Here is a 288,358-nt window from a genome sequence, read left to right as displayed (position 1 = left end):
GAATGATTTGCACTTTATACTGAAATAATATTCCTTTATATTGCAGTGCCTTGTAATGCAATCGAACAGCATTGAATTCCACTTTTATTTTAAATTAGGTCATGCATGCTCTTTCAAGCTTGGAAATTGCTTTTAGGTTTCAGCTGCAAAGACATTTTACATTTATTGACTTGGGTTAATGTTAATTAGATGAGTCATATTCCCTAAAGATTCTCTCCCTACTGGGTCTCAGATGGAGTTAGAGGTTAAGATCAACTCAAGAAACTTTAATTGGTTTCTTTCACTGAGGATAACAGGTGAGGGAGGGCTGGCGATCGCAGCTGGGGCTTCCCTGGTGCAGCTTAATGGAATGACTCAGAGGAAAATGGATTAGCAAAAAATTGGAGTGTGAGGGGTGTAAGGAAGGGGGTAAATGAAACTCCGTGATATGTGTCAGAAATACACTTAATTAATTTCAGGTTTCCAAATATAGCATTTGCTGATCTTCAAACACCTTAGCGTCAATAGAAAATGCACACAGATATATTGTTTATGCTGGTGCTTTTTACTCAAAAGCACCACAGTCAGCTCCACATAGACTCAAAGCTCATCATTTTATAGGATAAGTTTTACGATATAACATTAGAATTGCACCAAACCCCATCACCTTCCATCACCCTCCCCCAGTCCCATGCCCTCAAAGCATCACCTTTTCCCCTGACAATAATGACTCATGTGTGGTTCTACTGGGACTAACAGCCCTCGGGGATGTGATCTATACTAATCTGAGGCTGCAGCGTGAACTGCAGTGTGAGAGCTGCCATATTTCAGATGCATCTAGGAACCACATCACCAGAGCTATGTGGTCAGGTGGTAAAAGGTCCTATAAGTCTAGTCAAAGAACAGCAGTGAGTACTCCTGACAGCCTAATCAACATTCTCTCAAACCATGAAAAATGGATTAATTGATCACTGCTATTTCTGGGATCTTTCTATGTGCAGAAATAATTGTCAGATTAAAACAGTGGCTTCGTCTTAAGATAATTCATCGGGGGTGACATACTTTGGGAGTTTATGAGATTCAAAAGGCATTGTATAAATCAAAGGGGACACAAGAGACTGTGGTATTGGTATTGGTATTGGTTTATTAATGTCACTTGTACCAAGGTACAGTGAAAAGCTTGTCTTACAAACCGATCGTACAGGTCAATTCATTACACAGTGCAGTTCCATTGAGTCAGCACAGAGTACAGGTAAAAACAATAACAGTACAGAGTAAAGTGTCACAGCTACAGAGAAAGTGCAGTGCAATAAGGTGCGAGGTCACAACAAGGTAGATCGTGAGGTCATAGTCCATCTCATTGTATAAGGGAACTGTTCAATAGTCTTATCACAGTGGGGTAGAAGCTGTCCTTAAGTCTGGTGGTACATGCCTTCAGGCTCCTGTATCTTCTATTCAATGGAAGAGGAGAGAAGAGAGAATGTCACAGGTGGGTGTGGTCTTTGATTATGCTGGCTGCTTCACCAAGACAGCAAGAGGTAAAGACAGAGTCCAAGGAGGGGAGGCTGGTGTCTGTAATGCGCTGGGCTGTGTCCACAACTCTCTGCAGCTTCTTGCGGTCCTGGGCGGAGCAATCTGGAGCGGGTCAGGCAGCATCTGTCAGGGGGGAAGGAACTGTCGACATTTCAGGTCAAAACCCTTCATCAGTAGCAAAATGTCGACAACTCCTTTTCCCCCACAGATGCTGCTCGACCTGCTGAGTTCCTCCAGCAGATTGTTTGTTGTATAAATCAAAGTTATTTTCTTTTTTCTCCAAATAACCATCCTTTATGGATGAAGCTAATTGTTATTTGCAATTACAGTGTCGATTATACTGCAAAACATCCCAGGGTGCTGCACAGGAGCATGATTACACAACAGCTGTCACAGAAAAAGGCATCAGGACAGTGCTTTTGAGCACAGGATGAATCAAGTTGGATTTCCCCATGTTTTATGGGGGGGATTTTGCCATGATTGCCTTCAACAGCAGTAGATGCCCCAGTATACTTATCCACAATGATATCAATTAAATCTTGACTCACACCAAGGTGCTGTAAAGCCTTGCCCATTACTCTATGTCCTACAGAATCAGAGGCCTTCACCAAACCAATAAAAACAATAGTCTTTGAAATTCCTCTTTGCCCCCTTTAAATAAATGATTGAAAATGACAATATTTTGATTGCAACCTGGGGTCTTAATGATAAAACCCTTCTGCTTATCACAAATAAAAATCACCTCAATTAAACGTTTAACTAAAATATTAGCACATGCTCCTAAAACAATTGACCTAATTGTGATTGGTCATCAGTTGTCAATATTCTTCAGTAAAATCATGTTATCTGATTTGGGAATTAAAACTGTACTGCTGTTTTTAAGATTTGATGAAATTCTCCAACACTTTAATTATGTTTCTCCAACACTTTAATCATGAGTTTCACCTTGCAGAGTCGGGAGTTGGAGCCAGATTTGGAGTGGGATCTTTGAAAAGAGGTGAGTCTCTGTGCCTGTGCTTGTGAGTTTCACCTTGCAAGTCTGAATGAAGCACATTTGCAAATCATTTCCAGTTTATTGGCTTATTAACAGCGGCAAATAAAGGGAAGGCAGATATAAGCAGAGTGGCCAATTTGGGAGTGGCCAGTGTTAGAGTGGGGGAGCTGAGGCTTTGGCTCAAGAGGCTTCAGTGAGAAGAGGCAAAGGTCTTTGGTAAATTCCTTTCTTTCTTTCTTTGCTTTGGTGTTCCCTTTGGTGTCAGGACAGAGTAGTGAGAATGGCTCCAGGGTCAGTGGTGTGTTCAGCTTGTGAGATGTGGGAGTTCTGGGAGACATCCAGTCTCCCTGATAACTACATCTGCACGAGGTGCATCCAGCTGCAGCTCCTTACAGTGTGTTAGGAAACTGGAGCTGCAGCTGGATGACCTTTGGCTCCTACGGGAGAACGAGGAGTTCATAGATAAGAGCTACAGGGAGGCAGTCACTCCTAAGCTGCAGGAGGCAGGTAGCTGGGTGACTGTCAGGAAAAGGACGGAGAATAGGCAGGTAGTGCAGAGTACCCCTGTGGCCATTCCCCTCAACAGGTATACCGCTTTGGATACTGTTGGAGGGGATTACCTACCGGGGGAAAGCTGCAGTGACCAGGTGTCTGGCACTGAGCCACATCATGGGGTGCAGAAGGGAAGAGGGGAGAAGAGAAGGGAAGGGGGGAGAAGAGGAGAGTGGTAGTGATAGGGGATTCCATAGTAAGGGGGCAGACAGGAGATTCTGTGGATGTGAAAGAGACTCCCAGGTGGTATGTTGCCTCCTGGGTGCCAGGGTCAGGGACGTCTCGGATCAGGCCCACAGCATTCTGAAGGGGGAGGATGAACAGCCAGAGGTCGTGGTACATATTGGTACCAATGACATAGGTAGGAAAGGAGATGAGGTCCCGAAGAGGGAATATAGGGAGTTAGGTAGGAAGCTGAAAAGCAGAACCTCAAGGGTAGTAACCTCTGGATTGCTGCCTGTGCCAGGTGCCAGTGAGGGTAAGAAAAGGATGATTTTGTAGATGAATGCATGGCTGAGGAGTTGGTGCAGGGGACAGGGTTTCAGATTTGTTGATCTTTGGGATCTCTTCTGGAGAAAGTATGACCTGTACAAAAGGGACGGGTTACACCTGAACTGGAGGGGGACCAATATTCTTGCAGGCAGGTTTGCTAGAGCTGTTGGGGAGGGTTTAAATTAATTTGGCAGGGGGATGGGAACCAGAGTGATGTCAGCTATTTAGCGTAAATGTAGATGCAGAGTGTAGAAAGACTGTGAGAAAGGACAGGCAGTTGAAAGGGCAAAATTGCAGTCAGTTGGATGGGCTGAAGTGTATCTACTGCAAGAAGTATCAGGAACAAGGGTGATGAACTTGGAGCATAGGTAAGTACCTGGAACTAAGACGTGGTGACCATTACACAGACTCTCCTGTCGCAAGGGCAGGAATGGCTGCTGGATATTCTGGGGTTTAGATGTTTCAAAAGGGACAGGGACGGAGGTAAAAGAGGTGGGGGAGTGGCTTTGCTGATCGGGGACAGTGTCACAGCTGTAGAAAGGGTGTATGTCCTGGAGGGATCATCCACTGAGTCAGTGTGGGTGGAAGTCAGAAACAGGAAGGGAGTAATCACTCTTTTGGGAGTATTCTACAGACCCCCCAATAGCAGCTGAGGAGCATTTCGGGAGGCAGATTTTGGAGAGGTGCAAAAATAACAGGTTGTTGTCATAGGTGATTTCAACTTCCCTAATATTGATTGGCACCTCCTTCGTGTAAAGGGGATAGATGTGGTAGAGTTTGTTAGGTGTGTCCAGGAAGGATTCCTGACACAGTATGTGAACAGGCCGACTAGAGGAGAGGCCATACTGGACCTGGTACTAGGCAATGAGCCTGATCAGGTTTCAGATCTCTCAGTGGGAGAGCATTTTGGAGATAGTGACCATAACTCCTTGACCTTTACCATAGCCTTAGAGAGGGATAGGAGCAGACGATATGGGACAGTATTTAACTGGGGGAGGGGGAATTATGATGCTATTAGGCAGGATCTTGGGAGCGTAAACTGGGAACAGATGTTCTTGGAAGTGCACAATGGAAATGTGGAGGTCGTTTAGGGAGTACTTGCATGAGGTTTTGGATAGGTTTGTCCTATTGAGACAGGGTAAGGATGGTACAGTGAAGGAACCATGGTTGACAAGAGATGTAGAATATCTTGTTAAGAGGAAGAAAGAAGCTTACCTGAGGGTCAGAAAGCATGGATCAGACAGGGCTCTGGGGAGTTGCAAGGTAGCCAGGAGGGAGCTTAAGAACTGACTTAGGAGAGCTAGAAGGGGCATGAGAAGTTCTTAGCGAGTAGGATCAAGGAAACCCCAAGGCATTCTACACGTATGTGAAGAATAGGAGGATGACTAGAGTGAGGTTAGGACCGATTAGAGATAAAAGGAAACATGTGCCTGGAGTTGGAAGAGGTAGGGGAGGTCCTTAATGAATACTTTTCTTCAGTATTCACCAGAGAAGGAGACCTTGACATTTGTGAGGATGGCGAACAACAGGCTGATACGCTAGGGCATGTCGACATGAGGAAAGAGGATGTGCTGGAACTTTTGAAAAATATTAAGATAGGGAAGTCACCGGGGCCAGACGGGACATATCCAAGGTGGTTATGGGAAGTGAGGGAAGAGATTGCTGCACCTTTGGCGATGATCTTTGTGTCCTCACTGGCCACAGGAGTAGTGCCAGATGATTGGAGGGTGGCAAATGTTCCTTTAAGAGAAGGAGTAGGGATAACCCTGGGAATTACAGACCAGTGAGTCTTACTTCAGTGGTGGGCAAATTACTGGAGAAGATTCTTAGAGACAGGATTTATGGGCATTTGGAGAAGCATAGGCTGATTAGGGACAGTCAGAATCGCTTTGTGAGGGGTAGGTCATGCCTTATGAGCCTGATTTAATGGGCTCACCCAAGAAGACAGAAGGTGGTGGTTGATGGAGCGTATTCTGCCTGGAGGTCGGTGACCAGTGGTGTTCTGCAGGGATCTGTTCTGGGACCCCTGCTCTTTGTGATTTCTATAAATTACTTGGATGAGGATATGAAAGGGTGGGTTAGTGAGTTTGCTGATGATACAAAAGTTGGTGGTGTTGTGGATAGTGTAGAAGATTGCTGTAGATTACAACAGGATATTGATAGAATGCAGAGCTGGGCTGAGAAGTGGCAGATGGAGTTCAACCCAGAAAAGTATGAAGTGATACACTTCAGGAGATCGAATTTGAAGGCAGAATACAAGGTTAATGGCAGGACTCTTAGCAGTGTGGAGGAACAGAGGGATCTTTGGGTCCACGTCCATAAGATCCCTCAAGGTTGCCGTGCAGGTTGATAGGGTTGTTAAGAAGGTGTATGGTGTATTGGCCTTCATTAGTCAGGGTATTGAGTTCAAGAGCTGTGAGGTAATGTTGTAGCTCTATAGAACTCTGGTTAGACCACACTTGGAGTATTGTGTTCAGTTCTGGTTGCCTCATTATAGGAAGGATGTGGAAGCTTTAGAGAGCGTGCAGAGGAAATTTAACAGGATGCTGCCAGGATTGGAGAGCAGGACTTGAGGATAGGTTGAGCAAGCTAGGGCTTTTCTCTTTGGAGAGAAGGAGGATGAGAGGTGACTTGATAGAGGTGTACAAGATGATAAGAGGCATAGACTGGGTGGACAGTCAGAGACTTTTTCCTAGGGCGACAATGGCTAACACGAGGGGACATAATGTTAAAGTGATTGGAGGACGGTATAAGGGGGATGTCAGGGGTAAGTTTTATACACAGAGTGGTGGGTGCGTGGAATGCATTGCTGGCAGAGGTTTAGGGGGGCAGATACATTAGAGACATTTAAGAGACTCTTAGACACATGAATGATAGAGGAATGGGGAACTATGTGGGAGAACAGGGTTAGATAGATCTTAGAGTGGGATAAAATGTCGGCACAACATTGTGGGCTGAAGGGCCTGAACTGTGCTGTTATGTTCTATGTCCAATAATATAAACTATTATTCTCATAAAATTTTGCATAAAAGGCACTGTAATCTGAAAAATATTATAGATTTCTGACCACATGATGTTAGCATTGACATTGCCAGTTTTGTGCTATGCTTGTAAATAATGAATGAACAAACTTTACTGATGCTCCACTGTTTATAATTTTCAAAGATTCTCTTAATCTGAACCCAGGCCACTTTTATGTGGTCTTCAAAAGGACGTATTCATTGGGACAGTTCATTTGCATTGAAAAAATAAATTCCTTTCCACTAAACCCAAAATATCCATCTGATGTAAAGTCAATAAGCTGGAACATTAACACTGTTTCTCTCTCCATAGAAGTTGTCTGCCCTGCTGAGTATTTCCAGTATTTCCTGTTTTTATTCCATAACCTTCAACATTCTTCATTGAGAATTATTCCACCGGAATCATCTGAGCTAAGTTGTTTCTAAAACTTAATACACACAAGGGCAGAGTTACTGCTTTGTTTCTTTGCTCATAATCACCATTCTGGGCTTATCTGAATTGATTTTCTGGGCTCAGTTACTGCTCAACATCCTTTGTCCATCATCTGTGAACCAATATCATTAGGCAGCATTTTAGAAAATGCAATGATCTTTCAAATTTGCTTTTAAAAAGTGTTCCTTAAAAATAGTAAGCAGTGCAGGCTGATTACTACAAATGAATATGGGTTTATCACATAAAATAGCCAACTTTACTCGTGTCCGCCATCAGCCGGTGATTTTAAACAATCGGAATAACCTTGGAAAGCTAAAGAACCAGTTTCTAGTTATTGTTGTGCAGTTGTCACTAAATGTGTTCATTTTGGACCATTCAGAATGCGCCCATTATTGACCTAACTCCTGTAAATAACACTTTAGTTCTTCTCAAGGGTGCACAAATGGGCACAATTAGTGGTAACCTGACACAGTGATTGCTTTGAATTGGGGACTTGACCAGTTTTGTGGAAGGGACCCTATTCCAAGGCGGTGTCTTTGGAATCAGAAGAGGATGTGGTCTAGATTGAAATTCCAGGATCTTTTGCAAATTTTGAACAAATTGTGGTTAAACCAGCTTCACAAGCTCTGATGCACAGACTGCTTCTCTCAGATTCCATACAGGCTCAGTTTCAAAAACATTTCCTGGCTGTCTTAATTATTGTTGTAAATTGTTGCAACATTGAGAATTTACATGGAAGATTATTAATGTCTATCTAACCCAAGCGGGCAGGAACTAACAGTACATGTTTTGCACTATTGTTATATTTCAACTTGGATTTTCAAGTCACGGGCATCTTTCTTAAGGGTTGGAAGTGATTCTTAAACATTTGAAACCTCTTGTATACAAAAGGGTTGACAAGTATGGAAGAACGCATCACAGATGCAGGTGAATGCAAAGCAGGAAGCTTCCACTAAATGGCTTTAGTAACAATTGGGTGAATATATTGATGTACAGCAGACTCACTGACCCTAACATGAATCATTAGGAAGGCTAAATGTCTTTTCACTGCATCTGATGAAACTAAGTATCCAACTGGCAGCAATTTCATATCCCTTTGGAACTTCTGGGCAGTTTGTTGTGACCCTGGTTCTGCTTCATGTTTGGTCTACCACTAACTGTGGAATCCCTCTGTACCAGCATCAGAAGGTGCTTTCTGAGCATGTTTGGCAACAAGGATATTTAGTTCCTCTTGATAACTTTCTCCCACAGCTGTTGATCTGCACAGGCTGGGTATAGCAAAAGCTGACTTGTGCAGGCAAGATTCAACGCAGGTGACAGCTGGAATGTGGCATGGTTTACATTTTCCGCTGGTGACTGTTCGCTCTGGGCTGTGTCTCCACTCCCCATCGAACAGTTGCCAATGCTAGTTGAATGTAGCCCTGGAAGTTTCTTCACGCAACCTCTTACATTCTACTGCCCTGCCCAGTATAACAGCTTTCTTTCCCAACTTCATCTAATTACTAAAGTGTTCAATGAAAATTAAAAAAAAACACAGCATTCCTTTAAGGTCAAAGTGATTCTCACCTGGTATGCATGCAGCAGAACCCAGGAGATTAATTCAGTAGGAAACTGCTTGGGGATAGTGGAAGTGCCAGTACAATGGGAATGCCATCTCAAACAAAACTGGAATCAACCTTGATCGGTGGGAACATTTTTGCCTCTGAGTCCAACGTGAGGCCCAGTCCCAAGCCATTAGTCTAAAATCTAGACTGCTGTTTCCTGTCCTAGAGTGAGAGAAGGTTGTACTGTAGATAGAACTGTGACAAAAACATCATTTCAAACAGCAAGACAAGTGTCTGCAAGGCACAGAGCTTCTTTTGTCATATTCCCTTACCATATGCCATTCGGCCCATTGAGTTCATGCGAGTCCTCAGAGCAACATCCATCCCATTCCCCTGTGACCTCCTCTCCCTCACATGCCTATCAACCCTCCCCGATTCTCCTCCCACCCACTCACACCGGGAGTACTTTACAGCAGTCAATTAACCCACTGATCAGTGTGTCTTTGGGATGTGGGGCAGAACTGGGAGTACCCGGGGATGATACCCATGCGGTTATAGGGAGCATGTGCAAACTCTACATAGACAGCAACCAAGGTCAGGGTTGGACCTGGGTCACCAAAGCTGTGAGGCAGTGGCTTGTACCATTGTGCCACCCTGAACAATCAATGATAATATACACAGAAAGGATGAAAGAGGGTAACATCTTTGAAAAAGCTTGATGACTTATATTTGACCGTGCTTGTGAGAACATTAATGTTTGTGGGGCGTTGTGCTGCAGAATATAATGTGAAACTATTTGCCATTTCTGCTTCAGTTCTGCTGCATTCCTTCAACTGACATGTCAAATACCAGAGGACATAGCTTTAAGGTTAAAGGAGGAGACTTGAAAGGAAATGTGTGGGTTATGTTTCTTTTACACAGAGTGGTAGGTGCCTGGAGTGCTCTACCAGGGGTGGTGGTGGAAGTAGACACGATCCTGGCATTTAATAGGCTTTTAGACAGGCACATGAATGTGCAGGAAACAGGGATATGTACCAAGTGCAGGCAGATAGGTTTAGCTTAATTTGGCATCATGGTCGGCACAGACAACATGGGCCGAATGGCCTGTTCCTGTGCTATACTGTTCTATGTTCTATGACACTTCTGAGTTAGCCTTACACTACTAGTAGGACAACCCACAAATCCATTATTGTAGAGATAGTCAGAGGCCACCTACTAAAGCAGAGCACAATTAACAGAGGCAACATGGAATTATGAAAATCTAATCCTTGTTTGACAAGACTGTACAGAGCTTTTTGAGGTTAAAAGTAGGTTAGATAATGAGAAATCAGCATAATTTGGAGTTTCAAAGATGGTTCAATATGAAGCAGGGCAAGAGGAACACAAGAATCGGGCTCAACGGACAAAAGGGATTGGTGTCAATAGAAATGACTTCCAGAAGTGGAGCAGAATGCACAAGGACAACTGCATTGTCCATGATGGAGTTCGGATTCCCACCCCTGTTGGTCTTCCTACCAAAGAAAAGCTATGGTCTCAAATGTGGAAAGAGTGTGACAAAAATTTTGGTTGCTGGGAATAGGATTGTCTTAAAGGAGAAGTTGGACTTTATTCCTTTGGGTTTAGAAAACTCCACTGTGACCTTATTGGAAATATGACATACTTAAAGTGTTTGACTGGGCGAATATTGGGAGGATGTTTCCCCTTGCTCTGGATTTGAGCAATGGGTTACAAGCTCAATAAACGAGCTGAAAACTGAGATGAGGAGACATTTCCAAAGCTCTGTGATTTTTTTTTTCTTGGAGATCTTCATGGTTGTCGAGCAGATTTAAGAGGGAGGTCCATAGGAAAATCAAGGGATATGGTAATAGTGCAAAATATTGTTAAATGTCAGGGCAGGTGAAAAGGTCCAGTGGTCCATCCTATTATATTCTTACCCAAATGGAGAAACCAAACTCAATAGTCACTCTCATACAGTAATACTAGATATATACTTGATTAAAAAAAGAGAAATTTGCAGATCCAGAAGGAAAGATTAAGAGAGCAGACTAATAGGACAGCTCTTTCCAAGAGCTGGTGCAGGCATAATGGGCCAGTCTCCTTCAATGGTGTGGGATTCCATTCTATAACATTTCACCCCTCATTGGCTTTCACAGAGAAGCTTGTATACTGACTCCTTGCAGCTGGAGAACAGTCCAACTCCTGCGGCAGTTGCTGAGGTAAGTCGATGGGAGCAGTGATACTGAGGCAACTTTTAATGGCTTTGTTATTTCAGGCCTTTAAATAATATCACAATTAATTCTACTCTACCCCCTAAAAATAGCCACCACCAAGCTTGCTTGTGATATTAAAATTATTCTCACCACAGAGATAATGCAGGCTCAATCTATTTCTTGGCTGATGATAGGAATTCTATTTTACCATTATATCACTTAAATTTTCAAACTGCAAGCCTCTTAATCCTTGGGTTATTTTCTGAATTATATCTCCCTCTCCTGGTGCTTTACAGAATTGCAGATCTGCTGTGCACTTCTGTTATACTGTTAATAGATTCATTAGTAATCTGCATAAAATAATTTCTATGTACAAGAAAATAAATAGAGGCAAAATTAGATCATATGGCCCCTCAAACCTCGCCGGTCAATAAGATCATGCCGCAAATCCACTTTGTCTCCCGATCCCAATATCCTCTGATTTCAATACCAATACCAACTTCTGCTGTTGTCCGAGGACCTACCAATCTCATCCTTGAATGCATTCAATGACCGAGTATCCACAGTCCTTTGAAGAAGAGAATTCCAAATATTCACAATCCTTCGCTTAAAGTAAAATTCTCCTCATCTCATTGCAAAATGACAGACCCCTTATTTTGAGATAATGCCCCCTAATTCTAGACTTTCCAGTCTCTTAGTCCTGTCTTATATTATCTCAATGGGATCATCTCTTAGTATTCAACATATTCCATATCAATTGACATTCTTACTCAGCCAATTCTATGACTGTCTATAACTCAAGCCATTTTTCTTGCCTTATTATTGCATGAGGTATGGAGTATAAATGTAGAGAAGTTTGATGCAACTTTACAGAACACTGGCGAGACTACGCCTGGAGTATTACCCTACATATTTAAGAAGACAGTGCAGAGGAAGTTCATTAGGGTAACTCCACTAGGGTTACTCCATATAAGGAAAGGTTAAACATGTTGGAATATAGAAGAGTGAAAGATGTTCTCATTGAAACGTAAGGTTTTGAGAGGGATTGACAAGAGGATGCTGAGGCGATGTTTCCCCCTAATAGGAGCCCAGATAAGATTTCTTTATTAGTCACATGTACACCGAAACACACAGGGAAATGCATCTTTTGCGTAGAGTGTTCTGGGGGGCAGCCCGCAAGTGTCGCCACACTTCCGGCGCCAACATAGTGTGCCCACAGCTTCTAACCTGTATGTCTTTGGAATGTGGGAGGAAGCCTGGGGAGAACATACAAACTCCTTACAGTCAGTGGCTGGGATTGAACCCGGGTCGCTGGCACTGTAATAGCGTTACACTAACTGCTACACTACCGTGCCTGCATAGTTTAAGTAAAAGGGGTTGCTCATTTCAGGTGGAGATGAGGATGAATTTCTTCTCTCAGAGCCGTGAACCTTCGGAATTGAGCTGTGGAGGAGATTCATTTAATATATTTAAGGCTATAATTCTACAAGAGGGTGAAAGGGGAGGAGGAGACACTAGATAGGATGAGCCATGATTTTATTGAATGGTGGAGCAGATTCAAGAGGCTGACTGGCTTATGTCTGTCCCTGTTTCTTGTATTTTGTTCCTATTATTCCACAAAACATTTTTCTGAAATGGTGATTATTGGTTTAGTGTTGTCTTTTTATTCCTTTTGTCCTTTAAGCTCACTGTCCCGCTGTGCCATCTCATGCCAGTGACCTTCTCACAGCCTTACCTGAATGAGTAATTATATATGCAGTAGAGAACTTAAAAGACAAGAGACAAAATAAACCTAACTCACTAATTTCCTTTCCATGAGAACTATTTTAAAGAATAATAATAATCAATACAATTGATTGTGCATCAAGGGTGAATCTTTATTTATTCATGGGATGGTGGGTGTATTCTGGAAAGGTCAGTATTTAATGATAATCCCTCATTGCTTTTCAAAAGGCAGTAGTGAATCAGTTTCTTTGAACCTTTGCAGTTCACCTGATGAAAATGATTCTAGCAGAGCCATGAGGGAGTGAATTCCAGATTTGAGACCCAGGAATGTGTGGTGTGTAACTTGGAGAGGACGTGGAATCGGTGACAGTCCCATTCGTTGTCCTTGTCCTTGTTCCAAGTGTTAAAGGTCAGTGGTTCAGGAGGTGCTGCAGTAAACCTTATTGCTGGGACAAACTAAAAGAACAGTGCTGCAATGACTGAGGAAGTAAATGCATTAGGGGTGCCATTCAAGTAGACTGCTGTTCCTTGGATAGTGTTCCAATTCTTAAGTGTTGTTTGATGTGCACTAGTACAGGAGAGGCTATTCCATCAAATTCCTCACATGTGCCTTGAGTGGTGAAAAAGTTTTGGGAAGTCATGAAGTGTGTCACTTGGCACAGTAACTTGTTCGTGTTGCCATATTATTAACATGGTCCAGTTTCTAGTCAATGGTAACCCACAGGATGTCGTTGATAGAAGATCAACAAATTCAAGTTGAAGGGGAGACACAAGAGACTGCAGATGCTGGAACCTGGAACATCAAACAATCTGATGGAAGAACTCAGCGGGTCAAGCAGCAGATGTGGGCAGAAAGGAATTGTCGACATTTTGGGTTGAAACCCTGCATCAGGAAATGTTGACAATTCCTTTCCTCCCACAGATGCTGCTTGACCCGCTGAGTTCTTCTAGCTGATTGTCTGTTGCTCAAGACGAATGGGAAATGGTTAGGCACTCTCTTGCGGCAATGGTGATTGTGGTATATCTTTGAGCATAGACACGTTGTTCTCTCTGTATCCATGTATGTGTTCCTATTGTGATCAGGATTTGACAAACTTTGTGGTGTGTTTGCTTTGTAACAATGCAAATTTGTCACAGTCACAATGGAAAATTCTGTCTGTACCAACAGCTTAAAGATTTAACATGCAAATAGTTTAATTGTGCTGCTTTAGAAATAAGCCATTACCTATTAATATTTACTCTGTGCTTTGCTGCTTTCGTGAAGATATTATTGTCATTGCCAGACATTAGTGTGCATGAACATTTATCAGTCCAGGCCTTGATGTTCAAGTCTTGCTGCATGCTGTAAAGAATTGCTTCACTATCTGATCAACTGTGAACCTTGTGCATTCATCAGCAAACATCACTGACCTTCTTCCTCCTTCTTCAACTTCTGACCTTACAATATGGATAGATTATTGACGAAACAGCAAGAGGTGTCCAGCTCTAGGGCACTGCCCTGAGGAATCCCTGAAAATGCTGCAAACACTCAGCAAGTCAGGCAGCATCTGTGGAAAGAGAAACAGAGTTAACATTTCATCGGAACTAAACTCTAAACCTCCTATGTCTTACCTTAAAATTATTCCCTTTGGTTTTGGACTCCTCTCATAATTTTCTATACTTCAAGCAGATACCCCCAAGCTTTCTCTGCTCCAAGGTAAACAAACCCAGCCTATCCATTGTCGCATTCTAACTGAAGTGTTCCATCCCTGGAAACACTCTGGTGAACCTTCTCTGCATTTTTCCTATAGTGTGGCAAACAGAACTGCACACAATATTCCAGCAGTGGCCTAACCAATCTTTTATCACCTTGTACCATGACTTCCCTGCTCTTATTTTCTGTGCCCTGGTTAATGAAGATAAATATTCCCTATGCCGCCTTAGTCGTTTTATTTACCTGTGCTGCCACCTTCAGGGATCTTTGGACAAGTAAACCGATGTCTCTGTTTCTTAATAGTCACCAGGGCCTTACCATTATTTTGTATGCCCTAGCTTCATTAGCCTTCTCATAATACACCAATCTACAAAGTTTTGAGTCACTCAGAATTTACATGGTAGCGTAGCGGTTAGCGGAACGCTATTACAGCGCCAGCGACCCAGGTTCAATTCTGGCCGCTGTCTGTAAGGAGTTTGTACGTTCTCCCCTTGTGTCTGCATGGGTTTCCCTCAGGTGCTCCGGTTTCCTCCCACATTCCAAAGACGTACGGGTTAGAAAGTTGTGGGCATGCTATGTTGGCACTGGAAGCGTGGTGACACTTGCGGGCTGCCCCCAGAACACTTTACGCAAAAAAGATGCACTTCACTGTGTGTTTCGATGTACATGTACATCTTAAAATCCAAATTGTTAATGCATATAACAAACAGTAGAGATCCTAGCACCAATCCCTGCAGTATATCACTAGTCACAGGCTACCAGTCTCAAACAGCCCTCCACCATCACCTCTTCCTCCTATTACCAAGCCACTTTGGGATCCATTATTCAGAAGTCTGCAGTTTTAAGGGTTGAGTCTCTCTTCAGTGCTAATAAGCCTGCATGTGTCAACATGTTGCACATAAAAGACTCATCATATTGGGAAACAAGGAAAGAGAGCACAATTACACTTCTGCATATCATTCTAACTTGAGTTATTGTTCTTCAAACATTTCATGTCTGGTTACCGCAGAGGAAGTGAAAATGTAAAAACCACAATAATTTGCTTTGGTGCACATCAACAAGCAGTGTTCTGAAATCATAATCTTCTTTACACAGAAGCAAGGATATGGGAAAGGAACAGATAAGTAGAGGCAGTAATCTCACTAGGTGGATTGTGAAAATTACACCAGTCTATTCTAAATAAAACGTCTCTTTTTAAGAGATTCTTCAAAACTACTCCACCTTTAAAGAAAACCACAACCACATTTAGTAGTGGAAATTTGTCACTGTGACAGATCTTTGATACTTATTTTGTTAGTAATTCTTAAAATTATTACCTTTCTTTGAAGAACTGCTATGTAAAATGCAAACACATTTCTTACCACCTCTCCCCTTCCTGAACGAATGGCGCAATTGGGTGGTGAAGTTCAATGCTCAGAGTGCTAGAGACACATTTCTGGGATAGGACTCTTAATTCCACTGGCATTGGTTGAGCACACTCCAATATGACATTTTGAACAGAAATATTGGTGCAAGTGAACGTGTTCAGGAGGGTGGGTTTGGAGATGTATGGTACAGTCGTTAACAAGCAGGCATGACGGGAACGTTTCAGCAGCAATAACGGATTGGGTGCAGTTCTGGTCACCTAACTATAGAAAGGATATCAGTAAGAGTGAGAGAGTGCAGAGAAGATTTACTAGAATGTTGTCGGGTCTTCAGGAGTTGAGTTACAGGGAAAGGTTGAACAGGTTAGGACTTCATTATTTGGAGCATAGAAGAATGAGGGGAGATTTGATAGATGTTTACAAAAGTATGAGGGGTATAGACAGAGTTAATGTGAGTAGGCTCTTTCCACCTAGATTAGGAGAGATAAGTACAAGAGACATGGCTTTAGGGTGAAAGGGGAAAGGTTTAGGGGGAACATTAGGGGGAACTTCTTCACTCAGAGTGGTGGGAGTGTGGAACAAGCTGCCATCTGACATGGTAAATACAGGCTCACTCTTAAGTTTTAAGAATAAATTGGACAGATACATGGATGGAAGAGGTCTGGAGGGTTATGGACTGGGTGCAGGTCAATGGCACTAGCGGAATAAAATTTCGGCACAGACTAGAAGGGCCGAATGGCCTGTTTTCTGTGCTGTAGTGTTCTATGGTTCTATGGGTGCAATGTTACTTAAGGGAGTAAATGGCTCATCTCCAGATCTATAGCACTTAAGTAATATCTATAATTGCAGGGGTAGCGATAATGCCCAAAGAAATGAACAGGAAACTTGAAGGCAGGAAAGGTCAGCACACGAACTGAGCTTCAGGTGTATTGAATGGAATGAGCAAAGAAGAGACAGAAATCTCAGAAGTGCAGGTTAATACTGTAGAAAGTTCAATGAACCTGTTGTTGAGGAAAAGCAACAGACCAATTTTCTTTGTACTTCAGGCTCATGTGGAGTGCAGGACAGTGTGATAGGAGCAACACAAGACATCTCTACGACTGAGACCACAGCCTAGATGACATGCTCACTAAATAGCATACAGTAGACACAACAAAGTGATCCCACAGCCAGCAGATCAGGTCAAAGTTCTGTTGTTGTGAATGATGATGGGCAATTAAACAGCTAACAGGAAAGGAAAAGAATGCAAGAACATCCCTATCCTAAGTGATGGCAAGGCCCTGCACATGAATTCCAAAGGCAAAGATGAAGTATTTGCACTAACTGTTTTTAAATAAGGTCAAATGCCTATTCAAGGGCTCCAACAATGGAATCGAGCAGCATAAGGTCCACATTTGCCATGGCAAGATGCAAGACCAGTATAGTTATGATCTCAACCGATGCCCTGTGCTCTGAAGATCCAAACAGAAGAAGAACTAAGGAAGCTGGGGCATGATGGAGTGGGGTGACTGGGTGACACCAATAGTCATGGTTCGTATGTTCAACGAGATAGTCCAAATCTATGGTCAGTCTAAACAGAGGAGTGGAGGACAAACAATATCTCCAACCTATGTTCCCCGATTTGTTTACTGAAACAGATCCAGTGCTGGCAAGGACAAAGTCTTCTAGTAGTTTTGATTCATCCCATGTGTATACCCTGCTCAATGTGGACCAAATGAGGCAAAGCTAAATGACAATAAATACTCATTAAAGCTTGAGGGCATACAGAAAATTACCAAACCAGGGAAAATCAGCTCCTAATATCTCATTTGGTCCACATTGAGCAGGGCATATACATGGGATGAATCAAAACTACTAAAAGAGCTGATACTACAAGACACACCTCTTTGTTTCTGTAACAAGTCAATACTTTGCCACAGCAAATGAGGCAGATATTCCATAGGCACAATGTCAAATTGAAACTGAAAAAGTGTTTTCCTGCAAACAGAGGTCATGAATTTAGGTCTAAAGTTGGATGAGAATGGATTGCAGCCTGTCAGAAAGAAGGCAGCGGTAAGTACTAAATCCCACAGACTTAAAGATATCTTAGAACCTAGGTCCTTCCTTGGAATACAACAACATAATGCCAGGTCCCTGCCACACATCAGTACCTCTCCATTCATTACTGAGAATAGATGAACCCTAATGTTGTAAAGAAGATCAATGGAAGGCATGTTATAGGTGTAAGGTGAGACTTGGTGGCAAGTCATTCTTGGTACACTATGACGCAGGAAGGTCACTTAGAATTTCCTGCAATGCATCCAGTTATGATGTTGTAACTGTCACCATTCAGGCATTGAGTAACCTATGTCATTTCCTCATACGTTGACGAAAATGTGAAGAATTAAGATTGAAAAGGAGAGATCAGCTGTCATTTTCAGCATTACTCATTTTTGAAATTTCCTATTAGGCCAGCCTTTCACACTTGTAACAGATCATAAGCACTTGCTGGGCAATTTTTGGTCAAGGTGAGCCTTGGCAGCATTGCGACTGCAAAGGTGGACTCTGTTACTCCGTCCATATGGTTATAATATTGAGCACCACAACTCAAAGTAGATTGCCGTTGCAGATGGCCTTTCAAGGCACCCAAACCAGGAGGCCACGAGGAATTTTGAAAGAAGCAGTCTTCATGCTATAAACTGATATTGTTCATTTCCCAATCATACCTGAAGAAATTTTTCCTAGGGAAAAGGGAACCAAGAACTAGAAGGCATAGTTTTCAGATGAGAGGGGAAGGATTCAAAAGGGACCCGACGGGCAACTTCTTCACACAGAGGGTGGTGCGTATGTGGAATGAGCTGCCAGAGAAAGTAGTTGAGGCACTATCATGGAGACATAAGAGAATGCAGATGCTGGAATCTGGAGCAACACACAGAGCGATGGAGGAACTCAGTGGGTCAGGCAGCATCTATAGTTCGGATGTTTTGATATTAACATCACTGCCCCGAGCAAGATATGATGGGCAGGACGTGGTCAACTCAAAGAACAAGGTGGTGGGTACACCTTCTGGAAGGGCAAATCAGAAGACAAACTGTCTTCATGAAGTGAACTTTGTCATTAAGAGTTAGCTAGTCTGGCACCTGGTGACTCCCCATGAAATAAGTGAACGTCTCTTGCTCCTCTGGCTCACTCTAATGCACAATTCACATGTTATGGTCATCAGTGCATGCACTCCAATCCTGTAAGTGACCAAGGAGGCCTTTTACTCAGACCTTGCAAAACCCTGCCCACATTCAAAGAATCACGAAGAAGGCACGCCAGCGGCTCTACTTCGTTAGGAGTTTGAGGAGATTTGGTATGTCACCAAAGATTATTGCAAATTTCTACAGATGTACAGTGGAGAGCATTCTGACTGGTTGCATCACCGCCTGGTATGAAGGCTCCAATGTGCAGGATCGCAAGAGGCTGCAGAGGTTTGTAGACTCAGCCAGCTCCATCACGGGCACAACCCTCCCCACCATCGGGGATATCTTCAAGAGGCGGTGCTTCAAGAAGGTGGCATCCATCATTAAGGACCCTCACCATCTGGGACATGCCCCCTTCTCATTACTACCATCGAGGAGGTACAGGAGCCTGAAGACCCACACTCAAAGATTCAGGAGCAGCTACTTCCTCTCTGTCATCAGATTTCTGAACCATCAATGAATCCATGAATATTACCTCATTGCACTATTTATGTTGTAATTTATAGTTTTTTATGCCTTTGCACTGTACTGCTGCCACAAAACAACGAATTTCATGTCATATAAGACAGTGGTAATAAACCTGATTCTGATTCTGATCCCAGAGGGAGACAAACCGATCCACCTGGGAGACTTCAATGCTAGAGTCAGAAAAGTTGCAACCCTCTGGCAAGGCATGATTGGCAGGAGGGAGTAGGGAAGGGTTTACCCCACTAGAGTCGTCCTCCTGACAAAATACTTGGAGCACAGTCTTATCATAACCAATAACCAGTTTTGCCAGAGAGAAAAGCAGAAGATCAAAACTTGGAGCTTGTCCTCCAAATATGCACAAATACAAGTGTTGTTTGGATACTACAGCTTGACTACTGACGTTGGGGCGACCTTGGTTCTGCAGAAGAGGCAAAGTAGATTGAATAGTTTCTCATTCATCTGGTGGACTTTCACTCCAGCAGGAAGCGAGATGGAGGTGAGGTTCAACATCGGCATGAGAAGGAATGAGAAAAGAGTTGCGTAATGACAGACCATTTTTTTAGCACGTCTGCAACCCCCTTGATCCTGACACCTGTTAGATTATGTCATTGTCTGAATGAAAAACTGCAAGAATGTCAACACCTCTTGCACCATGACCAGAACCAATGACTGTTGAACTTACTCTCTGTTATCTTCATTGGTCTGGTGCAGAGGACTTTCAGTAACCGATTCTCAACCCCATCTCCCACTTCAGGGGAGAGGAGGACACCATGAGAATCTGAAAGACAGCGTTATCCTGACCATCTTCATGAAAGAGGACAACCTGATTGCGGTACCCGCAGAGGGGTCTCCCTGCTGTTTGTCATAGGGAAAGGCATCGCCAGGGTCCTCCTTAACTACCTCCTCACAGTGGCTGAAGTGCTAATCCCAAATCACCCTACCCTTCACCTCTTTATACTGACTAGCTCCCCTCTATCTATCTCAGTCCAGATGAAGGGCCTTGACCCAAAATTTCCCTCCCTAGGTACTGCCTGACCCGCTGAGTTCCTCCAGCATCTTTTGTTACAGTATGGATCCTAGCCACCTAAAGGCACCATGGGCATGATAATCACAGCATGTCAACTCCAAGTCCAATGCAGGAAGTAGCATCAACCACTACACATGGTCTTTCTGAACCTTACATAAGCCTTTTATGATATCATTCCAGAGGAACTGTGGGACATCCTTGTCAAATTTGGCTCCCCACAGAAGTTCGTTTTCACCTATGCTTGCCACATTACGACATGCAAGCCTTCAAGCTCAAGTTAAGATTTCTTTATTAGTCGCATATACATCGAAACACACAGTGAAATGCATCTTTTGCGTAGTGTTCTGGGGGCAGCCCGCAAGGGTCACCACGCTTCCGGTGCCAACATAGCATGCCCACAACTTCCTAACCCATACGTCTTTTGGAATGTGGGAGGAAACCGGAGCACCCGGAGGAAACCCACGCAGACACAAGGAGAACGTGCAAACTCCTTACAGACAACGGTCGGAATTGAACCCGGGTCACTGGCGCTGTAAAGCGTTACCCTAACTGCTACGCTACTGTGTTTTCATAGGCAGACACAGGGTATAGATCCCATGAAAATTAGCATTTTGCAGCAGCAGCACAGTACATTACAAACGTGACAAACATAAGTTAACATAAACTTAAGTTAACATAACAAAATTTATCATTGAACAAAGGCTTTATCTTAACCAACCGGTCCTCAACAGGCCCAATCTCAGTACAGATTATTATTGTTTAAGCACTTTAAACCTAGCACCAGGGTCAACTGCCCATCAGATGCAACTACAACTGGAAGGAGTGCTGTCATTCAAGGTGATTGACAGCCACTGACCGCGCCCTCGCCAGCGTTGCCTGACGTCATTGAACTCTCGCGGGAGGTCGGTGTCCGAGACTTGGCGAGGCGGTGCGCGGTGCTGCGGTGAAGGCGACACCGGGGAGCCAGGAGTCAGGAGGCAGGAGCCGGGGGAAGGGGGGAAGAGTCCGTCGGGGGTCGCCGTCAGTCATAACCCCTCGTAAGCGGAGCCCGGGCGTTGGAAATGTGAGTGGGAGTGAAGCCGGGGGGAGGGTTGGCGGGCGAGGACCGCCGCCGTCCGCCATCTCGGGCTGTCGGTGTGGTTGCGCAACTAGGCCCGAGGCTGGCGCCTGGAGTTGGAGCCCGCCCGCTCGGCCGGGTCTGCAACCCGGCGGGAGATCAGTCTCTCCCCCCACCCACCCCCGGGCGGTCTGCACGGGGTGACGCGCAGTGTTGCGATGAGAGCAAAGATAAATCACACGGGTATAAGGGGAGCCGGCGGGCCGGGCAGCTGCAGCGGCCTGTGCTGGGGCTCTGGAGCCGGGCTGCTTGTGGACGCCTGACTCTGTGGCTTTCTCTCCAGCCGCTGAGGAATGAAATGCATCATTAAACATCGATTAATTGTGTAATAAGTGTAACTTGTACTGAAGGCTGGTGTGCTTTTGAATCCTTACAGCATTCCTCTGATGTTTCCAAGAGGAATAAATGCTTTTAAGAAGGTAAAAATGTGGTTACACTGCGCTATTGTCTGCACTGAAAGTATTTTTTATTAATCTCCGTAAGTAGAATGTTTTGAGATTTTCAGGTATTTTGAAATGCATGGGTGCAGAAAGAATTAGTGATTTCATTTGGTTCTGGAAAAGCTTAATAAATACAATCTGTCGTGTAAAATATCCAGAAAGTGCATGTATATATTGTCCCTGTAACTGTCTTGTGTTTTGAAAAAAACTCTTGTATTTCATTTTTGATCTTTTGAAATTGATTCAGAGGATGCTGGTGAGTGTTTGGAACATTCTAATAAATGGAATGATGCAAGCAGGTTGCATTGATTTTTTTATAATAAATGCAAGAACAAAGAGCAGAATGACTTGTTAAGGTGGGAAAGATTTGAGTGGTGCACAAATAATGCCCAAATACCTGTTGGGTCAAATGGATGCCCTTTGTGCTGTATGCTTTTCTACGATTTATTAGTATTGAATTTCCCATGAATATTATCAGTACTATTTATTATTGGATCTCAGTTAATCTTCAGAAATGTTTAAATTTATATATCAAGCAATAGTGATTCTTAATTTGAGACCTGGCAGGTTGATATTTCTTTAACTAAATTGTGTTTTCTAGATGTCAGATGAGCTGGCAAAGCAACTGGCCAGTTACAAGGCACAACTTCAACAAGTAGAAGCTGCTTTATCTACTGATGCAGACAATGAAGACCTCCTTAAATTACAAAAGGATCTGCAGGTTGGTGTTCTATTTTATTTTAATATTTAAAGATAACATTTCCCCACTCACATCAATTTATTAGAGAACGTTTTATTTTTAGAGAAGAAATGTAAAGGGGTTATAATAAAGTGGTTAAAGCTTGATCATAATTAATGAAAACAGGCTGCTATATCAAATCTATTGGGTTTGGTTGCTTTTGTGGAACCAGGATCAAATTGTTTCCGACATATCACTGGAAATCAAGAGCAACAAATAAAAAATAAATCAGATTACCTAATGCAGGACCAATGCTGACACTGCAGGAACTTCATGCCACAAGCAATGGGTGTTTTTGCTTGAAGTTTGGTTTTATTGATCTTCCAGTGTTAGATATAATAGGGAAAGTATGTAGCAGTTGCTAACATTGATTTCAATCATCATTCTATCTGTTTTGACTAAAATATGAACAACTTTTGTCAGCTCAATATTTTTCTGATATACAATTAAAGAAAACCACCTGAAATTAGGAGCATTTCAGTAGTGGAGACAGATGGAACATAAAGTAAAATTCATAAGACCATTTCACTAAAGCCATTCACGTTTATTGCTTTCAGCAGAAAATTTGTTTTCCAACAGGAAAGAAAATTGAACAAAACAAAATCACTGTGTCTGACATAATGTGATAGCTCTTTGGGTCAAAAGCATTAGGTTCTAGTATTTACAATTCATGGTTTGACTACTGTTAGTTAAAGATTAATATATAAAAGTAAATAGGCTTGTGTAATTTGTGTGTGTATTTTGCTGCAAATTTTTTTTACTGCTAATCAGATTTTCAGGCAATTTGAAACTTTTTATGCAGATTCTTTTGATGGTTTGAATTCTAGGACACAGGTACAACACTTACATTGATCATCAGAATGACAGATTCAGTGAGGTTTCAATTGACATTTCAATGAGGTTTGCTTTTAGCATAAGGGGATACCTTTGGTGTAAGCGCTGGGAGTGCGTTGTACATGCAAGGACCTGACAATTTGAACATGCATTTGAGCCTCAATTCCAGAATAGTTCTTCACTTAGCTTGAGGTACAAGCAGTACTGCATATTGTTGTGCAGGTACATGGTGACAATTTAGCTGAAATGATCTGTTAGAATTTGACGGGAGTTTTGAAACCTGAGGCACCTGAAAAATGTTTGGTCTCTCTGCTTTGATGCTGTCACCTAATGCCCTTTTTGGATGAAATCTACTGAAGTTTTTAAGGACCATCATATCAAGCTTAAATCTGGGTCTGAAATTTGTTCCCTTCTGCAGTGTTTCTTAATTGACAGACACTATGTATTGTAATTGCTGTTTTATTTAGAAAGAGATTCTTTCTTGTTCACTAGTAAGAAGTGGAGCTCAGAACTTGATAAAATTGGACAATTTTAAAGTTCTTTTTATATTTCAATATGCGAAGTGGTAATTTCATTCATAGTCATACAGCAAGGAAATGGGCCTTTGGCCCAACTAGTCCATGCCAACCAAAATTCCCTTCTAAGCTAGTCCCATATGTCCATGTTTGGCCCTTATCCCTCTAAACCTTTCCTAACCACATACCTGTCCAAGTTTCTTTTAAATGTTGATAATGTACCTGCCTCAACCACTTCCTCAGGCAGCTCATTATATATACTGACCACCCTCTGGGTGAAAAAGTTGCCTCTCAGGTTCCTATTAAATCTTTCCCCTCTCAGCTTAAACCTATGCCCTCTAGTTCTTGATTCCCAACCCTGGGAAAAAGACTGTGCACATTGACCCTATGTATGCCCCTCATGATTTTATACGCCTCTGTAAGATCATCCCTCATTCTCCTACGCTCCAATGAAAAAAGTACCAACTTGTTCAACCACTTTCCGTAACTCAGTCCCTCAATTCCTTCACATCGTAAAAACAACTTGAAAGCGCCTGTACCAATTTCTTCCATTTTTCACTTAATTATTATCCGAACTTTGACAACATATTGCCTTATTTGCTTTGAGAGGGTGGTAAACTGCCTTTTTAAAGTATGATTTTTAAGTGTCTTGATTGACTACGTGGTACAAACAAAAATCCAGCAACTTCATTTTTATTTATGAATTAAAAAATATCAATTATTCTCAAGCAGCCTTGGTAGGGTTGGAACTTATATTTTTGCAATCTAGTCCAAGTTGCAGGATTACTAAGCCAATAATGTAACTACTGCACAAGAATATCCTGTATTGCAGGAAGTAGATGATACTTGTAAGTTCAGCAGAGATTGAATGATGAGAGGGGAACAGATGGCACATAAAATTGTAAGACACTAATTTACAGTTGGTTCAGGGAATGATTCAACTTGTGTGGAGCCACTCCACTTTTGACTATAAGGAGCAAGTGGATGCAAGATTCCACAAAGTAACACTATCGGAGAAATGTTTTTTTTAAAAAAAGGCTTGTTTTAAGAGGAATAATTCAAGCTGCATTTCTCTGCATTTTATGTGGCTTGTGCAACTGTTTTTGTGCAGAATGTCTACAGAAGCAGTATAGGGATTTCTGTAATAGTTGCCCTGTGCAACAGTTCAGAATTTTTCATACTGTGCAGGAATAAAAACTTCCTTCCCAGTATACTCAACTGCAAATGTACATAGTACAACTCTAAGAATTGTTAAATTAGATCATCAATATGCCAGACCCATTAGCTGGATAAGAACTGAAGTTTTTAAACTTTATTTATTGTTGAGCTTGATATCTAGTATTGCTGTAAGGATTTACTAGTTTCTTTCCTGCTTATCATGCACACCCCATTTCCCTGCGCACCCCCACCCCCAACTGCACACTTTGTTTAAAGTATTTTACAGGAGATATTAATCTATAAGCAAAAGAACAGGCCTATTGCGCTTCGTCAATCCAAGCTACCATGATGTCACGTGCAGGGGAAATCAGACTGTAGTACTTCTATATTTTACATCTTTTTTTCACAGTTGGTACACGCCATGTTTGATTTCAGGTGGAAATGGACTCTTCATCTTGTTCTGAGTAAGTATTAATCCTTGTCAACAGTTGCACATGGATTTAAATAGATGTAATTGTTTAAAATAGTTGAAGGGATTTTATTTCCCACTAAAAAAAATAGGTGTATTCCTGATTTCTAGTCTGCTCCCAAATTCTAAATGAATTGTTCATTTCTTGGGCATACCACAATATACTTGAGTCTGCATGCAATTGGATATATTAATTACCAAACGTACTCTGAGCATCAGTTAGATATTTTGTTTCTGAGATACGTGAGCAGATGGCTGGAACATACAAAGTCCGTGTGACAGTGTTTTGAAAATATATTTACATAGTGATACTTTGGGTAAGGGCCAGCAAAGGTTGATTTACTTAGCTCGGTAAGAAATCTTTGCTATTGTACAAGTGAACAGATTTTGAGCACCACGTAGTTAAGCAAGACACTTAACAAATTCTAGTAGCTGAAGTTAGTTTTATTAGAAAGTGTTGCTTTAAATTTATTGCAGTTTTTAGCACCAGAAGACTTGATACAATGAACAAAGGCATTGTTCTCGTTTGTCATGCATAGCAAGTATCTGATGTGGGAAAGGAGTGGTCACATTAGGGTAAGGAACAAGTTGGTATCTAAACCAAAATCCAACGTTAGAAAGATCTGTGGAGAGAACAGATGTATTTAGTGTGAATATACACAGTTTTGGTTTGTTCTCCGCACAGACGTTATCTGACCTATTAATTGTCTAGCTTTTTCTTAATGTCTGCAGATTTTTCTCTTTTTTTGTACAGCTTCAGAAGCCTAAAGTTCATGTTGTACCTCAATATAGTCTTTTCCCTGCCACAGGGTGGTGCTCTGGAAAAAGTTGAGATACAACATGCAGCCCCTTCTCAAGCTGGGATTGGCCACTGGAAATCCAGAGTGCTAAGGGCATTGACAGGAGTTTGGAGCTGACTAAAGAATAGCAAAGCAGGCTTGAGAGTTTTTGTGGCCTACTTGTCTTTTTTTTAATGAATTTGTGTTCTAAATCATTAATCTCCTGGGTGCATGGGTTAGAAATGGCTTCCAGTTTTGCTAAACTGAGTCCAGCATTTTGCAGAAGCTTTGAAGGGAAGTACATTCCTGTGAATTTGTTTTTGTTTTGATAGAAAATCCTGCCCTTCCATTTCATTGATCTTAGCACTGCTCTATAAGGTATATCATATCATATCATAAGGACCCATATTTTATCCTTGGATTTTGATCTTCCTGCATACCTTCTGCCTTTGAGTTCTTATCCCCAACCTCTGGTTTTCCAAAAGAGATGGAAGGTTAGAATAGCCCTGTCTGGTAATAGAAAACATACCTTGCTTCTGATCTGTTCATTAGATGATAGTATATCTGATAGGGAAATTTTTCTGTCATTTAGGGAAGGGGGAAGTGATGAGTTAACTATCATAGCATTCCCTTTGTTAATTTATTCATGTTTGGATCCTGTAAAACTTTGCTTCCTGCCCTGTTAGTGCCCTGGTCTTAAGGTGGCTTTAAAAACAAATATTACTGCACTTTCCCACCTTAAAGAGATTTTCTTTAAGTGTCCTGTATCCTCCACGAACTCCACCTCCATTTCGCTTTGGAAACTTGCTATTCCAGGTCTCCAACTCACCGGGGAGCTAATACCAGCCATGAGAATAGCCAGCAAGTGGCTCCAGCAGTGATTGGAATACAGGACTGAAGAGATTGGCAATTGGATATCAGCAGTATTCATGCTCAGTACCACCTGGTTCCCTGGTAAGCTTGAACCCAGAAATGGCTGGCTGCTAGGAGCTTGTGGAAGAGGAGCAAGATTTTTTTTGATTCTTTTATCTTTTTGTTTTAAGTGTGTTTCAGATGTGACTTCATTTTGTCCTCTTTGAGGTGACACTTTCAATTGTTTTCTTCCTTTAACTAACTTGGGGCACATGCAGTCTTTAATGGTCATTTTGGAAATTGCCATGAGTTGGGAATCAAAATGCAACAAATTTTTTTTCCTGTAAAGGCCAGTCCAACAAAGTAGGACCAGGAACTTCCCTGTCATCTTTAAGTATAATCAACCTTTTAGTCTTTAAGGTTACAAAAAATGAAGTTGTTTCTCATTACTTGAAATATAGAATCATGGAAGTATACGTCTCAAAAGAAGGCTTTCTGCCCCATCAAATCCATGCTCACCATAAAAAAACAAATAGTCTTATCCTTCTGGCTGTTCGTATCCTTGAAGGTTATGGCATATCAAATTGTCATGGCACATTTAAAATGTGATGAATGTGTTCTGCCCCTGTCAACTTTTGGGTGGAGGAAAGCCTTGGTTTTCTGCCATTCTTTCTGCTGCTTGCCTTAAATCTGTTCTTGTGGTAATCTCTCAGCCAAAGGAAAGGGATTGCCCTATCCTGTAGGTCCCTCATTATTTGATACACCTGAATTAAATTTTCCCATGACCTACTATACTTGAACAAAAGTCTGTATTCGAACAGAAGTCACTCCAACCTATGCAGCTTTCTCGTTCCCTTGCAAAATCTTTCTGAACCCTCTTGAATGCTGTCATTTTCCATAATTACAATTTAATATTTGTTAATATTTAACCTTAGATTTGCAAAACGAAATAAACCAAAGTACAGCTGGTAGTATTGAGCTCAGAGCAAGTGGGTAAATCGGGCAAATATTGGTAATAGGGATCATGATACACTGAAAGACTATTTTGTGATGAGAAATTTTGAAATTAAAGTGAGAACCATAAAGTGGCTTAAAGACTTAAGGTATGCTTGCTCCAATGGCAGCTGGTTTAAAGCTGTGTACTGGTTTTTAGGATGTATGATTATAGGTGGTAAAAGGAGCAACAGATTTTTGACAGCAACAAAAGCATGAGATTGAACAGTCAGCATATGTGGTTTAAGGGTGTGCTAGCTGTAACAGGATAGATGAGGGTATAACTTAGGACTTGTCATTACTCCCTCTTTTCATGTAAACTTCCTAATGCTGCTTCCCATACCATACCCATTGTGTATTATTAACCATCAATCTCATAGCTCCTTTTGTTGCTTTGAATGCCCTGCTGCTGTATGATGCAGGCATCCAGTATTTCTATCCTGGCCTTGCATGCATTTGGCATTCCTCTTCTACATATGATCACCCTCACAAAAGTTTGTTCACCTCTTGGCTCTTTCAAAGGCCTCTTAAGGCTTGCCTTTTGATTTAGTTCAGTGATTATTAACCATAACCATCCTCCCATCACTCATCTGGTATCTGACATTTTAAGACTTGTATGATTTGTGGGAATTTATTACACAGGTGCAAATTATTGGTTGAGAAGTTTATCACCCAGATCTGTGTCTTGGCTCTTTTGTGTGCTATTAATGTGACTAGAGATTGTAATCTTAATGGCATGCTCATTATTTAGATTACTTTCAGATTTCTCATTCTCCAAGCACTGTCTTTAGGTTGATTTTTTTTATCTCTGGTGCAAGTTAGAGACTTGGTATATCTCTTATGGAAATATAGCTCTGTGTGGCAGTCTTCCTGTAAAGGGCTTTGAAACTATAGTGAATTGTCAGATATTCTTTGCATTGAAGAAGCAACAGTCAGATATTGCTACCATTTATGAATGATCTAAATCTTATTAATACTCAATTTTCAAAATGGCTGGTCCTCTGAGTAAAGATAACTATCATCTGGTGTTGCATTGTGAGGAATGTTGTAATTTAAAGTTGCAGGTTGCTCCATATTGCTAGTCGGTTATGCTGGAAATCCAGAGTCGGGAGTTTATTTGGCTTTCATCCAATGGCAATTGATCTGACTTTGGGGTCACACTTTTGCTTTGGTGCTTATGCAAATTGCATCAGAGCTGTGGTATAAATACAGCTTAGGGGAACACCAAAAACATTTGTTGCATTCTTTGGCTGTGAAAGGCTTTATCTTCTGTGAACTTGGAGTCTTTACCCACAAATACAAATAGTAATAATTTTTAATTTTGGTTCAAACAACCCAAGGCACTTTATCAGATGTAATTTGACTCTGAGTCATATGAGAAAGTTTAGGATGGGTGACCAAAAGCTTCACCAAATATTCTGAGCCAAAGTTAGTGAGGGAGTAGGAAAGCAAAGGGCCAACAGCAGTTGAAAGCTGATAATTTGGAATGAGCAAGAGATCAGAATTGGTGGAGTGCAGGGATCAAAGGAGATTACAAGGACAAAGGATGTCATGGGGGTGGGGTGGGGAAGTAGGGGTTAAACTGGAGGAGTTTGGACCCCAGGCTGTGAACTTTAATGGTGTTACTGGAGGTCAGTGATGAAAGTGGTAATGAGTGAGCATGTAGATTAGTACATTAGAAGCATTTTAGGAAGAGCTCATTGGTGGAAACTTTGTACACCAAGAAGGGATTGTAATAGTTGAATCTGATGTTAAAGGTATATCTGATGTTAAGGACTTAATAAAATCAAGAATTAGCAGTAATAATTTAAGGGTGAGAAATGTGCAGTTTTGTAATCACTTTGCATGGGTTCATCTGGCCATTGCTTTAAGAGTATGCTGGTTTCCATCTGGGATAGCTTTCCATCCAGTTCTACAACCATATTAAGGGAGCAGAAAAGAATTTCAGATTGAATTGGGGCTGCCCATTTAGATGATGTGACTGAAAATCAAAAGTAAAAACAGCAGATGCTGGAAATCTGGAATAAAAACAATACTAAAAACAATTCAAAGGTCAGGTAGTATTTGTGGAAAGAGAAATAGTTAATGTTTCAGGTCTGAGACAGGTCATTAGAACTGAGAAAGAGGGAAAACAAGTTAGTTTTCAGTAGCAGTGAAGGTGTGGGAGGGATGAGATCAAGGCAAATATTAGAGATTGTGAATCCTAATATTTGAGACAGGCACAGCGACTTGGATGTAACAAATTTTGAGTTTGGGGGAAAACTGCAGCCAAAGCAGTTTGAAGTTGAATAAGGAGAGCAATTTTGAGACTCAAGTTTAAAGAAAACAGCTAACACATACCATGTGTTGATTTAGAAACTAACTTTTATGCTCAAACGTTGCTTTCCTTTAACCCTCTAATTCCAGTGAGTGGTCATAAAAAGGCATAGGTCAGCATTACTGGCATATAAGTCAAAATTCTTGGTTTTAATCTTAGTATCAAGTGAACAAGGCAGAGTGAACGTAGAACAGAGTTTAAATTATTTGGAGGCAGTAAAATTGGTTTGACCATTTAACCATTTCTTTACTTTTCCTAATTTTAATGAAGCATTGACTAAACTAGCTTGGTGTTGAAATTGTACCAAGCACAAGATGGTTTTCTATTGTACCAAAGGGCAGCACTAAGTCCTATATTTGCTTAAATGTCTTACAGGAAGTTATAGAACTTACCAAGGACTTGCTATCAAATCAGCCTTCTGTTGCCACAGCCAATGCAGACAGCTCAGCAAATTCTGTGTCCAGTCATAAATGGAAGACTGGTGACAAGTGTATGGCCATTTGGAATGAAGATGGACAGTAAGTGTAAAACTCTCTAACAGTACATCAGTAGAACATTAAAAACATGGTAAGAGATTCTTTGAGATTTATTCTGGAATTTGCCACTTAGGTCAATAATATTTTAACATACTAATTGCATTATTTCTGCTTGTACAAGCTTGTCACAAGTATTTATCAGACAAACCTATAGTTTATGCATTATGCCATTACTGATTTTTGTTTTGGGATGCGAGAACCCAAGACTAATACATTTACCAGCAATTAGTGAAATCAGGAAGGTGGTAGTCACTGCTACAAATGTAATTTCTGGCAGCCATGTAAAACTGAACTACACTGTCTCATCCATGGTGTTTAAGTTTAGCACTGAGGTGAGCTTCAGACCATGTATAATCATTAAGATGGCCTATTTCAACCTCCCTGTAGCACCACCTCGTTCTGTAGCTACTTCAGCTCCAATCTTGCTGGAAGCCCCCAAATATCTCTATCCCTTTAAGGAATTTCTGATCAAACTTTTGATCATTTGCTCTAGTGTCTCCTTTTGTGACTTGAAGTCAAATTTTGTTGGTGTTTCTTTAAAGTGTCTTTGGCCATTTTGCCTTTCGAGGTGATGTATAAATAAAACTTTCCTTGTTACGTCTGATGATGATGTGTTGGGTGGGTGTCTCCATTACATTACAGCTGACATTTGCTGATTGTTTCAGATTGATCTCGATGCATTGATCACTTAAAGGCCACTGTAAGATCAGCAGGTCCTCTCAGATTTCTATGTCAATAGCAGCCACCAGTTAGAACGTAGAATAATTGCTTGCTCCTGATTTTTATAATTCGTGAAAAATTGTTGCCTTTAGAGTTACTTGATGACTTTTATAAACATGAAAAGTTTAGTAGACTTTTCAAATTCCCTCTGGAAACTTATAGTTTCATTTATGAACCATTGACCATCCATGTATCCTTATTTGACCTGTTCTGTCAGGCATTTCATTTGCACTACACATTCCATACCCTATATTCTGTTTTTCTCCCAATGAACCTTGAAACATAATTATATTACTAAAGCCACTTGATGTTTAATTATTGAAACCATACCTATAAGAAATAGATTTAGTTTATTGATAGCAAATTGAAAATGTGCACCTCTTGGTTTTTAATAAGTTGTATTTGACTTGTAAAACACAATTGATTAACATCAGTTAATGTTATAGAAATTGATTAAAGCCTTGTAGGGTCTGATTATCAAACCTCTACTCACATGCTTACAGCCCTAACTTCCTTGCAGATTATATGAAGCGGAAATTGAAGAGATTGACCAGGAGAATGGTACGGCTGCCATCACCTTTACTGGATACGGTAATGCCGATGTGCTTCCCTTGGCCAACCTGAAACCTGTTGAAGAAGGAAATGATAGTGAGGAGCTGGGTGGCGACAAACCCAAATCCAAGTGAGTCCTGGCAGTCGGATAAATGTATATGTATTATTTTTAATTGAAGTCTGAAACTTGAGTCTTGTTTTAAGTGCATGGGAAATTCAATACCGAGTTAAACCATTTATTTAGTGGTTTTTGATTTGGACTGTTTACAGGAAAGAAATGGTTGCCCAACAGAGGGAGTACAAGAAGAAGAAAGCTTTGAAAAAGGCCCAGAGAATGAAGGAGCTCGAACAGGAGCGAGAGGAACAAAAAGTAAAATGGCAACAGTTTAACAACAGAGCCTACTCCAAGAACAAAAAGGGACAGGTATGTATGAAGTATTGCTATGCATACTTTTGAATGTCCTGTCCTTTTATGTCAACTTTCCCTTCTCTTTACCCTGGTGAGTTTAAAGGGAGCACAGGAAATAGAGCCAGGCAGCAAACCAGCAGGATTTCCCAACAGGAGAATAATGGATTACAGGAGCTTTGCTGCATGTTGGCTGCCAGTTTAGATTGGGGGTAAATATTTTTATTGGATGTGTGGTGATGGATGAAATAACCCTGAAGAGCTTTTCAAATTTTATTTATTTAGCTACCTTACAAGCTTCTCTGAAACTTGTTACTTTGGGTTGCCGACTTCCTAAGGAGTTTGTCACTTTTTAAACAAAAATACAGAAGATGCTGGAAACACTCAGTAGGTAGGTCAGAGAGTAAATGTGGAAACAGATAAATGTTTCAGGTAGCAGTCCCTTTCTCACAACTGGGAAAGGATGCTCCTTTTTAACTCTGACATTTGATCTTTTTGTTCCAGCAACAAATCAGGTTTCAGATGGCCAAAACTCATAACATTTGCAGTTAACCTCAGCACTCGACGTTATCCTTTAGAGTGCTAGAAGAGAATTTGCTTCCAAATTCACTGAATAGTGTGTTTTTGATAGTAAAGATGTTGCTTAAATGTCAGTAGTAAACTATTGTATTAGTTTCCCCTGTACTCTGGAAATGCAGGTTGGATAAACGTTTTCTCATTCCTTGTGAAACAATTTGCCACTAAATGGTGAATCTACTTGGTATTTACCATATGCCAAATTGTGCACTGGGTTTCTTCCAGTAGTTTGTGACGCATTAATTTGCTGCTCAGTAGTGATGTATTACCACGACAGTACTACAATTTTGGAATATTTGACATCTTTTTTGGTTATAATTTCAGATACTACTTTCAACTGAGTTACATGTTAAATGTTTGCCTTGTTCACTTCCATAACTGTATAGGAAGTAGTGGTTTGTTGCCTTTGAATACTTCTCCCAGGCTTCCAAGATAAATCTAAATGAAATGCTTAATGTTTAGTTTTGATTCATGTATTGGGATGAGAATATAATTGTATGTGTGCATGTATGTTTTTACGTTTGTGTGCCATTTTAGCCTGATATTTACATTTTACTAGACCATAGATAAATATGAAATGGTCAAAATTTAATTATTAGCATTCTAATGGCCAATATGTTTTTAAACCATTTGTAAGCAATGTGTATTAATTTGCTCTTTATAATAAAGGTAAAGAAAAGCATTTTTGCTTCACCGGAAAGCGTGACTGGAAAAGTTGGAGTTGGCACATGTGGCATAGCAGACAGACCAATGACTCAGTACCAAGACACATCCAAGTATAATGTGCGGCATCTTATGCCACAGTAACTAGAACCTGTGTAAAATATTTGCAAGATAACATTTGTTTTTTTTTGTCAATGTTGTATTACATTAGTGCACTTTTAATAGTTTTTGGCAACTTCATTTGGTGTATTGGCATAAAGTTACAGCTGTGTGATGCCAGGTCTATATGAGAAAGTTAATTAATGTGTATAGTTACCATCTATTATTGAGGCAGGTGGAGGATTTGATAACTCAATCTTCCTATTTGAGGAAGAATAATTTTTACAATTTAGCTTTTTTTTGTAAGTATAATTGGGCAATTTTAACAAATAAAAAAAATAATCTAAAATCTGTGTGGTGTTTTCTAATTACTATCATATTGCAGCATCCTATGCTGGTTTTTCACTGTAACCTGAACAGTGTCTTCGTTAAAGGAACAAATAGAGGAAGGTTCATTGGCTCTTTGTACTCCCAAGGGGATACTATCAAAGCAGCAGATGCATGAACAAAATGCCTGAAGACCCCTGAAAACAGGAGCTGCCTTTCTTCAGAAGTATGATTTAATATTGTACATTTTTGACATTTTAAAAAAAAATTGAAGGACCAAAGCCTATTATTGATTAAGTAGTTTGATGTCAATTTTGGCATTTAGAAGGCTGAGGGAGGTGGGATTCTAGTTCCAGGTTTAACTGGCAACTGAATGTAACCTCTTGTTACTCCTGAGGTTTGAGTTGCTCAGTTGCTGATTTTAATGCCCAGAAAATAATTTTGTCTTCAGTCTTTATCTGCATTTGATAATTGAGGGGGGTGCAAAAGAGAGGGTTGATACCTACTTAATTTATCTTTTTGTTGGCACATGTAATTGTTACCCAAAATTGTTACTGAAAAAAAATCTAATAATCAGAGGGGGTTACTTTATCACTGCCAAAAATTAAAATGCCCTTCAAATCACTTGAGTTTGCCATGATACAGAACAAACTTGCTGGAAGATGCTGTTGACCTTGTTGATTTGTTTAGCAAATTTAAATCATGATGCCATTTATAAGTAATGCAAATTTGTTAAGTGAAAGCACCCAAGTAATTAGTAAATTTGTAGTGCATTTAAACACATCTGTTTAGCAAAACATTTCCCATTGATTCTGAAATTCAGTTGCTATAGACACAGTTGTAAATGTTCCATTTTTACAATTGCAATTTTTACTGCTGGTACAATGTCTGATCTGCTGTCATGATACCAGAGAGAAGTTTGTGTCAGACATTCAAATCTATACAAAACTTGGCTGCGAGTCAGTAAATTTCCATATTCCTTGTTTCTGATGACACAAGAAGGAATTTGGCCATTTGAGTCTATCAGATCATAGCAATCCCATTTCCCCCATTAATTTTCCCTACACTCCCCCCCCCCCCCCCCCCCCCCCCATTACCATTTGCCTAGATTAGGAAATTGGGAGTAACAATTAACTAATTCCACATTGAGAAAATTTGCAGAGGTGCTGGAAAATGTGCCATCAGTTATTCACTGAGAACAACTCATAACAATATTCAGTATTTCACAAAATGAAGTTTTATTTTATGCTTTATACAAGAGGTACATAAGAGGTTTCTCTACAAACAAAAATAAGTAACTTTTAAAACTGGAGTAAGCTTAGGGAACAAGTGTGCTATTTGTTTCAACCAGCAGGAACTTTTTTTTTACAAGTTATGTATTCAGACTGTAAATGGACAGCCTGCCTTAAAACAATATCCTATTTTCCCTTGCACAGCTTTCTACTTGAGACTTGCTTCAAGCCTTGTTTTTGTACACTTTGCAGCATGTGATTTAGGCTATAAATGAATGCCAATAATTAACTGTTAAACCAATATACATTGATTATAAATAGCACCTACACTATAACAACAGTGCTATTTTGGTTTCTATCACAATGAATATTGCAGTTTTTTAATACTGCTCATTTCAAGTGATTTGAAAACAAATCCTGTTACTGTCCATGAACATAGCTGCTGACATGCTGAAATCTAAATTTGAGCACCCCTTCCTCCATTTACCAACAGATGTGGGAGGGTGTTGAGTGAGTTTTTGATTTATATGTCATGATGCTGGGTTTTGGAATCAACCATGGCCAGTTGCTAATGCAGGGGAAAATAAAGCAGTGAAGGCATATCTAGATAATTTAAATGCAGAAGAGAATGGGGTGCAGGTGCTGCTGATTTTGGGTATATTCTATGAAAACAGCAATTCCCTCCTGAGATAAAAGCCAAAGCATTCATCTAATTTGAAGAAAAAGGTGAGATTTAATGTAAAATATTAATATAAGTGGGGTTAAAGACCAATGACCTGAGGTATATTTGATTATTTAATACTTTTTTCATCTTTCTGAAATAAAAGCCAAATTATACAAGTTCACAAATTAATCTCTATGAAATAGATGAATGTTACAACCACTTTAAGATGAAAAATCCTGCATTCTAGATTGTGGAAACCATAAAGCTTAAGAGTTAGATCAATGACAAATGCATGCTCCAAGATGCTTCCTAATTACAAATATTTAACAAAACTGAGGCAAATTCTGAAGACGAGTCTAAAGGTGTGGGGAAAGGACGTTTCTGAAAATCAGTTTACAGTTAACTGAACCTGCTGTAATGTTACCCTCATTACAGTATTAGTTAAGGTCACAAATACAGGTTTTGTGCTAACAGGAATATGTCACTTAATTAATGAGTAGGAAAGTGGGAGATATCACCAAGAGCTGTATACTGTATCAAAATATAAAGTGTCAGATTGTTCTTTATTTGATTGAGCCAGTTTGAATACTTATGAAGGAGCTACAATTGTTGAAACAGGTGCAGAAATGGTATCACGTGTCCAATGATTTTTATAGGGAAACTAAAGAAAGAACTAATGGATTTTTGCTCAGTTGAGTAACAGTGACCACAGTAAGTATATTTTGATCATTGTAGTTATTCAAAGAGGAGACAGAAATATCGGTTAACATAAAAATTCTGCAGTGACTTTAAATGTATGGGTATTTTAAAAATAATTTGTTGTACTTGGTATTTAAATCTCCATAGCTTCCACATATCTTGTTGTCCTATTTGACTTCACCTACCTACTTATAAATAACCAATGAAAATTGAGTTGTTAAAATTGATTCAATTTTACCAAGCCTGTCCTAAGGAGCTGAGATTGGTTTGGCTGAGTAACTTGCATTTCATGTCTTGCCCAATTTCATTTGTAAGTGGCCTATGTGAAAATTCAAGATTTAAATTGCTTGGTCAGGTTAGATTCATGACAGACTGATCAATTTGAGGATCAGAACTGTTTAACTTTAAGAATTCTCATGTTTTTAATCATATGTACCATTTTGCCTTTTTTATCAATTATAAAATGGCCCTACCAATGTTATTTTAGATATTTTCTACTGATTTTATCCCCTCAGAATTGAGAATGCAAAATTGTTTATACTGACTGAACAAGGGAGTTGAATCCTGCACCTATATTCTCTTGCAACCTCTGGACATTCCAAATGCATTTCTTCTAGTGAATGTGTTAGAAACACCAGTAAGTTGGTGATCATATGCTACCAGTTACTTATCATTATAATCAACTAGATTTTTACATGGAAAGGACAGTTAATAAAGAGCACTGAGGTACTCTGTATAACATCATTAGATAATTAAAGAGAGCCACATACCTCACTAATGTGGACTGAATGAGAGATTGAGTTCCTTCAGGAAGATGCAGCATAGGTGTCAGCCATTGGGACAATGCATCTAATCTTGCCCCTAATACTGAATAAGACTACTATGGATCTGTGTTTTTGCCAGTTTAACTTACTTCCCCTGCCCCCACAAGTTAAATTTGAGACCATTTCTCAATGTAGGGCTTTCTGACTTTAAAGAACAAGAAAAGGGTGAATCTTTATTAAAACTTTAAGCTTTTTGTTTCAATCTCTGAAAAAAATAGTCCTTTTCTACAGTAAAAATTGGAAGGTATTTTGTAGGAGAGAAAAAATTGTGTTAAGGAAAATGACACTAAAGCATCTTCTGTGAATACCACTGTGTAAAGATATCTCCAGTTGTGTAATTTGACAGCTGGCAGAAATTGATAAAAGTTTACAAGTGCAGTGTTGTCCTGAAAGGAAGGAGAGAAATGTCAACTCTGAGGTACTTTTTAATGACATAGGAATGGGAAGGTCATGCACATCTGCCCTGAAAATACACCATTTGTGTAATATTAATTAGCAGTACAACCAACATACCTGTGACAAGAGTATAATAAATGTACTCATACTTGGCAAGGACTGACCTATTTTCAGTGAGTAGAAATGGTTTTATTTTTTTTTAATTTAACCAGGCACAGTAATCAGTTTGATAATTGCATGGGTCTACATAGGCCAACAATTGAAAGCCTGCTGTCAAACTAGCAATACTATTTTAATATACAATTCTGTGACTGATGTGACAGAAAGGTCATTCCAAAATAACCAAAGTAAAATTCATTATAAAGTATTCAGTAATAAGTATGAAGATCATGTTATCAATTGTGAATACTGAACTCCAGTTGTAACTATTAACCAACTAGCAGTTTCCTTTCCAGTTTAGTTCTTTTAAATCAATCAATCTAATCCATTGTAGAAGTTAAAAACCACACACAAAGATCACTGATTGTTGCCACCTAATTATTTCTGGCTTTACTGCTTTAAGGAAGGGGAAAGGCATCATACTTCTTTACACTTTGTAATCAAACTTCAACAGTGTCAATGCTAAATACTATCCAGATTATGCTTGTTGAAATACAAGGCTTTTTTAGTATTATTGTGCCTTCCATTAAGATTTTGTGTTCTCTATATGAGTGTTTATCTTTTTTTGAACAACTCTAATTTCTGAGAGAATCCCATATTGCCTGTATTCCTGTCAATCTTGTGTCTACTTACATAAAATACCTGTTAACCCATGACTTCATTGCAACAGTTGTTTGAGTGTGTGCAGTAACTCAACCTGGTTAGGTGGTCTACTGAGAGACTGGAATATACATATTATTAGAATGTAACTTGTTGTATTGAAAGTGGTTCTTGACAAAACTCAGAGCTACTGCAGTATTACTGATTGTATTACTAGAGTTCTGGCTTTGAATGTTGAGCAAAGTGAATCTTCCAGTCCTGGCTAGATTACCTTCTAATAAGACCATGGTACTGCACAACTTGGGTGATCAGCAGGTATTTCTAGATTTACTTTAAGATGACCATGATATTTTAAAGAAGCATACAATTTTAAAAGACTTGGTCATAAATGTCATCAGAATCAGGCATTTGTCATGGTGTAAACGTGTGGAAGTTGCTGGTGAATATTAAGTGTTACTCTAGAATTGGTCATTCAGCACATTCAATTAGTCACAGGATTTTGTAGCTGAGTGTCTTGGAAAAAGCTGCCTCTTGTTTTACATTCATGTTCTGCTCACTTCTCAGAAAAGAGGCAAAGCAGAAATAAAAAGTGAACAAGCTATGAAATATATTGCAGAGCTGCCAAATTTGTGCATTGTCCATATGAGCTTGGTAACTAAACCAAACAAGGCTGGTAAATATAGTAAGTATACATTGCCAAATAGCAATTTCAAATGATGCAATTATTGTGCCCCAAATAGCTATCACTGAATAGCACCAGAATTAAATTCTTCCTGTTTTAAATGTTTTTAAGTTACATGAAAACAGCAAATTTTCATTTTCCTCAAATAAGAAAATTCTTGGCTTGTCATGGCTTTAGTTTAGAACTCAATGGAAACCACATACAATAAATACATGCCTTTAGTATTAATTGATGCATTTCGCCTTTGTTTTGTAAATATTCTTACAAGCCCAGTCAAAATTGGACCTATAAAAAAGGCAAACAAATATAATGTGACCAGAATTACTTAAGGTACTAATTTTAAGATTCTAAAGTTTATGTTAAATAGGCAAATGAGGAAAAATATAATTGGTTTGTTACATAAATTTGGAATTGGGAATCATGTTGAAGCTCACAACAGACAAATGTTCATATTAGCTCTTCCAATTATCTTAGCTACACTCATTGCAATGACCTACATATGGTCCTTGACTGAAAAATTGAATAATTGCAGTGTAAAATTGATTATATGGAAGTGCTTTTTTGATCAACTGAAACACAAAAGTCTACTTTTGAGAAGTTAAAATTTCCCAAAACGTTTACTGGTTGATTTTAGAAATGTATGTTTCAAGATCTGAACCTTCACTCATCAACAGCACATATTTGGCAAATCACAGGTGAACTCCCCATGACATTTTGTCAAATTTTAATGGTTAAAACATTGTGCAATTTAACTGCAATTTCCTGATATGCACTTTATCCAGCAGGCTATAGAGCAGTGATGGACTTTCAGGAGAAGGACATCTCAAAGAGATAAAATCAACACTTGTACAAAATAAAACAGCTAGGATGCTTCAAATGAAAATGAATTATTTTGAAAACTAAAGTTGAAATATTTCTGAATAAAAATACTAAAGCTCAGCTACAGGCAAAAGTTCAATTCAAATACAGACAAGCCTTCCGCCTAATAGTCCCTAGTGGTTTTTAAATTTTAGTTTAACACACATCTCTATATATGCATGCCGTAGTCCTGAATCTACTGCTAATGCTTCTGTAGTTAACACCAACACTGGATTTGACCATAGCAACAATAAAAATCTTTCTCTTCTCTCTATAAAAATACCATTAACTGTACTGCAGTGTGCACATATACCAAAAGCTAAAACAGATACTAAAGCTTATAGGTTTCTATTCTTGCAAAGCTAATTTATTAACTTTATTGGTATGGGGGATTCAAAATTGCTGCTTCTGAAGGGGCTGGGGAGGTCAGGTTATCTTTACAGTAATCAGGCCATTCTAATATGGAACGAAGGCTGAAGGGAAGCAGAGGAAATAAGATTAAGATTGAACTATTTTTAAGCCGCTCTGAATACATGCAGGGACAAATAGATAACAGAGACACTAACTTCATGACAACACAATGCACACTTAGAAGGCACAACATCAGCACAAAAAAAAATAAAAAAGGAGAAAGAAGTCCCTAAGATTTAATTTCATAAAACTTGGAGAATCAAAGGGAGCAAGATACACTTAATTTTTTTTTCACACCAAATAAAATCAGCCATAAATTACCAATTTGGTAAAGTGTTCTTCAATCTCTATTTGGGGTAGTTAAATTTTTTTCTTACAGTAAACTGACTTTTAAACAATCTGAATGCCGAGGTCTCCACAGAGGTAAAATCTGTGGTTTTTGTAAAGGAAATGAAGACCTCCAAGTGCAGGTCAAAAACAATCCATCAGAAAGCCACAAGCTTTCTGACATTGTTCAAATTATATTGGAACTCTGGGCTACACATCAAGATGCCCTTCACCTTAAAAGTGCATTTTTTTTTTAAAAAAAGGCTTGTATTTTCCAACTGAATTGACACTAATGGATTATCTGCGAATACACAAAGAAACCATCTGAATAGTGGTCACGCTTTGTACCCACAATCCTATGCACTATGTGCTATTTCTTTCTTCAAAACAATGTAATTTATCTCAGTACTAGGTGAGTGCCTCGTGCATGAGTATTGTAGTACAAGCACATGTCCTTAACCTATTTTATTTCCTCACAAAAGTCCAAAGCTGAAGTAGCTTGTCATATTGTGATCCCTCAGGCGTATTTGCAGGTAGCTTCAGGGTCTTTCTTCTAAATGGACGAGGACAGCTTTATACTGCAGCTAGAGTAACCTTCATCACTACCAACACTTTGGAGGCTGCTGTGGTCATCAAGGTCGCTGATGCTGGAAGTGCTAATATTGTCCACATCTCCATGGGAGAATTCTGTGCTCTCAACATCCACTTCAATCTCTTCTGGAAATAAAAGTAAGATCATTAGAAATATGTCAGTTAATTGTGCCAGATGGAAAAATGATGAGTTTTATAATACTTAAGTTACTAAAGAACTAATTTTATAGTTTTATTGTTTATTTGTCTAAACCTTTGCCAGTCAGAGTAACCTAAAATGCTCTGCTTGTGGTGAGAAGTTTGGTTAAATAAAACACATCAAAATTAGTGGTTCACTTTACAAAATTAGCTTTTGTAAGTCTGTCCTGATTCAACCACTGCCTTCTATACATAAACTAGAGTTTCTTGAAAGCAGCATACTTGTACTTTATATTGCAGGTGATGTTACTAAATTATATTCCCAAACCTACAAATGTTCTTGAAGTTAGTGGCTTGGACCACAATTGGTGGCAAAGAAACCATGGAGAAAGATGCTCACAAGGATCTAAAAGTCTTTGTGCTTGTTTCCTTTTCCAACACGTGAGGCTGTCAGGATTTAGTTCTAGGATGTCCTTGCCGTCAGCAACAATGATGGCACTAAGCTGGTTGAACACCAATCACATTGACAAGTTCTCAGGTAAGAAACCAAGATGTAACAAGCAACTTTTAACTGACATTTTAAACATTTTGCGAAACACAGAATAAAGACCAGAACACAGCACGTGATATTACTATATGTTGATATACCAAAAACATTTTTTAAAAGATAAAAATTAATCTGTTATATATTGAAATACCTATCTTACGAAATTACAAACCACATATATAGCTTTACTCTGATCATTAACTAATAGCAAGTGCTGTGGGCCACAGAATTTGTTTATGGAACTCTACCTCGTTCTGAATCTGAACGATCAGAGAAGACATTGGATCCTACACTATCCATTCGTATTCGTTCATTCTCTGGCAGACCCTGTAGCTGTTCCAGTCTCCTCTTTAAAAAGCGATGCTCTCTTTCCAGGTGCTCAATCTGGTACATTGATTTTCTATCCAGCTCTTCAAGTTTCTGCCAATGAGTAATACAAAAAATGAATAACAAGCTTCTACAGACCAAGCCAATCAAAGGAGTTAATTACCAAGCTAAACAACACCTACTACATTCACTGAGATGACTTTAGGCTGGTCATAAACTTAGCACCTATCTGTACAAAATTCATGTACAATCAACCACAATGGAATTCCATTACTGAGATTAGGAGAGTACTTCTCCCATCAAAAGTGTTAGAAACGAATATGCAAATCATTAATTCTTTACTCATAAACTTGTTTAAAGATCTATCAAAATAACATTTCAGAATAATTTAATCAAGTAGTACTATAATTTAAATTACTAGTGTTGTTATATATTAAAAAGCTTTCAAGTTAAAATTGTGATTACAAAGGCAAAGTTTAAGGAGCTAACAAAAAGGTTAAACAAAATGGACCTCAAAGCTAGTAATCTCCAGATTACTACCAGTGCCACCTGATAGTTAATACTGAAATAGGATGATACAGCAGATGAATGTGTAGCTGGAAAGGTGGTGTCAGTGAGAGGGCTTTAGATTACTGAGGAACTGGGATCATGTTGGGGGACGTGTTACCTCTACAAGCCAGATGGGTTGCACTTCAACAGGAATAAAATAAATATCAATGGGGATGTGGGAGAAATTGTTGGAGTGGGGTTGCGTGTGCTGTTGGGTGTCAGAGAGAACTTAAACTAATTTGGTGGGGGATATAAACCTAAGGATAGAATTAGAAGGGAGAAAAGCTAAGCTGGAGATAGAAGATAGGGGTTCAGGTGAGGGGGTATTTTGGAATGCAAAGGAAAAGAAAAAAGGGCAGAGGTAAAATAACCTTACAGTATCAGGAAGGGAGAGAAAATACAAGCATAACAGTACATTGGTAAACAGAATCAGAGTAAGGAAATACATTGTAAGATAAAATTAAAGGTGCTTCATTTGAATGCACACAGAATTCATAACAAAATAAACAAATTGATGGCACAAATGAAAATAAGTGGGTATGACCTGATAGCCATTACAGAGGCATAGTTGCAAGGTGAACAAGTCCAGGAACTGAATGTTCAAGGGTATTTGACATTTCCGATGACAAAAATGAGGTGAGATAGCTCTGTTAATAAAAGATGAGATCAATGTAGTGGTGAGGAATGCTACTGGCTCAAAAGCTTAAGATGAACAATCAGCTTGGGTGCCAATAAGAAATAGTAAGGGTAAGAAGTCACTGGTGGGAGTAGCATAAAGACCCCTAATAGCAGCTGCACTATAGGGCAGAGCATAAATCAAACAGCAGAGGCTTGTAAAAAAAAAAGGTACTATGATAACTATTGGGAATTATAATTAACATATAGATTGGACATATTAAAATGGCGAGGGTAGCCTTGAGGATGAGATGATATGAGGACTGAGTTCGTTATAGAGGACTGGGAAAATAGATTCAAGAGTAAGAAGATAGATCAGTGTAGCAGACATTTAAGGAGATATTTCACAAATCTCAGCAATGTTGAAGAAAGGCTCCATGAGGATAATGCACCATCTGTGGCTAACTAAAGTTAGAATAGTATCAAATTGAAAGCAAAGGCACACAACTTGTGAAAAATATGGTAGGCTGAAAGACTGGGGAAGTTTTTAGAAACTAGCAGAGGTTGGCTAAAAAAATTACGAAGCAGGAGAAGACAGAGTACGAGAGTAAACAAGCAAGTAATATAGAAACAGTAAAAGTTTCTACAGGTATATAAGAAAGAGAATAGCAAGTTAATATTGATCCCTTAGAGAATGAGACTGGGGAGTTAATAAATGGAAATGAAGAAATAGCAGTGATTCTAAATATTTTGGAACTGTCTTCATAGCTGAGGTGCTAAAACATCCCAATAATAATATAGTCAAGGGGCTATAGGGAGATGGAAACTTAAAACAATCTCTATCACTAGGCAAACAATTAGGGCTAAAGGTTGACAAGTCCCTTGGACATGATTGCCTGCAGATAGTGAATATTCTTGTGATAATGTGCCAAAATTCTCTGGATTCTGGAGAGGTCCTAGGGGATTGGAAAATCACAAATGTAATGACACTATTCAAGAAAGGAGGGAAACAGAGAGCAGGAAACTATAGGCTAGTAAGCCTAACATCTCTTACTGGAAAAACAAGGGAACTATTACCAAGAAGATAATAACAAGACATTTAGAAAATTATAAGACAATAAAGCAGAATTGACATGGTTTTATGAAAGAGAAATTATTTGACAAATTTGCTGAAGTTCTTTGAGAATGTAACAAATAAGTTGGATAAAGGGAAACCAGGAGGTGCAGTGATTTGGATGTCTAGAAGGCATTCAGTAAGATGGCACATTAAAAGTTACCACACGAGAGGACATGGGGTTGGAATAACAGATTGGCGTGGATATGGGAGCGGCTAACTAACAGAAACCAGAGTTGGGATAAATGGGTCATTTTCAGATTAGCAACCAGTAAGTAGTAGAGTGCCACTGGATCAGTGCCGGGGTCTCAACTATTTATAACCTATACTGGTGACTTGACTGATGGAACTAAGTGTATTGTAGCCAAATTTGCAGATAATACAAAAATAAATAGGTGAGCAAGCTGTGAGGAGGGCACAAAGAATGTGCAAAGTAATATAGGTAGGTTATGTGAGTAGGCAAAAAGTTGGCAGATGGATTATAATGTGGGTAAATGTAAGGTTACCCACTTTGGCAGAAGGTGACTAAAAAATTTTATGAAAAGGCAAAATTATTATTTAAATGGTGTGAGTACAGAATGATGCAGTACAAAAGAATCTGGGGGGTCCAGAAATACAAAAGTTAACATGCAGTCAATTAGGATAGCTAATGTACTGTTCATCTTTAGTAGGGGAAATTTTGATGCACCTTTGCAGGCTGCAAGTGAGACTGCACCTGGAGTGCAGCATGCAATTTTTATCTCTGAATTTAAGGAAGAATGTGCTTATTATCAGAGGCCGTGCAAAGAAGACTCACTAGGTCTATTCCTGGGATGAAGGGGTTGATGTATGATGAAAGGTTGAGTAGGCTGGGTCTTTACTCATTGAATTATAGAAGAATGAGATATGATCTTATCGAAACATAAAAGATTCTGAAGAGAACTGTAAGTGCAGATACTGAAGGATGTTTTCCCTATGTGGGATATCTAGAAGGGGTATAGTTTCAGAATAAGGGATTACCTATTTCGGATGGCGATGAGGAATTTCTTTCCTCAGGAAATTGTGAACATTTGGAATTCTCTATCCCAGACAGCCTTGAAGGCAGAGTCACTGAATACATTCATGGTAGAGACTGACAAGACATTCAAACTGCAAGGGGATTAAGGGGTACAGGAAAAGACAGGAAAAATGGTACTGAGGCCAAGATTGGAACAACCATGATCTTACTGATTTTTGTAACATTGCTAATGAAACTGAAAGCTATATTTTATTAACATATACCAAGAGGAATGTAGCTGTATTATTTTGTATTACCTTAATATGTGCTTTGGCTTTATTGAGTAAACCAAGAGTAGTGTGCCTGGTACACTCTGATCCCAGTGGTATAAGTTCCTTCAATCTTTCCAAGCAGAGACGAAGGTGTGCTCGACTGTAATGAAAAATATGTGTCTTGCTTCAATACTCAATCCAACAGTAATCCAATAAAAATATATGTCGACTAACTAGTGAAAATTTTTAACAATTAAATATTCAGTCAATTTTTTAAACAATTGATGGAATACTCATTGGCATTAAGTGGTTAGCAAACTAGCCAAACTGATGATATTTCTATATGTTAAATGTCCACCTAATGATGATCAAAGCAAAACAAACTGATATTGGGTTTGGCTTTATTGTTGTACTATTTTACCTTGATTTTCTATAGAATGGATAATACTATCCATTATTCTGTAGGTTTCGAATTACCAGATAGTCTGATACTGAAATATGGGCAAAATAATTCTTTGGTACAACATTGAAAACAAAGTATTGCAGTTAAACAATATTGCCTGGAATAGAGTAATATTGTGCCCAATTCTGGTACTGTTAGCACTCAGTCTGTTGCAACATAAAACTTCCCTAAATGACATTAATAGTTGTCTAATACCCAATATTCTCTCCAACCTTATTTCTTCTCAGTGGGACTTAAAAATGACATTCTTGTTTACTCAAAACAAACCAGCTTTTACTAATCCACTTTCCCCTGAAACCATGTTATTTTAAAGGACCAATACTCAAACTGCATTCTTTGCCAGGATGCCCCACAGCACTCTGCAATGTCAGTTTACTCCATACACTATTTATATTTAAGTGAGCCTTCTTTCCCTTTTCTAATACTTTTTTGTACTTTTGACTTCCAATGGTAATCTGTGTATACCCAACACTTCTTGTGGATGGCATAGCAATGGATCATAAGCATCAGAGATCACAGGAAGTCATAGAGACCATGTGGACAGCGGCATAAAAGTCATCATCATCCAACACTTTATCCACCTTGAGGTTACAAAAAGAAAGTTTTTAGCTGAACTGCTTTAAGGGGCTACAACTTTGCAAGCTAAACTTCACCAAACCAATCTTCTCAGATGTGAAAATAACAAACTCCAGATGCTGGCTATCTGAAATAAAAACAGAAAGTACCAAAAGCACTCAATGATCAGGCAGTTTTCTGTTTTTATTTCAGGTTGAAACATTTAATTCTGTTTCTCCTTCCACAGATGCTGCCTGACCTTACTGAAATGTGACTCCATATGTCCTCAAATAAAGCTCAGTGGCCTAAACTGCTTTGTATGTGGGGATCAATATTTACTTGCTTATCGTTTTTTTAAAATATTCTATCTTTGTATTCTTCTTAAAGTGAAGAACCTCTCATTGTTCCTTCTGTGACCAGGTAACCCACTAATTTAATCTACATTCCTACTCAGGTCTATTGTATCTTCCTTAAAGCTAACAAAGCCCATCTAGTTTTGTAGCTTGAATATATTATACTTTGTCCTTTCTTCTAAGTGAGGGCCTTGTATTGATCCCTGTGGTTATCCATGAACATCAATCTGCTGTTCTAAAATTATCTGTTTATTCCTGCTTTGTTTGCTGTCCTTTAACCAATCCCCTATTCATAACCTTGTATTTTTCTCAATTCTGTTAGACCCCTCGTATCTTTTGTGTGGTGCCTTAGCAAATGCATTTTGAAAATCAAAATATATTACATTCACTTAACTACACATTACATATTGAGGATGTTACCTCAGTAGGGTAATCAGTGGATGTGATACATCTGAACTTTCAAAAGGCAATGCTTGCCAACAACCTATAAAAGTGTTCCTATATGGACATCAAGCAAGTGCAAGACCACCTTTGAACATAACCAGAATTTTTTTTAGTTTTGTCCAAAAGAATGTGATGTTTTTCTTGCTTGATACAAGAAAATAGAGACCTCAGTTAGGAGCACTTGTAGAAGGTGTTGAATAACAAACCCTGCTAATTCTTGCTTGTCCTCCCCTAGCCTTCTGCCACTACCTATTCCCTCCCCCAACCACCTCATTTCATGATTTAAATCAGATAATTCAGTATAGAGAGCTTGATCTTCTTATTCCGTATATCTCAGCTAGTTACTGGATAAACTCTGAGCTATCAGAAAAGGTTCCCTATTAAAGAGTTGCTGCAGGTATAAAAAGTAAAAGTTTTTTTGAAATTTGCCATGAATGTATTTTTCCACTATGATTCAAAAGTTTTCAGGTCAACGTATCAACTGAAAGGGAAAAGAGAACAAAATACAAACTTGATCTCTTTGTTTCCTTTATCCGCACATAGTTTTTCAATGAATTGTAATGACTGTTCAGAATGCTTTCTTCCCTTTTGACAGAATACATTGCCATACTTTGTCCATATGTTTAAAACTACACAGAGGATAAGGCAGAATGTGTGGTAAATGCATCATTTCTATGTCCTTGATCAGAAGACGCTCTGAGTAGTTCAGAAGTCGTCCATATTTAGTAAGACATCATAATATAAAACTGTTGTAGAAATTAATTCAGTTAAATACAATGCCATTTTATGCTTAGATCAAATCAGTTACCATTCTGCTAAAGCATTCTTTGAAGCTTGCCACCATTTTTACTTGAGATGACTTTCAGGAAGTATAGAATTAAATTCATTGTATCATTCTCATATTTTACATCGCCTGTTAATGCTTCTTGGCAAGACAATCGTTAAATTACATTAAGCCCCATACAAGATACAATATATTTAACAGTTTAAAATTTTGATTAAAATAAAGTACCATTAAGCAATAATACATAATTATTCAAAAGTAATTTCTGGCTTTGGGCACACATTACATTAATCAATCATAATAAACAGCAAAAAAAATCAGTGCTTTATTATTTTAACTACCATTCAACATGCCTTTTGTGTTTTTTTCTTAAACTGTACTTTTGAAGTAACAAAATGACTTTGGATATAGTGTACTACAGCACTGAAACAGGCCCTTCAGCCCATCTAGTCCATGCCGACCTGATCTTCTGCCTAGTCCCATCCACCTGCACCCAGACCATATCCCTCCAAACCCCTCCCATCCATTTACCTATCCAAACCCCTCTTAAATGTTACAATTGAACCCACATCTACCACTTCCACTGGCAGCTCGTTCCACACTAGCACCACCCTCTGGGTGAAGAAGATCCCCCCTCTGATTCCCCTTATATATTTCACCTTTCACCCTAAACCTATGTCTTCTAGTTCTCATCTCACCCAACCTTAGGAGAAAAAGCCTGCATGCATTCACCCTATCTATACCCTGCATAATTTTGTATTCCTCTGTAAGATCTCCTCTCATTCTCCTGTGCTCCAGGGAATAAAGTCCTAACCTATTCAACCTTTCCCTGGAATTCAGGTCCTCAAGTCCTGGCAACATCCTTGTAAATTTTCTCAGCACGCTTATTCTTCAAGCTTATTGATATCTTTCCTGTAAGTAGGTGACCAGAACTGCACACAATACTATAAATTCGGCCTCTCCAACATCTTGTACAACTTCAACATATGTATGAACAGTATATAGAATGATTCTGGAATAAGATACGTTAAGGAAGATTTTTAATCTAGGGTTATCTACTTGCTCCTCATCCCCAGCAGGACCAGACTACTGCCTGCAGTAGAAACACATCCTTGGCCCCAGCTAATATTCCAATCTGTGGATTACTTACGAACTGAGTATGGTCTCCCTTCTCCTGAAAGCCTTGTTAAATGAAGCAGAAGACCTTAAAGGTCTATAACAACATGGAGGTGTCAACAAACTTTAAACTGATGGTAAATTATAAAACCTGGTATCTTTCACAAGTTATAGCTCTTAAGCAGTTCCCAGGTCTTAACTGCCACATTCTTTTTATACCTGCTATGCTGACTGCTAAATAATGAACACCTAAGCCTAATAGGTTTTAATGACACCAGTGCCAAGCATCAATGGAAGGACACATTATGCTGATTTACATGTTATTTATATACACCTACCCACATGTAGACAGACTCTGAGGACCTGGAACACCAAAGTGGGGGCATAGTGACACATGTCTCTGGTCATTTCTCAAACCCACTTTCCCGGATCCATCAATAAGAAGTGCCAGAAAATCTAGTTCAGGATATATGTATTTGGAAGATAAGATGATAAGGATGAACATAAACTGCATTTAGTCTTTATTCATATACTTTACACAGAACATACAACAAATATACATTAGTCAATTAGCTAAAAAAAAATCAGTGTTCTTGGTTAGTAGTCTGAAAAGCAACTATTCTCACACAAAGGACAATACCTACCGAAAACATAATCACCTCTGAACTGAACCAAAAATAAAAACTGAAGAATTCAAGTCCAACAAATAATATCTCCCCATTTTAATTGTTTGAATTGAATGAATTAACTTGTTAGCCCCAGTCTGCTGTTCAAGCATGTGAACTTCACGTTCTGTTGAACAACCATACATCACTGAGGTAGGGGGAACAAAGGAATTAAAATTAATACAATTTTGCAGCCTGTTAGGGCGTCTCAGAAACACTGCAGGCAGCACAGCAATCTCACAGCTCCAGCAACCCAGGTTCGATCCTGACCTCCTGTGTTGATTCTGTATGCTCTCCCTGTGACCATGTGGGTTTCCCCCAGGTTCTTCAGTTTCCTCCCACATCCCAAAGGTGTGCTGGTTGTTAGGCTAATTATCCCTAGTATAGCGGGTAGTGGGAGATTCAGGGAGGTGTTAATGGGTAAATGTGAGAAAGCAGATTATAGGGAATTAGACAGGGGAATGGGATTGCTCAAAGAGCTGGCATTGACTTGGTAGGCTGAATGGCCTTCTAAGATTATGTAGGGAATATGATATATAAATATTTCATTGTGGAGTCACAGTTGGTGGACAGTGGAACTAAAATCAATACAATTTTGCAGCCTATTATAGTCGAAGTAGGACAGACATTGTACAACAGAAATGTAAATTTTTTTTTACAGCACCTGAGATAGTGAATTTCACCACAAATAAAATATCCCTTTCAACAAGAATTTGCAACATTCCAGTAAATCATTAAAGTTTGCATGAGAAAGATAATTAAGTACAAAACAAGAAAAACTAAGCACAACCATATTTAACAAACTTTAATTTTAAACATAGCATAAAGTAACTTGTGCTATGGAGCGCTGAGGCTTCCAATGAAGTGCTAGTTAATTCCCCACGTTAGGCAGAGAAAACCGAAGGGAGTCACAGCAGTTAACTTTAAAACATCATGTGCTGAGACCAGGAAGCAGATCACTTCCGTGTCTTGGGATGATTCTCTGCACAAGGAGAGGGTACAGAAGAGTGAAGCAAACATAAAATACAGTGAAAATACCACTAAATAATCTCCACTGATGCAGCACACAGGGATGAAATGTAGAACAGAACAGGTTAGATGCAAGAAAAGAGAAATACATTTGGCTCAATGTAGTCACTTCGACATTAACAAATGAGCAATTTGTCTTTTTCTAGGGGCCTTAAATGTAGAAAAATGTCCCAAAATGCCAAAGGGAAGATATTAGGGGTGATAATCAAAAAGCTTAGACATGGAAGGTTTTAAGAATCTTGTTAAAGAAAGATGTGCACACAGAGGAGCTTAGAAAAAGAACTCCAAGCATGGGCTGCAGCAGCTGAAGGCACAGCAGATAGTGATGGGAAACCACATGGGAGGAAGTTACTGAGACAGGACCAAAGAGGACATGAAACACTTCTTTAAATACTAAAGTACAAAAGTTAAATAAATCATGCCACCATACAAGAAGGTAGTCTGTACCACAAGGTATTTTTATGGAACTTGAATTGCTAAGAGCAAAGTTCCATACAGTAACTATATTGCATGAAAGGAATGGTAGTGTGATTATGCTACTGAATTAGTAATCCAGTGAATCAGAATCAGGTTTATTATCCCTGACATATGACGCGAAATTTGTTGTTTTGCAGCAGCAGTACAGTGCACCAGAGCCCTGAATTCATAGTTCTGAAACATGAGTTTTAATACCACAAACACAATTACAATTTTTTAATTTAATGTAAAAATCTGGTACCACTAAAGGTATTCGTGGAGCGGATGGATTTATCTCTTTGCCACTAATTGTTTGCATCTTCCCTGTCACAGTAATTAAACAACCCTTATTAAATTCACAATGACTTATCTGTAGTCTTTAGAGTTGACCACTATGTCCTTCTCCAAACTGTCCAGCTGGAAGTACTCCTCTTGTTTGGTTCCATTTCTATTTATTGATTTGTTTCCAGGATCACCCACAACGTTTTCATTTCCCATTCCCACACCTTTACTTTGTTCCCCAAAGATCTCTTCGTGGCCCTCTTGGGAAAGGCTGAGGACAATGGTTTTGGTTTCTGCCACAAACTCAATTCCCTGGTTACCGTCTCCATCCAAGGAAACTTTCTGATGCTGAGCCAGAATATTTACAAACTCGATGCTGTGTCTGACGCAGAGCTAAGTTTTTATTCATTAATTTCTTTCACGACTGAAACTGTCCATTTCCACCTTTGTAACAAATCACCCAGTTCTATCTCCGCTTCAGCTTACCCGCTGCTGACACTCCCATTTATGAATCATTTGTCTCTCGATTTAGCTAATTTAAAGATTAATCTCCTACCTTCTGCCTTACAAAAATGTTCTCGTTCAAAATGTTGCGACCCATATCTTAATTCACTCTAAGTCTTTTTCACATATCATACTAATGGATGCTGAGTCACACTGCAACAATGCCTTAACTTTAAAATCCATTTCCTTGTTTTCAAGTCTCTGCATCTCTGCAACTTCTTCCAAGCCTTCTAGATCTTTCTGCTGCTCTTTCGTTCCAGTGTTTCATAATCTGATTTTAATTCCTCAGCCATTGGTAACTATCCTTTCAAGCTCTAGAATGTTCTCCCTAAAACTCTGTATTTTTTCCTTAAGTTTCTCTTTGACTGAGCTTTTGGTCACCTGGGTCTATTCTGTGGCTCAGTGTCGAACCTAGTCAGTACTGTTTTTGAGTCTTGGAATATTGCATTATAGTAAAGGTGCTCCATAAACACAATCTATCAACAGTTAGTAAATCTGACCTTTTAACAACAATTTAAAATATTGCTCTCTTATAGAAAAATATTCGACAAATAATGATTGCACTTTGTTAGCTATATAACATAAGTGTACTGACTATAACTAAAATCAAGGACCAAATTATTTTCTTTAAAGAATCGTTATATTTTGTCATCTCCATTTCATAGAGTCATACAGCATGGAAACAGGCCCTTCAGCCCAACTCGTCCATGCCGAATGTGTTGCCCAGTGAGCTAGTCCTATCTGCCTGTGTTTGCACACGATTCTCTTATGTAGGACCTTATCAAAACCTTCAGACACTCCAAATACACGTCTGCAGGTTCTTAGAATAAGAAGATATCTTTATCAGTCACATGTACATCAAAACCCACTGCCTTTCAATTTCTTATGGACAAGGTAATTATGTCCTTAAACTTCGAGGCCCCATTTGTTCTACTGTTTTAAATAAAATAGTGACCACAGACACCTCTTCCACCACATATCCAGTTCCACTCCAGGTACTTCTGCTTAGTTGTTTCGAGCAAGTGAAAATATTCTAGTTCAGTTCTATCATAGAATTATGCAATGGTTTCACAATTACAGTCTTTTGTAACATCACATATAGAAATTATAAGCCTCAAACTTGACCAGCTAGACTCAAAAAGGTGAACTCAAATATGCTTCAGCTGGCAAAGATCAAACTTTGCTTTTAAAGCAAAGCCCACAGCAACGTGCACACACTGCACAAACTACTGCTTTGCTAAACCTTCCATTATAGTCGCTTTAGAAATAGACTTGTGGCTTTTAATGCAAAATGGAATATTGCTAGAGAAACAAAGGACTGCAGATGCTGGAATCCAGAAGAAAAATGCTATGATGCTGGAGGAACTCAGCAGGCCAGGCAGCATCCGTGGAGAAAAGCAGGCAGCTAACATTTTGGGTCAGGACCCTTCTTCAGGACTATTGTTAAATTGACTTCACAGAAGCAGGAAAAAATAAAAACTTTCTATTGAATTTTCTAAATAAAAAGTTTGTATTTCTCATACCAAATTTATTGCCATGGATCTTGAATATTAATACTGCACAAAAATAAATAACTTTCCATCTTAAACTCAGCAATCCCATAGCAAGACTGCTAAATTTTATTTTGGTTCAATGGAGGTTGTAATCATTTCAACTACGAAGTGGTTAGCAGCATTGGAGCTACTAAAGAGCATTAGGATAGACAAGTACCTGGGGTCAGATAGGATATACCCAAGGTTACTATGAGAAGCGAGGGAAGAGATTGCTGGAGCGTTAACAATGATCTTTGCGTCCTCCCTGGATGCAGGAATGGTACCAGAGGATTGGAGGATGGCGAATGTTGTTCCATTGTTCAAGAAAGGTAAAAGGGATAATCCTGGGAATTATAGACCAGTGAGTGGTGGGCAAACTATTGAAGAGGATTCTTAGGGACGGGATTGATGAGCATTTGGAGAAGCATAGTCTTATTAGGGACAGTCAACATGGCTTTGTGAAGGGCAGGTCGTGCCTCACGAGCCTGATAGAGTTTTTCGAGAAAGTGACAAGACAAAGTGATGAAGGTAGTGCAGTGGATGTGGTATATATGGATTTTAGCAAGGCGTTTGACAAGGTTCCCCATGGTAGGCTCATCCAGAAAGTCATGAGGTATGGGATCCATGGAAAATTGGCTGTGTGGATTCGGAATTGGCTTACCCACAGAAGGCAGAGGGTGGTTGTAGAAAATGAGTATTTGACCTGGAGATCGGTAACTAGTGGTGTTCCACAGAGATCTGTTCTGGGACCCCTGTTCTTTATGATTTTTATAAATGACTTGGATGAAGAGGTGGAAGGGTGGGTTGGTAAGTTTGCAGATGGCACGAAAGTTGGTGACGTAGTAGATAGTGCAGGTTGTTGTAGGTTGCAAATGGATATAGACAGGATGTAGAGCTGGGCGGAGAAGTGGCAGATGGAGTTCAATCCAGAGAAGTATGAAGTGATACACTTTGGAAGATCGAACTTGAAGGCAGAGTACATGGTTAATGGTGTGGAGGCACAGAGAGATCTTGGAGTCCAAGTACATAAGATCCCTCAAAGTTGCCACGCAAGTTGATAGGGTGTTTAAGAAGGCATGTGGTGTGTTGGCCTTCATTAACCGGGGGATTGAGTTCAAGAGCAGTGAAGTAATATTGTAGCTCTATAAGACTCTGGTTTGACCACACTTAGAGGGTTGTGTTCAGTTCTGGTCACCTCATCATAGAAAGGATGTGGAAGCTTTGGAGAGGGTGCAGAGGAGATTTATAAGGATGCTGCCTGGATTGGAGAACATGTCTTATGAGGAGTTGAATGAGTTAGGGTTTTTCTCTTTGGAGTGACGGAGGATGACAGGGGACTTGATAGAGGTATATAAGATTATGAGAGGCATAGACAAAGTGGACAGCCAGCACCTTTTCCACAGGATGGTAATGGCCAATACTAGAGGTAACCTGTTTAAGCTGCGTGGAGGAAAGTTCAGGGGAGATGTCAGAGGTAAGTTTTTTTTAAAACACAGAGTGGTAGGTCCCTGGAACGCACTGCCAGGGGTGGTGGTAGGAGCCGATACAATAGGGTCATTTAAGAGATTCTTAAATAGGCACATGGATGAAAGAAAAATAGAGGGTTATGGGAGGTGAAGTAGGGGGATAGATCAAATGTGGATAAGGTTTATATAGGTCTGCACAACATTGTGGGCCGAAGAGCCTGTACTGCGCTGTAATTTATGTTCTATGTTCTACGATCAGAAACTTGGTTCATTATTTCCCCGAAGTGTAGTAATCACTGCCTACTTGCATTGTGGGGATGAACAGCAACAATGAACTATGCATGCAAGCAAAGTATTTATTTTTGTGATTTTATCATTCTAGAAATGAGTCTTCTGGTACATAGTACCCTCAAGAAGGTAGTACAGCAGCAGTAAGAGTCATATTGCTGTCCTCTGCAAGGGAAGTGACAGTTCTGTCCAGAGATAGACAGACAGGAAATAAATGACATCTCAATCAACAAGTACTAGGTGTACCAGTCATTTATATTCACTGCCAACAATTACTCCCCTACATATCCAGCCTCAATAGACTGACCTCTCATGGTTCCACTCATACTTTTTGCATCAAGGAAACTACAGTGTAAACAAGGAAACAGAAAATACTGAAGGCAATCAGCTCTGCTGAATCCTCTTTAAGCACGGGATCAGCTTTCATATATACACCAATGGTACCTGCAGCTCATCAAACAAATGAAGAGGTGTGTTTGTTCACTCTTTCCAGCAATCACCTAACAAGATAAGGCAAAACCTACTCCACCTGAGTGCCTTCTTCTTGGCTTCCCCAGATTCACACCAACTGATAACCAAAATGGTGAGTATGATCCGTAGATTCTCCCAATGATGGCTGTGATTGTACAGTACACGATACTGTTCTTCTATGAAACTTGCTCCATCAGAAAAAATATTCAAACAAAAGAGAACAAATATTCAAACAGTAGCAGCAGTAGGCCATCTGACCCTTCTAGCCTACTCTGCCAAAGGTCAAGGTCATGGCAGATCTTCTACCTTCAGGCCATTTTCCAGCAGCATTGCTGGATCTTTTGATTTCTATAATGCCCAGAAATCTATCAATTTTTGTTTTGAATGGCCACAATGATTGAGCTACAACAGCCATTTGAGGTAGAGAATTCTAAAGGTTCACCACCCACCCTTTGCAACTGAATCCTTGACTTCCTGACCAACAGACCACAATCAGTAAGGATAAGCAGCAACATCTCCACCATGATCTTTCTCAACACTGGTGCCTCCCAAGGCTGCGTCTTCAGCCCCCTACCTACTCCCTATACACTCGTAACTGTGTGGCCAAATTCTGCTCTAACTTCATCTACAAGTTTGCAGGTGATATCACCATAGTGGACCATATCTCAAATAATGAGGAGTTGGAGTACGGAAGGAGATAGAGAGCTTAGTAACATGGTGTCATGACAACAACCTTTCCCTCAATGTCAGCAAAACAGAAGAGCTGGTCACTGACTTCAGGAAGGGGAGTGGTGCACATGCTCCTGTCTATATCAATGGCGCTGAGGTCGAGAGAGATGACAGCTTCAAGTTCCTAGGAACGAACATCACCAACAGCCTGTCCTGGTCCAACCACTTAGACGCCATGGCCAAGAAAGCTCACCAGCACCTCTACTTTCTCAGGAGGCTAAAGAAATTTGGCACGTCCCTGTTGACCGTCACCAATTTTTATTAAGACACCATAGAAAGCATCCTATCTGGATGCATCACATCATGGCTTGGTATGACAACTGCTCTGCCTACAACTGCAAGAAACTACAGAAAGTTCTGGACGTAGCTCAGCGCATCAAAGAAACCAGCCTCCCCTCCATGGACTCTGTCTATACTTCTCGCTGCCTCTGTAAAGCAACCAGCATAATCAAAGATCCCACCTTCTCCTGTCAGCCAGAAAATACAAAAGCCTGAAAGAACATACCAGCAGGCTCAAGGACAGCTTCTATCTGCTGTTATAAGATTATTGAACGGTTCCCTAGTTTGATTAGATGGACTCTTGACCTCACAATCTACCCTGTTATGACCTTGCACCTTATTGTCTACCTGCACTGCACTTCCTCTGTAGCTGTTACACTTTATTCTGTATTGTTATTTTACCTTGTACTACCTCAATGTACTGTGTAATGAATTGTTCTGTATGCAAGACAAGTTTCTCACTGTACTTGATACATGTGACTATTATAAATCAATTACAATTCCTCTGAGTGAAGAAATTTGTCCTCATTGCCACCCTGGATTCCTTAGTCAGAGGAAAAACCTCCCTGCCTCTAGCCCATTAAACCCTGTAAGAATTCTGTAAGTTTCAATGAGGTCTCCCCTCATTCTTCCAAATTCTGAAGACTACAGTTCCAGTATAGTCAATCTCTCCTCGTATGTTGAGCCTATCATGCCTGAAACCAGTCAAGTGAATCTTTGCTGCATCCCCGCCACAGCAAGTATATCCTTTCTCAGGTCAGGAGAACGAAGCAGTACACAATACATCACCAAGGCTCTATATAATTTCATAACATTTTCATAATCCTGTATTCAAACCATCTTTGAAGAACTGCTGACATACCAATTTGCCCTCCTAATGGCTTGTTGGCCTTCACTGACTTGTGTAAAAACACACCTAAAGTCCCTTTGAACATCAACACTACCCAGTCTCTCATCTTTTAATAAATACTCCATTTTTTCTGTTATGTGCACATTAAAGTGAATGCCCCACATTTTCCATGTTATATTCCATTATGTTCTCATCTACTCAGTCAGCTTGTCCATATCCTCTTGAAGCCTCTTTACATCCTCCTCTGTACTCACAATCCCACCTTGTTTAATATCAGCAGCAAACTTGGAAATATGACATTTCATCCTCTCAAAATAGATTATGAAGAGAGGAGGCTCAAGCACCGACCTTTGCAGTAGCCCACTGGTCACAGCCTGCCAACTTGAGAAGGGTCATTCAATTCCATTCTTATTAACAAATTCAAGAAATGGAACTGCAACATGTCTTCTTTCTTTTTTCTAACAGCACAACCTGTATCTGCAATTCATTAATTAAAACTGGAATATATAATTATATAACATAATAATACAGCTCCAAACATAACTTTTGGTGGAAAATGTACTGGTAAACTAAACAAGTATGGTACATCATGTTTAATGCTAAACTAGAATATAAATTGTATATAATCGCACTTGCTTGACAACTAAGATACAGCATTGCAAAATGCTTAATATGGTGATTTTATGGCCTCCAGAGAAATGTAATCCATTCAGCCAATTATGCATGAAGTTGACAGTATGTATTTCAAACTGTTGTTCTGACCTACCGAACTACCCACTTTAAGATTTAGGAAAGGAAGTGATATGGGCTATGTAGATTGTTGTTTACACCACAGAGGCCACATCCCAGAAACAACTGTACATACAGAGAGCTGTTCAGTCATTCCTCCTTCCATGCCTCATCTAGAATGAAGACTCTACAACAGCTTTGACGAACAACTATAAACCTTTAAAATGCTTTCACAAGTACATTTAAAGTCGAATACCATTACATTTTTCTCCTTTTTTTAAATTCCTAAATTGTTATCCTGAATGTAGTGACTCATTCCAAGGTACAGAAACCAATAACATTCAAGTACCTCGTCTATCTGGTCATATTCCATGAATATGATTGATCTTTGTGTGTTGATTTTACATTACACAATTATGGGAACATTACTGCTTGCTTGCCAAAAATGATCTCTTCTGGGAGCCGAGGGGGTAGCAATCAGGAGCAGACCCTAACAAACTTCAACAATTTTCAGTATTTGTCTATGATGCTCATGATGGAAATTTTTGCATTCTCATTCTATGTCCCTTGGAATAATTCTGCATGTTATAATTCCATTCTGTTGCAAGTTCATATAACTAAAAGGTATCCCAACAATCTTGGCCACCCCCAACAAGTCAAGTCTCTATTATAACTGAACATGGCAGTATTAAATAAGCATCCTCAAAAGCTAACAGGCACCTACTTTGTTACAGATCGCAGTATCATTTCAAAAATGGCACCTTTTTACTTTAATTAACATAACATTAGTCAAGGTCAGTGTCAGTGGGTCGAAATACTGTAAATGCTTTACCAATAGCACTGTGCCTTCACTAGAAGCACAGCAGTGATTCACAATGGGTCATGACCACCTTCTCAAGGGTAATTAGGAACGGACAATAAATGTCGGACTTGCCAGTGATGTCCAGATCCCAAAAATTAGAAAAGAAAAAGCAAATTTTCAACAATGCCAGCAATCCAAGAGAAGAAGCTATTATGCATTTAATTCCCACCCAAACAGTACAATTAAGTGTCTACCCTACTGCAATGCCATGTTATCCATCAAATTCTTTAACAAGGTGTCCTGTGGCAGCCAGTGTTTGAAAATAGGTATTGTTGCTGTCATCTGCTCATCACAATGTTTACTGAAGTAGTCACAAGGCAGCATCAATAGGAGTTAGAGGAAATCAAATATCAAGGTGCTCTAGATAATTGTTGAAACGTGTTGTGGGAAAAGGTTACTTCCTAAATAACTCAGTAAATCCTGATCTTAACTCTCAGGGTGCGCTTCTACTTTCTGTCATATTCATTTTTTTAAATTTAGAAACCAAGGTGGAGGACCAAAGCTTATAGATGAACAAGGTTATGGTAAATCAGGAAATAATGATTATGTGATGCCAAGATTGAATTTTAAAAGCACAAAGACTATGAAAGGAAGCCTGAGGGGCTTAAGGACTTCATATGCTTTGAGCCCCTTATCGAAACATTAGCATTACTATATGTTCAAACAATGCAAGTTCTTTTCACATCCCGGAATAATCTGCCTTCCTAACCCAAGAAAGATAACTATTGAATGAAAAAAAATATTTTATCTATTTGAATACAATCCTAACTAAAACCTGTAGTTTTGAATTAGTAGCCAAGTCTAAGGAAATGTTTCTCAGAGATGGATGAGGTACATGTACTGCTCCCATTCAGGGACAGAAGCACTAGGGTTTCCTGCCCTGAACTATTAACTATTAGTTTGGTCTGGGAGCACTCCTGATAATCAGTCACCATCCTAGCAGGGTCTAAGGTTATCAGATGGGCTAGAAAATAAAATCATTGCTGCGGGCCCCTCAAAAGTACTTTAGATAGATTCAAATGGATTTTTCACGATCAGCATGTAACCATGCAGCTTTGGGTGGGATGAGTCATCTTGTTAAACTACCTCTCAGGATTAAAGATGACTAGCTTCCACTCCAGTTCTGTGGGTTCTGAGGTTGCTGATGAGCCCAATATGGCATCCACAGACTCTGTCATAGGTGAAGCAGGAGAAGCTTAATGTGGTAGGTGGGTGGATAGTACAGGAGGTAGTGCACCCTTTCTACTTTCTTTGCTGGGCTTCCCCATGCTCATGACAAAGCGACCCAAGATGGTCAATACTATCCCAGATGCCCCTTGTCCATTTTGAATCGAGAAGGTTATATTTTTTCAAGTAGGCTTTGAGAACATCCTTTAATTGTTTCCCCGAGTCTTTGAGATAATGTCCTGGCTGTGGTGAAACTCAGAGTGCCTGTTTTTTAGACTTTGGTACAGGGCATGTGAATGATATAGTATAACTACTGTTGCAGCTGAGTGTAATTAGCCTCAGTGCTGGAAATATTGGTCTGGGAAAAGACAATGATGTACCTCCTAATGCTTTAAGGTACCAGCTATAGGCAGTCCATGTCTCAGGCCCATATCGGAGGACAAGATTCACTGTTGCCCAGTAGACTGTGAGCTTTGTATTAGATTTGGGGTCCTGATCTTCAAGCACTCTTTTCCTCATGTAGCCAAAGTTGGTGCTGGCACACTGAAGACAATAGTGAATTTCATGATCAATATCTGTCTTTACTGAAAGATGGCTCCCAAGGTAAGTGATTATGGGAGAAAAATAGTGCATGAAAATCAAATTTAAAGACCTGTGAGCATCTCTAGTGCAATGTCACAACAAGCAGGCTAAAAGTTCATTAAGACCTTGTAGATAGCCCTAAAAAGCACTTCAACCTGACAGCAGTCTTATAAATGCTAAAAGGGTAAAGACCAACACAGATTAGAGGGATTGAAAAGGAAACGCAGGGTGTAGGCATGAGCCAGCAGGCCATCAGCAAAACCTGTTTATTCCTGAAGTCAGAGGGCACTGCATGATAATCACAGAGCAAGACTAACGTTCATGCCTCAGCTGATCAAGACAGTCACTGAAAATGTAAGTAATATATGCTGTACTGTTTTCAAATCAGCCCTTGATTTCACCTTTCCCTATCTCTATAATCTCCTCCAGCTCTATAACTCAAATGTTTGCACTATGATAATTGTTATGTCAGACTGTTGACTGACTACTCCATGGGACAGCTGTCCAATTTTTACCATATCTTATAATTATACAGAAGAAAGTCATTTGGCCCATTGGGTCCATGTCAGCTGCCGGGGAGCAATGCAGTTAGAGCCATTTCCCCTCACCTTACTTTCCTGTACCTTTGTAAGTTATTCCCTCTCATACATGCACATCAATTTCATAGAACCACAGAACCATAGAAAACTACAGCACAGAAGACAGGCCATTTGGTCCTTCTAGTCTGTGCCGAAACATTATTCTGCTAGTCCCATTTACCTTCCCCCAGCCCATACCCCTCCAGACCTCTCTCGTCCATGTATCTATCCAATTTACTCTTAAAAGTTAAGAGCGAGCCCGCATTTACCACATCAGATGGCAGCCCATTCCACACTCCCACCACTCTTTGAGTGAAGAAGTTCCCTCTAATGTTCCCCCAAACCTTTCCCCTTTCACCCTAAAGCCATGTCCTCTCGTACTTATCTCTCCTAATCTAGGTGGAAAGAGCCTACTTGCATTAACCCTGTCTATGCCCCTCATCATTTTATAAACCTCTATCATATCTCCCTTCATTCTTCTCCGCTCCAAGGAATGAAGTCCTAACATGCTCAATCTTTCCTTATAACTCAACTTCTGAAGACCCGGCAACATTCTTGTAAATCTCCTCTGCACTCTTTCAATCTAACTGACATCCTTCCTGTAGTTTGGCGACCAGAACTGCACACAATATTCTAAATTTGGTCTCACCAATGACTTATACAACCTCACCAAAACATTCCAACTCCTATACTCAATACTTTGATTTATAAATGCCAGGATGCCAAAAGCCTTTTTTACAACCCTGTCTACCTGTGACTCTACTTTCAAGGAATTATGTATCTGAACTCCCAGATCCCTTTGTTCCTCTTTGATTTGATTTGTCACTAATATACATTAATGTCCAAGGGAAAATTTACAGAAGCCAATTAACTACCAGCATATCTTTGGGTCGAGAAAGGAAACCCACATGATCACAGAGAGAACGTGTAAATTCAGCACAGACGGCATCAAGGTTAGGATTGAACCCAGGTCTTGCTGTGCAAGCATGCCACCCCCAGGTATGTTCCACTAGTTTTTAAAGTAAGACACCACTGCATTGCAGGAGTTGGGCTCATTATTCTTATGTTGAAATCCATTTCAATAAAAGGTGATGCAATTTTATTATTTTTGTAATTTTTTTCCTCCCACTGGTTTAGTGCAATTGAATGACCACAGAGGAGACTTATGAGTCAACCATGTTGCTGTGAGTCCAACATAGGCCAGACAGGGTAAGAATAGCTGATTTCCTTCACTAAAGGGCATCAATGAACCAGCTGTTTTTTTAAAAAACAATAAGTTGATAGTTTGGTAGCTGCCATTACCAATATTGGCTTTGTTTAAGAGCACTGGCTTCAGATTATTTAATTAGTCAAATTTAAGCTTCCCAAATGTGAGATTTGTACTCATCTTTTTGGATAATTAGTCCAGATGGAAGGCCTAGAAGTGTGTGTCACACTGATGACTTTTTTTTTAAAGAAGTACCATAATACCATGGTCTTCGGTTACAAGGTTTCTCCATGCAATGACACACTTCATTATTTTCAGTGTGTACAGTTCTAATCCACTACAAAATGTTGGAGCTGCTGGCACTCAGTCTTGGAGCTGCAACCTTGAAAGCCAGGTCTTAAAAGAGACATAGGTAAAATACAAGCAGCACTCATTCAGCTTTTTGAGAATGTTGCTGCAAGGATGGGCCAAAGGAGGAAGGCCATGCCCAGGGGCTCGGAAGGACCCAGGCTACTAGAGAACATTTCCCTCAGGACTATGGAGAGCCTCTAGGGCTGCAGCAAAGTTCTACCACAAGGAGGTTACTGGGGAGGTTTCTGCAAGCAATAACAGTATGAGTGCAGTCTATGAATGTCTACACTTTGGAAAAGTCTTCAAAGCCACCTGCCTGGAATGATCCTGAAGATAGGGGGCTGAATGACAATGACCGTGACGCTCACAGGCAAAACAGTCCAAGCACAATTGCGCTGCTATATTTGAGTATGCAGGAGATCTCATAACTCCGTGAAGAATGCCTTGATGAAGCCTTGACTGCACAGACATTGCTTGTCAGGAACTTGTAGCTAGGAACATGGGTCCCTGTAAACTGTAAAAATTCCTGTTGTGAGAGGAATTTCTAGGGCTTAAATTAATGCAGCTACAATTTATCATCACAAACTATTCTTATTCAATATTCCCTTTATGACCCATTGCTCACAAGTAGAATAATCGATTAATGATTCCAATGCTCTTTGACATTTTTATGCACAAACAACTGCCATGTCTGCCTAAATAATTACAATGATTAAAAACTTGGTGAATCATTCACTATGAGAGGATGTTCTTGATTGTGGAGGACAACACACAGCTACTTCACCAAGGGGTAAAATGGAATCCTCCAATCCAGGCCACATCCTGCAATAACTTCCTTCCTACAGTGTGGCGACTGGAACCGCACACAGTACTCCAACAGTGGCCTAACCAATGTTTTGTAAAGTTGCAATATAACGCCTCAACTCTTAAATTTTATGCCCCAACCTATGAAGGCAATTATGCCATATACCTTCTTCACCACCCTATCAACCTGTCTCTCTGTTCATCAACATTCCTTGGTGCTTTACCATTTTCTGTATATGTTCTACCCCCATCTGACTTCCCAAAAATGCATCCATCTGCCAATGCCTCACCCAACTTTTCAAATGATCGTTTTTTTTCCACTTCTACCATAATGAAAGTAAGGTCAGTCATTACTATGGTTGGGTTTAAAATGTTGACATACTGCTGACCTGCTGGAAAGGATTGGCTCTAGGCAAGCTCCATCCTCCTGGATATCTTACACAGGCATTCAGGCAGGCCTCAGACAGACAATATCCCAAGCAACTTCGATTGCATGCACATCAAGCTGTTGTACCTCATTGGAATCCTCAACCTCCTGAGTAGAAATAGCGTTTTACTTATTTTAATCAGGCCACGTTACCATGACTGCCTAGGTCAGCATTTGATGGCCATCTGTAATTGCCCTTCAGAAGGTGATGATGAGCCATCTTCTTTCTTCAGTCCTTCAATAGGAGGTTCCAGGAGTTATACCAAGCAATGAAGAATGAATGCCATTATACTTCCAAATCAAGGTGGTATGAGAGTTGGAAGGAAACATGCAGGTGATGGTATTCCTGTGCGTCAACTACCATTTCTCTTACTTGGTCAAGGTTTGGGAGGTGTTGTTAGAGTAAACTGGCAAGTTACAACAGTGCATTTTGTAGATAGTACAAACTGTAGCTAAAGTGTGCTGATGGTAGAGGTAATGAACGCTTAGGGCAAGGTGGGGTGTGGTCTTGATCCTGGATGGTATTGAGCTTTTTGTGTTCTTGGACCTCTACAGTCCAAGGAAGTGAGGGGTTTTCCATCACACATGAAGTTCTCACCACATGATACCTCGTCTCAGATCTGCTTTTGTAACCACTGTTGACTTTCCAGTCAATGATGAACTTCAGAACATTGATGGTAGGGGATCCAGGAATAATAATGCTACTGAATATAAGAATGTAAGAAAAGGAGCAGTTCTGCCATTACTCATGATCATGGCTGATTTTCTGCCTCCATTTTCCTGCACTATCCCCAAACTGCTTGCTTCTCTTAAAACAAAGATCAATAGATTTTTGAACATTAAGTGAACTAAATCACTCAATAAATATTACATTTGGTCTCTTCAGCAAAATCAGTGATATAGATTGTGAATAGCTGGAGCTCAAACAGTGATCCCTATGGTAATCCACTTCACACCCTACCTATCTGAGAAAGATCTGTTTATTCCTATTCTTTGCTTTCTTTCTGTTAATTAATTCCCAGTCTATGACAGTATATTACTCCCAGTTCCATGTGTTGTAAAGAGTACATGGTTAGACTCTTTTGTTGGAGTTGGTCATGCCCAGCATTCTTGTGTCCTAAGTGATACTTATCTCAAGACTGATGAGTTGTGGAGCCAAGCGGTCCTGGTGAAATTCAAACTAGGCACTGCTGAGCAGGTTATTGGAGAGTACGTGCTTCGTAACAGCAACGTCGATGATGTATTTAATCACTCCGTTGATATAATGAGCCAGAGCAGCTTTGTCCTGCTCTTCATCACTATAACATAGCCTGAATAACTTTCCAGATCAGTGGCTGGATGCCACATCACAAAGTCAGGTATGACCTCCCCAACCAGGAAGTTAGTACAGAAGTTGATCTCTCCTCCATGATCACAAGTACCCTCTCAATACAAACACTGTTGGCAGCATATGGACTGCTGTTGGAGTCAGCAGTTACTTGCCACCGTCTCTTGCCAGAGAGGTATGTGTGATTTGTTTCTCTGGATCTAGGCATTACTTGCAAAGCCAGTACTTATTACCCATCTCTAACTGCTGTTGAAAAGCTGGTGGTGAGTTGCCTTCTTGAATCACTGCAGTCTTTCCAACGAAGATACTCCCACAATGTTGTTATGGAGCGAATTCCAGGATTTAGACCCAGCGATGATGAAGGAACATTGATGTATTTCCAAGCTTTAATCCTTATCCTTCTACATTGTGGAGGCCATGGGTTTGGGAAGTCATGTCAGGGTAACTGCAGTTGTTTTTTCAGCAGATGACACACACTGCAGCCATTGAGTACTGGTGATGGAAGGAATGAATGTTTAGGGCAGTGGATGGGGTAACAACCAAGCAGATATGAAGATCATTGAGTGTAGCTGCAGCAGCACACATCCAGGCAAATGCAGAGTATTCAATCGCACACCTGACTTGTGCTTTATGGAAGCTCTGAAAGCTTCACAATGGTACTTCAAGCAACAGTTTGAGATAATGAGAACTTTTAAGAGGTGTTGGCATAATTTCAATCAGCAGCAGCTGGTTTCATCTGTGCACAGGACTTCTGAAATTATTGTCTGTTGTAGTGTGGTGTAAAAATCTGTGAGACGTGCACTTTTTCAGCACACGATACACTGCACAAAATTCTTTATGAACCATTTCAATCACTTTCCAAAGTCTGAAATAGAAATGTTACTGCTTTCTCCTCTATGACAAACTGGTATGGGGCTCCACATGCACCAATTTATAGCATGGTATCCAATGCAAATGAATTTCTATGCTACAGACTTCTCCATGTAGAAATAGAGTTTTGTAACTGAACTACAAAATTGGTCCAAATTCATCTTGCTACAATAATAATTTTCTAATGATGTGAATAAACAGGAATTTGCTGATTCAGGATTTTACACTTGTAAGTTAAAGAGAGAAAAACTATACTCAGTATACATAACCCAAGCTTAGGACACAAGATGTAGAAGTAGGAATCAGCCACGTGGCTCCTCAAGGCTGCGCCAGCATTATACATAATCATGGCCGATTCTGTAACATCTCCGCTTTCCTATTCAAACCCTATATCGCTTGATTCTCCTGGTGTGTAAAAATCTATCAATCTTTTACAACAATGCAGGTCATTCAGCCAATCGTGTCCATAAGAGGTACCAAGCCTCCCATGAATCCATGCTTCCTTGGTGGTAGAGGTCAAAATTTGCCTTCTGTAGAGCATTATGTAAATACCTTCACCAAAAGTGTAGCAACTGTTTAAGAGGTCAGTTCACCACAACTTTCCCACATTGTCTCTCTGGTCTTGCAGGTCCCTTATTTAGCAAAGTGCAGTTCAAGACAGACAGCTGATTAGCTACCACCATCTTCTGTCAAAATAGTTAATATAAGTTAAAAAAATAACCTTATGATCATTCAGCTATGGGGTATGGTGATGGCCTAACATTTTTTTCCTGGATGGATAATCCAGAGACTTGGTCTAAAAATTCAAAGGTCTGGGGAGTTCAAATCCCACCGGAGGAGGTGTGGAATTGAAATTTAGTTCATAATTTAAGGGTATTGTGGGGAAGCTAATGGATAATGGTGACCTTCAAACTACCACGTGGTCATAAAAAAAGCATATGGTGCACTAACGTTTTACATGGGAGGAAATCTATCATCATTACGTGGTTTAGCTATAAGTGACTCCAGATACTTGTCTATGAAGTTAACTCTAAAATGCTCTCTGCAATGGCCAAGCAAGTCACTTAATTGTACCATTATCACTATGTTGAAACAATGAAAGAATAAAATTATACAAACCACCCAACATTGACCTGTGCACTTAATTCCGATATGGCAAAGTCACTTCCATCCCAACCTGCTTTGCAAAGTTCTCCTTACAAACATCTGGGAACTGGTGTCTAAACTGGGAAGACTGTCTCACAAATTAGTCAAGCAACCACTTGGCATTATTGTACACAGAGAACCATACCTTACAGACAATGTGCCAAACTCCCTGGTTACAATCTGTCCAACTAGCAGGATAGACCCACCAAAGGTGGTGGCACAGTGGTGCACAGGCAAGAGGTGTAGCCTGGGTATCCTCTACATTGGCTGCAAACCACATGAAGTCCCATGGGGCAAGCACAACCTCTTTTATTTACCACCTACTGTCCTCCCTCAGCTGATGAATTGGGGCTTCTCCACGTTGAAAAACACTTAAAAGAAGCAATAAAAGTAGCAAGTGCACAGAGCATTTTTGGTAGTAACACAACTCACTAAGCCAGCCAAGTCCTTAAGGACAAAGCCGTAAGACAGGATCAAGAGCAGATAGTGAGACAACAAACATGAGAGGTAATCCTACTTGACCTCACCACCACAATCTGTAACCTCATGGGCACTGCATCCCTCATTCTACCACTACTGTCAAGCCAAGGGATCAATCTGGTCCAATAAAGAATGCAGAAGGGTATGCCAAAAGCAAAACTAGTCATAACTAAGTAAGATGCCAACCAAGTGAACTACAACACAAGGCTATGGGTGTGCTAAATGGCAAAAGCAGCATGCAATAGACAGAGCTAAGCCATCTCAAGGCAGATAAATAGGACAGTTAAAGGCTGTCAGGAATCTCAGGGCTCAATACTGAATTCTCCAATTTTAGGAATAATGAATTCTCCAACTTTAGGTAACTTACTCTTTCTTGCTGTCCATATTGGAATTGGCCAGTTAGCATATGAACATAAGAAATAGGAGCAGGAATAGGCCATCTGGCCCGTCAAATCTGCTCCACCATTCAATAAGGTTATGGCGGATCTTATCATGGACTCAGATCCACCTACCTGGCTTTTTCCCCATAACCCTTAATTCCCCTACTCTGCCTGTCATCATTTTTGGATTGGTTTTTCTTTTCCTAATTGTATAGTCTAGCCTGCTAAGCAGGTCCCACAGCCTTACCATTAGCAAACCATTACACATTCAAAGAAGCATAATTTGATTCTAACTGCTACTTAACTGCTATATTTACGCATTAGTCTCAACCTATCAGAGATATTCCCTTTGTTCTACCCATCCCTCCACCACCTCCTTCACTAATGAATACTAACTTATTCTCTCTCTTTCCCAGTTCTGAGGAAGAGTTCAGGAGCTAAAACATTAACTGTTTCTCTTTCCACAGATGATCCCTGACCTGCTAAGCATTTCTAGCAATTTTTGTTTTTACTTGTTCACCAGTGCCCATTTGTTTTTCCAGGACCATTCGGCTCCAAACCTCATTGTTGAGCAAGTGTCATGTTAACATGATCAAGAAAACCTTGCAAGAACAAAAAACAAACAGCGAAACTTCTGACTTGAAATGACAAATTAGGCCATAATATCATCACATGTGGACCAAACAGTTTAATTCCAAAGGTGAGATGAAAGTAACAATCCTTGACATCAAGGCAACATTTGTCCAAGGAGTCCTGGTAAAACTGATGTCAATGGGCATCAAGGGGATAACACCCAAATCCCCTTGATTCATTCTTTGCACCATTTTAAGAGTATTTCCAACAGAGAAAATTTTAACACTGAACAATCTCAAACAATATTAATAAATATGACTACAAAAGAGGGTAATGCAAAAGATCATTTAAACGGCGTTAATTTTCACTGACAGAAAAGTGAAAGAAGCTTAGATTCTTAGTACATGCTTTTTCACTTCCAGGACAGTTGAAATAACAGATTTATTGGATGCCAGTTTCCTCTTCCTGTGCCTACATCAGTACTAACTAAAATGCAACTAGACAGTCATAACCAGATTTTTGTGAATCAACAATAAAAAAAACTTTGTTAAATTTCTAATTTTTCTGGAGGTTAGTGAGGTCTCCAGAACACTGCTATGTTCTGCACCAGTCCAATTTTGCCAATTCAGTGAAAAGTTCGAGCATATGGATGGCTGCTCTAGAATAAATAACATTTCTGTTTCTGGAATGATGTGACTATATAGGTTTTTTTCCACTTCATAAGAGCTCACCAGCAGTGCCTCAGTAATCTGACACCTTAGCAACAACACCACCATGTGACCCAATCAGAGTTCAGCATGTCAGAAGAGAAAAGGCACCCAGTACTCTGCATTCAGATTTTCTGGTTCAAGTAGGTCAGACATCTACTTGCATTTTGGAAACACGTTGCTGGTTTGTAAGGGAGCTTTATAGTTTTTCTCGAAGTTCAACCCATGGCTAATTTGCTAACCACTTTATTTTAAGATTCAAATCTTTTAGTTCAGTTTTATGATTAAAATATAAAATTTTCACTCCCATTACCAGATGACATAATTGAGTGACATCCTATTTGTCAATGACTTACCGGTTCTTTTCTAATTCATTGTGTGTAGATCTGCAAGACAGAAATATAGCAGTTACTTTAAAAGCTTTTGAACACATCTTATGGACCAGTAAATTGTCACATTTGAACTTAATTAATCTGATTTTACTGCTGTTCCAATAATCTTCATCCCTAAAAAGATGTTGATTTGTGCACTTTGGTCATATAATCAAACATTTAAATATCAATAGGCCACATGATTTTTGGTGATGTCACTGCCAAGCCTGATCTTGTCTTCACCTTATTCTTTTTATATATGCAACTTTGCAATTTGAGGCCAGAATTATGATTGTTTTTACTTCTGTTCTTAAACCAGGGATGCTAAGGCCAAGTAGAGTGCCTGAGCTGAGCTCAACTTCCTCAGTACAGTCCAAATCTGGGACCTTTCTGATTAAAAGTTAAACTTGGTGTGATAATATTTGCCTATGGCTAGGATCTAATGCAAATTACATTATCCATTTTTTAATATCTAAGTGACAAAATTGCTTAAAAAAAACCTGAATGCCAAACTCCTACTGTGAATCACAGGAAAGAAAAATACAAACTCCTGGCTAGAGATGGAACAGCTAATAAGAGGACAACAGTACATTGAAAATATTTTTGTATATGAATATGCATGTTCACATGATCAACCAAGGCTTCAGAAAACAAAAAAAACAAGGCAACTTCTAGTTCACTGCCATAAAATTGTATCCCATGAAATGAAGGGTTGAATTTCAGATGGGGGTAAAGAGCAACTGCCTCAACATCAAGGCAGCTTTTGATTGAAAGTGACCTCAAGAAATTCTAAAGTTAATGGAAAACTACTGGTTGGAGTTATAACTAGCACAAAGGAGGATCCCCAAGTTCACCTCAATGTTAAGACATTCCTGCAGATTATCCTTAGGGTAGTGTCCTAGCACAATTACGTTCAGCTCTTTCTTCAATTATTTTTTTCTCTATGTTGAGGTCAGAAGTGACGATTGCACACTGTTCAATTCCAATTCACCAGTGCTTCTTTGAGAGCATCTCCTCAACTCACACCTCTATCACCTAGAAAGAGGAGGGCAATTGGTACATTGAAACAAAACCGCCTGAAGGTCCCCTCCAAATTACACATCATCCTCATTTGTTGACAGTTCACTGTTCCTTCATCGCTAGAGGGTCAAAATCTTGGAACTCCTTACAAAATACAGTGTGGGAGCATCTTCACCAAAAGGACGCTGATGGTTCAAGAAGGCAGCTTACCGATACTTTTAAATGGGTAATTACAGATTGTCATTAAATGCTGGCCCCATCCTCAGTGAATAAAAATATTACAAGCTGCAGCAAGAGTCCGAGGTTACACAAAACTATTAATGGGATGTGCTCCACCTTTTTCAGAGTCTCATCACGGACTTTCATTATCGAGGAGCTGTGTCCCGCAGTGGGAGCAGACTGGTAGAGAATTTCTGGTCTGCAGATGTTAAGTATACAGCGCAGACTCTAGTGTGCTTCAATGAACGAGTTGACTGTGGCTTGGAGCTCGACCTCGGAACGTGTGCAATGCAATTGTTGTCCGCGTAATGCAACTTGATGACTGAGGTTGGGGTGACCTTTTTTTTTCTGGAGTGGAGATGATAATAGATTGAAAACCTTCTCATTCATCCTTTAAAGTAGCTCCACTCCAGTAGGAAGCTTGTTGGAGGTGAGTGTAGTGCGAAAGATTGAGCAAAGTATTGGGGCAGAGATACAACCTTGCTTGACACCAATCTGCACTTCTGTCATGGACCCATTGATTAAGATCACAATTGACATATGACAATGTAGCAGATGAGAGCAGCCAAGTTTGGTAAGGTTGTTCTACAGCTGCTCTCAATTGATGGAGTCAAAGGCTTTTCAGATGTGTACAGAGCTCATAATGGTTGATTCTACTCCCTAGATTTTTTTTTAATAAGATCATGTACATTATGACTTTGATGGATAAAATTCACTCTTTGATTACACCGTGACTACAATTTCAAGAGCAGCAGTTATCTCTGAACCTAGACAATGACAATGCTTCATGTGCAAACTTTGGGTAAGAGGTCAACAGGAATATGGGCTTACAGCAGTACTCAGATGGCAGTAATATTTTTTGCAGATGTTATCAGGGCTCAGCCCTTTCATTTGACATCTAATTTTGAAGCATTATAGCACAGCTTAAGGCTAGCTCTCAGAACCAAGCAACTTGGATGACATCTCACACCTCCTAGTTCAACCATTTTAATCTCAATCCTACTTCAACTAGTGTCATAGTGTAGGCACGGAACATGGAAACTTCCTGGTGTGAACAACTCATAACCACACTAGTGTACATGCTCATCCAATAGGGTAGTCCACTGAAATTCTTTACATGCCCGAGAATTTTAAAAAACTGCATTATGGATGTAAATTAGTTAAATCTAACATCAACCACCAATTATCAGTATGGTCCAACAGCACTTCAGTACAGATGAAGTTAGGGCCATCCTAACTTCATCCTCAGGCCACATCACTGTAATTCAAACTAGGAGTTTCAATTGTGGACCTGGACTTGGTTCACCTTTTAGAGGCCCATAGGTTAGTGCAGGAGAGAAGACTGACCTGCATCAAAACTGCAGGTTATTGCTGAACCTGCTGGAGCTCTCCTTCCAACTCATTAATTTTTCAGCAAAATCAGTGGGTTTTTTTAAACCACAAGTTAGGCTGCTTAAACCAAAAACACTAGTCAGGTCTTCAATTATCACCACCTCATTTCAGTATTTAGCTAGGCCTCAACCAATTTAGCAGCAGTCCAGAGGTACAGATCATGCAAAGCTTCTGTTTTACCAAACTAGTTACAGGCATAAATTAGCCACACGTTTGTTAAATGTATCCCAAAACACTCTGGTCGTTAACTGACCTGATGGGTAAGAGCAACTTAGCTAATACAATCCTATTCTACAAGTGATTAATATAAATTGCATTGTGAATCTTTTTTTTATTCTTTGGTTTATTAACTTAGCAACCCATTTGCTGCATTTCATTTTAAAATAAGAACAAAAGAAAAAAAGAATGAAAGTAGGCCATTTAGCAACTTCAGGCATGCTTCACCATTCATCGAGATCATCGCTGATCTTCCATCTCAAGCTCCATTTTTCTGCATTATCTCCTGATCCCTCAACTTCCTTAACATCCAGAAATCTCTTTCAAAGGAACTCAATGACTGAACCTCTGGTGCATTCCAAAGATGCACCACCCTATGCTTGAAGATTTTTTTTCTCCTCATCTTAGTACTATTAACAATAAGAAAACACCTTGCATTTACATTATCTTCTACTTAGAAAAATATCGAAAACTAACCACAGATGATAAACTAACAAAAGACATAAGAAAAGGGAAGACCAGAAGCTTAGTTATGTATACCTTAGGAGATTTATAAAAGGACAAAGAGGTAGAGAAGAAAATACCTTTAGGGAGAAAATTCCAAAATTCAGCATCTAGTTATCGAAGGTACAGCAGCAAATGGTTTAAAGGGAAATTTATTCTGGAGTCTTGAGTTGAAAGAAATTACAGAATAGAAAGAGTTGAGGCTGTGAAACAATTTGATTATAACAATGAGAATTTGTAATGGAGGCATCAGGGAAACTAATACACAATGCAAGTCAAAAAATTGCACAAGCTAGAAATCTGAAATAAAACAGAAAATATTGGAAACACTCAGCAGGTCAGGCAGCATCTATGGAAAAAGAAGTAGAGTTAATGCTTCAGGTTGAAGACCCTTCATCAGAAGTGGGAAAAGAGAAAAAGAGTTAGTTTTAAGTTGCATGGAGGGTGGGAGAGGGATGCAGAGGACAAAGAGAATATCTCTGATAGGATGGGGCTAGGGCTGCCCAGGGAATCAGCTGAAATAGAAGTCATCTGGGAAAAAGGGGTTAAATGGGCAAGTTGGGGAGGGAAAACCTGGTTGTTCGATAATAAAAGCTATGAAATGAAGGCAGAGAGTATGAGAATATCAACAAAAAAAAATTAGCATTGCAGAATGCAGGACTGCTGGACCTCCCAACACATCAGGCTGTGCTAATGGAGAGAAAAGAACCGAGCCAATATCACAGATGGATGACATGGCCTGTTCTGATACAGACAGAGAAACCTGTGATAGGCAACAGAAAGCTCAGGGTTGCTTCTGTGGACCAAACAGAAATACACTAGATTGGAAAATGTGCAGGTAACTCACTGCTTCACCTGGAAGGACTGTTTGGATCCATGGGAAGGGAAGACTTGAAAGGACAGGTGTTCCATCTCCTATAGTTGCTTGAGAAAGTGTTGTTGTCCTATTCATCCTTTCCTCAACTTCCCTGCAGCTTGATACTAACTTTTCTCTCCTTCCCAGTTCTGATAAGGATCTTCAACCTGAAACATTAACTTTGTTTGTCTTACCACAGATACAGCCTAACCTGCTGAGTGTTTGCAGCATTTCCTATTTCAATACCCAATACAGATCAGCGAGGACATGACAGCAGACACCAGATTTTCAATCACCTTGTTTACTGAGGTGCAGAGTTGAAGGCAGTCAAAAGTGCATTAAAATACTACAGTCTAGAGAAAACAGTGGCAAAGAAAGAGGATTCAGTAGATGATGAGCTGAGCTGGGGCAGAGAGTTGATGAAGAGAATTGAGAGAATATGGAGTTAGAAGCACAGCTCAGGGAGAGGAATGAGGTTTGTGACCAAGGAATGTAATATACGACAGAATTTGAAGACAAAGGCTTAAAAAGACATAACATGGAACATGTTGCCAAACCCCTTCCTAAAGTTTCTAGGATGAATAACTTATCAATCAATAAAACAGCAGAACTTTAAATGGATCTGGTACTTTTAATATTAAATCATGCATCAACTCTTCCTTCTTTCTGGCAAGCAACAGCCTCAAATCTTATGCAGGCAACTGAAAATAGTTATCTGTGGTTTACCTCTGGTTTAAATGTACTGCATGGCACATTACAGATGAAAAGAATACAGGTGCAGATTCAATACTGAGCAAAATTTAGCAGATATGCCTGGACCTGAGGGAACTAAAATCAGCAAGCATTCCTGCTTCTGACTACTATCAAGTTTTTTTAGATGAAAATTGTGCTTAAAGATGTCTGGTGAAGAGCGACCTTCCTCGACTAACTCTACCTTTGCAGAAATTAGCGCATTCCTTGAGAGAAGGAGCAAAGTTTGAGAAGGCTGGGGTGGAAATAAAATCAAATTCCTGTCTGGAGACCCTTTCTGCATTGTTTCATTTAGATTCAGCAAGCTTTGGTGGATCAGGAAGAATTGCTCACTGCTGTTCTGCTGGAAGTAGGAGGGACTTATACACACCACAAACAATTTTATCCTTACATGTCATGACATGCACCGAGTTTGCATTAAACGGCAATTTGAAAAGTAAAACCCCCAATTAAAAAATACAGCTTATATTTAGTTGCAATATTACCTTTCAACTCAAGTATGTAGTCAAAACATTTCTCTAACATACTACAATGAGCAAATAGTCATAAATTCTCCTTCATAATTTTACATTACACCATCAATAAAGAAACATTCAACATAAAAAGTTAATGAAATAAGTACTTTGGACGGGTGTGGAATCTGAAAACTTCATATCCAGACCACAAGAGTGAGATAAAACTGTAAGCAATTGAATATTGCTGCACGATTTTCCCTAACAATCATTGCAAAGAGTGGCTTTTGATGTGCAAAAACAAAACAAGTGAAATAATTCAGGCCACTTCGAGCTGTTAATCATTGAATGCGCTTTCATTCCAACAGCAAATTATTGCACGGTGAAATTCAGTGTCATGGGGAGGAGAAAAATTGAACCATCCCTCCATGAGATAAAATTCCCGGTGAAAGTTATCCCTTTTTTCCGTGGCCCCCCTTTCAATTTCACATCAGAGTGTGTTTTTAAAACTGTAAATCTGACAATCAGCTGATCACAGATGGCGCTCGAAGCTCCCTTTTCCCCATCCCCCCCATTAAAATATAATTAGGTTTGCGTTTTCTTTTCCCTCCAACACTTTGCACTATTCACCAAACACAAGCAAAATCGTTGCTGGGGGAAACCTAATATTTTTCAAAGTTGCTGCAGTCACAGGTTCGCCTGCGGTCTGCATTGTTTTAAAGAAATATAATTTAAAAAATATAAAATGGCGGGTACAGTAACCACATAAACAACGCTCGCTTCGGTTTAATTTTGCCCGACTTTAATGCACTTGCACTGAAATGCATCACATTTATGAGTAAGTAAATGACCTGGGCATATTTTTACCTATTGCTCGAATTCTTTTTGGTTTTCATTTTCCTCCTGGTCGTCTCGGCATCGCAGGGTAACGACGATGCATATCCGTGCTCAGCTTCTGAAAGGAAAACAAAAACAAGTTCACGTTGGTATATTTTTTTAAACATATATTTTTTAAAAAAATTGTATTATTGTTGCAAATCATTTCCCAGGTTACACGTTGCGAAGCAGGGCGATAAATGTCAGGATTCGCTGAGGGTGTTTGCTGCTTCTTCTGCCGCCGTTGATGGCAGTTAGAACTCCTGGCCATTTGAATTTTTTTTTAATTGATAAATAATAATTTATCCGCTTTGTTTACCCTCAGTCCTGAAAAGTTCTTCTTTTATTTTTTTTGTTTACCTCGGTCTCTTCTCTCTAAAAACTCAGCCGCTTCTATCAGTCTCTGGATGTTGATTAATTGCACTGCGTTCATTATTTCGTTTATTTTAAATTTGGTCGTGTATATTTACAAGGTACAAAAATATTTTTTATATAAAAATGGTTGGAATTTTTTTGTAAAAAAAGAAAGTTCTCAACTAAAAATTAAAGGTGATTTTTTTTAAAAAAAGGGGGGGAAAGCGAGCGATCTGCAAGCAGCCGACTCTCCTCCCTCCTCTCACTCTCTGTCAGTCCAAGTTTGTTTACCTCAGGAAATATCGAGGACGGCTCCGACCGAGCGTCTCCACTGCGCCTGCGTTCACCGCCGCTTCGGTCTCCCTCCCCTTCGCGCCCGCCCTCGCCTCCCCGCTTCGTGTACGCGCGCAAGGCACGCCGGGAAATGTAGTCCACTCCCCCTCCCTCGGCGCGGCCCGAGCCGCCGGCGGAGACTGCGATTCCCAGCGGGCACCGCGCGACGCCGGGTCGGTGGGGAAGAAAGCGATTGGTCTCCTTGTTGGTGAGGCTGCTGCCGAGGGGCGGGGGGGGCGGGGCTTAGCCGAACGCGACGTCAGGCAGGTCGGGCAAGCGACCAATCACACTCCGAGAGCCCTGCTTCATGTGAAAAGCACATGTCGCGAACGCGGACACGCGCACGCCCCAAGTGCGCGTGCACGCGCGGCGAGCAATGCAACTTTGGAAAAGTCTCAGTAACTTGCACCGTGGCTTCCACCTACACGCAAAGTTAATCTCTCCCGTAGAAGCAGTAATTGGAGATAATGCGTTTATTAATACTGTTAACGATGTTGGAATAAGACCAATAAACAAGCATTATTGGGAGTGATAGATTTTAATGTCATGCTCTTTCTCACCGCCAATATTTTCTGCACGGTGGTAGCTCCGAGTTATTGGTGCCATTTCATCCAGCAGAAAGTTCAAAATTCACTTACTGTCACATTTAAGTTGGTTTTAGCCCAACTAAAATTACTAAATCAAAAAGGAACAATGCCTCAGTATAACTATTTTATGTAAAGTTTAACTAAATGTTGGAAAAAACCAGTACCAAGAAGTTTTGAGTACAAGACTAAAGATGTGTTACTGCAATTATATAGGATCTTGGTGAGGTTACATCTGAAGTACTGTGTACAGTTTTGATCTCCTTACCAGACTAGTCTTTGGGATGGTTCTGTCATATAAGAGATCGATAGGCCTCCAGAGTTTAGAAGAATGAGAGATGATCTCACTGAAATATACAAAATTCTTAGTGCTTAGGAAACTTAGGGAGTTTCCTCTGACTTTGGATCATGCTCTTAAAATAAAGGGTAGGCCATTTAAAACTGAAATGATAAATTTCCTCACTTGGTACATGATGAATCTTTGGAATTCTCTACCCTGGAGGGTAGAGAAGGCTCAGTTGTGGATTGCTTTCAAAACTGAGATGGAAAGATTAGTGGATAATTAAAGGAATCAAGGGATATGAGAATAGGGCAGAAAAATTGTGTTCTGGGAGATCAGCACGATCTTGATGAGTGATGGAGCAGGCTCCAGGGCTGAACATTCTACTCAACTTCTATTTCTTTATGTTCAAATGGCAGCATTTTTGTCGCTGTTACAAAAGGTGTGTACTACTTACAGTTAAGCTATTACCTTTAATCCCTTATGTCTGTTCTAGCCATATAGGTAGTTGTTAAAGATCTTGTGACATTTCCTGGATGCCCGCCAACATTCTTGTATCAAACAGCACAAAAATGGAGTAAGCAGTCAAGCATCACACCGCTATGCTATGTTGTGTTTGCATACATGATATGTGATGTATGAGAGATGTGATGGATATCTACAAAAGAGTTCAGACAGTGATCTTGAAAGATATTTGTAGCCCATAGCTGGTCGTGGCTTTTGGAATTCTTGCAATGGTCAAGAGAGAAGCTAATCAATTTGCAGCAGATATTGTGGAAGTATGAAAAGCGGAGATACTATGAAACTTTTGAATGTTGAATCTACTTTTGAAAGAGTCTTTGATGTCTGCGGGCTGGTGGTGATCAGTGGTTTCATAAAAGCATGATTATTATTTCACACAAAAACTAAATCATTAGTACTGAGCCTTAGCTAACATATCCAAAGAAACACAACAGAATGGTCTTTAATGAAGCGCAGAAAGAAAATATGATGCTTTCTTCTCTAAAGCATAATTTTGTTCCAATTGTTAGTATCTGTAACCTGAAATTGCAACTTTGCCATGTTTGTCATGATTATTTCTGATGTAAGACCCATAGAAAATTTTGGTAGCTGGAGATAAAGAAAAGACTTGCATTTATATAGCACCTGTCATAACCTCGGGATGTCCCGAGTGACTTAAAGCCAGTGATACACTCATCGAGTGTGACCGTTGTTGCAGAATAGGAAATGCAACATCCTCTTTCAAGCAGAATGGATACATGTGTTGTTCAGGCAACTTGTTACACATCTTCATTCAGGAAGTAAATTAATGAAATACAATGTATACTTAGCTTCTCAATTTTGTTGGAATTCCCTCTGTTATAATCAGTAAATATTGATTTTCACAATGATAGATATCAGTTTATATATTAATGCAATTGTCGATTGTTATTAATAAAGATATCATATCGTGTTGTAGCTCTAAAGTATGTTCAGGGGAATATGGAGTGGGAAGAAGGACGAGAGGCACTAAAAATAGAGAAGAGAACTAGATGTTGGAGCAAAAGAAAGCAGATGCTGAAAATCCAAAATAAAATCAGAAAACACTTGAAGTGTTCAGCAAGTCAAGCAGCACAAGAGTATAAAAAGATTGGAAAAGAAAAAGATGTTTCAGAGTAGACATTTCAGGTCAAGGACCTTCATCAGAACTGGAAAAGTAAAAAGACAAGTGGTTTTTTTTGAAGTTCCAGAGAAGAGGAAGTGGAGAGAAGAAAAGGAATGTCTGTGATAGAATGCAGACCAAAATTGTCAAGGTAACAATTACTTTAAAAACCAGCAACTGGAAGAAAAATGATCCGGAGACAAATTGAAATAAAGGTGCAGTCACATCTGTGAAATTGTTAAACTCAATATAATTCACAATGGCTGTAACACGTCTAGTCAGAGGAATAGATGCTGTTCCTCAAGCTTATCTGGGGCATTGTTGGAGCAATATAAGAGGTCAAAAACAGAGAGGTCAGAGTGAGAGTGGGACAGGCAATTTAAGTGACAGCTGCCTGGAACCTCAGTGTTTTCCTTGCGGAATGAACAGAGGTGTCCTGCAAAGTCATCACCCAGTTTGCATTTGTTTTCCCCTTTGCAGAGGGGGCCACATCGTGAGCACTGGATGAAATGCACTGAATTGAAAGAATTGCAAGTGAATCACTGCCTCACCTGGAAGCCTGTGGACAGTGGGAAGGGCAAGGATAAAACACTGGGTGTTGCACTTCCTGTAGTTGCATGGGAAATTGCTGTGAGAAGGGCGATTGTTGGTGGAGATCGAAGAGTGTAACAGGGAGTTGTGGAGGGAACAATCCCTTCCGAACGCTGAAGTGGGGGTGGGGAGGGGAGGGAGAGAAGACATGTCTGGTGGTGGAATCCCGTTGATGATGCTGGAAGATACGGAGGATGTCTCAAAAACTAGACCTGTTGGACTTACTTTTCTCATCTTTATAACATGCCCATAGCCTTGGGAAGGAGCTGAGGCTTCATAAGTGATTGTCAATGTTGACACTTAACTCAAACAGTTGGCCATTTAATGTGCCTACATTGGCCATTTTTTTTAAGCCAGACTTAAAAGAACACTCTTTCAAATTTTCTGAACAGCTTAAGAAGCACCAATGCAAGATGTTTGAAAGCAGTACACTTGTCTGGCCTATTGAATGGAAGCATACATTTAAAAAACTATACATTTATAAAAACTTGCAAATACGTGGTTACATTTTAACATTATTATAATGTAGCACCAGTCGGGATACTGCAATTGATTTCATCGTTTCCATGCAGAAGGGGGAGAAAAAGGCCTGGTAACTACTGCTAAAATTTGTGTAGGTGAGGATTTTTAAAAATTCATTCATGGGTTGATGGAGTCACTGGCAAGCCGGACACTAACTGCCCATCCTAAATGGTTTGAAGATGGTGGCAAGTTGTCTTCTTCAACTACTACAATCCATGTGGTAAATTCCCATGTGGTAAATTACAGTGCTAATTATATTGGACAGGCTATGTTGGACAGGCTACGTTGATTGCATGACCAACACCAAGGTCATGAATGAGACGTGTTATTCCAAGCTCATTCCTGGGAAGAGATTGCTGGATGATCAGAGGGGAAAAAGGTCATGGATGTCCTCAAAGCCTCTGAAGAAATGTAACAACTTCAGATACAAAGTACGTACCACCAGGCTCAAGGACACCTTCTATCCCACTGTTATAAGACTATTAAACGGTTCCCTAGTACGATTAGATGGACTCTCGACCAATTATGACCTTGCACCTTATTGTACACTTTCTCTGTATCTGTTACACTTTATTCTGCATTCTGTTATTGTTTTACCCTGTACTACCTCAATACATGTGTAATGAATTGATCTGTACGAACGGTATGCAAGACAAGTTTTTAACCGTACCTCGGTACACGTGACAATAATGAACCAATTCTAATTCCAAATCCAAGACTCCTGGGAACCTCTCGTCCATGATCACTCAGAGTGGAGAAGGTGCATTCATGATGAGAACCTTGAATCCATGCATCGTGACCACAGAGAAGCCCTGTATAAGTAGCAGAAGGAGCCTCACAAACTACCCACCTGCCTGCCCTGTCAGGCATTTCCTGCCCCATCTGTGGAAGGGTCTGCAGTTCCCATATAGGTTTCATTTGCCACCTCAGAACCCACAAAACTGCAGAACCTACAGTCACCTACACCTACTTTAAACTATTGTTTATTGACTACAGCTCTGTCTTCAATACTATACTCCCAAGCAAACTCGTCACCAAACTCCAAGACCTAGGACTCAACATCTCCCTTGGTAACTCTGGGCACATGAATATGCAGAGAATGGAGGGATATAGACCTTCTGTCAGCAGAGGGAACTAGTTTAGTAAGGTGTTTAATTACTTGTTTAATTAGTTCAACATAACATCATGGGCTGAAGGGCCTGTTCCTGTGTTGTAATGTTCTATGTTCTAAACTGGATCCTTGACTTTCTGACCAACAAACTCACGATCTACCTTGTTGTGACCTTGCACCTTATTGCACTGCACTTTCTCTGTAGCTGTGACACTTCACTCTGTACTGTTATTGTTTTTACCCGTACTACCTCAATGCACTCTGGTCTAACTCAGTGTAACTGCACTGTGTAATGAATTGATCTGTACGAACGGTATGCAAGACAAGTTTTTCACTGTACCTCGGTACAAGTGACAATAATAGACCAATACCAATAGAAGAGTTCAAGTCTTCATAAATGTTCTGCCATAAGTTTTTAAAGAGGATGCGGAGTAACTTGGACGGGTAATTACAGGGGTCATATTCCTCTGCACCTACTTCCCTTGTCCTTCTGAGCAGGAGACATGACTCGGTGGGCCTTTGCTTGGGTCAGTAAGGTGCAAAGGTATTCACCGAACAGCCAGGATATTGTTGCAAGCCAGAGGATGAGAACATCAGAAATAGAAGCAGCAATTGGCCATCCTGCCTCCCATGCCTCCTGTAGCATTCAACAAAGTCGTGGCAATCTTCTACCTTTTCCAACACTAACCCCATATTCCTTGATTCCCTTAAAATCCAACTCAGTCATTCCTTGACTTCACTAGAAGTGAATCGAATTGGCTGAAGACTCTTCTGTGCTGGTAAGGTAATAAGAACTTAAGGGTGCAGTCAAAGTGGATCATACCCTGGGATATTATTGACTGAAACTACTTATAAACCCTCCACAAACTGGGCACCACCATCATTTGATTGGAGATATTTATGGAGCCTCCTCCTCCCATTAGTTAATTGTACATCAACATTTATATCAATGTCCCAGAATTGCAGGGACATTGATATTGGTTTTGAGGCAGAATGCTCTGTCTATTCTAGGCTGCTTTCACATATAGTTCAGTGTTGTATCACAGTGCTTCACAATTCCCAGTTTTGTCCTCTGTCTGTTCTATCTCACATATCATTATGGCAGTGCCATACAACATGAAGGAAGAAATCCTCAGTGCAGATATAAAATCTATGTTGTCATGGATGGATGCATTTGCAACATATAGATTAGTAAGGATAAGGCCAAACAGGTTTTTCCTTTCTACTGAGTCCATCAGTCCAATGCCGTAGCTCTGACCTTCAGGACTTGGCCCCATATTCTGTTGGTGAATGGACACTGAAGCTCTCAACCCAGAGTGCGTACTGTGTCCTTGCCACCCTCTTTCAAATGGTGTTCAACGCGGAGGAATACGGACTTATCACTGCAGGAATGGAAATCAACAGCATGTGTTCCTGACCTGATGTCTGAACCCTAATGGAGTTTGTAGTCAATGCTAAAGACTCCCAGGATCACTCCTTTCCAACCATGCGCCACTATTGTGTTGGTGTGAAGACGCAGGGAGTCTGGGACGATGGACTTTCACTGCGAGGTATGATTTTGTGAAGTACAACTATCTTAGGGTGTTGCTTGACATGTCTGTTAGATTGCCCCATCAATTTAAACAGGTCCCTTCAATTAAGTCAGTTTAAAGTGATCTGTCAGGTTTTCTTGGTATCAGTTTGACATAAATTAAGAGCGAGTCATTTTGCTGAGGATATGGAGTCATTTAGGCTAGACTAGGTAACAATAGAACATTAGACCATGCAACCTGGAGAGCCTGTTGAGCATTCGATAAAATCATTGCTTACCCTATGTATCATCCACATTGCTACCTAATCCCCACATACCAGAATGGCAGACTTCACTCTGATGGATGTTGTTTTTTTAAAGATAATTCCCGAGTTTCATCACCACTATAACCAGTTTTCATGGACACAATTACTGATACTACGCCCACAAAATGCTGGAGGGACTCAGCAGGTCAGGCAACATCTATGGAGGGAAAATGAACAGTCGACATTTCGGGCTGAGACCCTTCATCAGGACTGTTCATTTCCCTCCATAGATGCTGCCTGACCTGCTGAGTCCCTCCAGCATTTTGTGTGTTGCTCCAGACAGCATCTGCAGTCTTGTGTCACAGTTACTGATACTGGTTTTTTTGGTTGTGATTGATTCAATCACCTGAATTTAAATTCCCTGGGTGGGTTTTGAACTCACATCTCTGGATAAGTAGTTCAGGCCACTGAATTACCAGTTCTGGTAAGTTCATGGAGACACAAGAGACTGCACATGCTGTAAACTAAAGCAAAATACAAATCACAGGAGGAACTCAAAGGGTCAGGCTCCATCTACGGAGGCAAAGTGATAGTCGTTATTTGGGTCAAGAATCTGCATCAGGAATGCCTCCACAGATGCTGCCTGACCCACTGAGTTCCTCCAGCAGTTTGCTTTTTCCTCTGGTAAATTCATAACTTATATAAGATAAGAATCTTTATTAGTCACATGTATGTCGAAACACACAGTGAAATGCATCTTTTGCGTAGAGTGTTCTGGGGGGGCAGCCGGCAAGTGTCGCCACGCTTCCAGCGCCAATATAGCATGCCCACAACTTCCTAACCCGTACCTCTTTGGAATGTGGGAGGAAACCGGAGCACCCGGAGGAAAACCATGCAGACACGGGGGGAGAAGATACAAATTCCTTACAGACAGCGGCGGGATTTGAACCCGGGTCACTGGAGCTGTGATAGCATCACTCTAACTGCTACACTACCATGCCTGCCTCAATAGGATCAGGCTCTGTATGATTTGTAAACAGCCAAGGGGAGAAGGCTTTGTGAACATCCCCACCTTATGAATACAACACACACAAAATGCTGGAGGAACTCAGCAGGTCAGGCAGTATCTATGGAGGGAAATAAACAGTCCCTTCATCAGGACATAAGTGCAGCTGTGTTTGCAGTACATTTCCTAGTTAAGCATTCTCCTCCCATTCTCACCAAACGAGCAATGGTTACTTGGATAAGGAAATGCATGACTGCCAGCACCTGTGAGAAGGGCAGGACAAATCCAGCTAATTGCCACCCAATCAGTTTACCCTCAATCATCACCAGAGCTGAATTCTGAAGGTGAGGTGAGAGCAATAGCCCTTGACCTCAAGGTGTCCCGGTAAAACCGGTCAATGGGTCTAAATCCTGGAACTCCCTGGTCAACAGCACAGTGGGAGAACCTTCATCAGAAGGACTGCAGCAATGCGAGAAGGTGGTTCACCACCACCTTCTCCAGGGATGGGATCGGCAAAAAAGTGCTGGCCTTTCCAGCAACAGCCACATTGCATGGATGAATGTTTAAAATAACTACCTACATGTGGATATGAGCTAATAGGTGTAATGATGTCATCCTCTTTCAAGTCTCAATTTAAGAGGGGAGGAGAATCAAGGAAGTAAAAGAAAAACAAAGTGGGTCATAACTGCCACCTCACCACTCTGTGGCTCAGCCAATTACACCTACTTGAAGGCCCAGATTCTAAGACTGCTCACCCGGACTCTTTTCCATATAGTCCAGATCAGCTCCTTTTGCCCTTCAAATAGCTGGGCGATTTTTGCATCTGCCAGCTGGTGCACTCCCATTTATCAATCGTCACCAATGCTTTTTTAATATATTGTACATAATTGAGAAATCCAGAGCCTATGACCATTAATAACTGGTGCCACCTGACTAGAGCCACAGAATAGAGCACGGAAACAGGATTTTTGGCCTACTGGGTCCACCAGGCATCCATTTACACTAGCCCCATTTAACCTCTCAACATTGCCATCAACAACAACCCTCCTCATCTCGCCCCAGATTCTACCTCTCACCTACACACTACAAGCAATTTACGGCAGCCAATTAACCTACCAACCCACACGTCTTTGGAATGTGGGAGGAAACCAGAGCACCCGGGGAAAGCCTATGTGGTCAGAGTGAGAACATGCAAACTCCACACAGACAGCACCGGAGGTCAGAATCGAACCGGGATCGCTGGAGCTGTGTGGCAGTAGCTCTACTGGATGCACCACTGTATCTGCTGAGTATAATCATAGACCCCACCCACCCGGGTCATTCTCTCTTCTCTCCTCTTCCATCGGGTAGAAGATACAGGAGCCTGAGGGCACGTACCACCAGACTTAAGGACAGCTTCTACCCCACTGTGATAAGACGGTTCCCTTATACAATAAGATGGACTCTGACCTCACAATCTACCTTGTTGTGACCTTGCACCTTATTGCACTGCACTTTCTCTGTAGCTGTGACACTTTACCCTGTACTGTTATTGTTTTTACCTGTACTACGTCAATGGACTCTGTACTAACTCAATGTAACTGCACTGTGTAATGAATTCACCTGTACAATCGGTATGCAAGACAAGTTTTTCCACTGTACCTCAGTACAAGGGACAATAATAAACCAATACCAATAACTGCAGCATTTTCTGCTTTTATTTCAGAGTTCCAGCATTTAATATACTTAGTGTATTATACATTTGCTTCACCAACATAATGGATAAAATTCACTATGCTTCCATCTGGAATCCTAGTCTTAACCCTGAATTTAAACAATGTAGGTCTAATGACTGTGAAATAAAAACCCACCTCACACCTCTACTAAACTTATGATGTACAACACACCCCCCAGGTAGTACTATGAGTCACTGTGATAGACAGCACCAAAGTTCAAGAGAATGTGGTGAAGAGGTTGCTAGAGATGTATAACAGTTATGCCCTACAGAGTTGCTTTTTTTTTACAGTGAAGGTTGAATATCTCCATACCCTGGATTTATAAACTTGTGGGAATAAAGACATCTTTAGGTTGAATGTAACAAACCAGCATTGGGTTTGGACAACTCTCATTCAAGCTGTTAAGTAGCTAGAACAAACACCACCAAAACCACTTCAATCTGGCCTGCTGCTAATCTCCAGAATATCACAAAACTGAAGTCTTTCAAACTACCAAACCTTTAAGAGCTAGTCCTCTGAGGTCACGGACAGTGATGTGTATAGACTAGCGGGTTGTGGGTGAAAGTTTGAGACTGAAACAACATTTGTAAGAACAAATTCATTTGCTGAAAGTTTTACTGTATTTACTTCATTCAAATGAAGTTTTACTTCATTTACTTGAATTCTGGCAAAATCAATAGTATTTTTGTAAATAAATTACATTAACATATTAGAATAATTTTAACTACAGCAATCTTCTCAGATGCAGAAAAATATTGTTTTAACTTGCTAATAATTGAACAATTTATAATCGTGCAAAATACAGTATAATCATTTTGAAAATGATAATGCAAAATAAAGGCTCCTTAGTAAAGCGGAGCCCAAATACAGTATTTATACCCATGACTGAATCTTAACTCTGAACAACCACCCCTTCTCCCCCAATACATCTGGCAACCTTTGCTTCAACACAGTCTTTCCCCTACCGGGAATTGACTGTATTGAGAGAATCTCTCCCTGTTAGTAACCGTCCGGGGTCTGTTTTAATTAAATTTTGTGTTCATCGGTAACCAGGGGCAGTAAGCACTTTTGGACAAAGATGTCCCTGCGGGCATCATATCGAGACGGTGCCAAAGGCAAAAAGCGTTATTGTTTTGGCTTGTTGTCATCGTGACATTTTACTGAAACATTATGTCCCATTCAGAGAGAAAAACATTAAAGGAACTCGGGTGCAGAATGCAGATAAATGGGATTGTTTACGCTGCATTGTTACTCGGGAGTGGAGAGAGTCCTCGATATCTGGTGCAGACTACACCATACTCTGTATCACTTGACCGTGCTTCCAAAACACGTGGCGGCGAAGTATTAATGAATTGTTGCACCGAGAAAAGACACCTGTCATCACAGACACCTCATCGTAACGAACCTTTAAAACAAAACAGCATCGAAGGAATCCTAGTAACTTTATTATTAAGTCCCTTGAGTTGCGAAGCTGCTTTTTTATAGTGTGCTCATCCAAGTTGGTTAATTATACATGGAATTGTCTGGGGGAATATGGGACAGAAGGTTTAACGTTTATCTCATCGTCTTCGTACACATCAGAGAGATTAAAGAGAGTGGGGCGTTAGATTACTCGTTGGATTCAAACCGACCTACAGTCCTCTTTTAACTCCTCTGTAAAAATTATCATTACACTAATTAAACACCGCGACTAATTTCGGAATCTCTCATTATTCGAGGGTTAAAAGTAACCGGACAGGACACAATCTCTGATTCGTTGCTTCGGCTTATTTTCTGCATTTACATTCATTTTAAACGCACATCTTCAAATATTGTCACCTTATACAGGTCTGTAAAATAGCCTGTGTATCTCCCAGCATCAATTTAAACTGTGTTTAATCCCATTAAAAAAAACTATATTCCAGAACACAGCGCAACGTAATATTCCCCTAACACTTTCTAAAATAAATTTAATTTATACCCCTGTGGAACACCTGTTCAGTGGATACAGTATCACATATTAATCGTACAGAAACTTTCCGGTTGCAGCCGGTGACAAAATAGCGGGCTTCAGTTACTTTTGTGTGTTCCCAGTCCAGCCACATCCACAAGTACAGGCAGCAATGGATGTTGTTCATTGAAACTAACGCGTGTCTATGTCTACGTCCATTTCAGACAGTCAGGGATTGCCCCGCACTTACTCTTGTTTGTCTGCTCGGTCCTCTCTATGTGACTGGCGGCCATCAGAAGGATTTGAACGTTCTGCAGGAAAGTGTCGATCGGATACACCGGCTCTGCTGGGTTAAGTATGCTGGCGGGAGAGAACCGCGACATTGTTGCAAGAGCTAAACCGGGTTACACAGGCGCTGAACATACTGACGCAGGTAAGTGACAGGCAATTACACGTCTTTCCTGGGCCTTCTGCGTTTTCCCATCCTCTCTCCCATGCCAGGTTCAGCCTGTCTGCGTCTGATGCCGACAATGAATAGAGTTATTCAGCATTCCTGCGGGTCACAGCGCCTGATCCGACCCTACAGACGCGCTTCCCTTTATTCCTGCGGGGGGGAACTTAGAGCCCGGCGCGCCACTCCGTGTCGTTTAAACGCCTGTGTATAAAGCCAGACAGCATTAAATGGATCCCAGTCACTGGCTGAGTTGAGTGGAGCGTTAACTCACTCCCATTTTCCCTGAAGCTGCAGCTCACCCACAGAGATTTTAATCCTTAAAACAAGAATCAATACTTTAATTTTTTTTCTTCGAATTTAGAGTACACTCTATTTAAATAAGTTGTAGGCGGATTTACGACCGTCACTTTCTCGCCTCGGTAAAATATAATTCAGGATCAGAATTTAATTCATGCGGACTATTAACAGTCAGTGTAAACACATTGTTTAGCTTTTGGAAGGGTGTCAATATGCTTGAGGGGGTACAGAAAAGATTCACAAGCATGTTACCGGGACAAGAGGGCTTGAGAGACTGGATAGGCTGGGATTTTTCCCCCTGGGGTGTGAGGGGTGAAAATTACCAGAGGCATAGGTAGAGTGAATGGTCACGGTCTTTATTTTCCAGGGTAGGGGAGTTTAAAACTCGAGGGCACAGATTTAGGGCGAGGGGGCAACTTTTTCACACAAGAGGGTGGTGGGTATGTGGAACAAGCTGCCAGAGGAAGTGGTAGAGCTGGGTACAATTACAACGTTTAAAAGACATTTAGCCAGGGACTTTGAAAGGAAAGGTTTAGAGGGACATGGGGCAAATGGGACCAGCTCAGGAAGGCACCTTGGTTGGCATGGACGAGTTGGGCCGAAGGGCCTGCTTCCCTGCTGTACAACTCTATGACTCTATGACATTTGCTGTATGTTGTAGGAATTCTGACTCTTCACTAACTATACCATGTAATTATCCCGTCTCTTCCCCATCCTTCCTCGCTGGTAAGCCTGCAGGTTTCTATTTTAACTGGTGCAGTAGCACAAGTTATTGGACTGGGAACTTAACGGACAAGTGAGTTCAAGTCCTGCTGTGGCCTCTGGGGAATTTGAATGCAAGTAATTAAATAAATCTGGAATAAAAGGTAGTGTGAAACTACTGGGTTATTGTAAAAATCTATTTGCTTCACAAATGTACTTCAGAGAGAAGGAATCTGCTACCTTGATTATTCTGGCCAGATCCACTTACAATGGCTTCCATTCAGACATTTACAGATGAACAATAATTGCTGATGGACAATTCACAAAGTCAAGGTCGAGTTTATTGTCATACGCACAAGTACATGTATGCACAGGTGCAATAAAATGACTGAATAATAGAAATATTCCCATGTGGCTCATCACACTGTCGCTGTGAATGGATCCGCCATTATTTGGGCAGCACAATGGTGTAGCTGGTAGATCCGATGCCTCTCAGCACCAGAGTCCCAAGTTCAATCCTGACCTCCGGTGCAGCTGGTGTGGAATCCCTGTGACTGTTTCCTCCAGGTGCTCCCATTCCTCGTCACATCCCAAACACATGTAATGGTAGGTGAGCGTATCCTGACTGGTTGTATCACGGTCTGGTATGACTATTTGAATGTGCAGGAATCTCAGATGCTGCAGAGAGTAGTGGACTCAGCCCAATACATCACGGGCACATCCTTCCCCACCATCGGTAGTACCTACAGGAGGCACTGCCTCAAGAAGGCAATATCCATCATCAAAGATCCCCACCATCCGGGCCAGGCCATCTTCTCACAGCTACCATCAGGCAGGAGGTACAGAAGCCTGAAGTCCCACGCCACCAGGTTCAAGAACAGCTACTTCCCTTCAACCATTCGGTCCTTGAACCAACCGGCACAACCCTAATCAGTACAACACTATGACCACTTTGATCACTTTGCACTAAAATGGACTTTGTGTTTTTTTTGTTCTAATTGTGTTCTTTTTTTGTAAAAATTGGGTATAATTTATGTTTAATTTATGTTTTTCTTGTGACGGTTGTGCCTGTGATGCTGCTGCAAGCAAGTTTCTCATTGCACCTGTGCACACATGTACTTGTGCATATGACAATAAACTCGACTTTGACTTTATGATTTATCCACTGTAAATTGCTGCAAGCTTGTAGGTGGGTGGTAGAATCTGGGGGAAGTTGTTGAGAATGTGGGGAGAATAAAAAAAATAGATTAATGTGGGAGTAGTGGCAAATGAGTTGTTGATAGTGGGCATGGAGTCAGTAGGCTGAAGGGCCTGTTTCTGTGCTGTATGACTCTCACACAGAGGAGGTATAGTTTTGCTCCCACAATCATCTACAGAGAGCCCACACAGAGGCTGGATATTCCTGATAGGATGTAAAAGAAAATTAGAGGCACAATGGATATTGACTAATCAGGGGGAAGGGGACAATATTACTTGACAAGAGGGAGCTGGAAGAATGATGTGTCATTAGCCAAAGTGTATGGGTGGGATGATCTGATAAAGGGGAGGGGAGTGGAGGCGTGATATGTACTTGACCGGAGTGAGGGAGAGTGTGATGTACACTCAATTAGTAGGAGGGGTAGGTGATATTGAATAAAGAACAGCATACTGCAAAATGACTCAAAGTTTAACAAGACCATCAAGCACTCATTTACACCAATTCGACACCAACCCAATTTTTTTTCCCATCGAGAATCTACAACTTACCCACACACTAGGGGGAATTCACGGCGGCCAGTTAACCTACAAACCCACACGTCTTTGGGATGTGGGAGGGAACTGGAGCACCTGGAGGAAAGCCACATGTTCACAGGGAGTTCATGCAAACTCCACACGGACAGCACCGTACGTCGGGATTGAACCAGAGTTGCTGGAGCTGTGAAGCAGCAGCTCTGACTTCAGCAGTTGTTGGAACTGGGACATCGATGGATGGTTTATTTTGTTCTCCTCATGAACAAAACTGTAGCTGGCAAAATAAATATTGTCACCTTCTGACTCAGAGGCCAGGGTACAGCCAACTGATACGAGTGGTACCTAAGAGTATCTGTGGCTTCCTTATGTTTCTCTACACCACCTTTTTACTTTGTAGGTTGCTATGCGAATGCACGTTATTGTTGTTGTAGCCAGTTGATTGGTTAGGTTTATGCAACTAAACAAGTTAGAAGAAATGAAATCTAGAACCCCAAAATGACAAAAAAGTATGCCTTTATTCAGATTGATAAGGATATATGTGTGTGGTGCAATGCATGGCCTTTTAAAGCCTGGCATTGTTTAATCCATCCATCATGATTTATCTAGTGTTCTTTCAAATTATTCTTTTCCTTGCTGGAGTCCTGGTGTTATGAACCTGAATCTTTGTTTAGATTAACAGAAATGACTGTTTGTGAGAATTGATGGGAAAGAGAGGCAAGGTGGTTGGTGTTGTGAAAGAACTGGGCCCACATTTGCACTGACTTCTCTTAACATTAATGTACAGCAGATTTCTCTTGGCACCAGACACAGTTAGTCTCATGCCTGGTAGCATTTTGCTGCTAACTACACTGTCTTTTTCAGGTCACTGACCAGATAGTCCCTACAGTTAAATTGTGCACCCAAGACCAATTAGAAGCTGATTATTTTAGTAACTGGAAGCTCCACTAGACTGATAACTTCTCTCTTCCTCTAACTATCATCTGAGCTATCTCCTAGGTCATTTCAAGGTTAAAACAAGAACAGCAGGAAATAAATGCCTCCTCCTCTTTTTTAATGATTCTGTCAATTGTTTGTCTGAAAATGCCTTGGAACATTTTACTACATACACATCAAGTTATAAATATATTTTTCCTCAACTTGTATTGGCTAAAATGCACTGGATACCCTCCAAAACTTTATATCATCAGTTAACTGTCACCAGTCTGACTAAGAAATATATTTGCTATTCTAGTTACATAGAACTTATCACTAAAATTCTATACTACAAATGCACAGAAGGATTTTTGTATAAAATAATGCCATTATAAAGAAATAGTATCAAGCTTAAAATTACAATTATAAAAGTACTTTGCTACTCATTTGCTTTGTAACACTGTGCACCATTTAATGTTTGTGAAGTCTACAGTCTCATCACCCTCTGATATTCGGCATTTGTAGACACAAAGTAAAGCAGGAAGTTGCAGAGTGCCTTTCAAGATCTCAACATATCCCAAAGCCCTTCATCATCAATACATTTCTTTTGAACGTAATCAATGCCATTCTTCAGGGAATATAGTCATGGAGACCTTCAGCAATTTGGCCTTCAGCCCACCAAGTCCAAGCCGACCATCAACCACTCATCTACACTAATCCTACACAAATCCCATTTTTTTATTCTCCCCACATTCTCATCATGATTCTACCACACACACACACACATGGGGCAATTTATAGTGGCCAATTAACCAACCAACCCACACATCTTTGGGATGTGGGAGGAAACTAGAGCACCCGGCGGAAATCCTGCAGAAAATCTACATACAGTAAGGCCTCCTCCACAGCAGTGAAGTAAGTGGCTAAGTATTTTATTTCTGTCAGCATTGTTTGAGGGCCAGATGTCAGCTGGGATACCAAGAGAAGTCTCTGTTTTTCACATAGCAACCTGATTTCTTTTATGTCCTCTTGAAAGCAGATAGTATCTTGGTGGCTCATCCACAGGATTGTAGCTTTGAGAACAAAGGACTGCAGATGCTGGAATCTAGATGAAAAACACGATGATGCTGGAGGAACTCAGCAGGCCAGGCAGCATCCGTGGAGAAAAACAGATGGTCAGCATTTCAGGTCAGGACCCTTCTTCAGGACTGGAAGAAAGGTCCTGACCCGAAACGTTAACCGTCTGTTTTTCTCCACAGATGCTCCAATGATAGCTTTGACTTTCTAAAATGAGTGGGATTTGAGGGATTTGAAAATGAGTACAAGAAGTCTGATGTTGATTCAACTGAGATGAGGTGAGGCCAAGGGGGAGCAGGATGGATGGACGATAGCTACTTACTGGGAAGAAGAAGGCCAAGGTTCATCTAATCTTCGGTTAACTGAAGTCTGTGGGAAATGAAGCTGGGCAAGGAGACATGAGTAAAATTGTCTCTAGCTGACTGAGGTATGTATAAGTGGTTTCAGTAGCAGAGGGGCAAGGGTCCTCCATATCAATAATGAAGGGGTCCTTGTGAGGGACTGAATATGGGATAGAAGACGGTGAGAGTGGGATCACTTTGGATAGGGGGTTGCTTGGTTCATGGAATGAAAGACATGTAGAGCACAGACAAGGCCCAGTGTGTTCATGCTAACCAAGATGTAATCTGGTTTAATCCTACATCCCAGTTCTTGGTCCATTACCTTGTAGGATGTGACCCTTTGAGTGCCCATACAGGTAGTTTAAAAGTATGGCAAGGATTTCTGCCTCCATCACCCTTTCAGGCAATGAGTTCCAAGCCTGCTACTCATTGAGTGAATCAAACATTTCCTCAGCGTCCTTCTAATTCCAATAATTAACATAATTCCATACCCCCTTATGTTTGTCCTTTCTGTTAAGGGAAACTGGTTATTGTTGTTCATACTGTCAAGGCCTCATTATTTTATAGATCTCAACTATAAGTCCCCTTTGTTCCAAAGAACAGAAACACGGCCCAGACTGTCATTCCACATGACTGTAATTCTCCAGTCCTAGGAACCTCCTGGTGAATCTCTTCTGCACTCTCTCTAATGCTATCACATCATTCCTGCAGTGTGGTAAGCACTGTATGCAGTTCTCTGCTTGTGGTCTGACTACTGTCTTATAGTGTTCTAGCACAACTTCCATGTTGTTGTATTCTGTGCCTCAACCAATAAAGGCAAGGATTCTGTGTGCATTCTTAACCACCATATCTACCTGCTGTACCATCTTCAGGGATCTGTGGACTGTACTCCAATATTTCTCTGTTCTCCTGCACTTCTTGGTATCCTACCATTTATTGTGTATTCCCTTGTTTTATTTTTCCTCTCCAAATGCTTCCCCCCTTCCCCATTTATCCAGATTGCATTGTGCCCACCATTCGGCCCATTGATCTCTTCTCACAGGCTAGCCCTTTCTTCTTCACAATCAACAACACTGCCCATGTTGGCATCACCAGCAAATGCCCTGATCGGGTCCCTGTGCATTTAAGTCCTAACCAACAATATATTACCATAGACAGAGTTGGTAGATGTCAGTCTGGACAGCAATGTGAGATATGTGCAAGTATTTACCCTGCAACAATGGAAGAGACAGTGTCACAAACTGGATACAATTCGCGCATTTACAACGTGTGTGCGGACTTCAATCAAATGATCAGTATTTGCATGAGTGGTGTAACCATTAGCACTTTTATTGGTGGTTTGGAGAGGACACAGGGGTTAGTGGAAAAGAAAGAAATCTAAAGTTGTTGCAGTGTTGTCCTGCTCTCCTATGGCTTTTCTCAATTGGTCTTCCTTTAATTATATTCAAATTAGGTGAATTATTGAAAGTTTTATCTTTTCCCTCCTCTGCTTCCTATGACAGGCAACATTCTTATACAAAGAAAAGAAGAGTTTCAGAATGTCTCTAAGTTCTTTACAGGCAAGGAAGTACTTTTGAAATGTAGTCACCGTTATAAAGTAGGAAACGCCAACAGTAATGTGGGAATCATCAGATAATATATTTTTATGATGATTGCTTAAAGACTGATACTGGCCAAGACTTTTTTCTTCGAAAGGAGCTTTAGTTTAATGTCCCAGCTAAAAGACTGCACCTTCAACAGTGCAACACTCCCACAGTTCTGCATTAGAGCATCAGGCCAGATTTTTGTGCTCAAAGGGGGGATTTGAACTCACAGCCTTTCAATTTAGAGGCAACAGCGCTACCAACTGAGCCGCAGCTAACGCTCCATGAAATTTAACACTATAGTCTGAGGAAGGCAATAGGATATAACCTCGGTTATTCTTGTCAAGACCACAACATCCAGAACACTTAAGAGACAAAAGCACAGACAACCTACCAAATTCTCCGTTATGTCTGTTGGTTGTTGCAGCAGTGAGCCATGCCTCCAACTCAGACAATTATGGGCTCAAGTCCCAATCAAAATTTAGAAACTCACATTTCAATGTAAAAAGTACTAAGAATAAATGTTCATTTATAGAGTGCCCTTTACATTCATAACTTGTTTGACAGAGTTATAAAGTTCTCAGGTACTTACTGTTACTTAAGAAAAATATTCTTGTAGTTTTGTTCCATAATGAGCAGATGCTTCTAGCAAATCAAAGCCAGTGCAACATGAAATGGAGGTCATCAGCATTTCTCTGAATTTGTCTTCAAATTAAATGTTCCCAGAATGTTCCAAGGTAATATTCTACTTCAATTTCAGAAAAAGAAGTATGAGCATTTAACTGTTTAATTATGGACAGGTTCTAAACCTTGTGACTATTTTGCACATCGTTACAATGGAATTAAGGTGTTTATTACTGTCTTTTACCAAGTATCAGGTTGTCTCAGGTGGTATCAGATGTATTATGTCAGAAGGATTGTGGGTTCAAGCCTCACTGAAGGCCGAAGAATATCTTCTTGGTTGATATCAGGGACAGTGTAGGTGCTCTCTTTTGAATGGGAAGTTAAACTTAAACCTGCCTGTTCAACAACTAAGAAACAAATGATCCTACTGCCTACCCAAAGCAGAATGGGGGTACTCAGTGCTAATACTCTTCCCTAGAATTTTGTTGGCTTGTCCATGTACTAATTAGCTGCTGCATTACAGAAATACTTCAAAATATAACGTATTGGTTATAATTTACAATGTGATAGAATATTTCTCTGTGTCTGTGTGTTTTTTAAAAGTACATTAACATTTAAGGTACATTTTAATCAGACAGAATTTAGATTGTTATTTATTTATCGCCAGGTGCTTATTGTTCATTTCAGCTCGGTTTATTCAGATGTTATGTGGAAAAACGTGAATCAGTTTACATCAGTCCCAGGTTATAATTTCCGTCTTTGTCAAAGACTGAATCCTTATCAGCAAACTGTGGTCAATGTCCAGTGATGGGGTCGTTATTAGCTCACTCCTGAGTAGGATAATAGGGATACCCAAAGCAAATGGGAAGGGGGTAAATACAGAAAGTTGTGACAATATTTCTGAAGTGGTATCCAATATGTCACACAGTTGACTTTTTTTCCAGTTTGTGCAGGAACATAGAACAGTACAGCACTGGAACAGGCCCTTCGGCCCACCATGTCTGTGCCGACCATGATGCCAATCTAACTAATCCCATCTATGGTCTGTATCCCTCCATTCCCTGCCTGTTCATGTGTCTGCCTAAATGCCTCTTAAACATTGCTATCATATCTGCTTCTACTACCTCCCCTGACAGTGTGTTCTAGGCACCCACCACTCTCTGTGTACAAAAACTTGCCACGTACATCTCCTTTAAACTTTCCCCCTCTCACCTTAAAGCTATGTCCTCTAGTACTTGACATTTCCATCCTGGGAAAAACACTCTGACTATCTACCCTGTCTATGACTCTCACTTCTCAGGTCACCCCTCAGCGTCTGACGCTCCAGTGAAAATAATCCAAGTTTATCCAATCTTTCCTTGTAGCTAATACACTCCAATCCAGGAAGCATCCTGGTGAACCTCTTCTGCATCCTTCCTGTAATGGGGCGACCAGAACTGCACACGAAACTCCAAACGTGGCCTAACCAAGTTTGTATACAGCAGCAACTACTCAATGCCCCAACTGGTAAAGGCAAGCATGCTGTATGTCTTCCCTGCTCTTGTACAAGAAAAGGAAAGTATTCCATATGGCTTATTTTATCTTTATATTCAAGAATATGTGGACAAGCACAGTAAGGTCAGTCAACATCGTTTACACTGTTCTGTCCCCTATCGTTGATTGTCTGTTTGCTTACTTTATTTGGACTGACCAAATGGATTACTCCACACATGCCCAGGATAAACTTTGCTGCCCACAACCAGTCCATTGATAACTTGCACAACCAGTCCATTCTTTACAGCCAGTGAAGTACTGTTTGACGTGCTGCCGTTGTTGTAATATGGGAGCATTATAATGACAGCCCCATCCCCAATAGTGTAAGCAAGATGTCACATTTACAGGCATGCACAGAGCCAGCCTCTTTCTGATATATTTTACATGTTTTGAGGCTGAGGTATATTCTCATTACTTTAATTAAATTTGGAACACTTTAAAAAGTGCTCAGACACCCTCAGCTCATCTTTAGCCAGGTTTCACTTTGTGCCCTGATATAATTCAAACTCAAGTGGTGTGAAATTGCCTCCTTTAACTGCTCTTAAGTTTCAGTCCTGCAGCTATTTTGTAATTTAACCATTGCTGATATGGAAATTGCTGCAATACACTGTCCCCAAAAGATACTTATAACTTACATTTGAACATCCAATCCTGTTAACAGGGAGAGAGCAACACGCAAAGGAACTGGAGGAACTGAGCGAGTCAGGCAGCATTTATGGAGGAAAATGGACAGTCGACCTTTCGGGTCGAGACCCTTCATCTTCACCCAAAACTTTGACTGTCCATTTCCCTCCATGGATGCTGTCTGACCTGCTGAGTTCCTCCAGATTGTGTGTTGCTCCAGATTCCAGCATCTGCAGTCTCTTGTGTCTCCAACAGGGAGAGAGCTCTAGGCTTTAGAGGTATAATTCCATATTGGTTCTGTTTCTGCTCAGGCAACTCAGAGGCTAACCTAATGATCTGGAGACATACGACAAAATCCTACCAGAGTAGCTGTGGAATTTGTTCAATTATAATTAAACAAATTGGGATATAAAGCTTGCATCAGTAATGGTGACCATGAAGTACCTTGTTTTTGTTTATTAAGGGAATCAAAGGATATGGGTTAGTGCAGGAAAGGGAAACTGAGGTAAAAGATTAGACATAGTCTAATTGAATGGTAGAGCAGGCACAACAGACTAGGTAACCAATTCCTTCTTTGATTTCTAATGTTCCTTCAGCACAACAAGTCCAATGTCTCTCACATCTGATGGAATCACCATAGAATCACAGAACTGCACAGTGCAGTATGCCAAGCAAGATATGTGCCCCTGCTGATCAAAATCGAGACTACAGATGCTGGAATCTGGAGCAACAAACAATCTGCTGGAGGAACTCAGTGGGTCGAGCAGCATCTGTGGGGGGGGACGAATTGCCGATGTTTCGGATCGAAACCCTGCATCAGGACCACAATCAAGCTCTTTAAGGTTATTCCACTTCTAAACCTGTGGCCTTGCAGGGTATGTCTCTCAAAGTGCTCACCCCACTACCTTTTAAATGTGTCGGGGGGGGGGGGTTTCTTCCTCTCCTACTCCTTCAGATAGTGAGTTCCAGACACCCCACCCTCACACAACTCTGTGGGAAACGCCCCTTTCAACTTTAATCAACTTCAATCTGTGACCCTTAGTTACTGGCTTCTCTGAAAGGGTAATTAGTCCTCCAATTAAATTTCTTGTTATTCCTTATTTTTGCACTATTTATTTATTTTCTAATTTATAATGTTTATGCCTTTGCACTGTACTGCTGCTGCAAAACAACAAATTTCACGCCATATAAGTCAGTGATAATAAACCTGATTCTGATTCTGATTCAGATTCTGGTCAGGCTTTCCCTGGGACTGTAACTTTCCAATCCTGACAAAGTCCACAACAATTTCTTCATCTGCAGCACCATCTTATCCTCCTAGTTGTGCAGTGACCACATCTGCACACAGGAGCCTACCCGTGGCCCAAGTTGCATTGCATACAGCTCTAACTTGTGCTCAGCCATTCTCGCTTCTCATATTCTGTGCATTAGCTGAGAAATGCATCTACCCTTCCTGACCTTCTTAACCACCATACTCATCTGTCCGATCCTTGCTGATAAATGCATGCATCATGTGCATTTTTCAGCAGAAAATTTAATTTTGAATATCAATAGCAATAACATTGTTGGAGCCAATCGTACACTCAGCTAATGTGTTCAAGGTGCAGTCTTGGGCAGTGTTTGCTGGAGAGCTGCCAGAATATTGGAAGCAAGTAAAAGTGCAGATGCTGGAATCTGAAACAAAGACAGAAACACTGGAAGAACTCGGCCAGTCGAGCAGCATCTGTGGGAAGAGAAACCAGTTTTGAGTTCCGAAACATTGACTAGTTTCTCCTTCCACAGTTGCTGCATGACTGGCTGAGTTCTTCCAGTGTTTCTGTTTCTGTTCCAGAATATTGGCTGCACTTTCTTATCTCTTACACAGGGAGAGTGAGATTAACTGTAGCTTCACCATTTCTGTTCTTTTACAATATTTTTTATTAATTCCAGATTGAAAATACAAAGTACATGAAACAAAATAAAAGACAAAATGTTACAAAATACATTATATTGAGCTTTACCAGTTCAGCATCAGTTTTGATCAGTTAAATCTGAACTGTCAGAAGCCTGCCTCTATTGTTCATGGTTTTACTAACCAACCCATCGGGGCCACTGCTATTAAAATCCAATTAACTATCTTTTTTTTTAAAGAAGTAACTTGCACCACAATATTTCTTGGCCTACTGCATATACTCAACCGATAGTGAAACTTGTTGATGAGCCTGAATACTTTCTCAATCTAGAAGTAGCATATCTCAGTCAGTCCGAGCAAAAAAGAGAATGATTTGCATTTTTTAAAGTAGCTCCTGCAATGCCTCAAAGCACATTATGCCCAGTCACTTGCATTGCAAGAAACACAGTAGCCAGTTTGCACACAGCAGACTTCCACATCCAGCAGTGTGATAATGACCAGATAATCTGCTGTGGTAATATTGACTCAGTTATTTGCCAGGGTACTGGTGAGAATGACACCGCTCTTCTTTATATTATGTTGCAACCTACTTGTTTAAAAAAGAGATGCCTGATTGCAGTTTTGATTGTCATGATAAATGTGCCCCAGCAGATCAGTTGGTAAAGCCATGAGCAATAGCAAGAAGCAGCAGAGAGTAGTGGACTCGGCTCAATACATCATGCGCACATCCCTCCCCACCATCCGTAGTATCTACATGAGGTGCTGCTTCAAGAAGGCAGCATCTATCATCAAAGATCCACACCATCCAGGCCATGCTATCTTCTCGCAGCTACCATTGGGCAGGATGTACAGAAATTTGGCAAGTCCCCTTTGACACTCACCAACTTTTATCGATGCACCATAGAAAACATCCTATCTGGATGTACCATGGCTTGGTATGGCAACTGCTCTGCCCAGGACTGCAAGAAACTGCAGAGAGTTGTGGACACAGCCCAGCACATCACGGAAACCTGCCTCCCCTCCTTGGACACTGTCTATACCTCTCGCTGCCTTGGTGAAGCAGCCAGCATAATCAAAGACCCCACCCACCCGGGTCATTCTCTCTTCTCTCCTCTCCCATCAGGCAGAAGATACAAGAGCCTGAGGGCACATACCACCAGGCTCAAGGACAGCTTCTATCCCACCATGATAAGACTATTGAATGGTTTCTTTAGATGATGAGATGGACTCTTGACCTCACAATCTACCTTGTTTGACCTTGCACCTTACCATCTACCTGCAATGCACTTCCCTGTAGCTGTGACACTTTACTCTGTATTCTGTTATTGTTTTTACCCTGTACTACCTCAAATGCACTGTGTAATGAATTGATCTGTACGAATGGTATGCAAGACAAGTTTTTCACTGCACCTCGGTACTAGTGACAATAATAAACCAATACAGAAGCCTGAAGTCCCACACCACCAGGTTCAAGAACAGCTACTCCCCTTCAACCATTCAGTTCCTGAACCAACCTAAACAACCCTAATCACCACCTCTGTACAGCAACACTATGACCACTATGCATGACAATGGACTTCAGGGCTTCTTTTGTTGTAATTGTGTTATTTCTTGTAAAAATTGTGTGTAATTTATGTTTAATTTATGTTTTTCTAGTGAATGTTGTGTATCTGATGCAAGGTGCCTATGATGCTACTGCAAGTAAGTTTTTCATTGTACATATGACGATAAATTCGACTTTCGAATAGAGTCAGAGGGCACAGAAATAGGCCCTTCGGCCCATCGAGTCCACACTGACCATCAAGCACCCAGTTGCACTAAAGCTACATTAATCCCATTTCATTCTCCCACATTCCCATTCACTTCCCCCAGACTCTACCACTCACTGACACACTCGGAACAATTTACCGTCGCCAATTAACCTACCAACCCACAAATCTTTGGGATGTGGGAGGGAACCAAAGCACCCAGAGGAAACCCACCTGGTCACAAGGAGAATGGGCAAACTCTACAGATACAGCACTGGAGGTCAAGATTGAATCCAAGTCACTGGAGCTGTGAGGCAGCAGGTCTACTAACTGCACTATTACACCATGCTTAATGAGGCAAGAGGAAACCCCCTGACTGTATGGATTGAACTAATTTAAACTGAAGCTGATACAGGTGATCTGTGATCTCATTCTCCCAGTGTAACCTCTCATCAAAATATTCCCTTAGCACTGCACTGGAACATCAGCCTTTTTGTGCTTCAGACTCTCGACCAGGATTTGAACTCACAACTTTCTGCCACAAAGGCAAAGGAGTTACCATTCTGAGCCTCACCTATCCTATAGTTTTAAGAAGGATTGGTCCACTTGTCCTTAACATTGCGCTTGCCCTGAGGGACTGGAAGACATGGTACTTGGCATTAACAAATGCATCTTGCGTGATTAATGGGTTATGGCAAATATCTCTGATATTGGACGACAACTTGCATTTATGCAAAACCTCTAACAAAGTCATTCATTCTAGGGCACAGCACAGGTGCACAGGCGCACAACATTTGACATAGAGCCCTGTAAGATGTTAGCTCAGCTGATCAAAACCTCGTTCAGAGGCAGGCTTTAAGGAGAGTCTCAGTGAAGGAAATGACTGGTTTACAGAGGAGATTCCAGAATTTAGGGCAGAATAGTTTGATTAAATATACACCACTGTAGTATGTAATGTTAAACTTTGGCTGTTAAATTTTAAAACCAAAGGAAAATAGGGATGGACACTGCAGCTCTGAGAGATCTCCCACACTTGCAGTGTTATTTTTGTAGGCGGGGCCCACTTGCCAAGGAGTAAGCAGGTGCCAGACAACACATAGCACAGAGCTTGAAAAACACCTGATAACCACATGGTTACGTTTTGAACATGAGCAAGCTCCAGAGCTGGAATTACAGCTTTAAGACCACAGTTAGCCCTTACTGTTACATAATGAGATTGCTTTCTGAAGTTTGAATTTAATGCTTCAGCTGAGGGGGCTGTTCCAACATCTGAGTGTACATGGTTGTAGAATACTGCAAGATGTTTTACAGTATGTGTAAACAGTGTTACCCCCTTTATTTCTGCTTTGTGACTGTCAAGCAGCTTGTACTACAGCTGTAAAAATAAACTTGAACAGTATGAAACCAAATGGAGTACCTTACAGCTGAAAACAAGTAGATCCTACAACCATCAGGTTCTTGAACTGACCTGCACAACCCTAACCCTACCTCAGCAACAGAACACTATGGACCACCTCTTGCACTGCCTGGGATGTTTCTAATTGTGTTTTTTGTTTGCATTAATGTCTTGTTTTGCCCAGTCTTTTTCTTCACTGTCTTGTATAACTTATGTTCTGTGTGTCGTCTGTACCTACATGCCTGTGAAGCTGCTGCAGGCAAGGTTTTCATTGTACCTGTACCTCATCGTACTTGTGCACATGACAATAAACTGAACTCGACTTGACTAGATTTACCATTGATAAGAACCTTGTGTATTTCCATAAGCCTAGTTGGTAGCCAAGTTGGGGCCTTACCAAAGTTTAGTAAAGTTCTAGTTTTTAGTCAGCACCATTGATATAATGTCATGATATTTTGTTTAATAGTTTGCCTTTAGAAAATGTACCAATGTTCAATAAGCCTTCAATCAGTTCACTTTTCCTCAATTCTTACTATGGTTCTTCACTTGCAGCCTTATCTTACAAGGTACATTCATACTTTGGTGTAGTGTTTAGTGTGACTGAACAGTTACAGTAGTTGATAAGCAGTGGTTTACATTGAACCAGGGAGATGGAATCAAGTTAATGTTGTTGACTTTTGAATTGTGTTGGTACAGCTTTATAAACTTCCAGGATCAGTGATTTGGAGCAAATTAATATAGACACAACAAAATGGATGGAAATGGGGTTCAGACTCCCAGCATCAGAGGGGAGGGCATTAAGGGGAGAAGGGGAAGAAAATGAAAGCCTGAGGATATGTCTCGCATGAGAGTGTTTGCACATTACGTCAGCGTTACAGGAGGTGCCAGGAATGCAAACAGAAGGTTGAGCAGATTCTGACTCAAATGCACCACACATCATGAGTGCAGGTCAGCAGAGAGAATGGCCAACAGGGATTACAGTCATGCAAATGTAAAAAGGCCAGGAACCTTCTGTGACTCAGAAGAACCTGCAAGATCCAAAGGTGTTCTCACCTGAGTTTGGTTTGGTAAGAGGAAGCCAGAAGTAGCCTCTTGACACATGTTTTTGTTCTCACACAATGCAGAAGTGGACATACCATCCAGGCCTTCAGTCAGTCTGCCCTCTCACCTTTCATTTCTTTCTCCTCACACGTGACTGAAGGTGGCCAGTTCACTGTTTGTAGACTGTCCTATACAGACATAGTGAAGGTGGCCAGTTCACTGTTTGTAGACTGTCCTATACAGACAGAGTCATACAGAATGGAAACAGGCCTTTTGGCCCACTCAGTCCCTGCTGAATTTACATTAATCTCATTTTTTATTCTCCCCACATTCCCATCAACTTCCCCACCCCCCCCCCCCCCGATCTTACCCCTCACCCACACATTAGCGACAATATACAGTGGCCAATTAATCCACCGACCCACATGCCTTTGGGATGTGGGAGGAAACCTGAACACCCGGGGGAAACCCACACAGTTCCAGGGAGAATGTGCAAACTCCACACAGACAGCACCCGAGGTCAGGCTTGAACCCTGGTCGCTCGGACTGTGAAGCAGTGGCTCTATTAGCTGTGCTACAAGATTTACTGAGGCTGCCTGGATAGATACCGCTTACAAACAACGGAAAGCCCTGAAAAACCCCATAGCCATGACATCTGAAATACTATCGAGTTGAGTGCACTTTGATTTGTTCATCTATATTGTGGTGCAGTGGGTAAGCATCGTGCAAAAGTGGTATTGAGTCGTTCAAACCGGGGAGATCACAGTTAGGATTCAGAATCTCCCTCCATTACTATCAGAAAGTCAGGAGAGATGCTGCAGATAGTTCCCTAGATGGTCATGGTTGTATGGAAGGCTGACTGAGAGATGATCAATGGCAAAATTGCCGATTTGGAGTTAAAATCCAAGAGGAAATACACACCGTTTATTACAGGGTAAATTATTGCCCATCTAACTGCGTGCGTGCCTGCTATATGGTAGTAATTGTCACCATATCCTTTATTTCCCTGCCATCCTGAATTATGCCTGACCCAAATGTAACTTGACCTGTCTCTTAATGTGAATTGGGGTCCATATCCACATCCGCCAGACTTTCACCTGCCGGAGAACGTCCAAGGATATCTGGGCATTGGTTGGAGACTGGATGGGGCTCCAATCCCAGACCTGCTGCAGTCAAAAGGTTCACTGACACAGATTGTCCAGACGTACATCAGGTATACGGGTCCTTGGACCCCTGTTCAAATGCGATATTATTGATTTAGAAACCTGTAGGTCTGGATCAGTGATCTGGATACATTGAAATCCTATCATCAAACCCAATTCAGGAATAAATAATTTGTATCAGTAATCAGAGCCGTAAAACTAATAGATTATCAAAATAAAACATCTCGTCATCTAATGCTCCTTAGGGACAGAAATTGGGGTGTGTTGTCAGAATGACCCTCATGTGATCCCAGACTTACAGTCGTGTGGTTGAGTTTTACCTGTTCTCTGCAGTGGGCTGGCAGTCGCTCAGCGCAGGGGACAGGTTATAAATACTGGTATTGCTGGTGGCACCTGTTTCATGTGAATACATTGTGGTTAACTGTATCCTGAAGTCTGGTTGTAACAGGCAGCATCCCTTCCTCATCCAAACCTGCAACCTCCCGTCAAATTATTTGCCTTGTCCTAATTGTTCTATGTGACCTTTAATGGCAGTGATCCAGTGATTGTGGGACACACACACACACAGAACTATGCGTACACACATGCACATCCACACACACTAATACAGATACAGACATGCTGATACAGATGCACACACACACACACACACACACACACACACACACACACACACACACACACACACAGATATGCATACGCCCATGCACATGCACATACACACACACTCAGACACACACAGGCATGCTGATACACATGCACATACACACACATGCACACGCACAATGCAGACATACACACACAGTCAAACATACACACACTCAAACACAGACACACACATACATACTCACAGATACTGATACACACAGAGACATACACACACACAATGCAGACGTACACACACACAGTCAAACATACACACATACATATGCACATACATACACACTCAGTCAAACACAGACACACTCACACACATACTGATACACACAGAGACATACACACACACACACATGCACACATGCTCTTAGGTGAATATAGAAAGATGTCATGCTACTACTTTGAAGAGGAACAGAAGGATAATTCCTGATGCCTTGGCCAATTCTTATTCCTCACTCAAAATTACCGGAGCAGATCACATGATCATCATCAGGTTGCTGCTAGTTGGCCTTTCTTTGTGCCGAGACTATGTTATTTCCTGCTGTATAGCGGAGTCCACACTGTAAAAATAATTCACTGGCTGTACAGTTCTTTGGGAATGTGAAAGCTGCTTTATAAATGCAAGCCTTTGGGTGGCCCAGCTAGTAGTGCCGCTGCCTCACAGCTCTAGTGACCCCAGTTCAATCCTGACCTCGGGTGTTGTCTGTGTGGAGTCTGCACGCTCTCCCTAAGATCGGGTGGGTTTCCTCCCACATCCCAAAGATGTACAGGTTGGTAGGTTAATTGGCCGCTGTAAATTGCAGCTAATGTGTTTGTAAATTGGAGGTAAGCTGTTGGGGATTTCATGGGAATGTGGGGAGAATAAAATGGAATTTGTGAAGGTTTGGTGTGAATAGGTGCTTAATGGTCGACACGGACCCAATGGGCTGAAGAGCCTGTTTCCGTGATGTATGACTCTATTGTGATTGGATGTCTTCCACATCCTCACTCACAACACATCAGATGATAGAAAGGATGTGTCGAGCTGATTAAAATGGTAGCATCCTCTCCTCTGAACTACTGGATCAGGGGTTCATTCCAAATGTTTAAGAATGTAATGTAGGTTATACCAGAGCAAGACTGAGAGAAATGCAATGCCAGTGTTGCTATCTTTGAGATTAGATGTTAAAGATTTTTCTGTAAGTTTTGGTATAAAAAAGTCCTGCAGAGCTATTTATAGGAGAGGAGGACTTGTTTCTACTGCAGAGAACTCCCGGGAAACCACTTTTCCAAAACCTCCGGAAGCTGGTTAATTGATTATTTATTTAATTTTTTTTTTGCATACTTTGATGTGTAAGCAATTGACTGCTGCATTTGCTAACAGCGACTGCAATTCAAAAAAAACATTCAGAAGTATTTTGGGACTTCTCAGGAGAGCTGTGTAAACAGCTCTCAAAGGCAGAAAACTTTGGGGAATCCTCAGCAAGTCAAGGCAGCATCTGCGGAGAGAGGAACAGGGCGAACCCTTCAAAGTTTCACCTGGAATTGGACACTAACTGTTTAGAGGCAAGGGTAGCATTGGGTGAAGGTGTGATGTTCAGTGGTGGGGTGTGGTCTGTGGGAAAGTGGAGAGCAGGAGGATGCTAAATGCAGTCCTATTGTAAACCTACTGAACTAGAATCTTTCCAACTGACAGAGCTCAGCAGATGGATGCACCACTTGGTGTGACTGCCTAATGATAAGCTTCCTTGAAGCATTTTGGTCATCCTGAGTTTATTTCTGTGCAGGACATTTGCAAGGAACCTCACATCAACCAGCCACAAAATACAGCATTAAAGACCCACAGTACTGTCTGACTCTTTTTAATTTGGTTATCTGAGCAACAACAGATAAAGTTGTTTGGAGCACTGCTAAGATGGTTTTGTGACTCAGAAGCCTCGGTAAACACAGTATTTGCAGTTTCCAGGGTTTCTGCACTTGCTGATTCCAGCAGTGTAGCAACCACCAATGACTCGCCTCACACGCTGTAACACTGACCCAATTCATATTGAGGCCTGTATCCTATCACTTACAAAAACTCCCACTGTTGCTAGGGCTCAGTATAATACAGTCAGTCCTCTACCACCCAATCAGATTGGGTGAAAGTATCTGAACCTAAAAGATAAACTGAGGTAAAGGTGACAAGGGCTGGCTGTGCGCACATTATTTTTAACTCATTCACAGGACTTAAGTGTTGCTGGTACAGTGTTTATCACCCATCTCTAATTACCCTTGAGAAGCTGGTGGTGAGGAGAAGGCAAGTACTAAAATAGGGCTGGGTTTTATGAAGTGGTCTTCAATTGTTCTCACACCTACACTCTAATTGCTGAATTATAAAGCTGGCCAGCATCAGTTCTGCTTTAGTTGCATATCTTTGCATGTTGGTAGTTACTGCAGGCTCATACAAACAGTCTGAGCTACATCTAATCATAGCTCACACTGTTGGAAGGTCTGCTTTTCACTGCATCACTTACTGAGGGATGAATCAAACATATTAGTTCTGGTCATAGAGTCACATGGAGTAGAAACAGGCCCTTTGGTCTACCAGGTATGGTTGGGATGGTAAGTTGGTGTATTATTGTCACATGCACCAATGTACAGTGAAAAACTTTGTTTTGCATGCCATCCATACAGATCATTTCATCACCTCACTATATTGAAATAGTACAAGGGAAAACAATAGCAGAATAAAGTGTTGCAGTTATAGAGAAAATGCAGTGCAGGCAGACAATAAGGTGCAAGGTCAAAAGCAGGTAGATCGTATTGGTATTGGTTTATTATTGTCACTTGTACCAAGGTACAGTGAAAAACTTGTCTTGCATACCGATCGTACAGATCAATTCATTACACAGTGCAGTTACGTTGAATTAGTACAGAGTACATTGACTTGGTACAGGTAAAAACAATAACAGTACAGAGTAAAGTGTCACAGCGACAGAGAAAGTGCAGTGCAATAAGGTGCAAGGTCACAACAAGGTAGATTGTGAGTTCAGAATCCATCTCATCATATAAGGGAACCATTCAATAGTCTTATCACAGTGGGGTAGAAGCTGTCCTTAAGCCTGGTGGTACGTGCCCTCAGGCTCCTGTATCTTCTACCTGATGGATCGTGAGGTCAAGAGTCCATCTTATTGTACTAGGGGACCATTCAACAGCAGGATAGAAGCTGTCCTTGAGCCTGGTGGTACATGCTTTCAGGCTTTTGTATATTCTGTCTGACACAAGAGACTGCAGGTGCTGGAATCTGGAGCAACGAACAATCTGCTGGAAGAAGTCAGTGGGTCGAGCAGCATCTGTGGGGGGGGGGAGAGAAGGAATTGTCGATGTTTTGGGTCGAAACCCTGAATCAGGACAGAGAATGAAGAGGAGAGATGGCCGGCATAGGCCGGGGAAGGGGAGTGGTGGGACTGGATTCCAAAGTGATTGGTGGACTGAGGGCGGGTGAAAGATGACAGGCAGGTTAGTTGGGGACCTGATAGTGATATACAAAATGATGAGGAGCCTAGATAGGATAGATAGCAGGAAACCTTTCTCCATAGCAGCATATCTGAAACCAGAGGGCAGAGATTTAGGACAAGGGAAGAGGTTTAAAGGGGATCTGAGGAAGAATCTTTTCCCCCAGCTGTAATGACCCAATTCCTTCATCGGCTGGGATAAGTAACTTGGCGTAGTTGTAACCCAGACGTTTCAATGTGACATTTTTTGATCAGTGTTCCTCAGCTACTTTCCCACTGCTAAGCCTCAGCATCCGCACCATTCCACCTTTGCTTTGGAGGGAGTCTGCCCCCTTCCTGCCCATTTGCTACTATTTATTTCCAGAGGTAGCAGATGCTGTGAAATGTAAGTAGCATCAATTTCTGAATGAGTGGATCCAAGAGATCAAAGACTCTTCTGACCTCATGTTGGGGGTGAATATGTTCCCAAGGTGGACTTGTTGTGTGTTTTCTGTTCAAACTTGCTGCATCCTTCAGGTTCTTGTACTTAAAGGGCTGCTATTTCCACAAGTGAAAGTCCAGCAAAAGTTTTGAATCTGTTTACAAGCAGCAATACAAGTTTTGTTCCTGTGTGCCGTCAGACCACTTCTGGTGATCCCCTGACATTAAAGAGCAGGAGATGAGTGAAGTTTCAGAACACCAATCAGAGCCTTAATTCATCCAAGTGATTCCAACTTCCCCACAATGTAACATTATACTGTTCTTTTAAACTTCCGTTAATCTTCCTGGAAATCACTTCCAGTAATTAATCACACTCCACGTGAAGAATTTCCTAATATCAGCCCTTTGAATCCATGTTCCTTTTCCTACTTACATTGATCAATCTAATTTTTTGACGCAAGAAGTTCTCCCTTTGGTCTCCAGGAGAAGCTCTCAGCTCTACAGACTGACAGACCATAAGACATAGGAGCAGAATTAGGCCATTCAGCCCATCAAGTCTGCTCCGACATTCACTCATGGCTGATTTATTATTCCCTCTCTACCCCATTCTCCTGCCTTCTCCCCATAACCTTTGATGCCCTCACTAATCAAGAACTTATCAACCTCCGCTTTAAATATACCCAATGACTTGGCCTCCACAGCCGTCTGTGGCAATGAATTCCACAGATTCACCACCCTCTGGTTAAAGAAACTCCTCCTCATCTCTGTTCTGAACCCAAGTAACAACGCCTTTATCACAACTCGGCTTTTTGATGGTAAGGATCGACATCGTGCTCCTCTTTGCAATGCCTTCAGCCCATGAATGTCATTGTGTTCAAGTGTCCAGGACTGAAAGCAGTTCTGTATAACAGACCAAAGCACAACAGGCCCATAGCTCCACCTGTCTTTTACGTGACTGTTTTAGCTACATAGTTAAGAATTCCACTGCATTGACTTTGTAGTTTACTTTGTTTTACTTAGAAATGTTTAGTGCACACTGGGTTAGATGGTGTGCCTCCTTGTACAGGCACTTGGCTCCTTTCCTCTGTTAATTAGGAAGCCTAACTAAAGGAAGGACCTTTTTTTCCAAATGGCTGCCCTCCTGCTTGCATTGGGTCTATTTGTTTGGGGTGAACTTGTCATCAACTGCCCCCCCCCCCCACCCCATTCCAAAAAAAATTAAATTTCTTTCTTTTTAGCTCCCCGCACCCAACCCCAAGTCTGATAAGGAGTCAGGGGGTAAAGAGAGTATCTCCTGGTTCTACGACATTCCCAAGCACCACCATACCACTGCTGCTCCTCGGCTTTCAGATGCTCAGGACATCTCAGGGTATCACATGCAATTACTTTCTGAGGTGTAGCATTGCTGAGTCATAGAATAATACAGCATGGAAACAGGCCCTTTGGCCCAACTTGTCCATGCTGACCAAGATGCCCATCTAAACTAGTCCCATTTGCCTGTGTTTGGCCCATCTCCCTCTAAACCTTTCCTATCCATGTACCTATCCGAGTGTCTTTTAAATAGAACATAGCACACTACAGCACAGTACAGGCCCTTCAGCCCACGATGGTGTGCCAACATTTTATCCTGCTCTAAGATCTATCTAACCCTTCCCTCCCACATAGCCCTCTATTTTTCTATCATTCATGTGGCTATCTAAGAGTCTCTTAAACGTCTCTAATGTATCTGCCCCCTTCCCCCCCCCCCCAACCTCTGCAGGCAGGGCGTTCCATGCACCCACCACTCTCTGTGTAAAAAACTTACCTCTGGCATCCCCCTTATACCTTCCTCCAATCACCTTAAAATTATGTCCCCTCATGTTAGCCATTGTCGCCCTGGGAAAAAGTCTCTGTCCACTCGATCTATGCCTCTTATCGTCTTGTACACCTCTGTCAAATCACCTCTCATCCTCCTTCTCTCCAAAGAGAAAAGCCCCAGCTCGCTCATCCTATCCTCATAGGACATGCTCTCCAATCCAGGCAGCATCCTGGTAAATCTCCTCTGCACCTGCTCTAAAGCTTCCACATCCTTCCTATAATGAGGCGACCAGAACTGAACACAATACTCCAAGTGTGGTCTGACCAGAGTCCTACAGAGCTGCAACATCACCTCGTGGCTCTTGTTGTTATTGTACCTGCCTCAAGCACCTCCTCTGGCAGCTCATTCCATATACATTCCCCCCCACCCCCCCAATGCCCCCAGTGTGAAGAAGATGCCCCTCAGGTCCCTTTTAAATCTTTCCCCTCTCACCTTAAACTTATGTCCTCTAGTTTTTGATTCCCTTTCCCTGGGAAAAAGACTGAGTGTATTCACCCTATCTATGCCCCTCTTGATTTTATACACCTCCATAAGGTACCCCCTCCTATAAAGTCCTTGCCTGCCAACCTCCCCTTGTAACTCAGGCCCTCGAATTCTGGCAATATTCTCGTAAATCTTCTTTGGACTCTTTCCAGCTTAATGACGTTTTTCCTCTCACAGGGTAACCAAAACTGTACTCAATACTCCAGGTACAACTGCAACATATCGTCATAACTCCTACACTCAGTGCCCTGGCTGATGAAGGCCAGCATGCCTAAAGCCTTCTTCACCACCCTGTCTACGTGTGATGGACTTTCAGGGAACTGTGTCCTTATGTACTATGAGTTAGTTGCAAAATAGCACTAAGTCATCAGAGAACAAAGCACCAAGATGAAATACCTTTTTTTGGTGATATTTTGTAGGGGGCAAATATTGGCAATAAAACTAGGAATGCTAAGGCCTTTTAATGTGGCATAAGCCTCAATTTAACATCCCAGCTTAAAAGGGAGCAGCACCTTTTGACAAAGCAGCATTTTCCCAATACTATACTGGAGTCTCAATGGAGATTCTACACTTATACATCAGGCATCTAACCTGCAGAGATAAATGTGCTACTGAAATGAGCTAATTCTTGCAGGAAAGCCTCCAATTAATCTGCCCGTTTCCCCTTTTTCTCAGCAAAATGCGAAAACTGGCTTGTACGATAGCAGCTCAATGCTGCCACCTATAGTTCAGAACAGATTCACCTTTGCAATAGAAGTAATTAATGCTTTTTTTGCTATCATCGGTCTTGATGGCACCAGAGTACTGTAGGGGTACATGGGAGACTATGTATGCTCAAATGCGAGATTGTCTGTCATGCCATGGTGTCTTCCGACAAGAAACTTTATCCACAAAGGTACCAAGGAGTTCAACATGTAATTAGGGAGGTAAGTGGCCTTAACTTTAAGAAAGAGTACGAAGGTAGGGAAGACTTGCCATAACCGTAAATGGTTTGATGATGCTGACGACTGTGGATAGTTTTTGATCCATTTATTTCAAAGTCAAATTTGTCATATGTACTAGTATAGCGGTTAGCGTAACACTATTACAGCGCCAGCAACCTGGTTCAATTCTGGTCACTGTCTGTAAAGAGCTTGTACGTTGTCCCTGTGTCTGTGTGGGTTTCCTCTGGGTGCTCCGGTTTCTTCCCAAATTCCAAAGACGTACGGGTTAGGAAGCTGTGAGCATGTTCTGTTGGCGCCGGAAGCGTGGCGATACTTGTGGGCTGCCCCCTGAATACTCTGCGCAAAAGATGCACTTCACTTTGTGTTTCGATGTAGATGTGACTCATAAAGAAATCTTATCTTATCTTACATGTGTGCACAGGTGCAATGAAAAACTTACTTGCAGCAGCATCACAGGCACACAGCATCATACAAGCAGCATTCACAAGAAAAACATAAATTAAATATAAATTATACCCAATTTTTACATGAAAGAACACAATTAGAACAAAGAAAAAATCCATTTTAGTACAAAGTGGTCATAGTATTGCCAAACTGTAGTGATTAGGGTTGTGCTGATTGGTCCAGGAACCAAATGGTTGAAGGGAGTTAGTTGTTCTTGAATCTGGTGGTGTGGGATTTCAGACTTCTGTACCTCCTGCCCTATGGTAGCTGTGAGAAGATGGCATGGCCTGGATGGTGGGTATCTTTGATGATGGATGTTGCCTTCTTGAGGCAGCGCCTCCTGTAGATACTACCGATGATGGGGAGGGATGTGCCTGTGATGTATTGGGCTGAGTCCCCACTTATTTAAGGAAATGTGTACTTGCCTTGGAGGCAATGCAGAAAGTGTTTACTAAAATGTTTCCTGGGGTGAAAGAGTGGATCTTATGAGGAAAAATTAAATAGACTGGGACTGTATTCTTTGGAGGTTAGAAAAATGAGAGTTAACTGACTGAAAAACACAATCAGAATCAGATTCATTATCACGTATGACAAACGACATGAAATTTCTTGCTTTGTGGCAGCACTGCAGTGCAAAGACTTAAAAATCTATAAATTACAAAAGTAAATAAATGGTGCAAAAAAAACAAATAATGAGGTAGTGTTCATGGACCATTCAGAAATCTGACGGCAGAGGGGAAGAAGCTGTTCCTGAATTGTTGAGTTTGGGTCTTCAGGATCCTGTACCTCCTCCCTGATGGTAATAATGAGAAGAGGGTGTGTCCTGGTGGAGGCACTGTCTCTTGAAGATGTCTTCGATTCTGATAGGGGCTGGATGGGTGAGGTGCAGAGAGGAGGCTCCCTCTGGTGGAGAAATCTGGAACTGAAGGGGGAAACACAGAGGATAAAATGATCCCCCAAATAAGAATGAAAAGATGAGGACTTTCTTCTCTGACGGTTGTGAATCTTCGGAATTCTCTTCCCCAAGTCATCAGGCCATATCTTTCTTCATTTATCTCCATAATTCCTGTACTTGTGGTCCTTTCCGATAGGAAGTTGTTTGACTCAGACACACATGCTGATTTGCAAACATCTGCCAAGCTTAGGAATTCAAATTCAAGTTTTTTGTCATAGGCACAGGGTATAAATGCCATGAAAAATTAGCTTTCTGTAACAGCAGCACTGTACATTACAGACATGACAAACATAAGTTAATATAAACAAATTTACATAACATTTCCATAACTTACATGACAAAGTAAACATAATTGCTGTATGCAGCGTGCCTGGGAATCCTGCTGAGCACCCCCAGAGGCCAGAAGGTCCAGCAGTACCTCATGGTTCTTGCCTCACTGGATGAAGAAGATTCAGTAGACTTGGTTTGTTGAAAGGCAGGAGATATACCTGGGCCCTGAAAAGATTTGCACCTGTAAACACAGATCCTCAGAATGAATGATTGGCATTGATTGAACATGTACTGTTTGGGCAGTGCCGGTACATTGGCTCGAAGAAGCAGGTATAAAGAACAGAAAAGGGGAAGGCTCAACAGGAGGTTAGAAAGAAATTAAGAGGGCAAAGATGGGGCATGAAATATCACTGGTAGACCAGATAAAGGAAAAGTCCCAGAGAACTTTAAGTGGAAGATAGTAACCAGGGAACGAGAGTTTCATTGGAGTGGAGAATTTACAAAGGAGGACAGGGAAATTTTAGAACAAATTATGATCACAAAGGAGAAGGTATTAGATCTCTTAGTGGGCTTAAAGGTGGATGTCCCCAGGCCCTGATGTATTCCAGACTGCGATGAGAGGCAAGAAAGAGGATTGCTGGGGCCCTGACTGATATTTTTAAACCTTTGCTGGCACCGGTGAGGTACTAAATGACTCAAATGTGGTACTCTTCTTCGTGAAGAACAGTGAGGATAAACTAGGTAATTACAGGCTTAGGGAGCGAATGTCAGTGGGAGGGAATCCTGAGGGGCTTGATGAACTTGCACTTGGAAAGACAGGGGTTGATTCAAAATAGCGTGGCTTTTTTTGCGGGAGATCTTGTCTGATCAGTTTGATTGAACTTTTTTTGAAGCGGTAAGTGTATTGATGTGGGCAGTGTGGTAGGTGGACTTCAGTAAGGCCTGATCCAAAAGGATAAAACCCATGGGATCCAGGGCAAGTTGATAAACTTGATCAAAAATCGGCTCGATAACGGGAGGCAGGAGGTGCTGGTGGAGGGTTGCTTTTGCATTGGAAGCCTGTGACCAGTGGTGTACCACAGGGATCAGTGCTGAGACCTTTACCGTTTGTTACATATATTAACAATTTGGATGTGAATGTAAGAGGTATGATCAGTAAGCTCACAGATGACACAGAAATTGGTGGTGCTGTTGATCGTGAGGAGGTTAGTCTTTGGCTACAGAACAACATTGAGTTGGTGGTAAGAGCTGTGATCAAGAGCAGCTGGAACTTAATCCTGATGCAGGCGGATGCATTTTGGTAGGACTGATAAGACTGGGACATATGCTGTGAGGATGGTAGGGCCCTTGGGGAAGAGAGAGACCGTGAACAAATCCAAGGATCCCTGAAGCTGACAGCACGGAAAGGTAAGGTGGTTAATAAAGCATACAGAATACTTGCCTTCATTTGCCAAAACATAGAATATAAGAGCAGAGAGATAATGGTACAACTTTAATGTTAATGGGCAAGCACAGTACTGTAGCGGTCAGCGTAACACTATTACAGCGCCAGTGACCCAGGTTCAATTCCGGCCACTGTCTGTAAGGAGTTTGTACGTTCTCCCCGTGTCTGTGTGGGTTTCCTCCGGGTGCTCCGGTTTCCTCCCACATTCCAAAGACGTACAGGTTGGAAGTTGTGGGCATGTTATGTTGGTGTGGCGACACTTGCGGGCTGCCCCCAGAATGCTCTACACATGCATTTCACTGTGTGTTTCGATGTCCATGTGACTAATAAAGATGAAAAAATAAACTTTATCCACAAAGGTACCAAGGAGTTCAACAAGTAATTAGGGAGGTAAGTGGCCTTAAATAAAGATAAAAATAAAGATCTTTATCTTTACTAATAAAGATAAAAAAAAGTTAGGTCACAGCTGGAGTACAGCATGCAATTCTGGTAACCACACTATACAAAGGATGATTTGCGTTTAAGATATTGCAGAGGAAATTCAGCAGGATGTTGCCAGGGATGGAATGTTTCATTTGTGACTAGAGACTGGATAGGCTGGTTTGTTGTCCTTGCATCAGAGGAGGCTGAGGGTAGATCTGAGAGGAACACAACATTATGAGGGGCAGAGACAGAGTAGATGGTAAGAAACTTTTCCTTTTAACAGAGTATCTAAAGCTAGAGGGAATAGGTTCAGGATAAGGGGTAAAGAATCCAAGGAAGAATATTTTCCACCCAGAGGGTGGTTGGAATCTGGAACACACTATCTGAGGGAGTGGTGGAGGCAGAGCCTCTCACAACGTTTAAGAGGAGCACTTGAATCACCAACGCATTGAAGGTCATGAACCAAGTGCTGGAAAATGGGATTAATATAGATGGTACTCGATAGTTGGCATGGACAGAGTGGGCTGAAGGGCCTGTTCTGTGATGTATGACTGTAAATGTTATTTCAGTCACAACAATCCTTGTACTGAGCATGCAGGAAAGCCTTTGTTTGCATCTTCAGCTGCTGAACTGCTATGCCACCCCCAGCCCTTTATTTATTTAAGGTGGGAGAAAGAACCATACACCAGTTGACATCATTAACAGGGAATATGCTACAATCTATTATTAGGGAAGTGGTAACGAGATACTTAGAAAATAAAAATGGGATTGAACAAAGTCAACGTGGATCTTTGAATGGAAGATCATGGTAAATCTCTTATAGAGTCTTTAAGTAGCAAAATAGGTAACGGGGAACCCATCGACATAGTGTATTTGGACTTTCAAAAGACCTTCAATAACATGTCATACAAAAGGTCATTAAACAAAATTAGAGTTCATAGGTTTGGAGGTAATATACTGGCATGGGCGGAGGATTGGTTAATGGATGCAAAACATGGACCATTTTTGGGTTGGGAGGCTGTAACTATTGGGGTGATGTGTTGGTTGGTGCTGGGGTCTCAGCTAATCACCATCTATACCAATGAGAAGACACAAGAGACTGCAGATGTTGGAATCTGGAACAACAATCAGCAGGTCAGGCAGCATCTGTAGAGGGAAATGGAGAGTTGACATTTTGGGTCGAGACCCTTCATCTGGACTGAAAGATAGAGGGGAGATAGTCAGTATAAAAGGTGAAAGGAAGGGATGGAGCAAGATGTATACTAATGAGTTGGGTGAGGAGACCGGATGTAATATATCCACATTTGCTGGAGTGGAAATGTGGGATGAGAGGAGGTTGGTGAGACACTTCAATGGAGTTGATGAGAACATGGGGAGAATACAAAAAAGGGATTCATGTAGGTTTAACGTATGTGGGTGGGTGATTGTCAGTGTGGACTTGGTGGGTTAAAGGGCCAGTTTTCGTGCTGTTATCAACCTGAAGCGTTAACTCAGTTTCTCTCTCCACAAGAGCAGTCTGATTTGCTGAAGATCTCCAACACTTTTATTTCAGATTTCCAGCATTTGCAGTATTTTGCCGCTGGGCCTCCCCAGCTCAAACCTCCCCCAGCCGACCCTTTTGATCCCCAGTCTCTTCCTCCATCTCTGGTGGAACTAGAGAAGTTGAAGGGCAGGGACACCCACTCATGGTTAGAAAGGCAGTGAGCTGAACCAAGATGGGGGCAGGCCACATTGGTGGGAGATTGTGTCCAGTGGCACCCTGGTGCAGTGTGCTCCCAATGGACACAGTCAGCACATCAGTCAACACAACATAAACCCTATTAAATATATTTCAAGCAGAGAGAGATTTATGGACTAGAGAGATAAGGGGATTAGGCAAGAAATTGAATGGTAAAGCAAGATTAAGCAGGTGGCTTGTGGTCTAATGCCCATTTCTTAATGGGTCAAAGCCAGTTTGTGTGTTGAATACAGTGGATAGGCTGCTGGATGGGTCTCCTAGTTTCTCTTGCCATTGACACCTTTTCTACTTTGGATCAGTCTTTTGTCCCCCCCTCAGGTCAAGAGGCATTACAAATCACAGTACATTCATATAGTGCCATTAAAATAATATATAGCCACAGATGAATTCTTGATCTAAAGATGAATTTTTGATCTCCCAATCTACCTCATTGCAGCCCTTGTACTTCATTTGTCTACCTGCGCTGCATTTTCTCTGCAGCTGCAACACTATGCTTTGATTCTGTTTTCTTTTTACTACCTCAATGTACTTCTGTATGGCATGATCTGCCTGGATGGCAGGTCAACAAAGTTTTTCACTGTATATATTGGTACATGTGACAATAATAAACCAAAACCAGATGCTTCACAGGAATAACAAACTTTAACACCATGCCCCATATATAGATACTTGCAACAAATACAAGTGAGATATGACTTGTATATAAAGATGCTATTAAGCTGTAAAGGGTGCAGAGGAGATTTATGAGGATGTTGCTGGAACTCAAGGGATTGAGTTATAGAGAGGTGAAGCAGGCTAGGACTTGATTCATTGGAGCATAGGAGAATGAGGGCTGATATTATAAAGGTATATAAAATCACAAGGGGCATAAATAGGGTGAATGCAGTCTTCTTCCCAGGTTTGGGGAATCAAGAGCTAGAGAACAGAAGTTTAGGGTGAGAGGGAACAGGTTTAATAGAAACCCGAGGGGCAACTTTTTTTTTCACCTAGAGGGTGGCCCATATATGGAACGAGCTGCCAGAGGAAGTGGTTGAGGCAGGTACACTAGCATTTAAAAGACACCCAGACAGGTAAACGGATAGGAAGGGTTTAGAGGGATATGAGCCAAACAGGGGGGCAAATGACGAGAATCTGAGTCAGCATGGACCAGTTGGGCCGAAAGGCCTGTTTCTGTGCTGTACAACTCTATGAAACTGTCAGCATGTTAAAGGAAATCTGACAGCAAATTCTAGATGGGCAAACGCCTTCACATAAGCTGCTGTTAGAGGAACTCTACGCTCCACAAGATGCAGTTTCTTTTCCAAGTCTATCAGTGAAGACTTCAATGGTGTGAACTTAATCAAGTTGCCCACAAGTTCATAAAAGTGTTATAGAACAGTGCTTTGTCCATTACTGGAGGATTTGTCCAATTTTGGCCACTGCACTTTAGGAAGGATGTGATGGCCTTAGATGGTACAGAAAACAAAAATTACTTGAATGGTAAATGAAAGATGTATGTTATGGGAGAGGCTGGGAAGGCACCGATTGCTCTCAGACCCCAGAAAGAAAACTGCATGTGATACACACACAGACATGGGGAGGGAGAGAGAGAGAGGGAGGGGGAGAGGGAGAGGAGATACTATTGGCCATTAGTGAAAGAGTCAACAGAGGTAAGGCAACTGATTAAAACACAGGAAACATGAAGAAAATCTACCACACACAATGCGTGGTGAGCATCTGGGATGCATTATGTAACGGGGTGGTGAAGGCAAATTCATTTGTGGCTTGCAAGAGGAAATTGGATCAATATTTGAAAAGAAAAATAATCCAGGGTTATGGAAAAGGGGAAGGAGAGTGGGGTGAGCCACTTTGCTCTTGGAAAGCTGGCATGGATTCAAAGTACTGAATGGCATTCCATGTCCCCAATCATGAAAATTAGCCCAATGAAATTTTAATAGCATCATTGAATCCATACTACTTCAGGTTGTCTCATTCCCTTACAAATGCAGTGATTTTTTAAAAAATAAGTTTCAACTTTTATTCCATGTTCTCAGTTTTTATTTCACTTTTATATATCATTCAAATTTACTCCTCCTGCTTTAAATTTACTAGTTTAGGCTGCATTTCATAGAGGATATCAATGAGGGCACCATGGTAGAAAAGAACACAAACAAATCTCTGCTGCCTGTCACAGCTTCCATGTCAGCTGTCTACAAGGTGAACAGCAAATTTTATTCCTTTGCTGTTCAGTGTAAGATCAGGTGACCAAAATTTCATCCAGAGATGGATTTTATGGAGACTCAGCTGCCAATGAAGTGTGGAAAATTAAGGATTTGCAAGGGCCAAATTTGGATTGCAGATTTATCTTAACCTTCTGCGGCTTGTATTGCATTGCTATTGCTGCTTAACTACATTCTCTCTTTGGATTACAACTTTGCAATGTTTATACACTTGGAGCATGGCATTCATTAAAATTCTCATACCTATCCCAACTTCGTCTATAGTTACTTCATTAGGCAGAAAGAATATGCATTTTTTTTTCTTTCCACTGTATTTCATACTTTGAAGTTCACAACATTTTACAGCTCCCGTAATGCCTGGATCTGCCTTGGTCACATTATGCTACACACATTAGGAACAGTGATCATCAAACCCCTTCTGGTTCACTAGCGTCCTTAAGGGAAAGAAATAAGCTCTCTTTGCAAGATCTGGCCAAAATGCAAATCCAGACCCCTGACAATGTGGTTCAAGTTCAAGAGCAGTTAAGAGCCAGGCAATAAATGATGGCCTTAGCAACAATACTGAAATCCTATAATAAAGCAGCAGTATTTTGGAAATTATTGGAGCACACAAACTTTGTTTTAAATGATACTACTAGCATTTTCTGTAGATTGCCTCCATTTGTACTATAATCGGCAATGACATGACATTTTAGCTGAATATACTGTGTAAAAAGCTGATTAAATATAGTCATTTTCTTGTAACTAGAATACATCTTAACCTTCATTTGAACAAAAATCTCTACAATCCCTCCCGAAAGAGTTTTCTTTACTATTCTATTACAGGAAGTCCCCAGTTCACGAACGGGTTCCGTTTTTGAGACTGTTCGTAACCCGATTTTGTGTGTAACTCGGAACAGTGTCCACGCATGCGCACTTGGCCCGGGGATTGCGGCCGCGCACGCGCACTTGGCCTGGGAATCATGGCCGCGCACGCGCACTTGGCCCGGGGACCATGAAGGTCGGTTCGTAAGTACAGATGTTCGTAAGTCGGGCGTTCGTAAGTCGGGGACTTCCTGTACTTAGATTCTTTTTCATGCAAAGGCAAGACAAACTTGGTGTGTTTATATAGGTATTTAATTTTTCATAGAGCAAGTAAGCTGCTATACAGAGTGCCATTTCTTTTACATTCTTCCATAAGCAGATTCCAGATTTTAAAATGCTCCAATAGTTTAGGTGCATTACAGAATTTCAAAAATAAGAAAGCTGAGGAATTTTATCAGAATATAATTTAATAAGCACATAATATCAAATAATTAGGATTTCAATCAAAGAGTAAGGTTATTGGAAAATAACAGTCTAGTATAAGGTACAAATTATAGATTACTAAAATGAGATGTCTCCACATTGTAAAATACTGCTTATTAGTGGACTTTACATGGATTAGCAACACATCTAAAAAGCAATTTTGTTAAAGCTTTATATATTCCACAGGGTTGCTGCACTTATATATAGTGCCTTTAACAAGGTGCAACAAGGTCAGTTAACTCCATTTAAAGCAATGCACAAAAGCTGCATAAATTATGCAGATAGTTCCCACCCCTCCCCCCCCAAAAAAAACCCACCAACCTTCTCCTTCCCCCCTCCAAAGTTACCAGTAGCACAAGGCTTGGATAACTGTCTTAAAGGGTTGACTAAAAAGTTGGCTTTTAAAAAAAAACACAAAATAGTTAAACTTTAGTTTTTTTTTTCCAGTATTTAGTGTTGACATGGTGTTGTTCCCTTTCAGAGATCCATTCTGTAGCCCAGTCCTACAGCCTCGAACCATTAAACAACTCTGATTCTATTCATTAACATACGGTATTCAGAATCAAACTCTCATTCACATTGCTAATTGGGATTCAAATCACAGACCCCAATGTTAGTGGTTTTCTTTATTTTCTCCCAAATGCATTTAGTGGCTTTCTCTCAAGTTCCTAAACTTAACTCACAAATTTATTAGGTCCTTTTCTGGCAGAATTACCACAAAAAGATTTAGTTTATAAAAAAAATTAGTAACACAAGTCTATTCATCTGGTAAACCCATCTTCGTCAGAGAACAGATAAAGTTGTATACATGGAGAAAGAATATGGAGATTAGTGTTTAAATTTTATATCTCTTATAAAAATACCATATTGTCATTCTGAAACAAAAAACTCAAATTAAAAAAACAATTACTTCTCCCAATATTGGCATTTTGTTCAGAAAGACATAAGGTCTATGGAAGTCATCAGCAAGTTTAATTGTAATCACAAATTAGGTCACTTTTAAAATGTGCACATTATTGACCATTTTCGCAGTCTTTGAACATCATGATCTTATCATTACCCACTGCACATTTCCATTTTACACAAAATACTTCATAGCAAATGCATTACAAGTACTTTACAAGAGAACATATAATGTGTAAGATAACTTTTACATATAAATGTGAAAGATAATTTCTAGAGGCTGCTTCTCTTCACAATTAATAGCATGATACTCCAGTAAAATTCCTTTTTGTAAAAAATAAATTGGGTTTCCTGGCAAAATACTGTTATAAACATCAGTATGGTCACTAACATTGCAGAATAAATTCACAACTTTAATAAAAAATGGACTTAAAATTTGTCATTCACATTTAAAACCAATCTTATTCTGGGGAAACTAATTATCTTCCAGGAGAGATAAAGTGTCAACTAACACAGGTCATAAGGCCAAACTCTATAGGCTCATCAATGGGCAAGCCAAGTCAGCACATTCAGCCTAGTGGCTAACAACTGATTGCCAATCAAGTGCCACAAGGATACTGGTCAAAATGTGGACCCAAGCAAACAATGTTTGCATTATTACTTGGCATGTTGGGAGTTAAGGGGAGAAGTGGAAAGAGGGAAAAAATGGTCAATTAAAAATCAGATGACTCAAGGAGCATGCTAGCACTGGTTTGTTGTCGTGCTCTAGCTTAATTTTTCTATATCATGCATTTAAATAAAATGTTATTTTCATGCCTTTTTTCTTTTTACGCTACAAGTTGAACCACAATTTCAAAAAAAAAACATCAATTGCTTTAATACCACTTGCCATTTATTACAACTCAATCCTTTCCCCATTAATTACTCCCACTGCACACCCTCTTTCCCTTTTTGGTTGCATTATTTCTCCTTCATTTGGTTACCTCATGGATTCACTTAAGTTTTAGTTACTAGTAAGTATTACCAAAAAGTGCAGTATAGTTTTTCTTTTAAAAAAGAGAACAAAAAAAACACTATTGACATGAGTCCAGTTTTGTATTATCTAGTCCATTAATATCAGAACCACAACGTGCCTAGACTTTCCCAGGTATACTTGAGACAGGCATTCTTAGTCATTTACTTTTCTCATTAGACCCTTATATAGCATGCTTGTAACATTTCTTTCATAGTATTAAAAAATTTAGAAAGTTTTCCATCATGGATTAAATCATCTGTCTAAGTGTATAAAATTTCCACACTGGTGGATTTACTGAGATGAGTTTTGTTTAAAGATTAAAATCAATTCTACAGTATAGCTGTTCCCTGTCTAGAATTAACTAGAATGTGATTTTATTTTGGCAAAAGGTTAATTACTAAAGAAATTTGCAATAATATTTCAATGCCAGGTTTAAACCCCTGTATAGATGTGCCCTTTTTCATCTCTTCTTGGCCAGTGCACAAATGATTTTGGGCACATTTAGCTGAACATGTCAATATTATGCATTTAAGACCAATATCAATCTGACCAGCATTTTAACTGTGTGACAACCCTGCAAACCTATCATTATGCTTCCACCTTCTCTTTCTTTTTGTTCTTTTTCAGGAACGATGGTGTACGGAATTTCTTTTTCTTCTTTGAAGGAGATTTAGAAGGAGACCCCTCAGGTGAGAGGGTGTCGCTGGTGTTCATATCCACCTTTTCTGTTGACTTGATGGTAATCTCCACATTCTCCACAGTGCCAGTTGTTAACTGGCTGATGCGGTTTGTCACATCTTCTGCAAATGCTTGCCCATCTTCCTTTCCTCCATTCACCACCACTGCTGGCATTGTGTTTTCTGAGGCAGAATCATTATTAATGTACAACAGTTAGATTTACTTTAAAACAAAAACATAAATACAATTAAAATTGTATTAGAATGATGTTCACTGTATACCAGAAAATCAAAATTCTGTGATTGTAAAAAGAAATTTTGATATATGGTTGTCATCTAAGGGGCACTAAGGGAAGTAAACAGACAATCTTAATTCTATTGCCAGATTGTCAAAGTATATATAAATCAGGTTATTTCTCTTTTTGCATGCCCTCTACGAGCTCATGTTGTTTGTGAGTTTCACTGTCTATTCTCAACCCACTTCCCACTAGACCACGACACGTGAACTTCCCTTTCTGGCAAAGAGGTATAGATAGGTTAAGCGAGTGGCTGAAAATCTGTCAGGTGGAGTACAATGTGGTGAAGTGTGAGGTTATCCGCTTTGGTAGGTCACACAGAAACCCAAAATATTGTTCAAATAGACAGGATGCTGCTTTAAGAGGGACCTCGGTATCGTACACAAAACGCAGATGTCGTGTCCAGGTACAAGTAATTGGGAAAGCAAAGGGGATACTGGCTTTTCCTGTTTACAAAAGGAAATTAATATATTTTTATGTTTTACATATAAAAACTAGAATCAAAACAGACAATATCACTGACCTGAAATTCTCTGTTCTTATATAAGATTGCAAGCAGCATTTCAATAGCTGTAGGATAACCTTATTACAACTGTACCCAGGATAATTAACAGTTTTGGTCTCCTTATTTGAGGGATATACTTGTACTGGAGGCATTTCAGAGAAAGTTCATTTGGTTAATTGTGGGACGAAGCCTCTACTACTTGGACTTTAGTAGTATGAGATGTGATCGTCTCGAAACTGGAAATTCTTAAGGGTATGATGGGATAGAGGCCGAGAGGATTTGTTCCTTGTGGAGGAATCTAGAACTCTGGGACATAAAGATGAAGAAGAATCTTTGAAATTCTTTAAGAGCTCTGGAGGCCAAGTCATTAAATATATTCAAGGTTCAAAGAGACAGACTTGTGGTATATATGTATAGGAATCAAGGGTTACGGGGAGCAGACAGAAAAGCAAGGATGCCAAGTTCTGTTTGGCCATCATCTTTAATGAACGGCAGGGCAGGCTTGACGCACTCTACGGCCTAATCCTGCTCCTATTTCTTCTTAAATCTGTTTCTCAGCCACTGACCATCCCTCTCCCTGGCAATTGTCTGAAACTGAATCAGACTGGTTGTAACCTTGTTATTTGACTTCAAGATCAGTGTAAAATTACATACCATTTCAGTTCCAGAGCTCTTGAAGAATTTCGAAGATTCTTCATCTTTATGTCCCAGAGTTCTTGATTCCTCCACAAGGAACAAATCCTCTCAACCTCTATCCCATCATACCCTTCAGAATTTTCAGTTTCGAGAAGATCACCTCTCATACCTCTAAAGTCCAAGTAGTAGGGCAATCTTATTATCAATAAGATTGCCCATTTCCATCTCTGTATCTTCACCGACTCTACCAACCCTCAGATCATTGGAACTGAAATCTTTAGTCATGCCTTTCTTAGCTATTGACTTGATTATTTCAATGCATTTCTGACCTGCTCTCTCATTTTATCTGCTACTTGATCATCTTAAGTTTCTACTACTTGTGAACCATCTTGCACAATGTTATTTGCTCATAACCCTCATGCTCGGTCTACAGCATCTCCTGGGTAAGCAACACTTAGCTTTAAGATTCCCATCTTCATTTTCAACTCTCTCCATGGCCTTGCCCCATCCTAGTGCTGTAATTGACTCCTGCCCTCTGACTTATTTGCACTCCACTCTGGTCTCCTGACTACACCTGATTTTAATTGTTTCATTTGCAGCCTGCCTTCAACTGCCAAGGACCCCTCATTCCCCCATTAAGATATTCCTTAAAATCTCCCTCTCTATCCTGCTTCTTATAACAACTTCTATCCCGCTGTTATAAGACTAATGAATTGACCTCTTGTATAATAAGATGGACTCTTGACCTCACAATCTACCTCATCATGGCCTTGCACCCTATTGTCTGTCTGCACTTTCTCTGTAACTGTAACACTATATTCTGCGTTCTGATATTGCTTTTCCCTTGTCTACCTCAATATACTGATGTTGTGAAATGATCTGTATGGATGGCTTGCAAAACAAAATTTTTCACTTTACCTCAGTACATGTGACAATAATAAACCAATTATCAATTTTTCCTTTACAACACTCTTTAAACACCATCTTTTTGGCCAAGTATGTGGTCATTTAACCCAGCAGCACATTTCCTTTTGTATGTTCGAGTCATTTTCTTGATAACGTTTTTCTGATAAGCCTTAGGATATTTTGCTTTGGGCAAAGTGCTAGATCAACACAAGTTGTTGAACCACTGGCACAACCACATACAGTTTCTTCTTGGAACAAGTTAGCAAACCACTTCTCCTATTCCATGGATCTCTGTATCAAATAAAATGATGTCCAAGGCCTTGTAAATAGCGACAAAATATGGCATTTCCTCAGAGATTTCTAACTGGTCTGTGTTGTAGTAATGGGAATAGAAACTTGTACAGACACATCGGTGCTACCTGAGAGAGCAAACGACTAAAGAATAAGAGATGAAATGTCCCACCTTCTAATTCTGCTGGTAAGGCTTGTGGGGATTGAGTTGGTGATATCGCAGAACCATCATCTGATGTTAATTCATGTTCAGTATCTGCAGGGGAAGAGTTAGTTTTTTTTTCCCTTTTTAGTGTTAAGATTCTACAAGCTTTACAAAAATGTCATGCTTTTTAGTACAAAATCTGTTAGTTGTATAAATTAAATGCAAAGCACAAAGTCAGCACAATCGTTTATTATGGCAAAGTTAATTTGCTTTTCTATTTTGCAGCATGCCAAATGCTGGTGTTTAGGAAGAATGCAACTAAAAGCAGCATTAGTTTCATCTAAAATGTGTGAAGCTGAATCAGCTATGAAACTTATCTGAAAAGGAAGTAGGGTTCATTGTCCAACGGTTAATTTTTGACTAAACTAATCTGTGTCTCCTCAGTCTTGAACCACAGTACGTGAAGTAGTTAACGATTTCACACAAAATTAGCAAGAACATTTAGTCCCTGTGATGGTGACTCATGTTAGATACTATTCCAAGGGAGCCAGCAGGCTTTAATTATTACACCCTAGTGGTCATTCTTCATGCGAGTGAAAAGTGTGTCTGTGTGTGTGTCTGTGTGTGTGTCTGTCTCTGTAAATGTTCATCTCTCTGCTTGAGTGGTCAGTAGGGGGTGGGGGGTGAGAAAGAGGACAAGTTGGGGGAGGTCAGAAGGGAGAGAGACGAAAAGGAGGGAGCATAACATCAGACCTACCCGTTATGTGAAATACAGAAAGAGAAAGCCATTCCTGGCTTTCTACAAAACAGTTCCTACGAGCACAGGCTTGGGAGGTATGATTGAATTCAGGATGACAGAAATACACTTCAAAAATAAGATATTACTCATATTTGCAAGGTTTTAATTTAGACCATTTTATGTAAATTGACTTGGTACAATGAGGTGGAGAATCAGCAATTTAAACACAACACAAAAGTTGGGAATACAAGGGCAATCAATGTTGTGAGAAATGGAACTCAAAGACTAGTGGAGGGAGCCATTATGGATATAGCCACTCCTTGGTAAATCTGGAGATTCCATGCAGAATTTGAGATTGAAATCCTAAAATAAACCAGGAATGTAAATATTAATAAGTAAAAATAGCTGTATGTGGCATTTAGATTTGTCAACCACAGGAGGTCATTGTTTCCAATTTATCCTAATATAGCAATGTTTCCTTGCCCATACTGATTACGGAAATTAAAACAAAATTATTTGCGTTGTGCAATCAGAAATTACTGCATGTACTTTCAGTTTGGTTTCCATAACTTAAATACATAATTCCTTACCATCCAATCCTTGTTGTTTTCGTTCAATCATCCTTTTGTATTCCTCCAATTCATTCTCGTTGAGGTAACTGAATGGGTTCGGTGGGCCTGGTGGCATCTGCTCTCCCATTCTTTCGATTTCCAGCTGCGTGAGCTGAAAAGTAAGTACTTTTACATAAATAACTTCAGCTTTCAGGTGACAGCGGAAGGTTTTAAAAAAAATTCTCAAAAAAAATTCACAGCATTTGATATAGAAGTTTTAGTTCATTTAGACTGCCCTGTATCCCAAATTACCCTCAAGATGGGGAGAGGGCATAATTAGCTATGGAGTGCAAGGTGGTCTCATCCTATTGTTTTTGCTGTATCCAGTGCTCTTAGTCAATTCTAGGTATCACTTGGACTGAATTTCATTGGCTGAAGACTGGCTTCTGTGATAGAAGCCAAGATGGACCATCTAGTTGGCACTTCTTGACAGAACCTGTTTGTGAATATCAATACAATATCTGAGTTGCTATTACCACCCCCACAGTAGTTATGTCTGTGCGAATGTGGTTTGTCAGCGATATGTGGCAATCGGTAAAAGGGGTAGTGTTAAAAGTGTACAACTTGAAACATTTGTCAGAGGTAGTAGGGTTACCATTAATGCTGCAAGATAAAGCTATCTGAAATAAAAACAATGGTGAAAATAACAGTGATATCAAAAAGAAAACACGACTTCCATTTTGTATTACTCTGTCTTACTGAGTTTGTTTCAAGAGGGATTTAATTGTGTTTCATTTAAGATAATTAACTGGGAAGACAACTTCACTGTAAAGTTGAAGAGTTCTCTTCATTTTGACCAAACTGCATAAAAAGGAACAAATGCCCTAGGCTACAGCTGGGAACCCTGACACTGACATTAATGCAATGGATGCCAGTCTTCCTCTATGGCTGATCTAAGCAATGGCTCATTTTAAATGTGGATGTTTTAATTATAGGGAATTTAATTGGCAACTCTTGGTATGAACATGAAAATTACAACTGAAGGACAAAACTACAAATTAAAATATATGATGCAACTGTACCGGGGTGCTTTTCTTCTCTATAACAATACCAGCCAGTAATTGCGACTGTGGCCCTGCAGTCTTCATGTCGTATCGATTTTGTTCACGGATCTGAAACAAAAGTAATGAGTCAGACCTCGGTTCAGGCATGCTGTGTACAGCAGGAAACACGACTCTTTTGTAAATGACATTAAGCAGCTTTGATCTGATCAAAGAGTTTCATGTGATTCTTTTACCTTCAAGTAAAACCATCTGAATCTGAGCAGAACAGTGATGTTATCCTAAAAAGTTCAAACGGATTCAGAAGAGCTGTTTACTATGAATATATGAAAATGCACAAACTGTAAACCACTCATACTATACAATTATGACCCAATTCCAAAATACAGGGTTTGGTTAGAGCATTCCTAAATGAATTTCATTAATATGATGAATATTAGTTGCTAAAATACAAAGCACAAAAATTAATGGAAACATTACTGTGTGGGGGAAGGGATTAATTTTAAGATACTCCCTTATTCTCAGTCTCTGCCTTTCATGTAGCTAAGCTACTTAAGATCAAGTTTCCAGTTACAGCAGCTTTTTACAATCTTAACTGCCAGTCACCAGTGAGACAAATCAAAACTGGGTTTCTGTATGAGCTAAATTTGATATAGTGAAATCAATAAGAGTACTTAATTAAAAATGTAATTTCTCACAAACGGAATATGGACTATTCTGTTTTGTTAAGTTTATTCCTAAATACTTTTGAAAAGGTGATGGTATTCTGTATGGTGGATAGGGAACTCTTGACTTTCTGACCAACAGACTGCAATCAGTGATGATAGGCAGCAATACCTCCAGCACGATAATTCTCACACTGGTGCTCCACAAGGCTGCGTCCACAGCCCTCTACTCTACTCCCTATACACTCATGACTGTGTGGCCAGATTCTGCTCTAACTCCATCTACAAGTTTGCAGATGATACTACCGTAGTAAGCCATATCTCAAACAACGATGAGTGGGGGTACAGGAAGGAGATAGAGAGCTTAGTGGCATGGTGTCATGACAACAACCTTTCCCTCAATGTCAACAAAAGAGCTGGTCATTGACAAGGAAAGGGGGCGGTGTACATGCACCTGTCTACATCAACAGTGCTGAGGTCAAGAGGGTTGAGAGCTTCAAGTTCCTGGGAGTGAACATCACCAATAGCTTGTCCTGGTCAAATCACATAGATGCCATGGCCAAGAAAGCTCACCAGTGCCTCTACTTCCTCAGGAGGCTAAAGAAATTCGCTAGGTCCCTTTTGACACTCACCAACTTTTATTGATGCACCACAGAAAGCATCCTATCTGGATGCATCACGGTTTGTTTTGACAACTGCCCTGCCCAGGACGGCAAGAAACTGCAGGAAGTTGTGGACACAGCCCAGTGCGTCACGGACACCAGCCTTCCCTCCTTGGACTCTGTCTTTACTTCTCGTTGTCTTGGTGAAGCAGCCAGCATAATCAAAGACCCCACCCACCTGGGTCATTCTCTCTTCTCTCCTCTTCCATCAGGTGGAAGATACAGGATCCTGAGAGCACGTACCACTAGGCTTAAGGACAGCTTCTACCCCACTGTGATAAGACTATTGAACGGTTCCCTTATACAATGAGATGGACTCTGATCTCACAATCTACCTTGTTGTGACCTTGCACCTTATTGTCTACCTGCACTGCACTTTCTCTGTAGCTGTGACACTTTACTCTGTACTGTTATTGTTTTTACCTGCACTACCTCAATGCACTCTGTACTAACTCAAAGTAACTGCACTGTGTAATGAATTGACCTGTACGATCGGTATGCAAGGCAAGTTTTTCACTGTACCTTGGTACGTTACAATAATAAACCAATACCAACTTCAGGCTTTTGGTCCAATGACAAAACAAGAGCAGTATTTCTGAATGGTTTATGACTAGCAGGGGAACTTGCAAATGGTGACATTTCTGCTGCCCATGTACTCCTAAGTAAACATTTTATATTAAGACTCTTTGATTATGAAAATTATTCAAAATTAATTAGGGAAAAATTTATCTTGTACTCCTTTAGTAAAAGGGCATTCAATCCACCTTTAAGATAAATTAATCAATGTTGGACTAAAATGTTTCAAAGGTCATCAACCTGAAACATTTATTATCATCTTCTCTCCACAGATTCTGCCTAAACCAGTCCAGAAAATTCTGTTTCTACTTAAGTGAGTTAATATGTCTAAATTCATTATATTTCAGCATACATGGACTAGATTTTAGAATGAGAGTATCAAACAAGTAAATATTTCAACAAAACACAAGTCAAAAGCAGGATTCATGCATCAATTAAGTATCCACAAACCTTGTTTCTCTTATCATGGACTTCTCGTGGATCTGTATTTAGTGGAACAAACTGATTAGGATCTTCTATCTTGATTGGTGTCCCACTGCTGTTTTTTGAAGTGTTGTCTGCTTTCTTCCACTGAAAAAAAAGATAAAATCTCTACATGGTTCCTAGAAGAAAAATAATGGGATGAATTTTGCAAAAGAGAAAAGACAAGGCTAATGATGCTTGCCGTTATTTAAGTGGAAACTAGACAGCAAATTTTGCTGACTGCACATGCAAAGTTAAATGCAAATCCAAATGGTTATTGTCAGAGACATCCTGCTACTCCATTAGCTGTGTGATAATGGTTACCTCAGTAAGAGATCTACAATTTAAGATACATTGGATGCTGCGAAGATGTGATTCTTACCTGATATACAGGAACTCAACACACCAGAAAAGACTGGGATATCCATTCTAGTGCAAGCATTCTTTTAAAAGCAAATCTTTAATTACAGTCAAACTTTTTCACACTGAAAATCACCATTTAATAAAGTGTTTGCTGATGGCTTCCAGTATACAGGAATTTCCACAAGTTATTCACACAGTATAAAAACAATGACATCTTGCATGTATCTGTCAAAGGCGATGTGCTTTTTGATTCTTTAACTTATAATGAAGATCTGTTGCTAAACTTCACAGTCTGAGAAAATCAAGAGGGAGCATCATAAGTTAACACTAATTCTTACCAATAAACTCTCACACTTGCTTAAGTGGAGGGGGAAGATGGTAATTAGCAGAAATATAGAAATGGATCAGTTCAAATATGATGGAAATTGAGTGTGGATGACACATTGGAGAGGAAAGAGACAGCCAAAGGTATATACATAGGTAGTTTGGAGGTGGTGGTGAAGGGAAAGAGTTGGGGGAAAAAAAGGATTGGAGGCTCAATAGAGGTGGTACAAAGATGCAATGAATAGACTCACATTAAGGGAGTGGAGAAGATCTTCCAAAGTAGTGATGGGGAAGAAAACAAAATCTACAGCATTATTTTTTTGCTATACAAATAAGTAATGGAATTTCCTATATACTGAAAACCAACAGCAAGATGCACAGGGATGAATATCTCTTTAAAAGTTTAACATCAAAAAACTGCAGATGCTGGAAATCAAAAATAACAGAGAAAGCAGGAAACACTCAGCAGGCCTGTTTTTAATTAAAACTTTTAAAGCTGGGCAAATGTAAATTTCTATATTTATAATACAGAATAATTAATCAATTGGAATAAGATTTAAATTCCTAAGCATATTACAGTGTAATAGATGCAACAAGGTATCTGTAGCAGGAAACAATTGCTACATTCGAGAGAAAACATTATACATCTGTGTCTTGTATTAGGCAACATTCAGCTGAGCCATTATGAGTAATGAATTTTTTAGTAGACTCATTCTGTCCAGCCTTCTCCATGAAATTATGTAATCTGGCATTGAAATACTGGAAAACATTGCTTGTAGAAGCTTTGGGGAATTACGTAATATGCTGACCCACCCTCCAGATGGAAAACTGCATGAAAACAAATAGTTTTCAGAGGGGTAAGCTGAGGGAAATCAGTAAAGTTTTAATAGGATTGTCTTCAAGCTATTTCAAAAGAATGTTTAGAACTTAATAGCTTAGTATTTGTTAGTTAACCCTCGCCAACCAACATGTTCTAGGTAGGATTTACAAAACTATGGTGAGCAGTATTTTAGAACTCCCTCCAAAAACACAGTTACCAATCGTTCAGCAGTATTTCAAAATCACTGCAATTTACTAAACAGTAAATTTATAATCTTGCCACAAGGGGGAACACCTTTATATTAAACGACATCCAAATGCTGCACTACAACCCAATTTTGGTCCGAAGAAGTCACACAAGATCTGAATTTTACAAAGACAGACACCCTTGGATTTCTAACATTACAGAGTTCAGCATACCCATATATAACAGCATTTTCAGTCATAATGAATACTTGGCATAAGTATCAAACACATGACAGTAGATTTAGATGTTAGAGATTAGCAGCAAATGTTATGGATATGTACATACTGTAGAAATAATCTCCTGTAACTGGTTTCCATGAATCCAAATTAATTGTTTTATTGTTGAATGTTTAACACTGTAGCATTAATAATGGGAGCTATTCACAATATTTTGAATACAGCCTTGTCTTCAGAACTCAAGTGAGATCTGACCTGGGCTATGTGCAGGCAGGATAAGTTGCTTATTTTAGAACATAGAGAAGAGCTCAAGTCAAAATTATAAAATTTAGAAGTAACAAAGAGGTATAAATGTTTCAGCAGCATATTGAAGTCAATTTTCTATCCCTTCAAGTGTCTGAGGTTGTTGCTGGGGTACTCCATGCCTCTTATACTCCAAAGAAAACAAAGCTTGCCTGTCTAAAGCAAAAGCACTAAAAGTAGATGGAAGAATTTAAGCAACTTTAAGTACATCAAGTTTCAAAACAAGATTCTTAGAGCCCAAACTATTTTTCTACTAGAGACCTTGACCTACCAATTGAGGTATAAAACTAAGCACTATTTAGATTGTTAATTTACTAATTCTTCTCAGGGTGTCACTTCTGATATCTAGCCCAGTAACTGGAGTATCAAACCACAGATTATCCAAGACTAAAACAGAAAATATTAGAACTGAGCAGACCAGGCTTGCATCCACTGAGAGAGAAACAGAGTCAATGCTTCAGGTCAATGACTCATTAGAACTGGACAAGTGAGAAAACAAGCTGTTATAAGTTGCAGGAAAGGAAGGGTAGAGGGTATGGCTCTGATAGACTGCACACCAAAGTTTTCAAGATAACCATTGCAAAGAAACAGAAAAATAAATTTCAAATGAAATATCTGACATCTGCAGAGAGGAAAAACACGATTACCTGAAATTGCTCATATTGAATACAGAGTCCAATATTGGGCACGTTGCAGCTCTCAAGACTTGATATTGAATATCCCACTATGACCTTCTCCACTGGTCAAAGATGCCAAACCATAAGCTTGAGAAACAGTACCTCACCTTTCCTTTCTTCCTACTGCAACACTCAGGACTCTCATGGAATTCAATAATTTCAGATAACCTTTCTTCCTCCATTGCAGAATGTTTCAGTTTCAATTTGTTCTTTGATGCCTTTTTTATTCTCTCAAAATGCCAAAGTTTAAAGTAATGGTCATCTTCACAACTTGATCACAGACGTTTTCCCTACCCCCTCTGCACCCCCATTTTCTGCAACTTAAAACAGCCTCGCTTTTCCAGTTATGATAGGTCATTGACTTGAGATATTTAATCTGTTTCTTCCTCCATAGATGCTGTCTGATCTGCTCAATTCTTCCAGCATTTTCCGTTTCTGCTTCTAAAATATCACATTAACTAGATAAGCATACAATGGGATCCCCCAAACACCACATCAATAATAAGACACAATGCTGACAGTGGATAATATATACAGATGATATTCTTATGTAAGAAACTGATACCTGGTTAGATTCACTCCTTCATAACTTAAACTTACTTTCACAACTGAGAAGCATGTTTCTTTCTCTAAAACACTATTTGTCACCTAAGGACCTCTGTAGAAATAAATGATAAATTGCACAACCAATTTATACATTTGTCAAATATTAAAACATAAATTTATATCTTTAAGACTGAGAAGGAAACCAATGTCAAAAGCCAAAACCTAATTAAAATTTTACATATTAACAAGGCTCTTTCTAACAAAAGTATTGTTCGCAGAATATTCACAAGTGCTTTTAACAGAGAAGTTCCTAGCAACTGTGGACCTGGCATTGTGTACAGGTGTGAGGATGTGCCTGCAGAAACCAATTCTGCCACAGACCAGAGTTTCATTTTTACTTTTAGGAGGTGCACAAGTACAATAAGAACAGTTCTGGAGCCAGCAGCTCATTCTGAGCAGTGTCACTAACAGATGATTAAAATTCTGAATCCTTCACCAGCTGAGTTTAATGTTCATCAAAGAGTGCTAAGTGCCCAATGCGTACAATTCAGGGCATACTGCAAGACTCTGTTTCAGCTCATGCAAATTGTAGCAAATACATTGAAAGATACAAGATATTGGCCTGGAATTTGCATGAGCTGTAACAGTCTCACTGTTCCGATAGCAAGATTTAATCCAGATTTTAGCTAGAAAACATTTCTGGCCACTTCAGCATCCTTTCAGATGAGAATAATACTTGAAAGCTGTGCTTTTTACTTAGAAAGTGTCCTTTTTCATTGAAATGCCAAGAAACAGTCTAAAATTGATTTTACATCTGTAAATTTTGGCAAAAACATGGTGTATCAGATTTGGATTTTTCACATACCTATGTTTAAAAGGATGATATGAATATATGCGGTTATCTTCACAAATTGATTTTACAACTCCAACAGAATACTGATCTATTCAGACATCTGTTGGTCCCAGTAACTTCCCAACTTTATAATCTAAAAATAAATCCAACAAACATCCTATTGAAATTGTACAAAGTATCAGTTAAGCAGATGGCTTGGAATCCAAGGTTGTAGCTGACAGCTCCCTGCAGAAGTTAAAGTCCTGATATTTGCTACCTCATTGAAGATGCAAGGCTATTCCTGAAAGCAGGGTGGGAATAACCGATATTCAAATAAATTCACATAGCCCACTGTCTCTTTCCATGGTCAGTGTGAATGTCTGGATAGATTGCCATACTACTCAAAATTATGGTCTGACTGTTTCATTCTTGGAAAACAACTGCAAGTGGATGAGCAGATCTTTATTCAGTTTTCCCTCCTCTAGCCATTTCCCATGCACCACTGTCTGGGTGGGAATTTGCAGCCTAGAAACTGCTCCATACAAGGAACAGTAACTCGCAGTAGGTGATTGCTACTCATGAAGATCTTGACAACATCCTATAGCACATGTTACGGACTCAGTGAAAGTCCCTTTAAGATAGAGAGTGTGTGTGTATGTGTGTGTGGGGCGTGCTTACATCAATAGAAGATAAAGGACGTAATGACGTTGTTGAAGAAGTTAGAAGGAGAGAGAGAGAGAGAAGGGAGAGAGACACCAGCCTGCTAGTTTTCTCTATCGATGGATGAGAAACAATAACTGTGTCTGCCACTGAAATCCATGTATGGAAGTTGGAAGTAATCCGGTGGAGTTCACTTTGTTGCTGACCTGTAGAAGGAAACAGGTATTTGTGTGTGTGAACGACCACGATTCGGATGCTTTTCGGGGTGAGGAAGTCACTACCGAGTAAACACTGAAGTGTCGCTTGGGTTCCATCGTGGAACATTTGGATTTCGTATTTACTCTCTCTATGTTTCTCTACGTCTACGTCTTATCTTCAGACAACGGTGGTTGTTGAAGAAGCCCTTGCTCACGTTTCACCTTATGGCTTGTGGAACTGAACTTTAAGAACCATTCCGCAACTTGGAGTTTGGGACTTTGTCACACACACACACGAAGAGTTTAGTTTTTGGGGTTAACGTTCAAGGTTTAACATTTTTGAATTCTAACATACTAACATTTTTACTTTTATTTTACGTATTATCATAAGTAGTGATTAATAAAATAGTTTTTAACACTGAATCATGCTCAGTGTGTTTCTTTTGTTGCTGGTTCGTGACACACAGCAAACAAAAACAGTGCACAATGCAATATAATTTCTAGGTTTACATTACGTCACTTGTTGCACCACCACATGGAGTCTGGAGTGCCACACGCTTTGCAACGAAACTGGCGGCCAAATTAACTCCATCTCACCAGAAGGCCAATCTTGCTCCTTCATTCAGTTAGTAAACACCATCTACCAATAGACCAGTGGGCTTATATGCTAGCTTTGCACCTCCAAGAGCATATTCTCTGTTGGCTATAAGAACCACATTTGTGATGAGTACAAGTGGGTGTCAATTCATCTTTAAAGTGATTTTGAGCTACAAGACAAAGTTAGCACTAATTTAGCAATTATTTTTCATCTCAAAGAAAGCTATTGCACATTGCTGCTGTTCTAAGTTTCCACAGATACTCCCCCCCCACCAAAAATAAAACTCTAAAAACCTTCCATAATTTTTTAAGCTGTTTATTTTTAAAATTAAAAGTTTTAAAAACATGCAACATCCCATCTTAAAATTTGCAGGAATTTTCATTTGATACTGCTTATTTTTAAGTGATATTTTATTGATGGTAACTGATGTTGAGTAAAGCAATTGGGTGCAGCTTCCAATATGAATATGGTTTCAATTTCGTAAATTTTTTGGATTGAATAAATTCATTTTATCAAGTCCTATCCAATCCAATTTTTTCTTTCAACTATCTAGAATTGATTTAGCTTTTTCTTTGTGGAAAATGAAGGGAATAACATGCTTTTGTGATCTATTCATTGATAATTGACTTTTGTCTTTTGAACAGTTGTCTAATAAATACAATTTGCCTGGATCACATTTTTTTCGATATTTACAGATTAGAATTTTTTTTAAACGTTATTTTACCAACTTTTCTGATACCACATAAAATTGAAATTACAGAGAAAATTTTAGGTTTTAATCCTTATCAGGAGGGCTTGATAGCAATAATTTATGATCTGATTATGAAAATACGTCGAGACACTTGATAAAATTAAGAATGAACGGGAAAGAGAACTTCAAATACTTTTACCTATAGAGACATGGAAGAAAATTTTCAATTAGTTAATACATCTTCAATGTGTGCTAGACATTCTTTGATACAGTTTAAGGTGGTTCACAGGACCCATATGTCTAAAGATAAGTTAGCCCGTTTTTATCACCATATAAATCCTACATGTGACAGATGTAATTCGGAGGTGGCTTCCCTGACACACGTTTTGGTCCTGTCCTCTTTTGGAAAAGTATTGGAAAGACATTTTTAATGTTATTTCAATTGTATTGAATATTGATTTACAACCTCATCCTATTACTGCAATTTTTGGATTACTAATGATGGATTCCGGCCATCTATCCGCTTCAGCTTGTCGTATGATTGCATTTGTTACATTAATGGCCAAGAGATCCATTCTATTTAAATCGAAGGATCCTATATCTCCTACCACATTTCAATAGTTTTCTCAAACTTAGGAGTGGTACTGTTGATCCTTCGCTTAAATATGAGGAAATTTGGAGTCCATTTATTCAGTATTTCCATATGATGTAAGCAGACCTTTTACGAATCCCTTCCAATAACCTTTTATTTGAATGTAGAGGAGCGGAGCTATCGACATAATAATGTTTTTTAACCGAAGAAATAACAATGCAGCTTTTTTTTTTAAGTTTTTGGTTTGCTTTTGTTTATTTTTTTTAATTTTGGGGTTCTCTTTTCATATAATAATTTTTTTTTCCCAAATTCTTTTGTATCATGTTCACTTAGTAAGAGATTGGGAGGTTCAGAGTATATATTTTACTCCCCGTGTTTGTATATCGCAACTGTTATTATTGTAATCCTGATCTCTTCGCACCATGTGTATAATCACTATTGCTACGTGTATTAATTTGAAATTTAATAAAAAGATTGAAAAAGAAAGAATTGGTTGTAGCTTCAACAGAGTGTAGGTGGGCAAAAAGGTCAGCATGGATGGATTAGGCTGAAGGGCCTGCATATGATTATGAGATCTGGGTTCGCTGAGGAATCAATGATTTTATTTCACTGCTTTAACTGCCGACAGCTTCAAAAAAAAATACATTAATTCACAGAATGCATCATTCCAACATTGGTGCTAGTAATTCCAAATCTTGATGAGTGACAGAAACTATTACTTACTGTGGTTTTTGACCTAGGACTGCAATCACCTGACTGAGATTCCTCAGGGACATTGACCTTCATATAAGTGTTAGGAGTGTTCAGCCATCTTGTCTTTTCACGCTGCTGTTTCTGTGCCAGAAATTTGAGAGGAGAACGCGGCAGAGCATCATCTTCAAAGGAAAATGCTGTGACAGTTGCAGGTATCTCCACCTCACTCTTGTGCCTTAGTTTTTCTTTCAGAATTGGGTGCCTGTAAGTGTAGCCAGTTCTGTAGCCCTGTGGAGGGAGGAAAAAAAATACAAAGTCTTAAGCATTTTCTTCTGGTAAGTATAAGATTACAAAAATAAACAAGATAATGATCCTTTAACTATATGTAAAACCCCAAACTACAACAGTTTGACATTTAAAACTCAATTTCATATTTATGTCATAGATAGCTGAAGACAATTTGGACATGGACATACACCCATTTGTTAGTAGAATAATTTTGTTTATTCCAGATCTACAAGAAGAGATTGCAATGATAATTCTTTCATCAAGGACAGTTTTTATTGGTTATAAAATCAAGCAAACAGAAATGGAAACAAAATATGCAAAACCATGAATTAGTATTGATGTCTGTTATGAATGTGTGCTTTGAATGCCAATTAGTGTATTTAGAAGCTGCTCAGATTTTCCTCACGCTAATATTAGAATATATGGAGAAAACCTGCCAGGTCAAAAAATAGTTCATTTGTGTTTAAAATATCAAAGATCATGCTTTGAAAAGAGCCTTCGTGTCTTCAAGATGCCTCACAGGCTTTACAGCCAAATGCAGATAATAGCCTAGACTCTTATTGGTATTTGCTTAGGGGCTTTGAGGAGTCGTAGTGTGTAGTAGGTCTATGAATATTTTGTTCATGGGCATGCCTATAAGTTCATAACCCAGGAAAGGCAGCAGGGCAAGAGGATCACAGAGCAGAGGAAGGTGGTGAAGTAGAAAGGTCAAGGAAAGGCTTGGGATGCCATGAATTGATAGTTAATAGATGGCGACTGTCTGTTGGGCTGAGCTTACATTGGGGTGGGGGTGGGGGCTGTTAAGACTGGGGATGCTGTTGTCTGTTGCAGGAGGACTCCTAGTCAAGTCAGAGGTTATGACTGTCGCTGTTTGGCCGGGGGGGGGGGAGGGGGAGGAGGGGTGGAGGTGTCACATGCAACTGAATTTGGGCTGAACAATGGTTTTAGTTGTCAGAATGGGCTGGCAGGACAAGGAGGTTTAAAACAAAATCAGGCAAGATATGAGAGTTTGGAGGGCAGGGTAGATAGGTCAAAAGGACCAGGACCTACTCAGGGGTGGTCTCCTGTAAGTCATGCACAAGCTGGCTTCACAGGCAGACTCTAAGCCTTGTTATGAATGAGTGATATGCAGGCCACCCTTAAGCAAATGAAAACCCCATAAATGGTATCCAGATGTGACCCCACTATCTAATAAAGGAGGGAAAAAGAAAGGCAGAACTACTGGCTTGTTAGCCTGGCATTGGTTTATAGGGAAATTGCTGGAACCTGTACTGAAGGATGTGGATTCAAGACACTTAGGAAATAATAAAACTGAACAAAGTCATAGATTTATGAAAAGAAAATGACCTTTTACTGAGCTATTGGAATTTTTTTTTTGAAGATATAACTAATGAAGATGAGAGGGAAGTGAATGCAGTGTCTTAAGATTTCCAGAAGGTTCCACACAGGGAGTTGGTAAACATGATTAGATCACATGGAATTGGGGGGTAATATATTAGCATGGACTGAGGGTTGATTAACAGGGAGAAAGCAAAGAGTAGTAATAAACCAGTGTTTCTCAAGTTGGCAGGTTGTCATCAGTACACTCCTGTAGGGACTGGTGCTTGGGCCATAACTACACCCCATCTGCGTCTACCATTTGGCCAAGGGAATCAAATCTAATATTTCCAGTGATGAGGATGCAGAGGTTACAAAGGAATATAGACAAGCTGAATGAATGGGTAATTACATTGCAGATGAAGTACAAATTAGAAAAATGTGCAGTTATATTTCAGTAGAAATAAAACAAATGCTGAGTATTTTTTTGTAATGCTGCAATTGGGAAATCTTGATGTTCAAAAGGTGCCTGGGAATCCACGTACACAAGCCACTGAAAGTTAACAAGCAGGCATTTAGGCAGGCAAATGGTACACTGAACTTTATTGCAAGAAAATTTGCGAACAAGAGTAAAGATGTCTCAATACTATTACATAGGACTGTGACAAAACTACACCTGGAATATCGAGTACAACTTTGGCCTCCTTGTCTAAAAAATGGATATGGCTGCCATTGAGGGAGTGCAGCAAAGATTCACCAACTGGTTTCTAGGATGATGGGTCTGCCATATGAGGAAAGACAGAGCCTCTCAGCCTATTTTCTTTCAAATTCAGAATGAGAAGCAATCCCATTGAAATATATAAAATTCTCAAGGGTTTGTCAGGGTAGATGCAAAAAGGTTTCCCCTGGCTAAGGAAACTAGAACAAGGGGTCAAAGGCTCAAAATAAGGGATAGGCCATCTCAGGATTAAAGTGAGAAATTTCTTCACTCAGAGAGCAAAAATCTTTGCAACTGTATATCCTGGAGGGCTGTGAAGGATGAATCATTGACTTCAATCAAAACTAAGATCAATACATTTTTTGATATTAACAGAGAAGAGAGATATAGGGGCAGAAAAGCAATTGAGGTAGATGGCCTGCCTGAATAGTGGATCTTTTGCTGAATAGTGGAGCAGGCTCAAAGAGATGAACAACTTATAACTGCATCTTTTACTTGTGCTCTTATGTTGTCCAATGTGGGACGTAAATGTGCGTTTGAGATCCTGTCTGCATTATGGATCAATGCATTGAAGAGCCAGGGATTAAAAAATCTTCATTAATTGTAAGTCCACAATTTCGGTTCGAGTTACTTGTATAAATTGGATTACAACTGCATTCAAAAATATGGCACTACATCAATTAATATCCAGCAAACTCTTTCACTGGTGAAATTGCAGCCTGTTTGCCCACTGAAGCTACAACAGGAAATACCAGAATAAACATTTTTGGTAGTATTGGTAAAGGGATAAATGTTGGCAAGGACACAGGGAACTCCCCCCTATTCAACAACATGCCATGATAGCTTTCATATTCTTCAGAACCTGTCATATCTAAAAGATAACTCGAGGAGGCTTCCTTCACTAATATAATTAAGAGGAGTTAAGGTGCTCAAATCCTGGAATGGGGTTAACCACAATAGCTTCCAAAAATGATTAAAGAATGCCACCGGAGTGAAAGGCAATACTTTCCATAAGGTAAACCCAGTTTTAAGCACATAAAATGAAAAGCATTAAAGACTCAATTCAAAAGTAACCTTTTAGGGGGTGCCGATTTAAAAAGGCACAGTGAATACTTGTGGTATATAATAGCCATCTATCACTCCTTCATCACAGTGATTTCTACAGTTTATATGTCAAGAACGACAGCTCAAGTTTATTTGAGAGAAAAATGGAGAACATTGAACAGGAGAGAAAAGACAAAAGTTGGCTTTACAAGGCAAAGTCTAATGGCTTCAAGACATAGTGGAGCACATAACATTAAATAATTCAGCACTGGGATGAACAGAAAGTTAAGGTGCGTTATATAGCTGGAGAAATTATAGAAAGGGGGTGGAAGGGGGTCATGGGAAAGTTTGAAAACAAGGATCAGAATCTTGAAAATATACATACCAGATTGTCCAACATTCTCATCATAGCTTCAAATTCTTGTTCTCCAACTCTCCACTTTTGTGTGGTTCCCATGTTTACTCCTTCCAAATCCACCTTGTGTGTGAGAGGCTTGAACTTTTCCAGATCCAGCAGCAGCAAGTTATCTACTCCACCCGCACTTGCCAAGGCCCTTACCTTCAAATAAAACCACTTAGTTAAAAGTGCACAGATCACTTCCAATTATCAAAAGAATATATCTGCTCAGCAGAATAATGCTTGGGAAAAAATCTTATTTCCTATGTCCAAATAAAAAAGATATTTGAAGCATAATGAATGCAATCTTTCTGTTTACTTTCCTATCAAATATCACTTCAGTCAAATTAGAAAATCAATGCACATCTGTCCAAATTAGCAGATGGGAGTGTTATATAAAAACAACAATAAATTACTGGAATTTATATGATAATAGCATTGCTATTAAGACCAGCATTTATTACCCATCTTTGAGAGGATGGTGAGCTGTCACCTTGAATGGCAGCAATCTGTATGATAAAGGGGTTCCTGCTGCACACGACTAACCTCCTGACCCCGACCCACTTGTCTTTCAATAGTGTGCAAGGCATAAGACAGAAGTGTACTTGAACATTCTCCACTTGTCTGGATGAGTACAGCTCCAACAGCACTCAAGAGTTGTTGGCTAGGGATTTACAAGGTTTAGACCCAGCAACAATGAAAGAACAATAACTTATTCAGTGTTTGTATGGTGCACAACTTGTCAGGGAACCTGCGGTTCTGGTCATTCTTGGTGGTAAGTGGCAGGTTTGGGAAGTGCTGTCAATGTATCCTTGATGTGCAGCAGCAATGCATTTTCCAGATGGTACAACTGACATACTGGTGGTGAATGAGAGAATGTTTAGGGTGCTGGAAGGGATGCCAGTCAAGCAGGCTGTTTTGTCCTGGATGGGGTTGATCTGCTTGAATGTTGTTGGAGGTGCACTCATCCAAATAAATGAAGAATATTTCTTTACAATTCTGTCTTATGCCTAACAGACTGGAAAGGCTGCTGTGTCAGGAAGTGAGATGTGTGCAGCAGGATACTCAGCCTTTGAACTCCTGTGATAGCCACAGTATGTGTGTAGCTTCTGCTCAGTGGTGACCCTTAAGGTGTTGATGGCGAGGGTCTGAGCAATGGTTACACCATTGAATATCAAGGATAGGTTGTTAGACTCTCTTGTTGGAGATAGTCATTTTCTGGCATTGTACAGCACAAGTTTTTACTTACCTTTTGTCATTGACATCTGAATGTTGTCTAGGTCTTACTGCATACAGCAACAGACTATTTCTGTTCACTGGAGTTGTGAATGGAATATTGGGTAATAAGCAGTGTATATCCTCACATCTAACCTTATCATGAAAGGAGGACATGGATGAAATTGTTAAAACTGGTTGAGTCTAGGACACTCCCTGAAGAACATCTGTAACAAGCTCCTGACAGTGAAGTTGATTGATTTATAACAATGGGTTGGTCCTGCTTTTTGTGGATAGAGGATTTCTGGAGTGCTGTAACTGTACTAGAACAGCTTGACTACAGGCATTGTAGTTCCGATGTGCAGTTCTTCAATGCTACAGCCAGGATGTCCTCTGATCCCATTGCCCTTCCTATATCCAAAGCTCCATTATAACATCATGGAACGAATCAGATTGACAATTCTGTGAAAGAAGCAGAGACGAATCTACTACTTGGCATTTTTGGCCGAAGGTATTTGTAAGTGCTTCAACTTGGTCTTTCGCACTTTCTTGTTGGGATCAATCATCTAAGATGGGGATGTTCTTGGCACCTCATCCTCCTATTAGCTGTTTAATTGTCCACCACCATTCACAACTGGATGTGGCAGTACTACAGGCTTTTTTTTTAGAAAAAAATCAAATCTGACATTTGTCAGATTGCTCAGATCTGTCTCGTGCATGTCATCTTTGCTGCTTAGTAAGATTTTACATTGCAGCTGCACCAGACTGGCATCTCATTTTTGGATACAAATGGTGCTGATTGCAGTCTGCCCCTTAACACTGTTCAAACTAATTTCTCTGGCCCAATAGTAATAGTAGAGTGAGGGATTAGAGATTGTTGACAAGTACAAGTTTGCTGCTGTTGATGGCCCATACTGACTGATCGATGCTCATTTTGAAATGTGAGATCAGTTTTGAATCTATCCTATTTAGCACAATGGAGGGTATCCTCAGTGAGAAGCCAGGGCTTTGCCTCTACAAGAACAGTTGGGTGGTCACCCCCTTCAAATATCATGAATGATTGCATCTGCAATAAGTAGACTGCTGAAGAGGTTGAGTAGGTATAACTTTTTTGTTGGTTCCTTCATCACCAGCAGCAGAACCAATCTGGTAGCTACACCCTTCATGACACAGCTAGTTTGGTCACCGGTGGTGATCACTGAGGTCTGAGTACACTGTATCCTCGCTACTATCAGTGCTTCTTTCAGCTGTTCGCACAGAGTACTGATTTATCAGGTGAGGGAGGATGGTGGAAAATAATCAGAAGGGGGTTTCTTTATCCAGATTTGGTCTCATGGTATCAGATTTCATGGGGAATGGGTTATGGAGAATCTGGTACATTGATTCAGAGGTATGACACTCACAATATGACCACGGTAGGTTGTTACTCGACTTGTTTAAATTAGGACCCCACAGACCCTAACCCTTGGACTCATGGGGAGGACTTCACATGGTTGAACAGATTGGGAGTGACTTTGCCACATCCAACTCTTGTTCCACATTGATACAAGGAGGTCTGGCAGATTTTATGCTTGCATTTTAATATGGCTACTTTGAAATTGCTGAAGGCTCTACTTAAATATTCGCGAGAGTAGCCAAGAGTCATCCTAATTGCTGTGGTTCTGAATTTGCATGCAAGTCAGGCTGGGTAAAGATGACAGATTGCTTTCTCTTAAAGGCATCAGTTAACCAAACAGCTTCTATGATAATCTGATAATTACACAGTCAGCATTATTGAGACATGTAAGTAATTCTTTTTTAAAATTACAGATTATTTAAGTAACTAAATTTAAACTTTTCATGCTGGGAATTGAAGTCCTATATCTACACATTTAGTCCAGGATTCTGCATTACGAGTTAAGTAACTTGACCAATATATTACCATCCCATAGGTCACTTGTAACTGTACTAAGCTCTCTACTGATTTACATTTATTCAATTAATATTATACAAGAAACAAATAGTGTCATTAAAACTGATACTAATTCTCTTCAAAGGAACCTTATGGGGATGGCTGTATTTATGATAATTAGGACTAATTTCTCGGGAGTGGGGTTGAATTTGAAGGATAATTTTTTCTGGGCTAAGGTTTACTTGTAATGTAATCAATGATTTGCATAAAAGGAAACATGGTTTCAAACCATCAATACACACTCCAAATTTCTAAACATATGAATCATTCTCAGATATCATTTCAGAACCAGTAGTCTAATCTGGTACCTCGGGAGATCCTTGTTTATGAAAGGCATCCTTTGACCATTGACAAGCGAGGTGATCATAATTCATGCACACTTCTTATCAGGGCTTTCAGTTTACAATACCATTTGCACCAGAAGGTATTGAAGACTTTAATGTAACTTTTCTTTCCTTGCAAAGTATGAAAGTTAGGAAAAGTAATTAAGACTGCTAACATACAATGCTCTGCCCTTGAAGTATGAAGGACACAAAGTAGAAGTGAAGGATGTTACCTGCAGTATTGGTACAGACTTATGTCAGATGGCGATAAGCAGGCATACAGGAGTGGGATAGATTGGCTGGTTGAGTGGTGTCACAACAACCTTGCACTCAACGTCAGAAAGACTAAGGAATCGATTATGGACTTCAGGAAGGGGAAGTCTGGAGAACACACACCAGTCCTCATTGAGGGGTCAGTGGTGGAAAGGGTGAGCAGCATCAAGTTCCTGGGCATCAACATCTCAGAGGAACTATCTTGGGTCTAACACATTGATGCAATCATGAAGAAGGCATGCCAGTGGCTCTACTTCATTAGGAGTTTGAAGAGATTTGGTATGTCAGCATAGATTCTTGCAAATTTCTGCAGATGTGTGTTGGAGAGCATTCTGTTTGGTTGCATCATCGCCTGGTATGGAGGCTCCAATGTGCAGGATGGAAAGAGGCAGCAGAGGGTTGTAGACTCAGCCAGCTCCATCATGGGCATAACCCTCCCCACCAGTGAGGACATCTTTGAGAGGCAGTGTCTCAAGGCGGTGGCATCCATCATTAAGGACCCGGAACATGCCCTCTTCACATTACTACCATCGGAGAGGTGGTACAGGAGCCTGAAGACCCACACTCAACATTTCAGAAACAGCTTCTTCCCATCCGCCATCAGATTCCTGAACGGTCCATGAACACTACCTCATGATTCCTCTTTTGCACTATTTGTTTTTGTAACTTATAGCAATTTTTACGTCTTTATGTCTTGCACTGTACTGCTGCCACAAAACAACAAATTTCATGACATATGTCACTGATAATAAACCTGATTCTGATTATGTTGTGGGAGTAGGCTATAGCCTACTCCCAATCTAGTCAACCATGTAAATATTTATTAAAAATGATTAACAAGAGATATGGTAGTGACAGCAGTGGGTGGAGTTTTAAATGATTGAAATTGGCCTTCAGGAAAAGTGCTGGAGATGTTAGGCTCAGAGATCACAGAATTGAATGAGTTTGAGAACAGGATTGAGGTACAAATGCTGGCAGACAGCGATATGAACACACAATTGTTCTTGGCAATTGGGTGATGAAATTTAATAATCAAAACTCAAGGCTACACAGTATCAAGTTCATCATGATCAACCAGTCACCAAAAGACAGAATGGAGTTAGCGCACTTTAATTATTAGGCAATTAATAATAAAAAATAATAATAATACTAAAACAGGCAATTAATAAAATCCCTAGTTTTTTTTTCCTGTAACTTGAAATCACTGAATATGATCGTGATCCTTTTCAGCCTTGGCTGAAATAAGGTAACTAAATGCAGACTAGCTTTCATACACAGAACTTTGATTGTGACTTTAGTTCAATATAACATCACACAGTGTTACATATCCACTGTAGCCTCAAAACACTCTTGAAATTGGGTTAAATAAATAAATCATCATGGACTGGCCACCCACAATTGTGTTGAACTGCAAATAAAAATTGGCCATTTATCTCATGTTGTTTCCTCCAGTGGGAATTTATGGACAGAAGCCAGCTTCATCCCACGACCTTCCATATTGTAAATACAATCACATGGGTGGGTGCCAAAACAGGTCCCACCCAGAAAAACTAGAAAAAATTAAAAGCTGAAAAAGACTGCTGGTGTCAGAAACTTCAAATCTATTAATACTCTTATTGGAAATGTGATAACTGAAATACATAATTATATAAATGAACAATTAAAATATTTGAAAAAAATCTAACACTTGGCTTAGTCCCTCATGATTGTTCGCCACTGAAACAAAAGGAGAGGTTTCCCTATATCAGGCCCAATAAGACACAGGTTCCTCCACCTGAACTGCCAGGGAACTGCTGCAACTTTGTGCTCCCACACTGGACCCCACTAACTAGAAATTCATTGTTGCCTTTTCCCAATGATATACCGCTGAAAAAATTGATTTTCCACTGGAGTGAAACAATCACTTCTGAGCCATTTCACTTCATTCCACAAATTCAACCAGACCTCTCCTGGCAAAAACCATCCTTGTGCAACTGAAACAATTTCTGCATCAGTTGCACATGAGAAGGTCATTCCTCAGGGGAACTTTGATGAAATTGTTTCAAATGTAATTAATAATGGCCACTGAGGGGACATCCTTAGCCCACTCCAATCTTCCTTCATTGCAGAGGCCTCTTCTATTACCTCCCCAACCCCAGAGGCCGTTCTGATCTGGCCAACTGCCACCATATCTACAGCCCTTTGTGAATCCTCCAATCCTCCTGACTTGCCAAGGTCCCTCTGAATATCCCACCCCAACTCCTCTGATCCTCCTATAGCCCACAAAACCTACCCATTCTTACTGCCCCCTTCACTTTCCCCCTCCGACCAGATCGGATCACTGTTTGTAGGACAAGATCCTTGCAAATCATTTTTCTCCAATTACTTGGTAATTTTAAAAACTCAATGCCTTTCAAAGAAATGAAATGAAAATACATGCTATTATGGTCTCATCATTCACATAGACTTGTTAGTATATCTGTTTTTTTGTTAAGCATTACCTGGATCTCACAGGCTAATTGGACATTGTAGATGTAGTGAAAAGCTTCCTCTATGGTCTCACCTAGTGCGATCACACCATGGTTTCTAAGAACCAATACCTGAAAGTAAAATAGTGATTAAGAATGGCAACAACCAAAGGAACATTTAGCTGCAGTTTAACTCGGTGATGAAATTAAAATAACAGCTTTGCTTTTTTTTTTAGTTTTCACTGGTTTTTATCCTTTTCATTTCCTCCTTTGAGGTCATGGAATTCTTATTCCAAGGATACCAATCTTCATGATCCACTTCATCAAAGCAATCACTGTTCTTAAATCTGCAAACATTGCGAGTATTGGGGAGTAGAGGGAGGAAAATCAAAGTTTAGGATATTCCCATCAAAGAATAAAACAATCCTACAAGTCAGGACATGACTATCTGACCTGTTGCCCCTGTACTGGCTCTTTCGAAGTCCTGTTCAATTTAATCTCATAGCCTAGCTTTCTTCTCAAACAATCATGGTCCGTAAGTACACATCCATTAGCCTTTTGAAAGTTTCCAGAATTTGATACCACCATGCTATCAGGTAGTATATTTCACATCTTAACCCTGTGCAAACAAACTTTGTCATTTTCTTTTGCCCAAGGGCCTTTTGGTTTTTTGTAACAGAGCTCAATCAGTCCCTCTCCACCAATGCCTTCTCATTAAACAACATCTCTTAACTTCATTTACTTCCTTCAAATCAAAGGTGCAACTATGGCGCCCCACGTTTTCAACCAAGGGCCGTCCCTGGGCGAGATGTGGAAGAGTCCTTTTTTCCAGTATTACTTAGGCCCTCTCCCTTCCCTCTTTTTGCAGTGCATTGATGATTGCATTTTGGCTGCTTCCTGCTTTCAGAAAGAACTCTGAAGTTTCTTGACCTTTGCTGCCAACCTTCACTCTGCTCTCAAGTTCCAAATGGTCCCCTAGTTACATCTCTTCCCCTTCTCAACTTCTCATGGGATAAGTTAGTGACAAAACCCATTATAAGCCAACAGATTCCAACAACCATCTTAACTACATCACCTCCCATTCTGCTTCCTGAATGGAGTCCATTCATCTTCCCAGGTTCTCTAGCTCTGTCATCTCTAACAACATCTTCCATACCAGAGCTTCATTTTCCTTAACCCAAGTTTCTTTTCCACCATAGTTAGAACAGTTATCAATTGCAAATGCTCCAATTTCTACACTTCTGCTCTCACCTCTTTCCTTCCCTCGTCCTCATCTTGTGATGCCATCACCAGGCAAACATGAGCCCTGTCCTCCCACTCCTTTCAGCATTCTGAAGAAACCGTGGGCCTTTGTGAAGCTCTGGTCCATCCACACCCACTCCTCTTCCCATAGTACCTTCCCAATGCAATCACAAGAAATGAAACACCTGCCTTTAACCCGAAAATCTGAAATAAAGAGTGCTGGAAATACCAGCCAGGTCAGAGAGCATCTGTGGAAAGAGAAACAGAGCTGATGTTCCTGGTTGAAGACTCTTTGTTGGGACAATGCTGCCCGACCTGCTGAGTGTTTCCATCATATTCTTTATTTGCAGTTTCTTTTGCACTATGGATACAGAAACTGCATTCAGCACTTACAATGTCGTTTCTACATTAGAGAAAATAAACAGATTGGAGGACTGGTCTGCAAAATATCTCCATTCAGTCTGCTGGGCTTCCAGTTGTCTGCTGGTTTAATTTTCCATCTGAGACTGACCTCTTGGTCTTTGACCTCTTATACTTTTCCAATGAAGCCCAACGTAAGTTTGGGGAAAAGAATCTCTTCTGACTTGGCACATTGCTGTTCTCAGGTCTTAACGTTTAATTCAACTATTTCAGATAACCAGCTTTTCCAGTTGATATCAGAACTAGTCAGGTCTGATGAAAGGTCACCAACTTGAAGTTTTCTTCTCTTTCCATAAATGCTGTCTGACCTGCAAAGTATTTGCAGCATCCTGTTTTTATTTAGGATTTCCTGCATTTGCAGTGCTTTGTTTCTCTGCTTTGCATCCTACAACTTCAGACAGCTTTAAAAAAAAACTTAATTCCACCGCTTTCCTCTCTTTTTGTTTGGTGCTGGCTGTTTACATCTCTTCCAGGCAGAAGATCAAACAGATCTTCACCACCTTCTCTAAACCAGCACCACTTTGTGTCATTCAGTCTCTTATCTTGACCCTATCACAGCCATTCCTATGGTTCTCCCCACACAATACCATGTCCCTGCGACCACCACATCCACCCTCCTTCTATGCAACTTAAAATAGGTTTGATTTCAAAGTTCTTTCAGATCTGACGAAAGGTCAATCACTTAAAACGTTGACTCAACATCTCTCTATACAGATGCTGCCTAATTTGATCAAAATTTACAGCATTTTCTGTTTTCAATTTCTTATCTATTCCAATCACTCCATGCATCTGAACTGCTACTTCCCCATTATCGTCTATACATCATGCAAGGCCATGACATTTCTTCTGAAGTGGTACACGAGATTTCTATTTACTTTTCAGGATCTGGATGACACTAGCAAGGCCAGCGCTTACTGATCATCCTTAACTGCCCTTGAGAGAAAGTGATGGTGAGTCATCTTTCTTGAACTGCTGGAGTCCAATGAAGGTATGCCCACAGAGCTGTTGGGCAAGGAGTTAAGAGTCATAGAGTAATACAGCACAGATACAGGCCCTTCAGCCCAACCAGTCCATGTTGACCATAGAGCCCACCCATTTAGTCCCAATTTCCTGTGTTCGGCTCATATCCCCCTAAGCCCCGCCCCTGCATGTACTTATCCAAGTGCTTCTTAAATGATACTATTGTACCTGCCTCACCCACTTCCTCTGGCAGCTCGTTCCATATACTCAAACCATTCCGTGTGGAAAAAGTTGCCCCTCAAGTCCCTTTTAAATCTTTCCCCTCTCACCCTAAATCTATGCCCCCAGTTTTGGACTCCCATACCCTGGGGAAAAGACTGCTACCATCCACCTTATCTATGCCTCTTATGATTACATAAACTTCTGTAAGATCACCCCTCATTCTCCTACACTCCAAGGAATAAAGACCTCGTCTGGCCAACCTCTCCCTATAACTCAGGGCCTCTTTCAGGATTTAGACGAAGCGATGAAGAATCAGTGATATATTTGCAAATCAGGAGGGTTTAGGAGAACCTGCAGGTTGTGGTGCTCCCGTACTCTACTACCTTTGCCCTGCTTGGTGAAGATCGTGGGTATGAGAGGTGCTGTTTGAACAATCTAGTTGAGTAACTGCACAGCATTTTTGTAGACTGTACATAATGCAGTCACTGTGTGTCAGCAATGGAGGGGATGAATAGGTGAACAGGGTATCAATCAAGCTGGCTATCTTGTCCTGGGTAGCATTAAGCTTCAACACTGGAGCTGCACCATCCAGGCAAGTGGAGAGTATTCCATCGTGCTATTGACCTGTGCATTGTAGAAAGGCTTTGAGGTGTCAGGAATCGAGTCACCCACCACAAAATATCCAGCTTCTGATGTGCTCCTATAGCCACTGTAGTTTACGTATCAACTCCCAGGATACTGATGGCAAGAGACTCAGTGATGCTACTGTCATTGACAGTCAAGGACGGATGGTTAGATTATCTCATTGGAGGTAATCAATGCCTGGCACTTTGCAGCACAATATTCCAGCTGTGAAGATTTAATGCAACTTCCTTGGTTTTACATTCAAAACTTAAATTTGTAAAGCCAAATATTCCATACTTTCTTAGCTGCTTTACCAATTTTTCTCTGCCATCTTCAAGGATTTGTCACTATGCACCCAGCTAAAATATTACCATTTAGATTATGCTTTCTCCATTTCTCCCCAAGGCATAATTTTGCCTTTATTATCTGAGCATCTGCCATGTACTTTGTCATTTTATCAGTCTACATCTACTATTATGTAGGACAGTATTTGCTACGTTACTGAGTTTTATGCCAACAAACTTCAAAATTGTGCTCTTTACCCAAGTCTAAGTCAAAGTCATTCACATATATGCACCATTCTAATATCAAACTACAGTGGAACACATTAGATACTTGCCTCAATTCAGAGAGACTTCAGCATCCTGTCTAGCTGATCCTCCAAGTCTACTTAGTTGCCAGATCTCCTCCTGAATTCCTGAACTGTGGGATTTACAATCTTGTGAAGTATCACTAGCCATGTTACTGGCACCAACCATATCTTAAGATCAGAATACTCAGGTGACAGCATCTCCTGCATTTCGCCAAGGCAGATGAAGTGTTCAGGAATTCCCATATGACAATGGGTTTGCATGCAAGAGGTCTCAGATATTGAGCAATACTGCAGGACTGTAGGCCCATATCTGAGTCTGCACTAGCATTTCTGTAAATTATAAAATATTTCTGCATTCAAAAGTAAACCTCAAGTACAGATACAAATGTATTTTTCCATGTAGATGAAGCATATGATAGACCCCAGATGTCACATGATGCTAGATAATAGCCATTTTAAATTTAAATTTTAAAGCACTTTAACTAACATCCTGACCTAACTTCTCACAATCAGCAATAGGGCTTCTTGGTTATTTTACTACAATCTAATGATTGGAAACAAAAGTAACACCCTTTCTGCCACCCTTAGCTCAGGATAAAAAATAAGTCATCAAACCAAGATATCTTGTTATCAGTATCACTCAGCAGCATGAAGTACTGGTCTTTACTTTTGGTTTTAATCAAACTGGAGAGACAATACTTAAATGTATGCACTAATAAATGGAGCTGCTCTCCAGCTGCCCATCACTCATGCCAATATTAAATTACCAGGAGCAAAATTGAAGCCAATTTAATAATACAATAAAAACTTATTGGGAACTTAAATGCAGGTGTTTCAATTTATTTTACATCTTCAGCAACTGGAAAATGTAACAAGATTATCTGTGACTGGGATATTTCCATAAGGTAGGAGGCTTTCCAAGATTAATCATTGTAGATTAACAGAACGTCCTCTACAGATAACACATTCTAAAATGATCTCCCACATCAGAGAGTGTAGCAGTATTTTAATAAATTCAGTATTTCTGCTTTGAAAATTATAGTGCATGCACAATTACACATTTCACCACGTTGATGAATTAATCATTTTTTGTGATATTTAACAAGTTGTGCTACATCTTGCACATGCAAAACATTTACTCAAAAGAAACACATATGGAAAAAGTTTTATATTGACAGCATTCTTTGAATTCTTAAATTCTGTTCAGTTTTACTTAAGAGTTTCTTAATCTGTATAACTCTACAAAACAATCCCACAGTGGAGTACAGTTCAAAAGGTTTAGCTGAGCCCCATGCTCTTCAGTACCAAAAACTGCGAATTTTGCAAATAACTAAACATTCTTTGCTATAGCTTGAAAGATAATGATTCCAAATGTAGTGCTTCTGTTACCACCACAATTGAGATCATCACGCTTAGCAGAGTTCAAGGAATGAATCTGGGATCTTCTCAGTTATTGCCACATTAAAGCTATCCAACCGCACAAATGTGAGGTGAAAAGAATGCAGGACTAATAGCAAGAGAGGCTAAAGCAATATTATATATAACAAAAAGCCAAAATGATCTATTGTTTACATTTTTTGAGCACTAGAGGAGGGACTGCAACCTTACCTTACAAGCTGTACCTAGACACTTCTGCAGCTGAATTCGGTCACTCTCTTCATCAAGTGAACCATGATAATCGTAATATGCAACAGTGCCCACAATCAAGGCTTCTTGGGATATTGGCAGGATACCACATTTCATGGTTGAGACCTGTAGGCATTAGCAGAAAAAGTGAATTTTCATGAACTGTGTTCAAAAAACGCTGCAAGGTTTATGAACACAAGAAAAATTAAACACTTACAGCAGCAGCAGCTGGTGTATGTATATGTATTGCACATCTGACATCAGGGCGCATTGCATAGATGGCTGCATGAGGGCTGAATGATGCTTGGTTGATTCTCAGATTTGTACTCCCCTGGTCCACCACTTCACCCAGTATGTTAACTTTCACCTATTTATATGGGGGAAAAAAACATGTTGAAGTTATTGTTTATGACCCTGGCCATATGAGATTCAATGTAATACAGAAAAATGACTGGCTGCTGGAGCTAGGTGCTAAAAACAAGCTGCAGCCTTTAGGATATGAGAACAGTACAAGGAGTTTTTTTTCAGGCTTTTGAACAGTCCTTCCACATATGACTAAAGTAGTAATCTAGACTAAGCAAAATCTATGTACAAGTCAGTGCACAAATTTATCATTTCACTACAAGCCAAAAGAAATCCCCAGGAAGAATGTGCATCCATTTTCATATGCAAAAATGTGTAATGACTCCAGAAGTGAAAAGTGAACTCTTACACTAAGAATTAATACCATCAGGACCAAAATTATAGCGAACAATGCTTATTAATTCTTTATCCCATCATTCCAAATCGTTACTCTGTTATTCATTACTGAATAATAACGTGCTTTTTCTTTTTCATTTCCATTTTCTTTTGTGTTTCTTTCACAATTAGGAAGAAAAATCTCAACTTCCCATTGTGATACTATCTCAAATATTAAAATACTCGGAGCCACTTGCAAATTTAACAGAAACATTCTTGCAGGTTCAAGGAAACTGAAACCCAAGTTGTGGGGACAGTTTTTTTCCCCCCAAGCAGCTCAAACACAGTTGTTGAAATAACATCAACAGAGATGAAGCTGCCTAGACATCAGGGTTACAGTTTGGCAACTTAAATTTTAGAGGAATGGATCTGCATCACTTTGAGGTGGTTCAAGGACTTTAAGCATTGGTGTAGGACCACATTCCTTTATACTGCAGCAAATGTCAGTCATTCAACCTTCATTATGTTCAAAAGCAACAGTTAACAGACATAGACAGTTGTCCACGAAGTTGAATTGGCAATTATTGATGTCAGGCACAATCTTTGTGGAGAATTTAAATTTAATATTTCAGGTAGTGACCTTTAACAAGAATTCTTTCCATTGATGCTGCCTGACCTGTTGAATCTTCAAGGCATTTCTGATTTCGTTTTTTCAATTAACATGCTGTTAATAGGGATTTAATACTACTCTTTCTCAAGCATGTACAATCAAAGCAAGCACACCTGAAACAGCAACATTTCTATTCCCTGGCATGTTGTGTTTTCATTATAAACTAAAGAATATCCCCTACAGCATTTGCAGCTGGATGGAGTTATGGATAGCAAAATATGCAAGAGTGACTTAAGTATTTCATCAGCTTTAAAGTGCTTTAGGGCATGCAGAGGTTGTGAAATGACTTACAGAAATGCATGTCTTTCAATGATTTGATTTTAGATTTCACTGCATACTAAAACTGATAAATGCTCTAGGGTCATTAACTATATAAAAATTATGAAACATTAACCAATTCAGCAGCACGATATGCCAGCGCAGTGCCAGATACATTGAAAATGCAGCTCATTAACTTCGTAAAGAATCACTTTATAACTGCAGCAGGTGTGCATTCTCCAACTGCATTGCTAGAACTCTGTTGTCTCCCTGTCCTCAGTAACAGATATAAATATATGTGGGATTAGATTACACAGGCAGCTTCAAACAGAATTCAGTACAACAGTTTTACTACACCCACATACAAAATAAATGTCGATTTTCCAGGTGAGTGCAAAACAATTTTTTGTTGCTAAGGATTTTAACCAAAAGTGTTCTATTTTCCTCTTTTCCTGTTTGCTTGTACTGAAAACATCGATCGCTTTATCAAGCTGCAGTGAGGAAAAATATGCTGGAATTGGTCAATTATAAAACTGGTTTCAGTTGGTTAGCAATTGAGCAAACTTAAAATACAGAACTAATTTCTAGAACTGTACATCTCTGGTTAATCCAATATTCTAATAGATTCTTCAACATGAAGCAAACTTTAAAGCAATCAGTTTCAAAACAAAACTTATCATAAGATTCAAAATGCTGGAGTAGCTCAGTGGGGTCAGGCAGCATCTATGTTTTACTTCCACTGAAGCACTTTTGAACTGCAGGTGTCATTGTAATGTTGCAAAAGTGACACCCAATTTGCACTCTCCAAACTCAGCAAACTCTCAATGTCTGCTAAAACAGGATTACTTGGCCATTTAGCGTTGTTAATTAAGGAATAACTTTAGGCCTGAACACCTGGACCGCTCTTCATCTTTCAAGTAGTCCCTACGAGATCTTTTGCACATACTTTTGCGAGCTGAGAAGGCTCAAATTTATCTCATCAAAAAGATAACAGCCCTGAGATACAGCCCAATGGAAAACAAAATAATTAAATAAGCAATGCTTGCAAACTTACAAGATTTGAAGCTGTGGCCTCAGAATAAGAAAGGCCCTTGGGAATGATGAGGAAATGTTCCTGTTCTTTGCTTACTCTGACCTGAAGAGAATAAAAGTGAAAAAAGTCATTTGTCTTAAATCTGCCAGTGAATGACTTTAGAAACCAAATCACACAATTATTCAGTGATAGAGAAAATCTCCAAATTTAATCTTGTACCAAGACTGTAATGAGCACACAACTTCAGTAACACTCCAGAAATGGACTTGTGATCCAATGTACTCCAATATCATTTAATAATCTTGTTGGATACATATAAGTTATACCCTCAAAAATCTAATAGATTCATTGCACAACTTACTTTTTATAAACTCCTTTTGACTGCCCATTCCCATTATCATTTTCCAGGTGCCTTGTTACCACCACCTCAGTAAAAGATTCCAGCATATTAGGGTCCAAAAAACACCTTAAAACCCAAATGGAATATTGAAATGCATACTTACTGTTATGTAGGTATTGGTTAAATGTGCCCATCCAAAGAGATCTACCATTCTATACAGGCTCGCAACTTTACAGCGGATCAACTTCTCTCCTTTTGCAAAGGTAGCAGATTCAATTGCATGAAGATCATTGATGGGTGTGGTTATTCCTAGGCCTAAAGAAAAAGTAAAACTTGACAGAATTTGAGGCAACATTTCTGGATTCTCTCATTTTAAGTAGAAAAAGTCTTTAAAGCCACTTACTAAGCTGTGCTGAGGGTAAAGCTGTAACAGAACTTGCCATTACGAAATCTGCTATTTGTCGCAGGGCAAGCAAACCGATAGGATTATTACCCTTTTTCATCTGTTCATGAATGAGGATCTCAAGTTCATCTCTGAATGCCTATAATCAAATGGATTTTTATTAAAACATGAATATGAAATCATAGGTCAAGCTAATTATCATAAGCTACACAATGCATACAGGAATAACTGACATTTCACACCATAAACAACCATGTTCTCAGAACACTCAGATAAGGAGATATTTAAAGCCACCAAATGGATTGACTGATAAACCCAATCCAGCAACAATCTGAGTATCATGTTTGATCAGTTATTTTTTTTGTGTGTAACATTTTACTAGGGGGATTGTCAAAATGATTACAAATACTTATACAGTACTAAGACAGATCATACTGCTGATAAATTATCTTATAAATCAAAAAAGACATCAACTTCACTTCTGGAACGAGGGATTATTTATACTGGTAGAAGACCGCAGCAGTTTGCTTAGAGATGACGTCCTTGGAGTATCGTCCAGTGAAGCGATACGAGTAGAACTTAGAAACAAGGGGAGCATCACTCTAGTGTAGTCTTATAGACCTCTCCTCCCCCCTACCCCCCAACAACCTCACCTGATAGTCAGCGGGAACTTGGGCCTTGGGCAGGTGTGCAGGGAAACTGCTTATAGTTATAAGAATAACAGGGTTGTATTAGTGGGAGATTTTAATTTCCCCGGTATCGACTGGGCCACACAGAGTGTTAAGGGCCCAGACAGGGTGGAATTTGTGAACTGTGTCCAGGAAAGTTTCCCGAGTACTGTACTGTAGCGGTTAGCATAACGCTATTAGAGTGCCAGCGACCCAGGTTCAATTCTGGCCACCGTCTGTAAGGAGTTTGTATGTTCTCCGGGTCTATGGGTTTCCTCCGGGTGCTCCAGTTTCCTCCCACATTCCAAAGATGTACGGGTTAGGAAGTTGTGGGCATGCTTGGTTGGCACCGGAAGTGTGCGACACTTGCAGGCTGCCCCCAGAACACTCTACATAAAAGATACATTTCACTGTGTGTTTCGATGTACACGACTAATAAAGATATCTTATATATAGAGTGTCCTACTCAGGAAGGTGCAATACTGGACCTCCTCTTAAGGGACAAGGCAGGGCAAGTAACTGAGGTGGCAGTCAGGGAGCACGTTGGCTCTAGTGACTATAAACTTTATTTACAGCATGGTAACAGGCCCTTCCAGCCCAACGAGTCCATGCTGCCTATTTAAACCCATGTTAACCTACCCACGTCTTTGAAATGTGGGAGGAAACTGGAGCACTCGGAGGAAACCCACACAGACGCTGGGAGAACGTACAAACTCCTTACAGGCAATGAGAGGAATTGAACCCCGATTGCTGGTGCTGTAATAGCGTCATGCTAGCCGCTATGCTACCGTGCTGAGCATAATTCTATTAGTTTTAAGATAGTGATGGAAAGGGGTAGGACAGGTACACAGGTTAGAGTCCTAAATTGGAGCAGGGCTAACTTTGAGTGAATTAGGCAGGATCTGGCAGAGGTCAATGGGGTGAGCCTGTTTGAGGGGAAAGGAACAAATAAGGAGGCTTTTAAGAGTGAGATATCAAGAGTCCAGGAGCAGCAGATTCCTGTTAGGGTGAAGGACAAACGTGGTAGGTTTAGGGAGCTCTGGTTGTCAAGAGATATTGAGGCTCTGGTCAAGAAAAAGGAAGCATACTTTGGGTTTAGGAGGTTGGAGATGAGTAAATCCTTTCCTGACTATAAAAAGATTAAGAATACACTTAAGAGGGAAATCAGGAAGGCAAAGAGAGGGTATGAGATGGATCTGGCAGTTAAAATCCCAAGTGGTTCTATAAATAGATTAAAAGAGGGACTTGGGAGAGACTAGGTCCCGTTTGAGAGCAGCAGGGCCGCTTATGTCTTGAACTGCAGGAGATGGGTGGATTTTTAAACTATTATTTCTCCTTGGCACTTGAAGAAAGTATCACGGTTGCTTAAGAGATAAGGGAAACACGTGGAGATGTTTTGAAGAACATTCATATTACCAGGAGGAGGTACTTGCAGCCTCATAGCGCGTTATGGCGGATAAATCCCTAGGGTCTGACTGAGTGCATCCTCAGACCTTGTGGGTGGCTCGAGAAGAAATTGCGGAGGCCCTTGCAGAGATATTTGCTTCATTAGCCACTGAAGTTCCCAAAGACTGGAAGGTAGCTAATGTTGTTCTGTTATTTAAGAAGGGTAGTTAGGAGAAGCCAGGGAACTACAGGCCAGTCAGCCTGAAATCAGTAGTGGGGAAGTTACTGGAGAGAATTCTGAGGGACAGGATCTACTGGCATTTGGATAGACAGAGTCAGATTAGGAGTCAGCATGGCTTTGTGTATGGGAAGCTGTGTTTCACAAATCTTTGAGTTCTTTGAAGTAGTAACCAGAAGGGTAGATGAAGACAGAGCAGTGGATGCTATTTGGACTTTAGCAAGGCCTTCAAAAAGGTCCCGTATGGCAGGCTGGTCTGGAAGGTGAGGTTCCATGGAATCCAGGGAGAGCTAGTTAGGTGAATTCAAATTGGCTGGAAGGTAGGAAGCAGAGGGTGGGCGTTGAAGGTTGTTTCTCAGAATGGAGACCAGTGACTAGTAGTGTGCCACGGGGGTCAGTGTTGGGACCCTTGTTATTCATTATTTATACAAATGATTTTGATGTGAATGCACAAGGCTTGATCAGCAAGTTTGCATATCATACAAAATTAGGTGGTGTTGTTGATAGTGAAGGTTATCGTAGATTACAGGGGGGATCTTTAGCAGTTAGGGAAGTTGCCCAGGGAGCGGCAAATGGATTTCAGTACAGATAAGTGTGAGGTGATGCATTTTGGAAAGTCAAACCAGCTTAGGACTTATAATATGAATGGTAGAGCACTAAGAAGCGTAATGGAACAGAGGGATCTTGGAGTAGAAGTGCATAGGTCATTGGAAGCAGCGTCACAGGTAGACAGGGTGGTGAAAAAGGCATTTCGCATGCTTGCCTTCATCAGTCAGGGCATTGCGTATAGGAGTTGGGACATTATGTTGTAGTTGTACATGTAGTTGGTGAGACCGCTTTTGGAGTACTGTATTATGTTTTGGTCACCCTGTTATTGGAAAAACATGGTTAATTAAACCAGAAAGAGTGTAGAAAAGATTTGAGGATGTTGCCATGACTAGAGGGCCTGAGTTACAGGGAGAGATTAGCCAGGCTAGGTCTTTAGTCCTTGGAACACCGGAGAATGAGGGGTGATCTTATAGAAGTGTTTAAAGTTATGAGAGGCATAGATAAGGTGGACAGCAAGTCTTTTCCCCAGGGTAGGGGAGTCCAAAACTAGGGGGCATAGATTTAGGGTGAGAGGGGAAAGATTTAAAAGGGACCTGAGGGGCAACTTTTTCATGCAGAGGGTGGTGAGTATATGGAAGGAGCTGCCAGATGAAGTGGTTGAGGCAGGTAAAATAGTATCATTTAAGAAGCACTTGGATAGGTACATGGAGGGGAAGGGCCTGGAGGGATATGGGCCAAATGCAGGAAATTGGGACGAGCTAGGTGGACAACATGGTCGGTATGGATACAAGGCCTGTATCCAAGCTGTATTGCTCTAGGATTCTAATACGGTGAATGGCAGCATCTCTTCTGCTGAATAGCTACCTGTAAATTCAAAGTCATTGCAAGCCTCTTATATTTATGGACATTGTAAATTCCAACCTCATTGATGAATAAGCACTTGCATGAGAAACTGGGGCAGGAGTAGGCCAATCATGTACCATTAAACCTCCTCCCCCCCCCAACAAGTCTGCTTCATCATTCAATAACATCACAGTTGGTCTAATCACCACCCTTCCAACCTCTCCCCACACTCTCATCCTTTGTTATTTAAATGTCTATCTCTACCTTAACTACATTCAATGATTCTGCCTCCAAGTTCTCTGGTATAGAGGATTCCAAACATTCATGACTCAGATATATTAAGAAAGGTCCCTCCTCATCTCCGTCCATTACTTTGCCTTGTTCTTCTCTGGTGATTGAGATTGTTTTATTTTAAAAGAGGAGTTCCTTCCTCCCACTTTTTCCTTTCATTTTTCAGAATCAATAAATCACTGAACATTTATGATAAAAATAATCAGGTTTTTTTAAATTTAATCAATGTTTCACTTTCCACAGCAGTTTTCAGACTTCAGTAAATAATCCTTATTTTGACTAAGGCTACCATAAGTGTGTACAAAAAAATTTCAAAATATATTTTTGCAATATGGTTTGCACCCACCCATCTCCATCCCTTGTTCTCTTCTTCATCTCAAAATTGTCTCTCAAAACTGAAATGTAGGTTCATGGGTATCAGTCCTTTGCTACTTTTCTCTAAGGGTTCAAGCAATATTAACAGGTTTCAGTATCACCACTAGCTTGGACAAAAAGAGATTTTGAAAATCAGAGGAAAGAGTTGAAGGGGAGCTTGGGAGCTGAAAGCACACTCAATGGTGGAACAACTAAATCTGGATGAGAAAAAAAGGCCAGTAGCGATGAGTGTAGTTAACTTGGAGACAGAGAGTTGTACAAGAATGGGGATAAGTAGAGGCAACACCAATGTGGGATTTGAAAACAAGGTGGAGAACTTTACTCAGGAGTCAACTATCACAGAGATTACACACAAACAGGACTTGGTACAATTTAGAAGATTAGTAGCAAGGTTCTGAACGACTGCAGAATAAGCCATACCAATCAGGAATGCAATCAACTAGTCAAGGCTAGAGATAATAAGGCATGGATGCAGGTTCAACAGGTCAGATAAGGCAGTGGCACAATTGGCCCATTTCTTAGAAGTATGTTTTCTCTTGACAACATGGATCGTGGTCTGAAGCTCAACCTGGGGGCTCAAAGTGGGCACCAAGTTGTAGGGAAAGGTGGCTACTACACCCTATTACTACGATGACTGAGATCAGTTAAGCAGCGCAGGAGGCAATGACAGATAAGTCACAAAGAGAGTGGGACGGAGAATTAATGTTCCACAGGTGCTGCCTGACCCACTCTATCCCCACTAGTTGATCCGATGAGCTTGTCCTAGAGCCTGCAACCTTTTCACATTCCTTTGTCTGCATTCTCACACTAACTGCTCTTATCTCAGCTTCTATTCCATTTTTTTCTCTAACTACTCCCAATGACTGGATGGCTGCTACAACTCATCTCCAAGGTAACCCTGGACTTACCGAGTTCTTTGTCCCATCTATCCCTCACTCATCTTCTCTGCATCTTGTTTTCTCTTTCCCAAATGGTCTTTGAGCTGAAACATCCATTTCTCTTTCCACAGGTACTATCTGACCTGAGAGTATTTTCAACATTTTTTTGTTTTTATGACTCGGGTGATAAATTTTTGGAATTCTCTACTCTGGAGGGCTGTGGCAGCTCAGTCATTGCATTCATTGAAGGGAATCAAAATGCTAATGCTGGAAAATGGCACCAAGGTAGAAGATCACCCATGACCTTAGTGACAGAGCAGGCTTGAAAGGTAGCATGACCTACTCCTGCTTCTCCTTCTTACATTCAAATATAGAGGAAGGAGTCAGCATCTGTGCTTCTCCCAATTATGCATTGCTTCAAATGACCACTTAAGTTTTATTAACTGAATGCTATCTTGCCATCTTTTTGAAAACTTCTAATTCTACTGCTGTAGTTATTTTAAGTGGTAAAGAGTGGTTATTTCTTTCTGACAGCATATTGCATGTTGGAAAGAATTCCTGTTTCTTCAGTTCTGCATTAGGGTGTGACCACAGTTTAGCCTCTTTCCTTTGGAGTTTAATGTGGAATTTCTGAACATTTAGAACTAGACATGACTGAGCTTTGGGCAAGAGCTGATCTTTAAGATTACAAAAGGCACAAAGTCTGAGTCTTAGTTTCAACTGTCTCATGGCTAGACTTTCCCCACTGGCACTAAATGTGTAAACCAGACGTGTAAAGGCACAGAGTTTACCATTAACATTCAAAAATAAATCCGAAATCATAAATGTCACTTCAATAACTACATTGTTCCAAGGCAGCTTTATTAACCACAAAGCAATGTTGTGCAATGTTTTGGTTTATGACAGTCGCAGTGCAGCTGTACTATCAGATCATGAAGCGTGGGTTATACAACTACCAATCCATTCAAAACTCCTTCAGAGATTTGCCCATAATATTTACTACTTTGAAAGATTTTTTAAGAAAGTGAATACTTTGGATAAAACTCACTACCTCATCGATTTAAACTCAAGTGATTAGTTTGGAAAGTACCTCAAAATAACCAGATTGTGTGGATCTTAATCTGAGGAAATATGGAAAAAACAGCCAAGAGCATGGTAAAAGTCATGCACAAAGTACATTTGGTTGTTCAATTATAACCTCAATTGTATTAATAGCCAAATTCTTTGAGAGAACATACTGCTTGAAGCAGTACAAAGCCGTAGAGAAAAAGGCCAGGCTGCAATTTTTCAACCCTTCACCAGGGGAAAGCTTTGGCCAGACCATTTTACTTTGAAATTTCTATTCCAAGTTAGTTGATCTTAGCTTAGGATGCTGTACACCAACCCCCTTCCCAGTTACAAGTGGAAGGGTGGGAGAAGGCAAGCAGCAACAGGCAAGATAGAGAGAAAAGGATAATTTTGATTTCTACTCATTCTACTTGAAACCAGACCTCTGGATACACTGTTTTCAGCTGCACTGATTCATATTTATGATTTTATTAAATGTGACCAATATTTCCAAGGAACAAGGTTCTTGAACCCTTGCCCTCCGTGCTGAAAGCCTGGCATGAATCCCTGCCCTTTGCACTGGCACTCCCACAGCAATGAATCACCCCATTGCTCAGCTTGGAGAGACTGCCTAAGAGGGTTGGGCACCCTGGAACAAGTAATGCAGGGCTGGGCAGCTACACTTTGTCCGTCCCCGAGTGGGAACTATTGCTGGGGATCAGCAGTACCTGCTCCATGTTTGACAGAGAGTCAATCCAGATCCTATGGCCTCTCCTATCAACTCCTGTTGGGTGTCAAAGCAGCTGCTATCTCCCCCTCTTTGTTAGGCTGCTGCTCTCCCCACCCTGGAGATTTCTTTATGGTATTTGCTCAAAGGCTAATTTACCAGGTCTCAAGTCCCCTATTTTCCATAGGCAATAATGTGTCGAGTTACATGACTTCAACTCATGTTTTTTTTCGCCCCAGAACGTATATCCAGCATGGGTTTGACTGTACATTATAAATAGGAGCTACAAAATTTGTTTCAAGTAATAGTTGTTCCAATGTATGATGAACTTTAAATGTCAAACAGCTCATCGCAGTTGTTTAAGTTTCAACATTGCCTCAGTGTGCTGATTTTGGCGAAGAAAGAACTGTGTGCTTTTGTAGTTTTTGTTCTGAATGCACTGGTAGGTTTTTCCCCGACTTTTGTTTATCATTTGAGATCTGCGACAAGGGCAAAAAAAACAGCAACCTTTTTCCAGGGTAAGACAGACTTTTTAAAAAAAAATTGGGACAACTTTCTATTGTTCATTCTGTTCAGCAATTGACCAAGAATTGTCACAGAGGGGCCATTCCCTTCTCTCTGCAACCCCCACCCCCCTCCCCCCACCCCACAACAATAAGGCAGATCCTATATGCTACTTTGAATCTGGGTTAGTGGAGATCTAATAAAACAGTGCTTGTTTTTTTTATTATCCCCTTGCATTCTCCAATTTGATACAATCATTGATTTGAAACACGCCTTCCTCAGATTCAAATTAGTTTATTGTCATATACACCAGGGTGCAATGAAATTCCTTGCTTGCGTGAAGCTGTGAGTAAACAGTATACATGGTAGTAAATAATTAATACCACAGAAGGCACTTGATTTGCTGAATATTTCCAGCACTTTTCATTTTATCTGAGATCTGTATAGTAGAAAAGTATTACGTGGCAAATAATTAGCCAAAATTAGAGTTGATGTTTGTTTTTTAAACTGATAATTCCAGAGTTTTCTTTTAATATTAAGCTCCAAAAAAAAAGGAACATTCCTTGAGATTCTGTTATTCATTGCTTTCACAAATTTATGTTGATATTCTTAGAACTCTGTTCTTTTTTGAAAGATGAACAACAAATAATTTGTATCGGTATTTATTATACCAGAAGAACTAAGATACAGAATCCAGAGGGTGTACTGTGGCTAGGAAGGAACTTGAAAAGGGGAAGAAATCCAGTTGTCGTAGTCCATGTGGGAACAAACAACAAGGGCAAAAGGTTCTGTTGAAAGAGTATCAGGAAAATATGAAAATTAAAAAGGAGGACCTCGAGTGCAATAATCTCTGGATTATTTTTCAATCAATGCACTAACGAGCACAGAAGACAGGAGAGGAGAATTAGCTTGTGCTAAAGAACAGGTGTTTAAAAAAAAGTTTCCTTTCAAGGGGCACAGGGAGTTCGAACAGGTAAACATGATATTTGAAGTTTCAACAAGAAAGAAGGTACATGTTAAAATAGAAATGTTAGGCTAAAACCTGTGGTACACATGCACTGCATGCTCACATTTTTTAAATGAGAAAGTCTATGGAGGGTTGCTGAACAGTTAGTAATTTGTTAGATTAAAGTTCAGTGCCGGGGATTGGCAGATTGCGAACATAATATGCATGTTTAAGAAGGGGGATTGATAGAGCAAGTGCTAGGAATTATAGACCAGTTGGAGTAATGATGGTAGGGCAAATAATGGAATCCCCACCGATGGAGAGAATAGAACAACATCTCGGAGACAAAGAATAATAAACAGGAAGCATAGATTTTCAAAAAAGGGAAAATGTTGATCAACCAACCTTATTGAATTTTTTGAGGAGGTGCCCAGAGTAATTATGATGCAGTGGATACAATTTATTTAGATTTTGAAAATATCTTCAATAAAAGGTACATTACAGGTCAATGGGACCATTGCTGCTTACAATTTAGATGATTTGGACTTCAGAATCAAAACTGTTTAGATCATACCAATTTTTTTTTGGGGGGGGGGGTGGTGGGAGGAGAAAGAAGACAAATCACAGAAGGACATTGCTGTATTTGTCCATTCTACATTTATTAATTTAATTTATGATTTTGGCTTTAAGATGATTGATTCTTTGGGCTACACATCCTTGGTATAACTAATATCTCGACACTCTCCACATGAGAGTGCACTGTACCAAAATGTCAACAATGCATTTTGCCCAAGCTTCTTGATTTATGAAATTTCACTTACAGAGATGCATTCCTGGAAAACATTAAATCATGTAATGGCTGTAAATGGCAAATGAAGTTCAACACAGATAAATGAGACATAATGCACTATGGTAGAAAACAGTGAAGGTGCAGATATATCAGGGTCTGTAAAATTAAAACGTTTTGAAGTTTCCACTTGTGGGAAACAGCATAATTAGAGGATAACATAAGATGGCAAGAAATCTAATAGGAAATGCAGAAGAAACTCCTTCAACCAAACAATGGTGGGAAAGTGAAACTTGCTACCACAGGGTGCAGTTGAAGCAAACAAATGTAATACTGTAGACACATTGAAAGGAAGGCTGGAAAAAGACCAGAGGAAAGCAATAAAGATTTATCCCGATCAATTTAGAGGAAAGACAGGAGCATGCTTGGGGTGAGCATAAACACCAGCACAGACCAAAGGGGTCAAATGGGCTATTTCAAAACTATATACATCCTTTGGAAAGACAGAATGCCCCATGGAATCTAACACCAAATCGGAATGCTAAGAAGAAAAAGGAAAATAATGATAAACAGTGATAAATTCCCAAGGCTAGGTGGTTTCAATTGCAAACAAATTGTGTGAGAACACGGCAAAGTTCTCGAACAGGAACTATACGGGACACATTACTATTTAAGGGGAGGAGAAAAACAAACGGAATTCATACTAGGTAACTGACAATAGAAGGGAAATGACAAAATCTGCAATTAAGAACAAAGTAACACCTTCAAGATATTCAGTTGATAAGATCATCATGGACTTATACAGGACAAATCATCCCTGACAAACTATAGTTGCCTTGTTTTGAAAGATGTTTCAAGCAGTGGGTGGGGAGACATGCTTAGCTTCTACTTAATTGGACTTCTAGAAAGGTAACTCGCTAACTTGATTAGGAAATTGGCTGAGTGGCAGGAGAAAGATTGTAGGAGTAATTGGCAGATATTTGTGTTGGCATGGTGTGACTAATGGTACTATTAGGTCCTTCTCCAGTTGATAGGCTGTAGAGTACAATTATTCGCAATATAGTGCAATGATTTGGAAGAGGTGACCAAATGTAACATTTACTGATGACATGAAATAGGTGGGAATGCTTATAGCGAGAATGATGCAAAGAGGTTTCCGGAGGATAAGAGACAAATAAATTGACTGGGCAACAATATGGCAGATGGTGCACAGTGCAGGAAAAGTTTGAAAAGATCCACTTTGGCAGAAAAATTGGGAAACTTTGATGATCAAGAGGAATTGTGTATTCTTATCCAAGTTACTGAAAGCAATCATGCATAGTCAAAGGCAAATGACTGAGGACCTTTGTTATTCTTATGCTCAAAGTACCTTAGAGCAGGTACTTCTGGAGTCCAGGAAATAGATAGAAGGGTGACTGTCAGGGGAGGGAAAAGGAAAAAGAAAAAGAAAACTAATGGGCAGATAGAACAGAGGACCCTGGAGGCTGTTCCCCTCAATAACAGGTTTTCCGCTTTGGAAGCTGTTGAGGGAGATGACCTGCCGGGGCCTAGCAGCAGTAGCCAGGTCTATGGCACTGGGACCGGTCCTGCGGCTCAGAAGGGAAGGGAGGAGAAGAGGAAGGCAGTAGTGATAGGGGACTCGATAGTCAGGGAAACAGGAGGTTCTGTGGCAGTGAGCATGAATCCCGGATGGTATGTTGCCTCGCAGGTGCCAGGGTCCAGGATGTCTCTGATCGGGTCCACAGGACTCTAGAGCGGGAGGGAGAACAGACAGAAGCTGTAGTTCACGTTGGTACCAACGACATAGGTAGGAAGAGGGATGAGGTCCTGAAAAGTGAGTTTAGCAAACCAGGCAGAAGTCTGAAGAACAAGACCTCAAGGGTAGCAATCTTGGGATTGCTGCCAGTGCCACGCAATAGTGAAGGTAGGGACAGGAGGAGATGACAAATAAATGCATGGCTGAGAAGTTGGTGCAGAAGGGAGGGCTTTAGATTTTTGGATCATTGGGATCTCTTCTGGGGAAGGTGGGACCTGTACAGAGAGGACAGGTTACACCCGAACCTGAGGAGGGCCAAACATCCTTGCAGCCAGGTTTGCTAGGGTGGTTCAGAAGGGTTTAAACTAGATTGCGAGGGGGAAGGGAACCGGAGGAGTAGGTCACAGGAAGAAGGGGATGGGGAAAAGTCAGATCTGACAGGTAGAGAGGATTTGAGGAAGGAGAAGCAGAGTACAGGCTATAAAAGTAGTAAGGTGGATGGACTCAAGTGCATTTACTTAAATGGAAGAAGCATCAGGAATAAGGGAGATGAACTGAGGGCTTGGATAAGTACATGGGACTATGACATTGTGGCTATTACAGAGACATGGCTGACATCAGGGCAGGAATGGATATTGAATATTCTTGGTTTTCAGTGTTTTAAAAGGGATGGGGGGCGGGGGGGAAGAAGAGGAGGAGGGGTGGCGATACTGGTCAGGGACACTGTTACAGCTGCAGAAAGGGTAGATAATGTAGAAAGCTCCTCTCTAGAGTCAATATGGGTGGAAGTTCAGAACAAGAAAGGAGCAGTTACCCTCCTGGGAGTATCCCTGTAGCAGTAGGGATACTGAGGAGCAGATTGGGAGCAGTTTTTGGAAAGATGCGAAAATAACAGGGTTATTATAATGGGAGACATCAACTTTCCAAATATTGATTGGCACCTACTTAGTGCCAAAGGTTTAGACGGGGCGGACTTTGTTAAGTGTGTCCAAGACAGATTCCTGACACAGTATGTTGACAGGCCAACTAGAAGGAATGCCATATTAGATCTAGTTTTAGGTAATGAACCGGTACAGGTGACAGATCTATCGATGGGTGAGCATTTGGGGGACAGTGACCATTGCTCCATAACCTTTAGAATTGTCATGGACAGGGATAGGAGCAAAGAGGATGGGAAGATATTTAATTGGGGAAAGGCAAATTATGAGGCTATAAGGCGAGAACTTGGGAGTGTAAATTGGGATGACATTTTTGAAGGGAAGTGTACTATGGAGATGTGGTCGATGTTCAGGGATCTTTTGCAGGACGTTAGGGATAGATTTGTCCCGGTGAGGCAGAGAAGGAATGGCAGGGTGAAGGACCCGTGGGTGACGAGAGAGGTGGAACAACTAGTTAGGAAGAAGAAGGCAGCATACATAAAGTGTAAGCAGCAAGGATCAGACAGGGCTCACGAGGAATATAGAGTAGCAAGGAAGGAACTTAAGGGCTGAGGAGAGCGAGAAGGGGGCATGAAAAGGCTTTGGCGAGTAAGGTTAAGGAGAATCCCAAGGCTTTTTACTCGTACATGAAGAGCAGAAGGATGGCTGGAGTAAAGGTAGGTCCGATTACAGACAAAGGTGGGAGGATGTGCCTGGAGGCTGTGGAAGTGGGTGAGGTTCTCAATGACTACTTCTCTTCAGTATTCACCAAGGAGAGGGGTCTTGATGATGCTGAGGACAGTGTTGGTAAGGGTAATGTTCTAGAGTACGTAGATATCAAGAGAGAGGATGTGTTGGAGTCGTTAGAAAATATTAGGACAGATAAGTCCCCGGGGCCTGATGGAATATTCCCCAGGCTGCTTCTGGAGGTGAGGGAGGAGATTGCTGAACTGTTGATTAGGATCTTGAGTCCTCGTTGTCCACGGGGATGGTACCGGAGGATTGGAGGGTGGCGAATGTTGTCCCCTTATTCAAAAAAAGGTAGTAGGACAAGTCCAGGGAATTAAAGACCAGTGAGCCTTACGTCTGTGGTGGGTAAGCTGTTAGAAAGGATTCTAAGAGATAGGATCTATGAGCATTTAGAGAATCATGGACTGATTAGGGACAGCCAACATGGCTTTGTGAAGGGAAGATCTTGCCTCACAAGCCTGATAGGGTTCTTTGAGGAGGTGACCAGGAAGATTGATGAGGGTAGTGCAGTGGATGTGGTCTACATGGATTTTTAGTAAGGCACTTGATAAGTAGGCTTCTTCAGAAGGTCAGAGGCCAAGGGATCCAGGGAGGCTTGGCAGTGTGGATTCAGAATTGGCTTGCCTGTAAAAAGCAGAGGGTCGTGGTGGAGGGAGTGCATTCGGATTGGAGGGCTGTGACTAGTGGTGTCCCACAAGGATCGGTTCTGGGACCTCTACTTTTTGTGATATTTATTAATGACTTAGGTGAGGGGGTGGAAGGGTGGGTTAGCAAGTTTGCAGATGACACAAAGATGGGTGATGTTGTGGGTAGTGTGGAGGGCTGTCAAAGCTTACAGAGGGATATTGATAGGATGCAGAGCTGGGCTGACAAGTGGCAGATGGAGTTCAATCCGGAGAAGTGTGAGGTAGTACACTTTGCAAGGACAAACTCCAAGACGGAGTACAAGGTAAATGGCAGGATTCTGGGAAGTGTAGAGGAGCAGAGGGATCTGGGGGTTCATATCCACAGATCACTGAAAGTCACCTCACAGGTAGATAGGGTAGTTAAGAAAGCTTATGGGATGTTAGCTTTCATAAGTCGTGGGATCGAGTTTAAGAGCCGCGAAGTAATGATGCAGCTTTACAAAACTCTGGTTAGACCACACTTAGAGTACAGTGTCCAGTTCTAGTCGCCTCATTATAGGAAGGATGTGGAGGCATTGGAAAGGGTGCAGAGGAGATTTACCAGGATGCTGCCTGGATTAGAGAGTATGGATTATGAGGAGAGGCTTTACTCATTGGAGAGGAGGAGGATGAGGGGAGACATGATAGAGGTATACAAGATATTAAGAGGAATAGATAGAGTGGACAGCCAGCACCTCTTTACCAGGGCACCAATGCTCAAAACAAGAGGACATGGCTTTAAGGTCATGGATGGGAAGTTCAAGGGAGATGTCAGAGGGAGGTTTTTCACCCAGAGAGTGGTTGGTGGAGGCTGATACATTGGTCAAGTTCAAGAGATTGTTAGATAAGCATATGGAGGAATTTAAGATAGAGGGATATGTGGGAGGAAGGGGTTAGATAGTCTTAGGTGTGGTTTGAAGGGCGGCACAACATGGTAGGCTGAAGGGCCTGTATTGTTCTATGGTTCTAAATCCACTGGCAACAACTTCTTACTACAATTACATTGTCTTGGTGAGACCATACCTGGAGTGTCATTTATGATTTCAGTCTCCTTACCCTAAAATGTTATTCTTGCTATAGAGAGTGCAGGGATGATTAACTAGACTACTTCCTGGGATGGCAAGTCTGTCAGAGTTTAGAAAAATGAGAGATGACCTCATTGAACTATAAACAATCCTTAAGAGAGGTCAAAAGGGTGGATTCAGGGAGGATGTTTCCCCTGCCCATGGAGTCACAAAGTAGGAGTCACAGTCTTAAAGGGGCACACCATTTAGGACTGAATTGGAGAGAAGTTTCTTCACTATCTCAGATGGCTGTGGAGACTCAGTCGCGAACTTTACAGTTATACTTCAGCCATATAAAGTCTTAGTTAGACCACAGTTAAACTGCTGTGAGCAGTTTCAGTCAAATCTTTGGAAATATATTGTGGCCATTGATGAACTGCACCTAAGATTTCCCAGAATGATATCTGAACTGTAAACATAAATTACAAAGCGATTGTACAGAGTTGTTTTCTCCAATAATCTGAAAGTTTTCCAACATATTTTGGGGAATTCATAAGGTAGATGGAGAAAAACCAAATGCCCTGACTTTAGTATACAGTATAAAAATTAGAGACAAGCCTTTCAGAAGTTAACACTTCTGCATACCGAGGGTGGTAGAGATTTGTAATACTTCCAGAAATGGCATTTGATGCTTGATAAAACAATAATTATATCTGAAATTTATACATTTTTGTTAACCAAAAGGAACATATGGCAATGTGAGCTTATGGAGTTAGGTCATGGATCAGCTCTCATATTGTTATTTGAATGTTGAAACTGGCTCAGAGTGAAATGGCCTCCTTCTGTTCTAATGTTTCATCTACAATAGAACCACCATTCTGTTAAGTGACACCCCACGACTAAGTATTGCATTCCTTGTGTTGTGTATGAAGAATTTACATTATATTCCTCGCTCAAACTATCACATTACAACTTCCTCAAATTGTATACTAGCAAAGTTTAATGGAAAAATACACACAGTCAGAACTTATCCAGATGTAGCAATGGGTTTTTGTGTTTGCAAAGCAACACTACATTGCAGGTCACTTACACTTAACACTTTTTAATCACAACTAAGCTTTTGGGAAACTTTGAGTTTCTTTTAAACATGCATCAGTCTTAGAACACAAAGTAAACTTTACCTGTACTTTGACATTAGACACTATCTTATCGTTTAAGTTCAACTCTTTTTTTTCTGATTCCTTTTCCTTGATGGTCCCAGTCAATGAAATGATTACCTCATACTAGCCGAGTTAACAGCATAGAAGTGATACATGAAACAACTTGTAAATAAATTACAAAACAATATCTGAAACTACTCTGGGAGTGCTGCACCCTTTGATAAATAAGCAATCAATCATCATAAAATGATGAAGGCTCTGAAAGAATTCAAATCTGTAAGACCAGCAGCTTTCATTTGCTGCCTGGGAAATGTTGCACCATGTCATAACTTTGCAAAGACAACTACCCACAAGGAAAGCAATTCTTTAAATGATATTTCCATTGATGTACAGTTACAGAATATGTACAAATGTAGGAAAATCAATTCTATTCAAAACATCCCTGCATTATACTCCATTTTAGATGAATCTGTTGAATACTCAGATCCCACTGGATCACTAAGTGCATTAGGATTTGTGTTTGCAATTAAATCTGTACGTTAAACTGAAACCTCAAAGTTCATTCTGAAGATTCTATGCTTTTTAAAAAGTTAAGGGCTTGCAGAAGAAATAAGTAATGGCTTAAGGGAAAATTGATTTCCCAAACAGTCCTTGCCAGAGTTCTATCTGCCATAAAAGATACAAGAGGAAAAAATTATAAGGTGATATTTTTCATGACAACAATGTTGAGAGCATAATGTACGAAGTCAGGAACAGCAAATTCACACGACCCACGATCTACTTTCCCAACAAGCTCACGCCATGAAGAATGCTCTAAAACTTTTCCCAAGTAGTTACTATACATGAAACCTACCAGGGTATATCAGAAATATTTGCTAGTTAGTCAAAAGTTCAAGGAAAAAAAATTCTGCCATCATTCCAAAGTTAATTGTGATGGGATTCATTCTTCTATAACGATTTAATTTTGTTTATCACAAAATAGGTCCTCTGGGTACAAGTGCATTGTAGAAACAGTACAACACTGTGGAAAGTTAGTGAAGTAGAACTCTGTTTTGGAATTGCAGTTTTGAAAACAATGTTTATTGACAATGTCAGGAAATGTGACTATTCCCAAATATGTGTAAAAGTTGCAGATCATTTACACTTGAGCTCATTTTCCTAACCATTATTTAACAACATGCCAAAGGCCTGTACTTAGATAAAGATCAAATGGTCTTTTATTCCTCCCCCCCACCCTTACAAACAATAACTATTTTCTGGAAGTACTCAGCATGTCAGCAGCACCTGCGGAGAGGGAAAACAGAAGATACTTCAAGCCAAATATTCAAAGGTTATCAACATAAAACCTTTTACACGACAAATGCTGAATATTTCCAGCTTTTTCTGCCTTTGTTAAATTGCCAGTTAAAGTATTTTGCTCTGAATTGTGCTAATTATTTTGTTCCTTTCTTCCTGTATTTCCCTCAATTAAAGTGTAAAAACTATTTAAAACATAATCCTTCAAATGGGGATGAAAACTAAAAGTCAGTAAAATTCATATTGTACTCAGCAGAAACAAGAACAGGTAGGGAAAAGAACACAGTAAATGAGAATCCATGAAGATTTAGCTGTGGATTTAAAATCAAGGAAGATGTTTTAACAAAGCATCATTAAGTACTTTCAAAACATCAGAAAATTAACAACTAGTATAAAAGCCAGTTATAAGCACAATGAAATTATGCTCTCTCTTTCTAATGTTAAGGCCTATAAAGAGCGAAAGGTTTGATGGTTCAATTTCTGTGGATATATACAAGATACTCCAATCGCTATGCCTAATATTGTACTGACAAATAAATTCTGGAAATTAGAGTTTAACATTGGATAAAGCATAACTCCTCAAAGAAAAATCCAGAATTGAAGATATATAATCAAAAAAGCACAAAATTAAAACGAGATCTTTTGGGCATATCAGGGTCTTGCACCTTGGAATTAGGCCTTTCAGGCCAATGCGTCCACTCCAATCCCACATTAACCACATGATATTCTCCCCACATTCTCACCCACTACCCCAGATTCTGCTATTTACATAGACATTAGAAGCAATTCACAGTGACCAATTAAGCTGCCAGCCTACATGTTCTGTGCCTTGGGAGGAGACCGAAGCAGGAAGCGAAGAAGAAACTTAGGTGCCACAAGGAAAACATGTAAACTTGAAGCACACAGCACTGGAAGTCAGGATTGAACTGGGTTGCTGGGGCTGTGAGGCAGCAAATCTACTAGATATGCCACACTGCTGCCTTCCAATAAGACCATGACTGATCCTGAGCAATCAGCCAAAATCCTCATCTGGACCCTCAAAAATGGGAGCATCAAAAATTTATTGTTTAAATATGATCTCTCTTATGAGCATAGCATTCAAATCATAAAAGATGTAGAAAGTGCTTTGACCTCTATGCAGAAATTTATAAGAAATTGAAGTGGAGTTATAGGTTTCTACGATGATGTTTATTACAAAAGTTGAGCCCCAGCAAGGAAAAAAAAATCACAACCTTGGGCCCTTTTCGCATTGCTGTCTTGTTTGATGCTCCTAGATCATCAACTGTTGGCACAAGAACCAGCTATTCCACCCCACCCCCTCTATCACCACCGTTCAGTAAGGATGTGAGCATTGCGTTATTTGCCCTTGATCCAGACGAACCACCATCCGTCTTCTGGGAGGGAAATGGGCAATAAACATATGAAGCAAAACTCACTGTAACTTCACTCTCATTGCTACTGCGTTTACCCATCTTGTAATCTATACAACTTCACAATTATTACTGGACTATACCACATAGCATTACACAATTGTACTCGCCTCACCTCATTTTACTGAAGGTTACTCTGGTTTTTGTTTTTTTTATATTGTTTCATTAATTGTCATCCTCTTATTTGTTAGGGAGTAGAAAAGTCAGAAAATATGCATATCTGATCTGGGAACAATTGAAATAAGAAAGAGCATTCAAAGTACTTTCATTAAATGTATTGATACTTACAAGCAGTAATCAATTTTGAAATCACAAGGTGCAGCTGTTGAAAATAATAGGGCTCTCTATCACAACAGCAGCTGCATTGTCACACATCAGGGAGCCTCCTGATGCAATTCGGAAACTGATCCATATTTGTACATAGACAATATACTATGGAGAGGCTCTTTGACAGTAAAGCAATTTTTTTAATGCACTTATTAATGCACGTTAATGCTTTTAGAACATTATTGGGCATACTTAATTTGAGGGGTGCACTGGATACACAGGAGACTGTCTTCATAGTACAATATGGTGCAGCACTTGCAGATTTTTCTGAACACTGGATGTTATTCATAATAATACTCCAACACAATTTATTCCCTTTTAAGATGCTGCACAGTAAAATGATGTGTTCCAGTCAATCCAGAATACTTAAAAGGAAGTGCAGGAACTGGGGCCCCAGTGAGCCCAAAGCAGCATAGGAACTGGAACCCTGGTGAGCCCAAAGGGAGCACGAGTAATGCAGTAGATATAAAGTACAATAATTTACAAACACTCAGTTTAAGAATTTACTGTGATGTCATTGACTCTTTGGGTTATGGTCCTTTAATTTACAAAGCTCTATTTTGCTATAGTGAATAACACGCCAGGCTCCACATAGAGGAATTCATTCTCAGAATATAACAATGCATTTCATTCAGCCTTTCTGATTTATGAAATTTCACTTAAAATGTTTTTCAGGAGCGCATCCCTTTTGTACGTTGAGGAATTATGTATTTCCATTTCAAAAGAGCTTCCATAGTGTACATATCATGCTGAAGATCAGAGTCTGCAGTGAGGGTAGAAACAGCAGGAAAATAACCTATTACGTTTTCAGTTATGTGTCCCATTTGTTAATGGTAGGTTCTCAGACTGGCGATGGCAGGATGTGGCCTTTCACAGGGACTAGGGCTGTGACCACTGCTCACCATCTGTGTAGCAATTTGTTATTTTAGATTACCAAAATTGCTGGACAACATGAATTGGAGTGCATAGATAAGACAAAATTCAAGACATTAGAAACATAACAGAATGGGTATGGAAGGGAAAATTTCATATGTTTAAATATGAAGGGGTGTATTTTGGGAGGAAAAATGGAGGTGCCACCTGCTCCTTGGAAAATGAGATTTAAATGAGGTAGGAAAGCAAAGAAACTCAGAGGTATTGTTTCCCAAATTACTACAAAGTGGAAGCAAATTCTGAACAAAAGTATGGTAGTCCCTCCATTCTCAGGGGTGGGGTGTCTTGTGTTCCTAGAAAAAAGGTCCACATCACAATTTTCAGTAATGCAAAGCCATGTCATCTGTGCAGGCATCAAGAATTGAGAGTTGAAAATTCATGTAAATTCTGTAAAAGCTCATTTTATTCTGCATCTCAAATTCTTTAGTGATTTGTAAATTCTGTAAGGGTGAAATTTCTGTTACCTGAATGGTTGTAACGTGGGGGGTTGCCTGAAACAGAAGCTCTTTACTGGAGGGTAAAATTGAATGACAGAACCCAAACTACCTTTAGCTCAGTTTACACACAGGATAATCAAAGCACAAGGTTTGACGCTAAACTGATTTCCAAATATGAAAAAGGATCGAGGGTTTATTATCATTGGATGATACTGAACAGGTTGAAGGCTGAGAATGGACCTCAAAGGCCCTTGTTTTTAAATGGTTCAACAGGGTAGACGTAGAGACATTGGCAACTGAAGGGTCCAAAATTGTGCACTATAAAGGTGGTTACCAAAAGGGATTCAGGAGAAACTATTCAGAGATGATACAATATTCAATCTGCTTCCTTGCAAAGTGATGAGGCAAATAAGTTGAATGCAGTTAAAGGAAAGCTAGAGAAAGGTTTGATAATGGCAGGAATGAGATTCATTCTAGAGCAAACCCTGGCACAGTTGTTTAGTGCCACATGCTTATTTCCTGTACTATAAGTTATATGTAAAACTAAAAGCCAGTTGCAAAATCAATACCTCAATATGAAAGTTTGCTTCTACTTTATGAACACATTTTCAGAAAGAGCTTGTTCGACAAGATCTTAATTATACATAATCTACAAAATTGATTCAAAATAGGCCATACCATTTCTTTGAATGATACTCACAGGACTTTGCAGTATTTGAGAAACACGTTTCCTCTGTTCCATCAGGTTAAAATCCTGTCTCAAATCTGGTGATACGTTTCTTTCTTGAATACATTCAGGATCACTTTCATTGATGCTATCAAAGCAGCCCCCCTTAAGAATCGCACTGGGTGGAGGAGGGGACGTTACCACTCCTTGGCTGGAATCACCACTCATGATTACTCCTGTCTATTGTCTGTAAACCTGCAAAAGTAAAAGTGGCTTGGTAAGTGCTATTAAACTGCAATCACATAATCAAAAACATTATATGACACTTTAGAATAAGCACCTGCCCCAATGTCACTACCAGTTTTTTACAAAAATGCATTAGCAACCTGCACTACATCTTCATCACGCCACCTTAACAAGGATCCCGCCAGAAAAGTACTTCAATTTAATCCAAAACAAGCCCATCTGTTCATAACATTCTAAAGAATGTCAAATGGCAACATCTTAAACTGAAATGCAAAGATGAATATATTTAAGAATAGCAAATACATTATGTTGGCAAAGGAAGTTGTCAAACAGAATGACTACAGTAACTATGTAATCTCTACAGAAGTTGTGGTAATGTAAAACGACAATGATATAGTGGCCCATTATTATCAAATTGAGTACAACAATATACACTTGATCCTCCAGCGAGGTATCCTGGGAGACACTAAGTATAGGATATGGCCTCATTTTCTTAGGTGCTAGGTTTGCTGGTGATGCAGAGATGATAAGAAATAGGAACAGCAGCAGGCCCATCAAGTCGGTTCCATATTTTAATAAATGATTGACTTGATTAATCAATTCCATTTTCCCAGATTATTTCTGTATGCTTGCAATCCAGTTAGCACCAAAAAATCTGAGTACATTCAATACTTAAAGCATCCACAATCTTCTGCAGGAAAAGACCTCAAAAATTCACGATCAAGTGAATAAATTTCACATCGATTGTGAATGTTCAATCACTTATTCTGAAACTATTACACCCTTCCCATTCTGAACTCTCCAGACAGGAGAAAGTCTCAACTGTCACACCATAAAAATTTTTATTGTACTTCACTTTTTAATCAAAATCACTGCTCATTCTAAATTTTGGAAGAATTTGACTTGGCTTTTTCTCCAGGACAAATTGGTTTCTGCCAAACCATTAATGCACATCCTTCTTAGTTAAGAGACCTAAGCTATGAACAATACTCAAGGTGTAGTCTCAAAGTCCTTTATAATTGTGCCAAGATTTCCTTATGCTTGTACTTCATATTTCCTTGCAATCAAGGCCAACATACCATTTGACTTTCTCATTTCTTGCTGCACCTGCATTAACTTTGTGCAATGACAAGAATTCGTGAAGAACTCCCAAAAGTCTCTCAATCCCAATGTCAGCCTTGTAAGCTCAACTGCTTTATGTACATTTTCACTGCGTGAGTGAATATGGCAACAGTTGTACAGAACGAGATAGGACAGCAGTCTTCTGAACAAATTCAGAAGAATAGTAAAAAAACCTGGAATGATTACACACGCTCTCCACATCTGTCAATGATAGAGCAAAGTGTTGAGATCCTATTACCCCTCCAAATGGTTTAAAAAATGCAATTCCAAAAATGACCAGTTTATTACTAATCTTTAGTCTTATGCCTATTAACCAATCCACAGTCTTTAATAACATATCGCTCCAATCCCAAACCTTAATCTTTTCAGATTAATGTTTCTGAGACACCTTTCATAGGCCATTTGGAGAATTCGTACCTACATCCATCACCTCCCCTTTATACCTACAGTTTACACCCTCAAATTTACTAACATTTGTAAAACACCATTTCTTTTTTATAAAATTATACTGTTTTATTTACTCCATTTGTCAGGATCTAGATGTTGCTGGTACATGCTTTACATATTGTTCCAAAAGGAGTAATTTTTTTTCCTGTAGTCATAATAAAAGGAGTTCTCAGAATGATACACCTCAAAAATATTTCCCTCTTCCCAATGTACCATGAACCTTTAGTCACTCTTGGATGTTAGTACTTCAAACTGATCCTGCAAATCAGCATATTGAGATACAAGAATAAAAATTAAAAAATTTTCATTCATTTTTGAGATGCTTGAGTAGACAATGTTCAAATCATTATTTAGAACATTGGATCTTGCAGTATGACAATGAAATACCCTCTCACTAGTAAAGGGATTTGCAAGCAACATACTGGCCTTTCATTCTGTCAGTATGGTTTTATCCCCTCTTTACCAGCACCACTTGCCACCCACCGATATGTCTGTATTTGTTTGTACAAACTAGATGTGCAAATAAATGACCCCCGTTGTCTTCCACTAAAATAATCTGTCTATTTATAAACTTGACTATTTTTGTGATGTTGGGGCAATCTATAAATACAAGCATTTTTCAGCAAGCTTCATAATTATTCTCCAAGTCCTGATGAACACAAAACAGAGGCTATTTATGTTCATGCAACTGTAGAGAAAATTCAGCACTTTAAGGTGGTCACAAACCATACTCTTCTTTTATTCCTTTTAAGATGAATAATATTCTACATATTCTTTTCCTTTCTTCATCTTTGTCATGCTAAAATAAGACTAATTTCACGGATTTTAAATTAATTTAAAATTCTATTTTTTCTCAGGACTTTAAAAACTTCAAAAATTTTCTGCATTCCCAACAATTGTCTCCTTTAATGTTAAAACTCCACCTTCTTGATTTACTATACCCACTCCATACTTTCATTATTAGTGTCCCAAGTATAAGTCTTAGTTTCTTATTATATAGAAGAAATAATTTTGTTTAATGTTTTAACACCTTTGTTTATCAAAAAAACACACTCGTAAGTGCTTATGTTGAATGGTGTTTTTAAGAATGAACGGTAAACCATTCAATAAGCAAAACATAGTAAATCAACAGGTTCCGGACTATAATAGTTTCAGTAATGTTCCACTTACAAAAATAAAATCAAAAAAGATTTGCTGGGTATAGTGTGTCACTACCACTCAAGTTCCAAAAACTTCAGGCATTGTTTCTTAACCTTTGAAAAAAAGGCAATGGGTTTCTTGACTTTTAAAACAATTAACTTAATATAAAAAAATCAGCATCCTCCTTCCATCAAAAATCTGAATTACTTTGATTTATCAAGAGATTTTCAAAGATTAGAAATACACAACAACTTCACCCTACATTTTCCTACATTATCAAAGTCTGTACTAAAATGGTCATCAACATTTCTTGCATTATTTCCTACACAAAGTATCTAAGCATAGCTACTTAAATGCAAGATGCATGATAAAAGCCTTTGATAAATCAATAATCATAAGAGTAAAATGTAAATCATTTCCAGTTTAGGGAAGCCTACTTACCACTTGTATATTTACTTGCTATAAAAACCCTTGTGTACATAACCATCCACAATATCATGGCAACTAGTGTTCCAATTACATAACATGTAAGAATAATACTTCAGCAATTGTTGCAGTATTGTGTATTTGTGTACTATCTCCAGCCAGCACTAGACAAAGGAGCTCTTTATTTGTGCATTGATTTAGCATGTTGGATAAGGGAATATTCTTATGCCTCCACAAACTTGAAATGCACTTAAAAGCAATTCTGTTTTGGTGTTCAACAGCATCACGATCAGCTACTGGAGGTTTTTTTTTCCAGTTTATCAGGCGTTTTATTCTGGCTTGCCGATGTGCAGAATAGTATTCCTTCTAATGCCCAAGGAAGTCATTTTAAATCTTCCAAACTTTACAGTGTCACTACTGTATTGCCCTGGAAAGATTCTCTTTGAAAATGATCACTCAAAATGGTTGCCAAAAATCTACAAAATATCTTTCTTGAAAATCTTTCAGAGATGTCTTGTCACCCATCTCAGAAACAGTACAGGAGGTACCTTTATATATTCCATAGGTCGAGGGGTATGGAGAGTGAGCAGGAATATGATATTGATATAGATGATCAGCTATGATTGCACTGAATGGTGGAGTTGGCTCAAAAGGTTTTTGTGCTCTGCACTGAAAATGACAGCTTACTGCCCTTGCATTATTATACTACAATCCATTACTAGTACTATGCAAAAGGTCATTTTTTTCTCCTGGGTGAAGCTACCTCATTTCAACAGTCTAAAATGCAAAAGGATTAATTCAAGTTTGTTAGATTTTTAAAAACTAAATGGGACTGTACAAAAAAAAAATCAATGGATTGCAACTGAGTTGCTATAACTTAGCTGATGGGGTGCAATTTTATTACTGAACTAAACAATGTGTTATTTTCTTAGTGGCCACTCACTGGCCTCCCCGAGACACTGGAGACTGTCTTTACACTGTACAATGGGGAAATAGCAAGAATTCTCTTCAAAGGAAATTTTGCAAACTAATTCAGATTTAATAATAACCTACAGGTTTTTATACTATTGTTCTGGTGCCAGCCCCAAATTACCAGATTTATCAATGTTAACTTCACACCTTGCTGGTTAAGTACCATAATCAGTAGATTTAGTATGTTAAATACACCCTAGGTCATGGATTTAAATTCTTCTTTAGGAAGTGAGCATTTAACTCAAGCTAACATTAGCATACAAAAGGAATGTTGCACTGCTACAGCTCGATTTTTTTTGAACTAAAAACTTGTTTGTTTAGCTGGTTAAAAATCTGTACTTTTTTTTACACACAAGGAGCACATTATCTTCTTCCAATGTTCTGATAATCATTTCTCACTTAAATCATCATCCACAATACAACAGATTCACTGATTATCCATTTTATGGCCATTGCTACATGCCCAATTTGCATACAAGACTATATTCAAAAGGTAATTAGACGCTCTATCCCAATTATAGAAAAGGCTCAAACAGAAACGAAGTTCATTTATTATTTACCTCATGAAACCAACTTGAGTTTCTGCTAATGCCCTTAAACTTTGAAACTACTAGAATAAAAGAGCCAGAACTTGCTTTCTTACAATAAATCTGTATAGACAATCCCCAGTACTTTCTGAGCAGCAATAAAGGGATGGTGTGCAGTGCCCACTGAGTGCAGGGTGTACGAAGTGTGAAATTTGGTGAGCAGGGGAGCAAGTTAATTGTAAAAGTTTAGGTAATTTAGTTAACCACATTTGCAGTGGTAAACAAGTAGGCAGGCTACTTGCCAGGTAATTAGGTAAATCAGGTAGAACTGGTTAGCCAAGGTGAACTGACACGTGATTTTTGGCACTTGGGAATAAAAGCCCTACAGTTCTGTCGGGGCACAGTACGTTTTAGTATCATGTGAAATTTTGACAAAGTGTGGACTTTGGTGAGATAAAGGCAATATTGAAGCTTTATAATAGAAATCCAAAGAGTAAATCACATGAATTTATAATTAAGACATACACAGCAAGGCAAGTGATATGTTCCAACTGTAGTATGTGGGAATCATTGTGATCCTTGGTAACCATATCCAATAAGTCTGCAGCCTAAGGAACCTAGAATTGATAAGCTAGAGTCCAAGATTCAGACAGTGATGCATCAGGAAAGGTAGCACCTTACCTGGACACTGCACCAGGAGGGAGGCACACTTCTTAGATCAAGTACTGCAGAATCAGATCAGTTAAGAGGAACAGGACAGCCCGACCAGAAGGGAGGTGTGGGGATAAAGAGGGAGGACCTTCAGCCAGTGCACTTGTCCACCAGATATCAAATTCTTGTGTAGAGAGAGCAAAGATTGCAGGGAGGATAAGCAATTTGACCACAGTACTGCAGTATTAGAGTGGGTAGCAGGTATTCAAACAGAGGGAGTGAAAAGGAATGTTGTATTTACAAAGGACATTTTGGCTTGTAAGATCAAGATTGTTCTCTGTAGCCTCGTGCACAAACCCAAAGGCTACTGCCAGGACCTCTCCTCAGGTTTGGATAGAAACTTGAAATCCAAAGAACAGAACAAAATCTCTGGATCATTACCCGAGCCATCAACGAGCACAAAGGTAGTGCGGCAGACAAGGCCCCAGTTACCAAATGATCAGAATTTTCAAATAAACAGATACCAGATTAATCAGAGTTTCACGATAATCAGAGATCAAATGAAATGTTATTTTCCTTGTGCATATAGCTGTGCATGAGAACACCATGACCATCACCTGCAGGTTCCTCTCCATGTTGCACAGGTCTTCTGGTGTTTTGTCACTGGACTCAATCCTGGACCTACCTGCTCAATAGCAGCAAGGCAGCATCTTTACAGAAAGGACCACAGTAGTTCAAGGCAGTGGGCTAAAAGGACACTCAGGAGTGATATAATTGTGGGTTAAAACCCAATTTAAAATACACAATGCAGACGGACAGATCACAGTACTCGAGGAATATGAGACGTTATCAGTGCTGTTGTCCAGCTAAGACAAAATGATGACTTGTTTCCAGAATTGAATTACATGGCACTAAGTGCTCACCCAGTGTTATTCTCCTCACAACTGAATGGCAACTACAGTTTAATTAAGAATTTAACTGTTACTCCAAGCCTTGAGCAGAACAAAAGCAGTGGTGCAGAAGAGATTTTACAAGAGCAATGGTACATATGAGCAGCACATTTTGTAAACTGTCCTTTTAGAAAACCATCAAGGACATACTTTTATTCTAATGCATTTCCCAACACTCATTTCTGATACTTCAGAAGTTGAAGTAAATACTGGCACAATGCTGACTCCAAACATTAAACAACATGTTTAATGTTGTTTAATGGGCTTCGGTTCGGAGGACTTCGGAGCAGCTAAGTGTTTTCTCTGTTTATCACTTTTATTAGGGTTTTTGGGTGTAAGGGTTAGTTTTTGTTAGGGTTTTTAGTGTAAGGTTTAGATTTTTTTAATAAGTTTTTTAAGTAGTCGAGTGGGGGCTGGACTGCGCAGGCGCGGCGCGGGCAGCTTAAAAAGGAAACAGCCTAGAGAGCGGGCAGCGGAGTGAGTAGCAGCAGAGTGTTCTGGGCTTCGGCTCAAGGGGCTTCGGCGCGAAGGGGCAAGGAGGGTAATCAGCTGGTAAGTAGGTAAGGGCAAGGTTTAGCTTTTGGTCATTATAGATTTGTAGGTGGGACTAACTAGGGAAAAAAAAGGTAGGTCAGATGGAGGACATGGTGGTGTGCTGCAGCTGTTTGATGTGGGAACTCGTGGACCTTGCTGCGGTCCAAGATGGCCACATCTGCAGTAAGTGCTTGAGGCTGGACGAACTTCGGCTCAGAGTTGATGAGCTGGAGTCGCAGCTACAAACACTGCGCAGCATAAGGGAGGGAGAGAGTTATGTAGACACGGTGCATCAGGTGACAGTCACCCCCCTTAGGGTAGGTACATCTGAGGTTCAGGAGGCAGATAAAATGGTGACGGTCAGGGGAGGGAAGAGGAAGAAGTCAGGCAGGCAGACAGGACAGAGAGCCCCGGAGGCTGTTCCCCTCAGTAACAAGTTTTCTGCCTTGGAAGCTGTTGAGGGGGATGACCTGCAGGGGCCTAGCTGCAGTTACCAGGTCTCTGGCACTGGGGCTGGTACTGCTGCTCAGAAGGGAAGGGTGGGAAAGAGACATGCGGTAGTGATAGGGGACTCGATAGGGGACTCTGTTATCGGGCTTCGGTTCGGAGGACTTTGGAGCAGCTAAGTGTTTTCTCTGTTTATTACTTTTATTAGGGTTTTTGGGTGTAAGGGTTAGTTTTTGTTAGGGTTTTTAGTGTAAGGTTTAGATTTTTTAATGTTTAATAAGTAAGGGACTCGATAGTCAGGGAAACAGACAGGAGGTTCTGTGGCAGTGAGCATGAATCCTGGATGGTATGTTGCCTCCCAGGTGCCAGGGTCCGGGATGTCACTGATCGGGTCCACAGAATTCTTGAGTGGGAGGGAGAGCAGCCAGAAGTTGTGGTCCATATTGGCACCAATGACATAGGTAGGAAGGGGGATGAGGTCCTGAAGAGTGAGTTCAGGGAGCTAGGCAGAAAATTGAGGAACAGGACCTCAAGGGTAGCAATCTCGGGATTGCTGCCAGTGCCACGTGATAGTGAAGGTAGGAATAGAAGGAGGTGGCAGATAAATGTGTGGCTGAGAAGTTGGTGCAGGAGGGAGGGTTTTAGATTTCTGGATCATTGGGATCTCTTCTCGGGAAGGTGGGACCTGTACAGAGAGGACGGGTTACACCCGAACCAGAAGGGAGCCAATATCCTTGCGGCGAGATTTGCTAAAATGGTACAGGAGGGTTTAAACTAGTTTGTGAGGGGGAAGGGAACCGGAGGAGTAGGTCAGAGGAAGAAGGGAATGGGGAAAAGTTAGATCTGACAGGTAGAGAGGCTTTGGGGAAGGAGAAGCATAATACAGGCTGTAAAAGTAGTAAGGTAGATGGACTGAAGTGTGTTTACTTAAATGCAAGAAGTGTCAGGAATAAGGGGGATGAACTGAGGGCTTGGATAAGTATGGGGGACTCTGATATCGTGACTATTACTGAGACGTGGCTGACGTCAGGAGAGGAGTGGATATTGAATATTCCTGGTTTTCGATGTTTTAAGAGGGATAGGGAAGGGGGGAGAAGAGGTGGAGGGGTGGCAATATTGGTCAGGGACACTGTTACGGCTGTGGAAAAGATGGATGTTGTAGAAGGATCATCTCTAGAGTCCGTATGGGTGGAGTTAAGGAACAAGCAAGGAGCAGTTACTCTACTAGGAGTATTCTATAGGCCCCCCGGTAGCAGTAGAGATATAGAGGAGCAGATTGGCAGGCAGTGTTTGGAGAGAAGCAGAAATAACAGGGTTGTTATAATGGGAGACTTCAACTTCCCAAATATAGACTGGAACCTGCTTAGTGCCAAAGGTTTAGATGGGACAGAATTTGTTAAATGTGTCCAGGAGGGATTCCTGACGCAGTATGTTGACGGGCCGACTAGAGGGAATGCCATGTTAGATCTAGTTTTAGGAAATGAACCGGGACAGGTGAAGGATCTATTGGTGGGTGAGCATTTGGGGGACAGTGACCATTGCTCCATAACCTTTAAAATTGTCATGGACAGGGACAGGTGCAGAGAGGACAAGAGGTTTTTCAGTTGGGGAAGGGCTAACTACGAGGCTATAAGGAGAGAACTTGGGAGTGTAAATTGGGATGTCCTTTTTGAAGGAAAATGTACCATGGGGATGTGGTCGATATTCAGGGATCTTATGCAGGATGTTAGGGATAAATATGTCCCGGTGAGGCAGAGAAGGAATGGCAGGGTGAAGGAACCGTGGGTGACGAGAGAGGTGGAACGACTTGTTAGGGAGAAGAAGGTAACATATGTGAGGTATAAGCAGCAAGGTTCAGACAGGGCCCGTGAGGAATATAGGGTAGCGAGGAAGGAACTTCAGAAAGGGCTGAGGAGAGCTAGAAGGGGACATGAAAAGGCTTTGGCTAGTAGGGTTAAGGAAAATCCCAAGGCCTTTTTCAAGTACATGAAGGGTAGGAGGATGGCTAGGGTGAAGGTAGGTCCGATTAAGGACAAAGGTGGGAGAATTTGCCTGGAGGCGGCGGAAGTGGGAGAAGTTCTGAATGAGTACTTCTCTTCGGTATTCACCAGGGAGAGGGGTCTTGATGATGCGGAAGGGAGTGCTGGTAGGGGTAATGTTCTCGAGGTTGTTGATATCAAGAGAGAGGATGTGTTGAAGTTGTTAAATAATATTAAGACAGATAAATCTCCGGGGCCTGACGGGATTTTCCCCAGGCTGCTTCGAGAGGCTAGGGAGGAGATTGCTGAACCGCTGGTAAGGATCTTTGAGTCCTCGTTGTCTACGGGGGTGGTGCCGGAGGATTGGAGGATTGCGAATGTGGTCCCCTTGTTCAAAAAAGGTAATAGGGATAGGCCAGGGAATTATAGACCGGTGAGTCTCACGTCTGTGGTGGGTAAGCTGTTAGAAAGGATTCTAAGGGATAGGATTTATGAACACCTAGAGAATCATGGACTGATTAGGAACAGCCAGCATGGCTTTGTGAAGGGAAGATCTTGCCTCACAAGCCTGATAGAGTTCTTTGAGGAGGTGACCAGGAAGATTGATGAGGGCAGTGTGGTGGATGTGGTTTACATGGATTTTAGTAAGGCATTTGATAAGGTTCCTCATGGTAGGCTTCTTCAGAAGGTCAGAGGCCGAGGGATCCAAGGAAGCTTGGCTGTGTGGATTAGGAATTGGCTTGCATGTAGAAAGCAGAGGGTTGTGGTGGAAGGAGTGCCCTCGGATTGGAAGGCAGTGACTAGTGGTGTCCTGCAGGGATTGGTTCTGGGACCTCTACTTTTTGTGATATTTATAGATGACTTAGATGAGGGGGTGGAGGGCTGGGTTAGTAAGTTTGCGGACGACACTGAGATAGGCGGTGAAGTGGATAGTGTGGAGGGCTGTCGGAGCTTACAGAGGGATATTGATAGGATGCAGAGCTGGGCTGACAAGTGGCAGATGGAGTTCAATCCGGAGAAGTGTGAGGTGGTACACTTTGGAAGGATAAACTCCAGGGCAGAGTACAGGGTAAACGGCAAGGTACTTGGCAGTGTGGAGGAGCAGAGGGATCTGGGGGTTCATATTCACAGTTCGTTGAAAGTTGCCTCTCAGGTGGAAAGAGCAGTTAAGGCGGCCAATGGGATGTTGGCTTTCATAAGTCGCGGGATTGAGTTTAAGAGCCGCGAGGTTATGATGCAGCTTTACAAAACTCTAGTTAGGCCACATTTAGAGTACTGTGTTCAGTTCTGGTTGCCTCATCATAGGAAGGATGTGGAGGCATTGGAGAGGGTGCAGAGGAGATTTACCAGGATGCTGCCTGGATTGGAGGGTATTGAATATGAGGAGAGGCTTAAGGTGCTAGGGCTTTATTCACTGGAAAGGAGGAGGATGAGAGGAGACATGATAGAGGTATATAAAATATTGAGAGGAATAGATAGAGTAGACAGTCAGCGCCTCCTTCCCAGGGCACCAATGCTCAAGATGAGAGGTCATGGCTTTAAGGTTATGGGTGGGAGGTTCAGGGGAGATGTCAGAGGGAGGTTTTTCACTCAGAGAGTGGTTGGTGCATGGAATGCACTGCCTGGGGTGGTGGTGGAGGCAGATACATTGAACAGGTTCAAGAGCTTGTTGGATAGGCATATGGAGGAACGTGAGATAGAGGGATATGCGGGAGGAAGGGGTTAGGTAGTGTGAGGGTGGTCTGATGGACGGCACGACACGGTGGGCCGAAGGGCCTGTTTTGTGCTGTATGGTTCTATGGTTCTATGGTTAACATTTGTTCATGTCTCACCAATCTAAACTAAAAACCTTAATATCCTGACAGGAAGTGAACTCCCCCTCCACATCTAGCTCCGTTATGCAGATCCCACGTGGAAAGAATAGATTTTCCGTTGTAAGGAACAATTTCACATATATAACTGCACACAAAAACTAGCATTTTCAATCATTGTTCATATGAACACAATTCTGATAGTGGCTCCGGAAAATGCTCAAAACACAGTCAGAACTGCTGAATTATTCCCAAAAACCCTTAATTTACAATTCTTATCCTCACAAATGTAATGGTGAAATTAATTCACAAATACTCAGAACACAAAGAATCATTAAATCTGCATGCAACTTATGAAACTTTTAGTACTGATTGCTTCAATAAAGTATTCAATCGCAATGGCTTGAAATCCAGGAAATATTAAAAATAAATTGAGAAAATTTACTACAATTTCTAATTTAACTCATCTTTCACAGAAATGTATAAACTATTTGCATCATATCAAGTTGGGATTTAGTGGGAAGTACGTCAAAACGCCATTGATAAAACAGAAGATGATGCCCATCATAACAATTATCATTCTGTTCCACAAGATCGAGTGGGATAGGCAAATATTCTTTGGAGTTCCCAAGAGTTAATCTAAGCGGTGCTGCGGTAGTGCTGCTAATTCAAAGCTCCTGTGTTTGACCTTGACGTCTGGTGCTATGTGGAGCTTGCAGGTTCTCCCTGTGACTACATGGGTTTCTCCTGGGTGCTCAGAATTCCTCTTGCATCTCAAACATGCTGGTTAATTAACCCCAAATGTAGGTGGGTGGTAGGTTAAATTGGGGGGGGGGGGGGCAGGGTAAGAGTGGTTTAATAACCCTGCTGGAGAGAACAAGCTACAAGGAAATATGCGAGGGAATAAGCTCAATGGGCTAGTTGTTTATGTCATGAAAAAAAAGAGTACATCTTATAATCCTTGGACATCTTGGCAAGATTGACGATGGGAGTTTGACCCCTTCAAGGCTTTCCAGAGTCTTTGGATGAGACAGAAAGATGAGATGCAATTTCTTCACTTGAGGTGGTGGTGGTGGTGGTGGTGGTGGTGGTGGTGGGGGGGGGGGGGGGGGGGGGGGGGGGTGCAGAAAAACGATCTTTGGAATTTACTCCAGAGTAAAATAGTCAATTTGTTTACTGGTCAATTTGTATATTCAAGACCTAAATCAATATTCTTGGGCATTAAAAGAATCAAAAGATACAAAGAGGGAAAATGCAGTTATTCAGCCAAAATCTTATTTTGTAGAGATGGCTCATGGACCCTAAAGACTTAATCCTTTGTTTTCTTTCAATCTGGCTGTGGCTCATATCTCAAAGGTTACATACATTCCTTTTCTCCCACTATATTTCATTCATACAAATCAACTTCAATTGGCTTTCTTGCTGATAGAGCAAAATTCCTTCTTTATTTGCATACTCAAATTCCATTAAAGCCATACCACAATAACCTAGAGAATTGCTAGTTAAAGAGCCAAAGCATATCCTTTGCCCTTAGAGATATATAATCCCCTACATATGGCTGTACTGTTTTACCCATATAGGTCAAGCTAAGGTGGTTATAGACCCCATGTGACAGTTTCAACAAAAATGTTATCCATGGTGCAATGGGCAATATTTATCCTTCAGATGAATGTTACAACAAGCATTACTTCATCAACGACAGATCACTGTTTAAGAGCACAACTGTGCACAAATTACCTTCTATGCATTGAAACACTAACGGCTTTCATTATTTGCTCCATGAAGGTCAGGGGAGATGCTATATAAATCCAAGTCTTTCATATTTCTGTGTTCTATTGAAGAGTCAGGAACAAATGTAACAGAATATTTTCCTCCAGTATATCCAGCAACAAAGACCAAAATGGACTCCAGTGAAGAGTGACTTTTTAAAATCTGCTCAAAGCCTGGCAGAGTTAGAGTCCAGGTGTACAGAGATTACAAACAAAGCTGAATGGAAGTCAAATAAAATTGTCAAGCCAATTGTCTTTCCCTGTCAACTAAACCTCACCATGGAGGTCAAGATACTGTTCTGCACATTTAACGAGTCCTCATGTCAAATTTTTCAATTGCCATGAGCTGTATTAAGTGAAACACAAGTTTCAGGATTCTGATGCATGTACCAAAACTCTGGTTGAGTAGTTTGCTTTGCAATTCAGCAGAGACACGCAATCCACAACCCTTAAATCAAAATAATATTTCTGCAGTACATGTTTCTTCAAAAGCAATGGATAAAAATATGAATTTGAAAGATGAAAAAATTGAGTTGCAAAATAGGAGGTGAGAAAGCAGCAATTTGTAGTACATATACTATAGCTCTAGTTCTTGGTTTGTCAGAAATGAGTGCTATAGCATCACTGCCTTGACAAAGTTAGGAGTTACTTTTAAAATAAGCAGCTGTTTTCCATTTTCATTCCATTCTCATTCCATTCAAGTGAAATTACCTAGTTTGCTCCCACTCACATCCGAGCTGGAGGTGGTGCCACACCAACATTTTGCCTGACCACTCCTGAAAGTAGGTTCCAGCAGCCCTGGGTCTGCCCCATCCCCCCAACGAGCAGGGCAGGCAAGTTACCTGAAATCTCCTCAGACAGGACACCAAATACACCAGTTGAAGGAAGAGAACTGAAAACCTGGTTCAAAAATTCCAGTAGAAACCTACTAATGCAGAATCCACAATTTCTGGATAATCTCAATTTATGTAGTGCCTTACCTAGCACTTAAAAGCTGTATGATTCTGGATTGAAACCTGAATAAACCACAACCAATTAAAAAGCACATGTCATTGTTGCTTAGATTCAAACACAAATGTAAACTGAGTGGATTCATGATCCGCTTATTCTTGTTAGAAGTTAATACATGTATGTAGACCATTGGTCATAATACAACAGAATTCGATTGGCATACATTCCTTGGATGCTTACTTGGCTCAGACCTTGATCTATTGTTTTATTTGGCCACAGATGGAGAGAGTATGGCAAAATTTACTTCAAAAATCTCTTCTATACCATTGAGAGATTAAAGTTGCGGTCAAGGTATTTTGCTTTTTTATTAAAAAAAACTGCATCCCATTGTTTACACTTATATTTTTCTGTTTTGCACAAGAAAATCAAGAACAGGAATACTTCAAAAAAAATTAACAGAATATAAATGGTTTCTAAAAGATCAAATTCATTTCAAGAGCATTTCAAGCCACCATACTGAAAAAAGTAACTGCTTGACTTAAAGCATTTACAACATTCTATCTAATTTTACTGAGACCTGAAGACAGCAATTCAAGTTGCAGTTTGAGCAGCTGGTGAATTAGTCACAGATTACATAACTCCCCCCCCCCAACATAGGACCTGCACAATTGATTAAGGAAGCAATCAAGCCAATTGCCAAACTTAACAAGAACACTTTTTTTCAGGAGTTAAAAGGATATCTTGAAGTGCCTTTTACATTAATTAGCCCAAGGCCCAAACAAAAAAATATACTCCAAGCAATAATGGGTAGCTTAGCAGAGAGTGGTGATTAAAAATACCATCTTTCCCAGGTGTATTTGTTCAATGCTTCAAGTTCATTGCTCATATAGTGTGGAAGATTGGGTCAATTACTATACATTTTTGACTAATTTAAATCAGCCCCCTTAGTAGAGAAGGAGAACTATTAAAGATAGGATTTATATGGAACTTTCCTTAATATAGTGATAATGTAATATTAGTAACACACAAGTGCTCTTAATTCAGTAAAAGTAAATTAGATGAAGCTCATGTGGTTTTGATGATTATACGATTACCACCTCACTAGTCATTGCCAATGAATTACATTATAAAAATAGATAGCATCAGAAATATAAACATGGGAAGAATTCAGCAGTCAAGCAGCATCTGTGGAAAGAGAAACCAGTTAGTGTTTTGTGTAGCAACCCTTTCTCAGTCTAGCACCAGCAATTTTATTTGCTTTGCAACAGATAGCATCAGTTTCTTTCATTATTTCCCTTGCCACAGATAAATAAAGCTGTTTTACTTTAAATTGCCAACAGCAGAACCTTAATGGAACAATTGGCCTTAAACTCCCCCAAAAACAAAGAGCCAAAGAACAGTCCAGCAGCATAAACACAGTTCTATTCGATCCGCCTACGCACACTTAAACTCTTGATGGGAACTGCACATGATACTTGATCTTTAAGTGTAAAGAGACTTTACTGTGAAAGAAATACAAATTTCTGACAATCTCCTGAGACTCACACCAAGTCAGTACATTTTTGAATACTAGGAGCTTACAGCATACATCGATTTAAATAGTTCATCTTTTGTTTTGATTATAAAAGTAAAAAAAAAATTTCCAGACATTTCCTCTCCCTTGAAAGACTGGCTTACATCTACGTAGAATTTTACGTAACTCTAGACAGTCCCGGTGCACTTTAAAGCTGGGGTATTGTAGAAGTTGGAACACCTAATTTATAACCACAAACTCCTGCAAACCAGCAAGGAGACAAAGCAACTCAAATATTTATTGGAAAGAGAAATAAAGATGCCTGTTCTATCCAGCACAAAATTGATCAGAGATTTTAAAATGCTTAGGCTGGGAAATACGTGCAGGAAATCCAATTTAATCTGCATATGCTTTGGAAACAGGAGTGGAATTCCAACCTCCAAAACATGCCTGGGCCATGTAGAAGATTACTGATGGCTTTTGTGATAAGATGTATAATCATCTTTCAAAAAAAAAACTTGCAGAAATCCTTAAACATCTGACTTTTTTCACCATATACCATCAGCAAATCAAAAACTGCTGGCAAGCCAAAAACATATTCAAGTGATCTGATTGGCTAGTTTTTTGCCAGTTATTTTTGTCAGATAAGTAAATTGGGAAAAGGAAAAATGTATGATGTTTTCTGGGCAACTTGCTTGAAACTAGGAGTTTCCCACTCATTGATATTACATCTAATTAGAAAGGTTGTTGATTAGTAGTTACACCACAGCGATTTTAAAAGTTTTTTTTTTAAAATATAGGTATTATTTCAACAATTTCAACCTGAAACCCAATCAAGCTCATCTGTTGTATTATCTAGTACTCTACTGAAAGCTAAATGTCACCAGTTACAAAATTGAGACTTCTTAGCCAGTTTTATTTTAGTAAATGAAGAAAAGGGAGTCAAGATGGAATATCATGCCAGGAGCAATTAATGTTTTGTGGTTGGCCCCCTGCTCCAATATTCTTTTGAGCACGAGGCCCAAAATGTTGTGTGCACAAACTTTTCCTCTCCAGGCTTTGCAGAGCTGCAAAATGCTCCATGGTTTGGGTCAGGAAGGTTGGAGCTTCAGTTGTGGGATTGAGGCTAACAGTGGGGGACTGACCAGGAGTCAGAGAGAGAGAGATTTACAGTCTTAAGGAAATACATGCAAAGATGCAGGAGTTGTCTCACTGAAAGAAATTAAGTAGACTGGACTAAAATACTGCATTTACAAGTGTTCACTGAAAAATACCAAATTTTACCCTTTTCGGTCTCATATGATGCGGGAGTTGATGATTTCCCCAGAAAGGCAGTCAGAGAATCAGGGGACAGAACCTCAAAATAACAAGTCAACCATTCAGGACTGAGAGATGAAATTTCTTCACTCACTGAGGTGAATCTCTGACCAGAGGACTCTGGAGGCTTAATGCTGAGTATATTCAAAACAAAGATTAATACACATTAAGGAAATTAGGTTTAGTGCACGAGAGCATCATTGAGATAAAATGTCAGGCACAGTCTTACTGAATGGCACCAGAATAGTTACGCACTTCAGTTTCTTATACCCTGGTGCAAATTCCATGTCAGTGGGTCAGGTAAGCCAGCTACTCCTAAAAATAGTGCAGAAGTAGGCCTTTCTACAGGGTAATAATCATAATGGAGTAAAATGCAGGATAAAGTTTGAGAGCGAACATGCAAGGGCCATACCCGATATATTCAACTTAAACAAGGGCAATGGTATGAAGGTACTGTTGTCTGGAGCGTACTGGGTAAATAGGCTAAGGTATCGGTAAGTGGATAAGCAGTGGCAGATAACAGCTAGTTCATAACACTCAGCAGATATTTATCCAATTATAAGTGCGGATCCCAGGAGGAAAGGTGAACCATCTAGGCTTAACAAAGGAGGTCAAGGAAAATAGTAAAGACTAGAGCATATTAAAGTGGTAAGGGCTGGTAGTAGACCAAACAACTGGGAATTTTATTTGAGCTAGCAGCAAGACTAAAAGTTAATAAGGAAGGAGAAAACTGAGAGAAAACTGGAAAGTGATATCAAAACAAACAGCAAAGGCTTCTAAGGAAAAGGGAACAAAAGCAAGCATGGAACCCTGTACAGAGCGAGTCAGGGGAATTAATAATGAGAAACAAGAAAATGGCAAACAAGTTAAATCAGTACTTTGCATCAACCTTCACAGTAGTGGACACTAAGTATCCAACAGATATCTGATGCACTGGTTTCAAATAGTATGGGAGAACTGGTATCATTGTGAAGGGACAAAGATACCATACGATAGGAAGGACTTGGAGGCTTTGTAAAAAGTTGCAGAAGAGGTCTACCAGGATGTTGCCTGGACTGCAGAGATTAGCTACAAGGCTGGACAAACTCAGATAATTTTCTCTGGACTGCTGAAGGGGTGAACGGATAGAAGTATATAAAAATATGAGAGGCATAGATAGGCAGATAAATTTTCCAGCCTAGGAAAAATGTACTAGAGGATACACCTTTAAAGCGAGGAGAGAGGAAAGTTTGAAGGAGGTATACGAGGCAAGTTTTTTTTGTTAAAAACAGACAGTAGGTGCTAGGAACATCCTGCCAGGGGAGGTGGTAGAAGCAGATATGGTAGCAATGTTTAGGAGGCACTTAGACACAGGAACAGGCAGGGATTTTGAGGGATACGAAGCACGTGCAGGCAGACATTTATCAGTTAGATTGGCATCATGGTCGACACGGACTTGGTTGGCTGAAGAGCCTGTTCCAGTGCTCTACTATTCTATGGTTTTATTATCCAAATGGAAAAAGGTTACAGGTAAGTACAGAGGGGTACAAGTTTTATTGTGCAAAAAGTTAGCAGGCATGTGCAGCAAGTGATTAGGAAAGCAAATGGCATTGGTCTTTATTGAAAGAACGAAGATGTTGTAAAGATGTAACACCTGAAGTCAGAATTCAGCTATATTACATTGCTCCAGAAAGTGCCTGAAAACTGCCTTTAATGCATGCTGTTTACTTGGCACTATGATCAAATAGTATGTGTTTTGTAGAAGTTGGATTATTTCCAGTGATGGAAATTCACCAATAATGACAAAAGCAAACCAATATAATCTGCAAGTTTTTAAACTTTATGAACAAGTTATTAGATTGGCAGAATATTTACTTAAATTTAAACAGATTTAATATTCCAGTAAACAGTTTAAACTAATGAATCCACCAGTTATTGCTGCACCAGGATCAGGCCCAGCACAGCTGCCAAGGAAATAACACGGAAAATTTAAGAATTGATTTCATCCACAGCTCCACAAGTAATGGGTTCGTAAAGCAAATTTACTTGCACTTCTTTCAATTTGGAACATTTTATTTGATACTCATGACACAGTCTTCTCTAAATTGAGTCAATTGAAGGGAGATTGGGAGGTTACTTTGCAGAACACTTTATTCAGTTTGCAAGTGAAACTAAGCTTGACTGCCTATTACTTTAATTGTTCCCCTCAATGCCACACAGATCCCTTGCCCTTGGCACATTACACTGTTCCAATAAAACTCAAGGAATAGCATCCCATCTTCTGACAGGGCACTTAACAGCCCACTTGACTCAGAGGGTTGAACAATTTTAGATATGGCCTTGCAGCATTTTTTGTTTTAAAACTACAGATACTGGGAATCTAACCAAATTTCCTTTTGTATTTTCAGATAAGAATTGTTTTTGCCTTTTATCATCCCCTATACAAATCTTTACTTGTCTCATGAACCATTTGTGCTATATCATTATCATGTCATTTTATCGCTCCTGCATTCTACTGTATTACAAACCTTCTCCCCATCTGCATCCTGAAACCCATTCCATCTTTATTTTTATATATCAATTCTGATGAAATGCTGTTGACTTCATCTTAACTGTTTCTCTCATTAAGATGCAGTAACTCTAAAGTACAATTGAAATTCTCTCCACAGAAGTTTGGGATAGATTTTATAGGAGAGGCAATATTTAATAGCAGCAGTGCACCCAAAAGCAAGACCAGATTCATCCCAATGACCTAATCCCCAATTGCCTCCACTTTGGCATTCAACTCTCATGTAGCTACCTTGACATTTTTCTCCCCACTTAGAGCAGGCATGCTGACAGAACTTGCTCTGACAGTCTGCATATCCATACAGTTAGTTTAATCCACACATTCAAATTTCCTGCAAAACATGATATTCAGTAGTTCCCTAAAGCATTAGGGATTTGAAATTACTGATTCAATTGACTGTCATGGGAAAACTTGTTGCTGACCAGCAAATTCCATAGCAAGTCTGTTGAAATCAAGATAGAGATAAACAAGCTATCCTTGAAGTACAGGAAACTTAATTCATGGTACAGTTGTTAAATCACCACAAGTCAGACAGATGGAGAGATATGATACCAAGAATTAAGCATCTGAAGCCATGGCTGTTATCCATATAGTTGTGCATGTACTCAGTCTCCAGGATCTTTCAAAAAAAAATTGGGATCAAACCCTTCTACGTTCATTTAAAAATTCCAAATTAGTAGGTTACATGACCACTTGAGCCTCCTCTACTTAGGATCATGGCTGATTTGATTGTAACTTCAACTCTGCAACCCAGTTTGCCACAGTAACCCTTCATATTCTTGAATATCAAGAAATCTAACTATACCTTAAATAAATTCAAAGGCTCTGCTTCTGCCAACCTTTGAGAATTCTTCTTTATTTGTTTTAAATGAGCAATCTCTTTTTAAACAGTGAATACTACTTCTAGAAAAAGTAGCATCTTAACATGGATGATTAACAGCATCCACGTTAAGATGTTGCTGGATCTCACGTATTTTAATCGTCCCCTCCCACTCTCAATTCCAGTGGATACATTTCCTCCTAAGACAATAACTAGATTCCAGTTATTAGCCCAGTAAAACATCCTCCGAGTTGCTTCCAAAGCATTATTGGCTTCCTTATTTAAGGAATCATTAACTTAGTTTCTTAGTCCATAGATGCTGCCTGACCTGCTGAAAATTTCCAGCATTTTCAATTTTTATTTCATTACTGCCCACTTTTGTACGCAATGGTGGATGTATTAGCAATGTCCAAATTCATGAAAAAAAAGTAAATGAAAAACTTAAACTTGCACCTGTTGATGAACTTTCCTTCATTGCAGTGAAAGGCAACCCAAAATGTTAACTTCTTGACACCAACTACTGCATTGAACTGTGCTAGAATGGAAGTCCCAAGGATTCTGTCAGTTTTCTGGAATACTGATAACAAATGCTGATTGTTTATCTGTCACTGATCTCTAAGGAAACATGCATTGTCTTAAGAGGTACTTTGTGATTTGTATGAGTTCTGCAATCTGCTACAAAACATAAAAGTGGGATAACAAGGGTTAACATATTCAATTTCCTTAAAGTAAACTTCTATATTTTGCATCATTTCCATCCTATGGAGTCATGTAATATATTCCTTAAAATTACAGCAATAGGCCACAAATTTATATAACCTTTTCAAAACTTTCTCTTGCCTCTCTATATAATAATACTGAATAAATATGAAAATATCTTACCATTCCCTCAGGCCACTTCTCACCCTCCTGAAGACTCATGCTAAGTGCAAAAATAATCTTGTGAATTTGACAAGAGTGGAAAATTCTGGAACATTCATGATTTAGTTCATTTTTGGAATATTCTATTTCACTTTTTGCTCCAGCAATTTTGCATCATTATCTCCAAATATGCATAACGGGGCATAGTTGAAAATGCGCTTGTTGCCTGCAATGGAATGATTGACAAGGAAAGCTTTTGTAGCCAAAAGAAATCTGCACCAGCAGGAAGCAAACATACATGGGAACTAAAATATTTCTCTTGAATCTCATCATCATGAAAGCAATTGGTGACAAAAGTGGCCTGCGATGCTATACATAGCACAGGAAGGGACATCATGTGACAGGATGATAATGGCAGTATTATTCCGGCAAGGGGAAGCACATTCATTGACCCCAGTCCATGCCAGCAAAAAAACTCAAAAGATAGAAATAAAATGTTTCTCATTAAAATGCAATACAATCTCATTCCAACTTTAATTCCATTCCCTGGTTCCTCCTTTCTTCCAACTTTAACTGTACATTTAAATACACATTTCTCAGCAACTTATTCCAACATCTCGAAACCAGAGATTTCCTACTTTCCTTTATCAATAGTCTTCGCATTTCTCACCACTTTTAACGATGCAATAATAAAGGATCACCACGATGTCGTGATTATTCACAAACATTTTACAAGGGGAACCCACAAAAATGCCAGTATGTTCTCCAATTCACTCAATAAAGCTTCTATTTAAATTTCACCTTTTATGATCTCAGAAGGCTCCTAAGCAATTTACCGCCAATGAAATACTTCAAATACAGGCATTTTTGTAATGTGGAAGACAGTAGCCAACCAAGCTTCCACAGACAGCAACACACAAAGATCAGCCCTTGGTCAACGAGATCATGGCTGACCTTCAACTATCCCACTTTCCTGTACTAATCCAATATCTCTCAATAGCATTAATATCCAACAATCTAATCATTCTTGCTTCTGGGTCCTGGCTCACCAACAAATAATGAACAAGATAATTTCTTGAATGGTGGCACAATTATTGACAACATCTCAACTCAAGGCCTTTTCAAAATACAGCACCTGTCAGAGCAGTACTCTCTCAGTATTGAGCTGGATCATCTAGTGGAACATCCACATGAAACTCACAGATAGTCTGTGGTTACGACAGGCTGCAAACCACTGATAGGCCTGCTGAACTCCCAACCCAAGTTAATCAGACTGGGAGTGGAGGGAACTTCATACTACTCAATCATCAGTGCACAAAGGATGCCGAGATGTTGGAATGCATGGTGTGCCTGGGTGAATGACTCTGGAGATATTTCTCAATTGGAGTCTTTTTATAAGCTAGGGATTCGCCTCAGACTCATCCTACTTCAAGTAAAGAATACAACTGATAAATTTCAAGGCTTTCCACAGTAATGACCTGGCAGGAAGAATATATCACAGACTGTTTTAGCCTCTTAACATCAATATTCCCCACCCATTATGACATTGAATCTTAGCAGTGTATCTCTTCACCAACAGCCCTCCCAAATCACCCCCTGCCTCAATGCCCCCGACTGAGTCAGATATCCTGTTTCTCCCCAGAGACTTATTTAGTTAGATGCCTCTAATCACACAGCAATGGGTACACACATTTAAAGCAAAAGGACTGAAGTGAAAGACACCCAGACTTAATTATGTAAGCTTCATTTTCAACTACACCGAGTTATATAATACTTATTCAATAAATTTCCATTGAAAAATCAACAACAGCGGAACGCAATGAAATATTTATTAAATTTTTTAATGAGAGCAAATTCTGATGTGAAAGAACCCAGTATTAACCCAAGTTCCTTCACTAACCCTTGAATTAAATGTTCTCATTTACAATAAAAACAGGAGATGTTACAGACACTCAGCAGTGTGACCGTGGCCAGATTCTGCTCTAACGCCATCTACGAGTTTGTAGATGACACCGCTGTAGTGCGCCGAATCCAATAACAATGAGTCAGAGTACAGGAAGGAGATGGAGAGCCTAGTAGCATGGTGTCATGACAATGACCTCTCTCTCAATATCAGCAAAACAAAAGAACTGGTCATTGATTTGGGGGAGGGGAAGAAAAGACGTGTACAGGCTCCTGTTTATGTCAGTAGTGCTGAAGTGGAGATGGTTGAGAGCTTCAAGTTCCTAGATGTAAACATGACCAATAGCCTTCCTGGTCCAACCATGTAGGTGCCATGGCCAAGAAAGTGCAGAGCCTCTACTTCCTCAGGAAGCTGAAGAAATTTGCCTTGTCCCCATTGACCCTCACCAATTTTTGTCAATGCACCATAGAAAGCATCCTATCCAGACGCATCACAGTTCTGCCCAAGACCACAAGAAACTAGAGTTGTGGACACAGCTCAGCACATCACACAAAAAAAAGCCTCCATGGACTCTGTCTACACTTGTCATTGCCTCGGTAAAGCAGCCAGCATAATCAAAGACCCCACCCACCCCAGGCATTCCCTTCTCCCCCCACCCATCAGGCAGAAGATACAAAAGCCCGAAAGCACATACCACTGGGCTCAAGGACAGCTTCTATCCCGCTGTTATAAGACCATTGAATGGACCTCTTCTACGATACGATAGGCTGTTGACCTCACGATCTACCTTGCCTTTCACCTTACTGCCTGTCTGCACTTTCTCTATTACCGTAACACTATATTCTGCATTCTGTTATTGCCTTTTCCTTATACTACCCTCCATGTACTGATGTGATGAAATGATCTGTATGGACGGCATGCAAAACAGTTTTTCCACTGCACCTTGGTACACGTGCAATAATAAACCAATTTACCAGCAGATCAGGTAGCTTCTCTCAAGGGAGAAACAGTTAACATGCATGATCAATGACCCTTCAGCTGTTGAAAGGTCACTGACCTAAAACATGAACTAAATCTCTTTCCACAAATACACTTCAACCCAAATATCCCTCGAATTTTTACATATTCCAGATTTCCAGCATTAGCTTGTTTCTCATTTGAAGCAAGATCCACTCCTAACATTTGATTAATGTTGTTGCATTTAGAGCACAAGACCCACAAGTTGTTGCAAATCTAAAATCTAGCCACACCCATAATTTGGCTGGCTACACTTATGAAAAGGTGGAACATCAACTGTAATTACAATACTGTACCCAAAATTGACAATTTGATCTTATTCATAAGATAAGCTATTTGCTTAAAATACTTGGTTTCATAACAGGAAACTATAAGTTAACCCACACACCAGAATATTTATTGACCTAAAATACTCAATGTCTAAATTTTGACATGAAACAACACAATGAATTGCTCTGTCAACAGCAACTCCTTTCAGCACCATAGTAACGGTTGTCATGTGATAAAATGATCCAGAACCTCTTTTCATGCAGATCTTTTTGGACAAATTGAAGGAACTAAATTTTAAACAGTATTTTGCCGATGCATAATTAAAGCTAAGAAAATTTTGATAATGTGAACACTATAATTCTGGCTTACAAGTATAATAACACTGTTTTAAACTATGCATTTTTAACATCAAGTTTATTGATGTTGCTATTAATTTTGCAGCTAACATTTAATAACCAGAAAACTGCAGCGATGATATAACAAAAGATTTTGTCTGCCTTATGAATTGTAAGTTTAGGTTATCATGCCAGCATTCAATGTCCTAGCAAAAGATTTTAATGGGAAAACTGACGGCAATGAAACAAAGTAAACAAATTGTCCCTCTACGAATAAGGAATCTACGCAACAAGATGATTCTACCTACAATAAAGCAAATGTACTCAGTACTCCATGGGGTTCGGAGAGCTGTGGGTGAAGCTGGTGGAAGTAAAAGGGCCCCTTTTCCACAAAATCGACTCAAACCTCATCAATGCCAAAATTTAAACAAAAATGGCAATCATAATTAGATGCTTGCAATAATTTGGGAGGTTTACCATTAATTTGATTTAAAAAGCACACACTGCAAAATAATAAGGAACCAAGTAAAATAAAATCTAAGAGGACTCTAACATAAAAGCAAGGACGTACTGCTGAGGCTTTAAGGCATTGGTCAGATTGTATTTGGAATATTGTGAGCAATTTGGGCCCCATATCCAAGGAAAGAATTGCTGGCTCTGGAGAGGATCCAGAGGTGGTTCACTAGAATGATCCCAGGAATGAAAAGCCTAACCTACAAGGAGCATTTGATACCTCTTGGCCTGTACTCGGAGTTCAGAAAGGAGGAGGTGGGGAATCTCATTGAAATCTACCAGATAGTGAAAGGCCTGGATAGAGTGGAAGTGGAGAAGATTACGAGGAGAGTCTAGGATCCCAGGGTACAATCTCAGAATAAAAAGGGATATCCTTTTAAAACTGAGATGAGGAATTTCTTCAACCAGATCGTGTGAATCTGTGGAATTCATTGCCACAGAGAGTTGAGGAGGTCAAGTCATTTGATGTATTTAAGGCAGAGATTGGTGGGTTCTTGACTGGTACAGGGATTAAGGGTTACGGGGAGAAGGCGGGAGAATGGGGTTAAAAACAAAAAATCAGGCATGATTGAATAACACAGCAGACTTGATGGGCCAAGTGGCCTAACTGCTCCAATACCTTATGGTCTAAAATAAAAGTACACTGCATTGGAAACTCAACCATTTCACTTTCTTGATAAATGTCAAGATACACACGAGAAGGATATCCATTTCTACTTAACCTTTCACCTGATACTTCCATTGCTTTGGTCTGTGGGAAAAAAATTAAAAACTGCCAATGTTGGAAATCTAAAATAAAACCAGAAAATACCATTTTGCTCCACAGCCTTGAAGAGTATTGTATCCTAGTCATGTATCAAAGGACGAACTAGACAGTTCTTAATCATAACATCCAACATGACCCCAGTTGACTTTCCAATTTAATATTCTCTCCTTCATAAAGTCAATATTCTTCCACATCTGGAATACTGAATCACTTGCCTCAGTTCATCTATCGGTGCATTCCTCAACCATGATTTTAAATTCAACTGTTTCAAATAGATTCCAACCATCCTCCTAGGTTGTAACCTCTAAACTCCCTTTTTAATTTATTCATACAGTATACAGAAAGCAGGCATCATTTCCAAGACCAGCATTTATTGCCTATCTATAACTATCCTCAGTAATAGTGGCATTTGAGAACCACAGATATCTGATTGAGGTGCTCTCAGCAGTGATGGGTACAGAGCTCTAGTATTTAGGCCTAGCAACAATGAAGGAAATACCAATTTCCAAAGCAGATTGGTGAGAGACTTGGAGGGAAGTTTGCAGTCAGTATCCTTCCCATATCATCCAAGGTGGTGGAAGGTGCAGATATGGAAGGTAACATGAAAAACCCTTGACAAATTGCAGTCGTGCACAGTGTGGATGGCAAATCGCGCCACCAAAGGAACTGCATATTTTGGACAGGTGATATTAACCAATTTGAAAAGATCTTCTTTAAAATTCATTCCCTCATTTTTACATTGCTTATCTTCATAACCCATGGATTTCTACACATCTTAATTCTGGCCAATTAACGTGCACAGGTTTTTGTTTTGCATTCCATCACTGGTGGCTGTGCCTTCAATTGCCTGTATTCTGGAATTCCCCCCTTCAATCTCTCCACTTGTTACTCTTCCTTTAAGGCATTCTTTAAAACTTTCCCCTTTTGACCAAGATTGTGGGCACCTGCCCTAATGTTTCATTTTCTAAATAATGTTCCTATGAAGTACCTAGGAATACTTGACTGTGTGAAGGATACTATGTAATGCAAATTTTAAAGGGATCAGGTACACAAGAGAAATGAACACTATAAAAGAACCCAAGTGCTCTAGTTAATCTCTAAAATGTTCTCAAATTGGATACATGTTGAAAATCCAACTACTCAGCTGGGCTAAGGCTGACCAAAAAGAAATAGGATAGCCTCTGAAATTGTCAGTACAAATAATTGGGAGACATTTCAATGGTTAGCACTGAAATTTCAGTCACGATTATAAAACTTCCAAGGATGTCAGAATCGCAACATAATAAATTTGGGCAAGTTCACAGTATAAGATTCGGAAGCGCTGAACACAAAAACAGAAACTATTAGTGTTAATGAGCTGCGCTAGCCAAAGGAAAAATTGACTACTTTCCCACAGAGATTGTGCCAGAAGGGTTTTTTTTTAATTAAAAGGCCGAACAAGCACCATAGAGCCATTACATTTGCCTTCGCTCTGTTCTAAAAAAAAGTGGCCGGAAATGCAATTATTTTAAATTAAACTCATTGCATTTCAAGTAGATTTGCCAAGAATTCCGAACAACGTCAAACTAATTTCTTAACTTGGTAATATTTGGAACAATAAGCCTTTATCTCTGGTCTCTCCTGATACAAGGCGGCACGATTACTAATTTTGCTCATTATAAAATTCATCAAACCAACATGCAGGGTAGACATGATTAAAGCTGAACTTTTACGTTTTAAAATGGTCAGCTACTCTTTCTAGTTGCTGGCGACAATGCAGTGCCTTATTAACAGGTGTAATTTGATGTAGGGTCACAGTTGCACTAAAACTCTATGGTATGCTCCATTTCCCGGTCTCCGAATGCAAGGGTCAAAATGAAATATCAACATGGCTTGTCTGAGCTAATTTCATTTTTTTTTGTTAACTTACATTTAATTACAGAGATCAGTGGTGCAGAGAAGCTGCAATTCTATTTGTGTTGGTGTAAATGAAAACCTGGTCTGCTCAAACAGGACTTTTGTGGCACTTTTTGACAGGAGTCTGAATTTTCATCTCATACATCAGGTATTTCTTCTGCTAACTGCACAAGGTGTGGAGGTGGGATGTTGAGGTGGGAAGAGAGTAAGGAGCTGGTGTGGGTGGAAGAGCATTTTCCTTTATACATTCATGGGATTGGATGCTGTCAGCATTTATTATCCATCCCTAATTGGGTCCTAAACTGAATGCCCAGTAAACCATTTCTAAAAGTAGTTAAGAATCACTGCTGGGCCTGTAATCACACCAAGGCCAAACCAGTTAAGGATGGATATGACCCCCCCCCCCACCCCTCCACTCCCCCTTATAGGATATGTAAAAAGATTAATTCTTACAACTATCCAGTACTAATACTAGACTATTACTAAAAATAGACTGAAATTATTACCAGATTTTTTAATTTCCCAGCTACCACAGTGGGTTTCAAATTCATTTCCCGTTGTTGATAATTCAGACTTTTGAATGCAAATCCAATTATTTAACCTTAATGCTACAGTATCTTCATAGCTACCTTAAGCACAGCCACTTTCCAAAAAAATTCCAAACATTCTGAACATTTTGGATGAGGAAGAGGAGCTCATGAGAAGTCCATCAAACATGGGTGCATGTTGTTCTTACTGCTCACCATCTCCACTACTGCCTCATTTACCTGGTCATGGTGATAACCACAATATCTATGTATAGAACTAAGCGAGGACAAGAGAACATTTCTGCAACACCAACCAGAAATGCATGATTGTAATGCACATTTGCATCACAAGTGCACATCATTCAGAGCCCTCCTCTACTCCCAATCTCATTAATTTGTCCTCAAAAAGCAGGTAGCAGATGGACAAGTTATAGATCTTTTGCTAGGTGGCAAGCTTCCCTCAAGTGTATTATACTGCTCCTGGTATTATGGTTTCATTAAATCTGTTTTCCATTCTTTGTGGTCTATATATAAAGAAATTATTAGGAGAACAATAACAAGGCGGCAGCCAATGAACCACACAAGAATATGCATCAGGGAGCATAGTCACCATTTCCTTCATCGAAATGACAGCAAATTTACTCACTTACAGTCAAGTGCAAAAGATATAAGCAACTGAAAAAGGTCACTAACTTCTTTTGATTCAGCTTAGACAATCCTTAAACTGGAGGTGAACTTCAGTCCAAACAAAGACACCATCCTTTGGGAGATCACCAACAGAACTTCCAGCTCTATAAATACCACAAAGTGTCAACAGCTACATGCAGATCTTTAGGAGTCACGCCTTTTCCAGATATCTTGATCCCTAATCAACCGAATTCTAATCCAAGGTACTATTGAAACTCGTCAGGCACTGCCATCAGAAAACTGTTGTGCAAACTTTCTCTGATAGAGTAGATTCAGCATGCATATTGAGCCAAATTGACCCCAATAATCAGAAAATTCAGGTCTCCCAAGTCCCTTGGTTGGTAAAAGGTGAGGTGCAAAGTTTGAAATTCCACAAATTAGATGCCTCAAACGAATTGTCACAATTGGCCTTGATGACCCAAGACCATTAATTATGCAACTGCAGACACTTTTAACCACCTCTGAACATCCCAAAAAGTGTATTATAAACCAAAAAAAGTGCAGTACTTATGAAGAATATGCACTGTTAAAAAGAAAACATAGCAACCAATTTGAAAACAAGTTCTCAGGAACCACAATGTAATGATCAAATAATCCAATTTAGCGATGTTATTTAAAAGATAAATAGTGGGTCAAGATACAGGTACAATCCCCTGCTCCTCTTCAAATTGGTTCCATAGGTTGTTTTACATGCATCTTAGAGCAGGTAGGATCTTGGCTTAACTTCACATTTAACTTAGGTATTTGAGGAGATTCGGTATGCCATCGAAGACACTTACAAATTTCTATAGATGCACAGTGGAGAGTATTCAGACTGGTTTCATCACAGCCTGGTGTGGAGGCTCCAAAGGGTCGTAGACTGAACCAGCTCCAACACGGGCATAACCCTCCCCACCATCGAGGACATCTTCAAGAGGCGGTGCTTCAAGAAGTCAGCCCATCACTAAGGATCCTTACCATCTGGGACATGCCCTCTTCTCATTACTGCCATCAGAGAGGTGGTACAGGAGCCTGAAGACCACATTCAACGATCCAGAAATAGCTTCTTCCCCTCCGCCATTAGATTTCTGAACGGTCCGTGAACACTACCTCGTTATTCCTTTTTTCCCCCCACTATTTTTGCAATTTATAGTAATAAAGCTTTGCACTGTACTGCTGCTGCATAATAAATTTCATGGCATAGAAGTCAGTGATAATAAATCTGATTCTGAAATATGGCACCTCCAACAATACTGACCAAGACAGTCCACCTACATTTTTTGCTCAAGTCCCTACAGTGAGCTTTCTACTTCAAAGTTATGAAAGCATATTTATTTTTACGGTTCTCACTGTCAATTGTGGGGGCATATGTGGAAAAATGCTTCCTACATTTGCAATCAATAGCAATCACGATGCTTCAAAAATATTTCCATTCTTGTACCTTACAGCTCATGAGAGCTACGAAACAAATTCATGTTGTTTCTTTCCTAGTTTGCTGAGCTTTATGATGGAGCTAGAATTTCATTTCCTACATGAAAATCCAGCTCTTAGTAAAGGCTATTGAGTTTCTTCTATGTTAGGAAAGTACTTAAAAGTCAGAAATTACTTTTTAAAATTAGTAATCACATTTTTTAAAAAAGCACTTTTTAATGCAATACTCTATTTAATGCTCATCGCTATTTCAATTGAGGCTGTAGTTTCAGGCATTCTTCCTCAAATCATTAGCATCCTTGCTGTAAACTTGCTCATGCAATAATGGGAATTTCATTATTCGCACCCAGCAATAAAGTAATGGCAGCATATGATCAAGTCAGCATGAAGAAATGCCTACAGAAAAACTTGGAACTTAATGGTATCTCAGTTATTGCTGCTTTATTTTCTTGCTTACAGAAGTACCAAGAGGAGGTGCCGCTCAAGTAAATTTGGTGAGAAAATTGTACAAGCTGCAGCCTTGGTATTCAACTGATGTAGAACTGGGTATTGAGCCAAACAATAGAGGTGCCAAGTTTGGGAGTACCCAATCTTATTTTCATTCTTTTAGCCACTGTTCATATAGTTGATGCAGTTGAGTTTCTAGTCAAGAATACCTCCCAAAATACTAGTGGGGGAATTAGCACCATTGGAGTCATTAAAGCCAGGAGAAATTGTTATGCTTTTCCTATTTGAAATGGTAATTCCCTAAGCATTTAGAGTCATAGATAGGTAGTGTGAAGTGTTTCTTTCAATTTGTCAAATCAAGCTTGTATGTTAAACACATCATGCTAGAGGCTAACATGAGAGGCTGCCATAAAAACAAAATCAGGATGTTATGACAAAGCAGCTAAAAATAATTGTACCAAACACACAATATAGTCCTTGTAACTTGTGTGCACTCATTTGCCATTAATAACATTCACTATCCAAGCAGCAAAAGTGGTTTATAGCCAAATTGTTAAATTCAGTATTAAAGTTGTGGGACAGCCAAGGGCCCATCAAGTTTACTAATATTCACATTAGTACCAGAGACAGTTGGGATTAACAAATGATTTTGGAAAAAATCTGAAACTACTAATCAGTTGTACTAAAACTGGAACTTAATAATCCATTTTCTAAATTCAAAATTCAAATCACATGCAATAAAAAGCAAGTTATCATTCTTAACATCCACATTCCTGCATTCTTGGTACTCATACAATTCTTAAACGAAAAAAAGACTAATTTCTGCCAATCCTTGGAAGCAGCATTATATTTCATATACCAAGACCCACTTCAAAAATTGCTGCCTGCCTTTGTACCCAACTCCAAGTGGTCTGGCTTAAAAATCTGGAGTCAGACTTTCAGCGGATTATTTCATCAAAAAGAAACAATGCTTCACTTTTTATTCGTAATTTTAATGTACCCATTGCAGAATGGGATTTTTAAATATACCATGTCTCCAATGATCCCAAATCATACTCTTACACAAGCTGTGAATGGGATACTATACTATGAGAATAAGAATTACCCAATAATTTCGACGCAACATATCACGGATATGTGGATTATTCATCACATTCTGCTGTTTAGTCTGAAAGACAAGAAACATATTCAGGTTAAATTATCATTAAAGTTTATTTACAAGATAATGCAGAGAAGTCAGTTTGTTGATTTATGTAATATCCACACTGAATCATCCTAAATCATCAAGGAAGAAACAGAAGGAGTCTTCAGGTGTCACCAAGGGACACCTACTTAATGATATGTTTATTAACAACGTTTATATAAAGCCATTCAACTCGCATCTCATTACAGTCTTAACTCAGACATGGACACAAGCTCAGTTTTAGGAAAGGCGAAAGTCATTGCTATCAACATCAAGACAGCATTTCACTTGTAGAAACAAATGAAATGAATAGACTATATGAAAACTTTGCAGTTGCTACTATCATAGTTTGCATAAAAGGGAGGTAGATATGATTGCAGTGACAAGAGATTCTGTAAATGCTAGAATCTGGAGAAATACACACAAAATGCTGAACTCAGCAGGTCAGGCAGCATCTGTGAAGGGAAATAAACAGTCGACGTTTCGCGTTGAGCCCCTTCACCAGACCTAATGGAGGGTCACGACCTGAAACGTCGACTGTTTATTTCCCTCCATAGATGCTGCCTGACCTGCTCAGTTCCTCCAGCATTTTGTGTATATGAGTGCAAAATGCCAAACAATATAGCCACAAATTTCCTGCAAAATACTTTGCTTTTCTTCAAAAGGGAAAGGCTTCTATTTATGTAGTGCCTTCAATGATATCAGGATATGCCAAAGAGTTGTATATTTAGTGAAGGACATAATGTCGTAAGGTAGGGACTACATCAGCCAGACCCACAAACAAGATAATGTCTGTTTAAATGGCATAAGCTGAAAGCTAAATATTGATCAGGACCCTCTTTTAAACAAATGTCATGGGATCTTAGAGTCCACAGGGGTCTACTTTCCACCCAAAGGCTTCTCCTTTCATAGTCCAGCAATTCTTCAGCACTACATTGAAGGCAAACTTCAATAAACCCACCACCACTGAGTCACAGGTAAAAGTGAGCTGTAAAGAATAGCAAAATTGATCAGTCCCTTTAAATAGACAAACAAAGCTTGCTTTTTAAAGAAAAGCTGACCAAGGCAGCTCAGCAAGGTTAGCTCATCAATCTTGGCCAAGGTACTTACAGATGTGTTACACTTTATCTCAGCAAACATTACAAAGGTTGCTGGTGGTGGACGGAAATTGCTCAGAGTTTGCGTGCTTGATCTTCAAATGGACCTCTCAATCTCCTCAACTCCACTGCCCATCTTTTACTCTCACTCTCTTTCTTCTCTGAAGCAAGCAGGCCAATCCCTTCTCCCCAACTCTGCATTCTCCAACCTTATTTGGGGTATTTTATCCATCCTGTTGTAAACCTAAATATATGACACCCACTACGTTACCATTGCCTACACTTTCTCCGTTACCACCTCAAAAAAGTTCCAATGTTTGGTCGAGCAATAATTTTGAAATCCATACTGATTATCCATTAACAATACACACAAAAAGTGCTGAAGGAACTCAACAGGTCAGGCAGCATCTATGGAGAGAAATAAACAGTTGACATTTCGGGTCAAGACCCTTCATCAGGACTGGAAGAGGGCAGAAGCCAGAATAAGGTGGTCAGGGGAGGGGGAGGACCACACACAGGCAGGGGATGGGAGAGTTCATTATTTTTCTTCATCTCCAGAAGTTCTTCGGTTCTCTCCTCCGGTAGGCATTCCATTATTTTTTCTACCACTCACGACTGGTCTATAATTCCTTAGACGTGTTCTATACCCCTTCATAAATGTAATATAAAAAATAAAAACCACAGTTTCTAATTTCAGGTATTATGACAACGCGACTAAGCAACTGAAGAACGACAAGAGAAACATTGCCATGGCAGTATACTTCTACATCAATTGGAGCAATTGTTACAGTTTTTATGCTCAATTCTAATGTCCACTGCAAAATGACAGATTAACTTTGGGGAGGGGTAAAAATATGCAACCACAGTTCTCTTAAATGAGATAAGATTGTAATCAAAGACAAGTAGTACATGGTCTAACATTTACATGAAAGATTAATTAGCGATAAAGTTGCAGGTGAGGGAAGAAGGGGCTGTTTCACACATGAACATGTGATCAAACAGGTACACACAGAATATTAAGCATCAATGCACCTCAATAGCCTAAACAGGCTGAAAGGATACTTATTAATAAATTGTTACTGTTAGACTACATTTATTCAAGGCCAAAAAGGAACAAGAGAAAGTTGTACAAAAAGCTACTGTATAAGGAGTGGACAGCTTTAAATAACTTAAAACATAGATTAAATTTATTTTTAATGACTTGTTCGACAAGTATATACAAAAGCATGCAATCACACTCCACTGGAATGCATTGTTCTATCATTTGCTTAAAATGCTTACAAGTTAGTTAAAAAGTTAAAAGTATAATACTCTACAGAATTTAAACACTATTTTTAGAAAAAATGTTTAGGTAATTTATTCACCCCTGTTCATAGAAACAAATATGTTCAATGGTTTGAAAATAACCTCATTTAAAATCATTTTTCTGCAATTTCACTTGTCTCATCCACAATCCGGTTGCTTTTTTTGAATTTTGGTTGGGCCTTAACTGACATTGACAACAATCTCACTTCGTAATTTTCCTCCCTGGTTTCTGAACACTGCAGACTCACATGGGGTTGCAACTCTGTAGCCATAGTCCTGTTTGAGATCCATTCAACTGGACAGCAATAAAGAAAGCAAAACCTAACTTTTAAAATACATATTCCCCATCAAGAGGGGAACTATACCAAAACAAAGTCACCTTTTTCAGAATTGAGGACTTGCTTTCATTCTAGTTTTATGCTTTCAGAGATGAATGATGAGATCAATGTAGAAACAGCAGCCTGATGAGGCAGGTGTGCTCCTTATGCAGGACTTCTGAGAGCTCCCAAATGGATGGATCTGGTTCTCAATACCATCTTGAATGGTCATGGGTCAGTAATTAACAGGAGTCAGTGAGGATGCTACACATTTTCAAGGAGGCTTTAAGCACATACTTGAGAATCTTGTGTCTGCCTGGTAATCTCTCCCATGAGAGATCTTGGAATACAACATCACTTTCAGCAGTTTGGTATGCAAACAGCATGACCTGCACAAAAGAATCAACTGAGTGCAACCCAGGCCTCACTGCTGCAGGTGTTGGCCTGAGATGGCATGAATAGTCATTCAATTATCCTTCCAGTGAACGTGGAGGAGGATTTTGTGGAGAGAGCATAGAAGGTACCTTTTAAGCATCTCTAAGTGCTTGCTGCAAGTTATCCAGTTTTCAGATGCACGAGGAAGGCAGAGATCATGTTTGCCTAGTTGACAAGTTATGAGCCAGGCCATCAACTGAGTAATAATTTGATCAGAGTACTCAACACAAAATTTTAAAATAAAAGATCTTTTGCAGAACAGTGAACAGATCCAAGTATGTATCAAACAGGCATCCAGTATGCAGAAGGGAGGATATCAAAGTGGAGAGGATATTTCCAGTAATGGGAGAGTCTTGGACCAGAGGGCACTGCCTCAGAATAAAAGGACATCCCTTTAGAACAGAGATGAGGAGGAATTTCTTTAGCCAGAGGGTGGTGAATCTATGGAATCATTGCCATAGACGGTTGTGGCGACTAAGTCATTGGTGTATTTAAAGTGGAGGTTGATAGATTCTTGATTAGCAAGGGTGTCAAAGGTTACGGGGAGAAGGCAAGAGAATGGGGCTGAGGGGGAATAATAAAATCAGCCACGATCGAATGGCAGAACAGACTCAATGGGCCGAATGGCCTGATTTTGCTGTGTCTTATGGTCTAATACTATGCTCATTCCCTACACCATTTAAAATGTGTTCCTCTTCACATGCAGATCAATGAAAAAGCAAATGGGAAAGCTGATCAGCATGCACTAATTTTTCAAAGCAAGGCGATACATTCAAACAAATTACTAAAATAAATACACTGTTGGGGAAGGAAAAAAGCTAGAGTTATGATATTACCTGTTGAAAAGGTTGGAGTTGTTTTGAAATAAATTAGAAGCCAGAGACTGGTATCTGAATTCCCACAATTAAACAAGGCTCTCAAGAAAATGTGCCAAGTGATGTTTAACAGCAAAAGCAAAATGAGCATACTATTTGTGAAAATAATTGGCAGCTTGAAAAGGGAGGATCCAACATTAGAATACCAATACAACTAATGGATCAAATTAAACAGTAAAATATGCATTTTGATCAATCTTAGATTTGAACTTATTCTGTCAAATTTTTACAACTTTAATTAAATCCTTGATAGGTGATAATCTTGCTTTAAATCAGCTACAAAAGAACAAATACCCAGAATTTGTTCCAATCAACTTATAGTTAAGTATACTTTTAAAGATAATAACAAGTGAGTGATTTCCTTCAGACACCCAATCTCCTATGAAAGTTTATAAAAGAAAATAACTGAAGATTCTGGACGATGCTGAAATTGTGATTGCCCCACTCGAGCTTAGAAGTACAATAGAAGCACAAGTGTTGCAGACGTGGAAGCAAATTCATAAACAGACAATTTATTTCTTTTGACTTTCTAAACCTGGGCAGCACTTTAAAATTGTGGGCTCATACAAAACTATTAAAAGATCCTTCATTACTTTGCTACACAATATGCAATAGTTGAATACGTGGGCATGAGCTTGCAATAAGAAGCCATCACAAGTAGTTATTTTAACAATTTGAACATTTAAAAATAGTTTCAAATGAATCCCAACAATCATGTTGATTCACTTCACCTATAATTTCCTTGGAAAGTACAGTGAGTAATGCTGCAAAATCTTGTCAAAGTGGCAAATCTTCTCACTTCCAAACTGCATCTGACAATTTATGGCTCTTCACAGTCTGATTGCAAAGTAAAATTCCCAGGCTCCAGAGTAAGATTATAAACACAGTACCCTCCATTTACTGCCCTGCTTTTCTCTCATCATTAAACACTCCAGCTTGCATCACTGGAATATTCAAGAGAACGCAATCCAGAAACCCACTGATAAAAATATCAGACCTTCCACTGCTGGAGGTGGGGGAAAAGAGAGAGAGGACTGGTCAAGGGGAGGGGTTATGCAATACTCACTTGAATTCTCCAAGTTATACAGCTCATGATTTATTACAGGTCGAGGTAAAAGTGACTCCTCCCACGTTTCCAGAGTGCAGACTGTGACTCAGTAAAGTATGCAGGGCAAATCACTGCACCATTTGAACAGAAAGTGGCTGATATATATTTGTGTTAAATACCTAAACTACAGATTTGCCCATTTCTTTATTTCTGAATTACATCATCCACAACAGAAATATTAGTGACTGTTTCTTATTCTCGATTAAAGAATACATACAAATAAAAACAAAATGCAAAGTACTTGAGATCATGTATTTGCTGCTCCAATGCATTGTAACAAGCCATATTAATTCTGATTCTGTACAGCACTCCAATTTACATTAGTGGGAAGAGATGACATCTTATCAGGAGACAAAGTACAGCAAAGAATTTACTTATATTGTGCTACCAGTTTTCAGCATAAAGAGTAACAAATGTGCTCTTAATGGCTCATTGGCAAATGTTACCATGTATTCTAATGAGACATTTGATTCATTTGCACCAATTTAGTTAACAGCAGCAGGGCTTTCATTATTGGGGACTGGCTAGAGAGGGCTTTCACTTCAGATAGCTATGCAATAACAGGGGTATATTTGGCTGCCAGAGGGGAGAGAATTAAGTTCAGCTGTAATCAGTCAGCTCAAGGGTTTTGTAACATTGGCCATGCTCTCAATTAAACCCAAAGGTTCGGAAGATAAAAAAGATTAAAAAAAATATACTTGTGGTAGCAAGGAATGAGGAAGACTCAAGTGCCTAATGCTGCGAAATGGAATATCAAAGTTTATAAGCTTACATGAATTCATTGATGGCCATTCCACAAACTTAAAATTTGATGTGTATTTTAATTCAAGCAGACTAGAATGCTAGCAAGTCTACCAATTTTCTTTTTATCTAGCAGTGACTGAACTACAACGTAAAAGCATGAAAAGAAATTGATATCGTTTTAGATTGACCACATTAAATCCTGACTTCAAAAGTTTAACTACACCACATCCACTCAGCAATTAAAAATACCGACTTTATTACAGTTCTGATCTTGCTAGCAGCTGTAACTGATATGGAAGTCATTAAATACTCGAATTGGCAGATGTCAATAGAGATGAATATTCTAGTGAGACTAAACAGAAAAGCCAAGTTTGAACAAAGTTCTGAGGAACTGTGCGTTCTTGAATTTTAAGATCTACTGAACCCAGATCTACTGAAGAGTAGATATTTTAACCATGCAAAATGTATAGAATGCACATTATACATTTCTAGAAACTTCCCCCAGCTATTCTTGAATTATGATTTGTTCCTGAGAAGTTAACTTTCACCACTTAAATTCTTAATCATAGTTGGAGCTCATTATCAAGGTTTTCAGTCAATACTTCTGGTAGTGATGCAAGTCATTTTTTCACAAAAGGCTGATTTAAGGTCACAAACTTCAAGATAACTAAATACCAGACACTATTATTACTGTTCATATTGAGCCATTACTACAAAAGACACCCATTTCAACTATTGTTTACAAATATGAGCATGAATTGAAGGTGTGCATATTTAAAGTCATTACAGTTAGATTGCAGGCCCTTGATGACAGGAAAAAGGCATCCCACTGACAATTACAATAATTGAAGTCTCCATGCACAAGAGGTTCTGGCAGGCTTCAGCATTTGTCCGATTTGGTAAAATAATAGAATCAATTGGGACTAAAAAAAGGGTTATCTTTTAATAGAATATAGAACAATTACAGCACAATTCAGGCCCTTTGGCCCACAAAGCCGTGCCGAACATGTCCCTACCCTAGAAATTACTAGGCTTACCCACAGCCCTCTATTTTACTCAGCTCCATATACCAATCTAACAGTCTCTTGAAAGACCCTATCGTACCAGCCTCCACCACCATTTCCGGCAGCCCATTCCACGCACTCACCACTCTGAGTAAAAAACCTACCCGACATCTCCTCTATATCTACTCCCCAGCACCTTAAACCTATGTACTCTTGTGGCCACCAATTCAGCCCTGGGGAAAAGCCTCTGACTATCTACCCTATCAATACCTCTCATCATCTTATACACCTCAATCAGGTCCCCCCCTCATCTTCCATCTCTCCAAGGAGAAAAGGCCGAGTTCCCTCAACCTAGAAATCTAGAAATCAACATTTTACATGGATGGAGTGCTTTTGATTTACTAAGATGTCCCTGGAGTGCTATCACATAAAATCTGATGCGAGTTATACAAGAAACATCGAGAGAGGTAACCGAAAGCTTGGTTGAAGAGAGGGATATTAGGGATTATTTTAGAAGGACCAAGGTAGAATTTAGTGAATTCTAGAGTTGAAGACTTAGCAGTTGAACACAAGGCCAAGGGTGGTGGAAAGGAAATCTTGAAAGCACAGGACCAGAATTTGAGATTAACAAAAGACCTAGCATATGATGCAAGTGGTTGTGGGAAGTACTATAATATTGTCCAATGTTATTTCCAAAAGAATTTTATGATGTTCCACATAGAAACTAATTAACTTTGGGATCAAGGGCAATAATTTATCTACATAACACTACAAGTATTATCAAAAATTACTATCAATTATTAGAATAAATGGCTAGATCACCTAGAAACTAAAAAGGAAAAGAGAAAGGTGCAGGAATGGGACACATTGTAGTTTAAAATTTAGAGCCTACAAAACAAAATGCACGAGGCCAATGATGGAGTGATTAATACAGAAAATACCAAGACATCACGGCAGTGAATCATAAAATTGTCCAAAGAGACAACACCTTCACTACTCTAGCTGAGAACTAGCACTACAAGTCAACTGGTAAATTAAGGTGGCCCACAGTCAACTTGGGACGATTAGCAATAAAAACAAACTTTCCATTGCATCCATTTTCCGAACAATATATGCTAGGGTGTGGGTTTTGAGGAGGCTAAGGAGGAAGGAGTTGACAAGTAAAGGGGTGGGTGGCCTTGACAAGGAGTTGACAAGTAAAGGTACCCCAATGTTCAATAGAAGTTAAACTTGCCCTTAATTTACATGGTTAACTGATGTGGAAATCTCAATATGTAGTCAAAAAGTGGCAAAACTCTAACATGCTGTGATCAGATTTCTACTTAACATTTGTGGTTGAGACGCATAGAAGACTCTCAACTTCTGTAGGCAATGTAAAGACGACACTAGCCTGATCTCCAGCATCCACCAAACTAGAATAACTGTCCATTATCAAGGATTTTCTTCAAATATCCAAAATTGATGGTTAATGAAATTATGATGCAATTTAGGCAGAGGTCCAGCTTCTGCAACCTGCATTGTAGAGAAGAGTTGTGTAGTGCAATTACAACAGAAATGTTAAGAGGCATTCACGACAAAAAGCACACTGATCACACGTTCCACAGGATATGACAGTGATACAAGGCACTAGTTTGATGACAGAATGGTTAGTCTTGCCATGCAATAGGAACCGAATATAGATAACCAAAATAAATAAATACGTTGAAGCTTCTTGTACAAGTTTCAAACCAATGCCAAGTAAAAAGCAATTTTAGAGTCATAATGACCACAGAAATTCCCGCGTATGGATGCGAAGAGATGAAAGATCACCCAAAGTATATGTATACATCCATGCCTGGCAGAGACAACACCTCTTCAATATTCAAAATAGTTTGATCTTAAATAAGAACACTTCAAAATACTCATTTTGCTTTCCATCAGCAACAAGAACTACTCTGGGTAAAAAAGAACTGCCCTCCATTTTCAATTTTGTTGGATGAAATACACAGGGAAAGGTCCAAATGAAGGTTACCAGCCCGGAAGCCTTCTGGAATAAATCAGATTCTGTGGCTGTCAACAGGAAAAAAGATTGCACAATTCATGAATGCAAAACAGCCAGGATAGCTTTGCTTACAGACAATTAAAGTACTAAGATATATGGAAACAAAAAGACATGTTGGCAGACAGAGCTGCATTTAGAGGAGCCAGATGTTAAATACTGACTTAACTTTTCCCTTTCTCAAATTCTCAGACATTTTCCCATCATTCCCTAATAGCCTGGGAGTATTTGACAATGGGAGTCTCGTTTTCCTTGACACAGTTACTGGCATCCCTGGCGTAAAGTACTTAATTTCACGCAATTCATACTTGACCATCTCCAACTTAAAATGACGGAAGTTAAAGCAAAAGGCACTAATGGGGACTCAACTGTTCAAACAAATGCAACAATTGCAAATGTTACCATGTTGTCAAGTTATGATGTTCAAACTTTTGAGCTGTACTATTCTAACAATTTCAGCTTGGTGAGCCATCTGTATTCCATTTCAAACTACCAACAATTCAATCGATGCTGAAATTTCTTGTGGTTGATGTCCTACTACTAGAAATTCCCATCCAAGAACCAGCCTAGGATGAAGAAAAACAAACAGCACTTAACCACTGAGGACCCAACATTCCAGGGAAATACAATACTTGTAGAAATTGAATGCCAGTTTGACATGTCAAAATCAAACTGTCAAAGATATGCTCAAGATTAGCAACCTTGGCTCACACCCAGAGGACTTAAAATTTAACTATGAAGTTTTTTCCCCCTCAGTTAAAACTGGGAAGAGTACTTCTGCATGTGCGCCATCACTCTGGACTTTACGAGAAAAACTGGGAACATCTTAAAATTAATGCATCCATTCAGATTGAATATGCACAAGCCAGGAGGTATAGATACTGAGGCAATAAATATAGTTGAAGGAATAGACTGTTCTCCTATTTATAGGTTATTCCAGGACTTGGATAAAACATTGTATTGCTATAATTTAGTTGTTCAATGACGATATTTTTCCTACCCAGCGGGTATTGGATTTGCCTCTCTCAGACAACTACATGATTGCTGTCTCAGGCATCAGAATGGTAATAGTTTAAAAACCAAACCTTTGTTCCTTTCTGCTACCTGAACTGTGTAGAAAACACACAATGTTGATATAAAACAAACATCTCTAATTTGATTAAAATCCAGGCCAAAATTTAATCCACCTTTTTTTTTTTGAAGTTTTATAAATTTTCCAATTGTGTGTTTTAAGGTTTAATCCTGGGAAATAACACACCAGAACAATTCCACATCCTAGCTCTAAAAATGGACTTGAACACAGGGCATACTTATTTACAAGGAGGGCGAGGGCAAGAGAACGAGCAAAACAAAAACATGGGAAGGAGAGAAAAGGGAAGAGGAAAAAAAATGAACGCGAGGGAAATGGAGTTAAATGAAGGATCAGATGGCCAAGAAACAGAATGGTCTATTAGAGCAATGGAAGGATAGAGAAGGGAGCAGGGCTCATAACTTTCAATAAAACGTCAAAGTTTCTTGCTCATAAACTGAAGGTACAGAATACTATGTCATTCATTAGTATAATGCAATTCAACTCTGCCATTTAAACTTCCTTTATGGATATCTGCAGAATCCAGATTCAGAGATAATGTGCAATATACTATACACTAAATTTTTCCAGCACTAGAATATTTCTTCTACATTGACATAACTAATTTGAGTAAAATAACCTCAATATCATACAAATACAGACCTAGTTTTAGAACCATTCCTCTTTTATGAAAGATAATGCAAGTAAAGCTTGGAAAAGGATTCTTCCAAATTTTGTTTGTTAGTTAGTTTACACCAAAACACACAGTTCACATAAAATGACACGAGTAGCTTGCCAACCTTCAAAGCTCCCTTGGAATCCAGGGCGAAATTGAGCTACTTTGAGATCCAAATTAAAAATAAACATTCTCTGATTTAGTTAACTCTTGCTACTCAAATTAGGCAACATTTGCACAATATTAAAGGATAACTGACAGGTTGGGTAAAAAGGAAGAATAGAGAACTAAGAAGGAGAGTCTGCAAATTGGATACAAGCTTTTAAAGGGTGTAGTTATGGAAATAGGTCAGGGATCAACCATGAGGCAGGCTCAAGGGGCCTTAGGATTATTTTTCCTGTTCTCCAATAATCAATTTGGTTTACAATAATATGATAAAGAACAATTCTGGGCTTTGTCCAACAATTACAACTTGTGCTCAGACCAAAGCAGCAAATTACATTCAAGCTGAAACTACTAAATCAAAAGCAGTTGAAGAATCCAGCAAGAGAATAGCAGTATAATAATTGACAGATGCAAAACCTGAACTGCTCAATGAAGAAAACAGCCAAAATCAAAGCAGCTGTTTTGCTTGAATCAATTCTCCAATGGAAAATTACATTGTTAGAGTTTTGATCTCCATCAATCACCTGCTCAACTCTTTTCCATTACTGCCTCACAGCTCCCACCCTGCCCCCATTCATAAGGAACAGTCAGTATATGAAGGAACTCCGAGAATACCAGGAAAGCTGGATGTATTGAAAGAGACCCATGACTTAGATCAAATATTTTCTTTTTAAAAGATACACTTAATCTATAAACTATTAGCCAAATTCCTAATTGCTAGTTTTTGACAAATTCTTTAACGTCCCACTTGAATTTACAAAAAAGTTAATTGATCAAAGACTTCATTAATATGAAATCAAAGACCAATGGGACTCGTACATCTGTCAGCCTTCTGCACCACATACAATCCTCTTCCCTGAGAATTATGGCCGAGTAAAATCCAACACAAAATGGCCCATTTTCTGCAGTGCTTAAATTTCCCAGGTGCATTATAATTCAATTGATTTCCAAATATTAGTTTGCAATACAATCTCTACACAAATATCAGAATAACTTTTAATAAGATAGCTTCCAATGTTCAAGTCAATTTCTGAATGGGTACTATAGTTGTTATATTATGAAATTTCACTGACAAGTAGGCCTGAAGTTGGGCAATTCTGTAATGAAGGATGAAGTAACAAAATGACATTTAATGATTGCTATTTCATAGAAACATAGGAAAACTACAGCACAATTCAGGCCCTTCGGCCCACAAAGCTGTGCCGAACATGTCCCTACCCTAGAAATTACTAGGCTTACCCATAGCCCTCTATTTTTCTAAGCTCCATGTACCTATCTAACAGTCTCTTGAAAGACCCTATCGTATACACCTCCACCACCGTTTCTGGCAGCCCATTCCACGCACTCACCACTCTGAGTAATAAATTTACTCCTGACATCTCCTCTATATCTACTCCCCAGCACCTTAAATCTATTGGCAATAGCTTGTACACAAATATTGACCATGGTCATCTGGATTGAAAAGAAATCAGCAGGCAAAAAAGGTAATTTTCTATGGATCACTCCACTGTAATATTATATGACTATCATACAATTTCATAGCCTTTCATAAAGATGTTCTACGGCAGAGACAGAGGGTCAGTTTATTTCAATGAGGGAAGTCACTTGGCTGATCAGTCATTCATCCAGAACTGATCAGGTCAGCTGTTAATGAAATGTCAAATGATGACTGATGGCAAGGACAACCACCAGACAAAACCATTATTAGCAGGTGAAAAGTATAGGAAGTGTTTGTCATTTCAGCTGCTTCCCACTTTCCCCAAGAAATGAAATTACCTACCAATTTTGGCAAGCTGTAATTTTTAATATTACTTTTGTGCAATTTTGTCTGTTCTGTTTGCAACTCAGCCACCATTTTTGAAGTTCATCATGTAATAAAGGTAGGGCCATAAACTCAAAAGACCTCATTAACCCAAGTTACATCACCATTCAACATCTATGTGTACACTTTACCACCAGAGATTTCTGGTTAGCAAACCAAAAGGAGGATAATTAACAATCTTGAAAAGGAACTTTAGGAAAGTGATAAATTTAGTTTTGAGTCTGAGCGATACGATCAAAAGCAAACAATGGTTTTGAATTTGAACAAAGCAAATCATGGAGGTGCAAAGGGTAAATTTACTGTACCAAACTGGGAAAGTGAATTGAAAGAGAAGGTAATGGTATTTAAGCAACGGCAAGTACTTAGATAAGTAATGTGTAGCAAATATTACTTTCAAATGAAATAACAAAAAATCACTGCAGAACTGGTAGAGTCATGGATAAATAAAGGGGTTAAGGACTGTTTGTGGTGAAAATAAGAGCTCAAAAATCATCTTTCTCCAGATCCCAAAATTATCTTCACTCTTCCTAACAATTCCTCTTTCAGTTTAGCTTAAACTGTCAGACTACACCTTTGAAAAGTATCTTGGGTATTCCTTCAACCATAAAGTGGTTTGATTAGAGCAAGGTTGCGTTGAAGCTCGTCACAGATATCGTGCAAATAGGTCACTGTTAAACTTCTAATTTTGGCTTTAAAGCTGTGGAATCATTATAGATATGCTGCACGCTTATCCTTAAGGACAACCGTAAGTAATCAATCATACAAGAATGGTATTGTACTTTTTCACTCCCAATAATACTTTTCTAGGGCTTTACCAAAATCTTATCAGCTCCTTGAACCATCTGGATTGCATTTGCTGTCATTCAAAGGAATCCAACATGAATGCAGACCCCAGGCCTTTTTCTTTACCCTGATTCTGTTTACATAGTCATTCCCAACCACTATCCTTCCTTTCACTGGACAAAAGAAAACAAAGCAAAACTTATTTTCTTACCCAATTGTTGCCTCATCTCTCAAGGAGGATTCTAGGACAAAATCTTGGTACTAACTTTAATATGAAAGATCAGCTCAGGATAGATCAACCCAAGTTTTTCTAGGAATCGGATTACACCACACACAAGGTCAAAATGAGAGCAAACTTAAATCTATTGAACAAATACTTGAATGGATATTGTCAAATGAAAAACTACATTTGTTCTTCATTTCAGTCAGGAAAGGTTTTCATTAGTCTATCACTACAGCCTAGTTACATATTAACTGAGGAATTACAGTGTAACTTTGGAATTTCAAGAAAGTTAACATCTAGATTTGTAATATAATCAAACAATTTCCATTAACTAAAGCTTAAGTAGAAGATAGGAGGAGGGGTTAAAGCATATGCTCCGATTTGTGGGATATGATTTGTGAATGGATCTATGAACGGGCTATAATTTTTTTTACTGCATTTTTATGATTTGCTTGCAGGGAGAGAGTTTGGAAAAACACTAAAGATATAAACAACACAGATGGGGGCAGGAATGAATTGTTAAATATGGGCATCAAAACTTATGGATCAAAAAGGGAGGTAAACAGATTGAAGACACATGATTATTCATGATTCAACAGAGCCCATGTATCTGCATAGTCTTTGTAACTCAAAAGCATATGGGACTATTTAGATTCAAGCTGGGGAAGCATGTTTGTTGAATCGCTTTTGCCAGTGATATGAAATAGATGGCTCAATTATCTACAAACTGCCTGTTGCAGAGTTTTGTTTAAATTCATTAGATAGTTTCATCATCTAAAAGCAGTGGCTTTGCCCTTCTCAATGAGGAAACTGATGAATCTACAACTGAATAGTAAACAAGGGAAGAAGTGAAACAGAGCTGGATTGAACAGAGTTTTTACATGAAACAGGATTCAGCACTTTAGTTAAAAGAAACTATTGATTTTATTGTTTACAACCTTAAAATCAGAGCCAGCCAAGTCAGGAGCAAAATTAGGCTGGTATTCCTCCACACGTGCCCTTCTGCCATTTAAAGCAGCATCAAAACACTTTGCTTGCGATCACTGGACAGAAGTTACTTCAGATGTTAGTTTAAAATGGCAGAAGCACACAAAGTGGTTAGTATTGGTGTCGACGCTGGTCCAAACCAACAGAAATGAGCCTTTAGAAAAGCATATTAGAAGTTTATACTGATAAATATGATCTGTCACAGATTCAATCCAACATTTAAAAAAGCAACATTACATTTTGAATAGACTTGGGTCATTACACTAGCTTGGCTTAGATAGCCTGATTACTTCCAGAAAAACACTAGATCCCTTCCATATTCAAAAATGGAGACCAAAAATAAATTGTACAAAAAGACAGCGAGTTACGATACAGGTTTCCTATAACCTAGTTGACATTCAGCTGCAAGTTAACAGTGGGCAACTGGATTTGAAAGGGGCAGAAATTAAACAAGTATTGCACATCTCAGGCTAATAGGTGTTTAATTGCATCAATGAATAAAATTAGAAAGTTTTAAATAATTATGATAGCACAACATGAATAGCAAATATTTAATCAAGATTGTAATTTGGCCTGGATAGCAAGTCCATACTTTTACATTCAGATCAGATCTTCTACATTCTTCCAAATTGGAAGATGGCACTTGGGTTCAACATCCTTCTAACAAAAATTAAACAGCCAAGAACTCTCTCAGTAACGAAGAGTCGGACAGGATTATAGGCTTGAGTCCTGAAGTAGGATACAAATCGATAACTATCTGACTCCATTAACAGCACATTACCACACAGCTCAAAAACAAACAGTAACTTCATAGTATTTTTGAAATAAATGATTTAATATTATTCAAACTAGCTAAATTTAAATGGATTCAAATTACCTTGAACCATTAAACATTGGTATTGGGATTTGTTAAGCAAAGAAAGTTTCCAGATGGCAACTTACTTTCAAAGGTGCCTGCCAGTAGAAGAGCAACAATCTATTCTCTCCCACCACCAGGCACATCTCCCTGCACCCTCACTTTCCGCAGGGATCGCTCTCTTGCTTGTCCACTCATTCCTCCTCACCGATCACCCTCCTGGCACTTATCCCTGCAACTGTGCAAAGTGTTACAGCTGCCCCTACACCTCCTCCCTCACCATTCAGGGATCCAGATAGTTGCTCCAGATGAGGTAGCGCTTCATCTGTGAATTTGAGGGTGTCATTTATTGCATCTGGTGCTCCTGGTGCAGCCTCCTCTACATCAGTGAGACCCGATGCAGATTGGGTGACTGCTTCATTGAGCGCCTTCGCACCATCCGCCACAACAACCAGAATCTCCCAGTGGCCAACCACCTCCAGTTCCCATACTGACATGTCTGTCCATGGCCTCCCCTATTGCCACTTTGAGGCCAGACGCAGGTTGGAGGAGCAACATCATCTTCAGGCTTGGTAGTCTCCAACCTGACAGCATCAACATCGATTTCTCTAACTTTCCGTAACCTCTCCCTTCTGTTTTAGCCCCACCCCCTTCGTTTTCCCTCATTCTTGTGGCCCCTTACCGCTTCCCCAATCACCTCCCCATGGCTCCCCAACTCCTTCCCTTTTACTCCATGGTCTACTGTCCTCTCCTCTCGGATTCCTTTTCTACCCCTTTGCCTCTTCCACCTATCACCTCTTAGCTTCTCACTTCATTCTCCATCCCTCACCACCAACCTTCCCCCCGCACCTGGCCTCACCTATCACCTGCCAGCTTGTGCTCCTCCCCCTCCACCTTTTTATTCTGGATTCTGCCCGCTTCCTTTTCAGTACTGATGAAGGGTCTCGACCCATAAAGTCAACTGTTTAATTCCCTCCATAAATGCTGACCTGCTGAGTTCCTCCAGCATTTTGTGTGCATTGCTCCAGATTCCAGCATCTGCAGAATCTCTTGTGAATCTATTCTCTAAGAGCAGTATCGGTACGTGATATAAAAAAATAAACACCAAATCTTTGTGGAAGACAAATGCATTGAAGCATAAAATGACTGACAAATTGTAACAAGAATTCAAAAGTCATCTAGAAATAATTTACTACTTATTAGAAACTTTTAAATTGGTCTTGAATAAGCCAAGAAACCTTTTACTACAACAATTATACTTGTTAAACAAATTATATGTCACCTCTTGAAACACTAAGTGGATGATTTGTGTTTGTATATGATTCACATTAAGATGCCATTATTCCAAACATACTATAATTTGTCGACTGAGCAGTTAAATTACATTTGGAAATAGATTCATACGTACAAACATCTGTGGAAACTGTTTTGGGGGGGGGGGGGGGTGGGGAGGGGGGGTTGTAATAACCAGAAACTTATCCGGTCAGGCAACAGGTAGTAAAAGGAAACAAAAACAATTATTATCTGTGACCCTTTGTCAAAACTACAGTAGCAATCTCATCATAAACAAGTTGCAGGGCTATCAGTTACGTCATATACCAGACATTCAAATTGCTAGATTCATTGGTGGAAGTTTAGTGAAGTAACAATTTCTCTTCAATAAATGGCCCAAAAATGATAGTTGCTTTAAATAAGACTGTACTACTGCACTCAACAGCATTCCCAAATGACTTCCAACATATATTACCTCTGCATAAGGTATCTAGAACTATGTTTAAGCTTCAATTATTTGGCAGTCATACTTAAAACACAAATGATTTTGACAACCTCATCAATAAAAATATTTGAGATCATAAATCAATAATTGCAATATTAAAACTAGAATTTAAAAAAACCAATGGTTTATGATTTGACCATGAACAGAAATTTGCTTTGCTTACTCTAACAAATGCACAGCAGTCTAATTCCAGATATTATCACTTGCCATCAACATTTTCCTTTCACGAAATAGTTTTGACCTCTCACCCAGCCCAGCCAGCCATCTTGATTATATGTCTGCATTTACAATGAGATCATTCAACAAAAGTACACCAAAAGCCTATACAGATGGCTCTATGTCATCAGTTGAACTTGCTTACCCTGTAGAGTGCAAGATACTGAAATTGTGAGAATCAATATCCAAGAACATGTAGATGAAAGATTGTGCTGTTGGGATAAGCAAGTTCCATAATGTAAATAAATTGGCACCCATGTGTTTTCACTCTGCATCCACACAGAATGGAGTTAGTTTGCTGGTCCAGCTGCAAAAAACAAGTCCACCATTGCTGCAATTCTTCAGACATCAAGCATAGAACAAACATGCCCATTGACAATATTTTTAAGAAAATTGTGCAGTATGCTTCCATGAATGACTATAAATAAAAGTCAAGGTCAGTGACAGCAGTCTTGAATGTGGATCTGCTGCTCAGTAGAGAGAATGCTATAGGAAAAGGCAGCCAAAGTTCCTTCTCCCAAAAGCTTTTTGGTAATAGCTACCAGCTACATGGTCACCTGAAACAGGCGCTACCAGAGGTAAGGAGCACGAGGGAGGAAATTGGGGTGGGGAGGTGGGGTTGCTTTGGGAAGTACTGAGTGCAGGACAGAACATGCTCACATCATCCTGGACGATAAGAGTTAGTTTCATGTTGCTGGTCTTAAAGAAAAGGAATGCAATTTTTGAGAATACTTAATTGGTAAAGCTGCTTATTTACCTCCAACATCACATTATTAAAGTAACTTGTTGCTACTAAATATTTTTTGAAACATGGAGTACAGCTAACTACAAGTAAACACTCTTCATTTCTCTGGATAAAGCCCATAAAGGACATTCCATGCAGAGGCCCACTTCCCTATCTGCTTATCTGCATCTCCCTTTTCACCAAGTTAAGGTCCACAAGGTCTCCAAGCTACCAGTTGGCTGTCACTGCCATTCTAAATCCTACTCCTATCTCTGCCTTTGCCATCTTGCAATATTCCAATGAAGCCCCACACAAACTTGAGAAATAGAAAGCTGTCTTCCATCTAGGCAGACTAAAATCCTGGAGACTCAATTTCAGAAAACCAGCCTTTCCAGTTTGCTTCAAAGTGGATCAGAGCTGTATCTTGCCATTCTACCATCACTCCCCTCCCTACTCTCCTTCTAACAGATCAGCTGATAATGACAAGCCTTCAACATGCTTACTCAGATTGCACTAACATCATCTGTGTAATCCATTTTCTCTTGATCTTCACTATCAGATTGTCCCTCTACTTTCCCTCACCACATCTATGCAACTCAAAACACATTCATTTTATTTTTTATCCTACTTCAGACCCAAAATGTTACTTTCTTTTCCACAGAAGCTGCCTGAGCTACCAAGTATTTCCAGGATTTTGTTTTTATTTCATGTTTTGTTTTTTTTTGAAAGATGAAGGTGGTATTGTCGATAGTGACACTGCACAATAACAGGCAAATGCAGACAATCAGCACCAGCCTGTTGATAAAAATTTCCTCTGCTGTGTGCAAATACTTCACAATGGCCATTAGTTTAAAAATATCTGACACCATTGCCCTGGTTAAGATCAGTATAATGCACTTTAATTTTATACCTTGGAATAAAGTACAAAGTCAGCCAACATGACCGCATGGCTAATAAAGCTGGTTTCACCTTCGGTTTAGCTATGCCAATGCAACAAAGGAGGCCTAATCAGCTTATGCACATCTGCATGTGGATAGAAAGAACAATTAATCACAAGGGTCTCTGCTCTTTATTACTAGCCAATGACCTTTGGAAACAAGGTTATTCCTGAATGTTAGGTGAAGACCGAATGAAAGGTCATTTTGGATGCTGCAAATTACCCTCTTACTTTGCTTCAGTGGCCATTTTTCACAAATAAACCTACACATCATTGGCATAGAGAGCATCAAACTACCTACAAGACAACTTTCCAGTGAACTCAAGTTGAAACACTGGGTGATTTTTTTTTAATTACTCAGGGTGGCTAATCAATCCTTTTGTATCAATTGCTATACTGGTTGTGACTTGCAAGTGCAGCATTCACCAGAGAGAAAAAAAAAACACCCAGGGTCTTTAGAATCTCTATGATCCAGTAAGGCACTAACAGAGATGGTGGCGTTAGGGTGCTGGTCAGAAGAACTTAGCACAAGGTTAAAGAGGAAAGAAAGGTTATGGAGAAAATAGACTAAGATTGCATCAACCTCAGATTTGCAAATACCAGAAAGTGGCATTTGAATTCTATTAAAAAAAACAGCCAACTCTGGAAGACTTATGAAAATGTATCAATTCCATAGACTCACTAATTGGGGAGAAAGAAAAATCAAAAAGATTAAGTACATACTGAGGATCAAAAATTGAGAATAACGAGTACCCAGAAACAAATTGTGATACTGTTCAAGCCTGCACTGAGCTGGGCTGAAACAGTTTCATTAGAGTTCGGGATGGCAGCTCATAGAGCTGCTACCTCACTGTTCCAGTGACCTGGGTTTGATCCTGACCTCCAGCGCTGTGTGGAATTTGCATATTCTCACTGTTACTGTGAGAGCTTGTCCTGGGTGCTCCGGTTTCCTCCCACCTCCCGAAGACATGTGATTTGATAGGTTGATTGTAGATTGTAGCAACAGTAAATTGCCCCGAGTGCAGGTGAGTGGTAGAATATGGGAATGTAGAGAGAAAAAAAACATGGAATTAGTGTACAATTAGTATAAACAGGCATTTGATTGTTGGCACAGACTCGGTGGGCCAAAGAGCACGTTGTGTTGTATGGCTCTAGAATAGCAGGAAGGAATAATAACATGGAAAATGAGACCATCCTTGAAAACAAAATAAAATGCTTGGAACGTAGTCATTAAATGTGCATTTACACCAGGATCACTATTGTGAGAAGAGGTATTAAGTTATTGTTTATGCACAGAATACAAGCAATGACCTCTTCCCCAGTAAAAGTTATCAAAAAAAATTATTACTTATGGCTGCTTTTTTTCTGCACTGACTCCACTCAATACAAGACAGCCAGGTGATTAGTTTTCAGGCCCTGACAACATTACCTGACAATGGTTTTCCCCTTTGGCAAATGCACAGGAATGATCCAATAATAAAAATACTCTAAATCAGTGAACAAATCAGAAACTTTCTGCACTTTGTGGCCTAACATACCTCTTGCAATTTTATTTCTTTAGCAAGGTTCACTAGATTGGATACTTCACTTTCCAACCATTTTCTATTACATTGCTGAGTATGCAATCACTAATGCAGCTAAATATTTCAAGCGCGAGTGGCCAGCTTTATATAAAGCTATTAACCAAATAAATATACGCTATTTGCCAAATATTCTGCAACAAAGTTCAAAACAATTTACATAGTTACAAAGGAAAATTTTATAGAGCACTTAACTGCAAAGATGAAGGGAAGCTTAATGGAGGTGGGGGAAGAATTGAACTGTAGAAATGAAATTAAAATAAAGATTTTTTTTGAAAAAGACATGTGTTTATGGGATTGACTTCCAGAGGGAAGAGATACAAGTAATTAACTACTGGTCCAGTCAAGGTGGAACAGCAGAATGAGGAGGTCAGTGGAGATGTCGAGTTTAGCCAAGGATCATTACAGCAGAGTGGGAAAAGCTAAAATAAGGATTCTTAACTAATGAAGGATCTTCTTAAAAAAAAACACCAAATTATTCGGAAGACATAAGCAGCCAAAAGAGCTCCAAGAGAATGTAATATGGATAGGCAGAAGTATTCCATGAGAAATTACAATAAGAATGGAATTTAGTAAATACAAAAAAAAGACATTGATTTAAGGTATTGAGCCACACAAAGTGCAAAGTGGAATTTCACTTGACATGGAGAGACAAGAAGCATAGTTTTAGAAAAGATTTGTAATGGATCAACTTCAGATATGTTCCATTTGGGGTTCCAAGTAGTTTAACCTGGTGGTGGCAGTAATTGTGGTTGAGAAAGACACTTAGGGCAAGCAGGTGTTGTTGACGAAAATTTGAGAGTATAGCTTTAGCTTAAATAAAATTAAGCTAGAGGAAATCTCAATTTATCCTGTATGTTAACTTTGTGATTCCTGTACAAGAATACCTAGGTCCATTGGAACAACATCTTTCAATCTTGGGATTTAAAAAAAATCACTTTTCTACCAAGATGGGTATTGACATGTTTCCACCCCCGCCGCCCCCAACAGTTCAGTTACCATGTGCTTACCCATTCATTTAACCTAGCTTCGTTGCACCTCAGCCCATGCCCAGCATATTTGGGAATATTGCACTTGGTTCCCTCAGCCAAACCACCATTCATTCTCAACATACAGAAATGAAAGCCTTCATTACTAAATACTGATGGCAATGAGCAGCCAGGTCATTCTGATCAGCTATCCACTGACCCAAGCTCAAATGTGCCATTTGTGAATATAAACATAGAAAGACATGTACTAATTTGTCTGAGCCTAGAGAGGGAGAAAACGAGTGAAGAGTTTAAAAAAGAAACACATACAGTAGACAAAAATTGGATAGGACTCAACTGCGATGTCCCAAAATCATGCTACTTGCCAATACTTACCTTTCAGGCTAATATTGTTATTAATATTATTTAGTTTTTTATTATCAAGAGTCAAAGAGCACAAAAACAGGCCCTTTAGCCCAGATTAATCATGCCAACCAAATTGCCTACTAAAAGCATTGCCTAATAATAATGTGCAACCATCCAGGCTAAAAATTGAGACATACCTATGGAACTCCATGGGAGCACAAAGAGAAGATTAAGTGTCCAAAAAAGAGAAAAAGGTTTTGAATTTATTCCTTTCCAGAAGTTGGGTTACGTTAATGGCAGCACTAGATTCAAGAAAACAGGATTCTTTATGTTTGCATTACTGTGAAACAATCCTTGGACTACAAAACAAATGCTGACTTCTATGAAATATGCTAATAACGTAGGCATCACTTTCCCAATTCAGATGTGTGACAGGTAGAGCAGTAATGCCATTGTTGAAAGTAGCTCCAAAAGATGTGGGCAATTTCGTAAAATTGATCACAATTAGTAACTGTACTAAAGTAGCTTGATGTCGGTAGCAGGACTTTTCAGGTATTCCTTATGACCCACACTTAGAAATCAGACAAAAAAAGTGAAATGGTGAGGAGACCCAGTTATGTACTGCTGTGGCCCTATCCTCAGAACACCCTAGTAAGCCTTGACAGGAAGCAGAACAACCTTAATGCTCGAGTATTTAAAACTGCTGTAGGCTATTAGGTAACGTCTGCAGAAGTTTCTCAGACATAGCTGATAACAAGTTTAATAATTACCAGAATCCAAATGTTTATCTGTACATGGTTGAAAATGTTGTAATCTATTCCATGGATAGAAAATAGCCCTGCTTCTTAAGTGGTGCCCAGGGACAGAGGTTGATTTGCTTCCAATCATTGGCTGGGTTCTGGCATGGCTGATGATGCCAATGTGGGACCCACAGTTTCTACCACAGTTAAAACAGGAGATGCTTGATGGGTGGGTAGTAATGTATAAGGTGATGTGCTCATTTCACTGCTGGGCTTGCATGCTCCCAATACATAGTCCTGGGATGCTAAGTGCCATCATGAATATTCCTTCTCCACTCTGAGCAATATGGGACAAGGATTCTTAGGAGTCAGTGAGTGTTTCTTTTCCCCATACTAAAAAAAAATGCAGTTTGGGGGATTTTCTTGAAAATTCATCATCCAGCTCCAAGCTCAGTCACAGGGAGTGTGCGCGCTTGTTTCAGGAATATGGGCATGCAAATGATATGGAAAATAATACGGATCATATGAATCTTCAATAGCAAATAAGCATTCATGTTGCATTTAACCTAGGTCAACAGCACTTTGCAAGCAAACGTGATAATAATCCTCACAAACACCCCACAAGAATTCTGCAAGATACTGCAGCTTATACATTCTATAACCTTTCACATGTACAGTATATACAAACTTGATAAGATAGGGCAAACTAAGCTGAAGATATTAATTTTACTCCATTTACTTTTGGCTGAATTATGCTTGGAGAACCAAAGCTTCACCATAATATATACCCAACTCAAAATCAACACACACAAAATGCTAGAGGAACTCAGCAGGTCAGGCAGCATCTATGGAGGGAATTAAACAGTCAATGTTTTGGGTCGAGACCCTTCCTGAGTCCTGATAGACTGAGTCTCGACCCGAAACGTTGACTGTTTATTTCCCTCCATAGATGCTCCCTGAACTGCTGAGTTCCTCCAGCATTTTGTGTGTTGCTCCAGATTCCAGCATCTTTCGTGTCCCCAACTCAAGATATTGAGCAGAGATGTAATCAGACATTTTGCTCAATATTAATTGCATAAAGGTTTTCTAACATACAAAACAATAGTTTGTGTAAAGATGTTTTGTAAGATGTGACCTTCCTTGCACAAAACATGCTGATTTTCCCTGACAAGTCCATGCTTTTCCAGACATTTGTAAATCCTATCCCCAAGAATCTTCTTCAATAACTTCCTGGTTTGTCCCTATTGCCCTTCTTAAACAAAGGAACAACACTGGCTATTTTCCAGTGCTCTGGGACCTCACCTGCAGCAAAAGAGGATACAAAAATCTCTGTCAAGGCTCCTTTCATAACCTTCTAAGACCTGGGATAGATCCCATCAAGCCCTGGTGATTTATCCACCTTAAATGTTTTTAAGGAAATCCAACACCACCTCCTGCTTGATATCAAAATGTCCTAGAATATCAGCACCTACATACCCCTCCCTGATCTCACTGTACTCCATGGGCTACTCCTTGGTGAATACGGATGTGGAGGATGGATTTAGTATCTTGCCCACTTCCTCTGGCTCCAGGCATAGGTTCTCTCCTTTGCCCTCAAGTGGTCCTGCTCTTTCCTTAGTTACCCCGATTTTTAATAGATGTATAAAATGCCTTTGGATTCTCCTTAATTCTACTCAAGGCATTTCATTGACCCTTTTAGCCCTCCAGATTCCCTATTCAAGCCTTTTCTTGCTTCCTTTATATCAGCTTCCTAAACCTTATAAATGCTTCATTTTTCTTTTTAACTAAATTCAAAGTATCTCTCATTATCCAAATTTCCTCAGACCTTACCATCCTCACCTCTGTTCCTCACAAGGAGATGCTGGTTCTGAATTCTGACCAGCTGGCCTTTAAATTCACATGCCAATGTGGACTTACCCAATAGTTGCTCCCAACATACATTTTCCAGCTCCTGCTTAATGCTGTTGTAATTAATCTTAGAAGATTAATACTAAATTATCTACAATTTTCTCACTTTCTTAAAGACTCATTATAGAGACCATCAGGTCCTGGGAATTTGTCAGCCTTATCATTATACTTTTAGTAGTACTTTTTTTCTTATTTTAATATTGGCCACTCCAGTTCATTACTCATTGTAGCTTCCTTGGAATAGCAAACTAAAGGATAAAAATCTGACAAGAATGTCTGTAATTAAACAGTGAGTCAGCTACTTCCATATTTTTCTTTGCAGTACAACACACACTTCCTTTATTCAAAGCCTAAAAACTATTATGGTGGTCAAAAGCCAAGAACTATGTTAATCTTAATATCCCTCACAGGTTGAGTTTTGTATTCCTTTTCATAGCTCTTCCGACCTGATCAAACTGGTGAGGCACAAGGTCAAACTGCAGATGGACATTGAGAAAAGTGTTCAAGACGTTAACTTAATATTCCTAGGAGGAGAAGTATTTTAATTACAAAGTACAACAGCTACAGATAATAGTGGCATGAGATAAAGCTGAAGAACATGCAAATGTACAAAGAGTGTATCTCCAAGAACTAAGTGGCTACATGGAGTAAACATGAACAGTTCAAAAATTGGAAGTTTGGTTAGCATGGAAATTAGCTGCAAAAGGAGAGGGATGGCTGCCTAGTGGCTCTATTTTTTGTGGCTCATGCAAACTTCAAGCAGTAAAGGAAGTTTGTCTTAGTTCATCATTAGTAGGCAAAGTGCTGGAATTTATAATGAAAGATGCAATGGCAAAAAAACAATTGGACTGAGCAGAGTTAGCATGGATTTATAAAGGAAACGTGTTTAGCTAATCTACTGGTATTGGTTTATTATTGTCACTTGTACTGAGGTACAGTGAAAAGCTTGTCTTGCATACCGATCGTACAGGTCAATTCATCACACAGTGCAGTTACGTTGGGTAGGTACAGTGAAAAGCTTGTCTTGTATACCGATCGTACAGGTCAATTCATCACACAGTGCAGTTACGTTGGGTTGGTACAGTACATTGACGTGGTACAGGTTAAAAACAATAACAGTACAGAGTAAAGTGTCATAGCTACAGAGAAAGTGCAGTGCAATAAGGTGCAAGGTCACAACAAGGTAGATTGTGAGGTCAGAGTCCATCTCATTGTATAAGGGAACTGTTCAATAGTTTTATCACTGTGAGGTAGAAGCTGTCCTTAAGTCTGGTGGTACATACCTTCAGGCTCCTGTATCTTCTGCCCGATGGAAGAGGGTAGAAGAATGTCCCTGGTGGGTGGGGTCTTTGATTATGCTGGCTGCTTCACCAGAACAATGAGAGGTAAAGACAGAGTCCAAGGAAGGGAGGCTGGTGTCTGTGATGCGCTGGGCTGCGTCCAGGACTCTCTGCAGTTTCTTGCGGTCCTGGGCAGAACAGTCGCCATACCAGGCCGTGATACATCCAGACAGGATGCTTTCTATGGTGCATATAGTTCTTTGAATGGTTTCCAGCATCTTTTGCTGCAGATTTCCAGTTTGATTTTCTTTTGAGGCTCTTTTAGGATATGATTTGTAGAATAGATGAAAGGAATCGATGGATGCAGTGCAATTAGGATCTTCAGAAAGCTTTCCATAAGGTGTCACAAGGGTGTGGTCAATAAGGTTAAAGAATGTGGAGTCAGGGGTAATATACTGGCAGGAATGGAGAACAGACAGAAAGCAAAGAGCAGGATTTTTCTCAGATCGGCAGGTTATGACTAATAGGTTATTGCAGGGATGAAAAACTAAGCCCCAGGTGATTTTTTTTTTAGAAAAAAGATAGTGACAGATTAGTAAATTTTAATGTTCAAAAGGGATGTGGGTGTCTTCATATAGTAGTCACTGAAAGCTAGCATGCAGGTACAGCAAGCAATTATGAAAACAAGTTGCCCTTGAAAAGGTGATGAGCCTTCTTGAACCACTGCTTTCTTTCTGGTAAAGGTAAACCTAATTTCCAGGATTTTGACCCACCGATATGACTGGCAATAGCATAACCATCTGCTGGTTCCCCTCCAAGTCAGGACATTGTGAGACCGCAATGCACCAATGGTGGAGAAAGTGATTGTTTATGATGGTGGATAGACATAATTTAGATTCAGTGAATACTCCATGCCTCCTCACCCATCTTCCCCATTTGCTCAGAACATTCACCCAAATAGTCATTCCCCAAGAAGCAGCCTGGCCAGATGACACCAATTGATTTGAGAATTATAGGGGAAAACAATGAAGACATCACAGTTAACCTCAAATGTAGTCCTTGTTTAGCTTTCACTGATCTAGGATGCCCTAGCTGTGTGTACGTGGAGTGGCTTAATTTTGTATTTTCATTTAAAGAAATTAGTTATAAGTTGTTCATTGTAAGATGCTCTTTAATTGGCAATTTAGATCTGTTGCTACAACACAGGATGTATAGATTAATGTCTCTTGGCTTGTTTTCATTGCCTTTTTGCAAGCAGCTCACCAGACAAATTTCAAGGGATGCAGAGCAGATGAAAACAATTGGCATCTGTTGTTTTGAAGGAAATACATCCTCTCAGAGTATTGTTCTAGGTAACACATGCCACTGACAATTAATTTTGAAGTGATAAGTTTTGTGACATACATGTAAAAACTCCAGCTTTATTTGGTAAAAAGATTAAAGAACAGCATAGTCATCTCTCTACCCAGGACTCTCCAGTTCTTTGCATCTTTACCTTCTTTTCCCCAATGTACCAGGTATTATACAATTAAAGATGACTTTAGATCCTAATTTGGCATCAGCATTTGAAACGTCTCAACAGAATTCTTCAGAAGTCGATGGATTTTACTCAAGATCAGGATGATTAGCCAATGTTTTATTTTAAAATGTGGTTCCATGTCATTTCATCCAAATAGGCAGCTTTGCACCTTACTTGCAAGCACACTGTGCAAGCAATCAATGCTACAGAGGAACTTGTACACAGGCAGCTTTGACACTGTCCAACATCACATAACCACATTTGTCATTGTTGCTGTCATCCCAAATGAAATCCTTGACCTATGGTTTATATCAACTGAAATCTTCCATCTGGACACATTGCAGCCTTCTGGACACAATGTTGAACTCTACAACTTCAGGTGAATTGATTTCCCTGTCTGTATCAGTCTGTGATATTGGCTTGGAGGTACAAGAGACTGCAGATGCTGGAATCTGCAGTTAAAAAATAAACAAACTGCATGAGAAATCAGCGGGTCAACATACATCTGAAAAGGCAAAGAGATAATTGCCGTTTCGGGTTGAGACCCCACATCAGGACTGAGAGCGTAGTAGGGAGATGACCAGTATAAAGAGGTGGGAGGGCGAGGCAGGAGCCAGGATGCTGGAAGGTGATATGTGGAAACTAAAGACTACTAATGCAGAATCTGATATAGTGATGAGTGGCTCCAGATGAGGGAGGGAAGAGGGGCATGAGAGGTATCTTAGATGTAAGCGAGAAGGGACCGGATAAGGGGAGACAATATAGAGTCAAGGAACGAGGAGATAAGTTCAAATTCAGTGTTGTAAAAGTTGGCAGGAATAATGACCCTACCAGGATAGTCCTGTGTCTATCATCCACACACTACACCTTCCGACTCCTAACCCCTTCCCCAGTCGGCTCCACCTGCCCCTCATCCCTCTTCTGGTTCCACATCACCTTCCTTATCATACTACAGCATCTGCACTGAGCACCTTCCTGCCTGTCTCTACCTCCTAAGCTCCATCTGCTACTTCGCGCCCCCCCCCCCCACCCATCACCCACCAGTTGTCCCCTGCGTCCACCCCTATTTACCCATCATCTCACTCCTACCGAATATTGAAAGGCCTGGAGTAGATATAGAGAGGATGTTTCCATTAGTAGGAGTCTAGGATCCAAGGGCACAGCCTCAGGATAAAAGGACCTCCCTTTAAAACTGAGGTGAGGAGCAACTTCTTCAGCCAGAGCATGGTGAATCTGTGGAATTTGTTGCCACAGCGGCAGAGATTGATAGGTTCTTGATTGGTAAAAGGGGTTAAAGGGAGAAGGCAAGAGAATGGGGTTTAAAAAATCAGCCACAACTGAATAACAAAGCAGATGGTGGGCGGCATGGCTTAACCCTGGTTCTACCTATCGCCTGTCAGCCCCAGCCTCTCCTCCCTCTCACCTCTTTATACTGTGATATTAGCTTAGCTTGTTTGCTTCCCCCCAAACCACCTTTTCTGTGTTTCCTCCTTTTGGAAGTGGAGGAAATGCCCAGCCTAACCTGCATTTCAAAACTCATTCTTTTATCCATTTCTCATTCTCTAATTGCTCCCATTTGCTTATTGATCAAATAAACTGCAAACCAGGTTTTACCTTATCATAGACCTCCCTACAGCTTAACAAGCTTCCTTCCTCTTCTTCCCAGTTCTGGGACAGGATCTTTGACCTGAAATGTTGACCATTTCTCTTCCCTCTTTCCTGGCCTGAGTATTTCCAGCATTTTCTGTTTTTATTTTAGATTTCCAGCATCTGCAGTTCTATTTTTCATTTAAATCTTTATTTTGCCTTTTCAATGAACCTAAAGCATACAGGTTACAACCAGAGAATTGAGGAGCTGGCAGAGAAGAAAATCCTCTCATGTAATATGAAGACAGGTTAGCAGCAACAATAAATGATTTTTGTTTTAATAAGAAAACCCCTGCCCACAACAGCCACAGTACACTTGCAGAATCATGTACAGGAGACAGTGTTAAATAAAGACTGCTTTTCTTTTTCAAGAATGATGCACCCTTTTAATTTAAAGATAATTTTTCAGTTGCAAATTATCAATTAGTTCAATGAGCATTTTTAATAATGGACAATAATTTTCATTCACATTTGAAAATGGTAATTGTTGTGGCAATCTCTACTCATTGAAGCCAATTTACTTAATTTACCATTCACCATTGCTCATCATTTTGAACAGCACAATTACTTAATTTTTTGCCAGTTTTTCCACCTATTAGGTTTCTTAAAAAAAGTGTTTTATTAGGGTATTAATGGACAGTTCCCCTCTCACCCTCCCCATCTTCAAATTTATCTGATTTTCCATTCTTGCAGCAGATGTACATCCACAGATTGCAGGAGTACCCCTAAAGCTTTCCAAATTGCTTATTCTCCAAGCGTAAGACAGGGCAACAGTCTAAACCAAGAAGTTTCAGATCTTATGCCCACATCATTGCAAGACATGACTGAACTGACGAGCATCCCAGTTTAATGGTTTGCTTTCCTTACTCAGCTCTTATCAAGGTCTCAGTCTGAGCCTAGGTGGCAAGCATTGAAAGACTGCATGCAGATTCATATATTGGTATTCTTTATAGGCATGACATCCCTTCTACAAGTTCAAAGAGGGTTGAACCAGATGAAAGTGAAATTTCCAGTGGTAGGGCTAAAGAGGAGGGTAGTGCACCAAAAGCAAAAGAAAGATGGAGGGGCAATGCACTGATGGCACTTAAATTAAAATAGTAAAGAACACAAGATGGACTTTGAGTGAACCAGCTTTTTGGGATGAGCTGCAGTTTGAGGATTTATACAGGAAGTCACCTGGGATTGACAGTGCCAGAGATGCATTTTTCTCCCCAAATGGTAGATGGGCTACAGCGGAACAAGATTAAGATACCTTTATTAGTCACATGTACATTGAAACACACAGTGAAATGCATCTGTTGCGTAGAGTGTTCTGGGGGCAGCCCACAAGTGTCGCTACGCTTCCAACACCAACATAGCATGCCCACAACTTCCTAACTAGTACATCGTTGGAATGTGGGAGGAAACTGGAGCACCCAGAGGGAACCCACAGACACATGGGGAGAACACAAAAACTCCTTAAAGACAGCAGCCAGAATTGAACCCGGGTTGCTGGCACTGGAATAGCTTTACATTAACCGCTACACTGTGTTCTCTACCAGATTATAAAATCAAGCTGTACTTTTGCTCAACATTGTTACAATGATTTAACTTTTGTGACAGGCAATCTCTTCATTGCATGCACCATTTCTGAAATTCCTTTCTTGATTTTCTCATTCTGATTATCCACATCAATCCATTCTCAGCCAAAGCAATATAGTAGCATCCAGCCAGCAGCAGCTCATTATTGCTTGATAATCCTGCCCCTTCAAAACTTTCTGTATCCATTCTGCAATACCTCTGTGGGTGGGTGACAATGCAATAGGTCATTGGTTTATTTTGTCACATGCACCAAGAGAGTAAAAAACTATTTTGCATGCCATCCATACAGATCTTTTCAAAACACGTACAGATCGAAAAGCAATATCAGAATACATGATATAGTGTTACAGAGAAAGTGCAGTGCAGGTAGACAATGCAAGATCGCATCTGGACCACAAAAGACCTGTCTGCTCCCTTAACTAAGATATCTTTGAACTCTTCTCTTGACCTTTCGTTCTCCCTGTACAATTGAGCCACCATGATGTTATGACCTGGGCTCCGGTTGCACTCTCTAGGGAAATCTCTCCATCAGTATTCAGAACTGAGTACTGGTTAAAATGCCTTTAGGATTCTCCTGTACTTTCTGCATGCTTTTTCGCATTACCCATTTGTTCTCCGTCTGCACTCTCAAGTTGTGGATGACCACATCCTGAAACACATTATCCACAAAATATGCCTCACAGATGAACCGTAGTCAGCTGTTGCTCAAGCTCCAAACCCTGTGCTCAAAGTCCTCCAGCTGATCATACTTCCTACACCGTGGAGTTCCCATATCGTGCAGGACGATTAGAGGAAGGTGCTTGTGACTTTTTGATAGAAGTAGCATTAACTGTCAACTCATGTCTGGCTACTGCACAGGAGTTAAGAACTAGCCCCAACACCCCAAACCAATTTCCTGTGAAACTAGCACAATTCCAGCCACAGCAGAATTTTCTGGATCATGAACTCAGTTCTGTAAAACTCCTTGTGGCATACTCAAGAGCCGTCCTACCAAAGCAGTTATTTTCATTCCTACTAACAAATGTAGATAGCAGGATGACACTGCAACCCACCAAAAATGATATACTCAAAAGGCAACTATTAAAACACTCTCTCAAAATATTCCATGCTGCTTGCACCTGATCTGACACTCCTTTCCAAACTGTTTTGTTTCTGGAAGTCTGCCATCATTCCAAAAACTACAATTAGGTCAAACAGCATTCCTAGCAACCAGAGAGCAAGATAAACTCAAAGTTATTGTTTTATCTAGAACATTTTGTCTTTCACTGAAGAGGAGATTTTTCTTCTTCCCAAGAGCACCTGATAAGTGACTAGCACCAAGAATTTCCTGATCCATCATTCAAGCCAATTCAGTATGTTGAAATGACCACATCAGAGAACCTGCAGTGAAATTTACTTTTATTCCAGTACAAACCCTCTCCAGATGGCACCTTTGCCAATACCTAGCAAGAAAGCTTAACATTTCATGATCATTCAATTGACATGAACAATCATACAGCAATACACTAAAAACCAAAAACACAACTCTATCCTCTCAATCCACTGTACTGATCTGTATGAAGACGAAAACTCTTGGCAACCTTGGAAAGATTGAAGAAATTTGTAATGATGTATTATTTGTCCACGCTATCCTAGCTTACACAACCAGTTATTTTGCACATGTACATCAATGTCTAATAGTCATATTCAGGCAGAAATACATTGAGCACCATCAAGCATATGCTTCAAATATAACAAAATGCTGAAAATAAATCAGGTCAGGCAACATCTGTATTAAGATGCATCACTGCAGGTCCAAGACACTTCAGAATGCTTCCTTTCAGTTCTTCAGGCTGAAACTTTGTTTTCTTTCCACAGATGCCACCTGATCTGCATTTCCAGTATTTTCTGGTTTTATTTCAATTTCCAGCATCTGCTTTAGTCGGTTTAAGACTTACTCTGAAGTTCCTGCTGGCTTTTTGAAAAATGTCACAAATTGACAGCTGAGCAAAATGCACACAATTTGCAGCCTTCTGGAAATAACAGGATCTTTTTTTAAACAGGTGTAAAAATGTTATACAAAATGCACACAAATAGGGCCTTTAATTTGTTGCAGGGCCTGATCATCTAAATATATTTCGTGGTTTACACAATAATATGTTGTCAAATTAAAAGATACAGAAGTTTGAAAGACAATCTTTCCTACAATTTCACACATTTCCAATTTCAAAGATATTCAAAATAATTGACAATTTAGAATTTGCCACAAACTTCTTGATACTACCAATTTGAGCTGGGGCAAAATTTGGAAGTGGAAAAGCTGCATCCTAAATTTTGTCATTTAAAACTGCAACTGTTGGCTCAAGCAAGGCCAACCAGAGACAGCAGATTCAGACAAGGCAATTCAAATTAAAAAAATAAAAATAGTTGTTTTGATAACTTGGGTTTTTGTGGTCTCACGAAATTCTCTCCCATTACTCACCTGTGATCTCTTTATCGTATTTCAATTCCATCAGGGCAAGAGAAGCCACATACAAATGCAAAAATAGTTGCTTGCTTTAGGATTCATCGGTTAAGCACAATAAAAAAAACTAAGAGCTTAAAGCAAAAATGAATTCAAGACCCACAAAATTGCCAGGACCAGTCTCCTAAATACATGACAAAGTGCTTTTAAATGACAAGCTAAAATATCGTTATTAACATTTGCACTCAAATTGAGCAGAATTGACTATTCTACCTAAAAGACAATACCACAAAGGTCCATGAACACTACTTCGCTATTCCTTTTTTTGCACTATTTTTGTAATTTATAGTCATTTTGTTTCTGCACTGTACTGCTGCTGCAAAACAACAAATTTCACATCATACATGTCAGTGATAATAAATCTGATTCTGATAACAAACCAAAGCTTAAAGTTTTATATCTGTGTTCAGGTTTTAAATATCCATTGTTTTGTTTCCCAAGACATTTCTTGGGAAGTTCTGATTGAGAAAAAGAATTTTCAAATCCGGTTAGTGCGACACTATTACAGCACCAGCGATCGGGGTTCGATTCCCGCTGTCTGTAAGGAGTTTGTACATTCTCCCATGTCTGTGCGGGTTTCCTCCGGGTGCTCTGGTTCCCTCCCACATTCTAAAGGCGTACAGCTAGGTTAATTTGGGGGTTTAAAATGGGCGGTGCGGACTCGTTGGGCTAGAAGGGCCTGTTACCACACTAAATAAAATTTTAAAAAAATTTAATATGCACTGTACTGAGCAACATGGAAAATGGGGGCAAACATGCAAGTTAATTAACATATTAACCATCAGCAGTTAATAATGCAGATTATTCTAGAAAATGCATAATCTCATATGTCTGCACAATACAATAAATCACAATTTGTCTTAAATTTTAGCTCCAAAGTAGCAGCTGGATCGCATTCAATGTTAAATGTTTAACTATTACTGATTGAAAGCAATTTACTAATTTAAGTAAACCTCCTTACCAGTTTCAGTCTTGCGTACTATTTACCTTTGTTAATGAAATATGTAATGTTTCTCCAATAATTCAACAGGAGCCGTGTTGAATTTCCAGCAATTTATTTGTAAAGGAAACATGGACACACTTATTGCTCAAGAAATCAAATCAAAAGGATTCTTCCCAGTGCTTCACCTCGCCACGGTAAATAGTTACTTAGAACACAATCTATCACTTAAAGTTTAAAAAGTAAACACCCATCAGCGCATTATCAAATCCCAACTGCCCATGATACAAGCTTAAAAATCCAGGTTGAAACCAGTGTGGTCCTGAGGGATTGCTGCTCTGCCTAATGTGACAGCTTTTGGATACAACATTCACTTGGTGTCTTTGAAGAAGCAAAGCAATTTTCAAGACACTTGAAATGAACAGTTAGCAAAAAAAGTTAATGCCAAGACATTGAGACAAAGTAGTAATGTTGGAGGTAATTTTTTTTTAAAACTCTGCTTCTGATCAAGCAGTTAAGGGAGAAGTAATTCCAGAGCTTAGAGACCAAGTAGCTGATTAAATTCCAGAACACTTGAGACTAGAATTGTAGGAACGGAGATATCTTAGTGGGTTAAGAGGCTGGAGATCACATGTGAAAAGGCACAGTGGTTTTTGAAACTCTGGGAATTTACAACAGGATGGTAAAATAAAAATTGATTAAAATAAGAATGAGGCACCCAACTAGGGCCTCAATTTAATAAACTTTATGAAACAAGTTGTTACCACTCTGCTATTTAGGGCAACTTGTTCTGTACATAGATCTATTCTTCCAGTATTACTTTAGCAACAACTGAAAAGTTCTTCATTGGCTGTAAAATGCTTTGGGATATCCAGAGGTCACGAAAGCTGCTACATAAATGCAAGTCTCTCTTGCATTTATTTTTGAGACCCGAGTTTAAACTTTAGGTTTGAAGGATTTCAAAACAAAAAAATTCCAATGAAAATACTTATCAGTTTAGAACAATATTCAATGAACTGGAAAAAAGTCACCATTTCATTAGCATTCAATTTCCACCCCTCCCCCAATTTAGCATTATTACAAGGTTACCATCAGTAAAATAAATGAACAAGCATGTACATTTAACTAAATGTTCAATGCAATAAGTTTCATAAGCAAAAAAAAACTGACTTGCTGAGTTCCTCCAGCAGTGTGTTTTTTTGCTCCAGATTACAGTACCTGCAGTCCCATGCATCTCCAATTAAGTTTCACAATTGAAACTGAGCCTTAAATTCAGAGAAAAAAAAATTTTTGTGACTATTAGAAGGCTGATGTATTCCAGCAATCTTCTGGCCAGTATGATGGCTCCTACTATAGGTCATAGGGCTTCAAATTTAATAGTGTACTGTTGTTTTGCTGATCATTTGTTGCAAGACAAAGGACTGCACGTTTTAATTAAGGCTAAATCAGCTTGAGCACAGCCTACACTTCTACTTAAAGAATTTGAGATAGAAGTAAATGGTCTTTTATAAATCAATAAGAGAAAATGTTCATGACCTTGTTTTATACTGTTTGCTGTTCACATCCATCTTGCGTAAATAAAATCTGTTGATTTAAAGGCTAAGCGCATTTATTACACATTTTAGAAAGAAAAGTAGTAGGAGGCTCCAGATTTCCATTGGCGTAGACTTGGTAATTATAGCTTACATGGATGACAGGCAGAAAAAGCATGACCTCGGGATTTTTGAAATACATAATGCATGTGGTTAGTTGCATAATGCCAAATTCTAGAAAAACAGCTTCTTTTTCTTTGAGAGTATGCAGATTATCTTTCCTAGTTGTCCTCAAGAAACTCACTAATCACAGATTCGTGAAATGTCCGCTTTTCACTTTATAAACTGCATTGTCTTCAATAGTACTGACATACTTGTACACTTCTAGTGTATGTTACAACAGTACAAAACATTGGTCAGGCCACACTTGACGTACTGTGTACAGTTCTGCTCACCACACCACAGGATGTGGTAGCATTAGAAAGAGTGAAGAGACCAGGTCATTGCCTGGAATGAAGGGCTTTACTTATAAGGAGAGATTGGTTAAGCTTTATTTATTCTCACTGGAACAAAGGAAGCCACGGGGCAGGAGTGGAGAGGATGCCTAGAACTAGAGGTATAGGTTTGTGAGGGGAAAAATTTAAAAGGAGACCTGAAGGACTAGGTTGTCCCCCAAAGCAGAGGCTGGTGGTTATGTGAAGTGAGCTGCCAAAGAGGTAAAAGCAGATACAATTAAGGTATTTTTAAAAAGTTATTTGGACAGGAAAGTAGCGGGATGTGCACCTAATGTGGGCAAATGGATAAGCATAGATAGGCATCAGAATCAGCATAGATGAGATGGGTCGAAGGGTTCATTCCTGTGCTGCAGAACTCCAACGAAGTAAATAAGACTACTCCAAAATCCACCTGTTCAGTTCAATGCTATTCAATGGGAAGCGACAGGATTTGAGCAAGTCAAATGGCCTCAATCAACTGAATTATTGGCAATTAAATAACAATTTGAGGATGTTCCTTCCAATAAACCTTCAGTTCAATAGGAAACAATATGTTAAAAATCAATTGATGGCAAATTTAGGACCAACTACTTTGTGCATAGTAATCAATATTGGAATTGAACCTCCAGGTACTTCATGGCGGCACTGGCAATAGATTTCTTACGCCAGTTCCCCTAACCCATTAGCTTGCAATTTCAGAAACACCCACAACATGGAAATGTCAAAGCATAATTCGCTCAAATACGATTTAAATGAGGAATAAACCACTCATCCAAACATTTAGAACATGTTTTCCTTCTTTCTGCAAGCAATCATTCTTTCCCAATACGTTGCACCACAGGGAATCTTGAATATCTTGACCAAAAATTTCAGTGTTTTCCATAGAAAAGGGGAAACTGAAGATTGATACAGGAATGACACTGGTTTTGTACATCTCCCAGGCCAACACACTCAAGGACTTCAAGTGACAAATTTAAAGAGAAAAAAAAATTAGTTCCTTCTTTTGAAGTCACAAATCTCTCCCTTATTATTTCATTTTAAAATCCTATGTTTAAAATGGAATTACAATAAAACTCCAATAATCTGCTAATTGTTCAGAAATCCCAACAGTTTGGCATCTGGCTCACTGGATGCCAATTCCCATGCTCTCTCTAGCACACAGGGATCCCAGTTCTCCCCTTCCCCTGAAACCTACAAGGATCACTGGAATACTGTACTATTTAAAAAGTGAATTGAAAAGTGTGTTAGAGTATTGACTAGAATAACATCCAATAATCCAAAATATCTGCCAGTCTGAAGTCCCAAGTGTGCAAGATTGATGAAGGAGTTTTACTGTATGCAGTTTTACTGTATGCAGTTATAACTGAAACTACCTACATAAGCACACTATTGCACTTTTGTTAGCAGTGGCTATAGGACTATAATTCAGTGCAGTAAATTTACATAAGCAGTAACGTGAACAGAAAATTGAGTATAAATAACTATTAAATAAAGCTTATTATTCTTCTTCAGCTGCCCTCAAGACCAAGGATAAGTTGCTTCCATTCTGGGAATGTGTGTTGAGGTGGCTGATCATGCCAATTTTGGAACAGCAGATGCTTCCACAGATGGGACAGAGGTGCTTATGAGGTACACAAGTGGATTAGTTTGACAGGTGGAGTGCACCTTCTCTACCATTTATGCTAGGTTTCAGTGTGCTCCCAAGGTATTGACAGAGGATCTCCAAACCATCTAAAATGCTCCACTTCCACCTTGAGCAGTCATGGCCAAGGATTCCCAGGAGAATGTGGTATTTCTTCTAGGTATTGAGATATCTTTAAATCTTGTCTTTCATCCACCTTGTAATAGCTTTCTGTGACAGAGCACAGAATAGAGGGTCCAATTTGGAAGTTTGATGTTGGGCAACACGAATGATGCTGCCTACCCAATGAAACATAATGGGTCTAACACGGGCCCCATTAGATGGGTACATTGGCCTGGAAAAGACACCAACATTGGTTCACATATAATTCCAGTGAATGGAGGATTGTGTAGAGGTAACATTGGTGGTATCTTTCCAGTGCCTCGAGGTGGCCGCTATGGGTAATCTACATCTCAAGTGTACAGGAGAGATCTGTGCCAATTTTGGAGATCTTGATCTTCAAAACCCCCTTTACTTCAACCAAAGGCTATGCTGACGTTGAAGGCAATGTGATTTTTATCAATGACGTCTACCTTTGTTGAGGGGTGATTCCCAAGATACAAGAAGTGATCCGAGTTTTCTTGAACCTTTGTCACAAGTCAGTGCTGTTCAACAGGGACATGTTGGTGGAGGACCTTTACCTCATGGATGTTGAGTGCAAGGCCCATCTTCCAATTGTATGCAAATACAAGTCATCTGTATACAGCTCAGGTTGAATCTGGTTCAATCGAGGTTGAATAATTTCTCATTATTTCTGAGATTGGGCCCAAATGAGGAAAGTTTGTTGGTGGCAGGTTTCAGTATTGTGACAACAAAGATTAGTGTGTTAAGGCTTATTAATATCTCCAACACCAAATGATTTGCCATGCAGAAGACTCAACACACTTGCAGCCAGAGGCTCTCAAGGCATTATCCTTACACATTTTGCAGATAAGAGCAATCACACTAAATATTTCACTGTTCTAAACCAACATTCTTTAAACCCTATTTCAGAATAGATCTCTCCCTTCCCCACCACCACTACATTTTTCCACAATGACTACAGTTTCATTCAAGCTATTCTTAACCAAAAATATCAAACTGCCATGGAGATATGAGACTGCAGATGCTAGAATCTGGAGAAAAGAACTCAGTGGGTCGAGCAGTATCCGTGGGACAAAGTTCTGATGCAGGGTTTGAATCAGAAACATCGACAACTCCTTTTATCCCCCCCAAACAGATGCTAGTCAACCTGCTGAGTTCTTCCAGCAGATTGTTTGATATCAAATTACCAGATGCATTAATGTACAAGAAAATTAAACTGCTGAAATATGTAGTATCCTTCCAGCTGGGAAGAAAGCAACAAACTCACAAGTAACACATTTCACATCCTCACTACCTACCAAAGGAACTTCATAAACCCATCAATCCTACATTCAGTTCAAATTCCTTATCCTGAGGGTAAAGAAACTACATATTATTTGCAGCAACAGGCATGATATTTCATCCTGTTATTGAGAAAGGAGGCAGCAATGTATATTATGGCCACCAAAGTAAATCCACGAAACTCACTACGTAGTAATTTGGTCAATTTGATACAAGTAAGGCTAAATTTTGATGAGGTCTAGTCACAATTTTACGGTGATTTGAATTCAGGGGTTCAATTATACAAGATAAAGTAGCTTGCTTTATCCATACGTCATTCACCATCCTAAACTTTCATTGTCTTTACCACCAGCATATACCATCTATGAACTACCATTATTAACCTAAAGTACTCCAACATCACCTCCCAAACTTGCAATATCTACACAAGGACAGTAGGTGCACAAATTGGATAACAAAATGGCAGAGAACTGAAAACAGGGGAAGCCCAACAGATAAGGAAAATCTCCCAAATCATAAATATATCAAGGGCAAGAGGGTAACTAGGGAAAGAATGGAGCCAATGTATGGAACAAGAGGACATTAGGGGAACTCTTAAATGAATATTTCTCATCTGCATTCTCCAAGGAGGTCACTGTAGTTGGAGATTTCAGGAAGGAGGACAGTGAAATTCTAGAATATTCTGCAAGGTGTTTCTGTAAGGAGTTTTTACATTCTCCCCGTGACTGCGTGTGTTTCCTCTGGGTGCTCCGGTTTCCTCCCACATTCCAAAGACGTATGGGTGTAACATGGGTGTAATTGGGCAGCGCAGGCTCGTTGGGATGGAAGGGTCTGTTACTGTGCTGTACAAATAAAGTTTTAAAACAAGTTACCATTAAACAGGAGGTGGTATTATAAGTCTTAGAATCAGGTTTATTATCACTGACATGTGCCATGAAATTTATTTTGCAGCAGTAGTACAGTGTAAGACAAAGACATAAAAATTGCTCTGTCACAAAAATAAATAAGTAGTGCAAAAGAGGAATAACGAAGTAGTGTTCATGGACCATTCAGAAATCTGATGGCGGAGGGGAAGAAGCTGTTCCTGAAACATTAAGTGTGGGTCTTCAGGCTCCTGTACCACTTCCCCAATGGTAGTAACGTGACGAGGGCATGTCCCAGGTGGTGAGAGTCCTTAATGATGGATGTTGCCTTCTTGAGGCATTGCCTCTTGAAGATGCCCTTGATGGCAGGGAGGGTTGTGTCCATGATGGCGCTGGCTGAGTCTACAACCCTCTGAAGCTTCTTTAAACCAAGCAGGCTTAAAGGTGGATAAATCCCCAGGACCTAATGAGTTGTATCCAGGCTGCTGTGAGAGGCAAGAGGAGATTGCTGGACTGAATTTTTTTTTTAATTTTCCTGGCCACAGGCAGGGTACAAGATGACTGGAAGAGAGCAAATGTGGTACTTTTACTCAAAAGGGCAGCAAAGATGAACCAGGTAATAACATGCTATCAAGTATAATGTCAATGGTAGAAAAGTTAGTAAAAAAAAATTGACAATTTGCACTTGAAACGGCAGGGATTAATCAAAATAGTAAGCCAGGCTTTGATGGGAGATCATATCTAACCAATGTGATTGAATTTTTCCAAGTAGCAACAAGGTGCATTGGCAAGGACAGTGTGGTTGATGTAGTCCACACAGACTTTATTAACACCTTTGATGAGTTCACATAAGGGAGATGAGTCCAAAAGAAGTTGAAAGTCAGTTTTGTGATTGGAAGCCTGTGACCAGTGGCACCACAGGTATTGGTGCTGGGACTCTGTTCGTTGAATGCACTAATTTGGATGCAAGTCTGGGGGAGGTATGATTAGTAAGTTTTGCATACAACACGAGAATTGCTGTTGTTGATAGTGAGAAGGGTAGTCTTAGCTACAGGACAATATTGAGCTGGTATATTGGGCACAGCAATCAATCAATAGTTAGGTCCTAGGGAGTGCTTTGAAACAGAGAGACCTCAGTGTACAAGTACAATGATCCCTGACGTTGGTAGGACAGGTAGATAAGCTGGTTAAGGCAGCATACAAGATACTTGGTTTCATTAGCCAGGCATAGAATACAAGAATAAGGAGGTTATAGTGCAACATTATAAAACATTAGTTAGGCTTTAGCTGAATATTGTGCACTATAGGAAGGATGTGATTGTACTGGAGAAGGTACAGAGGTGATTCACCAGAATTTTACCTAGGATGAAGCATTTCAGTTGACAGAGACTAGATAGGCTTAGATTGTTTTCTTTCGATTAGAGGCTGAGGAGGGACTCAAATGAGTTTTAAAAAACTATGAGGGGCATAAGCAGGGTAGATAGTAAGAAACATTTCTCACTGTAGTGACACATAAAACCAGAAACAGTTTAAGGGATGAGGGGACCTGGGGAAGAATTTTTTTTCCACTTAGAGGGTGATTGGAATCTGCTTAGGGGAGTGATGAAGACAGACCCTCACACCATTTAAGCAGCTGGACAAGCACTTGAAACAAGGCATACAAGGCTATGGAAAATGTGATCAGAGTATAGTTGGGTACTCAATGGTCGGCATGGACATGGTAGGACAAAGGGCCCATTTCTGCACTATATGACTCTATTACCTGGTTACCCTCCATATTCTATATCATCCCGATTTAGAAATATATTGCTGGATGTTCATTTCTCCCATGAGATCTCTAATCTAAGAGCATTGTGCAAGTACCTTCACCAGAAAGGCAGCAGCAGTTCAAGGTGGTTCACTATCACCTTCTCAGGGCCAAATAGGGATGAACAATAAATGCTTGCCCTGCCATTAATATTCACATCTCAAAAGAAATACAGTAATTTAAGCCTACAGTAATTTAAGCCTACAGTAATTTTAAAGTCTATATTCTTAGATTAACCACCATTCTTGACCACCAAAGTTCACATTAAAGCTCAGAATCCAAATGTTGCAGGAGTCATCTTTTTAAGAAGTTGTCATTGTAACTGCTTGCAACTTTAAGTCTCAAACAAACTAAAATAAAGCACTGGTCACATGCTACCACCAGGCCAATCACTGAAAAAGATTTGTGTTGCAAAGGTGCAGAATTGTGTCACACACAAAACTAATAAATTGAAACACTGTGCATGTGTGATGAAACAGTATCTCTCTCGAAATTCAACATTGAAGAGTCTTACGCTAGGCATATAACAAATCCAAATTAGAGTCATAACCAGATTACAATACTCAACATAAGAATGGACACAATAATTCAATCCCAGTTACTTTGATAAACTTTCAAATGGAGCTCAAATAAAAGTCAAACATCAGAAGCAGTCCCTTAACTCATTTTTTGCAATCAACAATATAATTGCCATTTTATGCACAAGATATTGGTTAGAAAAATAAATCACTAGTATCAAGAATAGAAGACATATTTCCACATGGTTGATCACAATTTTTTTTAAAGGGAAGTATACACAACTTGCATCAAGATCTGGTGGTAATTTACTGCTTGAGATTTTTTTTTAACTAAGCATAATTTATCTGAATACCACATACACAACTCAAATTTTACACTACTCTGTTCAGACAAATTTCATGCAGCATTAGTAGATTAATTCATCACCAATTCTCAAACACAATAAATTTTACATACAAAGCATATGGTTAAACAGTTTTATTATCATTGTGGATCGGACTACATACTGCAAGGCCACTGTTTCCAAAAACAAATTGGCAACCACCAGTGGAACTGTGATAATTAAAACTAGCCCAAAGTTCCCTGGAAACACTCTCGCAAATGGACGCTTACATCTGAACTAATCCCAGGAAAATTATTTCCTACCCAAATAAATCAAGAAATTAATAATCATTCTACTACCCATCAAGTCTATAGTTTCGCCTCCCCCCAAAAGAACACTTGGTGGATTTGAAATCGTAAAGTGTTACTGCCCATTTCATTTGTTGCTTCTCATACTCTCTTTGCAAGCCTTCAAAAGATGTGGCTGTATTTTAAGGTTACTGGCGGCTGTGTAACTCAGAATCTGATTCAAAAGATGTGGCTGTATTTTAAGGGTACTGGTGGCTGTATAACTCAGTTAACATATTCGGTGCAGTGTTAAAATTCGTCCACTAACCATGAGTAGCGGAGCAGCTACAATCCACTGCAACCCACGCGAAAAAAAACTCCACGAAATTCAGAACTTGCACACACCAGAACTACCACATTCAGAACCCACTCATTTAAAACTGGTTTGAACTCGTTGCTGCAACAAAACTGTTTGTGTGCAAACAGATTCATGCAGCTGTGGGCGAAGCAACAGCTACACTGGGGTGGGGGGGCAATACCACTCATCCTGGCCTCACTCAATTCCCCCCCCCCCCCACCATCGAGTTGCACAATTGAAAGGCTATTTATACAACAACCTTTTGCACACAAACGAATCGTATGGATGGGTCTGGGGGAGGGGCAAGGAAGAGGGATGCATCCGATTGCTCCTGAAGCATTAGGATGGTGAGGAAAACACCTTCAGAGCGCGTGTTTAAAAGCGTGTACTCAACGTAAACACTTTTTTTTAAATAAAAAAGCCCTCACCTGAAACATAACATCGAAGTTTGAATTGGGGGTTGGTACCTCCTTCACAGCCCTTCGCCCCGCATCGCTGAGGAAGCGTCCAGCCGGCGTTAAACCCCTTCTCCCGGAGACGGCTGCTTTCCCCGCTCGGACTCTCCGGCGGGTTCTTTTTTTCTTCCCTCCCCCTGCAGCGGGAGGAGGAGGAGGAACAACCGCCGCCAAGGCGCGCAGCCGCCAACCCCGCGCCTGCGCACCGCGGCGGCCGGGCGCTCCGCCCTCCCCGGCGACGGGGGTAACCAAGGCGGGTTGTCGCGCGAGATCGGACGCCCGGGCCCCGTTTGAAAAGATGGACGGTTGAAGTCTGTCACCCCGAAAGGAGTGCCTTCCCCTCCCCCGGCGATTGCACACAAACTGCCGAAACTATGTTCTAATTACAAATCAAACAGGATAATCCTTGCGAAGTCTAGGTGACGGTAAGCATTAGTGCATTTAAAGGGGCGCCGATGTCTCCCAGGGCACGCTGCATTATTTATTTTTTTTAAATTTTGCATTCCCTCCCTATCTTTATAAGATGCATTTTACTGTATAGTTTCTGACCAGCAATACATTCAGGGAAAGCACTCGATTGCATTGCACGAGGTTGTTAACACTGGTGTTTCATTCTGAAAGCCCTGTGGTGAAAAAGGGGCGGGGTGACTATCCCTGGGAGGAAGGGAAAAATAAACTTAAATCGGGACATTTTCCTTCATTTAAAAGTCTCTGAACAGAAACCTGCCCCACTTGCAACGCCAGCGAGTTAAGTGTTGCAGGTCGTGTAGTTGGCTACCAATGCAAGAGAGCAATAGTTAACACCAAAACCAAATCTTCAGACCACGACCAAATGTTTGCATTAACTGCAATAATGTAAGAAAATCAGATCAACACTCGTCAAAAGTTAATTCTTAGCCCCTACCTTATTCTCGTCTGAAAAGCTGGCTGTAAGAAAGAGAGAGAGAGAGAGGAGGTCTGGATCCTGTGTGTGCTTTATTTTAAATGGTGTGATCTGTTTTGTTTAACTATACGTGCGGGAGCTGATAAAGCCTTCCAGCACTGACCAGCTTCAATTGGTGCAGAGATTTTACTACTCTGTAACGACACTCATCATGTGGTCAACAGCTGGAAGACTGCAGTATTACAAGACGTGAAATGAACTAAGAAATATGCGTTAGCATTCACTGTGCAAAAAAAAATAATTGTGTTTTTTTAAAAAAAACTTTATGCCATGTTATTTGTTTTGAGGAGAGTGTTGCACAATAGACTACACATTTTTCACTTCTTGTCCCAAAATCGCATTAAAATGGAGAATGTCATTAAAATATAATTTTAAATGTTTGCTGCAAAACCTTAAGTCAAAACTACTGCAACTTTCTCGGTACTGTCAGGAAAGCACATGCCAAAAACATTGACCTCTGTGGTGGACTGGGTGGGGACTGCACAATAGGGGAATTTGATGAAGTCTGCAATGAATTGGGGGAGGGGTGATTTGTACCACTGCAGCTGCAAAACACAAAAACGAATCAAAAACTTCGAGTCATGTGTTGAATGCCAGGAAAAAAAGTCATACCTAATTAAGTAAAAAGTGACAGCTTGTTGGAAATAATATAAAAAACATTAAATGTTAATTTTGGCAAATACCATTTGTTATGCATCCCAAATTTGAGCATTTTACTCCACTTTGGGGAAAAAAACTTTAATATACATTGCATTCCTGAATTAAAATTGACAATTATTTTGGTACAAAATATGTGCCTTATGTTATATTAATCTATTTAAAATATGCCATAACATTTTAGTTTTACATAATTCTGAACTATGTTCCTGAAAAAGAAAATATATTCATTGCTCTCCAACATATGCACTGTCTTTTTTCAGGAAATCAGTTATTTCCTTTTCAATGTATTTCTCAACAATGTATGCTTAACACTTCCAGCTGTTTATTTCTGGGATGTCTGTATACCCAACTGTTTTTACACTATGCTTCTTGTTCACTTCAAATCAGACCTGCTTATCTGCACCAGAACTCTCTGCGAAAAACAACTTTGTTTTATTAATGCAAAGTTCTTCAATTTTATCACTAATATAAGCAAGCTAGGTCTAACATTTGTAAATGCCACAATGAAACACACACGCTAGTGTATGTGAATGGAATGAAACTGGCATTATGCTAAAAGTATCTTGAAGTAATTGACAAATGTTTATTAAAATTGGTTTTGAAAGGTGGGAGAGATGATGGCTCCTCCTTTGAATTAAAGTAGACCAGAGATTCTCACTCATTTCCAGATCTAACAGCCATGCACAGACTCTCACCAGCACATAGGTCTAATGTTCTAATCTCTTTAATAAACTGCTACTGTTACAGAGAGTTACCATAGAAAGCATCCTATCCGGATGCTTGGTATGGCAACTGCTCAGCCCAAGACTGCAAGAAACTGCAGAGAGTTCTGGATACAGCTCAGCATATCATGAAAACCAGCCTTCACTCCATAGACTCTGTCTTCACTTCTTGCTGCCTTGGTAAAGCAGCCCAGCATAATCAAAGATCCCACCCCAGACATCCTCTCTGCACCCCCCTCCCATCGGGCAGAAGATACAAAAGCCTGAAAGCACGTACCACCAGGCTCAAGGACAGCTTCTATCCTGCTGTTATAAGACTATCAAATGGTCCCCTTGTACTATAAAATGGACTCTTGACCTCATAATCTATCTCGTCATGGCCTTGCATCTTATTGTCTGCCTGCGCTGCACTTTCTCTATAACTGTAACACTTTATTCTGCATTCTATTACTGCTTTTCCCTTGTACTACCTCATTGTGCTAATGTGATTAAATAATCTGTATGGATGGCATGCAAAACAAAGTTTTTCACTGTACCTTGCTACATGTGACAATAATGAACCAATTATTTTTATTATTATTGTTGATGCTCAATATTGTGCAAAATATAGAAATTGTTGTGTACACTTACAGTTTAAATAATGGCTCAATCGGGCTAGCTGTCATTGATGTCATGAAATGAAATTGTTTATGTAAATGATTGAACAGATAGGTAATATTTAAGTTGTAAATTATTTTTTTCTCAACACCTGTACTGGTGATACTTTGATATCTATCCAGAAATTGATGAAAATCCACTTTCATGTGGATATGTTTTGTAACAAATAATTCCAGCAGATTGAAAGCCCTGTCTGACAATCCAGGGTGCTCTGCTTTTATTTGAACTGAAAACCCCACCTATTTGCTTTTGTCAGAGCTCAGTCTTGACTTTACCACCATTTGACATGTGCAGAAGGTTTTCTTGTTCTGTGTACAGATCTTGTGGCATGAGTACTGCAGAATAATTGTTAAAGCAACGTTAACCCGGTTGTTTGTGTTTTCCATTGAGAGAAAGTACACATACTTAATTGTCTTGCCAGTTCAGTGCAATGTGGCTTGACATCACCTTTAACACTTTCCTGAAATTGTAGTTCATTCCATGTCAAGAATTCAAATATGTTTGAGAAAATTTAAGCATTGTTTTCCTCTACATAATGAACACCATGATTACAGCTTTCTTTTTAATCACTGGTTCAGTTTTGTACCGGACATTGAAGAATATTTCACTTAGGGAAAATCCAGATTTAGTTCACTCAGCCAGGAGTATATCTGACAAGTGGCCTGGTCTTGGGAGCCAGGTCACAACACTGGGAATGGCTTTTCTGCAAAGAACAGCTTGACCTCTGATTGAAGTTCAAAGTGACATGCAGAGACCTTGCTACGTAGCTGGCAAGGTCTTGACACATCACTCTGCGTGAATTCCTAGATAGACTTCTTTAAATTTTACCATCTTCACAGCATTGTTCATCGCCACTTTCAATTTAGGAGAGACGGATAGTCCTACACGTCCACTATACAAGTCTGTACAGATTCTATGTTGATTAATGCAGCTATCAAACAAATGGAAAACTTGATTAGCTGTTGCTATGATAGGCAGTAAATGGCAAACAAAACTCTGCCCTGTATTGTACTTTATATGTATATACTTTATATAGTACAAGAGTCAAGAAGTGACTCTATAGAAGTCTGGTTAGGCTGCATTTAGAGTATTGCATGCATTTCTGGTCACCTCACTATAGGAAGGATGTCGAGGCTTGAGAGAGGGTGCAGAAGAGGTTTACTAGGATGCTGCCTGGATTAGAGGGCATGTGCTATCAGGCGAGGCTGGACAAACTTGGGCTCTTTTCTCTGGAGTGGCGGACAGTGAGGGGTGATCTGTTGGAAGTGTATAAAATTATGAGGGACATAGATAGGGTGGACAAGCAATATCTTTTTCCCATTATTAAGCGATCCAATACCAGAGGGCATGCAATTTAAGTTGAGAGGGGGTAGGTTCAGCACAGATGTGAGGGGTAAGTTTTTTACTCAGAGGGTGGTGAATGCCTGGTATGTGTTGCCTGATAGGGTGGTGGAGGCAAATTCATTGGGGGCTTTTAAGAGGACATTGGATGGGCACATGAATGAGAGGAAATGGAGGGATATGGGCATTCTGTAGGTAAATCTGTAGGATTAGGCATGTCGGCATAATATTGTGGGCCGAAGGGCCTGTTCTGTGCTGTACTGTTCTACGTTCTATGTGTGCCCCACATGCACTAGAAGATGACCAAAGTCCACCACATCTATGTATTCATCCAGGTAAAATGCAAAATACAGGCTGCTTAGGGTGCATTTCAGTAATTAACTCATTATTGGCTTTGTCATTAATTTGATATGACATTGAATTGTTTCATAATGGCACTAATTGAATTAGTTTTTGGGCAGCTATCCAACTATATTAGTTACCATAGGGAAATATACCGTAGGTAGCATTAGTTCCTCTGTTACTGTGTGAGGTTTCCCTGATTTTACAGCTGAGTAACTCACTAAATATGAGCCTTGAAGACTCTTGCTGTTGTCATCTGTAGCACTAATCTTGTTTTGCTAACCTTTAGTTGTACCCACATCTACCTGGAAAAGAAGTAGTGATTTGGCTTTACGTTGTTCAAGTTTTGTTTCCAAGTGCCAGTGAGGAAGAAGTAGTTTTAGACAGCTTTTCAGCAGCACATTGCCTAATAATAGACACTGGCAAAATGAAATTAATTTTGTTGCTTCTCATCAATGTAGTTTTTTGTTTTTCTCAATGCTATCTTCTATTCATTTTCACTGTTATATCCTGGAAAATATGCTGCGATGCATACAACTAGAGAAACCTGACTTTGTTTAGAGATCTGTTTCACAACTGAAACTGCACTCTAGTGTCAGGTGATTGGAGATGGGGGAGTCTGTACACCATTGTCTCTCGATGGTATGTGATCTCATTGGTATATCTTAAAGTAATTGATTAATTGTTTTATAATTCCAGATAATTAATTCACATAGAGTTTTAAAACTTCCAGTAAGCTTACTATCATTAAAAATGCAATAAATATAATGAAACATTTCCCCCCAGCATCCCCAGATATTCACAGACATGTCTCATGCCCAAACGGGAAACACAATTGCAGTTGGGAACCTTTACCCTACTCTAAAGTAAATTGATCAAAGCCCTTGAGTCTATTGACCAGCTGAGGTTCTTCAAACAAGGAATAATTCTTGTTCTATCTGCTTGACCTCCTGCAAGGCTGCTGTACACAGGCGCTGTTGAGGAACCAAAGCTGGGCACGGCACTCTAAGTGGATATGATTAGTGAATTGTCCTTTGATTTATACAGAATAGTTCTGTTAATACAATCCTTCATCTTGCTAGTTGCACATCTGGTTTCTTTGCATTAGTCATGAATCTTCTGTGATCTGTGCATAACACCAATTATTTTTTATCACTAATTATTGTTCCTTAGAAATTAAAAGACTCAACCAACATGCATGATGTTACATCTATATAAATTACATGTCATTTGACCCACCCACCAAACACATGTAAATCTTTTTGGTTTTTTATGTCCATTCTGTACCATATTAACTTCACAGATTTTGGTGTCATTTTACCATATTCTCAATACTACCATCTAGGAGGCTAATAAAAAGCAGAAGATCGTAGGGCCTAGGACTGATCACAGGAAAACACAGGTAATAAGTTGCAAGCTTCCAAGGTGATCTATTCAGTAAAGCACTGATAATCCAGCATTCTCAGAACATTGATAGTGCTAGATTAGCTGATTTTACAGACTATTGAATGTTACTCCTATTAACTGAACATACTTTTATTTTACTTTTACATGTTACCCAGTAGTATAATAATTTTTCCAGTGAACCCGATAAATTTAAAGGGAGTGGGAAATCGAACCAGTGAGTTTCAGTTTGTAAGTTTCTGAACAGTGCTCCTGAACCCAGCTCCAATTGCAAACTTGGCTCACTATTTGGACCCCCAGCTCCGATCACTCACAAAGCTCAAACTCCAATCCCCCAGCTCACGCTACAGGCTAATGAGTAAGCTAGATGCTGAGCCATCCAAAATTTCTGAACAATTGGATACCAGATTGTCAGAGTTTTACAATATTTCTTAAAGTAAAACTTTTTGGATGTAGGATTGCAGCTAATCCCTAATCCAGTGTTTTAAATTTCTACAATACCACAAGAATCCTTCTTGTAAAGTGATACTGTGTGAAGCACGATCACAAAGGTTTTCTGAAAGTCTGTTTGATGATATATGCCTAATTTTCCTATTCCACCAACCTAGTGACTACCTTCAAAAACTTTTAAGTTTATTATGAATGACCTACTTTTTCAGATGCAGTGTTGTGAATTTATTCTGCACGTGATTTTTTTTTCCTGAATGAGTACCATAATTGGAGGTTGCCAGTTTATTATATAAGGCAATATATTTAATTTATAAGTGAATCATAACAATATCTCAGTATTACAGTACCTCATATTACAAAAGTTACTATGGTTTAAAAGTGTGCAATTGGCTGTAAAGTGTTTTATGTGATGCTGTGAAAGGCACAATGTAAGTGCAAGCTTTTTACTTTTATATATTGATTACAAGGATCTGACAGTATTTTATTTAACTACTTTTTATTTATTCTGACAAAGGGTCTTTGAGCTGAAAAGTTAACTCTGTTTCTCTTTCCACAGATGTGGCCTAATCTGCTGAGTATTTCTAGCATTTTCTGTTTTAGATTTCCAGCATCTACAGTTTTTTTTTGATTTTCAATTATTTTTCTTTCTGAATTAATATATACTGATCTATGTTCTTGACATTAGAAACATTTATCCAAACAGAATTTTTATTGTCATCTTAAATGTCACATATTTGTTTGTGAAATATATGTATATATAAAAATGACTTGGACAAAAACTAGGCTGATTAGTAAGTGCAAATGACACAGAAATTGGTGGAGATGTGGATAATGAAGAAGGTTGTCAAAGAATACAGCAGGATATAAATCAGTTGCAGATGTGAGCAGAGAAATGGAAAATGGAGCTTAATCCGGATAAGTGTGAGGTGTTGCACTTTGGGGAGTCAAATGTAAGGGAAACATGCACAGTAAATGGCAGGACCATTCATGTACAGAGGGATCTTGGGGTGCAAGTCCATAGCTCCCTGAAGGTGGCAACACATGCAGATAAGGTGGTATGGCATGTTTGTCTTCATCGGTTGGGACATTAAGTATAGGAGGTAGGAAGCCATGTTGCAGCTGTATACAACTTTGGTTAGGTCACATTTGTTCAGTTCTAGTTGCTCCATTACAGGAAGGATGTGGGGCCTTGGAGGCGGTGTAGAGGAGGTTCAACAGGATGCTGCCTGGATTAGAGAGTATTAGCTATAAGGAAAGCTTGGACAAGCTTGGATTGCTTACTCTGGAGCATTGGAGGTATTGGTATTGGTTTATTATTGTAACTTGTACTGAGGTACAGTGAAAAGCTTGTCTTGTATACCGATCGTACAGGTCAATTCATTACACAGTGCAATTACATTGAGTTAGTACAGAGTGCATTGATGTAGTACAGGTAAAAACAATAACAGTACAGAGTAAAGTGTCACAGCTACAGAGAAAGTGCAGTGCAATAAGGTGCAAGGTCACAACAAGGTAGATCGTGAGGTTAGAGTCCATCTCATCGTATAAGGGAACAGTACAATAGTCTTATCACAGTGGGGTAGAAGCTGTCCTTAAGTCAGGTGGTACGTGCCCTCAGGCTCCTGTATCTTCTGCCCGATGGAAGAGGAGAGAAGAGAGAATGTCCTAGGTGGGTGGGGTCTTTGATTATGCTGGCTGCTTCACCAAGACAACGAGAGGTAAAGACAGAGTAGACTGAGAGTAGGAAGGCTGAGAGTAGATGATAGAAGTTTATAAAATTATGAGGGGCATAGATAGGGTAGATGGTCAAAGTCTTTATCCCAGGGTAGAAATGTCAAATACTAGAGGGCATAGCCTTAACGTAAGAGGGGGAAAGTTCGAAGGAGATATGCGGGGTAAGTTTTTTATGCAGAGCACGTTAGGTGCCTGGATCGTGCTAGTGGTGGTGGAAGAAGGTGTGATAGTGATGTTCAAGAGGCATTTAGACAGACACACAAACATGAAGGGAATGTAGGGATATGGATCATATACAGGCAGATGGGATGTTTCATATGGCATCAGGGTCGGCACAGATGCCATGGTCAAAGGTCCTGTTCCCACGCTGTACTGTTCTGTGTTCTATTGGGAATCAGGAATGACTCTAGCCATTACAGTTTTTCCTTTAATTCCCATTGACTTAAGTTTTTTTTTCCTGTGGTCCTTTGGTGCTAATACACTCAGTTAAGTGTTGTCTTTACATCAAGAGTAATCATTCTCACAGGACTTTGGGAATTCTGCTCATCTAATTAGATCTTGACTAAGACTGCCATGAGATCTGAAGCTGAATATTCCTGGCTGAAGCCAAGCTGAGCAATAGTGCAGGATATTGTTGAATAAGTATTGCCTGATATTATTGATTTCATCACTTTGATGACTGAAGGTAGGCTAATGGGATAATAATTGTCAAGTTTGGATTTTTGCAGCTTTTTAAATGTGTGACAAATCTTCTGGGCAATTTTCCACATTGTCCATTGCTTGCCAGGGCTGTTGACATACTGGAATTGCTTGACTTGGGGCTAGTTCTGAAGCACATCTCCAACACTACAGCTGGTTTGCTCTCAAGACCCATAGCCTTTGTCATGTCCATTGCAGTGTATCAATTCATAGGGCAATTAACACTGTCATAAAATGCTGCAGGTGTCCTATTGGGTTGGATCATACTGGATCTACCCGCTTCCTGAACTCATGCCCTCAGTGCCTAGCCGTCTGGGCTTGAGATTTTCCACATGCGGAGGATCAGCTCATTCAGTTCTTTACATTTGAGAGACATCCCATGAGGCAAAGTAATCTTCAAGTAATGAATAGGTATGCCTAAGTAACCTTTGACAGGTTGTTTTGGTCTTAGAGAATTTTTAAAAAATATTGTAACTTTTTAAAGTAAAATTATGTTAAAAATTAGTTTTAAAATTACAATATGAACAAATTATGAAAAATGTTAAATTAAGCTAAAATAATTCCTATACCTGCAATTATCTTTTCCCACACAGTTGGTAATCCTATTTAAATGTTCCTCCACTTGCACAGTTCAAAATATGAGAACTATGCTAACTGCCTTCTCTAGTCCCTTCTTATCCAGTTTCGTCTTTCTATGCTCTCCATGACCACTACCCTCCATCCCCTCCCTGCCACTTCTCCCAAAACCAAACACACAGCAGAAAGTATGTTATCAGAAATGAAAAGTAATTCTTTTTAAGATATTTTCACCATGTTGTAGAATTCTACATGTGTATTGGATTTGTAAACATGGTACATTCATTCCTGAGAAGCAAATAGGGACAGTTTGTGAAATTTAGAAATTCATTTAAAGTGAGATATGAGCACCCCCTTTAGGCAATTTAAACTATAAGAGTAAATACTTCATAAGGATTTAAGAACAAGCTTTACCTTCAAGTTTTAATTGGAACAGATTATTCTCGTCTATTTTTTGCTAGAGGTTTCCTTTTTTTTTCCTCGTCTCCTGAATTTAAGTTCCTTTAGTTGATCTTATTGGTGCAGACTTGACACACTAATATTGTTACATTCTATGTTCCTAAAGTTCCCTTAGTGCTGGCAACTCTTTGGAATGAAACAGTGAGTAACAAAAATGAGTAAATAAGTATACTGCTCAATATCCCATTGTGGAACTAAATCATTTGGATATGAAACATTTGGGAAGCAACTGTAACTTAAGCAGACTAAAACCAATCCACTAATAACAAGTTCTACATGATCAGCTGGTCGGGAGGAATTGTCCACAGAAGTACTCGAGAGGACAGTGAGGCAGTGACAGAGTCATACAATCATAGAGTTAGTGATAGCATTTCTCACCAGCCAATCTGTCAGCCTTGCCTTACCAAATGTCCACTGGATCCCTTTCTCCCAATGCATTAAATTCAATGTGAAAAAGTTGCAGATGCTAGAAATCTGAAATAAAGTCAGACAATGCTGGAAAAACTCAGCAGGTTAGAGAAGCTGTTCCTCTTCACAATTGCTGTCTGACCTGCTGCATTTTTTATAGAATTTTTTGTTTTCATATTAAATTCAAAGTCCCTGTTTATAAATTGTCTTTCCTGTTTGTAGAACCTCCTAACTTCCTTGCTAGTTTTCATTTTCTCATTTTCTCTACTTTCCAGTTTCTTGCCTAGTATTACTTACCTCTCCTACTTGACCTTAAATGGAGAAAGTTTTCAGTAAACTTGGCTCTATACCCTGAAACTGTCATTGTAAACTTCTCTGTCTTTTTACTTTTCTCCCCTCATTAAATCTATTCAAAAATCTATTATAAAATTCAATTTTTAACCACACTTTTGGTTAGCTTCTTGACTTCTCTATATTACTTCTTACACATTTTTCTTCTCTTTTGTGCATTGTTATGTTTACTGCATAAAAGATAATATTTAAAACAAGTTGAGAATTTTTAAGCATTTGGGTAACCTATATGTGTATATATACCTCAACATTATAGAAACATTCAATTATTCAGGCATTCTTTGCAAACCACAGGAATTTGACCAAACATGAATGGTTCTGGCAATAGTAGTGACAGAATTTTGGCAATGCTCTTTGCAGCAAGTGCAATATTTTTTTCTTTATCTCTGATTATTCAGTTATTATAAGGAAGCAACCACACAGATTGCATCCTTCCTTCCATTGTTAATGGCATAAAATCCGATGCAGTATTACACTTTTCTGTGTTTTTCATTCCTTCCCCCAACCTAACCATTGACCAACACTTTTTTTCTTTTTTTCATGCAATTTTTGCCATTCTATTCTGTATGGTAATGGCATATCACTAGTATTTTTTCCAATATACAGTAGGTCTTCAGTTGCCCATTATAACACTTGACCTTTCCTGAACTATCAAGAGTCATTTCACCTTCTTCTTAGGCAGTCCTTCAGGATTGATGAAGACTTCCACTCCATTTCTGTGGGTTTTGACATGGCTGATGTGCAGGTTATGTCACATATGGGGCAGGTGGATCTTATGGGAAATGGTGCAATCCTTGCATCGATTTTGTGGTCAACACTCTGAAAATGTATCCAGGAGATCTGGTGAAATATGGCTGTAGCATTTTGATTATATTTTGATGAGATGATTTCCAGTCAAACATAATCTCTCCCACAGATTGTTAGTCACAGATCATACTGATTTGTGGCAAAATACAAGCAAAAACATCATATCCGACTGCTCTGTTTGGATGTTTGAACACCAGCATGCTGTGTCACCAGCTGTCTCGAACAGATGCGAGGTGTATGAATGTACTGGAAAAGGATTTTGTCTGCCTCCCATTGACTAGAAAGGCAATCAAGGGTTTCAGTTTGAAAAATGTCAGCAGAACAATTTATTTTTATGTTCATTGGTATTGGTATTGGTTTATTATTGTCACTTGTACCAAGGTACAGTGAAAAACTTGTCTTGCATACCGATCGTACAGGTCAATTCATTACACAGTGCAATTACATTGAGTTAGTACAGAGTGCATTAATGTAGTACAGGTAAAAACAATAACAGTACAGAATAAGTGTCACAGCTACAGAGAAAGTGCAGTGCAATAAGGTGCAAGGTCACAACAAGGTAGATTATGAAGTCATAGTCCATCTCATTGTATAAGGGAACCGTTCAATAGTCTTATCACAGTGGGATAGAAGCTGTCCTTAAGTCAGGTGGTACGTGCCCTCAGGCTCCTGTATCTTCTGCCCGATGGAAGAGGAGAGGAGAGCACTCACCACTTCAACAAGCCCCTATATTATTTCTGCCAAGTTCAAATAAGATACTAAGGTAGCTCAGTTAGAAAGTGGCAGAGAACAAAATAACTAATTCTGGACTCTCATTTATCTACTAAACATTTCAGACATTAGTTTAAGTTCTCCTTGTTGCATGCTGCTTCAAGCTCTTCTCCAATATTCATTAGTAGTGCCTAGAAAACAGCTATATTGGGCAGAGCACATATTTTTACCTGGTATTACTGTTTACAATTTGGTAACATTTAGAAATGTATCACGGAGAACTGTTTTATCAACCTGGTTTGAGTAATCTAGCTGGGACCTCTCACTTCCCAAGCTGATAACCACTTTGATATGGTTGCAACATACTAGAAGGTTGTTATAAAGGAAACTTATTTATCTTCTGTTACATCATCAGTCATCCTGTACCTCATATGACATATTTATCCTTAAAATCCCTTAAGGCTTGTCTTGATTGTTATTTTATCCATGGTTGGGCATGGTTAGATAAATCACCTCTGGGTTACAATAGATCAGAAACTCCAACATTATCTGCACCTTTATCTTAGGGCTCATGTGTTTGCTGTTTTCTTTTATATCAATATATTCAAAATTGGGCATATCAGCATGAAAGATCAAGAACTTTTAAGTGCAAGTTAGATTCTTTGTAATTTGAGTCACTGGGATCATTCAACTTTTTTTAAGAAATGAAATATTATTATGGAATTCAGCCTTGTGACAAAACGGGCTATGCTTTAGATCAAATTAATCACCATGATAAATATCTGCTTCTCCACTCATTTGCAGGCCTTCAAGGAGAGTTTACCTGCACAAATGCTAATAGGCATATATTAGAAGTTTTTATATGTTAAAAGATATTAACAAACTGTCTACTGTACATTAATAAAAGTAGTAAGCAGTATTTACTGACTATACTACGTCAGCCATTGAATGGGTGGAGCAGGTATAATTCACAGTAAACAGTCCTTTGCATGGCAAATAAGGTCAATTTCCTCAGAAAACAATGTCAGGAACTGCAGCAACTTCTCCCAATAAGTGCAGAGTAATTTCTGAAAAAAATGCAATCAGTGGAGGATAGTTTCATAAAAAATATGTGCATAGAATCATTCTCTGTCATTTATAACAGCATTGTCACCAAGCTTGATTATCCTACCTGCCTACAGCATTGTTGGTATATGCAGCCACTAGTAAATGGCACTGACTAGTTATATATTTGGTAATATGCAAATAATTTAAGTGAAAACTTCAGGGAAAAAAAGCTTTGTAAAATTTGCACAGTTTTGATCGGAATTTGCATCTCTGGTTTTTAGTATACCTGAAGTGAAATTTCTATCCCAATGTCCATATAAATAGTGCTGAGGTGCTGATGGAAGGAGGGTTTGGTATAGGATGCAATTTCTTTCTATGGCTCAGAATATGAACTGAATCACCAAAGAATGACTAACATAGAGACACTTTCTGTTTGCACAGTTGATAAAATGTTGTCTCAAGTGTTCTTCCTCAATTGCTGTTGTTTATCTTTTATATCTGTCATGTAACTATCCTCTCATTTATTTCTTGCTGGATTTAAAAGAATCATAATTGTAATTTATCCACTGAAATGTTATATAAATATTTGTTTTGAAAGTTATGTTATATATAATGATTACTTTTTCCTGTAAGAGAGAGGTTAATGGCATTTCATATAATTTCAGGTGTTGACTGGATCACTGACCAGTAAAGGGCATTGCTGCACCTTTAACAACACCACATGGTAGTGTATTTTGAATTTCTAGAAATTGCTCAAATTATTGTTGAACATTGTCACTAAACACAAACAGCATTAAATTTGGATTGTTTTCACCATTTTATTGGTGCTATGCCTTTGGATCTCCAAAATGGTGCCACAGGTATCTACCCATGTTTGTGGAGCTTAACTATGTTGGACACTATTGGGGCACTGACATCTGACCTTCAGTTTGTGCAGTGCACACGTCTGGAAGTTAGAAACCTGCTGACCCATGGAAAGGATATAGTTAACAAATGGTAATTAAATTGGGTTCATTTTGACTAAATTAGAGATGACCAAGAGGCCAGAATTTGGAAGCTGCTAATATCTTGGAGAGTTGTGGGGCTGGAGGAGATTTCAAACAAAGAATATAGCAAGGCTATGTAGAGGTTTGAAAACAATGTTTAGTTTATTAATTCACAGAACATTGTATCACTGGTAAATCCAGCATTCATATCCTGTTCCATTTCCTGAACTCAGTGGTTCATATTTCAGAGGACAGTTAAGATTGGTCTAGAGTCACATATAAATGAGAGGTAACGATGATAGATTTCCTTCAGTAAAGTTTGTTAATGATCCAGTCGTTTCCACTGTATGCAAGGCTCTTGTCCAACGTAGGATGCCCTCTAAAACTTGAGAAAGGTTCACTAAATATGAACCTTGGCAAAATAGTGCTTCATGTTAATGCTAGGGTGTTGTTATTGTTAATTGCAAGCCATTGTGCCTTCTAGTATTTTACTTCATGTTTAACTTAATTGGTTCTTCATCAGTCTTTGATGTTTTGAACTGGCAGCAAAAGCACCAACCTGCAATTATACTAACCTCGGAAACTGTAATTACTAATGCTAAATCTAAACAGCTTCAGTAAGCAAAGACAATTTGCATCCTGCTGTAATCTGGAATGAACGTTTTACTGAACACAGTACTGGATATAAAATTGGCTTATTCCAACTGCTTTTTGGTGAGACCAACATATGTAAATGATGTGACATGGGGAGCTGATTCTGATCTAGCAGCCAGAACTGACGCTATGTGATGTAGTTAAAGATTAATCTACCTGTGGATTTGATTCTCACTATAACCCAGTCTCTATTCAGATTATTAGCCTACTTTGCCATGTGAACTTCAGTATGTGTATCTTGTTGTTGGATGAAATAGCTCACAGAGTTTGAAGCTCCAGCTTCTTTTAAGATCCATAATGTTTCTGTACATAGACAGAACTTTTCCATATAACTTTCACAAGTACTTGTCTTTAACTTTTATGAAGCCAACTGGGATTTTTTTTTTACAGAACCAGTTGTTAATTTTATGAAAACGCCTGTAATTCATCAGGCAGGCCTTATTAAGAGTTCCCAGTTGTATCCTATATGGAGCACCTTCTTTGCCTTCTGCCACATCACTTAACATACGCAGCCGTGGCGGACAAAATTTTGTTTCAGTGAGCCAATTATTCTTAAATTAGTAGAAAGCAGAGATTGCTGCAAATGCAGGAATAGTACACGAACATGCCATTACTGATGAAGAATTGCACAGTTGAAGAGGCCTAGAATTCAGTGAAACTAAGTGTAAATTTAACTATTCCAAGGAAGGAGCTTGTAAATTAGCAGTGGGTGGTAAAGAAGTCAGTGAGTTGGAGCCTACAAAATAATTTTAATGGGCTCAAAAGGGGAAGCATATAACTGCATTGTAGTTCGAATGTGTGCCAAAGGAGGAAATGTTTACACAGATGTTGGAGTCATTGACCATTTCAAAAGTAAATAGGGTACTTTAATACGAGTGCTGTACAAACAAATAAAATAGAAATTATATGAGTTATTTCAGATTTTAGGGATAACTTTTAACTTCCGCTTCCCCATTTCTTGATTAATAAATGAGTGAATGGTAGAACATTTGAGAAGAACCATGGAAATTCCTTTGATGCCCATAATCTGCTGGAATTAATTTTCAATAAGGCCTTAAATTGAGTACCCAATGTTCCTGCCTAAATCTGATAAGAAGGATCCCGATTATTATTTTTATTTGAATTTGGGGGGGAACCAAGTGTTGAACTGAGTAACTAACTGTTCTTAAAGGGTCTTCAGGAGATTGCCCCAAAGCGGTTTGTAAAATTTTCCATCTGGTTATCACAATTTTTGAGAAGGTCACTGCCAATGCAGTCTCAATCTACTTGTGATCACTTCCCCACCTCCCCCCCACCAATCCCCTCCCTCTCACAACACATCTCATTCATCAGCTGCTAATAATTGGGAGTTTTAGCAGAGAATTGGCAACGTGGTAATTAAATGCAAATATTACCCAGACTTGAATGAACTATTTGAAAGAGGATTCATAGCCTTAGAATATGAATGCAGCTGTTCTCTGGTGTTTGTTTGATGGAATGTTAGATTTGTGCCTGTATTTAAGATTTAATGATAAAATAAATGTTTAAATTACAGACTCAACCAGCTCCATCACGGGCACAACCCTCCCTACCATCGGGGACATCTTCAAGAAGTGGTGTCGCAAGAAGGTGGCATCCATCACTAGGAACCCTCACCATCCAGGACATGCCTTCCGCACATTACTGTCATCGGGGAGGAGGTACAGGAGCCCGAAGGCTCACATTCAACGATTCAGGAACAGCCTCTTTCCCTCCACTGTCAGATTTCTGAACGGTCCATGACCACTACCTCGTTATTCCTTTTTTTTGCACTATTTATTTATTTTTGTAATTTATAATAATTTAATGTCTTTGCAGTGTGTTCCTGCTGCAGAACAACAAAGTTCATGTCACATAAGTCAGTGATAATAAATCTGATTCTGTTTCTGATTAAATGTCCTTTGTGCCAGTTAGTATTTGAACATTTTTAGCAAAATTGACTTGCTGCTGACCAGTTACCTGTGGATCAGGACATCAGTCTGTTCCTGTGACTTCTCCACTGACCTGGTGAACTTTTCTCAGAGAAATTATTTGGGTATGTAGGCTCAGTTGTAACTGACAGTGTTGCCACCACTAGTGAGTTGGGAAGACAATGGTGATTGAGTCTTTAAGAAAGCTGCAGCCTGTTAAAACAGGTCATTACTCTTGCAGGGCCAGAAAGCACAGCTATTCAGATAGTTGATGGAGCAGAGTAGTGCTGGTGGCACTTAAATAGAGCTCTTTGTATACATGTTGTAAAGTTAAATTAGGTAAGAGTGGGAATTCAGTGCAGAGAGGGCAAATAGAGTTCCTTTGTTGTCTTCAAGGCTTGCAGTGGTCCATTGAAGCACGAGACTGCAGGTGCTGGAATCTGGAGCAACAAGCAATCTGCTGGAAGAATTCAGCAGGTCAAGCAGCATATGTGGGAGGAAAGGAATTTGGAGAGGTGAAATGGCCAGTATAAAGAGAAGGAGGGGAGTGGCGCGAAGGGATTCCAAGGTGATTGGTGGACTGAGGAGGGGAGTAAGATGACAGGCAGGAAGTGCCAGGTAGGGTAGGTGAGTGGGGGTGGAATTGGAAGACAGTGGCAGGATGCAGGCAGACAAGGAGAGAGAGGTCATAATTCAGGGTTTCGACCCAAATGTCGACAATTCCTTTCCTCACGAAGATGTTGCTAAACCCACTGAGTTTTTCCAGCAGATTGTATGTTACAGTGGTTCATGTAAGCTTGTCACTGTATGCATTTAATTTTTTCCTGGTGTTTTAGTGCTTGGTGCTGATACCTAAAAGATAAATAACAGATGTGAATAATGTGGACTAAGACATAGTAGGGCATATTATGATGTGTGGGACTCTATGGATAGCAAGAGTGCCTTAAGCATGCACATCTATAGACGATGACTATGGGAATAAGGAAGGAGAGGATCCATTTGTTGTGGTGCATGTTGGGATCAACAGCATAACCAAGAGAGATTCTCTCTGAAAAAAGTACAGGACCTAGGTTCTAAATTCAAACAGAATCTCAAAGATTATAATCTAGATTTTACCTGAGCCACGTGAGGAGTGACACAGACTTAACAGGTTAAGAGGGTAAACAAGTGGAAGAAGGAGAACTAACCCTGACACAGAAAGGAACTTTATGACTGGCTTCTACACAGAGGCTTTATTATTGGGATGGACTTGACCTAAATCTGGAACTAAGTTACTCGCAGAAAGGATGCATAGAGTGTTTATGAGGACTTTAAACTAGTTAACAGGATGGTGGGAGGGCTGAGGAGGAAAACCTAACTAAGATAATAGTTCCAAAACAAATGAAAAGGAATAACCAGAAACTATCCTTATGGAGTAATACTTAGAAAGAAATTGAGCCACAAAAGAAAATAAGACATCTTTGAATAAAACATTACACTAGAAAGGCCAGCGTGGTGGTTGAAGAGCCACTCAAAATCTGGAGCCTTTATTCAATCAATCTCAGTACAGGCATTTGTGCAGGGAAGATCAAAATATGTTGAGTTTTACATCTTTTAGATACAGTGATAATACATGACAGGTTGTCATTCCTTTGTATCATCTGTGTCAACATGACACATTATGTTTCCTGCACATTTGGCCAAAAACCCTAGAATATCTTCTAATCATGTCATATTTGCTCTGCCCTAATAGTGAACAAATACATCTACGTACGTGTGCAGACTCAAGAGAACGCAGATGCTGGAATCTGGAGTAACACACAAAAAGCTGGAGGAACAGCAGGTCAGGCAGCATCTGTGGAGGGAAATGGACAGTTGATGTTTTGGGTTGAAACCTTTCATCTGGGTGGATATGTGTGCATGTTGAGGAACCATTGTCTGTATAAGTACAGTGATTAATTTCCAGGACCATTTGTGTTAAATAACTGCAAGCTGTGTAACATCACAGCTGCAGCTGCTATTCTAGTAGACAGTGGTCTCTGTTTACTGCAGCCATCAAAAATGATTGCTGCTTGTAATTATCAATAAAAGACTGTGGTTCTATAATACAATATAGACTTTCAATGGGAGTGGTTTGAAGGCTATTTCTTACTTAAGTCAATAGTTCTAATCAACCATATACTCTCAGACAGATTAGGTATGCAGTCCAAATAAGTATTCTTTCCTCAAAAGTATAGAGTATAAGAAACAAACTGAATGAATTGCAGTTCCAATTTTAATAATGGTATGCAGTAATCAGGACTGGGAATGAAATATACCAAGTTACTTGGTCTACAGAAAAGAAAGGGAAAACAGTAGAGTAGGAGGAATAGCATTATGGATCAAAGATAAGCTCAAGTCAATGGTGACAGGAGGTAAGTAAGCAGTGGATAAACAAAAAACATCAAGGAGAATGGGCAGAGAGCAGGAATATGGTTTAAAGAAAGAGAATGGTGGAGCAGGCTCAAATGGTCAACTGGCCTACTCTTGCTTTCTTTGTAATGTTTATATAATTGAGTAACAAGTCTATGCTGGGAGTTGTGTACAGGTTTCTTGAGAGCAACTTTGACTTTATAGAAGGTATAAATGCAGGGAGAGAGCTACGTAGGAAAGGCAGTGTAGTTTTAATGATGGGGGGGGTCACAGGAGAAATGTTGCAGATAATATTGGTGAGAGGAAGGGTCTTAGAACACGGAACATTACAGCACAGTACAGGCCCTTCGGCCCATGATGTTGTGCCAACATTTTATCCTGCTCTAAGATCTATCTAACCCTTCCCTCCCTCATAGCCCTCCATTTTTCTATCATTCATGTGGTTATCTAAGAGTCTCTTAAATGTCCCTAATGGATCTGCTTCCACCACCTCTGCCAGCAGTGCGTTCCACACACCCACCACTCTCTGTGTAAAAAAACTTACCTCTGACATCCCCTCCATACATTCCTCCAGTCACCTTAAACTTATGCCTCCTCATGTTAGCCATTTTCACCCTGGGAAAATGTCTCTGACTGCCCACTCAATCTATGCCTCTTATTATCTTGTACACCTCCATCAAGTCACCTCTCATCCTCCTTCTTTCCAAAGTGAAAAATCCTAGCTCACTCCAGCTATCCTCATAAGACATGCTCTCCAATCCAGGCAGCATCCTGGTAAATCTCCTCTGCACCCTCTCTAAAACTTCCACATCCTTCCTATAATGAGGCGACCAGAACTGAACACAATACTCCAAGTGTGGTCTACCCAGAGTTCTATGGAGCTGCAACATTACCTCATGGCTCTTGAACTCAATACCCTGACTAATGAAGGCCAACACACCATACGCCTTCTTAACAACCCTATCGACCTGCGCGGCAACCTTGAGGGATCTGTGGACATGGACCCCAAGATCCCTCTGTTCCTCCACACTGCTAAGAGTCCTGCCATTAATCTTGTATTCTGCCTTCAACTTCAATCTTCCAAAGTGTATCACTTCACACTTTTCTGGGTTGAACTCCATCTGCCACTTCTCCGCCCAGCTCTGCATCCTATCAATGTCCTGTTGTAATCTACAGCAACCTTCTATACTATCCATAACACCACCAACCTTCGTGTCATCCACAGACTTGCTAACCCACCCTTTCACATCCTCATCCAAGTCATTTATAAAAATCACAAAGGGGTCCCAGGGCAGATCCCTGCAGAATACCACTGGTCACTGACCTCCAGGCAGAATACTCTCCATCTAAATCCACCCTCTGTGTTCTGTGGGTGAGCCAATTCTGAATCCACACAGCCAAGTTTCCTTGGATCCCATGCCTTTTGACTTTCTGAATGAGCCTTCCATGAGGAACCTTATCAAACGCATTACTAAAATCCATGTACACCACATCCACTGCTTTACCTTCATCAATGTGCTTTGTCCCATCCTCAAAGAATTCAATCAAGCTCATGAGGCACGACCTGCCCCTCACAAAGCCATGCTGACTGTCCCTAATCAGCCTATGCTTCTTCAAATGTTCATAAATCCCATTTTTAAGGATCTTCTCCAGTAATTTGCCCACCACTGAAGCAAGACTCACTGGTCTGTATTTCCCAGGGTTATCCCTACTCCCTTTCTTGAACAAAGGAACAACATTTGCCACCCTCCAATCATCTGGCACTACTCCTGTGGCTAGTGAGGATGTAAAGATCATCGCCAAAGGCACAGTAATCCCTTCCTTCGCGTCCCATAATAACCTTGGATAAATCCCATCCGGCCCCGGTGACTTATCTATCCTAATGTTTCTCAAAAGTTCCAGCACATCCTCTCTTCACGTCGACATGCTCTAGCGTATCAGCCTATAGTACGCCATCCTCACAAATGTCAAGGTCTCTCTCACTGGTGAATACTGAAGCAAAGTATTCATTAAGGACCTCTCCTACTTCTTTTGACTCCAGGCATATGTTTTCACTTTTATCCCTGATTGGTCCTACCCTCACTCTAGTCATCCTCCTATTCTTCACATATGTGTAGGACACCTTGGGGTTTTCCTTAATCCTACTAGCCAAGGCCTTGTCATGCCCCCTTCTAGCTCTCCTAAGTCCATTCTTAAGCTCCCTCCTGGCTACCTTGTAACTCTCCAGAGCCCTGTCTGATCCTTGCTTTCTAAAGCTTTGGTAAGCTTCTTTCTTCCTCTTGACAAGATATCCTACATCTCTTGTCAACCACAGTTCCTTCACTCTACCATCCTTACCCTGCCTCAATGGGACAAACCTATCCAGAACCCCATACAAGTACTCCTTAAGCAACCTCCACATTTCCATTGTGCGCTTCTCCAAGAACATCTATTCCCAATTTATGCTCCCAAGTTCCTGCCTAATAGCATCATAATTCCCCTCCCCCAATTAAATACTTTCCCATATCGTCTGCTCCCATTCCTCTCCAAGGCTATTATAAATGTCAAGGAGTTATGGTCACTGTCTCCAAAATGCTCTCTCACCGAGAGATCTGAAACCTGATCAGGCTCATTGCCTAGTACCAGGTCCAGTATGGCCTCTCCTCTAGCTGGCCTGTCCACATAGTCTGTCAGGAATCCTTCCTGGACACACTTAAGAAATGCTGCCCCATCTATCCCCTTCACACCAAGGATGTGCCAATCAACATTAGGGAAGTTGAAATCACCCATGACAACAACCCTGTTATTTTTGCACCTTTCCAAAATCTGCCTCCCGATCTGCTCCTCAGTGTCTCTGCTGCTATTGGGGGGGTGAGGGGTCTGTAGAAAACTCCCAATAGAGTGATCACTCCCTTCCTGTTTCTGACTTCCACCCACACTGACTCAGTAGATGATCCCTCCAGGACGTCCTCCCTTTCTACAGCTATGATACCATTCCTGATCAGCAAAGCCACTCCCCCACCTCCTTTACCTCCATCCCTGTCCCTTTTGAAACATCTAAACCACGGAATATCCAGCAGCCATTCCTGCCCTTGCAACAGCCAAGTCTCTGTAATGGCCATAACGTTGTAGTTCCATGTACTTACCCATGCTCTAAGTTCATCACCGTTGTTCCTGATACTTCTTGCATTAAACTAGACACACTTCAGCCCATCCATCTGACTGCAATTTTGCCCTGATTGCCTGTCCTTTCTCACAGTCTTTCTACACGCTGCATCTACTTGTCAGGCAGATGACTTCTGTGGGGAATGGTTAAGTAGGTTTTCATAGGAGCTTGACCAGATTATTGGGAGTGTTGGGTTGACCAAATGATTGAGGGGATTACTGAGGCCATCTATAGCAGGGGAAGGGGTGATGAACATTATCAATGGAATATTAAAGAAGCCACCTACTTGATGGATGGATGGATATCTTGGACTTGCAGTAGCAATTCAGGTAAGGTGGAGCCCTTAGCTAACACTAAAACAGATCTCAACTCTCTAGTTAAGATCTGCTCCAGTGTTCTTGTGGGCTTCATATATGCCATAGAATTTTACAGAAGTGACATCATTGTACACCATTTGAAATCACTGGCATTGCACACTGTTCTGTTCTGAAAATGGCCCACAAGTCCAAGCTCTATTCTGTAGTTAGCTAAGCCTAGCTTCAATACAATGAAGCAGAGACTGTTGTAGACTGTTGTTAACAGAAGATCAGTGGAAGATATATAGAAAAGTATTCAGTGTGAGACAAAACTACTTTATGCCCTTAAGGAGCAAGTGATCTCGATGACAAAAATAAATGACAGCCATGGAAACTAAAGAGGTATAGGACAATACAAAATTTAACAAGGCAAAATCTAGCACAGAATGTGATGACTGGGAGAAATATGAGGAACAACACAGGTTGATTTAACAAAGAGTACATTCCTTTAATAAAGGAGTATGAAAAGCTTTCAAGACACATCAAAGTAAACAAAAAGTCATGATGGAAAAAGTGGTTGGTCAGGAACAATGTGGTTTCTTGAAAACTGATAATGGTATTATTAAATGAAAACAAGGAAATGGTGGAAATGTTGAATAATTGCTTTGCATTGATATTTACAATAGAGGATAACATGTTGAACATCGAAGGAAACACATACTGAATTAAGGGCAGGAACTCGCTAAAATTAACATAAACAGAACAATAGCAATGATGAAAGTAATGCCACTGAAGAGTTCCAAGGCCAGGTGGTTTCCATCCCAGAGTTTTAAAGGGAGTAGACAAGATCATTGCAGATCTTCTATAACCTTCCAAATTCCTCTTAATTTGAGAACATTTCCTTTAGGTCGGAAAATTATTGGTGGTGTTTCACTACTTAAAAACTTCAGAGGAAAACCAAGGAATTATACATTGCTTTGGCCAATATCTATAGGTGGGAAGTTACTGAAACCTGTAAATAAAGTCATTAGATTTCATTACAGGCACATGTGAACTCAGCCGTTTAGACGTGAAAATGATAGAACACTGTATTTTCTAAATGGCAAAAAACTAGAAGAATTGGAGGTCCAAAGAGGTTTAATGTTTGAGTACATTTAGAGATCACAGAAAGGTAAAGAAAATAATCAAAATTGCTAATGGAACACGAGTGGGATGAAGTTGCACTGTACTGTAAGAGGGATAGATAGACCATTCCTAGGGTAGTGTAAGCAATTCAAGACACCATATTTTTGTGATATTTTGGGCTTGGAGCGAGTACAACATGTATTTACTGGAATTAAACCTGAATTTCAAGGCTTAAATTAAAGGTAAGATCTTACAATCAAGGGTTGTATTGTTTGGAATTTAGAAGGTTAAGGACCATACTATAAGCTAATATTTTGAAAACCTCAATCAAATATTGAAGCTTTCAAAATATTAGCTCATTGTATGGTCAGAGAGAAATTATTTCCATTGACCGTGGAATTTAGGACTTGGGCATAGTATAAAAATTAGAACCATGCTTTTCAGGAGCAAAATATTGAAATGCTACTACATCTGAAGGTTAATTGAAGTTTAGGGAACTTTATTCCACAAATGGGAATTCCTGCCCAGTCAATTGTAATTTAACATCTGAGGTATAAAGATTTTTATTAACCAAAGGTATCAAAGAATATGACATAAAGTTTGCAGTTGTGTCACAGTTTACTCGTGATTTAATGAATGGTAGAACTATTTGTGTATTTTTTTAACAATCATTGTTTGGGATATGGTTGTTGCTAGCTGGATTTATTGCCAGTCCCTAATTACTGTTGAGACAGTAGTTAGTCATTTTCTTAACCTGCTGCAGTGCTTCATTTGAAGAGTTGAATAGATGCAAATGGACCAACTTTTCTTCCTAGGTATCTGTGTCCTCAGCAGGAATATCTTGCAGATTCACAGTGGCATCTGTGAAGGTATTGCTCAATGAGGTTTGGGTTGAAAGAGTTGTTTTGCCATGGAGGACACAGTGTCAAAAGAGGATGATTCGGTTTGTATGGGAGACAGAATTTAGAACCAGCTATGCAAGTCACCATTTGGACAATTGTGACGCAAAACTAAAGAAATTCAGTGACCTCTCTTGAACTGCCAGATTCAAGTTCAAGTTTATTATTATAGGCTTGCATTCACAGATATAAATGCCATGAAAATTAGCATTTTGCAGCAGCAGCACAGCAGCACAAACATAAGTTAACATAAACAAATTAACATGAATCATACATAACTTACATAACAAAATAAACATAATGATGCTTGTGCAATTTGAGGGAGAAAGAAAGAAATATAGTCCAAGATAGTGTTAGGGTATTTCAGGCTGGTTCAGGAACCTGATGGCAGTGGGGAAGAAGCTGTTGTTGAACCTTGAGGTGTGGGTCTTCAGGCTGCTGTACCTCCTACCTGATTGCAGCATTGAGAAGAAGGAATGGTCCGATAGTGAGGGTCCCTGATGATGGTTGTCCTGAGACACCGCCTCTTGTAGATGTCCTTGATGGTGGGGAGAGCTGTAATCATGTTGGAATTGGATGACTCCACTACTCTCTGTAGCTTCTTGATTTCCTGTATGACATTCACTGTTTACACAATTTTCCCCACTTTGTGTCATATGGAATGCCTTGGAGGAAACAGGTAGCCAATCTGATAATTATCCAAACTGGAAATTTCCAGACCCATGGATATTTCACATGTAATTTCACATGGATTTCTGTCATTTTATCATATCATCATCAGTCATCATACCTGTTGAGAGACTTCCATTTTGGAAAAAGTAGTTAGTGACTCAGAAAGGTTTTCTGCAATATGTAATTGTTGCCATTTGCCTAATTGTTTGCTAATTCTGTTTCATGGCTTATAGTTTATGCCAGATCCTAAAGGAAGGCCGACAAAAAAAGCAAAGATATCAATTGAAATAGATAGGTGAGACTTTGGTCTTCGAACATTGTATGCAGTTGGATACTGAGGAGGGAGCCACACTCTGAAGTTCATGGCAATTGAGAGTCCAGTCTACTGGAGTTGTCATAGATACTGAATTAGGAAAAATACATAGAGTAAAAATTCAAACTTGTATGAGGTCTTGTGTTAAATTAAATTTTGCTGTAATGGGGCCTTACGCACGACTAACACATGTTTGTTCCCCCACCCCTACTAGCAACCCCTCAGTATCCTATTTAGCATTCTTTTTCCAATGGTGGAGAAATGTTGGCCCATTATATGATATTCCTAATGGCAGTGGCAATGTGGATTTGGAATGATTTACCTGTAGTGTAAATATGGTGTCACTGATTATGAACTTCTAACCTCAGAATAGTAAGGCAGTATAAAGGCAGCCTATCCAATAGGTAAGACAGAGAATGAAGCTACAGTTTGCAGTTGGTGAGTCATCTCTCTGAGGACACAATTATTTATTTACTCCATTGGTGCCTCAGTTACATGAACAGGATGTCAATTTTTTGAACTGTTTGGAGCTGAAATTTGTGGGTAAGACAGAATTTTTTGGACTAAACTTACAAAACTGAATTATGTGAAAAGTGAAATGTTATTGCTGTAGATCTGTTAAAATATCAAATTAGTTTTAGATTTTAACTAAATATTTTTGCAACAAACCTAAATTCTAGTGTTGCAAATACTGGGATGTATTCATTGTTGTTTTTAAAAAATGCATTTTATGGCACCTTAGTACACAGGTCTGATTGAATGATCTGTTATTTGCTCCAAACCGTTCAAAAAATTGACATCCTGTTCATGTTACTGAGGCACCACCGGAGACACCAATGTCCCCCAATTTAATTTCAAATCTGTAGCTGTGAAACGGTCAATCAAGTTTAATGCTTCTTAAAGCAACTAAACCATTACAATAACTTCCTAAACCAAAGATATCTCAATTCGTGGTATTTGGTTTGGCACTCATTTAGCTCACTAATATGGGGGATGTCCAATATCTTGGCAAAAATTTATGCAGTTCCTCAAATATTGCAATGAGGTTAGTTAAATCTAATCTGTTACACAAGACATATATGGTGTCTCAGATAACATCTCATTTGAAGGGTGCATCTCTAACAATACACTTCACTCAATGTAGTATTTAATTGCTTGTATAGCTTAAGTGTTCAAGTTCGGGAGTGGAACATAAACCTGAAAATTTCTGATTCAGATGATAAGAACTAAGTCAATCTTGCACTAGATATAAGAGAGAAGTATTTTTATAGGCATTATGTTGCATTGGAGAAATAAAATCCACGACAATGGAGGCCAAAAATAATTATATAACAATACATATTGCATGGTATGCTTTGGTAAAGGGTGCTCAAACCAATTTAATCTTGGATTTTGTTGCATCAGAGATGGAAGACCAAGCATATTGATCACCCTTCCCATTGTCTGCCTTAAGCATGCTGAAAACAAAAGTTGGATTGTGCAATCAAAACCAGCAACATGCTTACTAGATGAGCAATTCATAATTTCACAGTACAAAACTTATACTTGAAGAATAGTTGCATGGGAATGTCATCAGAAAGTTGCCTTAAAAGTAACGAGAAACCAGTTAGGAATGTCAAGGTTCAATGCATCAATTCACCAGCAGATGTCACTCTCTGTGTTTTCCTTGTGAATCTCTGCCTCTCAAGATGTTACTCAGTTTAAAATAGGGAGCTGCCTCACCAAAAACTAATTATTAGCTTGCTTACTATTATAGGTAGCAGTTTATTTTGTATATAATTTGTTGTAGTGAGGTGAGTAAAACAACCATCCCAGAACAGTGATTTCATTTTTAACCAACCTTTGGAGGTCACCACATAGGAACGTGGTAAAGTTCTTTGAGAATGTTAAGAAAATATTAATAAGAAATATTGCTAACAACTTAATGAATGAATGTCCAGGATTGATTGATCACAGGATTCTGAATCACAAGTTGTTTTGAGAAGCCATTGGTGGCAATTCAAACTGTGTGAAATAAACAGAACTGTAGGCTGGAACCAGACTGGCATGAGATAAGAGATAATACCCCAATATGACATCCTCTCAGCTTTTAAGTGGCAGTACTACACTGGAAAGTTAGCTCACTTTAATAAGACCAAAAATATCAGATACCTGATAAATTGGAAGAAATGAGGCAAGAATATGAAACAATGGATTCACCCTGAGACATCTTCAATGGCATTTTGGGCATCAATGGCAGGCAGAGGAGCTGGTTGTTACAATGGTAATAAGAGAACACAAGAAGCCTAGGTTAAGGCAGAGAAATACCTGAGTAATGAGGCCAGTCATCAGACCTACATGGAGAACTAGGTTCTTGTATGTCTGTCAAGAGCAATGAATTTCTCATTCCTCTATATCTGAGTGGCTCAGTACCAAAACTAAGATACTACACAATTGGTGTTAGAGAATGGAGGTGATACTGTGGCAATTAATAGTTAATCTATGATGGGATGAAGATGGCCAAAATGGTTCAAAACTGGATTGGACTATTGATGTGGTACCACCTCATCAGAGGAGAACAGAAGGAAATGGAAGAAGTTGAACCTTGGAAACAGGATTTAACTCCTTATCGAACCTTGACAGCACAAGAACCTGGGATTGCTGAGAGACCCTAGGTCTAACAATGCAAAGAGAGGTCCTGAGTCTTGTTCTCGGAGAACAATGGGAAACCACAAGCCTCGACACTCTCACAATATTTAAGACGCATCTGGACAGGCACTTGAATCACCAAGGCATAGTAGGCTATAGACCAAGTGCTAATAAATGGGATTAGTATCGATAGGTATTCGATGGTGTGCCTAAGGGCTTGCTTCTGTGTTGTATGACCTTATGAGCTCATGCATTGATGGGTAGTATGCTGTGCAAACTGTAAATGTTTATATGTTGGGTCCTGATGCAGAGTTCCGATCCAAAATGTTGATTATTCCTCTCCTCCCACAGATGCTGCTTGACCTGCTGAGTTCCTCCAGCAGATAGTTTGTTGCTCCAGATTCCAGCATCTGCAGTCCCTTGTGTCTCTAATAAAGCTAAGTATCCCTATCACCAGTTGTCAGTTGTGTGTTTCTAAATATAAGTGTAAATTCAGCACAACATCTTGTCCAAGGACAGGTAATAGCCAATATGGAACAAATGATATTCCAAAACACCAGAGAGTGGAAATGATTCTTAACTGCTGCTGGGGTGGCTATTATGCACCCCTTCTTATAGAAGATGAGATTTGCATTTAGCAGTTAACATTGGGTAATTAAGAACATTTTTATTTTGACTTCACTCAGTGTAAATGGGGAGGTTACTTTAATGCATAGCCCTAACACATTTACATTTTACACATTCACATTGAACTACTATTTTTTAATCTCCTTAACATTTGATACACCAAATATTATAATTGTATAAATAGATTTTATCAGTGCTAGTTTATATGTATTATCTATTTTTTAATATATTTTATATACTTTATCAGGCACGGTAGTGTAGCAGTTAGCGTAATGCTATTACAGCACCAGCGACCCGGGTTCAAATCCGGCCGCTGTCTGTAAGGAGTTTGTATGTTCTCCCCATGTGTCTACATGGGTTTCCTCCGGGTGCTCCGGTTTCCTCCCACATTCCAAAGACATACGGATTAGGAAGTTGTGGGCATGCTACGTTGGTGCCGGAAGCGTGGCGACACTTGCGGGCTGCCCCCAGAACACTCTACGCAAAAGGTGCATTTCACTGTGTGTATTGATGTACATGCGACTAATAAAGATATTTTATCTTATAAAAGAAATAGAATTCCCTCCTTAGTTCCTACCTTAAGATATAATTTTCAGTTGTTAAAAATAGATTTACAATGGTAGTGGTTCTAGAAATTTAGGATAGGTTTGTGATAACTTATTTAGTATGCTATAACTGGACACAAAGAAATGTAGAGAACTAAGTACAACACAAAGTACTTGCTGTGAAATTGGAAAAAAAGGTACTGAAATGCACAGAGATAGATGGTCACAAGGTGGTATCTGCCATATCAAGGAATCCGGGATATACTGTGGGACTGTAGATGCCATGAATTTCTCATTGCAGAACAAGGACATTTAAATCCTGCATTAGACCTGAGGAAGGAAAGAAATCTTCTGTTGGTATAGCAGTTTTTATGACTTTAGAATAATCCTAAGCCATTTAGGTACCAGAAGTATAGTCAATGTTCAAGTAAAAGAACTACAGCAGTGAACCCACATACAGCAAAATTCCACAAATGTCAATGAAATAAATGACCACCTTATCTCTCTGCTTTAAATATTGTCTGTTGGCCAGAGCAACGGGGGAACACTACCTTCCTTCAAACTCCTGTGAAAAATTTCACATCCACCTGAAAGAACAGAAGGAATGTTAGTTTGCCATTATCTCAAAGGTATCATGTTTAATAGTGCACTACTCCCTTAAACTCCCTTAGTTCTACATTGAAATGCCAACCTGAACTTTGGTCAAGTCTTTGGAAAGGGCTTCAAGATATAACTTTCTGAATCAGAGGCAAGAATGTTAACTTTGATCCAGAAATAATATTTAACTGTATGGAGCATATAGAAGTAGAAATGAGTACTGGTGGAATGAGAAGGACCACCCCCCACCCCTCCATCTCCAACATCCCTACCCAAAAATGATTTTGTCAGGCATCTGAGAACTCCAGAATTTTGAGTTTTTCTAAAGTTTCCAGTTCTAGCATGTTCTGCCTTTATTTCAGCCCGATTCATGTTGAAATATGAATCAGCAGGCACGGTAGTGTAGAGGGGAGGCACAGTAGTGTAACAGTTAGCATAACACTATTATAGTGCCAGCAACTGGGTTCAATTCCGGCCACTGTCTGTAAGGAGTTTGTACGTTCTCCCTGTGCCTGCGTGGGTTTCCCCCGGGTGCTCCAGTTTCCTCCCACATTCTAAAGACATATGGGTTAGGAAGTTGTGGGCATGCTATGTTGGCGTCGGAAGTGTGGCGACACTTGTGGGCTGCCCCCAGAACACTCTACGCAAAAGGTGCATTTCACTGTGTGTTTCAATGTACATGCGACTAATGTACATATCTTAAAATAATCTTGAATGCAGGTCTTAGTTAAATAAAACACAAGATGCATGGGCCAGGACGGTTCAGGACCTCCCCCTGCCTCACAAACATTTAACATCAATCAGGATCTATTAAGAAATGTAACTAAGATTAACATTAAAATTGTAAAAAAAAGGTTAAAAAAGGCTGAACATGCCCTTGCACACATGCATACACACAAACAATTCAAAGCATTTAAATTTAATAAATCAAATAAAAATATTCTACTTTCCTTTCTCCCAGGAGTTGATTTGTCCCACTTATTTCAATGGGCTCACTATACTCGTGCCAAGTTAAAATGACACGTGTTTAGCAGGTTGATTTTCCAGCTCAAAAGCTGGGAAATCGGTAGAAGTTTAGGTATTGCTCTGTTGGACTCCACAAAGAGCTCACCAATACACCAAGATGTTCCACCGCTGGCACTTCGCTAGGGAGCAGGATGGCACTGTAGCCTTGAACTTAAACCAGCTTTGGGTTTACCTGCTGGGAGATCTGTGCAGATCTCAGTGGAACCACATCCTGAAAGTTGAAGAAACTTTGATATGTGTCCTAGAAATTCACCCAATGTGTTTTAATAGTGCCTTTTAAACTTCTAACAGTAACTTGATAGAGAAACAATATATGATGAACTGGAACTCTGAAATATAAAACAGAAAATCTGAGAATCCTCAGCAGGTCAGACAGCATGAGTTGCAAGAGAAACAAAATTAATGTTTCAGGTCAACTTTTAACAGCTCTGATGAAAGGACATTGAGCTGAAAGTATCTCTCAAAATTGGAACACCCAATTTGTATCTCATGCAGCATTCTGAGGGGATGTGATAAGGTAGATACTGTAAGGAACTACCCTAAAAACAGGAACCGAGAACACATGGAATATTACAGCACAGTACAGGCCCTTTGGTCCGTGATGTTGTGCCAACATTTTACCCTGCTCTAAGATCTATCTAACCCTTCCCTCCCACATAGCCCTCAATTTCTCTATCATTCATGTGGCTACCTAAGAGTCTCTTAAATGTCACTACATATCTGCTCCCACAACCTCTGTCAGCAGTGCGTTCCACACACCCATCACTCTCTGTGTAAAGAACATACCTCTGACATCACCCCTTATACCTTCCTCCAATCACTGTAAAATTATGCCCCCTCATGTTAGCCATTTTCACCCTGGGAAAAAATCTCTGACTGCCCACTCGATGTATGCCTCTTATCATCTT

At 39.8% G+C, this 288,358-nt stretch overlaps 3 protein-coding genes and 1 long non-coding RNA gene across 14 annotated transcripts; 2 read left to right on the top strand and 2 right to left on the bottom strand.

Moving 5' to 3' along the window:
- The first annotated feature begins 21,174 nt into the window (after positions 1-21,174).
- On the top strand, positions 21,175-34,372 carry smndc1 (survival motor neuron domain containing 1). Its single transcript, XM_052027376.1, has 6 exons — positions 21,175-21,321; positions 22,417-22,536; positions 30,847-30,989; positions 32,248-32,409; positions 32,550-32,703; positions 33,931-34,372. Exons 2-6 carry the CDS (start codon positions 22,417-22,419, stop codon positions 34,066-34,068), a joined length of 717 nt encoding a protein of 238 aa, XP_051883336.1. The 5' UTR covers positions 21,175-21,321; the 3' UTR covers positions 34,069-34,372.
- A 1,199-nt stretch (positions 34,373-35,571) lies between these two features.
- On the bottom strand, positions 35,572-89,808 carry mxi1 (max interactor 1, dimerization protein). 3 transcript variants are annotated; one of them, XM_052027563.1, is made up of 6 exons: positions 89,538-89,808; positions 77,435-77,522; positions 71,144-71,173; positions 46,377-46,491; positions 42,727-42,898; positions 35,572-41,919 (listed from the first exon to the last, which is right to left on the bottom strand). In XM_052027563.1, the coding sequence occupies exons 1-6, from the start codon at positions 89,668-89,670 to the stop codon at positions 41,756-41,758; spliced, it is 702 nt and encodes a 233-aa protein (XP_051883523.1). In that variant the 5' UTR covers positions 89,671-89,808; the 3' UTR covers positions 35,572-41,755. The 3 variants fall into 3 exon arrangements, with proteins under 3 accessions (XP_051883523.1, XP_051883525.1, XP_051883526.1); XM_052027565.1 differs by having other exon boundaries at positions 35,572-41,916; XM_052027566.1 differs by lacking the exon at positions 89,538-89,808 and adding an exon at positions 77,804-78,071.
- Positions 89,809-122,830: 33,022 nt separating this feature from the next.
- On the bottom strand, positions 122,831-257,293 carry LOC127576737 (gamma-adducin-like). Of its 9 annotated transcripts, none has more exons than XM_052027444.1 (16): positions 257,212-257,230; positions 212,357-212,419; positions 180,483-180,704; positions 159,869-160,007; positions 159,629-159,780; positions 159,147-159,227; positions 156,704-156,853; positions 156,469-156,612; positions 150,834-150,932; positions 144,580-144,753; positions 140,858-141,115; positions 133,098-133,217; positions 130,766-130,855; positions 129,723-129,855; positions 128,421-128,504; positions 122,831-125,797 (listed from the first exon to the last, which is right to left on the bottom strand). In XM_052027444.1, the coding sequence occupies exons 3-16, from the start codon at positions 180,675-180,677 to the stop codon at positions 125,526-125,528; spliced, it is 2,091 nt and encodes a 696-aa protein (XP_051883404.1). In that variant the 5' UTR covers positions 180,678-180,704; positions 212,357-212,419; positions 257,212-257,230; the 3' UTR covers positions 122,831-125,525. The 9 variants fall into 9 exon arrangements, with proteins under 9 accessions (XP_051883404.1, XP_051883401.1, XP_051883403.1 ...); XM_052027441.1 differs by lacking the exon at positions 257,212-257,230 and adding an exon at positions 256,281-256,430; XM_052027443.1 differs by lacking the exon at positions 257,212-257,230 and adding an exon at positions 217,195-217,419.
- On the top strand, positions 256,540-285,103 carry LOC127576739 (uncharacterized). Its single transcript, XR_007957281.1, has 5 exons — positions 256,540-256,732; positions 270,284-270,342; positions 272,793-272,937; positions 274,919-275,008; positions 285,007-285,103. It is a non-coding gene; the product is annotated as an uncharacterized LOC127576739 (long non-coding RNA).
- Positions 285,104-288,358: the final 3,255 nt, after the last annotated feature.

This window comes from Pristis pectinata, chromosome 12, assembly GCF_009764475.1.
Source record: "Pristis pectinata isolate sPriPec2 chromosome 12, sPriPec2.1.pri, whole genome shotgun sequence".
Classification (NCBI taxonomy): Eukaryota; Metazoa; Chordata; class Chondrichthyes; order Rhinopristiformes; family Pristidae; genus Pristis; species Pristis pectinata.
Note: the sequence above shows the minus strand (reverse complement) of the source record. Positions and strands in the feature narration are given on the sequence as shown.

Excerpts from the sequence above, each read along its gene's own strand:
- smndc1 (XM_052027376.1), top strand. The coding sequence starts at position 22,417 with ATGTCAGATGAGCTGGCAAAGCAACTGGCCAGTTACAAGGCACAACTT. Across the intron at positions 22,537-30,846 it reads AATTACAAAAGGATCTGCAG|GAAGTTATAGAACTTACCAA; the intron begins GTTGGTGTTCTA and ends AATGTCTTACAG. Across the intron at positions 32,704-33,930 it reads CCAAGAACAAAAAGGGACAG|GTAAAGAAAAGCATTTTTGC; the intron begins GTATGTATGAAG and ends TTTATAATAAAG.
- mxi1 (XM_052027563.1), bottom strand. The coding sequence starts at position 89,670 with ATGTCGCGGTTCTCTCCCGCCAGCATACTTAACCCAGCAGAGCCGGTG. Across the intron at positions 77,523-89,537 it reads GACCGAGCAGACAAACAAGA|AAGCTGAGCACGGATATGCA; the intron begins GTAAGTGCGGGG and ends TTTTCCTTTCAG. Across the intron at positions 46,492-71,143 it reads AATGAATTAGAAAAGAACCG|TCGAGCACACCTTCGTCTCT; the intron begins GTAAGTCATTGA and ends TTTTCATTACAG.
- LOC127576737 (XM_052027440.1), bottom strand. The coding sequence starts at position 180,677 with ATGAGTGGTGATTCCAGCCAAGGAGTGGTAACGTCCCCTCCTCCACCC. Across the intron at positions 159,228-159,628 it reads TAACCAATACCTACATAACA|GTCAGAGTAAGCAAAGAACA; the intron begins GTAAGTATGCAT and ends TATTCTCTTCAG. Across the intron at positions 128,505-129,722 it reads AAAACAACAAGGATTGGATG|ATACTGAACATGAATTAACA; the intron begins GTAAGGAATTAT and ends CTTCCCCTGCAG.